Source organism: Lepisosteus oculatus, chromosome 23 (assembly GCF_040954835.1).
Source record: "Lepisosteus oculatus isolate fLepOcu1 chromosome 23, fLepOcu1.hap2, whole genome shotgun sequence".
Classification (NCBI taxonomy): Eukaryota; Metazoa; Chordata; class Actinopteri; order Semionotiformes; family Lepisosteidae; genus Lepisosteus; species Lepisosteus oculatus.
The window spans coordinates 3,318,058-3,536,640 of NC_090718.1; the positions used below are offsets into that span (position 1 = coordinate 3,318,058).

The 218,583-nt window shown below is 42.9% G+C and overlaps 17 protein-coding genes and 2 long non-coding RNA genes across 39 annotated transcripts; 16 read left to right on the plus strand and 3 right to left on the minus strand.

Annotated features, from left to right (window-relative positions):
* The first annotated feature begins 6,510 nt into the window (after positions 1-6,510).
* LOC107075723 (CD209 antigen-like protein C) lies at positions 6,511-12,190 on the plus strand. The gene is made up of 7 exons (XM_015337904.2): positions 6,511-6,644; positions 8,055-8,138; positions 8,723-8,824; positions 9,374-9,649; positions 9,973-10,130; positions 11,368-11,474; positions 11,825-12,190. The coding sequence occupies exons 1-7, from the start codon at positions 6,581-6,583 to the stop codon at positions 11,976-11,978; spliced, it is 945 nt and encodes a 314-aa protein (XP_015193390.2). The 5' UTR covers positions 6,511-6,580; the 3' UTR covers positions 11,979-12,190.
* Positions 12,191-16,244: 4,054 nt separating this feature from the next.
* Positions 16,245-23,330, plus strand: LOC102685980 (CD209 antigen-like protein B). Its single transcript, XM_015337898.2, has 7 exons — positions 16,245-16,321; positions 17,457-17,555; positions 18,262-18,363; positions 19,138-19,455; positions 21,789-21,940; positions 22,587-22,693; positions 22,914-23,330. The coding sequence occupies exons 1-7, from the start codon at positions 16,273-16,275 to the stop codon at positions 23,068-23,070; spliced, it is 984 nt and encodes a 327-aa protein (XP_015193384.2). The 5' UTR covers positions 16,245-16,272; the 3' UTR covers positions 23,071-23,330.
* Positions 23,331-27,031: 3,701 nt separating this feature from the next.
* Positions 27,032-29,326, plus strand: LOC138224723 (uncharacterized). Its single transcript, XR_011183145.1, has 5 exons — positions 27,032-27,249; positions 27,660-27,713; positions 28,179-28,243; positions 28,544-28,598; positions 29,072-29,326. It is a non-coding gene; the product is annotated as an uncharacterized lncRNA (long non-coding RNA).
* An 8,289-nt stretch (positions 29,327-37,615) lies between these two features.
* On the plus strand, positions 37,616-42,045 carry LOC102685780 (CD209 antigen-like protein B). 2 transcript variants are annotated; one of them, XM_015337855.2, is made up of 7 exons: positions 37,616-37,805; positions 39,317-39,397; positions 39,582-39,698; positions 40,357-40,689; positions 40,791-40,942; positions 41,190-41,299; positions 41,802-42,045. In XM_015337855.2, the coding sequence occupies exons 1-7, from the start codon at positions 37,742-37,744 to the stop codon at positions 41,950-41,952; spliced, it is 1,008 nt and encodes a 335-aa protein (XP_015193341.2). In that variant the 5' UTR covers positions 37,616-37,741; the 3' UTR covers positions 41,953-42,045. The 2 variants fall into 2 exon arrangements, with proteins under 2 accessions (XP_015193341.2, XP_069038822.1); XM_069182721.1 differs by lacking the exon at positions 39,317-39,397.
* Positions 42,046-47,576: 5,531 nt separating this feature from the next.
* On the plus strand, positions 47,577-54,344 carry LOC138224709 (hepatic lectin-like). Of its 2 annotated transcripts, none has more exons than XM_069182727.1 (6): positions 47,577-47,910; positions 49,719-49,832; positions 50,322-50,582; positions 50,713-50,864; positions 53,380-53,492; positions 53,686-54,344. In XM_069182727.1, exons 1-6 carry the CDS (start codon positions 47,853-47,855, stop codon positions 53,858-53,860), a joined length of 873 nt encoding a protein of 290 aa, XP_069038828.1. In that variant the 5' UTR covers positions 47,577-47,852; the 3' UTR covers positions 53,861-54,344. The 2 variants fall into 2 exon arrangements, with proteins under 2 accessions (XP_069038828.1, XP_069038829.1); XM_069182728.1 differs by having other exon boundaries at positions 47,580-47,910; positions 49,724-49,832.
* A 928-nt stretch (positions 54,345-55,272) lies between these two features.
* Positions 55,273-70,742, plus strand: LOC102685575 (CD209 antigen-like protein E). Of its 3 annotated transcripts, none has more exons than XM_015337910.2 (6): positions 55,273-55,528; positions 56,715-56,816; positions 57,681-57,956; positions 59,033-59,184; positions 59,517-59,623; positions 60,977-62,356. In XM_015337910.2, the coding sequence occupies exons 1-6, from the start codon at positions 55,393-55,395 to the stop codon at positions 61,131-61,133; spliced, it is 930 nt and encodes a 309-aa protein (XP_015193396.2). In that variant the 5' UTR covers positions 55,273-55,392; the 3' UTR covers positions 61,134-62,356. The 3 variants fall into 3 exon arrangements, with proteins under 3 accessions (XP_015193396.2, XP_069038827.1, XP_069038826.1); XM_069182726.1 differs by lacking the exons at positions 55,273-55,528; positions 56,715-56,816; positions 57,681-57,956; positions 59,033-59,184; positions 60,977-62,356 and adding exons at positions 65,752-65,889; positions 67,062-67,211; positions 67,456-67,607; positions 68,051-68,157; positions 69,215-70,742 and having other exon boundaries at positions 59,520-59,623; XM_069182725.1 differs by lacking the exons at positions 55,273-55,528; positions 56,715-56,816; positions 57,681-57,956; ... (1 more) ...; positions 59,517-59,623; positions 60,977-62,356 and adding exons at positions 63,838-64,154; positions 65,752-65,889; positions 67,062-67,211; ... (1 more) ...; positions 68,051-68,157; positions 69,215-70,742.
* A 4,798-nt stretch (positions 70,743-75,540) lies between these two features.
* LOC102685367 (uncharacterized) lies at positions 75,541-84,331 on the plus strand. Its single transcript, XM_015337854.2, has 11 exons — positions 75,541-75,633; positions 76,846-76,894; positions 77,366-77,548; positions 78,595-78,735; positions 79,022-79,255; positions 80,215-80,483; positions 80,938-81,061; positions 81,399-81,620; positions 81,974-82,110; positions 82,631-82,680; positions 83,036-84,331. Exons 2-11 carry the CDS (start codon positions 76,858-76,860, stop codon positions 83,103-83,105), a joined length of 1,467 nt encoding a protein of 488 aa, XP_015193340.2. The 5' UTR covers positions 75,541-75,633; positions 76,846-76,857; the 3' UTR covers positions 83,106-84,331.
* Positions 84,332-85,513: 1,182 nt separating this feature from the next.
* On the plus strand, positions 85,514-96,007 carry LOC107075721 (T-cell surface glycoprotein CD4-like). Of its 8 annotated transcripts, none has more exons than XR_011183141.1 (11): positions 85,515-85,999; positions 89,424-89,490; positions 89,876-90,049; positions 90,828-90,971; positions 91,154-91,381; positions 92,357-92,619; positions 93,051-93,174; positions 93,282-93,424; positions 94,694-94,761; positions 95,170-95,294; positions 95,325-96,007. XR_011183141.1 is itself a non-coding variant. In XM_069182717.1 (11 exons), exons 2-10 carry the CDS (start codon positions 89,451-89,453, stop codon positions 95,237-95,239), a joined length of 1,254 nt encoding a protein of 417 aa, XP_069038818.1. In that variant the 5' UTR covers positions 85,515-85,999; positions 89,424-89,450; the 3' UTR covers positions 95,240-95,282; positions 95,325-96,007. The 8 variants fall into 8 exon arrangements, 7 of the variants coding, with proteins under 7 accessions (XP_015193374.2, XP_069038820.1, XP_015193375.2 ...); XM_069182717.1 differs by having other exon boundaries at positions 95,170-95,282; XM_069182718.1 differs by having other exon boundaries at positions 95,170-95,276.
* Positions 96,008-99,976: 3,969 nt separating this feature from the next.
* LOC102685166 (T-cell surface glycoprotein CD4-like) lies at positions 99,977-132,052 on the plus strand. 4 transcript variants are annotated; one of them, XM_069182713.1, is made up of 11 exons: positions 99,977-100,063; positions 114,919-115,189; positions 124,064-124,142; positions 124,315-124,488; positions 124,901-125,053; positions 125,552-125,815; positions 126,956-127,330; positions 127,719-127,979; positions 128,506-128,612; positions 131,104-131,159; positions 131,561-132,052. In XM_069182713.1, exons 2-11 carry the CDS (start codon positions 115,178-115,180, stop codon positions 131,589-131,591), a joined length of 1,512 nt encoding a protein of 503 aa, XP_069038814.1. In that variant the 5' UTR covers positions 99,977-100,063; positions 114,919-115,177; the 3' UTR covers positions 131,592-132,052. The 4 variants fall into 4 exon arrangements, with proteins under 4 accessions (XP_069038814.1, XP_069038817.1, XP_069038813.1 ...); XM_069182716.1 differs by having other exon boundaries at positions 114,919-115,175; XM_069182712.1 differs by lacking the exon at positions 99,977-100,063 and adding an exon at positions 101,555-101,624.
* Positions 132,053-133,600: 1,548 nt separating this feature from the next.
* cldc1 (C-type lectin domain containing 1) lies at positions 133,601-138,334 on the plus strand. 2 transcript variants are annotated; one of them, XM_015337918.2, is made up of 7 exons: positions 133,601-133,801; positions 134,117-134,241; positions 135,749-135,859; positions 136,110-136,304; positions 137,140-137,291; positions 137,556-137,677; positions 137,765-138,334. In XM_015337918.2, the coding sequence occupies exons 2-7, from the start codon at positions 134,133-134,135 to the stop codon at positions 137,922-137,924; spliced, it is 849 nt and encodes a 282-aa protein (XP_015193404.2). In that variant the 5' UTR covers positions 133,601-133,801; positions 134,117-134,132; the 3' UTR covers positions 137,925-138,334. The 2 variants fall into 2 exon arrangements, with proteins under 2 accessions (XP_015193404.2, XP_006642436.2); XM_006642373.3 differs by having other exon boundaries at positions 134,122-134,241.
* A 4,240-nt stretch (positions 138,335-142,574) lies between these two features.
* Positions 142,575-193,764, plus strand: mrpl51 (mitochondrial ribosomal protein L51). Of its 2 annotated transcripts, XM_069182734.1 has the most exons (5): positions 142,575-142,605; positions 175,743-175,809; positions 189,724-189,812; positions 191,414-191,521; positions 193,530-193,764. In XM_069182734.1, the coding sequence occupies exons 1-5, from the start codon at positions 142,590-142,592 to the stop codon at positions 193,724-193,726; spliced, it is 477 nt and encodes a 158-aa protein (XP_069038835.1). In that variant the 5' UTR covers positions 142,575-142,589; the 3' UTR covers positions 193,727-193,764. The 2 variants fall into 2 exon arrangements, with proteins under 2 accessions (XP_069038835.1, XP_069038836.1); XM_069182735.1 differs by lacking the exons at positions 142,575-142,605; positions 175,743-175,809 and adding an exon at positions 189,005-189,254.
* Positions 144,876-155,350, minus strand: LOC102684767 (C-type lectin domain family 4 member F-like). Of its 2 annotated transcripts, XM_015337891.2 has the most exons (7): positions 155,144-155,350; positions 152,147-152,230; positions 151,691-151,807; positions 150,332-150,823; positions 148,831-148,982; positions 148,394-148,500; positions 144,876-145,419 (listed from the first exon to the last, which is right to left on the minus strand). In XM_015337891.2, exons 1-7 carry the CDS (start codon positions 155,205-155,207, stop codon positions 145,266-145,268), a joined length of 1,170 nt encoding a protein of 389 aa, XP_015193377.2. In that variant the 5' UTR covers positions 155,208-155,350; the 3' UTR covers positions 144,876-145,265. The 2 variants fall into 2 exon arrangements, with proteins under 2 accessions (XP_015193377.2, XP_006642435.3); XM_006642372.3 differs by lacking the exon at positions 151,691-151,807.
* On the minus strand, positions 158,002-166,132 carry LOC102684576 (lymphocyte activation gene 3 protein-like). Its single transcript, XM_015337878.2, has 8 exons — positions 165,857-166,132; positions 162,557-162,677; positions 162,043-162,260; positions 161,650-161,907; positions 161,157-161,453; positions 160,526-160,789; positions 159,188-159,309; positions 158,002-158,714 (listed from the first exon to the last, which is right to left on the minus strand). The coding sequence occupies exons 1-8, from the start codon at positions 165,900-165,902 to the stop codon at positions 158,601-158,603; spliced, it is 1,440 nt and encodes a 479-aa protein (XP_015193364.2). The 5' UTR covers positions 165,903-166,132; the 3' UTR covers positions 158,002-158,600.
* Positions 193,765-194,400: 636 nt separating the features above from the next.
* Positions 194,401-201,687, plus strand: LOC102684377 (vesicle-associated membrane protein 1). 3 transcript variants are annotated; one of them, XM_069182742.1, is made up of 6 exons: positions 194,401-194,838; positions 195,101-195,446; positions 197,499-197,655; positions 198,115-198,273; positions 198,551-198,602; positions 199,627-201,687. In XM_069182742.1, coding segments are annotated over exons 2-6 (387 nt in total). In that variant the 5' UTR covers positions 194,401-194,838; positions 195,101-195,444; the 3' UTR covers positions 199,644-201,687. The 3 variants fall into 3 exon arrangements, with proteins under 3 accessions (XP_069038843.1, XP_069038844.1, XP_069038845.1); XM_069182743.1 differs by having other exon boundaries at positions 194,401-194,742; XM_069182744.1 differs by having other exon boundaries at positions 194,401-194,675.
* Positions 201,688-204,103: 2,416 nt separating this feature from the next.
* On the plus strand, positions 204,104-205,217 carry LOC138224578 (histone H1-like). Its single transcript, XM_069182500.1, has one exon. The coding sequence runs from the start codon at positions 204,232-204,234 to the stop codon at positions 204,880-204,882; it is 651 nt and encodes a 216-aa protein (XP_069038601.1). The 5' UTR covers positions 204,104-204,231; the 3' UTR covers positions 204,883-205,217.
* A 755-nt stretch (positions 205,218-205,972) lies between these two features.
* On the plus strand, positions 205,973-206,634 carry LOC138224719 (histone H2A). Its single transcript, XM_069182750.1, has one exon. The coding sequence runs from the start codon at positions 205,973-205,975 to the stop codon at positions 206,357-206,359; it is 387 nt and encodes a 128-aa protein (XP_069038851.1). The 3' UTR covers positions 206,360-206,634.
* Positions 206,635-207,356: 722 nt separating this feature from the next.
* On the plus strand, positions 207,357-207,808 carry LOC138224686 (histone H3). Its single transcript, XM_069182682.1, has one exon. The coding sequence runs from the start codon at positions 207,383-207,385 to the stop codon at positions 207,791-207,793; it is 411 nt and encodes a 136-aa protein (XP_069038783.1). The 5' UTR covers positions 207,357-207,382; the 3' UTR covers positions 207,794-207,808.
* Positions 207,809-209,190: 1,382 nt separating this feature from the next.
* LOC138224832 (histone H2B 1/2) lies at positions 209,191-210,315 on the plus strand. Its single transcript, XM_069182928.1, has 2 exons — positions 209,191-209,833; positions 210,216-210,315. The coding sequence occupies exon 1, from the start codon at positions 209,218-209,220 to the stop codon at positions 209,590-209,592; it is 375 nt and encodes a 124-aa protein (XP_069039029.1). The 5' UTR covers positions 209,191-209,217; the 3' UTR covers positions 209,593-209,833; positions 210,216-210,315.
* Positions 210,316-215,072: 4,757 nt separating this feature from the next.
* LOC107075731 (uncharacterized) lies at positions 215,073-216,618 on the minus strand. Of its 2 annotated transcripts, none has more exons than XR_011183247.1 (4): positions 216,572-216,618; positions 216,276-216,480; positions 215,834-215,910; positions 215,073-215,327 (listed from the first exon to the last, which is right to left on the minus strand). It is a non-coding gene; the product is annotated as an uncharacterized lncRNA (long non-coding RNA). The 2 variants fall into 2 exon arrangements; XR_011183246.1 differs by lacking the exon at positions 215,073-215,327 and adding an exon at positions 215,562-215,724.
* Between the last annotated feature and the right edge of the window lie 1,965 nt (positions 216,619-218,583).

Below are 218,583 nucleotides of genomic sequence, written 5' to 3' on the forward strand. Positions count from 1 at the left end.
GGGTGAACTTGACTGTCGCAGGGGAAGGAGATGTTTTCTGATGTGGAGTGAGTCTGAATTCTTCAGTTAGTATGTGAATGTGATTCAGATATCAGGACTCTACAGTGACAGTGTTAAGGACAATTGTAGCTGTTACACACATGAAGAAAACTCCAGAGCCGGAATAAATGTTCTTCTCAGTGTGGAATTCTCCCCTACTTGTTCCTCTGCAGCTCCCACACTGACACTCCTCTCCACTAAGCACATTCAAACAAGCAGGTTTTTCCTACAGCTGAATGATCTCCTTTCACCAACAGCCTCAGCTGCACTCCCACCCAAAGACACTCAGATCTTTTTCATGGTCCAGTGGAAGAATTCTAACAGCCCAGAATATGAACAAAGCACCTTAATTCATGTCACTGGCCCTCTCAAGGTGTATTGATACTGTGGGACACTTGAAAATGAAGGTTTTAATTTGGAAAAATATTGTCCTCCATCAGTACTGCAATGAATCTATTTTACAGAAAATTTTAAAATTTACAGTAACTTGTAGTTGTGATCAGAACAAAAAATAATCTTGGTTTTATTCAGTGGAAATTCTGCATGTATGATCAAATGTTATAATAACATTCTTTGTGTTCATCGCTGCATTTTGAAATTACTGGGACACATTCACTTTCAGTACGTTTCAGAGTATAGAAGACTACAGTATGTGGTTGTACCCATTGAGCTCACTGCCCTCTGTAATCAGAGATGTTTTGCTGTTTGCCAATGAGTTATTTAGTCTTCAAGTGATCATACTTCAGTTTTCTTTATGATTGACAGGGTTGAAATCTAGACATTAGACCCATCAAGCTAAGTTTTGTTTTTTACAAGTATTCTCCTGATGACCTCCTTGGTGTATTATAAATTATGACTGAACAGTACACCACCTGAATATTTGATGTATCCTCTGAGCTAAGATGTAGATGACATGTATGGTCCCTTACTAACACCACCTCTAATCCTACTCCTGTACATGTGATCAGCATCTGAGCTCAGAGGGAGCGCAGAGGACATTAAGGTGTTGCTGGAGCTCTCAGCTCTGAGTCCACAGCCTTCAGGTTTGAGCTTCAGTGATCCAGTACACTAGTGCTGATGGAGACAGACAAGTGAAGGATTCTCCTCATGATCTCCCCAGGCCAGGCCATGACTCTCACATGAGCTGCTGTTCTCTGGAGCATCTGCAGATCCTTTCTTTCTCCACACTTGAACCTGTCATTTCTGTCCTCTGAGTGCATGCTGAAGCCTGGCGGAGGTAATGTCATGGCCTGGGGATGCAGGAATGTCTCAGACTGGGTCACTCATCTTCATTGAGGATGTAGCTAATGATGGCAGCAGCAGAGGGATTTCTGAAGTTTACAGAAACACGGTCTCTAATGCAGCAGAAAGTGCTTCCACACTTAATGGACAGTGCTGCACCATGCAGCCTGACAATGACCCAAAGCACCCAGTCAGTGCAACCAAAGAGCTCATCAGGAGAAAATAGAAACTGACCAAGTCTGTCAATCCCACTGACCATCATGCTGAAGAAATGACTTCAAGTAGGAGCATCTCAGGAACAGGCAATACCTCATCTTCAATAATGCCACAGAGTACAATGAGCTCATTTACCCGTTTACGCTCTGAAATAAATGTTCGAAGTGGACCATCGGACCTCATGAGGGTTAATTCACCACTATTCCTGCTCATCGTACTTGCAGAGGACTAGGATTTGTAAGATTTCCAAATTGAGGAGAATCTGACTAATTTACAAAGCAAGTTGTCCTTGATCTCCACACCCCAAGATCACACTGGTGTTCCTTCACTACAGCTGCAGCACTGAAGTTATCACCATTACTGTGGAAGTCTGACATGCTGAATTCATCAGGCATATTCTGTAATTGTCTAGAACTCCAATCTTATGCACTTCTACCCGTATCACCACTACTATTCTGGATCATTTAACAGAACAGTTGTAGCTGTTAACACCCATTCAGTGATCTAGTGCTCAGTATCCCACACTGTCCCAGGACAGATGTGATGGCAGTACTGTACAGCACACCGCGCTCTGCATGACCCCGGCTACAGGGATACAGATCCCTTATAGCACCACGTTATTTTTAAAAAGCGAACACGGACCTAGATCAAGTTAAAATTTAAAAGCAACATACTGGTATGAGTACATTTCAGGTCTCCCCTGGCTACTGTCCCTGCTGCCTGCACTGACCGGACTGCTGGGGCTGGACAGGAAATTGTCATCCTGGACACGGTTACTGGTGATGCTGCAACTCATTCTGTATTTTTTGTGACTTGTTACCAACAGTCTTTGATGTATATGCTGCAACACTAAACTAATTTTGGCTTCTGTCTTCTTTTCTTCGTAACATTATTCCTAAAACCCAAAACCAAACAAAAGGAGGGGGTGTGGGTGAAGAAGGGGCGTGTTCCATTATTCAGTAGAAGGTTGATATTATGATGTCACAGCCAATCACACTGGTTGGGTTAGTCCACCTCCAAGATTTTTACTCTGAGATTGGTCAAAATTGAAGCACCACACCCAGGTCCCACCCAGGTCCCACCCATACTTCAATCTGATGGAATAAAATCCCATTTCTCTATACTAACTGGTTGACATATCACTCAAAATAACCCCTCCAAGTATGAGGTAGGATTTAAGGGTTGTCTTTTTATGAGTGACAAGACATTTCTCCCAATCACAAAAGCACATCTGCAAGCGCTGTCCTGGGTGCGATTTGTTTAATGGAAATGAATGAAAATAGCCCTTTTACATCAACATTTTTAGTGAATTAGCATAATCTGAAGTGTTAAACTATTTATAGTTAGACTGCTACCCCTTTATTGTTTCATATTGCTAAGGCATTTAAGTTTTGAAATGTGCAAACCGTTCAAAAAAAAAAATACATTCTTCAAAAAAGACAAATAAGCCAGACGTTTAAAGAAATTTAACATTTATGTTCAGTACGAGAGTAAACACATTTTAGATAACAAAAACATTTGAGTGAAAATAATTTATTTCCAGTTCAAAACGTAAAATCAAAAATATTTACAACAAAAATTGAAAAAGTTCATTAAAATACAAGCAACTAGAGAACCAATTTGCAAATTTAAATACAGAAGGGTGTTAATATCGTAATTAACAAAACAAACAATAGAAAATACTTCTTAAAAGTTAATTTTGGCCACACAGTAAATATGATACATGTGATAAAATAATGTTTTTTAACTATAATTGTATTTTTTTTCTTCTCAGTTCACATTACAAACAGCTTATTAAAATACAAGTGACTAGTGCACCGATTATAATAAACGCAAATTAAATGCAAATGAGGGAGAAACGCTTTTTCTTAACTAGAGCAAAGAAAGCGTTTTATTTCAGTACAAACATTAAACATCGTAAAAAGAAAAAACAGAAATATATTCTACAGCAAACTATTTTTCAGATCACATTAGCAAGACAAATGCAAATCAGCTTGTTAAAATACAGCGACCAGCGTTTGAAGAAATGCAAACGAGGAGTTACTGCCGCAATCTTGCTAGTCAAACAGAAACAACACAAAATCGCTGTTTACTCACAAGCTGAAAGTCAAGAGTGTCCAGTTAGAAGTCCGCAACGATTGCTTGTCGTAACGATATCATTAAAATATAGGCTAAAAAAAGACCAAAAACTCATTAAAATCGGGAAAACACCATTCACAAACCCCACCTGTCCATTTTAGCAGAACTTCCAGTAGAAGCAGACGCCGGGGGGCGCACCTTGTTTAAATATGAGAATCTCAGCCAATCAGACTCCATAAAGTCAGTTTGGAGGAACCACGTACGAATCGATCGGTAATTTTCATTATTTTCTCTGCATCTCGTTTCTCTCCAGATCTCTCACTGGAGCTCGGAAAGGTTCCTAAGGCATTTAAGCTGAGCAGCCTCAGTGACAGTGTTTTACTGCCTGCTGCTCTGGGTGTCGACAACATGTCGGGTAATAACAGGGGAATGGTGTCAGACAGCTCGGGTCAGCTCTCTTGGGGAACTCACTGGTACCCTGCCGGCTGTAGCTGCAGTCTGCCCTCTGGTGAAACTGGTGAAAGGTGAAAATATCATTCTCACGTGGGTTTCATGTAGCCTAAGTCTGGTATATGAAGGGATTCACAGTGATAGTTGGTCTTGGGTTGTTAGGGTAGATGATTCTTTTGATTGACATGACGAGCTTAATTACAATAAAACCTAGTTATGATTTTTTCTTCCATCATGATATGGTCATCATGATCTGTTCAGGCCTCACGAGCCACCTGAGGAGAGGTAGCCAGTATACAGTATATAGGTGTTTGGGGAAAAGATACTCTGAATTGAAAGTGTACTGTATGTTTATATATTTTGCCAAGTATTTATGTTGTTTAAACCATGTTTCCTGTACATTCAATAGTGTTTCATTTCACATCACAAAATCATTTCAACCTTCCTGCATCTAGTCCACAGAAAGCAAGCTGTCCAGAATTGTTTGAGGTGTGGTTGTGTTAAAAACGAACTGGTATAGGTCTCCATGAGTATGTTCCACATTTAAAGACTAATGCCAAAATGTTATCAAGAAGTAGATTTCTGCACTTTGAAAAATATATTACAGTACATTATACATACCAGCAATTGAGTACCTATATTTTGCCAGCTATTGATATATTTCATGTGAATATGCAATGCTCTCCAAACGTTTTGGGATGGTGATGTCTAAATGTGGATTTTTGTTATGAACTTTTATGAGAACAAATAAAAAAAAACATTCCTTACTTAATCAAATCAACTCTGTCCTCTTGGGTAATTTGAACTGCTGATAGTGTTGACAGCTGTCTCCTCTTTGTTAGATGTTAGTTGTTGGGTAATTAGGCTCATAATATGGCTGAGAACAGCCTGTTTCACTCTGACCTTGGTGTTTGAAGTCTGTAGTCAAAAGTGAATATGAAAACCATAGAACTTTCTGTTAACCTAAAACTGTAGAAATACTATCAAAACCATAGCACTACACTGGACAAACAGAAATCACCAATCTGGAATGTAATGAAGAACCACAGTACTTTCCAATCAACCAAGACCAGTCAATCAACCCCCCCCCCCAAAAAAAAAAATACCTGTAATTCAAGACAGAAAAAATATCAAAGCCATCAAGGGGAAAAACTTAAACAAGTCTCTCTAGTCTCCAACAATCTCAAGTGTACAAGGATGAAGGTATCAAAATTGTTTGCAGAAGCCTATAAATACAGAATTACACAGGCTACACTGAAAGAGCAGAAGCATCAGCACCAAGAGCAGGAGAGTCAAGTTAGAATTTACTCAGAAGTGCAACATGTTTTCTAGAAAGAAGAAGCGAGATGCAACTTCTCCAGAGTGGTGGAATGGTTACAGTCTAGAGAAAGCAATGAACAGTCGATGTGATAAAGAGTCTCCAGCTCATCTGTCAGCTATAGTGGAGGTAACGTGATGGGCATGGACATCCTTCTCTGGAATAGTTTTGTCTCTTTTGACGATGTGAGTGATGATGGGAACGGCAGAAGGAATTCTGGCGTTTACAGAAATGTTTACAGAAGAGTTTCACATTGCAGCACGAACAAATATGTCTTTTTTTTATTTACAAAATGTTCATTTTATGTGAAACACAACGAGTGATGTCTGAACACCCCAAGGGGAGACAAGAAGCCTGCCGAAACTTGTAGAGACATCTCAAATGATTACAAAAGAGTATTATTCAGACTGGCTTAAATATTACACTTGGTCAAGGTATTGTGCTTTCTCAAAGTTAATGAATAATATTGGAAAAACAAACTTTTGAGATCAGCTTTATGCTTTTTGTAGAAAAGAGGCGGGATGATATGATACCAAAACGACACAGAACACTTGCCCTTCTTTAACTCCACCTCCTCTCATTGTGCATGAGAGGAAACTGGGTGGAGCTGTGCAATTAGACTGTGTTTCAGGCTCATTCTATACCGTTCACAATAGGGCCCAGATGCATCAAGATTGTTCTACTTTACTGTACTTGGGCTTCTTTTAAAATGTGATTTTTGTCCTGTTCTCTTAAGCTAGGATTTCATTAACTCTAATTCTACTTCTACTCTAATTGTAAATGTAATTTCCCCTTTTTACTGTTTACTGAGGTCATGCTATTGAGAAATCTCTTACTTACTAATTTTGTTACCTTGTGGCAATTTTCCACGGCATTATTTTCCACAGTCTCTGTATTTTGTTGTAGTGAACATAATAGAAGAGGCCTTGGCATTGCACCCTGAATTGGTACCCAGGTAACTGTACTCAGGCGCCATTATTTTTGTTTGTTGTGTTAAAAGTAACAGCTGTGGTAAAAAGGAGAAGCAGATAAGTCTCAAGTGTAGAGGGAAAAAAGGGTGTTATTATGTGTCAACCACAAACAAATTGAACACTACCACTCTTTCTCTCTTCTTGTTTCTATTTCTGTGTTAATCTCTGTCAGTCCTTTCTGATCAGTCAGGAGAGTCGCCATCTCAGGCTGGATTGCTCAGTCTGTTCTTTTCTGTTGTCAGTGTGTGCGACTGTATCAGCCTTAATGTCTGAGGACGTTTGCTATTCCACTGTGACTTTTTCCAAAAGCCCCAGTCGCGGTACACACGGTGAGTCTCGATCCATTGTCGCTGTCCTATACCTTGTTTCCAGGCAGTGCTCACCGGCCGAAGGGTTCGTATTCTTCTCTCTCTGTCCTTCATTGTCCATGCGCTGTGGGCTCTGCTCTTGTTTCTTCCTTTTACCTAGAGACATGCTGTCTAGTCTAACCAGTGACTTTAAGTTGTTCCTGTGTGTGTTCGCCCTGCTACTAACTGGCATTCTATCCTGGGTGTAATCACCCATGCTCACCCAACATTTCTGGGATAAGCTCTAGATTGCTGCAACCCTCACCAGGAATAAGATGATGGCTGAAGGGGTGGAGACCTTAACAAGCTGAAGGAGATGCTCATCCCAGGCTTGTCATATCAGTGGAGATTTGTTACTATCTGTTCCACGTTGGCAAAGACATTTTTTCATCCTAAACAAAACCAGTGCCAGATAACCATTTTGAAAACTTACTTTTTTTCTGTTGCAGTAAAAAAGAACTGGTATCAGGTGAGATTTGATACCAGAAGGTAAAAGTAAGTGAAAAGTAATAGGAAGTAAAAGTAAGAGTCCAGTACAATGTAGCATTGGCCAGCTCTATTTTAAGTGCCTCAGCAGTGCAACTCAGTAAACATCAAACTTGTCTGGTGTGTAATATTTCCAAGCATGTGATCATTGTGGAAGTTCTCAAACAGACATTTGAATGTTGTTATGGTGATGGACATCAAGGGAGAATAAGACTGAAACTGCCTGTCACTCTTTCCCTTTTGTAAAAGGAGCGTACTGTGTTAAATGCATCGCACTTCATTTCATATAAAAAAAGTAAATTTGTAAAAGGTCGTACAATGCCACCTGTGGCCCCTGTGGTTTTCACAGGAAGTGAACAATGTCACAAGTGAACTCTTAGTGATCCTCTTCTCTAAACTCTTAAATGCGTTCTCTTGTAACAAGATTGGATCTGCAACTCTACTCTTATAAATGTCAAATTCAATATCACAAGTGCAGGTGTAACAAAAATCTAATCTAGACTGGCCTTTAGATGAGTTTGAACATAATGGGAAGGGGTTGAATTTCTTGCAGTTTTTGGCAGGGTTTCTGGGAGTGCTATCAGAGAACAACTGTTCCACAGAGCCAGAAAGTCAGCTACACAGGCGTGTAAATCCAAGTACAAACTAATACGTCAATCGGGAGTGTTGAAAGGAGCCATTTAAATTAAGAATTGACTCTAAATTCAACATATAATTGGTGAAATTAGAATAATATGATCAAGACTTTATCATAACATGGGTGACTGTATTATGAACATACTGAAGGCTTTGTAAAGTGCTGTTGTGGGGGAAAAAACAGCACAGATTTGTCATATTTGATTTCATGGTGATCAAGTTTGGTACAGTATGTCTGTGTGGAGAAACCTCTGGTTCCCTCTCTGTCAGTGAAACAGGATGAGGTGACCTATGCAGAGGTGAAGACTGCAAGAGCTCCATCAGCCAAGACAGCACCTCCTCCTGGAGCACCAGGTCAGTCATAGTTTTTTTTTCTTACAATGAAATGAAATTGTTTGCTTGTCAGACTATCAGAAATTTGAGGTGGATTTAACTTCCTTTCAAGACAGTTTAATTGTAATACCTGCTCTCAGAGAAGTGCTGATTCACGTATCCGAAAAATCACAGCCAGCAGTCGGACTATCAATCAACTTACTAATTATTAACTTGTTCCCTTGACAACACGATCAGGCAGGTTATCAATTATCAATGCTACTGGCATGTAATTACATCAGCACTTACAGTACCTTGTTCCACCAGGTTATTTCAAGCAGCTTTAGCTATTGTACCTCCTTGCTTAGCACTTGATTCCTAAGCCCCTGGCTTTCTCTTGTGTATCTTGCCTTCCTGGTCAGACCCTTTCCTGACAAACAATGAATCGAACTGTGCCTTCTGGCTCTGCACACTATCTTGAGCCAGTTACGTGCACCAGTACTTTACTAGATTTTCAGTTGGTACTCTATCATTTCTATAGGGAAATCCCAATGGTTCCAGCACTGAGCCTTGTGGAACTCCACTTATGACGCAATAGTATTTCTCTTGAATTTTTTTGTCTGCAGTGAAAGCTCAGCTCAGCCCTACTCCCTACAGACTGGCTGCAGTGTGTCTGGGGCTGCTGTGTGCTGTCTTACTGATTGCCATTATAGCCCTAAGCATCTACTGTGAGTATAACAGCATGTCTTTAGCTGCAGTTTACCCGATTAAAGTTTTAATGTGTTGGGTATCGCTGTCTTGTCAAGGAAATAGACATTGAATGCATTCCTAACTTTGGAGTACACTCTGGAGTCATAGACTGGACTAATTTCTGTGTGGTGGTCTTTTTCTTCTGTAAACCTATCATCCACTGATACTAACATAGTAACATTAGCAGTTCTGGTTTACAGAACAGTAGAGAGAATGAGGTAGTCCCATAACATTTTAGTTGAAGTTTTTAAGATATTCGCTTGTGCTCATATTCAGTAATCAGTCCAAGCAGACAGACACAGATCTGATATACAAGCAGTGCTGAGAGATTATTCAACAACTGAATAATGTTATAGGCTTATAAGATTAAAAACTACTCCTGTCTCATCAATCTAGATGCTCCCAGAGGGAATTATGAGAGATGTTGAACCATACCACAACGCAGAGAGTGAAATATGACATAACAGCTCTGTGAGACAGTTCTTATGTTTATATAAAGTACAGTAAATTAATATTTCTTTCCAAAGACAATGGCAGTTCTCAGAAGTTGACAAAGGAGCTGGTTCAACTGAGAGAGAACTACAGCAACCTGACTACTGCCAAAAACAAGTTGCAGGTGGACTTCAGAAACCTGTTTACAGGCTACAGCAATCTGACGGAATCCAATGACTACCTGACTACAGTCAATCACAGGTTGCAGGTGGACATCAGGAATCTGACTACAAGCTACAGCAACCTGACTGTAATGAAGGACAATTTGCAGAAAGAAAGAGACAACCTTGAGTATATGATCATTAGGCTGAGTAAGTACTTTACTGTGGATTTTAACTGCACTAGATCAAAGCAGTCTGGTTGAGTTGTTTCATGTCTTTATATCATTCTTTAATTGTATCATTAGGATTTTGGGTGATCTGACTGTGCTTGAACTTTGAAAACCAATAGAGAAATCCATAAATAAATTCACTTTCTAAATAAATCTATCTGACCATCTTTTTCAAATTCTTCTTAAACAAAGTGGACAGCCCAATCTCAAACTCTACGGCAGTGAAGAGGTGTGATGGGTTGATGCACTGTGCTGGAGAGAGTGCTGTATTGATATGAGTTGTTGTCTGCTTTTACTATACAGATGAAGAGTGTCGATTTTGCCCTCAAGGCTGGGAGCTCTTCAACTCCAAGTGTTACTTCTTCTCTACTGATGAACTGAGTTGGACTGAGAGTCGCACTGCATGCAGGAAGCTGCATCTGGGAGCTGATCTGGTGATTATAAACAGCAGAGAGGAACAGGTAACACTAGTCTTCAGTAGTCCTATCTTAAAGTATACACAAAAAAAAACACAAAAATATTAATAGTTACAAAGAACAAACAAAGAATAGACCTAAACAGATGGTGAGCCAAAAGTTTGAAACAAATTGGAATCCAAAGACCTTATTTTTTTCTTCCCACTACGTTAACTGTATTTTCTCAATGTGAATCTAAAATCATAATGTTACAAAACCAAAGAAATATACAGAACACTTATACATCAGAAACACCAAAAAAAAAGTGATTCCATTTAACATCACAGTAATGTTGGTGCTCATGATTGAGAATATTACTACCCGGTTAAAAAATTCTGAAATGCTGAAAATTCTTGCAGTTTGACCTGTGGTTTTGCATCATACAACAGCTGGTCTTATAAGACTTTTTTGTTGAATGGAACCACACGCAGGCTTGTGGAATGAATGACCAGCATTACAGAGCAGACTACCCTGCTCCTCATCCAGGATGTCAAGTTACACCCCAAAGGAGCCCATTCAGTTATGACTGCTGCTTGAGATGTCATTATGTTGATGTTGAGAGGTGATCCCCAGAGCAGATGAGTAACCAGGCTGAGCGGTAGAGACTGAGCAAGCTGATTAAGCAGACCTTAAGTAACCTGAACCACCTGAGGCAGGCATGATTTGAGTGGCCAGCGCAGTGTGTTCAGCAAGCAAAGGGAAATGGAGAGGGAAGCACACCATCTGAGGGCAGAATCAGAGACAAAACCGAGCCCGAAACCAAGACAGAACCGAGGAAATCCAAGTCTAAGTCCAGAAACAAGCCAAATCAGTAGCCTGATGCAGTGCATTAGGAAAATAAAGAACAAAGCTAAGTCAGGAAACCAAGGGAAGTACAGGGTTGAAAACACAGGAACTAGGGAACTAAGCACTGGAGAGGCTCCAAGCAAATTCTATATCATAATCATAGCACAATCTAAGTAACCTGAACCACCTGTGGCAGGCATGTATCACCCCAGTAATACAGGAGTCTGATTATATTACCATGGTAACCAACATAGGACAGGGAGAAGAGGCGAAGCCAGCTTCAATGCCTTGCTCAATAAGGCCTCAGAGGATGTATGACAGACTTCTGTGGTGTTATTCATTTGACGACTTGTAGCTCATTGATCCAGAATTTGTTTCATTGGACTCTGAGGCTTTGTTTGAGAACGCTTGATTAACAGGAAGAGTACAGGTGTTGCATTCTGTGATTTTTGCTCAGGTGTTCATCTACAAGCACACTCAAGGACGTGAACACTGGCTGGGAATCAGTGATGCAGCTGCAGAGAGGACCTGGATCTGGGTGGACAACACTCGACTGACTGAAGGGTAAGAGCACTGGAAGGTACTGGTATTGGCCTAAGTCTTGCCAAACAAATTGGAGACACGCACAAGGCCACCAGACATGTCTGACCAGGTGACGATGCTGCTTTGAACAGCAGACATTGATTCTGACACATGTAGGACAGTGATGGCACTACCAGCATTCTCTATCATCAATTTCCCTACGGGATTAATAAAGTATTGTCTGTCTGTCTGTCTGTCTGTCTGTCTACAGTATCTATCTATCTAATCTGTTGTACTAAGTAAAAACTAGCAATTATTCCGGGAATTCTTTCCTTTAAAAAGCTGTTGGGCCATGAGAGTGTTTATGTAAAGATCAAACTGTTGTGTTTCAGGTACTGGGCAAGCAGTCAACCCGATAATTTTTTTAACGAGGACTGTGGAGCTACTAGTGCACGTAGTGGTACACTAAATAACTGGAATGACGTGAAATGTGCCAAGAAAATGCTCTGGATCTGTGAAGGCAGCTCCCTGCCCCTGTCTCCTTAGACTCTCCACTGTGTGCAGCTTCCCATGGTGACGACTACAGCTGAGTGACCTGTCTGTGTCACTGACACACCTGCCCTGACACCCACACTCCCTCATCAAGGCTAATGACACTGCTTTTGTACACATAAAGGAAACCACATTATGAATATCATCCTCATTATGAAACATTCATACTGTAATACAATGTAATACATGTAATTTGAAAAACTGAACTGTCTTTTTTCAGTGTGATTTATTATTTGTTGTCCTTTTCAAACTAATCTGTCATTGTAGTCATACCAGTAAACCAAGCAACATTAGCTGTGTGTCTCTGGAGTAATAATCTGCTACTTAAGGTGAAGCAGCAGATCTACGAGATTCTAAGTGAACCATTGTGCTGGACGAGAGACAGCTGAAACGGGGAGGGACAGCTGCACACATCGTGGTGTAGAAGCAGGCCGGTGTGATGCAGGCAACACAGTCCGGGATCATGGTCAGATGCAAATGTGGTTCAAAACCAGAGAGACAGTGAAAGCACAAAGGGAATTCCGGGATCGTAATTGAGACAAGCAGTCAAAGTTCATAACAGGGGAGATGCACAGATCCAAAGCACCAAGGGGCAAAGCAGAGAAGTGGTCATGGTAAAGGCAGGGTTGAGTATTCAGGAAGCAACGAAGAGAAACACAAAGGGACATGGGAACAGAGCTAGGGAGTCAGATCTAAACTCTGTACCAGAGCCCAAACTATTGCACGTGAAGATCTTAAGTGTTCTGCACCACCTGAGGTGGGTGTTGATTGTCCACAGGTGATAATGGTTTCCTGCCAGAACATGTTTTAGTGGCAGCCAGCATTGAATGACAGGTGATTAGAGGTTTGCCAGCTGTTATTGCAAACACTAGCTCGCTCCTCAGTATTCCAGTGAGAGAACGTTTGATATCTGCAGTTCTGATCCTCGTGTTTTATTCTATTATTTACCCTTTAGAAACAACAGGAAACTCAACTACAGCCTTAGTCCAGATATGACCAAGTATAAACCTTTGACAAAGGGCTGAGGGCTTTTTCAATCGCAGGTAATTAGACAAGGCAGAGGCTGAGATGCTGATTAAAATGTGATTTAACTCAGATATATGCCATGTTTTATATTGTGAGAGCTTTAAGGAGGAGAAAAATATTGTTCAAAATACTGGAACAATGTGCTCACACCAACTATTTTGAAAGTAAAAGTTTCTACACAGATGTGGCTTATGTTAGTTATGTAAATAACATCCCTCCATGCTTAAGGTAAAAGTACTGGAAAGGTTTGGTTATTATCTCTTTTCTCCTAGACGACCGTCCCTGAAACTTAAACCTTCAGCAAATACACTAAGTCTCACAGCATGACTGTGTTAACCAGGAGTCTGTACACGAACCCCATAAGAAGCACTACAAGTCTGTTCTAGTCGCCCCTTGAGACCCGGTTCACACAGCTGAGCTTTCGCTCATTCCTAGAACAAGCTGTCTGTTGCACTAAATCCCCCTGAGGGGCTTTCATTCTTACATAATCTCCTGCCGGAGCAGACCTTTCAGTCAGAGTCTCACCACAAGATTCAGTTTCTCACTTTCACTTCAGTCTTTGGGGACCCTGGGCCACACCATGAAAAAGGGGTCCCTCCAAAACACGATTATCAGCTCCCACCCCAAACGTCTTTTACTACTTAGAACAACGAAATATAAGAATGATCTAACTAGAAAACGTTTATTAACCAGCTTGGAAGAATTCAACTTATGAACAAGAACCCGGGTCATACAAAAGATGGCATTTTAACCTTGAAAGTAATAAAAAGGAGCTTTACTAGCAATGCATAATGATAAACAGGAGCTCTGTTACTTTCACAGCGTAGCAAATGCTACACTTACAAGTTACTGCGTTGAAACCTGTGCAGAAAGGAATTGCAGAAAGAGATATGAAATTAAGTAAGAAGAGAAAAACCAAGTGCACTCAGTAACAAGGGAGGTGAGATCAGTAAGGCTGGGCAGATGGGAAACTTTAATAAAAAAGACATTCTAAACAGGAATTAAGTACATAAGGAATTTATAAACAGTACTATTGCAAATGTGTTGTGTTGCACATTGAGGGGGGGCCCCTGGTAGCCTTGGGGCTCTAGGCAGTTGCCTAGATCACCTACGCCTAGGGCCGGTCGTACGTTGAGGGTCTAGCCGGATTTCCCATTCGGCACTGCAGGCACAGTGCCTGGGGTCTACGAAATTTTTAGGGCCTACAAAAGGGGGAAACACTAGTGACTAATGAAAAAATTAGCTGAAACAACACGCTTGCGATTGACTCTAGCTGCTCCAAATCAATAATCGTGTCAAAACATGTTATAGGTGTATATATTACTGGAACTGTCTTTTGTATATGTACTCAGGTATCGGGATTGTGCTCAGATGCCATTATCTCTTTGCTGTTTCACATCTTGCTGAAAAGGAGAAGCAGAGAGGAAAAGTAGAAAGGAAAAGGGTATTACTGTGTGTAAACCAGACAGACAGAATACTCTTTCTCTCTTCCTGTTCCTACATCTGTGTGAACCTTTCAGTCCGTCCTTTCTGACCACTGAGAAAGAGAGTTTCAGTGTGTTCGGTCCTGCTACCGGTGCTTGTGTCTCAATCAGTCTTAATGGCTGAGGAAGTTTGCTATTCTAATGTAATATTTTCTAAAAGTCGCAGTCCTGGACTATCCGGTGAGTCTCGATGCAGTGTCACACTCTTGAAGTGTCCAGTCACTGTTTGTTCATCTCTTTTCTCTGTATGGTCTATAGTGCCTTCCCTGTGTGCTTTGTTAGGGGTTTGTATTATCCTCTCTCTCGTCAGTTTTCACATGCATTAGAATCTGCATTATCCTCTTGCTGAGAAGTGTTAATATGCTGCAGGATTTGTATTATCCTTTTAAAGTCTCTGGCAGTGCTCACGTGCTGAAGTATTGTATTATCTTTTCTCTTTCCTTCAGTGTTCATGAGCTGTACAGTCTTATCTAGTTTCCTCCAATCTCCTAAAGTCAACCTGTGACTTGCTCATCCCACTTGCACCCTACATGAATGGGATAAGCTCTCGATTACTATTACTTGGCAAACTGAAGAAGTCATATCAGTCTTGCCATATCAGTGCTGGTTGCCACCATCTGTTCAGTGTTGGCAAAGACATTGTTCAGCCTGAACCAAACGATTGCCAGATTCTCATTTTTTAATCTGATCTTTCAGTTGCAGTGGAACTTTGTTACTAGATGAGTTTCCACGGTAGAGGAATGTTCGCTTGTAGTTCAGTGTAACACTGGCCAACTGTTTTAAAAGTCCAAACAATTATCTTCACAATCGAAGCTAATTCTTACAGGTGTTTGATGATGTCCAAACCAAATCCATGACAGCGCTATCAGAGCAAAGCAAAGTTTGGTCGAGCCATTAAGTCAGCCTCACAGGAGTGAAAACTGCAAGCAGAAAGCAGGAAACAAATCAGGAATGTAAAAATGAAATTTCAAATTTACAGTAAATGTGATAGATAATCAGTGACAGTAGCATAATATAAGATTGTGCCATAACATAATTGACTACATTCTTACATGGGGATCCTTCTTGATGTATTGTTGGGAGAACACCAGAAAGAAATGTTTGATTACTTTCTAGTTACTCAAACTGCAGCCATCATGTACAGTAGTCTTGAAGTGATCGTTGCAGAAACTGTCCTTTCAGCATCTGCTAAGGTCAGAAATGGTCATACCGTGCCAACGAAAAGGCCTTTGAGGGTAATTTGACGCCTGACACACGTGCCTGTGTGGACAGTTTCTGCAATAAGCATACAGTATGTTTAATCATAAAAGTAGTAAAACAAAGCCATGCGGCTCACCACATACCAATAATTCTAGGTCCAGAATGGAATTTATGAAGACTGCAGGGTTAACCCTTTGATGAAATTACTGTAGAAACATTGCTAATACAGCTCATGAAAAAGAAGGAGGCCTCTAGAATCAACTGGTTTTAGTAGGGCATCCAGTGAACTGACAGGAGCTGTTTCTGTCTTCGGCTGCTGTGGAGATCTGGACAGAAATGGCTCCGATACATTATATGTTGATGGAAAAGCACATTCGTACAATGCGATCCTGGAAAAATCGTGGCTTGATGGATCTTGGCTTGATGAAGCTATCATTATATTGCAATAAACCCAGTCTGAAGAGCTTCCTCAGTGCAGTCCTCTTGCACTCCAGAAATGATATGAATATGTGTGATAAATTACTGGAGCCCTGTCCCTGTCAGTGAAACAGGATGAGGTGACCTATGCAGAGGTGAAGATGGCAAGATCTCCAACAGCCCAGACAGCACCTCATCCTGGAGCACCAGGTCAGTCATAAGTCTTTTTCTTACAATGAAATAGAAACTGTTTCCTTGATAGACAAGCAGAGGTGGGTGTGACTCCCTTACAGTACATATCAATATTGTATTAATGCAACCCAATTTGAATTTTGCAGTTTTATTGTTAGCTTTTTTAATAATAACCTGCTAATTGCATTTTTACCCAGGTATGTTTTCAAGTTTGTTTTTTGGAGCTTTGCAACTATTGTGCTTAGTAATTTTCAAATTTGCGTAGTATACAGTATTTTGAAACACTTGTGGTCACTGTGTGGTTTCTCAAAGAAGTGTGCAGGTTACTATGGTGACTGACCACAGGGGAAACACTGCAGTGTAGTAAACATCACATTTTTCTATCTAACAACAAAGGACAATGTTGTTAAAGGTCCTACACAGATTGGTAGTGTCCATGTCTGATCAAGTTCTGATCTGATCTTTCTTGTTGCCTTCCTCATCTTCCACCCTAGTGCTCTGTCTGTGGAGAGAGTTCAGTCTTCCTCAGCAAGATAATTTTACTCTTACTGCCCAGCCAGAGAAGGAGTTTTTACAGGAAGTGAACAATGGTTTTTGCCCATGATATCAGTGTTCCTCTTATCTTGGCTCTTAAGCATTGTCTTCTGCAACAAAAGAGTCAACTTGCAGCTAATATCTATAATAAGAATCTTACATTTTCAAATTGAGGTGCAATCTAAGCTCAAGTGGGTCTATAAATGAGCTTTTGAGCTTCACTGGCGATTTGGAATTCCTTGTAGTATTTGGCAGGGAATTTGAAAATCTGGGCATGACTGTAGAAGCACCCAGACAAAGTCAAGTCAGCAAATCACCACAATAGTCATCTAATAAATCAATAATATAAGAAGGAACTGTGCCATTTAAAGCTTTGTGTGGCTCACCCAGTTTATTAAATTCAATAGTTATAGTTCCTGAAGTATTGTTTGGGAATTAGCACAAGGAAGGTTAGATTACTGTAATCTCAAGGCTGTCAATGTAAGAACTGACGTTTCAGCATCTACTGGGGTTAAAAATAGTAATGCTGTGCAAATGAAAGGCCTTTTAAGGTATTCCTATTTATGAGCCTATATTGTATTCATGTTCTTCAGAAATGATACGTGTGTTAAATCCCTAGGTCTCTCTGGGTTAGTGAAACAGGATGAAGCAACCTATGAAGAGGTGAAGATGGGAAGATCTCCCTCAGCCCAGATAGCACCTCCTCCCAGACCACCAGGTCAGTCATGGGTCTTTTTTTCTTCCAATGCATATGAAATTGTCTTGGTCAGACACAGAGCTGTGAGGTGGGTGTGGCTCCATCACAGTAGATTATTGATATTGGATTATTGCGATCTAATTTGAATTCTGCAGTACTTCATTGGTATTTTATTTTAATGTCATGCTGTAGTACAGCTCCTTCAACACTTAGAATAAACCCAAAAGGTACTTTTCCCCTGTTAAGTAATACAGTAAGTGTTATCATGCAGTAGTAATGAAGTGTGAATGAGCTGTGCTGCTATGATCTAGGCAGTGAGGGAAAGACCTACACTGTGATGGCAATACAGTAGCAAGTTGCACAATGATCCGATCAATGATCTGTCTCATTTTACTGGGTCCACATTTCATGTAGTTTTGGATACTATCAATCCCAATTTTGACATTATGCACTAGGCTTTCAGAAGAAATGACTTTTTTTAAGAGTTATCCCATGTGATCTTGATTATTTTATAGAATGTGACTTTGTAGCTGATCTAACAGAGCTGTATCCAGGTTTGGGCAGATCACCTTAGCATTGTCATGTTGCATTTCATCATGGGAAAATATATTAGATTTGATGGTGGTACTCTATCATTTCTATAAGGAAACCCTAATGTTTCCAACACTGAACCTTATGGATCTCCACTTATGACCAGATAGCATTTCTCTTGTTTTTGTGTCCACAGTGAAAGCTCCACCCATCCCTCTTCCCTATAGACTGGCTGCAGTGTGTCTGGGGTTCCTTTGTCCTGTCTTAGTGATTGTCGTCATAGCCCTGTTTTTCTCCTGTAAGTGTAACAGCATGTGTTTAGCTTGCAATATGACTAATTCTAGTTTTGATGTGTAGTGATCCTTTACAGTGGGTTCCTAAATGTGTTCCTTATATATTCTGGAGTCATAGACTGAAGTGTTGTGTGGGTTTCTCTCTGATGTCAAATTATAATGTATTGATAATGATAATCAGGGCAGAGTGGTGGCACTGTGGCTAAGGATTTGCACCTGTGGCTGGAAGGTTGCCGTTTCAAATTCCACGGCCAGCAGAGGAATCCTACTCCGTTGGGCCCCTGAGCAAGGCCCTTAACCCCAGCTGCTCCAGGGGCGCTGTATAAATGGCTGACCCTGCACTCTGACCCCTAACTTCTCTCTCCCTGTCTTGGTGTCTCATGGAGAGCAAGCAGGGGTATGCGAAAAGACAAATTTCTAATGCAAGAAATTGTATATGGCTAATAAAGTGATCTTATCTTATCTTATCTTAATATGTTAATGACATCAGCGGTTCTACAAAACAGAACAGTAGGGAGAATGAGGTAGGCCCTCAAAATTAACTTTGATTCCTTTCACTACTTTCACTGTTCACTACTATTCATATTCAGTAATTGGTCAATGAAAACAAGTACAGCTCTGATATACAAAAGCTGATGAGAAGCGATTGGGATACTGGATGATTTAGGCTTGTAATCTGACAGCTCCTGTCTCATTAATCAAGATGCTCCAAGAGGGAAGTATAGGAGATGATATTTGTGTTTTGAGACATTGCAATAACTGAATATTTATCTTTACAGATAATGGTGAGCTGAAGGGCCAGGATCAATTGAGAATGAACTACAGCAATCTGACTGCACCCAAAGACAAGTTACAGGAGGACATCAGGAACCTGACTGGAGCCAATGAAAGGTTACTAAAGGATTTCAGGAACCTGACTGCAGCCCATGACAAGCTACAGGTGGACTATAGAAACCTGTCTGCAGGCTACAGCAACCTGATTGTAGTCAAAGAGGAGCTGCAGAAAGACACAAGAAAACTCTGGTCTGTGATCACTGAGCTGAGAAGGCACTTTCCTGTGGATCAGTACTGCTCTATCACAGACCAAAAAACACTGGGTGAGCTGACACCATTAATCCCATTCCTAGTTGTCTTTTCATGGTCAGGCTGTAAAGTAACTGAGAAACAGTGTATCGGGAACACATTGCTCTTCACAACTTCTTAAATAACCCTGTTTGTGTCAAACCATCTATAGGTGTTTAAATGATTCCAAACTAGTTGACAAGGTCAAATCCTGGTTGTGCTGGAATAGTCAACGTCCTTTATTACTTTTATTAGCTTTACCTACAGACATTTGTACAAGCCTTCCAAACGAATCTTTTCAATATGGAATATTTTATTTTGTAACCGGTGGATTTGCCCTTCACTTTACCTGGCTGCCATCTCTAGCTGCTGCCTGAATCTAATCCAGCTGGAGATTCGGTTACAACCACACACGTTTCAGGTGTTCCTCGGTATACTGTAAATACTCAGGGCTCAGGGCTATGTCATGCAGTGTCCACATTAGAACATCCTCATCCCTCCTCTGTCCTACAGACCTCCATGCACTGTGCTCAACAGACCCCAAGGTGTTTGGAGGAGAAAGGAAGGCGTCTTGCAGGACAGAGGAGAGCGTTTCAGAGCAGGGAGCAGAGCATGGAGTTTTGTAGGAGGGAGTTTAGGAGGAGAGAGGAGGATGTTCTCATATGCCAGCAGCTACATCATCATGCATCTCACAGCTGGCCTCCCCACTGAAGCTCAGCAGGTGTGAGCCTGGCCAGTACATGGATGCGAGACCTCCTGGGAAAAACTAAGGTTGCTGCTGGAAGAGGTGTTAGCGGGGCCAGTAGGGAGTGGTCATCCTGAATTCTGTTGTGAGTCCTGATGTCCCTAATGATGGGAATACTATACTGGGGAGAGGCGCCAGCCTTCAGATGAGATATAAATCCAAGGGCCTGACTTTCTGTGGCCATTAAAAATCCCAGGGCGTTTCTAGAAAAGAGTAGGGGTGTTCCCCAGTGTCCTGGGGGGAAAAAAAAATCCCATCAGCCTTTACCAATCATGGCCTCCTAATAATCCCCATCTCTGAACTGGCTTCATCACTCTGTTCTCCTCCCCACTGAGAGCTGATGTGTGGTGAGTGGACTGGTGTATAATGGCTGCCGTTGCATCATCCAGGTGGGGGCAACACATTGGTACCATTATCTGTAAAGCACTTCATAATTATTATTATTATTATTATTATTATTATTATTATTATTATTATTATTATTATTGTTATTATTAATTTTATTGTTCATTTGCATTTGCATTTGGGACCTCTGTCTTGACTCCCCAGGATTATTTGCCACACTCCAGGTCCCTGGCCAGTTGCAGCCCTAAATTCTCTGTGTGTGGTACTCGGCTCACGAGCCTGCAAGCCGTCTGTTCCACAGCTGCAGCATGCGTGATCCCTGCCCCCTCCTGTCCCTGTCACACGCAGCTCTGGGCAACTCCCTGACTCAAATGGGCTCTCCACTCCTGGATCACACTTTCACATAAATCCTGCCGATTGTACTGCAGGAAAGAAAAGCTGACCATGAAGGACTTCTTAAAAATGAGATTTTTGGAAATACAATGGAAGGAAATGTGCAGTTGAATGTACTGTTACCTGAAGTTCAGCATTTTAAAAGAGGGCTTTTGGGTACAGTATTTTCCACTGTTAATAAAGTTGTTTTCTGTATTACTTACTGAATTCATGAGAATAATTTGAAGCTTTACTTGTGCATTGTTTGATTTGCACTAAGTTTGAAGTGTCCTCTGTTTCAGTGTAACGTTTTGATGTATTTGAAATGTCAGCTAGAGTCTTCATTATGAGCAGTATCTGTCAGCAGCAGCTGATTACAGTAAAATAAGCAGCATAAGGTTCTGTCCTTCCTTCTCTTACTCTGTTGTTCCATCTTTTGAAATCACAGGCGACCTCAACTAAAACCTCAGTTTCAGATATCAGATATTACAAACAGATATCAGCTGTTATTCCGCCTTGGCACAGGGGTTTGATAGTATGTGTGTCTCAGGTTATTACAGGGAGGAGACACTGTTTATAAAGAAACTGTAACATGAGGGCAGTGCTTCTTGATGAGGCCTGTTCTCACCTGAGGACTGTGTCAGTCACAGGGAAACAAGATAAGTCAGGGGCTATGCTACTAATTACAATGTGATTTAACTCAAATATGTACCATCTTGATATTGTGAATGATTTGCAAAAATTAAATACTAGAAAAAAGATGAAATATAACCATACAGTTGCATTGATTTTCTGAAGAACGCTTAATCTGTGACTCTTCTACAGTGAAGAAATGTGTTGGGCTGATGCACCGTGCTGGAGAGAGAACTGTACTGATATGAGCTGCTGTCTGTTCTTACTCTGCAGTGAAAGAGTGTAGACCTTGTCCTTGGGGCTGGGAGCTCTTCAGCCACAAGTGTTACTACTTCTCTACTGATAAACTGAACTGGAATGACAGTCGTACTGCCTGCAGGAACCAGGGAGCTGACCTGGTGGCTATAGACAGCAGAGGGGAACAGGTAGGAGGTTGTGTGTTCTTAAACTGCTACACTAACTACTCACAGGGACCAAAACAACATTTGTGGAACAAAATAAAAACAATTAAAAAAGGAATGGAAAGACAACGAGTCATCATTCTCAAACAAATTGGAGACCCTGGATCTTAATCTTGCTCTCATAAAGATTTTTGTCTGCCAGTTATTATGCTAATTATACTGCTTTCTGGATAGGGAAAACTCCACTCCTATAACATTAAAAAGTGGCACGACCCCCCTCCGTTTATGTGGTCATATCCTGAAATCTAATGTGACCCTTTACAACATGACGGTATTGTTGAAGTTCACAATGGTGAACGTCACTGACTGAGTGAAAGCCGCAAACAGTATGGCCATTTGAGCTGTAGCTCAGGACCTTTTCTTAATTTTAGTGAAGAGGCACAGAACCTGTAGGCTTGTAGAGTGAATGTTCAGCAGGAGAGAGCAGAAAAACCTGCTTCTCCTTGGATACAGCCCAAAGGAGCCCTTTCAGCTGGTTGTATTCATATGGTACACAGTAAGTAGTGTTAGAACCACCATTTGGTTGCTAGTGGCTGAATGATCCAGGATACCTCTTTGGATTCTGCCTCTTTATTTGTGGCCAAGATGTGTGATTCTGTCTTGTGCTCAGGAGTTTGTCACAAAACACATGAAAAGACGGGAATACTGGATGGGACTGAGTGATGCAGCTGGAAAGGGGACCTGGATCTGGGTGGACGGCACTCAACCCATTGAATGGTAAGAGCAGTGGAAGGTGCTGTCGTTGACTTACCCCTGTCTGAACACACCCTGATCCTGACATTTCGGACAGGTGATGGATAGCAATGGCACTAGCAGTGTCCTCTATCGGCTGGACAGAGGGAAATGTAGCACTAACAGTGTCTCAGCCTTTCCTCTGTGACGCTGATGGGCTGTGTGAGTGTTTATACGCCGTAACCGTCTTACTGCTGTGTTTCAGGTACTGGATCCAAAATCAGCCTGGTAATTTCCAAAACAATACGGCCTGTTTGGCTTCTGCTGATAAGGCAATCGGCCTGAAGAACTGGAACGATCAGGACTGTAGTAAGAAAAAGTCCAGGATCTGTGAAGGCAGCTCCCTGCCCCTGTCTCCTTAGACTCTCCGCTGTGTGCAGCCACTGCAGGATCCCATGGTGACGACTACAGCTGTGTGACCTTGATATATGATATATAAAAATTCCCTGAAAAAAGCAAAATGTGGGCTGAGCATGCGGAGAGGGGCTAATTCATGTCTTGCTTGATTGTGATAGACTGACCATCACATGTTTCTAGGCTGTGCCTTATGTACAGAGAAAGGATTATGGGGCAAGGAACATGAGGGGGCAGTTTACTGTAATATTTTATGTCTTTCATGCTAGTATATCAGAAACCTGTGTAATTTTATGCAGCCTCTTATTCTTATAAGAATGCATAAATAATATATGTATATAATATAGAATGCATAATTTCACATTTGTTGGTTTTGCCAAGACTATTAACCGATACTTGTAGGCCTATTTGGCAGAAGGGTTCTACGATGATTCTGTATACAAGTATTTTTTTTTCTGTAGTTTACCTCGATTAATCTTTTCCTTTTGTTGTATACATTCTTATCAGCCTTAATTAAGTCTTAATAAAGAAGACTTATTCTCAGTCTTTACTGTTTTAAGAAAGTATGCACTTGAAGTTGAAGTCTTCTGTATTCCAGTCTAATTTCTTCTTACTCTGTTTGGTAAGTGCCCTTCTTTTCAATGGCATCTGTGATTGTGGCCTCACCAGTTGCAACAGATCAAGAGGCACCAGTCAACCTTTTCTGGGGTTCAGCTCCTCCTGTTTTATCTATTCTGTTGCTCCCCCATTTAAAACTACAGGCACCCCAATCTACAGCCTTAGTCCGGATATCAGCAGTTACACACCTTGACAAAGGGCATGGTTGTAAGTGCAAAATAAAACTTTTTTTTTCATAGTAGCTTGTCCATAAGATGCCTGAGGAGAGCTAGGCCGGTCATACGTGTAAAAGCTCATAAAATGTTTTCGGGAAAAATACTTTGAAGTATGGGCTAATTGATTTATCTTACAAAATTTCTTTTCTTGTCTAAACCATGTTGACCTCTGTGAACTGTTTTCTTTTTCTTATGAAAAAGAAAACAAAACCCTCCTCGTTTAATCAAATCACTTCTGCCCATTGGGTCATTTAAATCAACTGATCGTGCTGAACCTCATCTTGAAGGAGCGAACGTACAGAGGGTCAGTTCAGATTCGTGAAGCATTCCATATTTTTAACCTACAGTAGTTCTTTTTTGCCTATTGTCAGGCATACTGTCTGATGTATTCTTTGCACAATCGTGTAAAGTAAATTACACTAAGCACCTTGCACTTTATGTACCCTGTACCTTGTACTTTGTCAGAAATGTCTATGTCTACATTGTCTATAGCATTGTCTTGTCAGTGCCTTGTCTGTATTCGCACCATAGACCTGGAGACCGATATCTCGCTCCTCTCTATACTTGTATATGGCTGGAGTGACACATTATAGTGACAAACCTGAACTTGAACTACAGTTGCTGCCTCACAGAACTGTGGCTCTGTGTTCAATTCCTGGGGTGCTGTCTGTGTGGGGTTTGTACGTTCTCCCCATGTTCTTGTGGCTTCCTCTGGGTGCTCTGCACTGAAATGAGTTCTTGGAACATAGATCATGTTAATTCCAAATTTTCCGTTTGTCCTGAGATCCCATTGGTGCTTAATGTGGTCCGCCTGTGTCTGCTGTCACCCTGTACCTGACGTTTCAATGTTTTCTTCTCGTTTTTTTAAAGAAATAGCATCACATCATAGCATACTATAGAAAGACAAACCTGTATTCTCGATGCACCACTCAGTACAAACTGTAGTTTATCATATCATAGGTTATGAGGACACGGTGCATCGCTGCACCAATTCTCACTATGCAATGAGAATCAATGTCCTGCCTCCGATATGAAACCGATTTACACGACACAGGAAGTACCCTGTGAATCCATGTCAGCAGAGGGCAAGAAAGTGGTGAGGGGATATGATATCAAAACTGCACAGAGCACTTGCTCTCCTTCCACCCCCCTTCCTCTCACTGTGTGCAAATTGTGTTCAACTAATGTGATCAACTAATGTGTAAACTAAACAAACGTTTGTCCGGAATTCTACTACCCAAATTAAACAAAACGTCCTTGATTTTTGTTTTGGCTTATGGCAGGTGCAAAGTCGCTATTTGAACACAAAGACGCGCTCTAGCTGCCAGAACAATTTTTAAAGGAGAGCAATTGAAAGCTGACGCGATATTAATCAAACCAGGCTTCCGGCTTTTAATTATTGAGAAATGCCTAAAACCCGGAGTGGATCCTGAGGCTGACCGCCCCCTCTTTGAAAACACAATCTTTCAGACACAAGTACAGTATGTTGGAGTTTGATTCCACTCCATACTTTTGACTGAGCCTCTAATGAAGTAACGTTATAGAGACCTTAATTGAACATTTTACGAGTTATTGTCATTTCACTTTGTTCATGCCCAGGGATTGAGATCACGAATAGTAAAAGGTTACAAACTAGCGTCAACCTTGCGCCAGTGTTTCAGCCTTCCTGTCTTTTAAGTTTGAATCAAGCAGTAGGAATCATACTGTTGGTGTCTGATACTCAATATCATCTGTAATTACTGCATATCACTAATTCACTATAGTTTCCCAACGCTTTTCACTGTGTTTACAGTGTATAACACTATGTATAATTTTAAAGGGTTTTTTAAATTGTTCAAAATTAATTTGCATCTCTTAAAACCGGCAATTATGAGTAATACAAAACTTCTAAATACCCGACCCACACTGTTTCCACTAGTTCAGAGTCAGCAGTCTGAACACTCTGCACTCGACAACAGTAACTTTCGTTTCTAATAGTATATTAAATGACAGCATCTCTAACAGTAATAATATGGAGCGATGTGATGCATCACTCACTGATGGCAAAACTATTTATTACATCTTTATCACAATTCTGTTTTCTCTGCATACCCAATTTTCATTCTATGTACATGCACTGCTTTTGAGTTTTTAATTTTTTTATCTGAAGGATTAAACTTCGGTGTGGAGCCCTTTGAAACGCCCACATATAAAAATATCGCTTTCAAATATAAAAATAGCGTGTCGTGACGATTACGGATATAAAGGATCTAAAGGGATACTCTGCCCAGACACCAGCTGGGGTAGAAAACATTAAGATGAATTTAATCCCTTACCTAGTTTTTTTAAGTTATCTTTAGAATAATTAAAGAAGTTTAATTTATTTCAATGAAAATATTAACATTTAAGCCTCCCAGACTTCACGACACATGACATACAGGCTCCTCCAAGTCTACTACAATTTTTTACACTTTATTTTCCTTGTCATTCAAAAAGATAAACAAGTCATGTCCAGTCGCAAAAAAAAAAGCTAGAAAATCGCATTACTGTATAAAGGCGTCTCAGTAGCCTTGATGGTTGAAACGGGAGCAAAGGGGGAAGTGTCTGGTCTCGGAACTGGGACTTGGCTTCAGACTGAATAAGAGAGTTATATGCCCAGTGTGCTGTATGGCCGGCCTGGTGGCTCCGCGGGCTGAACCATCGGACACTTCTAAAGTTCAGAAAGCAGAGCGACTCTCAGAGATCAGAGTGAGTTAAACATGAGCCCCGAGCCTCCCCGTCAGTGTGAGATCTTATCCCCGGGTGTAGCTCTCTCGCTGTCGGGGTGAGTTTGTGGAAGTGGCTGTTCTCTACCACGCCGGCCGTTTTGGGGGGCTCCATTTTCGGGGCCTTCCAAAACAGGGTCAATTGGGTGGTTTAGGTCCTTTAAAAATGATTAGTTGTTGACTCAATTCTAAAAAGCAGCCCCTTATACCACTGTGACACCTTCAGGACAGGTGTGGCATCAGCAGTGAAAGAGAGGTGCAGTCCTAACTAGGAGCGACAGGGGTCTCTCTCCAGCACGTTTCTCTTGATTCGGTCAACTGGCCACAAGCGAAACGTTCCCGATGAACAAACTCGGAGGTGAATGTCGCTGTACCAGTCAGTTTGCCTGAAAATCGTTAGCCGTTATATACTTTATGCATTTTTTGGTGAGTAAAAATGTCTATGTATCGTCAGTAACGTCAGTGTTGAACCCTTGTAACTGAATCCCCAGCTGTCCTTCAGGAGCCGAGCCCGCCTCCAGAGTGACCTTCCTCAGCGGACACGCCCCGTCCACCTGTTCCACAGGTGCGCCCGGCAAGATGGCGGCGGGACGAGTTTCTGCGGCGTTAGGTGCGTTTGCGTTTTATTTGTAATTTTCTTATTTTAAGTTAAAAAATGCAAATATCACGTTGAGTAAAGATAGACAAAGTTTATGCATGTTGCTACATTTTAATTGTATGTATTTCGATTTAATGTGTGTTTAAGGACGCCGAAATTAGTGTTCTCTCCGTTTGGGCGTGCTGTGGACGTTTTAAAATCTGCAATTAAGCGTTCTTATATTATCTTTCTTTGAAGTATTTTTAAATATATGGAACTTCTAGGTATGTAAGGCTGTAGTTTACCACCAAACAATGCCTTTATAAAGTAAATTGTTGTGTGATATATCTTCTTTGCGGATATGGGCTATAACCCTTTCCAATCCAAACCTCTAAAATATTAACATGAAATGTACTAATTCGTTTGTTTATTTTTTTCTCCAGGTGACAAAAGGATTTAAAGAAGGGGTCTCCGGTGATAAAAAGTGTTTTTTGAAGGTAAGTGATATTCCTACCTTTTGCCATACTATTTTTTTTTGTAACTCGATAAGACAACACGTATTGCCGGCATTTTAAAACCAGAACGAGTTTATACAAATATTCGAACTTCTTTTTAGTTTCGTTGTGTTTTTGTTGAATAGAAATAAAAACTCTAGGGCGCTGTATCTTCATCTATTGAATGCATTGAGTAAAGATGGATAACACTAACATGTTAACGATGCTTTTCAAAGCAAGGAGTTTTATCGACTATGATACCCGCGGTAAGTGGTACTTTCTCTTAAATGTATTTGAAGCATTGAATGTGGCCGAAAGTATTTTCTAAATATTGGAATAGTGGGACTGTTTTCTTAGTGAATTTGAGCGGGGTTGTATATTTCTACTTATTTAAAAAGTTAGACTTCAAGAACATCGATTCTACAAATCCGATATCTTGTTAACTTGATGTTTTTTTTTTGCCTTCAGTTCTGCGGCTCCTGGTTCTCGGCGCTCCGACGATCTCCACTCCAGCTCCGCTCCAGCAACTCCTTGTGCGTTGGCAAGTTATTCTTGACAGTGTGTGCTTTTCCTTACGTTTCATTTTGGACTCCAGTGGCTTGATCGGTAATATATCTGTATATATTAGATCTTTCATTTAATTATTTTAATTCTGTATTTTTTATTTGGTGTCTCTAATACTGTAGTAAAGCTTCAAACGTTTGCTTTATGAAGTCAGTTTCTGTTGGATCTCTTCTTTGCGGATTCGAGGCGTAATAAAGCTTTCCGCTCCGAAATGATACAGTTTTGAAAATACTGAATTGACTGATTCGTGTTTTATTTTATTTCTCCAGGTGACAAAGGATTTCAAGAACGCGCCTGCAGTTATGAAAGTTGTTTTGCCCCAGGGTAAGTAATGCTACCTTTCGCTATACCATTTATATTTGTGTAACTCCGTAAGACAACACCTGCTTCCCTGCATTTTAACACCAGAACGGGTTTATACCAAGCTTCTTTTCGTTTCGTTGTGCTTCTGTTGAATAGAGATGGGAAACTCTAAGTCGCAGATTCTTCATCTATTGAATCCATTGGGTAAAAACGGATAATACTGAAACTTTTAACGACGGTTTTCAAAGCAGGGAGTTAACACGAATATGATACACGCTGTAAATTTATAAGTAGCATTGCATTTCTGTGGCTGAACGAATTTTCAAAATATTGGAGTAGTGGGGCTGAGATGTATCTGTGATTTCTCATTTAATAAAAACATTGGTTTCTTTTTTCAGCCTATTTAAAAAGTTAATCGACTTCAGAAAGTCAAGCGAATCGATCGTGCAAATCCGATATCTTGTTAACTTGATGTTTTTTTCTTTTGCCTTAAGTAATGCGGCTCCTGCTCCTCGGCGCTCCGACGATCTCCTCTCCAGCTCCACTCCAGAAACTCCTTGTGCGTTGGCAAGTTATTCTTGACAGTGTGTGTGCTTTTCCTTACATTTCATTTTGGACACCAGTGGCTTGATCTGTAATGTACCGATTCAGTGATGTATCTTTCACTTGATGTTTTGAAGTTTTTCGTGTTTCCTGCTGACTGCTGCTACTGTTTGTGCTACGTATTCTGCAATAAAAACTGTTGATTTCATTTTCTGAATTGTCTTCTATTTTTTAAGGTGTGTTGGGAGGGTTTACTCTGGCCTGGTGTCTCACTGCTGTAAGTTTTTGGCTGCAAAATCTGGAGAGAGCACAAACAGTTTCTGAGAAACGATGCGATGGGTTGTTTTGTACTTTGCGCCACGGCCGCAAGGGGACACCCTATCGCATCGTGCCTTGGAAACTGCGGGGGCTACCCCCTTTTTAAGTCGCTCCAGATTTTCCCGCCTTTTTAGATAGTCTCTGGGGGGTTAGGGTCCCTAGCAGGGAGCCCAGGTACAGCCCCTAGGGGAGGAGAAGGGAGGATAGCTCTAGCCAAGCCCCCTCACTCCCAGCTGAGAGGAAGGCGGGCTGGAGGTGGCTTTGGCCCGAGAGAGAGGAGGCACCCAGGGCGGACTCAGCCTATCAGTCACAGCTTGTAACTGACAGACTTCTAACTAAGTCCACACCAGGAGACCTGCCTCTCTGCAGGGACCTAGGCCATCACCAACCTGCCTTCCCCTCCTGCTGGGAGTGAGTGGGCTTGGCTAGAGCTGCAGTCAATCGCCCAGCCCCTCTCTCCAAAAAGAGGAGTAGATGGGGCTCGGTTTGATTGATGGGAGGAGACCACGCCCTGAAAGAGCCCCGGTATATACTAAGTTTTTTGGCGGGAAAATCTGGACAGACTTAACAAGGGGGTAGCCTCTGCAGTTTCCAAGTCACAAAGCGATAGGGTGTCCCCTTGCGGTCAGTGACAACAAGGAAAAACAGCCCTTCGCATCGTTCCTCAGAAACTGTTAGTAAAGTCTCTCCGCCAAAAAACTCACCAACACCGGGGGTTTTCAGGACCAAGGGGATACTGAACTCTGCACGAGAACAGAAAGAACAAAACACATCAAAATCCAATAAACAATTTATTGAGCGAAAATTGCATACAAAACAAAGCATTCAAGTACCAGCGATGCACAGACTCGAAGTGAAAATGAACACATTTTAAATTACAAAGCGTCAAACAAGGCTACATTAACGCTAAAGGTTTTTACAAGTAAACAGAGTACAAAAACATTTGCATGCAAGCACATGGAAAAGCACAGAAACATACAGCACATTACTGTTTCTCCGAGGGATCTGTCGAGGCAGCGACCAGAGTGAAGACGGGAACTTCGTTGCCTTTCCTGCAAAAGAACAGAAATCAGTATTAGCTGTGCTTTCTGTTACAAACAACAACTCGAAATTCCACCAGCTAGTTAGATCAAGCTTCCGTATTTACTGACACGTTCAGAAGATGAAACAGTTTAAGAGGAATTCAAGTTGGAATTAACCCTTAGCCTCGTGTAACGAGAAATGTTCCTGTTCAACGGAATATCAAAGCACTTAGGTTTAAATTTAAAGTGTGCAAACTACCAAACGCACAACACAATCAATATAGATACATGGGTATCGATTGGATGGAAACTAACATATTCTAATGCTTTTTTGGGGGGATTTCCATTTTAAATAGCATATGTTTTCTGAAACTCAGTTAACACGTGAACACAACCGAAGTCTTTATGAACTCTGCTGTTGCGATGAAATGTGGAAACCAAAACGTTTTCAAATGAATCTGTACTGTGTGTATACAAAGCTCAAGTGGGTGCAGTTTTAGCAGAAACTGATTTCAATAAACAACAGATCTAGAATGTTCTCGAGTCAGAATTTCTACCGCGAAGAAATCCAATTTCTCCTAGTTTAAGTCTTCTTTTGATAAGAGAGCATTGCCTTTTTTAACAACAATTTTCGCGAGGTATAGTACATTCGTGTAAACGAATAAAAAGCTTTATACTTACATAGTGAAGTTATCAGCTGGGCCAAGCATGTCCTTCCGCAAGACACACAACTGGAAACACAAGAACGTGTGAAGAAATGAATACAATGTTTCTACTTTCTTTTACACTCATTATTTAGTGCGAATCATGTCGCGCCCGAAGATACTACATTGAAAACACAAACCAGCATAATTTAGAATTTAAAGACAATTGAAACTAAGAGGTATTTTAACTTCTACCACGAATATAAGAATATAATCCCCTACCATACAATAAAAAAACACCTTATAATTCAAGATAAGCTATTTTCGGTTTGGATAAATGGGCACGCTTCAGTTTGTGAGCGAATTTGTTTGAAAAGTGTTTGATAAAGTTTGAGATAACGACGTTTTCATTCTGCCAATACAGCAGTGACTTTACTGCTACAACAGAGCTCTTTTCCCCCGATATAAAAGAAAAACTCACGCTGTTTGTGTAACACAAGTGGCCCGTTAAAAAAGAGAAAAGCGTTTGAAAAGAAAAGACATATTTCTCCCCCTTTCTCCTCCAAGTTTTAGACTACATCATAATACGAATTAAAACTTATCTGCATTAAAATAAAGGAAAAATAAAAGTAGTCATGAAAAGACGCGGAGCAAACTCACTCAGCTCCCTCCTCTCTCGCAGAACCTGGCTCACAGGTGAGCGGGGCGTGGCCTGCGAGGGATGTCATTCAAGTGGGCGTGGTTACCGGTTGACGGGGCAGGTAGCTGATGTGCTTATTTAAGAAGTTACAAGAACATGCTCACCAGTGCCATTCTATCACAACCCTTTGTTTAAACATTTTTAATGCACTTTCCCATGACATCCTTTCACGTTTCCCTTTGCTCATGTCAAAGTGCCAAAAGCGTTCACACTGTATTACTGCAATCTAATGTAATGCTCTAACTGTTTAACTGCAGTAATGAGCACTACTTATTTGCATATTTTTCAACTCTAATGCAATGTACTGAAACACAAAATATATTCAAATAAAGTCAAATTTCTTAACCTCGGTGCCACCCCAACTCTCCATTTTAATCCATATCCTAAGGATTAGATATCAGGACAAAAGACCAGGAAAGCTGGATTTTCCCAAAACAGGAGGTGAAAGAAGGTTTGTAAGAACCCACAGTGACCCCAGACATGAGGAGGAGCTGGAGGCGATGGCTACACCCAAACCAGATGAACCCACCGTTCGTTTGGAACAGTCAGAACCTTCCTGGCGGGAGATGAAGAATTTCCTAAAAAGATCTAGAGCAGGATCAGCACCAGGGCCAAACGGCATCCTGTACAAGGCTCACAAGTACTGTGCACTCATTTAAATGCACAAGTACTGTGCACTCATTTAAATGCACTTTCCTCCAATTGTCAGCTGTCCATATTTTTTCTTATCCATATACAATCCAATCACAGACCCCTCTCTGGGGCAGCCAGGACATGTGGCACACATACGGCTACACCAAGATGTGTGGACCCCCAGCTTGTGGGCAGGCACAGCAACAGCCAAGGCTACTACTCTTCAAGGCCGTCCTTGCACCTCAATGAAACTCCTGGATTTCTCTAGCAGTCCACCTCCTCCTCGCCCCTCCAGGAGCCTCCTGCTCCCTTCCTGAGCTGGAGCCTCCTTCTCCTGGATGACTCATGAAGACTCTTGCTCCCTCACCGGAGCCATTGGTCCTCCCATGACCAAGTCCAGGTCTGCCTCCAGCCACTGACGTCATCTCCCATCACCGCTGGGCTGGGTCTCACGCAACTCAGAGTCGCCGGCGTCTCACTCGTACCCTCAGACTCGACTCACTCACTACACCAAGCCTCCAGCACCTCACTCCCAGGCTGAGACCTGACTCGCTCATGATCAAACCCACACAACCTCTCAGATGCCTCCCTCTCACGTTCTAGGCTGTGCACACGCAGTGCCCCTTTCCTGCGCCCGGACAGCACTGCTAACTAACTCCACCTCTCAATGGTGCTTTAACTCACTCTCACTTTCATTCCTAGCAGCCTTACTCCTCAGCCCTGTTCTCACACTCAACAGGCTGCTCTCTCTTTAAATAATCACATCTTTCTCGCACATCTTTGTCGGAGTGCCAAAAACGTTCACACTGTATTACTGCAACCTACTGTTTTTTTCTAACTGGTTAACTGCAGTAACTACTTATTTGCATAATTTTCAACTCTAATGCAACGTACTGAAATACAAAATATATTCAAATATATTCCCTCTGGAATTCCCTTTTCACTCAGATCTTTCTGGGTTTCCTTTGATGTTCTTCTCCACAGTCTGCTCCCAGGGTTTCTTTCACTGCCCCCACTAGTCTGCTCTCACATCTGGCAGGCCTGCCCTTTGCTGTTGTTATTAGACACGGCCTCAGCCTGCATGTGTTCTGAAGCCTTTTGTCAGGACCCCATCCGGAGAGGAGTGAGAAAACACGGGGAAAACGGCAAGGATAGGGGCTGGAAGAAAAACAGGGGGCGTGTCCAAGGGACGCTGGTGTTCGGGGGGGGGGTGAGTCCGAGGCAAACAAGTCCAAGGGAGTCCGTAAGAATATCCAGAGTGAAGCCAAAGTCCAGAGCCGGGTGATCCATCCTGACAAAGACAAAAAAAGAGTTAAGAGCTGGAGCAGGATCCGGCATAGGGTTGGGGGAATAAAAGGAGGAGGGGGGTAACGAGACCAGATCCTCCCAGTCCCGGACCCAGATGGTCAGGACGCCGTTGTGAAGCCTGTACCACTCCTGGACTAGGCGGGCCTCCGGGCGTCCATCTCCCAAAGCTGAGCCCAGATTGGCAGGAAGGTCTGGTTTTTATAGAGCCAGAGGCAGGTGCAGGAGATAAACACTAAACAAGGGAGGGCTGGAGCATCCTTAAGAGGAGGGGGTTTACGATCGTGACAGCATGTTAACGGCAGACCTGACATCCACTAACTCTGATCTGACTTCCTGGCCTGAACTCTCCCAGGGAAGTTTTCAGCCTGGCCTTGTAATCATACCTCCATCTGAACCTCCTTAGTTTCCAAACGCTCTTCAGCTGTGGTCGCATAGTAACACCTAGTTCTCTGTCATTCCTATGGCTCCATAGCTCCTCCTCTGTGCCAAACACACCCTGTATGACACCACAGGTGCTTCATACCAAAAGAGCAGAACTTCCAAAACATTTCATTTTCACATGTGGAAGGTAACATTTCTTTTGCAATTTTGGTAGATTGACTAGGTTCATGTGGAACAAGAATTCTATGGACACATTTGCACAGGAGGGTGGTGTTTTAGATGTGTCTGGTCGGCTGGAACAAGCTAGCATCATTTCTAAGATCACTGAAAGTGCAATTCAAAATTAAGGAGAGCTTGCAGTCCCATGGTTAGATCTTGCCAATACCTACTGTGTGGCTTGACTCTGAGTAGGCTGTGCCACATGTACTGGAAGGAATGAGCAAGGATTATGTGGTACACTTTACTGTAATATTCTTCATCTTTAATCCTAGTAATACAGCCACTTGCGTAGTTTTATGCACCCTCCTATAATTGCAAAAAAAAACGGACAGGAGTTGATGGATTTGGGGGTTCAGTTGTTCCGTTTTTATCTTAATATGTTGCCTCCCCATTAAAAACTACAGGCACCCCCAGGTACAGCCTTGGATATCAGCTATCAGCAGTTATACACCCTGACAAAGGGGGTGGTTGTACTGTATGTGTGCGAGATGGAGCATGTATCACATAGAACAGGAAGCAAATTCCTTTAATGAAAAATCTGTAAAACGAATGCAGGTTTAATTAGACTTTAGAGATGTGTCCTTTACAGAAATTTAACATTTTGCAAAATGCTAGAAATATGAAATGCATGCTCACATCATTCAATACAATTTAACATTGTGCCAGCAGTTGTGACCATATTCATTTCATCTGATTAGCCACTAGAGGGAGTGGGGCCACCATCACTTCTGGGTACAGCAGACTTACATGTAGAGAATTAGGTAACTGGCGAAGGGTGAAAGTCGCATTTTCACCCCGGTTTCTTTTAGCCTAGCCACCATGAAAGTGATTCATGGTGATGATTGGTGTTGGGTCATCAGAGGAGAGGTTTTATTTTTCTGTTAAGTCCAGAACGTTATTAAAATAGTATTTTTTACCATTGTAGTTTGTCCATATGCTTAGGCTTCATGAGCTGCCTGAGGAGAGCTAGGCCGGTCATAGGTATATAGCTCATAATATGTTTTGGGGAACAATGCTTTGAATTAAACTAGAAATATGCACATATTTGTATATTTAGCACAAGTTATTTTCTTGTCTAAACCATGCTACATTTAATATTGGTAAACTCACTTAGACCCTCCTTACTGATTTTCAACTACTTCTAGTATCCTGTTATTGACATACACAGAGTATGGTGAGTCCAGTCTCCTTTAAGACTCATTTCACATCACAAGATCATGTCAACCTTACTGCCTCTGTAGAGAACAAGAAAATTGACTGATGTGTGATTGTGTCCAAAGTGAACTTTATCACATAAACCAATACACTTGTACACAAATGTACTAGATTATACAAAACAGCTGTAGTTTTAATTTGAGAAATAATACTATATATTGCCAGATATTGAAATGTACATTGTACAATGTGCAATGCTCTCCAAATGTTTTGGGACGGTGAAGTCAAAATTGGGATTTTCAGTATGAACTCTAATCATTTCTTATGAAAAAGAAAACAAAACCGTCCTTGTTTCATCAAATCACTTCTGCCCATTGGGTCATTTAAATTAACTGATCGTGCTGAACCTCATCTTGAAGGAGCGAACGTACAGAGGGGCGTGTAACTGACTTTTCAAAGTTTTCTTATCATTTTCTTAAGAAAAAGCATCAAATCATAACATACTATAGAAAGACAAACCTGAATTCTCGATGCACCACTCAAACTGTAGTTTATCATAGGTAATGAGGACACGGTGCATCGCTGCACCAATTCTCACTATGCAGAAAATCAATTTCCTGCCTCCGATATGAAACCGATTTACATGAAACAGGAAGTATCCTGTGAATTCTGAGCGTCAGTATACAGGCTGCCTATGCCTGTAGGACAGGAAAATGAGATCATGTCAGCAGAGGGCAAGAAAGAGGTGAGAGGATATGATATCAAAACTACACAGAGCACTTGCTCTCCTTCCACCCCCCCTTCCTCCCACTGTGTGCAAATTGTGTTCAGATTCTCAGGGACAGTCCATACTTTTCACTAGAGGTCCCAGCTGCATTGTTATTACACTGTGAGCCCCTTTTTAACATGATTTTAGTCCGGTGCTTATGGTACTTAAGGTAGCATCTTGTAACGGCATATCCTATTGTCATTGTAATTGAAGTTTGTCTTAGTTTGTTGTAGTCTTAGTTTTGTAAGTGTATGATTTTACTTCTGTTACCTCTACAGAATGTCTACTGCTTTGCGTTGCATCCTGGTGAACAGACGGGATACTTGAAGATACCGTGGCATTCGTTGCACCCAAAAAACACTGATGGGTGATGAGAGTGGCGCACAAGGAGGAGGGTGATTTGGATTTTCATTCTCCTCTCCAGTTTCAGTCCGCTTGTCCTGGTTGGGGTTGAAGATATTTTTCCAGGTTTTGGCAGTTTCAGGTACCAGTACAGGGAACCACAGCTGTCCTACAGAAAAGCTGTAGCGAATCCCAGAACATCTAAGTGCAGACGGCGAGTGAAAATAGCTCGTTGTGCTTTCAGAGGCTTTGTGTCTTTCAGTCGAAGCTGCAGTAGAAGCCTGTGTTTGGTCCGAGTGACCTTTCGAGAGGCACTGCTCTTTCTTCTTCTCATCTTCACTAAGTCTTAAGTGTTCGTGGTTTCCATTGTGTTACATATCAGCGTTCTGCATCTGTGACTGAAACTGAAAGTTATTTAATCTCTGTAGCAATGGCAAAGCTCTTTTCACAAAGTGCAATGAAATGCTCTAAATAACACCTTAGGACTATACTTGACCATGGAGCAATTGGGGTGGTTTGTTGAGCTGTGCATTGATACCAGGTTTACTCAAGGTACTGTATATGATCCCATGTCTCCCAGACAATTCCTGGGAAGTGAACTCACAATAATGGTGAATTTTGTATACTGTGAAAATGGTTATGCTCCATTTTCATGAAAAGTACTACACAGGTACACCTTTCGATCAGAACGCATGTTGCTGTACATGTCTGAATACAGCACCAGTGGTCAGAATGTGCCTGAGTGTGAACAGAATGTCACTGTACAGATTGTGTCTGTGTACCAGTAGTCAAACTGTGTACAGTCTAGTGTACAGACTAGCGTTGCTACCTAGACTGTACTGGGTATTTCAGTAAATCACAGAGCTCCGAGCAACCAATGTACCAAAATATTCTTCAGAATAAAACTGCTGAAGTGAAACAGAGATGGGAGGGATAGTTTATAGAGAAGCACACAGAAATGAAGCCACTCCCCTCCTTCAACCACCCTTTTCTCCCTTCCTGTCTGTTTAGTTACTGTGGGCCAGTATGTGTATGTTAGGTATTGTCTCCATGAGCCTCAACCAGTCAGTCGGAAGGAGTTATCGCTGATTCAGCTCTTGAGTCAATCAATTAGTAACTCAGTCTCCTCGATGGCTGAAGATGTGTGTTATTCTACTGTAATTTTCTCTCATAGATCCCCTTCTGGAGCAGAAGGTGAGTATTTGCCTCTCTTGCAAATGCCGTTTGGTCAAAAAATACAAATTGGAAGAAATCATTTGAAGTATTTTTATTAAGGGTTATCACTTGTAATGCCTTCTGGAATGCTGAACAAAAAGCCCTGTTACTCTATTAACGTACAGTCCTCTAAAAAACTAGAGGGATTCCCGCTGGCTTAGATCTTCAGTGTTTCATTGATCTTGTGCAGGCAATTTCAGGGAAAAGAATCACAGATTAAGTACAGTGTTAATTGTTCAGGTGGGTAGCTGCGTCAGCATGCGTAGGCTGCAAAGGAACACGTAATAGGTTTATTCCATGCTGAAAAAAAGAAAAAAGAGAAAACAACGTTTCGGCCGTGGAGCCTTCTTCAGGTGTCAACAGTGTTAATTGTGTTTGCTCCGGTGAAACAGAACCCTGCTTTCACAAAGGATAAACTGTCTAAAAGGCTTCTTGGATTCTAAGTTGATCCAGAAATAGTGCACACCGTTTTCAGAACTGGTAGATTTGAGGAATTTGAATGGCTGAATAAAATCCATTTGGGAGATTCCCCGGTGGACAGTCAAGGAGTTAATTTCTTTATAACGTTCTACGTGCGACGTTTCTGTTGAACTTCATCCGTTCTGGTTGCCCTTTTTTGGAAGTCTTCTGTGGGCCTTTTCTGCAATGCTGTCTGCTGACATGCAGACATGGATAGATTAGAATGATTCAATTTCCCCCTGTACGGCTGAGCTTTTTAGATGATTAATTCCCACTTCGGTCTCAAAGAGACAGTCAGCATAATCATCCAATGCTTCTTCTTCAAGTTCATCCTGCAATCTCTAATTATTAATTCATGTTTCCTCCTTGTAATAAACTACAGATTGATTCACATAATGCAATGAAGAGGAATGCTCACACCTATCTCACCATCTCCATTAAACACAGCATAGACACAAGTTTTTTTTTTTTCCGCTCATATTGGGCTGTTTTCTCAGACCAGATGTAGCCGATGTTCTCTGGTTGTTAATGTTGCTGCAGTAACTGTAACCACAGATGGATGGCTGACAAATCTGGGGATTTCCAGTAAACACCCTCTTGTAGAAACAGTGCAAAACAAATAATGAACAACATATGCATGGATATATTTTTTTTAATGAAAGTTTTTCCCTTCCATCTCAATCAACCAGTCCACTAAGGATTAAGGATTGGCTACAATTGAACGTTTGATCCCAGGATCTGATCCAGTTGTTTAGAGAAAGAAAACAATATCGACTTCAACTGCATCGCTGTGTAGCTTGTTCCATAGTTTCACTACTCTTTGGCTCCTTCAGATGAAGTACTTTGATGAGACATCACTATGCTTTTCAGAGCAGTAATTTTGTATGTTTCATGATTTTTCATGATTTCATTGTGCGATAAAAGTGTAAAGCCAGCATCAGTGCCAATAACACAATAACTTACATGGAACACAAAAGTATAGTAACACAACAGAACATGGAAGTACATTAACCCCTACCTCTCTCTCTCAGTGAAACGGGACGATGTGATCTACGCAGAGGTGAACACAACAGGGACTCTCTCAACCGAGAGAGGGACCCCTACTGGCGCAGGTCAGTCCCAATCTGTGTTTTACAGTTACTGTAGTGCAATTCTATGACTGTCAAGAAGAACACCACAATATCAACACTGTTTATCAACAGCTTGTACTGTGTACAAACTGGTTCAAAGATTATTTGTATGATCAGTAGCATTGAGTGTAACAGTCCAGTGTGTTTGTTTTTCTTTTCCTACTAGTGTCCGTGTCCACACTGAGAGCTGATCCCAACACCACTCTCTACAGACTGGCCACAGTGTGCCTGGGGCTGCTGTGTGCAGTCTTACTGACCATCATCATAGCCCTGAGTGTGAACTGTGAGTAAAGCATGATGTTACAATGCACGTGTGCGGTCAGGTATACAGACTTGCAAACATACATGCTAGCCTGTCTGCTGTGATTATAAAACACTGTTAGAATCTCTTTGACTTTCAGTTTTGTGACGGATTACTGTCATAATGTTTAAATGATTATGTCATAGTTGAACAGGCTAAGATTTTAAACTCTTCCTGTTTCGATTAGTGCCATTCACAGCAAAGATACACGAGCAAAAGTCTTAAATATTTAATTATTGTTGTGCCACCCATTGCCTAAAACTACACAGCAAATGCCCCTTCCAGTATGCCCCTTGGAGGTCTAGTCTGAAAATCAATGCAATAATTCCCCAAGACTGAATTAATTGGGGCAGGGTCCTGCTGAGAATAGCACAGATGTGTAGTGACTGGACAGGTCATTCACAAGCTATGATGTTTGCGTGTTTGCTGACATATTGGATGGTGATCTTAAGCAGCTCTCTCACTTCTAGTCAGTACAACCAAGAAGGACTGCAGCCAATACTTATCATCTGTCCAAATAACACAATGCTTTCACAGACAGTGGTGCCCACCCAGGACACTAGAAAAAAGTGGAAAGGGAGGCATCAGAGCTCTGTGCTTTGGTAAACTATGTGATTTATACTGTATCTTCTCTCCACAGACACTGGTGTCACTGAAAGCCTATCTCAGGCTAACTCCAGGATGAAGAATGAGCTGGACTGGCTTAAAGAGAACTACAGCAGCCTTATAGCAGCCAGTCAGGTGTTATGGACCAACTACAGCATTCTGGCTGCAGTAAATGACAAATTACAGAATGAAAAAGCCGAGCTGCAGAGAAACACAAGTGGACTCCAGAGCATTATAGAAAGGTTTCAGATGGAAAATGACAGCCTCCAGACAAAAATTAAAATACTTAACAGGCATGTCACTGAAATCTATAAGACATTCCCCAGTCTAGAAAAATATTGCTCATTTAAAGATGTGGAGTCAGAGGGTGAGCCAATCTGCATTAAAAAAAGGTTTTGCATTTGCTGCTCAGTGGCTGGTCCATCTGTGCATTGTGATAACAGAAGTGTTTCTGTGTTTCATGTGTAGAGTGGGTCTGTAACCCATGTCCCCGGGGCTGGGTGTTCTTCAGCTGCAAGTGTTATTACTTCTCTATTGATGAAAAAAACTGGAAGGACAGTCACACTGCCTGCAAGAAACAGGGAGCTGATCTGGTTATTATAAACAACAGAGAGGAGCAGGTACAGTATGTGAAGGGTAAAATCAATCCACATTATCTCCAAGTTAAAGTATAGCCCTTCCAGTCCTCCCAAACCATGTAAAATAAGAACGTCTAGGTGAATTAACTTCTTCATACTTCAGCAAGAAACTAAGTATCCCTTTGTCTTTGTTGTATGTGTGTGATGGGTTGTCTTTGCTTTCTGTAGGGGGGCAGATTATTAACGCACACAGAAATTACAGAAATATAATTCTGTGTCTTGTGCTCAGGAATTCATCTGGAGGCAAACTAAAGGAAACAAAAATAAGTGGATTGGGCTGACTGATGCATCTATGGAAGGGATCTGGATGTGGGTAGATGGCAGTAGATTGACTACAGGGTAAGAAATATGGAACAGCCTGGTAAACTCCTAGACTCTCTCTCAGTGGACTGTATACAGTATATACACACACTGAACATGCAGTAACACAGTGAGAGTGAAATACAGTTACTGTACAAAGTGAGAGAGTAGTCCAGTACTGACCTACACCCTGACTGAACACACTGTATATACTCACACACTGCCCACACAATTACAGAGTGAGAGAGGAGTCCAGTACTGACCTACACCCTGACTGAACACACTGTATACTGTATACTCACACACTGACCACACAGTTACAGAGAGGGAGATGGAATAAGGGACAATGTACTTCAGATTGGTTAGCAAGATAATGCTAATGTTTGCTGTGATAATGTGATCTGTCACAGCAAACACTAGACACTGAGTAGGTGAGAGCACTCAGTGCTGATTCTGAAAGATGGGGGGCAGCATTGTCACAAGTTGTGACAATTAAAGGGGCTAGCGGTGTTTGTGCTGAGATGAAAATTATATTTTTTAGGTACTGGGACGATAATCAGCCCAATAATCAGAATGGAATCCAGGACTGTGTGGTGGCTGATCCAAAATCCCATTCCTTTCAAAACTGGAATGACCTGGACTGCAATTCTTCCTGGCAGAGAATCTGTGAAACACAGGCTGTGTTTAGGTAGTGCTGCTACCTGAATAATTGTACAGACATAGAATAGAAGATTCCCACTGTAACACTGCTGGTAGCTCTTTGAATAATAAAAAAGTTGTGATAATCAGTTTGCCATTTTCCTTTATTGCTTTAATTTAGATTTCACACTCCACAACAGTGAGTTAGTGTAGTGTTCAATATGGGCATTGTAACATAGTATAAGCAAACAGTAGATGAAGCAGACGTGTTTCAAGCACTAGAAGCAGTTTAAGTCAAAGTCCTGCACTGACAGGAAGGTAGGAAAACAAAGGAAGAGCCCCAAAACACCACGAAAGACCACGAAAGGAGCCGATACACATATTTAAAGAGGAAGTCATCCCAGCAGACTTCTTCAGAATGAACACAAACCAGAGGACACAAGGGAAAACTGTGTAAAAGTACATTTAGAACTGAGAAAATGAGGCACTTCTTTACACAAAGTATTGTGCGATGTGCAACAAGCTACCCACCCATATTGAAGCCACTACCTTGGTTTCAAATACCAGCTGGATGAGATTCTCAGATCAATCAGCTACTTACTGCCATACTGGCTAGATGGGTGTTATGGCGTCCTGTTTTTGTGACTCTTCTCGTGTTCTTATGCCAGTTCTGCAAACAAAACTCAAACAAAAACAATCCTTTTGTTAGATCCAGTCTAAGTGTAAGAATAACTAACTGGGGGAATAAGTGTCTTTTTCTAAACTAAAACTAAAGACAGCTAAAAGAGTATAACATAAAGCAGAAGCAGAAAGCCACAGACTACCTACATATGTCCTGTTGATTGTAAGTAAGCTATTTCAGGCATATGTTGTTTAGAACCATTTACATCCGGCTGCAAACCAGCTGTGGTAGAATGCAGGAGGCACAAAGTTTCGAAATCCTGGACACAGTACTCCCACTGAAGCTCTGGCATGTCAGTTCTACAAGCCTGACACCATCAGAACAGAATTAGGGGAGCTTGGCGCCGATGATGTTTCTAGTCTTGGACAATGGCAGAAACATAGTTCAAGTGTCCCTGCAGTACTCCCAAGGAAAAGTAAAAAAACGTTGTTTTTTTTTCCACTCTTTGAAATGGTTAAGTTCTTTGCAAATTCCATTTTGTTTCCTATTGTTTTCCTTTCCACAGCAAGCATGGGTTTCGGGGATCCCTGCTCATCCCAGAAAGCGACTGCATGGTGGAAGCAACAATGCTTGCTCGAGTGCAGGCACTTCTGACTGTTTCTCCACGTTGCTTTGTGATCTCTGGCTGTGAGCTCAAGTTTCTGCCTGTGGTTTTCACACGTCTCAGGAGGTGTTTGATCTTGTGCCTTTGATATTTGCAGAGAGACTCTTCTGAATGTTGGCTGTGGTTACTGGGAATCGAGTGGTGGTCTCTGTAGCAACGCAGAAGCTCATTGGGTATACAGTACGATATTTCCGCCAAATGCATGCAAAATTCACAGCGTGAACGTGTCGCTTTCCGACACAAAGTCATTTCCTGGCTCACCTACTGTACGCTACACGAGCTGAATCTGAATCTTTCCTTCGCAGCCCTTGCTCACTTGGTGCACTGTTCTGAGAAGTTGCAGCCAATCAGAGCTCAGAAATGCCTTTGGGGATGGGAGGGGGGTGTCACATGACTTGGTCACCGATGGAAACAAATGCACAGGCTGGCTCTCTGAGAATTAAAAACATACAAAGATTGTAGCTTGAAAGCAAGCAGGAAATATGTCTGCATCTATACAGACCCCCAGTGTGTGAGCACGTGGGCATGCTCGTTTACTCTATAACTACGCATCCTGCGCTGTTTTACAGAACAAAGGAATGGCGAGGCCTGTGGGTGTAAATGTTCCTATGATTGTTGTATGATGTCAGGAAACAGATAGAGAGTTATAGTGAAAAAGAGAGGTTTTGTGCCCTTCTCAATAATATAAACTGCAAATAGGTGTCCATCCAGCTCAGCAAGTTTGAAGAGTTAGAATGTGATTTTAGTGGCCTTTATAGGTAAATAATGTAAGTGTACATAGAAATTTATAACCATTTAACCCAGGAGCATGGACTAAGAAACAGCTGAGCCACCTGACAGGCTCAGCTGCTTCATTAAAACGTACAGCAAAAAACAACCTGATACAGAAACAAATAGACAAAGGTTGTCAATACTTTGAAAATAGAGGCCAGTGTTTCAAAATCCCGGAGTATTTCTCACTTTCTCAATGAAAAAACAAACCTTAAGCCTCCCACAGCTGACAGCTGTACATCTCTAAGTTATAGTGCTTCTTCAGAGCTGAATATAGAAACCAGGGGGAGGACCTGGTGATTATGAATAGCAGAGAGGAGCAGATAGGAGACCATGTGATTTGACACTACTGCACCTGAGGTGGTAGCAGGGAGATGTCTTCCTGTGTCAGTTTCAAACCACAACACTTCCATCTGTGCTCTGGCTCTTTTATTGTGCCATCTTAGAGCTGCCTTATTGGCTATACACCCTAGATAGACCTGATCCAAAAAAGATTTTAAGGCATTTAGACCTACCAGCAAACAGGACAGATGCCCTTCCTCTCTCTTATAACCTCTGTCATGTTCTTTGAAGGAAATAAATAAAAAAATAAGAGCATGGAATGAATTCAGATTCACGCACTTGAGACCTACCTCTTTCTGGATAACAGAAAGTAGACAGGGCTAGCCAGAAGGAGTGACTGTAAAGGAGCAGAATGTGAGGAGTGCAAGACTATGCAATGGGCTTGAGACTTGGGTGGTCAGGGGAGTGAACGGCTCTTCATCGTTCTGATCCTCAATCCTAAGGGACACAGATGGCTCCAGTGATCAGGTCACATGAGCTGTATTCCAGGAAAAAGAGTTTTCTTTGTTAAAGTAACAGGCTGAATGACTCTCTTCTGGTTGAGATCCTACTGCTGTGACTTAAGAACAGGGAAGACAACAGTTACAATCAACACTGTATCCAGGGTTTCTCAAGGCATTTCCCCGGACAACTGGAATGATTTGCTATGATACCAAACTAAGGGGCTGAGATGGCTTTACACTGTCTCTCTCTCCTTTGTCACCCTTTGTGTCCACTGCAGGTGGTTAATAGTAGATAGGCCCTGTATTAAGGTAAGGCCTTTCTGATGAAACATCATTGTGGCAGGCCAGTAGTAAAGAGAATATTAGTTTCCGTTGACCTGTCACTAGAGAGCATTAAAGCCTGTATTGATTGTAAATAGGTTCACATGCGGTGAATTAATTGAGTAATTATTTAATTGGTAAAGGATTGAGATACAAATTCTCACATGGGCTTAGGTTAGACTAGTTTGGTATATAAAGGGATTTATGGGGGTAGCTGGTGTTGGGTTTGTTTGTAATTGGTGTTTGTGGAGTGTGAGCATTGCATTTGTCTGAAAGAAATATCCTTGTGCAGTGTTTTGTGGTCCAACATGCTTGTCCAGGTACTCAGGCCTCAAAAGCTGCCTGTTGGAAGGTAGGCCTTTCATGTAAATTTTTTTCAACCTTACTGTCTAAATCTGAACTGTTGTAGTCAATGGGTCAACACCTGCTCTGTTTCAGCTGATGCTTTGGATTCTTGTAAAATCCAAAAGTACTTCACTTTCAGCTGAGAGGGGTTTGCTACTGTCTTTTCTATAAAGATGGAACACCCTTGTCCATAAACAGGCTTGATCATTTGCATGTGCACTCCTGCATCAGTAACTTTAGCCATACAATTACTTCAATCCCCCTTAACAAGAGTGAAGCCTGTTCTTTGTGTGAGCATGATTATAACCAATTAAAAGCATGCACTTGCAGAAAGGCTGATGGGCTTTAGTTTCTTAATAGTGGTGGGCCATGACTTCAGACTAGCTTCCTCAAATTAATTCTGTTATTAGCTAGAACACTAATTGCAACAGATGCAAGGAAGTCATTCTAACTTGCTTATTTAACTTATTGAGCTGTTTGCTTATTTGCTCCTTTCTGCTCCTTTGCCTTTTTAGTTTCAGGGCACCCTTGCTATAGGTGTTGCTACTAAGAAAATGAGCAGGTAGAGCTCTAAGCCTCTCCCCAATTTACATATGTGGTCTCTTGATCCCTTCTCTAAATGGCTTTTTACAGGCAATCCTTTAGTGGTGAGATGCTCCCATTATGAGTATTTGCTGTTCTGCATGGTTGGTTTTATGTATATTGATACTACCTAATGTATATCATTACTACCTGGTGGACTACCTGTACCCCCTTCAGAGGAGGGAAAGGAGATCTCCAATGATGTTGTGCTGGTGGACTAGTAGGTGTCCTTCACTCTAGTATAAGGACTGCAGAATGTCTAGATGAACTTCCTGGGCTGTACCTTCATGTCTCATTAATATGAAAATACCTAGATAAGCTAAGCATTAGATTGCTGACATGATGCCCAGTTTGCCAATACAAAAGTGTCCAGATGAGGATCTTGAAATGCAGAGTAGGGTTTTCCATATTACCATTAAACGGCTGCACTGTGGGGATGAGGCATGTTTTAGCAAAGGCAAAATACAGAGCTCTTGGCTCCAGAAGACCAAGCAAAAATCATTTGGAGAATGTGTTCCTTGTTTGCTCTCTAGGATGTGATCACAGCACGGAAGGCCTTGGAGGATTAGAAATCCTGCTCAAGTGCACTAAGTGGAAGTGAATAAGCAGAACTCTGAGCTCTAGTGGTTTCAAATGATGGAGCAGCAAAATGAGCTGCATGGTAGAAAACCTAAATGAGACCCAACAAAGAAGGCTTGTGAACATGAGAAAAATAAAACCCAGAGCATGGAGAATTGCACCCCTCCCAGGGAAATCCCAAGGTGTTGCCCAGACAATTTTATTATAGCGCTGACTGCACCTTGATCTGTGAGTGAGGAGCAGGTACTGGTGAACCAGGACTAATAGTAACAGGAGACAATGGACAGGGTTCATTTACTCTGGCAGTTTTAGAGCTCATTCTCAGAGCCTGTAGTCCTAAGCTCAGTGAGTTATGAGTTTTAACTGCTCACCTGTGATAAAAATGCACCAGCAACCTTCAGCCAATGGAAGTCATGTACTGTAGCTGCTGACTTTCTGGAAAGGGTTGTATTCAGGTAATCAAAAAAAAAACACCATTGAAGTCACACCGGAGACTCCAGTCCACTACAATTAGTGTGGGAAATGTTGTATTTAAGCAACTTACTGTATGATCTACCATTCAGAGTTGAGCAACTTAAAAACCTGTAATCTTATTCACATAAGAGGCCATCCAAAAAGACAGGGCTGCTCTCAGATCTGCCTAGAGAAGGGCAGCCTGGTATGGTCATGGGTTCAAAACAAGGTCCTGCTGTGACAGCTTAATAGCCTGGATCTTTTCAGTCTTGAACATGGAAGACTGTAAAGGAACCCGATTCAATGTTCAAAAGCCTCAAAGATCAACACAATATGGCGTGGGGGAGAATAATCACCTTACTCCCTTTGGTGTGACTTGAAATAAGGTCCAGGAAAAAAAACTATTCTTTTAAAGAAACTGGGGAAAAAACTTGATTTAAGTAGTAATGTGTGATAAATACTACCTTACTCCATCTACTAGAATGTGTTGGTTCCTACATTTTTGTGCTGGTAGCATAGTTATGTGCTGCTGTTCATCCAAATTTCTATGCAGTAAATATCCTTTGTGTTTTTTTTAAGTCTCCAAACAAAGGCAGGAATAGCTCACAGGGGAAATGATGTGAACAAATATACAGGATGTGAGCTGTTGTTCCTCATCCCTCCTTTGCATCGCTGCTCACAGTGCTGTGCAGTCAGGCAGTGTCTCAGTCGGCGGACCAGCCCCCCTAGTCAGGCGACTCGTCAGTGGGTCAGAATACTGCTGTGATAGAGCAGTGTTTCAAAAAGTGCATTATCGGTCTGGGTTCCGATCAGTCCCTGTCAACTTTCTCCATGTCTGACGAACTGCAGTGTGTTACCTTGAAGCCTTCCCTGGAATCTGGATCTGGAGGTGAGTTGCTCTCTTATGCTGAGCAGTTGGGGGTCTTTAGATTTCAAATAAAGATCTCAACCTATTGACTCAATGTAAGGTGGCTCTGAGCTGTACACTGAACATGTTGTGCTGTTTAAGCTACACAAGGTGTTCTCATTCCTTAACGTGCTAATCCCTGAGGTTGTTTCCACCAGGACATTTCAGGAATCTGAGTAATTACTTTCCGTGTCCATTTCAACTGCAGTGATCCCAATTCCTTTACACACAGCAGGGGGACTCATCTCCTCCACCTCTGATCTGCAGCCCCTGGTCGGGTGATGCCATTCTGCACACAAGTGCAAGTATGGGGTAGATCAGGAGTAGGGAAAACCTGCCCTAAATGCAGCTGGTGAAGCAAAACGTATGGAGGGTGATTGCAGACGAAAAGAGTGGGCATTTAGAGAGGACATCACAGTGAGCACTCCACCTCTTTCAAAAAAAGTGCTATTGGCTGTGTTTAATGACCAGGTAGTCAAGATCTCAAAACTTTCAATCTGAAGAAGTACTTTCTACAGCCCAGTATTACTGGTCATCCACAGTGGGGCTTTGGGTTGGAATTCTGGCCCAAACTGGTAAGTGAGCCATCTGTTGGTCCATCAAAACCTAAATGTATGGTAGAAATTGGATTACCATGCTTGAAGTGACCAGGATAAGCTTTGCTAAGCTAACATCTGGTGAAATCAGGTTGCAAGTAAAACTGCTGTCAACATACTGAGTATGCCGGAATGCCATATGTACTGTATATACACACACACCCAGTACTTAGTTGGCTTATTTAATTCCTCGTATTGTCTGGCTTTCTCAAGAAAGATGGGGAGTAGGCTTGCGGTTTAGTGTTGCAACAGTGCTTGCAAAACCTGAGTCAAAAATGGATAAACAGAAAAAGGCTCATCTGGATTTGAAATATGAGATTTGCAAGGTGAAAATATTATTGAAATAATGGCAGAGTGTAAAAGCATGGAAGATGCAATCAAAGAATTTTGAGAAGTAGTGGTGTTCCAGTAATGCATCATGAACTTGTGTGTGTGTGTGTGTGTGGTTACTGTATAGTTTTTATCCATGGTCAATAGGACGAAATTTGGGATAGGACCTGGGAGATTCTACACCCTGTGTATTCTTCTTGGTATAAACAAAATGGTGTAATGAGATGGTATCCTTATGTATAATCACAGCAGGTAAGTCAGTGTGATTCTTGCTGCAAGAACTATAGATTATGGACAGTAGATCTGGGCTGACATTCAGGGAGTATTACTAATCAAATATCTACTCCAAACAGTCTGGAACTTTGCAGCTAGACTGCTTTACAATAGCTTTCTCACACAGCTTATACTGCTTAGGAAGATTATTGCTCTTGGTTATGAGCAACCTACTGCCACCTTTTACAGGTGATGAGATCCTGGAATTATCCTGCCAGTTAAGATGTTCCTGGAATAATTTCTCAGGATAAAGCTCTTAAATGTCTCTACTTCCACTCCTTCAGACACATTGCTATATCTGGGAAGAGCTACTGTACCTCAGAGCAATCAGGGTCTGCCAGATGCTTTAAAGAAATTCCATGTAGTTCCAAGTACACTAATAGCACATCCTTAACTTTAGTGTATTACAAAACCATTAACTTGGCGACTGATGCTCTGTCTGATTTTCTTTTCTCTTTTCCAGTCTACTTCATTTGTGCTTTCCCTATTGTGGGGTGATAATGCTTGTCCTATTGTTCCAAAGTGTATGTATTCACTGAGTGCAGGATGTGGTACTGAATTTGTAACCTTTAGTTTTTTTTTTTGCACTAGTGCAGGTTCCTGCAGTGAAACCTGCATCCAGTCCTCCATACAGGTTGGCTGCAGTGTGTCTGGGATTGCTGTGTGCTGTCCTGATGATTGTCATCATAGCCCTGAGTATCTACTGTGAGTATAACACTGTCAGTCTGTGTGTGCATTTGTACACTTGTCTGAGTATATTGGTATTTTCTTTTTAATTCATTTTCACTGTTCACAAAACGTGTTTGGAACAAACCCCCAGCAGCACTGATGTCCACAATTTGTTCTTCGATCCCGTAGCTGCTGAAAGATCACAGCCCAGCCTTATCACAGGATTAAATGGAGAATCGGCTGTAGTGGGGACACCGTTGTAAGATCAGTGGAAAAGAGTCCATGTGGTCTCAGAGCAAAATTTGTCTAGGTGATGGCAAAGCTAATGTGACTTGGGTTACTGACCAATCACAGTGGTTCCTGCCCCTTACATCAATTCTCAGAGAATGGAAATCTACTGTAAGTCTTTGTTCTAGAGGTCAATTATCTAAATAGGCCAACTTTATAGAACACCATGATGCTAGAAAATAGATTGACACTTGGTGTCATCTATACCTTACAAATACAACTTCTTCCCCCCCACAGTTGGCAGTATTGCCCATAGTGCCAGTGAGGACCACAGGAGCCAGATCCAGACTAATTCCCTGTTGAAGGAGGAACTGGATCAGCTCAAAGCGGATTACAGCACATTGATTGGAGCCAGTGACGAGTTGAAGAAGGAGTACAGCAACCAGACTGCAGCCAATAGGAACTTGAGCAGAGAGAAGATGCAGCTCTTTACTCAACTCTCAAAGAAATTCCCCATTTTGGATCTTTACTGTCCCATCAAACTGTCTGCTTCTCAGGGTGAGTGAAGGGATACTGGAGTTGTGGGTGCTCCTCAGTTGGACCTGTAAAGCAAAGAGGCGTGAATTGGTAATGCACTTCTTGGTGGGGAGAGCTGTAATGATATGAGTTCTCTGTTCTTCCTGTCCAGAAAGAATCTGCAACCCCTGTCCTCAGGGCTGGAAGCGCTTCAAATCTAAGTGTTACTACTTCTCTACCGATGAAATGAGCTGGAACGAGAGTCTCTTTCAATGTCAGTCCTTAGGAGCCAACCTGGCAATTATAAAGAACAAAGAGCAGCAGGTAAGAACCTATGGTGTTGCCCTGCAGTAACATGGAGATATAGGGCTCACTATAAGGGAAGTTATCCCCTCATTATTTGAGTAATAGTCCATGTCAAAAGCATGCAGCTTCTGCTAAAGGTTTTTAAATCTTATCTCAAAACATTTTTTCATGTCCTTGAATTCTTAACCAGTTTCTTTCATTTTACTTCATGCACTTCTTGTATTTTTATTACCCAGCTTTGATTTCTATGTAGTTTATGTAAAGTGTCTTGAAAATGCTTTGCTTGTGAGGGTACTGTGAGAATAAAGATCCTTTTAGAGAAAAGGAGCATGAGGAGACTGAGCTGTGGGACTCCCTTGGTCATGTGGCTGATCTTGGCCTCGGTGTGGCAAAGGAAGCTGGTGTAGTAGGTTTATTTGTAGAGAGGTCACTGGGGGGGAATCCACTGCTTCCTTGTACTGTACAGCACAATGTAAACCAAGTAAAACATGCCTGTTTGTACAGGCAAAGTGGCAACCAAACCCTGCTTCCACAAACTCAAGTACGTGTCAATTAGCTTAATTTTACGTACTTTTCTGTAAAGTCGTTGAGATCCTATGGTGAAGTGTAACCGTCAGCTGCCAGCTTTGGGCTCTGATAGAAAACTCCATTGCCAAGGCCAGCTACTCAAGATGAAGTTACCTCAGTGACAGTGATGCCTGTGGTACTGCCATTTTTGAAGCCTTGATTTCCCAACCCCCACCCCCCTTAACCTTTATAGTACTGTATGCCACAGCTGGCAGGTGAATACCATAAGGTGAAAGACTTGCTGTGCTTAAAATGGGGGGGTGGAGAATAAAGTATTAAAAAGCCCTTTTTTTTCCTCAAAAGTGAAATACTTTGTAAAATAAGATCTCATACATGCTGCACTTTTACTTATAAACCTGTGTAAAATTCTGTAATGTTGCAAAGCCTTGCCAAAAAAGACCACCATTACTTTTTCACTATTGCCCTGTGATTCCAGAGAAATTGCAGGTAAAACCATAATTTCTGTGCACTTGCGAAAAGGGGGTAAGGATGGACTAACCTGCTGTGAATCTTGTTGCCCTGATAAGCAAAACACAGTCATTCAGTGACTTTTGACCATTTTGTGACTTAGTTGTGATTTTACACATTGCTGTGATGCAACTTAAGGCAGAACACAGACTTTAGTCTGTGTGTCAATCAAGTGAAGTTCAAGACCATATCGCATTTCCCGGTTATCTGCTTGCATCCTAGAAATGTAGTAGTTACAGCCATGTAACATGAAACCGTTCTCTGGTACCTCACTGCCTGAAGCTCAACAGTATAACTAATTGTACCTTCATTCTATTTTGAAAGAAGTCCAGATGTAAGGAATACAAAACCATTTATTTTTTCCTTTGCTCTACTAGTTTGAGTTTTATCCAAAATAGACATTGGGGAGTAAGGCCCAGTTTTTTCCCCAGTGCTTTTTGTGCTATATTTTGAAAATTTTTTAAAGTGTATCAACATAAAAGTGTAGATGGATATTCCAGAATGAAGAGAACTGCAGGTGGATGTTGTCTGGGGATGGGACCGGTTGGAGTACTAGGAATGGGATATACTGATTCACCCTTCATAATTATGGAAATTGAGGCTCAGTTCCCCTCTAAATCACAAGGTGGCTCTGGGGGACAGTCTTTGCTCTGTAGCAGTTTCTGCTTCCTTGTTACAAATTCTTTTTTTTTTCCCCTTCTAACTGACTGTTGCAACACTTGCAAGTATGTGTTCAGTAATGTGCATATACAAGATCCCTTGGCCTGTTTCAAAATGACCCCGAGAACATTTGTAGCCTGTGGTTTTCATTTACTGCATCAATTGTGGGAAATACCCTTCCATTATCAACAGTGACACAGGAAGTACATTGTGGATCAAAGAACTCTAAAATGAGATTTCCCAGTTTCACTTCTCTCCACCACTTCATTGACCCTTCTATCTGGGTCCCTTTAACGGGATATCAAAGCTCGGACTAGAAAAACACCTAAAGCCAAGGCTAGACTTAAACCTGGTTCCCACCCTGCCCCTTCTTTCAATGACCATCTAAAATATTTTTAAATCCTCTCTGGTCATTTCGGCTTTTCTTACTTCTCCCTTGACGCACTCTCTTTGGACACTTTCTCAGTTACTCTGGGACCTTTCTCATCTAGTCTATCCTTTTTTTTTTTTTCCTGTGCTTATCCCTACTTCCACACTCTCCCTCCTACCTGAAGAATTTTCAGCAGCCAAAATGGATTGGTTCCTTTGCAGCCAGTGAATGCTGATGCAGCTCCCTATTCCAATATCCTTCATTAATGCTGACTGTGCTTTGATCCGTTACAATGAAGACTCTTGATAGGCAGAGTTCTCAAGGAGTCTGGAGCAGTACCATCTGTCCAATAGGTGATTTAGCTTACTGACCAGTCACAAATTGTGTAGCTGTGGGTTGGGTGCTACTTTGTCAACAGATAATCTGAAGACATGAGGCATAAATGGTTGTTTGTTTTTTTTTGTTCAGAACTTCATTCGGAAACACACTGGTGGAAACTATTTTTGGATTGGACTGACGGATAATGCCAAAGAAGGCAACTGGCGTTGGGTGGATGGCTCTTCAGTGAGCGAAACTGAAATGTAAGACTTGTCAAGCATATTGCAGTGATGTAATTAGGGAGGTGAGAAGGCTGGGTCTTTTGGGGAAGTCTGTCGGACACAGTTCAGTCCTACTCTTCATTCAGCTTCATTTATACTCTTACTGTATGTCTCTCAGGTGCATCTCTGTCCCTCCCTCCCTGCCTTATCCATTCTCTCCCTCACTGTGTGCCAGGTTCTGGGCGACTGGAGAACCAGACAATCAGTACCAGGAAGAAGGTGAACTCTCCAGCCCTGCGGACTGTGCAGTCATTCTTCCATCTAAAAACCAGTGGGCTGACTTGTACTGCGATTTTGTTGACATCCTGAGGGTGTGCGAGACAGATGCACTGAACCTGGCCACCGTGTAGCACCCCTTACCTTAATTACAGTACAGTATGTCACATCCTGTTAATGACTGTTTGGCCTTCATATGTCAGTATATAAAACGAATAGCATTGAAGTATTTATTTCTATCTGGTAATCACTCAATTGAAATTTAATTTGAAATATAACAATATGGATATGAACTCTACTAAAACTTGAAATACAAATCAAATTGTTCTATGAGCATCTCAGATTATAAATAATAGAGTAAGGTGACTGAGGTAAACAATGTGTCCAGTAGGAAAAAAAAATCCAACTTTATCTACTGTAGGAAAGTAACTTAGGGGCTATAGATCCCAAAACAAGAAGACAAGGGGGTCCTGACTAACAGGAGTTTGAACCCTCCTCTGCCCCTGTGCAAGGAATAGTCCGTCTCTGTTATTGTGAGTAAAGCAGTAGTAACTTAGTGAGATGTGTATTGTTGACTTGAGAGTAGTGTGCTCTAATAAAGGATGAATTTGAATTTTACTCAGTGAGTTGGAGTGAAATGGTGTTGTCTGTATATTTATACACATTAATAACAAGAGGTGCTGCTCTGCCTTTTTGTTAATTTCCTTGATTTCAGAATAATTTTTACTTGTGCCACCTGCAATACCACTATTCCTAACTGAATGAGAGCAGCAATTAGAACTTGGGTGCAGGCAAGCTGGCGTGAGGACAGTCAAACGCAAGCCTGTGTCAGTCGGAAACACAAGCTATGTTTGTAGCCAGGGAGACGTGAGGATGTAGTACACGGGGAAATCCACAAGCCACAATCCACATGGTGGAGTGATCAAAGCCCTGTTCATAAGCAGGAATAAGGCACAATGGCAAAGCCAAAGCAAGCAGGGTCAAAGTCCAAGAGTAACAAAGCTAAGACACCAGGAGTGGAGGACAGAACCCTACGCCTGCATGCTGGCATGTTGTAAAATTAAACTCGGGCTATCTTGTACCACATGAGCTGGGTATGGTGGTTACCTTTGTGCAGGTGTAATAGATCTACCACATTGTGCAGTCAGAGTAACTGTCTGTTTGACAGGTCTAGGAGTAGCTCTGCTGGAGCTGTGCAAGCTCTTTCATTTCACCAGCAGAAGTAGTTTTGACACCACCTCACAATTAATCTACACCTTTGCATCTGCAGTTATGTTTTTAGGCACAGGTGCACAACTGAAGAAGACTAACTGAAGCTGAAACATTTTCTTATTCTTACTTAACCTGTTCTTGGTGTTCTTCTAAACAAATGTAGTCCTACCGAATACACACTTGTGATGGGGGAAAAACAACTTCTAGCATATTGCCTCACAGGAATTAATGACGCACAGATACACACCAAGTCCGATGGGTGTTAACACTGCTGCACATCTGCACGTGCCTGAAAGACATCCAGCTAGGTTTGCACAATTCCTAACTTCCTGCGATGCAAGATTTCTGGCTCAAAAGAATACATTTTCCTGATACTCTTTAGAAGTGAGACACCATTGCTCCAGTGAGAGCATGCCGTACAGTATATGGAGCTGGATATAGAGTTCAGGTGAAGATGGACAGGGTGCCTACAGAAAGACGACAGTCTATGGGTTCTGAAAGGATATACTCTGGACTGGTCAACCCGGATGAAGATGTGTATGGTACTCTGGACAAGACCCCTCATAACCATCCAAGTGCACCACCAACACGTAAGTACTTGATGGACAGAAACTATATATGCCTGAACAAAGACTTAAGTTAAGAAAAACTCTTGTGTTGTAGAACCATTCATAACACTGGATAAATGAGTGGGATCAGCGCTCCAGGTTGTCACTTTTAACCTTACCCACAAAGCCAATAAGGGCATTGATTGTATATAGACCAGATCCATGATTTTGGTCTGTGGAGATGCCATGTTTTAATGACACACGATCAATGGTGGGAGAGTCCTGTAAAAGGCAGGTTTTTTGAGTCAGGGGATCACAGCTCTGGAGAAGCCTGCCCAGACCTGGGAAATGAGGGGTTCTCAAGCAGATGAAGGTTGTCCTAAAAAAACCCATATAGAATGGACTGAGTGAACCTACTGATTGGGATTTTACATTCCAAAAAGAACTTACAAGGTCACCTCAAAATTTTAATCTCTGTGACATGATTCATGTGTTTTAACAAGCTAAAGGATCAGAAAGTCTCGTTTCGGGAGATCCTGGGAAGATTTTGATTTGAAACCCTCCCCAGTGTTACTAAAGTCAAAGACAAATATATTCTGAAGTGGAAAAAATATTCAAGCGTTCTATGATGACCTTTCAATCAATTAACACAAACTGCCTAAAACATGACTTAAAATCGATGCATAATGTGACGTTGTAAGAAAATCTCATTCTAAGGACTCTGAGCCATTCTGGTGCCTTCCAAGTCGAGAGCCGGTAAAGATTCTCACTCGGTCTGCAGGAATGTGGTTGTATTCAACCCTGAGGCTGATGGATGTGAGTTGGTCAATGTAATGTTATCTTGCTTGTGTGACCGTTGCGGTTCTGCGCAGGCTCGTGCCCTCCACTGCTCCACCCCGCCGGTTCGTCCCGCAACACCCGGGGCGCGGAGCTGGGTCTCGGGTGTAACGCAACAGAGAACCAGCCGAGTGAGCTGAAGGAGACCTCCTTCAGCCCTGGCAGCTGAGATCCCTGCTACGCTGTAGGGAGGGCGATGACGTCACCGTGCCCAAACTAGCTCTGCTACACTTGCGGAGAGGAGATGAACATAGAGGCACAGGATACAGACTGGAACAATATATCAAGGGAGCCATTGAAATGAGGGAGAGAGCGTGTACACTCTTCAATGATTTAGTCCTCCCAGTTTTGATTATGTTGACTGTTGTTCCACTAATGTCTCTGTCCACAGAGGAGACTAAGCCCAGCCCTCCTCCCTACAGACTGGCTACAGTGTGTCTGGGGCTTCTGTGGGCTGTCACACTGCCTGCCATCATAGCTCTGTGTGTCTACTGTGAGTATCATACTACACGCACAGTTTGTGTTGTCAAATGTGTGTGTCAGCATGTGTTTCAATGTCTTTTTACAGCATTAAGCTCCTCACGCCTTCTCCTGGAGAGCAATTTTGCAACAAGTTCCTCAGTAAATCAAGACAGCAAGGTCTGGGGAAGTGTTTTAAATTAGGGTAATTCAGGCTTAGTTTGACTGCTTTAATTTCACTGGCATTGATTATTTGACGAAACCTAAAACGGCTAGACTATTCTGTGTATATAGGATACAGTTATACTGTAAACATATAGCTTATACAGTATATAGGACACAAATCTCTGGTAGCAGGCTTAGGAGTCCCTGTTTTAGCAATAGCACTAATGGGTATGCATACAGTTGCTGACACAGCTACCTACTTGAAATACATACAGTATGTTTGATATGCATATATGAGTGTGTGAAAAAAAAAGTTAACAGGTGTTGGAGTTTGAGAGTAAATGTTTCTTTGTAGACACAGACAGAAAAGCTAAAACAGATAGATTTAAACCACTGGGATGCCACCCTTTGCCTGTTGCAATGAAGCAGTGAATTTACACCAGGTATTATAAGGGATTACAGCCTGAAGCCACAGAAAGTGGATGAGACAAGGTTTCAGGTTTACTCACTTGCTTTCTCAGGGACCTGCCCTGCTCAGTGGAGGTCTGGTCAGGTGATTGACCATGTAATGGTTAAAACTCTTTAGTATGGGGGAACAACTTATTTCACTGGTTGCTCAGGGATGGTGGTGTATGTAGAATGGTCACTTTGTCCAAAAGCTATAAAGCAACCCAGTTCTCTGCATCAGCGCCCTTGTCCACTTCACTGAAGTTCCCATGTCTTGTTCCCACAGACAGCAGAGGCTCCCAGAGTGGCAAAGAGGAACATATCATCCAGAGCGCAAACAACCCCCAGTTGATGAATGAACTACTTGAGGTCCGAGTAAACTACAGCACCCTAAGTGCTAAAAATTACAGGTTACAGAGGGACTACAGAAATCTTAAGGCTGAGAATACCATACTCCAGAAAGAGAAAAGAAGCCTACAGAATGAGAAAGATGGATATCAGAAAGAGAAAGCAGAGCTACAACGAGAGATCACTGGCCTCCAATCACAGATCACTGAAATGAGTGAGTATTTCCTGATGGATAGATATTTTGGGGGCTACAGCCCCACCGTTCATGGTGTGAGTCTTCTGAACTCCTGAGTTCTTGAGTTTGATCGTGATTTTAAGGAAACAAACCGGTCTGGGCAAGATTTGAGCTGTGCAATGGCCAGAAAGAGACCTGAAGCGATTCAGTTTCATCTACGTTATTTTGACAGGGCCTCTCCTACGTGGCTCAACCAGTAAAAGAGCTTGCCTGGGTAGTGGGTTTGAGCCTAGGTCATGGATCTAGCTGACGGATTGGGATTTCCCAAGCAATGGTAGGATGGGTTTATTGGACCGGGGCTCTCAAGAATCCAATCAAACTTTGATCTCTGTGATGAGTGAACAACCTCTCCTCCAATCAGCACTGATCCTGTGGTACCGGGCTGTAGTTGCCATCATGTGTTAAAAGACTTGAAGCTGGGTGAGCGGCAGGGTCTGCCCACACGTCCTCAATCCCCCCTGTGTCCGATCTTGCAGCTCACAGCTGTGAGATGTGAAAAGCCAAGTGAGTTTTCCAGAGTTTAACAAACATGATTGGTGAATCTAAGGTGATCTCCCTGGTTAATAGCTCAGCAGTTTTGCAACAGCCAGAGTTACAGTGTCTCCTCACTGCTTCCATCCTCTGAACATCACTTCACTCAATGCACGGTAATTTAAGTTAATTGGTTAAACAAACGCCTGGTCAGAAATCAAGACAGTTCTGCTAATGGGCTTGGATACACCACACCTTGCTTTGTTTCCTTTTTTTAGCTGAGGTTGCAACATGAAGGGCTGAGGACATTCAGGTTTTCCCCATCGTGGTTCCCTATATTACAGAATTTCTGTGGCTGTGGTATTTTCAACATAATTCTTCTCCACAGCCTGCACGAGGCTACGCACACACATCTTAGCAACACATTTACTCCCTCTCCTCAGTTAGTAGTTGTTGTTTTTTATGAGGACAGCTACAGTAATTCCAGTCCGTCGGCTGCCACACTTAACTGCGTAGATCAGGGCTGTGCAGAGAGCTGAACTGTATTGATACAAGCTACTGTTGTCCATGTTTTTATTGCACAGGGAGAATCTGTACACCTTGCCAGCAGGGCTGGGAGCTCTTCAACTTTAAGTGTTATTTATTTTCTACATACAAGTTGTCCTGGAATGAGAGTCGCAATCTCTGCAGATTAACGGAAAGTGACCTGGTGATTGTAGAGAGCAGGAAGGAACAGGTAAGAATCTGTGCCTCTTAACTGGAGAGAGAGGTAAGAGACTAAGTCAGGACATGGAGACAGGATAAGACTGAGACAAGCAAGATGGAAAGAAAGACGGAAGAGATTGTGATTGGAGCTGTAACAATATCTGCTCATCACCAAACATCAACATCGTCATTGTATGTCATAGTAACTTGTCCAAATTGTTTACTCAACATTGCTACATTACTACAACCAGTCATTGCAACAACACCAATAATTTGTCAAGCTGATATTCTTTATAGTATTTCATCATTTGAGACATTTTATGTTTATAGTCAGAAAACAGATGTGGATTGTTTTGTGTTCAGGAATTTCTAATCAGCAATCTTAAAAAAGACAATTACTGGATTGGCCTGACTGATACAGCTGAAGAGGGGACCTTCCTGTGGGTTGATGGCAGTAGAGACACTAGAGGGTAAGAGCTGTGGAAGACTACACTACTGAACTGCACCTCGGTTGATTGGGATTCATACAGTATAACACACTGACCGCACTGTAACAGAGTGAAAGAGGAGCCCAGTCATCTACCCTAGAAATGAAGAAAACCACAGATTACAGAGGGAGTGAAATACAGTTCCAGTGTGAGAGAGGAGTCCAGCACTAACCTAAACCCTCACTAAACATATTGTATATGCACCCAAGCTGACCACACAATTACAGCAAGTAAAATACAGTCAAAGAGGGAGAGAAGACTGACCTATACTCAGACTGAATGTACTGTATATACAGTACACTCACACTTACCACAATTACAGAGAGAGAATTAACAGAGTAGTAACAGAGACAGGTGGCAGACTTGTGCTCTGATTGAATGGCCTGTATACTGTACCTGCATATATTGACAGAGAAGGATTGTGAGGCAAGTGTAGCTTTCCCAAGATGTTCAGCACATAATCCCTTACCTGTTTTTAATTCATGCAAAAGAGTGACTGGACAGTACTCTTACACCTACACAGTCTAACTGCACAATTATAGAGCAGAGAAATAAATTGTTCAAGCTGTGTCCCCAGATACCAGAATTACATTGACAGATTATGAATATTGTATAAAGGACTATGGTAATAATGTGAACTATATAATTGTATTATACTTAGATCCTTAAACTAATATCGTTATTAATTTGTTGAGCACAATTATTCCTGGAAAAGGTTAAAACATTATAGCTTTTTATAAAGTATATACACTAATATAGTCAGAAGGAGCATGTCAAAACTGTTTATGAAGAAAGTGGGATACTGTTGAAACTACCACTACCAGCCATATACAGTTTGTACAATGTATTTTACAACTACATTAATATAGTTTCTGATGTTCAGAGATGTTATGTTCCGTTTATTTTTATGCTCAGCTTGCAAAATTTCCCTTTAGTTGTAAAATTCCATATTAAGCGGATTTAAACATGCACAGTACAGAGACTAAATGTAGCCATCATTTTTACTAACAACTAATGCACCACAAGTGCCACCTGTCGATCATCTTTGCCAGCGAATCACGTACTATGGCCGTCTGCACATGGAAACCGCATATTTTGAATGGCTACATCTGTACATTGCAGGAGGAGGAGCAGAAGACACATTTTTAGTAAGCAAAATGTACAAGTAAACAGGGATATCTAATAGTTAAAGACACATATTGTGCATGGCGAGTTTGTAAGGTGAGATATATCATCAGCAAGTGTCTTACAATGAATGCAATACGAAGAATTCAGTTGTGTCTCCGTAACAATTCTGTATTGTATTGATGTTGAAGCCATACTCCTCTGTTTTAGATTCTGGGACAGTGGACAGCCAAACGATCCCAATGGGAATCATGATTGTGTGGCCATCTATCCCAGATCCAGTTCTCTGAATGCCTGGAACGATATACCCTGTAGTGCATCCCGCAGTTGGATCTGTGAGGTTGATGCTGTCAGATTCACTCCTTAGACACTCCCTATCATTCTCTGCACTTACATGCTAATTCTGTGTTTGGCGTGTTTGTTTTGTTTCACTGTGATTTCATGTAATTGGATTACAAACATGTACAAGCTTTTTTTATAACAGGCTACACTTTGCAAAGAAGTTGCAGCTTCAAATAATGTGCCTTGCAAATGTATTTAACCAATTCCTTCATTTTGTGAAATTGCAAAATTATGTTGTGTACTGTATATACATTATTACACACTGATCATTTTAATCTTGAAACTCTTGAATGCTCAAACTGAAAACTTTCTGGGTGAAGTTGTTAAATGCCAGCAAAGGTATTCACCCCTTTTGCTGTGAAAAACGTCCATTAGCTTAGGTGTTCAAAATAACTGTTTAAAATGAAATAAAGAATTCAATTTAATACATTTACTGCATTCATAGTGCCAAGTCATTTAACGGTATTGAAAGAAATGTTTTCAACAATTACAAAAGTTTAACATAGAGGTCCATTCAACACATGCTAAATGTGTTCAACTTTACTTGATTATATTGTCTTACACCTAAGTTACAGCTACACATTTTTCATGGCAAAAGTATATCACAAATCATTTCTGTTTTGTATTCATAATTCTCAAGAGAAACCTATGAACCTCTCCTAGCTTGCAGTTACACATTCTACATGTATTGTTTGTCTGCATCATCTGCTAGGTGTTTGTCCAGACTACTTATTTTTGAAGTTATGTTGTTCAAGCCCATACCCTGGCTTCTTTCCAGAAAGATCGTTGGGTTATTTAGTTACTAGAGATGAAACAAATTACATGAGCTGAATGGCATGATTTTGTATTCTTCCCTTCATATGTAAAGTAGTCGGTAAAAAGTTCTATATAGTGTGGCCGAGTCTGCCATCTAGTGGGGAAGAAAGGAAACATATTCACTGGGAGTCCCTCATGGTCAAAGGTGATCGTCTTCCATGATAAGACCAATAAGTGATGAGTGCTCTCTGAATCTCTGAGGTTCGGCAGGTATTTGTCTAAGGACATAATCAGATCACATATTGCACTATCCGGTCACAGTGAGCTCTCCTCAATGTTTCATTTCCTTGAGAGCTAGATCACCCTGCAACTCTCAGCTGACAGCCTACTGGAGCTCAGCAGGTGTGAGCCTGGCCAGTACCTGGATGAGAGACCTTCTGCGAAAAAACTAAGGTGGCTGTTGGAAGAGGTGTTAGTGGGACCAGAAAAAAAGCACTCGCCCTGTGGATGGTGTGGATTTGAATGCACTATACTGTCCCTCATATGAGTCATAAAATTGAATGGTCATTAAAAATCCCAGGACGTTAATCGGAAAGAGTAAGGGTGTTAAATCCAGTGTCCTGGCCAAATTTCCCACTGGCCTTTTCCAGTCATGGTTTCCTAGTAATCCCCATCTCTGAACTGGCTTCATCACTCCGTTCTCCTCTCCACTGAGAGCTGGTGTGTGGTGTGTAGAGAGTGTACTGGCACACTTAGGCCTCTGTTGCATCATCCAGATAGGGAGTACACGTTGGTGGTGGTGGATGGGAGTCCCCATTGTCTGTTGAGTGCTTTGAGAGGTAAGTGTAAGGAATTATTAGTATTATGATTAGTATTAGTAATAATATTATTTAAAATCTGAGAACAAAGGGCTAACGTAGTGCTAAGTTCTTTCCTAATCATGCTTTGTCCATCTGGTTCAGTCAAGAGCCTTAAATCTCCCAGGTGATGATATATTTAGGGTGCTTCTCCTGGCCTCTTTCTGGGCTGATGCCTTGGCTGGCGTGGGAGAAAAGAACCTTCTAATGGGAGTTTGGAATCTGACAATTAGACCGAGCCAACAGAGCTTTATGTGAGATGTTAGAATGTTTAAGAATGCACACAATGGTGGCACTCCAGAAATGTTCTTTGGATCACTGTCGAGCTCTGGCCTTTGATATTTGCTTAGAGTCATGGAAACAATTCACAGGGCTGCCTGCAGGCTTCAAGACCAATTCGAAGAGACCACGATAGTGAAACACAGATGTCCAGGACACACAGCTATTGCATAACGAAAGTCTCAGGTCTACAGTTCCTTTCTTCAGTTCAAGGAAGGCAAAAGGTAATTAGAATAGTACTTTCAACTGACCTGCCACTAGAGGGCATGCAGACTTCTATTTCCTGCACATAGATTAAAAAATGGTGCAGTCATTAATTGGATAACTGGGGAAAGGCTGAAAGTCACATTTTCACACAGGTTTAATTTATACCAAGTTTGATGTATAAAGAGATCCACAGTGATAGTTGCTTATTGGGTTGTGTAGAGTAGGTCTGGTTTGGAGGATCTTCAAGAACTTTTTTTTTAAGTAGGTCTCCTTGCACAGTATTTCTGTTTTCCATCCGGTTTTCTGTGAACTCTGGCCTCATGAGCCACCTGCTGAGAGGCAGGCCTTACGCAGATTCATATTGGCGACAGTGAAAACCTAGATTGTCAGAGCCTGGAGGGAGGAAAGCTCAAGACCATGACACTGAAGTGTAGCTATTTGACTGCTCAAGCTAATTTCTAATAGCTGGGGTGTCAAGGATTATATGCAGGTTTTGGGTGCTTATTGGTGATCATGGGAGCTGATCTGATTTGTCAAAGGAAGGAATGGACGTTTTCCTATCATTTCCCAGTTCTGAATTTTGTGAAAGAAGACCAATATCAATGTGGTTTTTCACAGCTGTATCCTGACTTACAGACGCCACCAGAAAAACTCCATAGTAACACACACAAACCCACACAAATATACTCACACAGCTTACACATTTCCTAACTTCCTGTGGCTCAAGGACAACTTCCTCTTTAGCCATTGACTTCAGAGTCGCCATCAGTAAGAGCTCACTGCAGCAACAGACATAGTTCAGTCTCGGGAGATGGACAGGGCAACTGATGGAAGATCACAGTCAGTGGTTTCAGAGGGAATTTACACTGGACTGGTCAACCCAGACAGGGATGTGTACAGTACTCTAGACAGAACGCCACACAGGAACCCAGGAGAGCAGAACACGGGTAAATACCCAAAAAAACGTTATCCTACTGTATATGATTAGAACCATCTTAAGCTCAGGAAGGATACGCTCATGGTTATTGTCCATGTGATATTGTACTACGTAATAAGTTGTTAATCTTAATGTGTCTTTTTTGTGTACTTTGTGATGTTATATTTGCATGTGAATGTTTTCTTGTTTTTTAAGTAATACAAAATTCTTAGAAAAGAAAAAAAAAGATATTCCAGGTGTTCAGGAGACTGCAACAGCACTAGGAAACAACACTAAAACATACCACAAATGTAAACCTGTATTATTGTTTACCAGGCAACATTTTCATTGATTGCTTGATTTAAAGGCTCTTCAGATTCTGTTCAGAGCCAACCCATTCATTTGAGATATGATCCACACAAAAAAGCAAAAGGTTTGGTGAATACCCTTTTTTTCTGTGGATTTGAACACACAGTTGTGGACTTCTCCACACGGTTGAGCAGCGTGGAAAACTGTGCTGGATGTGTCAGTTCCGCGTGGCGCAATGTTGCGACAGTGCCCTGATGCCATGTGCTAAGCCGTGCGTAGACACAGGATACACTCTGGGCTGCAATCCAACGCTGTAGCAATGTGGCACTGTGCCGAATCAAAGAGGATGCGAGGTGTTTTTTGGCTTGGCTTAACTTTGAAACGCATGTAATTTCCAAAGATGTGTGCTTCAATGCGGAGAAGTCAGTTGACGGAAGCTTTTCTTCTCCTAATGCTGTATCAGCTGCACCTATTTGCCATGTATACCATCTTTCTTCCTCTACATCAGGGGTTCCCAACCTGGGCTTTAAAGCAATGTTTGTTTTTGGAAGGGAACGGTACACGATGGAACCAGCATTACAAAATGATTTAGGGAACCTATCTTTAATTAAAGATTAGGGATGTACTGCATACTTTAACACTGCATTCTCTGTATCTCATTACTTTCATTAATGGTAAGTAAGGATGAAACATTGCTTACCATCAATAATAGTTTAATGCAGCGAGCAAAACATTTCTTCACATTGCGTCACTGGAAACTAAGGTTCTTACAATCTCTGTGAGTATGAATGCATTTGATTTCTTGTTCTCCTGGTAGAGCTTATAGATCGATAGATACTTTATTGATCCCGTGAGGGAAATTGCAGTGCAACAGCAGCTTAACACAGACAACACAGCCACGGTGTAACGAATGATACAATAATAATAATAGTACAATACATACAATACAATCAGTACAGTGAGGGGTGCAGTAAAAGAGTTACTCACAGTCCGGACACACAAAGAACAAACTAGAACAGAACAGTACGCAGAAAAATCGCATCACACATATGAATATCAATATAGATGTAAATATAGATATAAATATAAATGTATTGCACGGGTCCCTGGCATATATCTTATCTTCTATATATAATTTGTTTCATATGTTAGCTAATTTTCACAGAGAGAAAAAAGAGGAAAAAAGGGAAGAGAAAGAAAGGAAAGACAATGAAAAGAGTGGGATTATGGGCAGATACCCTTGTGCAGAGTGTGTTGAAGGGCTGTAGCCCTTCTGTGTTTTCAGACATTAAAACATATGGTCTTTTTTTTCCCACTAGTGGCCATGAAAAAGATCCCGGGCCCTGTGTCCACAGTGAGAGCAGAGCCCAGCCCAGCGCCTTGCAGACCGGCCACCGTGTGCCTGGGGCTGTTATGTGCTGTCTTACTGACCATCATCATCGTCCTGTGCGTCTACTGTGAGTATAACATACCATCAGACTGTGTGTAAGTTTGTCCACCTCTCTATGTGTCAATGATATGCATGTTTCTTTGCATCGGTATACAAAAATCCTCAACTGGTTTGGTGTGTGATTGTGTACAGTGAGGTGATAAATGGGCAGGTGACCAGGTTATAAAAAACGCTGGTGTTATGCAGATGCTATGTGCAGAACTGGCAGAATAAGTCCTAATTCCTTGTATTTAGTATCCTTTGGGATGAAAAACACCAATGACAGTGCACCAAACACAGGCGAGGACCCACTTCCACCAGTTGGTTGACCCATGGCAGTCATTCTGCAACAGTGGCCCCTTAATTGAAGACAACAGAGAAACTGCATCACCAATTGAATCAAGGGAGATCTTTATGGAGTCCAGATTGTGAAAATGCAGAGTGTTGTTTAGCCAGTACACTAGACCTAACACCCCACCAAACACTGCAATAGGATCTTTATTGATGAAGTAATCAGGTGTTCAGTTTAATGTCTCAACTGATGATGATCACACATCCTAAGGTACTGGGACACTGGTCAGGTGTTGGACCATAGTATAGGTCTCGCATCGCAGTAGTGATGAGGCCCATCCTTGCTGAAAATCTGTGAGTTCAGGGTTCGAGGCTATAATTCAGCTTCCTCCCTCCGTTTTCTAAACAACTGATCTAATACAAGCTCACAGGGCAGAAGGGTCATATCCCTGCAAGCAACAGGAGCAAGGAGGGATACAACTTGAAAAGGATGCCAGTCCATCGCCGGGCAAACACAGACATGAACACACACTCGCATCCGGGTCCATTTTCCCAGAAAGCAATTAATCATGGCTTTGGATTGTGGGAGGAAACTGGAGCACCCGGAATAAATGTACACAAACTTGGGGAGAAAATACAGACTCCTCCCTGACAGCACCCCAGGAATCGGACCCCAGGCCCCAAAGTTGCATGGCAGCAATGCTAACCACTGCGCCACCATGATGCCTGCTGTTACGGCGCTGTTGAATCACGCATGGTGTTATCCTTTGCCACACATGGTAGAATTATGTGAGTTATCGGAATCGCACCCCATGCCTGGCAAAGAACATGTGATATATGACACGGCCTGGGTGTTTGTGTGTGTGCGCAAGTGTCTCTCGGTAAAGCAAAGAATCCTCCCGTCCACAGATAACACAGGCTCTCGCCGTGCCAGTGAAGCAAATCTCCGCCTGTCCCTCCTGACGGATGAACTGGATCAGCTCCAAGTGAACCACAGCACCCTGACCGCTATCTACAACAAGTTACAGAGCGAGAAAGAGGCCCTGGAATCCCAAATAAGTGAGCTGGGCAGGAAACACTTCACACTTGTAGTAGTAACAACTCTGTCGCACCACAGTGACCACTGGACGACTCTCTGTTCACTCAAAGCATTATTTTCCTTGGTTTCAGCCTCCCACGGAGAAATCACAGAGTCTGATTGTGGAAAGCTGAACTGGAGACAGCAGTACAGAGAAGAGATGATAGTTTGCTGCAGAGAGCTCTACTGATGTGGCCACTGTCCTTATCTGTGTCTCCACTGTAGAGAGAGTCTGTAAACCCTGTCAACCAGGCTGGGTGCTCTTCAACTTCAAGTGTTACTACTTCTCCAAAGCTTCACAGACCTGGGCCGACAGCCGTGCTGACTGCCAAAACCGGGGAGCAGACCTAGTGATTATAGAGAGTGCGGAGGAGCAGGTAAGGTATAACATTATTGAAGAGGAGGTGGGAGAAACTGCAGGAGAATGGGGTGAAGAAGGCTTGGAGAGTAATGAGGACGGAGAGACAGAGACATTGATCATTTTCCCCCTGTATGTACTACTGTACATCAGGGATTCCCAGTCCTGGACGTCATGGAGACCCCAACATGTTGGTTGTTCCATCTCAGCGCTCAATCAAATAACCCCATTAATCAACAAATATCCAATATGGAACATTGAATGCAGTAAACCACTACTGTCTCTAGAGGGCAGCAGTATCACACTGCACACTGATTTCAGCCACTCCTCCTTTAGCCATTCAGTACAATTGCATATGTGAAACTCTACTTCTTCTTAAACAAAAACAAGTCACCAAAGGTATACATTTATTGATCTGACACAGAGAGTCTAAAGGTGTGTAATTCTGCATCTTGTGTCCAGAACTTCACGAACGTAAAGACGATGGGCGAGATTTCCTGGATTGGCCTGACCGATACAGCAGAAAAGGGGACCTTCCTGTGGGTGGATGGCAGTAGAGAGTCTGGCGGGTAAGAGTTATTGTAATAACTGGTCCAAGCTCAATGAGCAGTAGATTAATATGCACAGGGCACACACAAGGGTCTGTCTATCATTTCCTAGTCTTTAACTATAGATGGTATTAATTAGCAGAAGCTGGGATTGTGCAGTGCATCAGTGTGTGCAGGATGTTTCCTGTGTCTTGGTGTTGTGGGGGACACTTACTGTTCTATGAGAAGGCTACGGTGCTCTGTTTTGGTAAAGGTCTGCAAAAATTGGTTTCCTTGTACCTTTACCTCCTCCAGTTTGGGAAAACAGTTCCGCTTCCTCCAGAGGCACCTTACAACTCACAACTGGCAGCCCACTGAAGCTCAGCAGGTGTGAGCCTGGCCAGTACTTGGATTGGATAGCTAACGTGGCTGCTGGAATAGGTGTTATTGGGACCAGTAGGGGGCACTCACTCTGCAGTCTGTGTGGCTCCTAACGCCCTAGTCTAGTTTTGGGGACAGTATTCTGTAAACCGGCACTGTCTTCTGGATGAGACGTGTAATCGAGGTTGTGATTTAAGTCTCGGAGCATTTCTTGGAAAGAGTAGGAGTGTTACCCCTGGCCAAATTTCCCTCTGACCTTTACCAATCATAGCCTCCTAATAATCCCCAAATTTGAACTGGCTTCATCACTGTGTTCTCCTCCCCACTGAGAGCCTGTGTATGGTGACTTCGGCTGCTGTTGCATCATCCAGCTATGGCTACACATTGGTGGTGGTGGAAAGGAGTCCTCATGACCTGTAAAGTGTTTTGAGTTGAGAATTGTAGGGTTGTATGGCTCCTGGCGTGTAGTATAAATGTTAGAGGAGTTTTTGTTTGGAGATGCTAACAGGTTCTGTGGCTCTGTGGCTTTTTTCCATTGTGAGGAGTTCAGACTAGGTCATGTACATGCTGAAGAAATTTTGTTCTGCATGCTGAACAAACAGACTGTGTGGGCTGTGTTCTCCTCTGTACATGTGGAAGAACCGAGTAAAGAATTGTTCTGCAATGCTGACAGACCATGTGGCTGTGTTTATAGTGAGGTTACATTGGTCTGTTTCAGGTACTGGAGGAATAATAAGATGGAGAAACTGAACAGAAACGGGAACTGTGTGGCTGCCTATCCAAAAACCAATTCCTTAAACAATTGGATTGATCTGGACTGCAGCAAAACCCAACGCTGGATCTGTGAAGGCAATACCCAGAAACTCTTCTTAGATATTGGACTATGCCGGAGTCGGGGATATGCGGTCGGTTAAGTCTGAATTATTTGAATAATTACACTGCTTACCTTATTCAGGCATACCTTTTCCATGACTGCATTGCATGTTTGCCATGGTAAAACAGTTATGGAGCGCTAATGGAAGCTTAGTGCACAGAAAACAAAAGCTTCAAATTTGAAATGGAAAAACCTCAGCTGCACATGTCAGAATTTGTTTTACATTTCTATTGTGCACCAGGATCCTGTTAAGTCTGTCTCACCAAAGAAGAACTCAGCTGAGGTAGATTGTATTGTTGTCCTAGTGCATGAAGGGAAAAATTAAAAATCCTCTTTAATTTCACCCAGAATTATCTTGAAACAGCACTTGTGCACTTTTGGAAAAGTTTACGTCTTCAATCTGTTCAATTCATAGATGATTACTCAGAGTTATTTTGCTTTGGGAAATTTGGTAACGTCTAGGGCAAAGATGCTGTAAAGATATTTAGGAAACTAGCTTTAAAAACAAATAGCTTTTCCTTACAGATTATAGTGGAATCACTCTTTAGGACAGTCAACATTTCAAGCAAACTGTAATAAGGTACTTGTAATCTTATGATTGTATGTGCTGATGTAAGCCGTATAAAAATATTTTTACATGTGACACTTCACTTAACCTTTCTGTGTCCAACAGAAATTAAGTTTTCAATGATTTTTTGAATGCATTGACTGCCTTGAAAATGAGTTTTGGATCCCTCTCGGATTGATTCTTGGATCCAGGATCCAGCATGTAGAATCCTAATATGGCCATGTCAGTCTCCTTAATTCCCATCCAGTTCTGGTGCTGGTATTGGCCAGGGAAGACAACGATGATTTTGCTTCCATTCTGTGGAGTGAATTCTTCAGCTTGTGGAGCCACGATCTGAATAATCCACTCCAGCTATACGGGTATTTGGAACATGCTACCCAGCCATGTTGTTGAAGCATGAAGTCCAGGTCCATTCTCAAGGACCCCAGTCATCCCAGTCACAAACTCTTTTCTCTCCTACCATTCGGTAAACAGTACCGCAGCATCTGGTCAAAGTCCAACAGATTATGTAATAGCTTCTACCTCCAGGCAATAAGACTGCTAAATAGCCAAGCTGCAGCACCTTCAGCAGATCATCCATAATGGCAACATGGACATTGTTTTCATTGTATTCGGCACACTGCAGTACTTGTGTCCAGGGTGTATGCGAGACATTATGTCCATCGCAGCTCTATTTATATTGAGTTTTGTCTGAGTTTATTTTTTTCATTTTCTATTACATTATTATCTATCATTGCCAGCAACTACTGCTGCATGCTGTATTGCTTTGCATTTGATAAATAAACTTTGATTGATTGAAGCCAATACCCTGTTTTATTCAAAGACTGGTCTGGATGAGATCTTTGGATCAATTAACTGCCAAACAAGTTGGATGGGCCATATGGTCATCTATAGTTTTGTAACCTTCCTAGTTAGCTCAGATACAAGGTTTGAAGCTGCTTAACCATTCACATCATATAAAATACACTTTTGTAAAGAGTTACTGGAGTATAGTTTAATATTTCATGGTAAAGATCAATCCACAGGCCCATTGTGTGCACTTACTTTGCTGCAATATACATGCTTGGACTTGCATAAGGGCTGCTTGACAGAACTTGAACAGTTTGTTTGGCTCATCATCTTGAAATTATGATGTTCATGACATGACATTAAACGAGTTTAACAATTGTTGCTTTTTAGTTTGAAATGTATAGACAATCACTTACTGGGGTGACAAGGAGAATATGTTAATGACTTGCTGCAAAGTGAAGCACCAGGAAACTTGTGATGAGTAAGTTTTATGTTAAGTGAACCTATTCTCAGGTCCAAGGGATTCATACAGGTTAAAATGTATAGATTATCCATCAGTGGACAGCAAGGCTGATAAAAACAGGTGGTCAGTGTTATGAGATAATGGTGAATGTATAGGGCTAAGAAGACTGTGGACAAGAAGGCTGTGGAGATTAGATGGTCAATGGAATGAAATGATCAATGTGTTTGGAAAAATTCAATTTCCTTTCCTTTTTCTAATGGAGTCATCTTTTTCAATACCCTTCGGAACAAATTAGGAGTTACGGTGAAAGGGGAGGAAAAGCGGAATTAATTTGTGAGTGCAGGAATTTTCCCTTGGGGTCGATGTTCCAAGAGATCAGGTAAGGACCCATTAATGATCTGCATTGTCATTCATGTCACTCATATTTCTACAGTATATCTATCATCCTTTCCATTACACCTTCTCTGACTACAGCTAGCTGCAAGAAAAAGAACCCTTTGGAATTACCTGGATTTCTGCATTAATTACTCATAAAAACGTGATCTGATCTTCAACTAAGTCACAATAATAGACAAACACAATCTGCTTTAACTAATGTCATGAAACAATTGTACTTCTTCTTGTCAATACTGAACACATCGTTTAAACATTCACAGCCCAGGCTGGAAAAAGTATGTGACCCCTTGTATTTAGTGACTGGTAGAACCAACTTCTATTAAGCTTCAGATGATGGACCGCTACCCTGAAATTCTCCTGTACAATTTCTTGATACAATTTTGAATTAATTGCCCCCCCCTGTGATAGCAACCTGTCCACGCCCTGAGGCAGCAAAGCAGCCCCAAACCATGACACTCCCTCCACCATGCTTCACGGTTGGGATGAGGTTTTGGTGTTGGTGTGCAGTGCTTTTGTTCCTCCAAACGTAGTGCGGATTTCTGCCAAGGAGTTCAACTTTTGTCTCATCCACAGAACATTGTCCCAGAAGCGCTGTGGAACATCCAGGTGGTCTTCTGCAAACTTGAGACATTCAGCAATGTTTTTTCTTGGAGAGCAGTGGTTTGCTCCATGGTGCCATTCCATTAACACGATTCTCGTTCAGTGTTTTTCTCATAGTGGACACATGAACAGAGACTGCAAGTTCAAGAGATTTCCGCAGGTCCTTTGCCGTTACCCTCGGGTTCTTTTTCACCTCCTTCAGCATTGCACGCTGCGCTCTTGCCATGATCTTTGCAGGACGCCCACTCCTAGGGAGAGAAGCAACAGTACTGAATTTCCTCCATTTGTAGGCAATTTGTCTTACTGTGGATTGATGAACACCCAGGCCTTTAGGAATGCTTTTGTAGCCTTTTCCAGCTTTATGCATCTCTACAATTCTTGTTCTAAGGTCTAAGACTGTGTCAGTAACCAGCCTTTGCCAGCCTTTTTAATAAGCCGGGGCTCCTCCAACCCACACCTTCAATCCTATCTTTTGGAGAAGTCATTAGCCTAGAGGTTCACATACTGTACTTCTTCCTACCTAGACTGTGAATGTTTAAACGGAATGTTCAGTACTGACAAGAAAAAATACAATTGTTTGTATGTTATTTGTTTAAGCAGATTGTGTTTGTCTATTATTGTGACTTAGTTGAAGATCAGACCACAAATTTTATGAGGGTTCACATTCCAAAGGGTTCACAAACTTTTACTTGCCCCTTATCTTCTTCACACTTTCCTGCTCTGACCTTCACATCAAACATCTCCTAGCCTGCATCTGGTTGTACATCAATGCTGGAACCCTTGCACTGCATTGCAAAACCTTTTGCACATCTGCAAAGGTGATAATGTTGCCTTACAAAGCTAACATCTGATGCTTGGAAGGGGAATACACAGTCCCAGTTGCAGGCCTGCCATTGGGGGAGGAGTATGATTAAGATCTCCAGTTTGACGCCTCTTCAGGACAGGAAACGCTGTTACATTCTTCATGTTAATAGCTGAGACGTGCGGTTCCTGCAAACGCACCACAGGCTCAGACAGAATGAACCAATGCACAGTAGAAAGGACTCATTTCCAGGCATATGTTGAAAACCACAATAAATATTTTCTCTACTTGTCACTATTGGTATATTTTACATGCAGAATATTAGAGGCATTTTACAACAAAACATTGATGAGAGCCTTGAGTCCTCAATGACCTGAAGGTCTCGAACCTACAAGATTCAAGAATCAAACTCGTTGCTCGGTCGCTTAAATTAATTTAGCTCAAGTACAGTATGTGATTAAGAAGGTGGGTTTACCAGTGAACAACACTGGAATAGATTAGAAGGTTCAATATGCAAGGGCCCCCAATGTAGACATATACTGGAGCTCAGTTGTACCTACCCCAGTTTTTGCTGGTTTGTGTTCTGCGTGATCTGTTCAACTTTCTTCGCAATTGATGGCAGTAATTGCTCCGAATGCCTGTTTGTGTAACGAACAGTTCTTTCCGGACCCTATGCGGACGACACAATCCGAAGAAGTGGGAAACACTAGGAAAAGGTCATGCAGGGATACGGGGCTGAAAACAGGGGGGCGTGTCCAAAGTGCGCTGGTGCACGGGGAAGGTGTGGCCGAGGCAAACAATCCAGAAGAAATCCATAGAGGGAATCCAAAAACACAAAAATAAATCCATAGCCAGGTGATCCATCCAAACTAGGAATTAAAACCATGAACCGGGTCGGAACTGGCGGACAGGGAACGGGAACAGAGATTAAAACCTTAACGGGACCAGGCGCTTCCAGGTCCTGGACTCGCATGGTGCGGAAACCAGATGCAGAGCCAGGATGAACGTCAGCGCCTGGCTTTTAAGGTGGGCTGGGAAAAGGGGTCAGGTGCACAGAATTAAATCTAAAGTGAAAGAGCTGGAGCACCCTTAAAGAGGGGGAACTATAATCGTGACAGTTTGAAGATCTCAATGCCCATCTCTTCGCTCAGTCTTGAGGTTTGAGAATACTCAAAGTTATGGGATGATAATAGTGTGGCTAGTTGAGCCGTGTGGCTCATGGGTCTGGAGAAGTGTTGCCCAGTTCTGGTCCTGGTGCTGGTTTTTCATTCCATCCTTCAGTAGATAATTGAAGCCATAATTGATCGAAGAAGTCAGTTTATTGGAATGTTTGCATTTTGTTTCTAGTCGCAAGTTTGCAATTTTCTTTCACTTACAAAATGTAATGGTTAAAGCTTCAACATGTTTATGAGCTGGGAAAAAAAGAACAGTTTAAATCATTCTTATTGTTACACCAATGGAGTTTCCGATTGTGTAAATGAGCGCTGGACTGGAACAAAACACAACAGGTGTGTAGGTCACTAGGATTGGGATCTACGGGTCTAGGGTTGTGATTATCACTTTGTGTGTCAGAGATGGCCTGGGTTAAAATCCCAGACAATCTTGTCCCTGTTCTTGATGCACTCCTCTCATCTGTAGCCAGCCATTCAGTTTGTTTGTTCTCATCTCGACCTGCTGAGCCTTATTTCTGACCAAACTGCAGTGGTCTTGTGATGAGCAGACAGGCGGGAATGACACTGTAATTACACTCCCGCAATGAAGATTGTGTCAGCCTGCCGAAGGCCCGGTTAGTTTCAGCCAAGAACACTGGAATTCTGAAACCCAGAGTCCCAGACTGGAAGTAAAGCCTGGGATTGAGAAGATACCTAGACTTTCCATGGCCTGGTCTGGGTGCTGATGCTACTGATCACTTTCCTGCAGTTTGCTGAAGTCCACTGTCCTTTCTGTTATGGAAAGCCATGATGCTGGTGGGTTTTCATTCTGCCTCAGCCATAATTTGACTTAACGAAGGCCAAGAGACACCCACACCTGGTCTTCAAGGACTGTTGTCCATCAGGGTTTATAGATCTCTTTACAGCTGCAGATTCTTAAGAGAAGAGAATGTCTGCAAGCTGTGCAACTAAGCAAAAGATGAGTTCTGGTTGGTCATCAAAGACTCAGGTATGAGGAAACCCTTGTGGTCTCTAGTCCTTAGGAACTGGCGCTGTACCCATGTGTCCCTAGGCATGTGGGTTTACAGACAGATCCATGTTTAATGATTTGTGCAATCATTCAGGAAACAATATTACTAGGGAACAAGCATTTTCCTGAAAACAAATAAAGCAATAAAGCCAGCTTTTTTTGCAGGGACAATCTGGTAATACCCCACACCCCAGTGTCATGGAAATGTGCCGTAGAGTCTAGCTTTCTGCTTTCTCTTGCTGTTTCTACCGTTTCTTCCTGTTGCTGTCCGCTTTCAACTGCCACCTTCCTGCGTTGCTCTGTGCGCCAACCTCCCTCCCTCTTTCTCTCTCTCACTCGCTTGTTCGCTCTCACTCCTACTTGTCCGTCTGGGGGAGGGTACAGCCCAAGTCTCAGAGAAGCGCTCCAAGCAGAGCTTGCCTGTGCCGACTGCGTCCCTGAACTGCCAGCGCGCCTCGTCTGCAGTGAGTACAAACTCCTCTCCTCTGGGCTCTCCACCGTCACGGAGTAATGTTCACGCAATGTACAATCTCACAACACCTCTAGAAACTCATTTTTGGTTCAAGTTGAATATTAAATTGCCTACTTTCTTAAGCTTTAATACTACATTTTTAAGAATTTTATTTTTGCAACTATTTTCTAAAACAACATTATCTGATAAAACAGATTGGCATTTAAATGAACATTTTTAATCATTTCATAGAATTAGTATGTGGTGATGTTATTCAAAAGATTAAAAACATTGATACAAAATTAGTATGGTTTCAAACGTTAAATTGTATTAACTTTATTGATGCATTTAAGGCTTTAAAGTTTGAAGGTTTTGGTTCAGTAAAATGTTTTTTTTTAATTACATTTTCATGAGTTTTATAATTTATGAAGACTGACGCATGTCCCTCATTGGTTAGGGTTGTGCCTGAAAAAACACAACATGATCGTTTTAAAATGTCGGCAGTTGTCGGCAATTAAATTTGTTTTGCTTTCTATAAAGATTCAGGTCCTTTTGTGCACAACCAGGAGATACTCATGTAAGCAAAAAGAGCAGAAACCTGTACTAATATATTTATATTTAATTTTCTTCTCATTTCTTTCTGGCTTGTAACAGAATTGTGTTTTCTTTCTCAATTCTACAGGATCTATGTGAAAGTATATTTCTACTAACAATGGCAATACAAAGACACATTCTCACAGTGGCCCCTACAATAAAATATTCACACAGCACAGAATAATAGCTGAGATTATCCATTAACAAAAATTAACAGCATTGACATGCAGGAGAGAGTAATTGTACTGTATGTGTGGGCTGGTGTCTGCAGGTTTTACATCAAGAATGAGATACAAAGACAGAGGAGTGAGAGACAGGAAAGAACACATTAGTTGGTTTTCTGCAGAATGAATTTCAGACAAAATCTGCCACCCTACTGTCTCATGACAAGAAAGAAAGACATGGTTAACACACTTTTTTCTGCTTATTTGCTTAGTAACAGTTAATGTGGTCTAATGACTGATATCAATTTCTTTACACAAAGGGTTCACATAGTTTAGATCAGAAAGTTCAAAAGGAAGCTCCATTGATCAAAACCAATGATCCATCAGAGGGTAAATTTGAAAGGAAACTAAACTACAGACTGAAATGTGCTTGTGTTCAGACAGATTTCTCTTTTTTTCTCTTACAGAACAGATCAGAAATGATGAGAGGAGAGATCTGCCCACTACTTTGTCTTGGTGAGTTTCAGTTTGATAGACTTTAAATGCAGTGTTAATGTGGAGTCCTTTCAGTCATCGAGCAAGTCCATGAGTATGCTTTGCTGTAATCCTCACATTGCCCTTTCATCCAATCAGAGGTCCATGATTATAGAATGCTGTAACTCCCTCATGGTCTTTTAAGCCAATCAGAGTTCCACAATTATGGAATGCTGACGTTCTCACATGGTCTTTTCAGCCAATAAGAGTTCCACAATTATGGAACACTAAAGTTCTCACATGGTCTTTTCAGCCAATCAGAGTTCCACAATTATGGAACACTAAAGTTCTCACATGGTCTTTTCAGCCAATCAGAGGTCCACAATTATAGAATGCTAAAGTTCTCACATGGTCTTTTCAGCCAATCAGAGGTCCACAATTATGGAACGCTTGTGTCCCCAAGTAATTGTTGGCGTTATTCTCGTCTCCTGACTTCTCTCTATGATTCTACAGGAGTGTTTCTACACTATGCATATGCCGATGTGTTCTATGCTGTAATAAACAGCCGCAATCTGGACCTCCCCTGTGGCGTGGACACGGACACACCTGACATCCAATGGAAATACAGAACACCAGGAAGCCAGGAATACACTCTGATACTCTCCACTAACACAAGAAGTGGTGCAACTCGCAAAGGTAGGACACTTGAAAATAGTGACCGTCTATGTCCCATCATCCCCACCACACTCTGAGTCAGGACTGGACTCCAATTTTACTGGTGGGACTGAATGCAACATGCAGTATATCTTTTAGAAGGTGGTTTTGTATAATACTGTCTCTTGGTAAAACTTTAAACACATGTCCTGTGTCTAAACTTTTATTTAAAAATGAGGGAAATCATTTTCATCACCTTTGTCAATATCGATTTCTCGTATGTATCTTCAAAACTGATGAATGTACAAAGTTCGAATACAATTCCTAACTAATTAGTATGAATGAAACTAAGATTGAGCACTCAAAGATTGTCATTATACTGTAACATCTAGCATTTCTCAGTCCGCCGAAGGGAGCACATCACCATCCTGAACTCTGTAGAGCTGAGGAGCTCTTGAAGGGGTCTGCTGAATGACGTTTGTATAGCATGGGGATCATGGTTCTCCAAATTCACAGGCATTCAGTCTGCATGCTGTAGCGTTGTGGTTATACTGAAACAATGTAGGTAAAGATAAGAAAGAAAACACTGAAGATATGATAGACAAATATTAGAATGTTAACATTAATCTATGTTAATAGAACCTCTATCACACCCCACACCCACCCCCACCACCACACTACACCCACCACGGAGCATGGAAGTGTCAGATTGAAGACAATGCCTTTGAGGCAACACTGAATATGTAAGCCTGGAGGATTCAAATGGTTGCAATATGAGCATCATATATCACTAGGAGACCAGTATTGGGAAGGAGAACAGTGGGATACCCTAACATCTATTTTAATGTTCTTTCTTATGAAACCTCTTCTCTGCTAATATTTAATGTGGAAGACTTATTCTTTAGCCTAAGTTCTTGTAGGTCTCTTCCTTACCAAACACCCAAATGAAACTCATTTTCCTTTCATTACCTACTATTCCCTTGAATTTTATTTCTGCCGCCCTCTAAGCTGATCTTGTCAACCTCTGTGTGCAATGTCGAACCCTAACGCCCCATGGGATGTTTTTCTTCTTGTGTTTTCTGCTTCAGGGCAAGGTACACATCTGCAAAGCAGAACCAGGATAAATGGCCGCGGTCTCCGGATCTCCTCGGTCCAGAAGGGAGACTCTGGGTTTTATCGGTGTGACCAGGGTGGGAGACAGACAGAGCACCAGCTCTTACTTGTAGTAGGTGAGTATCCCACCGCCAGCGTCTGAGATACACAGTGGAGTCTGCCTTTTTGTGTCAGTGTTAGTCGCTGTCTGACTCAGTCTAACAGAGAGAAGACAGCAGGACCATAACATGTTGTTATTCTTAGCTTTTTCTCTGTAACGTCGTTCTCTCACATTGTGTTGATGTACTGCAAGGTCCAGTCTGTCAGTGACTGTATTATCCCTTTCTCAAACTACAAAGTTCAATGTTAGCCTGTCATTCAGTGACTCTTCAGTGTATTGAGGCCAGCCTCTCTCTCTTTCAGTGTCCGCCGACCCCCCAAGCCCACTCCTGCAGTCTTCCAATGTGATCCTGCATTGTCAGGTTGAGGGCGGATCCTCGCCCAGACGGAAGTGGCTGTGGCCCAATGGGACAGATGCTCAGAGCTGGGGGGAGGGGGATATGGAAATGAAAGGTGTAAGCCACACCCACCACGGAGCATGGAAGTGTCAGATTGAAGACAATGCCTTTGAGGCAACACTGAATATATATGTCTTAGGTACAGTATGTGTCTTTAAGTTGTACTTCTACAAACAAAAGTTATGTGTAAATAGCAGGGGTGATTCTGCCTTGCATCTTGGGGGTGGGGGGTTATACACTCCCTGCTTAAGATAAAACCACCTCATGTTCCATCTGTATAACCTGACTTGGAAAGAGCAGCACTGACACAAGTAAACATACTTTTGGAAAATGATTAATATCTGCCACCCTCTGCCTGGAAGTGAAAGTCTGCAAGCAGGGAGTCTAAACTGTAAACGTATCTCATTACTCCCCCTCCTCCCCAACTAACAGAGGTAACCCAGTGGACCTCCTCAACGTCTACAGTGAAAGACAAGTCCTGACTGAATTCCACTCTGGGTTGTACAGTCTGGTCTCCTTATAGCTCCCCATTAATGCTACTGATGAACCAATTTCTCATTCTACCTGATCTGCTGTGTAGTGGGGCTGCTGGTGCAGAATGATGGCTACACCTCAATCCATGAGGGGTACACCTCAGTGGTACATGAAGTCGGGTCCCCTCTTATATGTAAAACGCTTTGGGGTGAAAAATACGATAAAAGTGCATTGATTAAGCGGTTATTTAAAGAATAAGATAAAAGAGGCTGTTAGATCAATTAGCAGGTAGCAATAAAACATGCTAGATGTGTCAATGTGCTCTTGTTTATAACAATTCTTGTGTTCTCATGAGCTTACACAGCTGGTGACACCAGTGGTTTAACGCACACTTATGTTAGTGACGTTAACTTTAATTATTTAACAATTCAGTCCATCCTTTATCCTTTTCATTACACTTTCCCTTTGCAATCTCTATATAACATGTTTCTTCTGGAAATCATTTGGTGCAGATACTACACTCTCTCTCCTGCTCTCTCTATGGTGTTAAATACTGTAAGTGCAGTGAATTAGCAGGTCGGCATGTCAGTCTGTGTTAAACCTTCCGTATTCTGTCTCTGTTAGGTATTAAGCCCCTGACCCAGCCAGTCCTGAGAATTAAGGAGGGAGACACTGTCGTACTGCCCTGTCAACTTTCGGCCTCTGTCTCCAACATGTTAAGTCATCTGTCCTTCATCAGAGGAGGGTGGAAGATTGAGTCCTCACAGCATCCCCTCCTGTCTCTGCGTAGTACAGGTGAAACAGGGCTGTGTTGGAATGAGACAAAGCTGAAGGGAATCCAGAACATTTCTCAGGAAAAGTTGTACACTGACCTTTCAATTTCTCTGAATGAGGTATCTATCTATCCCTGCCTTATACTAAATTTGAGTAATTTCTCTCTGCATTAGTTGTGTCTCTAGGGTCTATATTAATGTCTGTATTAATCTCTATGTGTTAGGTCTGTCTCTGGAATCTATAATAGGGTCATGTTAATCTCTACTTGTATTTGTGTGCTACAGTAGATGTGTTTCTGGGGTCTACATTAGGGTCTGTATTAATCTGTTAGGCTTGGTTCTAAGACTGTACAACCATATTTTATTTGCCCTTATAAAGTGCTTTTGAACATTTCCCAGGTATTATTAGGAATATTTTAAGTACTTTGGGGCTTCAGTGCTATTGGGTGATGTCACAAGACATCATAGTGCAGAATGGAGGTGGACACTGGCCAGAATTCACCTCCCAAAAAGCCAGATGATTCAGTCATGACGGAGGGGTTGATTGATTTATTGATTGCCTCATTGATTGCAGGTGAAACCAGAGCAGTCAGGTATTTACTGCTGTTTTCTGAGTTTCAAGGAGGGGACGATCAACTCCACTGTCACGTTGCAGGTGGAAGGAGCTCCTGGAGGCATGGAGCACAGCAGTCATTCAGGTGAGTTCAAGTACTGACGTTCAGTTGGCCTGGGTAGTAGCTGAAATTGACAGTTATGGTGTTTCATGTACATTTTCAAATCACAAATGTTCTCTACACTTTTTGCTCATCTACAGTATAGGGACAGAGAGGGCCTGCAGTTGTGCTACACTGACAGGCCTACCTGTCACAGCAATTTATCAGCTGACAAGTTAAGAGCTCCCCTGTTCTTTCTGGATGGTGTATTTCCATAACTTCTCCCGGTAGCATTTCCTGTTATTTGTCCTCTCTCTTTCACTCATTCCCTGCATGGTTATAGGTACGGGCATTGTAAGCTTCCTCTTCCTCTTTGTTTCAGCCTCCTCTCTTACCCGAAAGCCAGACATTCAATCCACAAATTTGAAGCTGCGTTGCACAATTGAAGGCGAGACCTCAGATAGGCTGACATCACTGCTGGTCAATGGGACTCAGACTCAGAGGCCACAGGAAGGGAACAGAGAGAGAAGTTCTTCATACCAAGGAAAGCTGGAATGTCCAATTGGAGATGCTGACATAGCAACTATTGATATAGTTGAGTTAGGTATGGTGTGTTTCAGTGTGAATGCATTCTGTACCTGCTGTGTAAGAGTATCTTTAGATCTCTTTACTTGTATTTGTAGTTCTATGTATCATGGCCCATGTATCTAACCATATACTGTATGCATTAATCTCTCTCGTGTGCTTTACCTGTAGCAAGGTAAATGCAGAATCAAATTAATCTGTGTCTTGCATATCCCCATCTATTGCTTTGTCTGTGCTATGCTGTGCACTGCAATGTCCAGTCATTCAATAATGCTTTCTGATGAAAACTGCTAAGTCAATTGTATTAAGTGATACAAAGTGAGGCCCAGCCCATCAAGGCATCTGATAAAACACTCGCTCTCTCTGGTTCAGTCCAGCCAAGTTCTGTCTCAATCCTCGGGATGACAATGGAGCTGTGGGTTCTAGTGGTGATCACTGTGGGGTCCATCCTCTTGATCATCCTCACCATCCTCACTGTGGCTCTGATAGTGAAGAACAGGAGGCTGCAGGTAAATGCACCAGCGTTGGTATGTGCTTCATATTTCAAAACCATTAAGTTGTCACTACGTAGTTTGTGAGAAATGGCAAGAAATGAAGGCGACACTAAGGGTTACAAAAGGATGTAGTTAAGGAAAATAAAAACATTTTAGTTCAGCAGAGCTGTGACAATTTTTGTGCAGTATTTTGCATTGGGTGAATTGAGGCTGCAGCAGTTAAGACGCCAACTTCCAACTTGGACGTGGGAAGTCAAGTCTGTCCCAAGCCATGACATAATTGACCCCATGACTGTAAGGCTCACTCCAGTCCTGACCTGTGCCTTGGTGCTGTCTAATCAATCACTGCTGCCCTCTGGTGTCGGTGCGGTTCATAGTCACATTAGCGGCACTGGAGGTGAAGGCAAAATATGTGAACAGTGTCTTCCCCGCTGCCCTTTGAAAACTGAAAGTTGTACATTTTCCTTGTAGCAGTAAAGCGAGAAAACATTGTCCGTTAACATCCACTGTTGTTTTTTTCTTCTTTTCTTCTCAGAATAAACAAGAGTCCCACAGACAGTCCACATCAGACAACGAATATATCTAGTAATACTCTTCTCGACACTACTACTGCTACTGTCTTTTGCACGTCTTCTACTTCTGTGACTGTGGTTTCAAATATTACTAATCTTACATATAAGTACATTTCTTAAATATGAGTATGTTGCAAATACTACTTTCACTGTTGCTTCTATAATTGTTAATAGATTAAATATTATAATTGAACAAGCACTTAAACTGATTTAAGATGTAGCAAAGCTAAAACCTCTACCACGAATAATAATGTTAATCATATTAATGCTGCAAGTAGATTTTTTTGTCATAGAGTAGCTGCAATTGTGTCTATTTCAATACTCATAATTAATAATCAGTACTGATAAAATTATTTTTTTTATTGCAGCAGCAACATGAACAGCACCTTTGGAAGGCGGAGAGAGAATGCCCACTCCCAGAAGCGCCCGGTTTACTGAAGAGAGGGTGTGACGGGGTGGGAACGATTGTGCGTGAGTGGAGACAGAGAGGGATGCGTGTAAGTGTGATGGTGTGTGTGTGTGCACAGAGAGAAAGGGAAATAGAGACTGTGAGATAGAGTGTAGAAGTGAAAGAGAGAGAGAGGCTGCACGAGACAGAGGGAATTTGTCACAAAAGGAGCAGTACTTTGGGGGGATACTGCAATTGTAACGGGAGCCGGTCCAGGATCCCATGAAGCATAGTTTAGGACCCTATGCAGACGGTATAATCCGGAAGTAAGTGGAGAAGGACAACAGGGAAAAGACGTAGAGGATCAGGACGGGTTGACAGACAGGGGGGTGTGACGACTGTGATCCGGTGCTCGGGGGGCATGGCGCAGGCAAACAAGTTCAAACAGTCCAAGGGTGGAAATCCCTGGCGCAGTCCAGGGTCCAGGAACCAGCAGAAACATCAGAGACAGTGGTTAAAATCCGGAACAGGATCATGGAACCAGGTAGATAAAACCAGGATAACGAGCCAGGTGCCCCGAGCCCCGGACTCAAATGGTCAGGATGCCGTGATGAAGCCTATGCCGTCGGGTCTCTCTTGGACCTGCTGGTAGGTGGGCTTCTGGGCGTCCATCTTCCAATGCTGAGCCAGGAATAGCGGGAAAGCCAGGCTTGAATAATGACAGACAAAATAGGCAGCAGGTGCACATCATGAACTAAAATACCAAAGGGTCAGAGCGCCCTTAAAAGGAGGGATGACGATCGTGATGGAAATAAATACTTCAGCTGCACGGATATCAATGTTTTGGGATGGACCCAGCCTATGAACTGTACAGTATGTCTCTGCTGTACTATGGCCGTTGCGGCTATTTCCTATACACTTTGTAGAGCTTAGTGCTTAAGTAGGATGTGGAAGTGGCCCTGAAACTCATATGGACCCTACCTGACCCTGATTAAAACCACCAGTGTAACAATGTGGGATTTTTTCTGAGGAATTGTGGAGCCTGGATCTTGAGAAGTGTCTGACTCCAGCACCAGCATTGTAAACCAGACTGAGAAACGGGACAGGGAAAGAGTGTTTCGTAAGAGTGTGCAGCATGTGAAATAGAGAGAGAGAGTGGTGTACAGTATATACATCTCAGATTTGTTTATTGTATATATTCCCTTTGTCTGAATTGTTACAATATCTTAGGGTTGAATACCTGGTGAAATTTCAATAAAGTGCTTCCTGAGCAGCATCAGTGATTCATTTCTACCTCAATATACTGTATTGTTTTAAGTTACCAATGTTAAGTTACAACAAATTGCTACTATAGTTTAAACACATTTCTTAGACCAACGAAGGAATTATTTGAGCCTGGGTGGCTTAACTTGATTATATGTTTTATTCTATCAGTTATTCCAGTTGTAGGTCCATATTATCCTTGGGATCCTGAAAGATCCTGTACAGATTTGTGCTAAATGAGTGGACTCACTTTGTCCACCACCGAGACACAGCTGCCCCCAGTGGGACATGTGGCAACAGAACGACTACATGTGGAGGGAGATTTCTCCAGTCGAAGAGAAGAAATGAAGAATAGCTGATCTGCTCTTGCTGGAGGGAAGGACAGAGGAAGAGAGCTGCTGCAGTTGCGGGGGGATGAAGAGAAGATAATCTGCTCTTGCTCAGTAGAGAAAGCAGAAGAGTAACTAGTGGTTGAAACTATTGTGGAACTGAGTTGCTCTTCCTTAAGTGGAAAGCAGAAGAGTAGCAGGGCCACTTCAGTCAATGGGGAGAGGCAAAGATTAGTCAAGATGCTCTCACTGAGTTGAAGAGTAACAATCCAGTTAAAGGGGAGATGCAGGTAAGCTAGGCCAAACTGGAAAGCACCCAGGACACCAGAGGTATTGTAATCAATTCTGCTTAAGGAAACCACAGTTTCCTGCTTCTGCCAGTAGTAATAAGAATAACACATCATAATAATTGCACAAGCACTTCCACTAATGATCATGCCATGTGAAATTATTGTAAATAAACCTAAAAAGTAACCTTGTTGGATCGCCAAAGACCACAGCTGTGGGGTCTGTAACCCAGGGACAGACATATGATTCCAGCTACTCCATTGAATATGGGATTGAAAGAGCCAAGAGTTCACCGTCACTGCTGTTTCAGGTGAGTTCATCACTTTGCGTCAGACATATAAGGTACAACGAACGACACCTTCTTCTTTTTTTTTTGAGTGTTTCTTTATTTCTAGTCATACAGAAATGATTATAAACAATACACAGCGCAAAGGAATGTGAATCACGGGGAATCAATGTAAAGCGACCATGAACATACATGTACGACAGTAACTATCCAAGTACGTGTCCTTTTTACCCGGTGTTATCGAACTCAACGACAGAGGGAGTCAAACTGCAGTTCGTGAGAATCCCTTCATAAAGTCCTCAAACCCAACCATGTTACCAGAACTAATGCTCACAATTATCTCTGGTAGTCGCTTTAGTTGGTACAAGTTACCGGACTGTGGCTGTTGTGTTTTTTGTGCGTTTTGGCCAGTATTCTAAGAAATATGTTGTTGTTTTTTTTTTGTTGGGGGTTACAAATATGAATAAGATGCTGAAGAAGCAGCGGACGACAGAATCTTGAGCATGGAATGCAAGAAAGAAATATTATTGTTGATTTAAACACAAACGAGTCGTGTTGGTAAGATCTGGAAGGCAGTTTTGTCAGTTTTCTGCAGCCCTACAAAACTGCCATTTGGAAAGCATCTGTGACTCGGTTTCTCTTTCTCTCGCGCGCCCGTGGGAGGGAGCGGTGCGTGAAATCGGCGTGTGTCACAGCCGAGTGGCAGGGAGAGAAGATTTGTGCTCTTGATCCTGCCCGCCCGGCTGCCAGCTTCGCATTCCTGGACTGTGCACGGACGGTAATTTCAATAATATTGTTACTGCCTCTTTTGTTAATACAATTAACCAGGTGTGACAGCGACTTCGAACATTATGATGTGGCTCAGCTCTTCAGCTGTGTAGCTCTGTAGTCTGCATACTGCATGTATGTTACACCTGCGTTTAACTTGACAAAGTAGGAAATGCTGAAAACGAAGACAAATCTCATTAACATTGGCTTTGTTGTTTGTTAATCAAATCAAACGTAACGACTTCTCCTTTAATCGAAACGATGTATAGGCTGAGTATTTCTGTGACCTTATCTTTAACAATTAGAAATGGTCTGTTGCAGTCAAAAGCGTACTTGCAGATATCCTGACAAAAAAAAAGATTAAAAATGCTTATTTCTGTGTATAAAGTTTACATTTCGAGCTTCATGGTAAGGCTAATGGCTCAAAGTTGAAGACACGCAGGTACGAGCTGGGAAATGCCGGCTCTATTATGGTCTAAAGAAACGTTCAAAAATTTCCCCTGCAGATTTAAGATTTATCTTAGATTAAGTATTGCATATAGAAATCTAAGATAAATCATTAATCTGCGATGATGCCTTAAATCGAAACAGCACTGCACAACAGTAGAAATAAAGAGAACAATAAATTAATCTAAAAATTCTAGAAAATAATTAAGTGAGCTACGTACTATATACAATATTTGCGCTCATGTACAGAATATGTAGAATTAGCATCTTTGTGTTAAATTTACTATTGACTAATTACCTACAGTACCTCTGATAAAGTGTACACCACAGGTTTTCCCCAACACAACTTCTACAACAAACAAGATATTTAATTAATTTACGGCGCCATCTCAGCACAGACCCAATGAAGATCGAGATACTCAATCTAAAATCTACATGTTATTAATTTACGCTTTAGCAAGTTTATAGCGACTTCAAACAGATGCTAGAAACGGCCTTACGAGTTTTGATCTCAGATTTACTTTTTAATCCACTTTTCTCTTGAATTATAGTTATTATTTTGAATACAAAGCTCGCGCTCAGCGGTTGATTTCTACACCCCGGTTCGTGATCAAGTTTCTTTGCTCTTTTCATCTCCATTTTTCCCTTTGTTCTCCGTTTTTCGTCTTTCTTCCCCATTTCTCCTTGTTTTAATTCGTCTCCCCTCTCAATGGTTTCAGTAATATACCGAGAAACTAAAAAAATGAGGCCTGTAGGACTTCAGAACAGAAACTCGACTTTATTCCTTTTATTAAAACCAGCAGAAAACAATTGACGATCACGAAATAAGAGACTTCTGCTTTAAAATCAACCAAAGCACATCGCAGCGTCACGTATCAATACAAAGAAAAATAACAAAGCGTGTTGTACCTACAATTTGTACAAAGAAGTGCAGTTTCTCTTTAAAAGTAAAACTTTTCAACCCTGTTTTTGCAGTTTAATTTTCTCTTTTTTCGCCCTGAGCTATTCACCTTCACCAGAGAAGCACAATTTTTGTATGCGACGTCATGCCCGAGAGGCGAAGGGGTATTGGCGACAGAATGTAGTTGCATCTAATTTTTAAAGAAATGATCACTGTTGTAATGGGGAACTCAAATAATAAATAATAAAACAATCATTATTTTTTTAAATTAAATCCCCGAATACCAAATGTACCAATAAAATGAAGCAGATATTTAAGAGATTATTATTATTATTATTATTATTATTATTATTATTATTATTATTGTTGTTGTTGTTGTTGTTGTTGATTTTACATGCATAATATTTTTTATCAAAGTAATGACTATGTTTCCAGTATTACATAACTAAACTATGTTCACGTGTTAAAATAAAACAAGAATACAATGGAATGTGAATACGTATTCAAAAGCAGAACTGTAATAGTGTTAAATCAAGAATATAATTAAGAATAACCATAAGAATATTAACAAGTAAAAAAAATAGTCAATTATTTTAAGTGAAAACCGTGTACACAGTAATTTTATATTTTGAGGACTGCATCACTTTTAGTTTTAAATAAACTTCAAAGGGAGTGGTATTATATTTCTGAATCTCAGAAACATTGCACACCTGTTAACAGACCACAAGAAGAAACAGTAAGATGGATTGATTTACAGATTTCAAGGTGAAAAAGTAGCATGTTGACTCCAGAAGAAAACATAGGAAGTCGTTCAGTGCTGTTTTTAAGATCAATTACTGTATGTTGTTCGAATTTCCATTTTTTATAGTGTAAAATGAATCTTTATTACAACTGTTTGACACTACTGGTTTAGCTGTTTCTGGGTTAAAGAGGAAGTCACTTTAACAAATTAACTTCAACAAACTGGGGATGGTCTGTAAGAGGAGCACAAATTTAATTCCACCCCTGTTTTTTTTTAAATTATTTTGACTAAAGAGTCAAAACGTGTATTTTCGGGTTTGAATTCAGTTCGTCGTTAAAAGAAGATAACCATATCTGAATGCACCAAAGGAAAACAAAACTGCATAAAGTCATTTTTTGCAAAGCGTGACCAAAATGTTAAAACATATAATATTATACTGGGAATCCCTCCTGATGAAATTTTTACTGAATTATTCAAATATTGTCTGGCTACTGACAGATAGATCTTACGAGGAAGAGACTTCAGAGCTATAGTTAAAAGCAAACTTTGAATTATGGGAAAGTAACTTATTACTGTATTTGCTACAGCTCTCTGGCCGGTTCACAAACAGGCTTCTAATTTGCCTAATAAGCCACCTTAAGGGATTGTGATCATGGAGGCGAAACAACTCTCCGAGGCTGGGTGATTTTAACCTTTTCATCTGCAGAAAGGACAAGAGGAAGCTTTGAGGAAGTTCATTTGAAATGTAACACCGAGACTAGGCGGCGCTTCGTTGTGAGAGTGTGAAACGAGCAGGACCCGCCATTTTGCTGCAGCCGTTCCCCTTGCTTCCTTCAAGAAATGGCTGGGCGAGCTCCTCCAATCAGGACCGGAGGCAGGGCTTTACACAAAGGGTTGTAGGAGTGTGAAACAACCAACCCAGCCACTGGGCTGAAGCAGACACCCTGGCATCTTGGGTTAATTAGTTAGATGGAGCCCAATAGCCACCTCTCATTTTGGAACCTTATTTTCTTAAACGTATTACTGACAATTCTGTTTCAATGTTCAGAAGGAGAAATTAGGGGGCTTTTTCGATGTTTCTGCTTCCCATCAATTCGAAAGGACCGAAGCTAACGAATATGCACCTTCTGATGAAAACCAAACTGGCTGGGGACTGCAGATGGAAACTCATGTTCCGCTCCCTGTGAATCAGTGCACTAATCTTGAAAGCGCTCAGACTTCAGGAAAAGCTTCAGTCTTGTTCAAGCGAGGGGAAAGATGATGCTGCTCTCTCTTCCTGCCTCACTGGTGAGCGCCCCTTCAACTGTTGAACCTCAACTTTCTTTTTTCTATTTCTTCCTACAGACCACAGTGGTGCTGAAATTTAGCAAAATGGTGAGAAGAGAGGATTGTCTTCTCCTGTTGTGGATTGGTGAGCACAATAATACTAATATCATTGCTAATAATAATACTAATTAAAATACTTATACCAATGCCACTATCAATTAATATCAATGCTAATATTAATTGAAATACTGATACTGATACCAATGCTAATAGCAATACTAGTGTTAGTGTGTAGGGATGCAAGAGTTCACATTGCTGTTCAGTGAAGGCTTGAAAAAGAGGTTTAATCTGTTATGAGAAGGGCTATTTCCAAACGAGAACACACAAAGGTGTGTTGTCCTGGTGTGCCCTGCAATCAGTCAGTCTTTAAAGGGTTTCTGTAATCTGAGTCAATATCGGTCAATGTCTTGTGTCCCAGTAAATGTTGTATCTCTCAAGTGTTGTGTGCATGTCTGTTTCACACTCTCCAGCAGCCTTTGCGCACCCTGCACAGGGTGAGGTTTTCTACGTCAGGGAGAACAGCAGGAGTCTGGATCTTCCCTGCAGCTCCTCGCCTCATAGGAGCACCAGTTGGAAATACTCTTCAAATGGGAACGATTATAGCCTGATGTTCACTATCGACAAATCCGGCAGCCACCGCAAAGGTAAAGACATTAAGATAAGAGATCGCTTTATTGGCCCTATACAATTTCTTGCATTAGGAATTCGTCTTTTTGCAGACCCCAGCTTGCTCTCCCTGAGACACACAGACAGGGAGAGAAGCTTGGGGTCAGAGCGCAGGGTCAGCCATTTATACCGCACCCCTGGAGCAGGTGGGGTTAAGGGCCTTGCTCAGGGTCTCAACAGAGTAGGATTCCTCTGCCGGCCATGGGATTTGAACCAGCAACCTTCCGGCCACAGGCGCAGATCCTTATCCACAGTGCCACTGCTCCGCCATTACGGTGGTTGATTCTGTTGGTGGGTCACTTTTAGAGCTCTCTGGCTTTGAAGAGAAATGTTGCTTTTTCTTGCAGGAAGCTATGATTTGTCAATATCACCTGCTGTCGTTGTGGGGACAGGTTGTTAATATACTTCACATGGCTCTGTACTGTTAGATAGATAGATACATTATTGATCCCCTGAGTGCAACAGCGGCTTAAGACAGTCAACACAGCACAGTGTAACGAAATGATACAATAATACAACAATACAATACAGTACATACAATACAGCCAGTGAGAAGTGCACTAAGAAGAGTTGCTCACAGTCCAGAATATACAAACAACAAACCAGAACAGTACACAAAACTGTTTTTAAAGTCATGTAATATAAGTAAATAAAATTATAAATTAGTATTAGTTATTAGTTGACAATAAAATTGTATTAGTTGAGTAGAGTAATAGCATTCATGATAAAAATCATGATCAACTTTCGTTGTCTCAGGACATCAGTTTCCTGCACAAGGCCGAGCAAAACCAGGTGGGCGTGGCCTTCAGATCAGCCCAGTCAAGAAGAACGACAGCGGGTGGTATATGTGTGAGCAGGATCAAAAGCAACTTGTAACACACCGGCTGCTCATCATAGAGGGTGAGCTTCATGCTGGGATGTCACACAGTGACACAGTGAAGTCAGTCATCTTTCACTCTCCCTCTCCTGCTTTCTTCTGGCACTCTAACAATCAGTCAGCTTGTATATTAATATTCATCTTCTCTATTACCAAACAGTGATGATTCTACAATGTATTACACACCCTTCTCACCCTGTTTTAGTCTTCACTAAACCAGAAGGTCCATTCCTACAAAACACCAATGTGACCATGCACTGCCAGGTCGGGGGCAGGACCTCGGAGAAACTGAAGTGGTTATCGCCCAATGGGGCAGAGGAAGGGGAGGGAACTGTGGAAATCAGTAAAATAAGCCCCGCCCACACTGGGAACTGGAAGTGTGAGATTACTGATGTGAAGAAATATGTGGAGACCCTCAACATAGACGTGTTAGGTATGGTGTGTGTCCGTGTACCGAGTGTGTAAATCATACAGTGTGTGTACCATTGCATTTGTGTATACTGGGTGTGTACAGTATCTGTATAAAACAGGTGTATAAAGGGCATGTATATCCTGTGTGGATTAACAATAGGTATATACTGTATAATATATTGTATATGTCATAGCTCACTAGCCTGAATATGATCCTGCCTTTAGTTTTCCATGTCTTGGTAATCCTAAGGTATTAAAATGAAGGTATTTCTTTTTTTTTTTCTAAAATCATTATTGACGATTAAATTACATAAATCCATTGATCTTTATAGCAATTTTCAGAAGCTTCAAATTTACTACAGGGCTATATTTACTTTAATACACAATATATACTTTAAATATACAGTAGTACATACACTTTATATTTCATATAGTGCTATATTTACTTTATATATCATAAACCTAGATGCTGTAACATTAATGTTCCCGTAGTGAAATCTTGGAAGTGAATTATTGCCTTTTTCATGTTATTTTTGTGGGGGAAATTCAAGATTTTGCTTCATTAGTTCTTTGTAAAGAATAATGGAGATAATGCTCAGGATAGAATCATACTATATAGTCCACAATCTAATTAGCTTGCAGTGTGCTAATACCTTATATTCATTGTATTAGATCCAATGAAAGGGTATTGGTTGTGTATATATAGCCTCTATATGTGTATTTAGTGTTCATTAATGGCCCATGTGTGTTTTCTTTGTGTATTTTGTACTTGTCTGCTGTTTGTGTAACTTTTACGATGCTTTTGTGAGTCAATGGGAAAAGCACACTTCTGTCTCAGTGGTGTGTTAATTTGTTCTCAGGTCAAGTCAGAATGTCAACAAGTGTCTGTGTGAACCACACCAGCCTCTCGTGCTCTTACTACTGTTCTAAACTACTGTTACTGTAGTTACCATGTCCACATTGTTGCTCTCCTTTCCTTTCTGTCCCTCTCTGTCAGGTATGAATCCCCAGCCCCTGTCAAAACAAACAGCAAAGCAGGGAGACAATGTTTTCCTGCCCTGTCTGCTCTCCTCCCCTTTATCCTACACGTTTCGCTCCCTGAACTTCATCAGAGGAGGGTGGATGAAAGATGATAAGCCACTGCTGGATCTGTACGTTCAGATAGGAACACACATGTCTTGGAATGCCACAATGTTCAAAGAAATTGAATACCCTAAAGTAAATGACCTGAAAACAAACCTGTCTATCTCTCTCATAAAGGTATGCTCAAGTCATTTACCAAAACTCATGTTATATGAGTATCCATGTGTTAGGGGTGTCTGTATTAAAACCTGTATTAAACTCTCTGTCTAAGGTATATTTCTAGGATCTGTGATAGGTGTGTCTCTAGGGTCTGTTTTAGGTTCTGTATTAATCTCTGTGTGTGAGGAGTGTCTCTAGGGTCTATATTAGGGTTTTTCAGATGTGTCTGTAGGGTCTATATGAAAGTCTATTAATCTTTCTATGCTTCACATGTCTACATAGTGGACATAAGAATTTGTATTAATCTTTGTCTCTAAAACTATTATAGGCTCTTTATTCTTGTATTGAATAATATGTAGCCTCCTAGTCAACCACGAGCCCTTAAAGCCCTGAAAGTGATGATCTGGGAAAAGGCACTGATGACTGATTCATTCATTCATTCATTGCAGGTGAAACCACAGCAGTCTGGAATTTACAACTGTTATTTGCGTTTCAAGGAGGGGACAATAACGTCCACTATTGTACTGAAGGTGGAAGGAGCTCCCGGAGGCACAGGAGACACTAGTCACTCAAGTAAATATAGAGGCTGGAGCCATTGTTTTTATGTTTCAACTGGTGTGAAAGAGGTGTATATTCTGTGCTTCAGACTCTCAGTGCTCCTCTTTCTCCCTCAAACTCAGATACAGGCTCAGCTGAATCTGTCTCAGTGTTTGGACTGAACATGAATCTTTGGGTTCTGGTGTCAATTGCTATTGGCTCAGTCGTCTTGATTATCCTGATCATCGTAGCCATCATCCTGTTATTGAGGAAGAAGAGACTGAAGGTAAATCGTCCTGTACTGAGTGCAGAATTTATAAACATGACTTCTAAGTTTCTTTTGCCTTACCCAGAATTGTAATAAACCGAAATGTGAAAAATGGAATGGGTGTAGGGTTCAGGAACTACAGGGCCAATATCCTGTGGGTTTTCTGGGTGTCTCTCTCTCTGAAGGCAAATTGAAGGAAAACATTTCCATCTAGTCCAATTATGATAATGATTAGGTCAATTAGGTCATTAACAGCAGAGCAGGGATGACACTGTGACACTGTGTATGCCCAAGAAGGAAATTATGCACACTGATTTCAAAGATTTGACAATGCTTTGTCACTCTTTAGATTAGGATTGCTCAGCGCTGGGCTCATCCATTCTACACCATCGCGGGGTTTTTGTTGCAACCAGCTCCTTGATTACTCGCTTGATAATCAGTAGGGTCAACATAAGAAATTGGTCGTATGTAATGTGATGGAGAAGACTGGAAGGGTAGTCCTGATTTGGAAAATTGTTGTGATGCTTCTTCCCTGCACGGATCCCCACATCCTGCTCCTGCAAGGCCAGTGTGTCTGCAGGTTTTCACTACCACTTAGCTCATTGCTGCCGTAATCGGAGCAAGTTAGCTGCTCCTCCTAGCTGTTAAGACGCTGTTGCTTTGAAGAGACCTAGAAAGCATGCAGCTACACCGGCTTGACCAGGCTTGAGCAGGCTTAAGCAGCAGTAATATTTTGCATGGTAGTGTATTACTGGAAGATAAGGTAATATTTTAATGTACAATTTAATCTCTAAATAAAAATGTACAGTGTGCAAATCAAAGCTAAAAGATTATATTTACATTCATTCATCACAAATGATAAATACAGAAAGTGGCTTGTTTTACTGACTTGTCATATCCATCATGACCAGGATTGGGGACCCCAGATTGCTCCAAGTGGTGTTTGATGATCACTCCCTGGGGTGGGGTGGGGGATTTGGATCTGCCTGGGTGTCTGTCATGTGTTTGGGCAGGAGTGATCCACAGGATCTCTTGCCTTGACATATTTTCTTACGGCGGGGGGGTCACAAAAACCCCACCCTCAGAGCCACGCTGTTAGCCCTCCCCGATTGCATGATGTCCTGACTTTGCAAAGCTCTTAAAAAAAATGTTTTATTTTTCTGGTCCGCTGTCCGTGTGACCTTAATTCAAAATGGCCGATCTCCAGGAGAAGAGAAATGTGTAAACAAAATAGTATTTTCATCCCTTTGACCCTGTATTGTGAATGTTTCTCTTTTCTCTCTCCAGAAGAGGATGAGAAAACGGAGATCGCAGAGACAGCCACTGACCGCCCGTGACTACTGCCAGTGTAACCGGTAAGAATGATAACGCATTGAGAAACAGCACCACCACACTGCTCACAAGCCCTGTGGGGAAATTGCACTTTGCAGTAGAAATACAATAATTAATACTGTAATGTCCTAAGACTGAGTATCATTTACCCTAAGTCTTAAACATATTTACTAATCAGGGCACTGCTACTTGTTAGGCACCTACAGTACTAGAGTTACAGAAGATTGTGATAATGTGGTGAAAATTCATAAACAGTGGCCTCTCTCTACATGTAGGAGCTGGGAAAACTGTGGTTCTCAGTCACAAAACATCTACCGAGCTGCTACTACTTCTATTTACACTTACTGTGTTGCTTCCACATCTTCTAGAAGTACGTTTGATGGTGATGAGGATGGTGACGATAATGCTCATGATGATTGTGTTTATTTCAGCAACAACGTGAGCCGAAACGTGGGGAGACAGCGGGAGAATGGAAACTCTCTGAAGCAACAGCTCCACTGAGCGAAGGCAGTGTGTGGTTTGTGTTTGTGTTTGTGTTTGTGTTTGTGTTTGTGTTTGTGTTTGTGTTTGTGTTTGTGTTTGTGCGTGTGCGTGTGTGCATGTGAGTGAGCGAGAGTGAGACGAACAGGAACTGAGTGTGAGAGAGGCGAGTAGAGGAGAGATGGCAGAGGGCATATGTGATCAAGTGTGAAAAGAGTGTATGAGATAAGTGATGAAGACATGTCTGTATGGAGAGCTCAGGCTGTGACTATCGGAATCCGAGCTATCAGACTCAACGTTCATACTCTCATGGAAGTTCCTTTAGTTATACTGTATATGCACAGGATTGTTCTACAGTTTGGAATTCTTGTATAACATACCCCTCTATTTTAGACCAAGATTTTACAGTGTTTGTATGCATTATTCTGCTTTTACCCTGCTGTGCTGCTGCAAATTCCTGTATGGGTGCACTTTTTCTCCTCCCCAGTACACAGCTCTGATGTCAGGCCAGTTGTGGAGAGCAGTTTGTACTGAATTCAATGAGCCGACGCCTACAGACATGGTAACACTTTTTTGGGGGGTGCTAATGGGTAAGAAAAAAAAAGGATTGTATATAGGTGCTTGTGTGAAAGTGTGTGTATGTGTGTTAAAGAGAGATTCCAGCATTGACATTTGGAATGTGCTTATATTTCATCCATATATTTCAAGTTGCTTAAATGTAGTGCATGAGGTATTTCCTTAATATTTAGCTGATTGTATCAACCTTTTAATAAAACATTTGAACAGAAACCAGACTTTGTTGTCTGTGTGACTACAATGCTTTGATAAACTTACAGTCGATTAATTCTGCTACAGCACTATAAAATACCATGGCTTAGTAAAAGTACAAAACAGTCGTCTTAAAGTACTATACAATGGTGAAAATGCAGAATAGTTATGTGACAGCACTGTATGACTGCAATATTAAATAGTATATATGTTACAGTAAGAGTGTTGCAAAATAAATGTAGAAATACAACAGTTTGAACAGAGGACTTTCTAATTATATCTTAGAAAAAGAGAAGAATTCTCAGCATTATCAGCCAAGTGCTTAGGAAAGAGAAACCTGTTCAGAACTCTTGTACCATAATTCAATGTGGTTTTGCATGAAAGCTTGCAAAGAAATTGATCAGATGCAACCACGTCTCCGGAGCTCAATAAGGACACACGGGGTTCCCAAATACACACCTGTGGCTGTTTATACACCCCTGTCTCCCCTGTGGCTAAAACACCAGAGCAGGTGTGAGAGCCCAGCAGCAATTAAAACACCAAACATGCTGAATGACAATCTGGTGCAGAGAGACACAGCTGTCACTGCACCGGCAGCCTGAGAGAGAATACACACAGCGCATAGTTACACCTTTCATGGCTTAGCAAGATCAACTCCTTGATGTTTGCATGGCTTTTGATACAATAAGCATTCAGTGTTTCTCAATTTCTTACAAACATTCTTGGTACTGCAAGCAGTGTGCTGCAGGTTTCAGTCTTAGGCCCCTTGCTTTTTGTTATTATATGCAAACATGGTCTTCATTTTTACTGCTATGCTGATGATACTTGGACTTAAATGCTCTTCCCCCTCCAGTTTCCTCCATCTCTTGGTTGCGTGACATCAAATTCTGGTTGAGATAAAATTCACTGAAGCTACTGTACATCGTGACAAAGCAGAAATCTTACTGGTGGGCAGAAAATGGCAGCTGCCAAAAGATGCAGAGCTTTGCAGTATTGATGGACGACTTCCTCCTTCATGCAACAGTTGTAGTCAGGAATATGGGAATCACACTTGATCCTCTCCTGTCTGCTGAAACCCACAAGAAAAAATTGAAAAATGTGTCTTTTTTTCACCTAAGAAATATCCATCAATCACAGTTTATTTAACAAATGCACAGCAATACAGCATGCAGCAGTAGTTGTTGGCAATGAAATGTCTGTAATGAAATGTCTTTATATTGCCAGGATTAGGCAATTTCTATTCATGCATCTATAACATCAAGACTTGATTTCTGCAACTTTTTACTCTATGGGCTTACTTACACTCTTCTCAACAAGTTTCAATACAGTATGTCCAAAACTCTATAGCTAGACGTCTAACTCACAACAGACCTTGGCAGCATTCATTTAAGTCTACATCAGTTGCCTATTAAGTCACATATTCAGTATAAGATCTTGTTAATGACTTTTAAGGCTCTGAACAATCTGGCTCCATCATACAGTACATCTCTGAGCTCCTCCATGTTTACACTCCCTCTCACAGGCTCCAGTCAGCTGAGGCTGGGTCTTTGCTCACTACACCCGGGACTAAATCATGGACTTTTGGCAGCTGTGCCTTTCCTGTCACTTCTCCATGTGGAATTATGGAGAATGTCCATCCTCAGACTCTACGTGAGAAAAATTCTCAAATACTAGATCAAAGCTCATCACTTTGCTAGGGCCTATGTTTGATTGACCTACATTCTACCTGTATGAACCTGCATGTTCTTGTTTATTTTTTTCTTTCTTTTACTTTGCATGGTACTTTGTAATTTGTCTTTTTCTTTATGTACGGTGTCCTTGGGTTTGCAAAGGCAATTTAATCAAACGTTTTGTTATTATTAGACTTGAAGCACTTGGGGATTTGAAACTCCAAAATAGTTTGGCCTGAATTATAGACGGGCACCAGTGATAGACATTGTACACAGTAACTGTAAAAAGACCTAGTTTATTACATTTAAAATGCAAACTGCAGATAGATATTGTATAGCACTTTCAGAACCTTTCATATAAGAAGCTTTTGAAATCACAAGGAATTACACATACTGTACAAGAGACAGGGTGACAGAGTAATGATACATCATGTACATAGACTATGTGTACAGATCATGTACTGTACATGGGCAATGTAGAGAGAAGCTGAGAACTAATATTATTTGTAGACAATGTTTTTAGAGCATATAGGCATACAGTTGTATCAAACCCATACATAGATGGGTAGAGACTTATATACTGTAAGTAGACAACTTTGGATACATATGTGGGTAAAACGATGTAGAGACACACTGTAGATTGTCCCTGTATGTGGAAAACACTGTAGACAGAACCTGTAGGAATACATATTGGACCAACCTTAACACTGTGGATACATTCTGTAGGAAAACACTATGAATTAATCCTGTTACTAGACATTGTGGATCAATCCTGTAGGAATATACTGTGGATCAACCCTGTAAGAAGACATTTTAGAATGATCCTGAAGGGAGACACTTTTGATAGATCTTGTAGTTAGGTACAGTTAATCTCTTCATAGGTACTGTCAAGAGTTGTCATAATTAGATTAGGTATATACTACTGATTAGCAGACTTCTGTTTTCGTGATTCATCTTCCATGAACTTGAATAAAAGGGAAGATATGAAATGAGAAGTTCTGTGAATTGAAGGAGCTTTGTGTTTAACACATCTCCACTCTCTCTTCCTCCAATCCAAGCCTTACAAGAATGAAGAATGCTGATCAAGCTATACTGTATACTGTGGGATAAAGTATGTTGTAAGTGGCACAGAATTGCACGTTTTTATTTTTATTGTGATGACTGTGTCCAGTGCAGTTATTGTATGAACTCTCTCAGTGCACTGATAAAGGACTGTCTGGTCAGTACTGTAGTGTCCACCACTGGTATAGTTTGAATCAAGTTCTCACAGTGCAGATTTAAAACTCTCTCTGTTTATCACACAGCTCAAAACCCCCAAAACCTCCATCTAGCTTCTGTTTCTCTTTTCGCTCCCCTCTTCCTGTTTCTCTCTCATTTGGGTTTTGAGTAGGGGGGCCGGATGGAGTGATTTTTTCAGAGAAATAGGGAACTAGTGGTTTGGTGTGCAGAAGGAGTGACTAGGGGGGTTAACTGGGAGAGGCAGCAGGCTGAGATTGACTGCCACACATCTAGAGAGAGGAAGACAGAGGGACAGGGCAGATATACTGACCTGTTGTCCCTAACACTACACTCCATTACCACTGATTTGAAACCTATATGTATATTCACATCTTTCCAGATGCCCTGAAACACCAGCTACTTTTTCGAGTCAAAACAGGATATTCTAGCATATGTTACTTGCTTTGTCTTAATAACAGATTACTGTTAAAACAGTGTTTTAATACCTGTAATTGCTGGGTCATTTTAATAAACTGGTTTTCAACAACTTGGTTAGATCCTAATGAAGGTGATAGAGGGATGAATGTTTGAGATGGTATTTGGCGTAATTCTCCATAGCAAGAGGAAAGGCAGATTAACTGCGAGGATGAGGCTAACTGAACCCACCACACACTTCCCTGAGGAACAAGCCGGAGAGATGCTGCAAAAATATATTTGGGGTGAAAGAGTTATGGGAAACAAAAGTTTGGTGGATGAGATATATATGTATGGAAGCAGAAGCAAACAGGATTAGGGTCTGACCTTCTTCTAAAACGTCTGGTTATAGGGCACTTGCCAATATGTCTGGTATATCATCTTTGTAATTCATAAGCGATTAGCAAATTAGTAAATTATACACAGCAATACACTGTGAGGGCACAGCCACTCCACACAAAATGGTGGCCTTTTCTGGATCACATTCCCCAGAAGCCTTCGGGAAATGAGTTGCAGCTGTCCTCAGTCACCTGACCTGTTGGGGGAAGATGATTGGTCGGGCGAGTCTTTAAAAGGCAGGAAGTCTGGGACAGTCAGCCACTGAGTGATGTTGGTGATCTGAGAACGGAAGCCAGCCTGTTGGGGCGACAGATCACCAGAAAAGCAAGGACTGACCAGGAACAGGAGAAACTGTGGAGCTGTGGACAAAGAACCCGTGAGTGTTTGCTAGTGAAGAAGTTGAAACTCTGTGAGGACAGAGAAATTCCTATGTGGAACTGAGGTCTGTCTATAATGTCTCAGGAAGAGACTTTTGTACGTGAAGGAGTCTTGAGAGAAGATAGCTGGTTCATGAAGAGTCTCTGGGAAAGGCTGAATTATTTTTTTAAGCTGGTAAGAAGCTTAGCTGTTAAATAGGGTTCGTTAGGCTCTGAAGAATTTCGTTAGCAGATGAAGATCTAGGTTGTTTGGTTTGTGGTGGCTGCTGTTTGTTTTACCACCTTAAATAAAGAGCACTGTTTTGAACCATAGAGTGTTGTTGGGGTCTGCTTACCTGGAACTGTCTGTTTTAGACAATTTTGGTTTACCACTCCCAGTGTGGCATCACATGAATGTACACTATTCCTATACATCATGGTGAGAAAACATTCACATAGAATTTAGTTTACAGGCAATGTGAGTTATGTCCACCCTTAGAGGAATGACATTGAATAGCAATATAAGAGTTTCATGTTATATTGCATTAAGCAAGTCTTTGAATTTAATTATACATTATCTACAGCATCTAATTCTGGTGGAACAGTTGGTACCCAGTGAATATTATTGACCCAAAATGACACTAACCCAGTAAAGTGATTCCAATGTTCCTGGATACTCAGAAATTCCCATGCAATTATTCATTGTTTTTCCCCAAAGATAACTGGGATCAAATACAAAAAAAATGTAAACATCAAAAGTAACAGTAACACAAATGTACACACAATCTGTCTTAACATAATTCTGACTTGACAGGACAAAATATGTTTGTAACTTAAACTTTTTCTGGAAAAATATTATAATGTATAATATATAAATTACAGCATACAGTCATCAGTGCAATCTGTCCATTAGAAAGCGCTTGGTATTATAGTACAAAACATAAAACAATCTGCATGAAATCAGGCCTTTACTACAAAAGTAATGATGATGGAACGTATTAGCATTTACCCACCTAATGCATGTTTGTCCAACTTTAAATACAATAAACTATATACTTGTATTTATTTAAATGAATTATTTCCATCCTATTCTCCAGTAATTAAAGCACTTTAAAAATACTGTAAAATGCTCCCAGTAATACTTCATTGTACTACAATAACCCAGTACAGAAAGGCTATGATACTGAGGTATCACAATGACCTCTAATGTGTGCTCATACACTACGCTGTTTCATACTGAAAATGCTGTTCTTTTGGACTGGAAAACTGAGAAGCTGATCAGCGTTGTAAACTGTTATCAAAACCCAAATAACTGGTTATGTCTGCTATACACAGACAGCAGGAACTTGGACAACCACGTTGTTTAGTTCATATTCCATTCTGGGACGCAGGTTGTAGGTTCTTGCAGTAACTGAGTACGATCAACCAATGGGAGACTGGCAAAGTTCAAAGTTAGAAAGAACTTGGCTTCCTGTTGTATGTGACATCTGTGCTCTTCAGCAGATGTGTGTGTATTACAGTAGGTGTGCGTGAATGTGTTTCAGTCTGTAAAGAGCAGCGGACACAGGAGACATCGAACTGGTAGGTACTGTTTTATCATTGACAAGACGGGGTTTGAGCATGGAGCTCCACACCAGTCCAGACTGGGCTCTTTCACAGGTCAGGAATATTGGGAATGTGCAGGGGGTGCTAAAACCACAGAAATGCTAGGAAGAAAGAGGGAGACAGAGGGGTGGAAGGAAAAAGATTTGGAAAAAATCCAGGCAGAGAGAAGGAAAGCACATACAGCCAAAAGACAAATACAAATTAAGGAAAGAGAAGAAAGGAAAAGAAACTCGATAGAGCAGACGTTTGACAGTGCGGTCGTTGTTGGGCCTGACCAGAAAATGAACTGCATATATAAAGAAAAGAAGCAGCATTTGTTGACCTAATTTTTCACTATTTTGCAGAAACGTGTCTGGTCAGTCGTTCTAAAATGAAAGATCTGATCCTAGAGTTTTAAAATTACAGAACATTTAGCAGAAAAGATTAAATGCTTTGGGCCTCATTGATTCCCGTTCAGTTCCAATAGCAACTACTGTAATTACCGTAATTAATCCATCACAAACATTATTGGAAAGCACATATACAGTATAGCTGACCTCTTTATAGCAATTTTGTGATAGAAGCCTAAGTTAAGGAAAGTGACTGTCTCTTTGCCCATTATTTCAGGCAGTGAAATGGTTAACTTTAAGTTAGATTGTCATTATACAATGTTATCACATTGAATTATGATTTAAACCAAGTAAGATTTGAGTCAGTTAACTGTAACTGTGCGTAAGGATTTCTTTGAGAGTTTGATATGTTTTAATGTTTTACATTCATGCATAACATATTTGTGTTTAACATGATTGTCCACAAGACAGGGCATAAAAAATCCAGCTCCAAGCACTTTGTGTTCGGAATGTCATGAAAAGGTGCCGTGATACTCACGGGAGTAAATTACTTATTCAGAGGGATATGTACTGCCTTCTTCTGCAAATCATCATTGTATCTGGAAATGTAACTGTGCAATCCCAGCGAGAAACAACGTAGGCAGGAAAAATGAGAAGTGAGATGAATGGTATTTTCGTGTTAATGCAGTATTGGAACATTGGTGGGGTGTTCCCTGTGAGTTACAAAACATGATGTAAATATCTGAAGGTCATCTTTCCAGTGTATAGAAAACCACAAACGCACGTTTAGAATCGGAACAGTTTTGGTCCTGCTTTTACTAAAATAGAGCCCTATGTTTTCAACACCTAAGGCCTAAATTGGCATTCTTGCAAGCAAGCTATAGCAAAAGTCTTGACTTTGTATAGTCCATGCCCTCAAAACACCAAACGGCGACCTTCTTTCAAAACGTTTTGAGCTTGTCAGTAAGAAAAAGGAAATTGGATAGCCTCCCGTTACAGCATGTCGCTCGATCATGTTATAAAGCCGATGTGTAATGTTCGTGTTGGTTGAAACATCTTTTGTGACATTTTCACAGTGCTCTTCTTTGCTGGCATCATAAAGAGACTGCATGCCATCGAGCCTAATTTAGTTGCATTTATTTCAATGTAGCGGAGGTATTCCTGGATGTGTTGTGCTGTTTGTGGACATACGGCACATGGACCTGTCCTTGTTAGGTCCTGTCTTGATCACGTTGCCATGGGGGGACTTAACATTATCGCCTTGGATTGGACAGAGTTTGGACGGCAACTTGGGGCCGACGGGCTTGTGGAAACAAATCGGTTAAAATTCAACGAGAGTTGAGGGAGCTGGATTGTGTTGAGCATTTGTGCAGAGGAACAAAACTCCCCCAAAAAAGGCAATCAGGCCACATCTGAGACTGTGCACAAATTAAACTACCATCAGCACCTGTTAGACTTACTAGAAGGGGAAATGACAGTAGAAATGGTCGCCGAATTCATCAGCAGTACGTTCAGGGTCCATTCTCTAGCTAAGAAAGGGCTGACATGTTAACTAACGTGTGCATAAATGTTCTGTAAATGCAACAATCCAGAAAATACAGCCATAGATATTCTGTAGATGCTTGGTCTGTAAAACTGTACTGATTGTTCACTGCAATAAGCTTTTTCTAACTTCAAATTCGATTTTTCAATAAGCAGAACTTCATGCAATGTTTCATCAGCATGAACCAACAGCGTGGGACTCTTCACCACCGAGTTAACATTTCAGGCCTAATTCTCCGGCTTGCCTCATGTACAGTAGAATAACTTATTTATGGGGTTGTGAAATCCACATCTTCCCAGGTAACAAAGACCAAAGTGTTTACCACAGATGTCTTAAAAAATGTTGTCAAGTGGGTTTGAAAACGCACTGAAATAGGTTCCGAATTAACTGCGTAGAAGTTAAGGGTTTTATTTTTGCCACGCAGAAAAACCTTGCTAAATGTTTGTGCACGAACCTTATAGGAAATCAACACCTTTATTTCTAAAGAAAACATTATATATGGATCATTTCTCGCAGTTTAGCTCATGTACAGTATGTACTGTATGTGCGCTTTGATTTCTGATACAATCCTTTTTTTTTTAATCTGCCAAAATCCAATTGAATTGATGAGTCAAGAATAGTGACAAATATAAAGAAGATAATGTGGTAAATTGAGACGTGTTTTTTTAAGACCACTCAGGTATATTTTGAATTAATGTGGGCCTTCCAATTTGCAATGCGCTCGACGGCACACAAACTACCCATACTCTTCATCAGTCTTCCGTTTTTAATTTATTAATGCTTCCTGACACAAACATTCCTGTGGTGTCCGTTTTCAGGGTCCTGCAGTGCAGAATTGAAGCTACGTTCCTTAAACTTCTCGATAAGTTAATGTTATTTCCTAGATCATTATTATAGTGTATTCCCATCGAACCATGGGTATTGTTACATGTATGCTATAGTCCCGAATACTGTCATTTCATTCTCATGTAATGCTACAGACATTCTTTCTTGTAACTGTGCTGTTCTAATGCAATTTTATTATTGCTCGCAACACCAACATGACTATTCGGCTTTGTTGATAGTCCCCTATTGTAAAATGACTATGATTCTACACTTTTATTACAATGATTAATGTAGCATTATTAGTCCACATTTTTACTGCCCGTATTGTAATAGGAATATAATTGTGTGGTTATATACGTTGTGCAAAGTATAAATATGCCATGCCACATTGACTCTTTTTTTTTAGTACCTTATATAGTGGCTTCTGCTGTAATGTGACAATTTTACTGTAGCCTCTTTTTGTACCATGTCTATTCTACTGTACTGACACTGTAGCCCCTCTTGTAACAGGAATGTTCTACTGAACTGCGACTCTGTCCTCCTATTGTTACATATGGCGATAGTCACAGTGCAGTAGAACAGTCTCTTCTACTATTCTGCTCCCTATTGACTCTCCGTACAACAAAAAGAGCTCCGGATTTAATTTGGATGTCACAATGTAACACATCTCGTCTGTGCGCTATCCCAACTATTGAACAGTGAAAGCAGTGGTTTTTGCACTTTCATTCTATCTGAAAATGTACCGTAGACTGTATTTGTCCAAATCCGGATGGATTATATAATTATATGTGATTACAATTGCTAAACATGACGGAAGGTCTGTGCAAGGAGAAAAGCTCCATTATTCTCATGATGATGAGCATTGTTGAAGAACGTCCTCAGTCAATTCTGGTAGCTACAGTATATGGCCTTCCTGATTGGTAAAGAATAATGAAATATGTTCATCAAAATTCTGGGAAACAAATAGCATGTGATATGAATTAATAGGAAGTAATCTGTGTTCCACAAAAAGCGGAATGTTCATATCGGCACATTTAATTGAATGCCAAAGACTGTATGTTTAAGACCTGGAAGATTGTATATAAATTACAACAGATTTTTATGTAGACCAGGGGTCAGGTTAAGAAGCAATATGCAGTTATATAGATTTTAAATGTAGTTTGATTTACATTTACATTTCTAGCCCACATACCAAAATGATTTAATGTCTGACGGGCAAAGTACATAGAAAACTGTTGTGAAGCCATACATATTTTTACATGAATGTCCTTAATATTTTAAACATTTATTATAAATTGTTTATCATCCTTCTGAATAAAAGTCAATGTATTGTGACTTTTTGTTAGGTATTTTTAATGACCAATGTCTAGTACAAATCGGTCTCTGATCACATATACATTTGTGTCAATAATTCGGGTACTGTATGTCTTTATAATAATTTGGAATATATTTAAGGATGAAAGAATATTGTCCATGGTGGTCTTTGTGCTAGAATGTTGAAAATGTGGGAAGAGTATTTTTTTGAAGAGTTGATTGTAAGGTGATACAGTAAATCTGTGTGCTGGGTAGAGTAACTCTATCAAATGTTAAAGCTCATCTTATAGTTCTTCTATAAAATACACAGTGATTTTGTGTTTAAAGGTTTATGTATGTTCATTGGACTGTTCCCAGAACCAAACAAAACATGGATCCACATACAGATTACAGGTTAAAATAAAATCTTTCAGAACTGATCTCTTCCAGTGGCAATGTATTGTGTATTAGTCGCAATAATAATTTAAATTTAATCTGTTTTCTTCACATATATAGTATCAAATCAGCCTATGACATTAGAAACAGTAGTACAATTTGTTTCGAAATGCCAATGGTCTTACTTTTTAAAACTGACATTTAAACAGGAGCATGGTCTTTTGACGTTTCCTCTAGTTGGTTATGTTTGATTCTGACACATTGTCCGTTATCTCTTTCTTGCTGTGTCTCCTGTCCTGTTACATGTGTTTATTAGGGAGGGGTTCTCTGTGATCTCCTGTGCTATTGTGTGTGTTTATTACCCAGAGATAATTTCTTCTTTCCTCGCTCTTACTGTGTCTATTGTCCTGCTGTGTGTGTTTATTCCTGTGGGATTCTCTGTTGCTTGTTTTGTTTCTGGTCAGATTGAGCACAGTGACTCACTGACCTACTCAAAGACTGTCTTAAAAAAACTAGACAAAAACACTAAACAGTTGTTCCACTTCATAATACAGTTACAGTTGACCCTGAAATGATTATATATTGTTGTACAGACTGATAGGTTCATAGACGTTGACTTTGACAGAACGCACAATGATGATACCTGAAGAAGGCTCCACAGCCGAAACGTCGTTCCTTTTCTTTTCAGCATGGAATAAACCCCTTACCTGTTCTTTTGTACAATGATAACTATTAGAATGTTTGAAATAACTATCTCGGTAAAGCTAGTACTTTTTCCAAATACCTGTCCTAGACCTACTTCTCAGTTTTCTCGTGACAAACACCATTTAAAGTCCCCAGATCACGATAGAGATCAGTGATGAATGGGGAAAAAAGACATTGCTAATCAATGTCAGCCAGACACAGAAGTAAATGACCAGACTCTCCAGCTGAGATATGGGTAGATGGCAACATCTTGACTTGGCTACGTGACAAATGCAGTCATGTTATTCACTGCAAACCTATAATCCACTCACTGCTATGTCATATAAAACTTGGCAGTAGATTTGGTTGGGAAACCTCTTTCTGGATTGTACAGTATGCAAATTTCTTCAGGCTTTCATTCCAACTGACCTACAGTGATTGTTATTGACTTAATTAAGTACATTAAACACTTGTCCTAATTATTTAACTGGCCTATAAGACCTTCTGGTTTATGACCCTTCATGACCCCTGATCTTGCTGCTGTTCTAGAGAATATATACTATTTATTAATATATAGTGTGTATAAAACGTTATTGTAATGTACAGTGACGGGGTAGCTCATCCAAAATCCATCTGTTTCCAGATCAATTCTCACATTTCGAGACATTTAGGGGTGCAACAATCAACATTTCACTCCATATTGGGGTTATAGACCGCCTTTGAAAGCCAGGAAATGTAAAACAATCGATGTTGTGATAAACAGAAACAGTGTTTGGGGAATTAGCCTTTTAAAAAAAAATGAAATTGAGCTACAGTATATTTCCGCTCTAGGATTTCCTGCGGTGGCGTATCATTTTTTGGCAGGAAAGAAAGACCAAACAAGGGTTCATATACTTGACCTTCATTGGGAACCCTAAAGGACAGTGACTCCTGCCCTCGTGCACCAACCCTGCACAACTTACCACACAAAACCTTTCTTACAAGTGGTTTTGATCCATTTCAGAAGTTCTACTCTTGTCCAGGCTCTTTGGAGTTCACTTCTCATATAAATTGTACATTTTGGTTGTTTCACTCTTAGAAACGAAGGCCACGGGTTACTGTATGCATGTTAAAGTATGAAAGATCACAATTAACTCATTGACTGGAGGTCGTGGTGATGAGTCATATTGCAAATTAACCTGGAAGATCCGGGTTTTAAAAGGGCAGGTCAGAAAGAAAAGCATAAGAAGTATTTAAAATAAAAAAAAAACTAATTAGAATTTCAGAAGTAGGGGTTTTGGCATTTATAGTCCTTATTTTATTAGCACATGAATCCGCAGTGTCCTTTTTCAAAGTTCTGTAATCATGGTACAGATAATCCAAAAATGTTAAGCAGTATAAGGAATCAACTAATCCTTTAGTAATGGAATAATAACAGTATCTTGTGCTAAAATAAAGCACATTCTAGGTTGTTTCCCAGACCAAATCACTAGAAAGCTCCCTGAATTTCATTCGTTCAAAACCTATGATGCGTTTATGAGCACAAACTTGTTATTAGTGGCTAAGATGTGTTGGCAACATCTCAAATTCAGCTCGCCGACTCAAAAGTTTTAAAGGCACCGAATCCAACATATTGTTGCTCTGAAATGGAGCACATGCGTAACTTTATGAGACAGTCTTTACACAGACTTTGGCGGACCTTAAGTCTTCAGGACTCTTCTCAAAGTCGCGTCTGTTGGGCAGGAAACCTGTTTCTCTTCACAGTTGCCGAGAGGTTCTCTCAATGCATAAACATGTTCTCCGAAACCTGCTTGCTGAGGCCACGACGCCCAGCTCTGTGCGACTGAATTGTTCTAAAAACGAAAAACAAGGATTCCCCCTATTACTTTCGGAAACATACCGAGCTCTCACTTGTTGTCTTCTGCCCCAGCTCTTTCTGCTTCTTTCTTACTGAAAGAGAAACCCAGAATAGGTCCATTTTACCTATTCCTCCCTCTGCTGTTTCCATTCTCTGCATCCTACACAGCTCGAGACAGAAAGAAAATGCCACGCTTGACACACACACCATGCTCCAGTGTATTTATAAATCAATTAGTAAAACAGGACTATATTACTCATCTAGTTCCCTATTTACCACAAATGTGCATAGGCATTGACACACACCTAAAAATCGCAAGAACGCACTGTGCGCATTTTTTGATAAAAAAAAGATGCATACGTAGTGCATAAACACAAACACAGCACACACTGTATATGTGATATAGTGCAGATGTGAGTACACAATCTTTGACACTCAACAGCCACGCACTGTTTAATTTTCTCTGAAATTCTGTCAGATTGCCCAACATTGCATCAAGTTACCATTTGATCTTGGACCATTTGATCTCGGAAGATTTGTATCTTCTGAGGCATAGCTAACCTGCCTCAGAAGATACAAATATTTACAGTGAACCAATAAGGATTGAACAGAGTCTAAACCAACATTTTGGCAGGGGTGTTAGAATCTTTACCCAAGGCTAATTTGAAGTAAGCACCCATGTTAGGAATTTCAATATCAGAAGAGGCAACATCATTTGTCTGAGAAGCGCCCCCATGATGACCAATGTCATCTTGAGTTCTCGTGAAGATGACATCCGACTGCTTTCGCTGGAAAAGAGTCAAATAGTCAACAAGCTGACGGGCCGAGGAGCCTGATGACTCGAACCAGTCACTCCCGCTGCGAGCCCAGGCTCAATCAAAACGGTGGCCCACGCGCCAATCACAAATTCCGAGTGGGGTGGTGGTGGTGGTGGTGGTTCCGGGTGCGGAAGTCGCTGAAGGAGCCTTCGTGTCTGCCTCCTCCTGCCTGCTGCTCGAGCCGACGTCTGGTGAGAGTGCAGGAAGGTCTGAGCGGATCCAGACCTACGATCGACCTCCAGAGAGGAAAACAAGACGTGGTCTCTAGTTAATGGAGTAGGAGATCCTGAGACTACGAGAAGGGCTATCGCCAGCTGAGGGGCGTTCGAGAGCTGACCCATGTGAAAGAAGATCAAGACCTGTCCCGTACGAAGGGCGATCAGGAACTAATCCCCTTAAAGACCTTGTGTGTCAGAGAGAATAGCAGCATGTAAAAAAGAGTTTTCTAAAGTAAATCTAAGAATAAGAGTTTTCTAAAAGGAATTACTTGCGAAGTTCTCTGTGTGAAACAGTTGTGAAATCGCAAGCCCTTGTGCAACACAGTTAACTGTTTGGTTTCACAATCCTGCCTGAATAGAAAATGTCAGCCGTCTTGCTTTCCCTTGACATTTAACTCTTTCTGTTTTTACCAAAATCATCATTTTCTTCAAAGAAAAAAACGACAAATATCCCCTGATTGCGTAACTAAAACATGAGAGAGTACAGGTATCTGTGCCTTGTTCTTAAGAGCTGAAAAACATCTTTGCCTGTCTCTTTACATACAGTATGCAGGATTGGATCTAAATGATCTTAATGCATTTACTGTATGAACGATTATAATACATTTTCCCTGTTCCTCTCTCTCATTTTCCATGTAGCTGTGATAACATTTACGGTAACTGCACTAGCTTAAGATCTGTGGACATTATGTTGCACATCAGTGGAAATTCTAATGTATACATTTCACAACAAAAGTACCCTATGTTATGTTTGCACAGCTGTTTTTTTTTATCGGCTTGTATCACCTGAGGCATCACAATACCATAAAACAACAAATCCAACAATGCATCTTCTGACCATTTCATCCAAGTCGGTGTTGTGGGGTAGCCAGAGACTCAGTGGGTGCATGATGAGGTATATCCTAATGCATTACAGGGGACACACAGATACAAGCACACACATGATCACACCAGAAGCCAATTAAATTACCAGCCTGTCTTTGGACTGGGGGACAAAACCGCAGCACCTGGGGGAAAATGCTAGCAATGCTAACCACTGCACCTCTATGCTGCCCATTATCTCAAAATCATTGTCGGTTAAATGACCAAAGCCCACTGAGAGCATCCATAAGGAAGAGCAGGCGAAAAGGTTGAGCAAGAAACAGAGTGGTTGGAAGAGAGACGGAAAAGACACACAGGAGAGAGACGAAACCGTGAGACTGTACTTCTTTTGACAGACTGTGTCCAGCTGGAGCACTAAAAAGACCAGATTCTCGGTTTTAAGCAAGAGTTTTATACAGTATTTGTGGAAATACTGCCTTCCTATTTGCGGTATCCACAAGGAGAAACTATATCTTTCATTTTCTTCGTGAGTCATTGTTTTAAATAGGGAAATTGGGATACCGTTTGTTGAGCATCCATGTTGGGGAGTACTCTAGATCTACACTAGCTTAAGATCACTGGACTGGACTGGAATTACTGTACTGTGTAACTGCACTGGTTAAACGATCTTGGACTTGACCAAAACTACTGTACCATGCCACTTCCTTTGTTTAAGATCACTGGGTTGGGCTAATATTGCTATGTAACTGCACTCGCTTATAGCTTCAAGCATCTAGATCCTACTAGAATCACTGTACTGTGCAGCTGCAGCAGACTCATAACAAGAGGAAGTTTCTAACGGTGTGGGTGCAGATTTTACATTATGTGGAGAAAGAGACAAGAGCCCTCTGAGGCCAATAACAAGGAGAAGGAAGAGAAAATGCAGAGAGAAAGAAAAGGGAAGAGAGAGAATGAGAAACAAGGAGAAAAAGAGCACAACAAGGGGACAACAGTGAAAGTGGAGGGATTTTCTCGAAAGTCGCCTCTTCTTTCTCTCTTTCTCTGAGAAGTGAGATTGTGTGGGGTATCTCAGCCCTCGCTTAACGCTATGACTAAGGAGGGATTCCTAGTTTGCAGGGGCTGTTCCCCAAGCTCGGGAGCAGGGGAGAGAGTGAATGACTGAGAGAAAGTAGGAGGAGAGCAACCCCAGCAGTGCCCTCTCTCACTTCCTCACAACTTTTCTCTCTCCGCTCTAATTCAACGAGCGCTATTGGCATCACAGCCGAGCTACAATGGTACCAAAGCAGTAACAAGCGGTAGAACATTTACAGACATTCACAACAATATACATACTGTATACTGTAGGAGAGGCTCAATCGCATTTCCCAAGGCTGTGACAGGAGATACCTCACTGGGCTGAAGCTGTACTGATTTCTCTCGCAGCCCACTGTCGAGGTGCTGTAGGCGTAGCGCCCATCCTTCCCAAATATACACAATGGCAACATCCAGACCGTTGTGGGGCGCGAGTAGTGTTTTTTCTCCCTTTAAAAAAAAAAAAACAGGGTTCAAAATCTATGACGAGTTTGAAAAGAAAACATAAGAAGGACATAAAACCTCAGAGCCAGAGATGTGAAGCGAGCAACAGGGCTCTGTGCCGTTCTCATGTGGTTGCTCTCTGAAAACCGCGTTCGCTCTCTCCCTCTCTGTGCGAGCGAGCGAGCAGAACGGCACGGGTCCGGGGCAGGGAGGTCGCCAGATATCGCCCTCACCTGAGAAGCCGTTTTCAGGGGAGCAAAAAAAAAACCCTGCAAAGAAAGTGGAGGGCACTCCACCATCTTAACACGTCGGAAAAAAGAAAAGAGGTTTCGTGCGTCAAGGGGGTTGAAATGATTTTAAAGAATCAATTCCTTTTTCTTTTTTTGCAGGACCAGAACCCTCGTTCTTTTGCAGCTACTGTAGATGCCAACTTAAATCATTTCTACGCAGCTAAAGAAACTGTTTAGGACAAAGCTGTTTAATACAGCTGTGTTTGGGTATGAACTAACCCAGCTCATCATTTAATCAGTTTTAAATCTATATTTAATTCCCATTGATCGCAATCTTCAAAAATCTGATCATACCCCTGCATGAACAGCCCATACGAAGTGTTGAAGGGGCTCATTGAGTTCCTCATAGTCATACTCATCTTCATCTTCCTCTCCTCATATCCAAAGACGTGAAAGGCTACGTTTTGAATTAAGGAATACAGATCTGTCAGGAGTAACTGTTGGGTTTAAGCGAAACGGCTGCAATGGTTTAGTAGAAGATTACTGTGGAAGTGTGTTTCTGCATGAACAAGGAAAAACACTGAGTGAAAAGAAAAGAACAAGGCACAATATCTAAGATGTTTGCACAGTTGTGTATAGAACAAAAAAACGTCTGTCCAAGTAAATTATAATTGATACTCTGTTATTATGATTTACTAGGTGTTAACTCCAATTTCCTTTGCTCGTGTATGAATGCACACTCACGTGCACACACATTTAAAGCATACACGGAGTGAAATGGTTTTGCGAGCTAAGGCTGAGAAGATTAATAACAAAACTTATGGAGTCTCTAGGCATAGCTCCTGGTTGTGTCTAGGTTGTGTAAGACCGTTGTTCTGCAATGTATGCCAGCTGAGAGCTAAGAAATATATTTATTTTATCTAGATCTACACCTGCTGCAGATTCTCTTTATTTACTGACGTTTTCATCTTTTTTTTTAGAAGACATTATCCCAGTGATGGAGGAACATAACTCTTCCGTCCCGTTCTTGCTATTTTGTTCTCTATTATTATCATTTTTATTATTATTAAATCATTAAGAAGTATAAAACAATAACGTGCCTTCTCTAATTTTCACCAGGATAAACGACCAAAAAATATCTTGACACAAACCCAGTTGCCAGCATTTTTGCTCAAGGCGGAAACGCACCTTACAAATGCACCGTTTCTGTTTAATTTGATTTATACGTTTTTGAAACTCTGTTTCTGCTGGACCTCCAATATTCTGGATGAGATTTTAGTAAACGGAGATTGGGTGTCCCTTCACCCAGTGTTGCTGTGGCTGGCCTCAATTAACTTGCATTTTCGTGTAATGACAGTAATTCATTTGACGTACATCTTCATTTTTAATACATTTTATGTGCTCCCCCGCCTTTCATGTATCTGTTTTTTTTCTTAATAATTGACTAATTCTACCTCATGGATCAATAACTTTTCTCATCTTTGATGCAAAACTTGTGACCAGTTAAAGATCAATTAAACGCGTGACCAGAGGGTCTAACAGTGAACTTGCGCTATGCGAAAAGTTTAATGTGATGATCTCTTCTCCATTGTTTTAATAAATTACGGTGGTCACCTTCAAAACGAAATTAATAGATTGGTGAAACGAAGCTGGTTGTCGGTTAAACAAAAAACACTTGATCGGAGATTGAAATAATAAAAAAAAATAGTCGCGGATTTCAAGTTGCAAGCCTGATCCACCAGTATTTCCGACTTGCAGAAACTGGGAAAACTCTACCAGTATCAATTATTTGCAATTGCTGACTGACCGGCTGTGGTTGAATTAATATAAAGAGCCATTAAGAAAAAAAAAACTTTTTTTTCCCAGCAGTAACTTCAGAGAACCGGTTTAAAATTAAACTGCTCTGATAACGAAAGCTACGGTTGTTCCCCCTAAATGAAAGCTGGAATCTACCGAATATACTGTAGTGTGCTGAATAACCATGTACATAAATACACTTTTTAATGATAGAGTTCTAGTGTTTTCTATGAGGTGGAGTCTGTCTAGAAGGCGTATTCGTTCCAAAATTGATTTTCGTTGGGGAAAACAAATAACTGTCGAGAAAACCTGTAGCTACCTGTCGTGCAAAACGCACGACAACTTTAAAATATATTTCAGCGTTTCAGTCCTACACTGTCGGATTTAGCCCACCTGTTCCACATACGAATTTTATTGCAGAAGGTAAAAGGTGGCTTCATCAATGAAGTCACAAGTCGGCGTTTTAAAACTACAGACTATGCGTCGCTGTCAATATTACTCGTACCTTGCTCGATTTGGTTAAATTCCGCTGATGCACGACATTTGTTGTCATTACAGTCTTTGGTTGGAGAAATTGATTTTAATTGGTTTGAGATATGCTCTCTAGCTTATTAAGCGTCTCTGGACGGGCACCTCGATTACGTTTTTATTTATTGTAATTGAATGGGGTTCTGTCTGTGACTGCGATTTATTTTTCCGTTCAAGAAAATTAAACATATTAGCAGCTATCGATAGCAATTGTTGATGTGGATTGTACTGCAACAGCAGGCCGTGCAAATATATTGATAATATTTTGTAAATAAAATGTTAAATATACAATACTGCAATTAATATATATATATATTTTGTATTAAGCTCACACAACGCAGTATTAATACTGTATGGTATAATTATCCAGAATTCTATGCCATTATTAATATTGTACGAACTCGTTTTTTTTGGCTACTTCATTTTATTTTTCAGCCAATCAAAAACCTGAGAAGCAGCCGTTGCCAGGTGCGAAAAGACCCAAATCAACCCAAGATTCGAGTCTCCCCTACCCAGCCAATCAGACAGAGGGACTCCTCTGCGCTCAGATCAATCCGAAAAGGAGGAGCATCGAGGGCTCGTTAAAAAGAAGATTTCTCTTAACAGTGGAACTTTCCATTCGAAGCTCGATTGAGTTGTTGATCGCTCCGAAGCTGTGGGTCAGCCAAATAACTTGTGACCTCCTTTCACAGGTATGTATAACAAGGTAATGACATTGCTTTTTATATATTGTTTCATTTATGACTTCAATTCTGTGTCGAAGGCTTGCAAATTACTTAATGTATCTTACCCATGACATCAAGAAACCATCATCAAAGACATCAATACTAAAGGAAGGTACTGTAGGCCCGTTACATCCCAATATCTGTGGTTATATTGACTAGCAAAGGGCCCCAACTCTGGTTTAATCTGACCTTGTCAGGTGTCTCCGTCATCAGTTGGAAGTTCCATACTCCTCATCCTGACGCCAGTAACCCCAAGTCTCCTCCTGTTAGCAGCCCGGCAATATTTTTAATTAGCCGTTACGGGAGCTAGACGGCGTTGCGTGTCTGTGGGATTTTCAATACTCGCTCTTTGTGATCAGTTATTAATGTTCTTGTACATTTCCTAAAAGAGAATTCCGACCCAGATCAGTCTATTCTATTGTGGTTGTGAGTAGTTGAGATTTCTCACTATTAATACTACTAATAGTCATCACTATTACTTTATGTTTAGATATAGCATTTGGGAAGAGGAAGGTTGATCCGGACATATTTTTGTTCATAATAATAATATATATAGTGTTTTTTTTTTTTTGCTGTGGGGTAAGTGTATGTTTTTTATAAGTAGGCCCAAATTCAAATGTAGAACATCGACGAGCCACTTACTGTCTTATCATCTAAGCACCTCTGAGCTCCGTGACCAACAATATCTTGATTGCATTCTTGATTAATAAAATTATGCCAAGCACTCTTATCTGTTCCAGTTCTTTAGCCAATCAGGTGTTTTTCCATATTAAGCAGCTTTAATCCTGAAACGCTGTCACGTTCACTCACATCGAGCTTCAGAACCTCAGATGTATGCACAGACTGCAGAATTAATTCAATTTCATTTTTGTTTGCAAGATGTGCACCGATGGGGCCTTAATCTTTGGTCTTGGACTTAAAATCCTGTGACTTTCTTAATGTCAAAAAGCGTCCTCTTGTTTCTGGGTGTGTCTGGACAGCACTGGTTGGTCAGTTGTCCAGGGGTGGTTGGACAGCTGTAGGGAACCAATAGCGGACGGATTAAAGCAGAGGGTGGACTGACTGGAAGCAACTATATTTGCAAAGATGTCTTGGAGAGCCTTGATATGATAGGAATTGCTTGCAGCATTTTTAGCCCAGGTCACACAAAGCTTTTTAGAAATTTTAGAAATGGCAAAGAGTGGAAATCATTTTAAGGTAGAACAATTGTTTCAAAAAGATTTTTTTGGAATTACAGTAGAAGAACAGCAGTCCTGCTTAGGACATCGAAGAACTTGCGCGAGAGCACCACCGGCATCATAGGGTAGACTGCCCGAAATTCCCTGGGAGGTTCATACATTGATTTCTAATGGGTGATCCTCTATACTGTAGTACACTATAGGACTAGAATACAGTAATGGATTCAGAACTTGGGCTTGTGCCCTCGCCGCTCCCACCCCAGTTTGTCCCTCACCGCATGGGCGCGAACCCAGGTCTCCAGTATTGCTTAACAGGAGTCTTGCTGGCTGAGCTAAAGAAGACCTTCTTTAGCCCGGCCGGCCAACATCCCTGTTATGCGCAGGGGCATAATCGTTACAATGCTACTGTATGAGCCAGCTCAGTTTTGAGAGTAATGTGAGATTAAGGATACTTTACTACAACTACACTATAGGACTAAACTCCTACTAATAATAATGCAAAACCGGATCTAGAGTAGCCAGTGGAGGTGGTAAAGATACTCTCTGGGCGCCTCTCGCTGGAGGTGTCCTGGGCCCGACTCAGTGGGAAGAGATCCCAGGGTATACTCTGGACATGCCGAAGGCATTATATCTCTCGGCTTGCCTAGGAACTCTTGGGAATCCCCCAGGAGGTGCTGGAGACTGTTGCTGGGGATGTCTGGTCTTGCCCTTCTCACTGTGACTCTCACAGCGCGGCAGTTTCTCAGCAGTGATACTCTATAGTACACTGTGCTATACTTGGAAGCAGCTCAATGATTTCCAATGTAAAATAGTCTATATTTCACTGTAATATACTGTAGGACTTTAACACTATCAGGCTGAGCAGTGACTTATGATGTGCGTTCAGGGCCCCGTTGTCTACAATTTGTCCAGTATAAATGGGCAGTGATAGTCTGGCTTATTCAAAATCTTTCCTGAATCTACTATAAATGTTACTATACTGTAATTAACAATTATGAGTATGTTCATGGTCTATTTCTAACATGACCCAAACATGTCCAATAGCTCAAGAACGGCAAATGCAGCGTTTGTCATGAATATAACTGTTAAAAGCGGAGTGAAATGACTAGTTCCTGCTGGATCTGGGTTCAGGATCACCCTGCTCTCAATCAGCTGTCTGGGGCGATTTGTTTTATTCCTGGTCTGGATTCCATAGCTGCCTTGTCTTGACACCAAGGGCGTGGTCCAAATGGCTGGCTTATGTAAAAGCGTGAAAAGAAGGGAACAGAAAATGCTTCTAAGTGATGCGACAGTCTGATCCAGGGATCTACGGTGTCTGACAGCTTGGGTCAGATGCAAACCAGAACACCATGCAGCTGCGGAGTTAAGCCTTACATTAAGCCTTATTAAGCTGAAACAATAGTTCCATTTTGGCTGTAACGTCTGCACGTGTTTTGACTTTTTAATATTTTTCAAAGGCTACGATTGGGTCATATATGTGCAGAGACTGTCAGATCTTTCCAGCTGAAGCCTTTGTCCTCCGTCCTGCAATGAAAGATGCTCACAATCCATCTCGGAGCCTTTGGTTTCTTCTGCACCCACCGGCGTCTGATCGAGCCCCCCCGCACGAGAACGCCAGGCCTCTCGGCGGGTCGCGTCGTGAGGCGGGAGCAGCTTACTGACCTGAGGGCGCCGTTTGTCCATTTCCCAGGGAACCCCATTCGGCAATCTCAGGGCTCTACCGCCGTCACTCGAGACGTTCGGTCAATTAAATATGACGCGGGCACCCAGGTTTTCGATTTAATCGTCGTCTCCTCCCGCGCTGTTTAGTATAGCCATAGCTGAGGTGATCGCAGTGCCACAATCTGAAACAAAGTGGGGTCGCTCCGAAACGGTGTTAAATACCTCTGACATTTTAAATGAATCGAACGTTCAGCATCTGTCCCAGCCATGCCTATTCCTGGGACAAGCCGGTTACAGTGTGTGGGGAAAACGCAGGCATGAGGAGCCATAACAGGAACTTTGAGATACAGATACAGGCGTTCCGTAAAAACAACGCTCTTTATTTGGGCAGTGCCAGGAAAAAACCAAAATGAAATCAAATCCCAGTCTGCGCTCTACTTAAACTAATTCAAGTCCTTGTCTACAAACGCTATCGGACGGCTAAGTGGCTTACTGGCTCCTAAAACGCTTCTCAAATTCAGAACAGAAATTCTGAAGTCAATGGGTGCACCCGTCAGGTGCTTGGTGGGTCCCTTCTCCATCTGATACATTACATTGTCAGAGGCTCTGCTCTCCTCCCCAGACAGCAGAGGTTTACCGCCACTGAACGCCTCTGCCATAATTTTTCTAAATGTCAGCTGATCAGTTGTCTTCATAAATAGAAATGTTTTGTTCTTCCAAAAAAAAAAGCAAAGCATGTTTTTTTTTCTTTATTTTCTCCAAATCTTCTTCTTTATTTTAGTTTTGGCTTTTTCTGTGCTGGAGCAAAAATACAATCCAAATTAAAGCGAGGGCTTTTTAGATCTAAGTAGCATTATCTATATATTTTCCAAACTATGTATCTGCAGCAGTGAAGAATAGTGGATAGAGCTCTGGATGGGAGGGACACAAGTTCAAATCCCTTCAGCAAGATGCTGCACTTCAATCTGATTGCTCCAGTACAATACCTGGTTCCAGATAGACGCTGTAAGCATGAATCTGTTCCTATTTGACTTGAATTGATTTGAAAGAACCAACAATTGCCCAAATCTATACAATGTTTTCATATAGTTAGAATTCCTTAAAGCCAATATAGAATGAAAGGTCAATCATTGCCTTGCAGATTATTCTTCTAGAAATATTTCTAGCTCAGTCTGTATTGGAGAATTGAATGGCGATTTATATCGGAGAATGATATAACACCTGTTTTAGTACAGTGCAACAATGTTAGAATTTCTCTTCACTATCAAGAAAGTCAAGTCATGCCACATACTGTATACAACCTGTGGTTTCAGATTTGTTTTGTGATTTGTTTTGTAGCTCAATACCGACTTTTGAAAAGCTATATTTTTTTTCCTGGAACACCAGAAAGACCTCTTTTCCTATAGAAAAGATCTTCCATCTTTCCCTCTTCCATCAGAACTTGGTATATTTGTTGCTGCATTTACCAGTTTGACCAGCAGCTTCCAGGGAGAAGATCTTGCAAAAGCATCCGATTACTCCTATAAATTGGTGGGGAACTCAGCTGTAAACACGGTATCAGAGGGCTATCATAATCTACCTTACTCTTATTTTCCCTTTTGGACTTGGTAATTAAAGCCCATTTAGAGTATTCATGTAATTTCTCATTGGGTTCATACAGTATGCCACTGCAATGCTGAGCATTGAGCACTGAAAAAAGTGGAGTAGTCATTATTGACCAAAGCTTGAGAATCTGATTCGGCACAGTCTCAATTTTGGATTAGTGAATTCCTTCGTAACAGTACCCGCGATTTGTACTGAAACTTCAATTTGGTAAAAATGTTAAATGATGAGTGGAGGCTTCAAGCTACAGTCTTGGCAATAATGCTGAAACCTAAGAGATCTTAAGTCCCTTTTGTCTCTCTGTGTAGCTCCCAGAGCTGTGTGGATGACCCAGTATGAAGGAACAGTGTTATAACGTATATGTAAAACAGCACAGTAAGAAGAAGTTTAGAAGGGTTTTGTTCTTAATGAGTGTTCAGTATTTGGAGGCGCGTGCTGGAATCGCACTGGTTTGGCGGGCTGTATAAGTACAGAAACCAACACTTTTAAAAAGACTGAAAAGTAGAAGTGAGATGGCTCTCTAATCCACGCATTTAAACAAACTTTGACGCCAAAAAAATAACAGCAGTACAGCACTGTGCATTCACTGGTAAGTGTGCATTCTTATATGATGTGTTTGCCTATCTTCTGTGTCTTCTCCAAACCCCAGACACCTATTGCAGCAACTGCTTTGCAGTTGCGCTGGGCTCCAGGCTGGTTCCTGGGTGTGTCCTGTTGTCCCTCTGGTCTCCGCTATGGCTTGAAATCAACAAACCCACATCGGGGTCCTATTGAGATGACAGCCCACAGCCTTGGACTGTGGCATGGGCTGGTGTCACCCTCCAAACCCAAATAACAACCCCAGGGCCTAGAGGCAAATTTCCTCCAGGCAGGAGGACCCACACTGGTCTACTTCTGGATTTAAAACATCATGGCGTAATGAAGTTCATAACCCGTCATGTCATGTCACGTTATAGCTGAGATCATAACAGGCAAAGGGACAAGTAAAGGTTTATTCCATGCTGAAAAGAGATGAAAGGAAACACAGCGTTTCTTCTCTTTTCAGCATGGAATAAACCTATTACTTGTTCCTTTGCAGCCTACGCATGCTGACGCAGCTCCCCACCTGAACTCGATCATAACATGTCCTATCCCATCCTACAGTATCATGTTCTAAAATATCCTAGCAAACATTATATTAAAGCTTGTCATATGTGTTACATAACGTGATGGAAATTATTCAACGGAAATCAAGGTACCCTGTATACTGTATACATTCAGAGACAGTCTTTCCAGTTGTAAAAGAAATATAAGCGTTTTACTTAGAAAGTGTTTGTAAAATATTTAAGGTTCCGGATGGCCTGAAGACGACAGTGTGGGTTTTTTATTCAGTTCAGAGCTTCCATTGGCCTGTTGTGTGTTGCTAAACTTCCTGATAACAGCAACACCTGCAGTGAGGTTTTGTTTTCTGAAAGCAAAGGTTGTGTGCAGTGACAAACCAAAAATGACATCCATTTATACCATGGAGATATTTTCATTTGAAGGTCCTGATGACCCAGCACATCCCCTGCTGTGTCACTTGACACTTGATCATATATATTGAAACGATATATAAGTGGATTTGAAGTGGGGCTGGGGTAAGGTAAGGTATCTTTGCCTTGGCATGCTTATTCCTGGGTCGGTATGCTGGCACTGAGACAACGGCCTGCCCTAACCCCTCACGATGATCGAGCAAAAACTACCAGCTGCTCTCTGCCAAAGCACTGCCTATTTTGGAGCAAAAAAAACAACTTAAAATCCCCAGACATCGTCCTGGGATCCCCATGTTGTTCACCAGCAGAAGGAAGGGCTTTTGTTTCAGACAGGCCTGTGTGCCGAGAGGAGGCTGGCCTGGAATCTTTGTCAGATCAAGCCCTGGCCATTTCCAAGTCGGTGCTGCCTGCGTTGTACAAATGTGCATTTCTGTCCGTGCTGAGATCCAGCCCTGGTATCCCACTTCTCACCCCCCTCCTCCTCCTCCTCCTCCCTCTACCTCCCCTTTCTCTGTTTCTCTGCCATCTCTGTAACCTCCCTTCTGACCACAGACACACTCGTCTGTTTTTCTAGGTTAGCTGCTCAGGTGGCACAATTGATCTCTCGCTGTCTTTATCTCGCTCGATCGCTGGCGCTCATCCTTCATCTGTCTCTCTTTCACTCCTCTCTTTCACTCCTCACTTTTCGGGGGGCTTACCCCCCGAAAGGGCGCGCAGAAGGGGGTCAGGGCTCGGTGACGGGAGGGAAGGACAGGGGGCAAGGGCTGAGAGAGACCAGGGACGAACGCAGAAGGGGAGAAAGCAGGAGGTTGCCTGGGGAGGTGGGGGGGCTCTGGAGCAGCAGTTTCACAGAAAGCTGTGCTGTGCAGAAGCTGTAACCACAGTGAACTTCCTGCAGAAAGAGAGAGAGAGGGAACAAGAGAGGCGGAGAGAGAAGGAAACCACATCGCAGCACGCACACACACACACACCCTGCACTCGCGTTCACACTCAAACGTGAAGCTTCACTGTACACACACACAGAGAGAGAGAGGGAGAGTGGCACTCTCTGATGGCCCACACTGCACACACAGTCCCTGCTTACACACACCCGACAGGCAGAGACACACCAAGGTGTTGCTGGTGGGCTTCCACCACAAGACGTTTGAAAGCCTCTTCAGCCTTTCATTTTTGCGACTTCACAGATCTTCCAGTTGGTTGGTGGTGGTTGCGGCACTGGGGGGAGGCATTGGCCAGTGGCTACGTTGTCTGGCACCTGCATTTGTACAATTGTTTAGTTTATTGTATATGAGAATGTACGTTTTAGCTTTGAGCCTTCCAAGATGCGAGAACAGCAGAAACATCTTGAGCTCTAATTTGACTCTGCTGCTCCCTTTGATTGCATAGGTGCAGAGGGATTAAAAATGTTTTCTTTGGGTGGTTCGGAAGTAATAAACATTCATACATCCTGTGATGCAGATTGCTTTGAAAACACTCTACGCCTGAAAGGTGTTCCTTATAAAAGCCTTAAATATACCAATGCCGATGAGCCCTAATCAGGCAGAAACAACTGGATGTGGCTGTGATCTCCAACCTTAACATACTCAAAGCAAAGTTAGAACACTGTTTAGATGAGGGCTGTTTAATTCTGGAGGGACTTGTACCATTTTTCTGCAGTTTTCCAAGACGACGGTAATCCAAACTATGCTGCAATTACAGTTAAAATGTATTTAGAGTCTTGAGTTCAAGCAGGGATGCCATAGGTTCTTAGTGGCCATGAATCCAGTTCAGTTTGGATTAAATCTATACAGATTGCAATATTATTTTTCATATTTTCAAGTGTTGTGGGTTTAATTTGTTATTATATAAGCTGCATATTTGTCAAAGATATCTGGAAATAGTGAGGGCTACATGAAAGAGACAGAATTGCACATGCTGTACTCCAGAGGACGAAAATGACCTCGAGCTGGTGGACTGGATATAGGACACAGTGACAGGGCTTCAGCTGTGCTCTGAAACACATTCAATGAAAAGGGTCTATGGTCAAGCAGGTGATATATGATCACAGAAAAAAATGCTACAGTATGTGATGTGTGTGTGTGTGTATATATATATAATGAAAGCAGCATAAACTGAACTGATCAGCAATGCACAGATACACACACACTTCTTTATAATGTACGCAGCTACTGTATATGATGCTGTGTTGTAGTGTCCTGTACAAAACTACAGCTGTATGGTGTTGTAGTGTACTGTTGTGTTGAGCACTGGAGTACTGTATGGTGCAGCATCATCATGCTGTATGATGCTTTGTTGTCTTGTGCTGCAGAATGCTACAGCTGTGTCATACTGTTGCACTGTTGTGCTGAATTGTAGTGCACTGTATACTGCAGCACTGCATTGTACGTTGTTGTATGCTTTTGTGTTTCAGGGTGACATGATTTTCAGAATCTTTTGGGTAAAGTGAAGAAAAATCCGTCTTTCGTGGAACAGAGGAAGGAGGGGCGGGAGGGGGTTGTGTGGGAGCGCATTTCGCGACGGGATAACAATCTACACCTCCTCCCCGTCTTCAAATCTGAGCCCACCACAGCCTCCTCTCGCTGCCAATCTCTCGCTATCTCCTCAAATCTGAGCCCACCACAGCCTCCTTCCTCTCCTCATCATTAAACCAGAGCTCAGCTCAACCTCTTCTCTCCCGTCCGCCTCTCTCTCTCCCTGGTGCGAACGTCTGATCCAGGGTGCCCCTAGGAAAGTTTGTGAGCGATGTTTGCAAGATGCAGACACATCCGATCCCCTTTCACAATTGGGTGGACAGTTTTTTTTTATGTTCCCAATGGGACCACACTAGATTGCCTAATAAATGCCTTCCAAAAGTGTTTGTAGCTGTCTCTTAAAAAGGATTGTTTTTGGTTTTTTTTTACAGATCCAGAGGCACACAGATGGTACAATGAACTTTTACAAGAAGCTATTTTTCTTTGTGGTCATGATGAGTTTTCAGACTGGTGAGCGACGGATTCCTTGTCATTTCTAGATAGGTACTATGGACAGATTCCAAAAAGTGTTCATTTCAGCTCTTATAACTGCATACCTTTGTGCAATAATTTTATTCTAGCATTAGAGGGCGATGACAATCTTTTGCAGCAGTCTCTGAACTTCTTTTTTTTTTTCTCCCAGCATGCGTGGGACAGGAGGAGGTGGTGGTGTATGGTGTGGCGAAGGGATCCGTCACTCTGCCTCACAACAAGTGGGGGGGTCAGCGGGTCAGCGTATTGTGGACCTTTGGGACGAGCGCATCGTCCATCGCCACTGAAGTGTACTACCAGAGCTTCAGTGGCACACCCAGAATCGGTCAGTCTGTGTGGACTTCTCTGTGCTTGTGTGCCTGTGCACACCCTCGTGATAAGCTATAGGGGTGTATCAGCCCCGACTAGCTCTGTTGGTAGAGCATGAGACTGATAATCTCAGGGTTGTGGGTTCGTGTCCCTTGGCGGGCGCAAGGTTCTTGCAACCCAGGAAGTCTCCAGTCGTGATGAATTCTTATACCCCTGGACCCAGGCTTCTGAGGTCGAGAGAGTGGGACTGCTGCAGGGCAATGGCTTTCCCACGTAAAATAAGCTCCTGCACAGGCTGTTTCTGGGAAGTCTCAGATTACTTGGCTTTATCTTTGTGTGCCCCTGCCTCTGTAGCCAATCCGTACCAGAATGTCTGTATTTTATGTTCTTGGTTTGTTCATCTTTGTCTTTCTCGGTCTGTTGCTCAGGTCCCAAGCTGGCAAAAAGACTGTCCTTGTCCCCAGGTACTCCCAGTCTCACCATCAGAGAACTGCAGGACACCGACTTTGGTTACTATAAGCTTCAGCTAACCGAATACAGCCAAAATACTCACACCATCTACAGACTCTACAAGATTGAAGGTATGGTGGAAGGGGCAGTCGCCAAGTGGGGCACAGTATCAGGGTCCAACGGAGAACCCCGAGGAGAGGAAGATGCAGTGAAGGGGTAAAGGCAGGATAGGCAAATGGGGGAGGGAGATACAGTGAAGGGGAGAGGGTGAGAGCAAGGTGAATCGCAGGGCAGAGTTGAGGAGGGAAGGAATTTGTGCAAGAAAAAAGGAGGTGATGATAGAGAAAAGACGGTCTGCCGCCACCATCTGCTCATGAGTATTAATGCACTTGGTTCACAAAATGTGAGCACCGTTTGAGCTGTTATATAGATTTCCCTTTGTTTCCTTTCTGCAGTCATTTGAAAGTTGCATAGAATTATATACCTTTTAGTATGTATTTTAAGTTTTACTGTGATGAAAGGTACTGTAGGCAGATAGGCAGCTCTTTGTAATGTTTCTCTTGCTCTTTTTGTTCCCTTCACTACCTCACTATTTGTCCTTCCTCACTCCCCTCCCTTCTCTACGTCAGTGTCATCTCCCCAGCCCTCCACTCTTCTGGCCACAGAGGACTTCTCCCTGAAATGTGTGGTGGATAGCAGTTCTGCTAGAACAGTCACCACCTGGTTCAGCCCCACAGACAAGGAGTTGACACCAGGGGGCCGGATTTCGTACTCCGAAACAGAGAGCCAGTTGACGGTTCGGAATGCGAGCCGCAGTGACACCGGCAACTGGGGATGTGTTGTCCAATACAACCAGAAAAGCACTACCGCTACCCATGGTATCACCGTTGTAGGTACTGTAACTGAGCTCTATACGTGTCTCTTCTAGCGGTACACCTCGCTGTCCCTGATACTGGACTTCCTGTGTCTCTGTCCCTCTCTCTGGCTGTATATGACTAACTGTACCCCTGTAACTGATCTTCCTGTTTCTCTGTCCCTCTCTCTGGCTCTGTATGACTAACTCTTCCCCTGTACCTGGTCTTCCTGTGTCTTTTCCCCTCTCTCTGGCTCTATATGACTAACTCTAGCCCTGTACCTGGTCTTCCTGTGTCTTTTTCCCTCTCTCTGGCTGTACACCTTGAACACTGACCTTGTACCCGGTCTTCATGTGACTGGTCTTCTCTATCCCTCTCAGTCTGGCCGTACGTACCCCGTCTTCCTCTGGCCCGATCTATGAACTATTTTCTCCCTTTTCAGTTTTTCTCTGTATATCGGCATCCCTCTCAGAACTCTGACGCTCGCTTTCTGTTGGTCTGTCTTGGATGCTTTCCATCTTATTCTCGGGACCGAAGGTGGTCCCCGAGTTCATGATCTAGTGACAGACGTCGAATAAGCGATCGTATCCTGCGTCTACATGTAGCATAAACTGTAGTGGACACAAATAGTTTGGAGTCCATATTATCAACTTGATGGATACAGATACGTTATCCTTCACTGCGATCATTTGGAATTATGCTTATTTCTGATAAGCTAAGAGTTGCAGTAACCCCATGAGCATTCTGGCTCAAAGTGGGACTACTTCCTAGCTGAGATGACAGTCCAACAAAAATCAGTATGTGGGGTGTCAGATCATGTCCCCAGGTTTCGCTACTGATGGTGGTGATGGGCTGTATGATCATTTTAGATATTTGTTACAGAACCTTCTCTCGGGAGCAGGGGATACTCTGTATTCCCCTCTGTCTAACTGTTTAACTTTCTATCTCTCTGGTTCTGTACTGGTGTGGCTGCCTGTCCATCTGCTTTTTCTCTCTGTTCCCTGATGGGACACTGCAGTACACTACCAAGGGCATATTGGGTAGGGCAGTCAATGTTATTATATTGCAGATGCCTGTCTCAGTCAGTCAGTAGACAGTAGTGTTAATGTCATAACGCTAATGTAGTCATAGCCCAAGCCCAAGTACTCTCTTTACTCCATATCCTCCATCTCTTCACAGATCTTAATGCCCACTCTCAAGTCATCTATTCCTCCAGTATCTCCAAGTCAGTCCTCCTGCCCTGCTCTCTGTCTCCTGGCCTGACCTTCAAAGATGTGAAAAATGTGGGCCTTCAAAGTGGCGAGTGGATTTTCACCCCCAAAACTGCAAAGCATCCCTTTACTCTGACCTCCCTAAATTTGCAAGAAGAAAAGCCTACCTGGAGCATCCCACAGAACCCTAAATTGAATGTCAGTGTGATCCGAGATGACAACAGGAATTTTTCCCTCATAATTAACCAGCCACCATTAGAAAACGCTGGGCTCTATAGGTGCACTTTGAAGTTTAAAAACAAGTTGGAACTCCAGAGCACAGTGGACCTACGCTTATTGAGAGGTGAGAGGTCGGGGGGGTGAGAAAGTGTAATATAAACCCCAGGGGCATACCTAGCATGGGAGAATTCATACAGATCGTAATAAAGACACTGATGAAAAATCTGCACTGGAGAGATTAATATAGACCTTAGAGACACAGCTGAGACACATGTCCATATTAGACCTTAATAAGGATCCTAGACAAACATTTAGTACAGAAGGTTTAATATAGACAATATGGAGCCTCTTAATACAGAAAGATACAGTAATTACAATTCCAAAAATTGAGCATTAAAAGAATGTTCTCTATGCTACATTTCTTTCTCTCCATGTAGCATTCATGTATTGAAGTGCCCTGTACTTCATTTAGCATATGCATTGTATTAACCACTCCACCCTTTCTCTCTCAGTTGTCAGAGACGTCAACGCGACCCTGTATGAAGGTCAGGATGTCAATCTGACCTGCACTGTCGACAGCATCTTAGACCCCAGCTTTAATGTCACATGGGCTCCTCCCCGACTGTCCAAGGCCCAGCTGCAGGAGGTCCGTCTCACTGAGGGCTCCAGGCTGACCATCAGGAGTACCAGCGAGGGGGACAGTGGGAAATGGAAGTGCAGCCTAGAGAAGGATGGAAACACTGTGATCAGTGTGGCGCTGAAGCTGAAAATAGGTGAGCAATGATGGGAGAGAACTGGGTGGAAAGAACTTGGTGTTTGTATGCATGCTGGGTAAAGTACGTGTGCTGTAAATGGTGTAATGATATGTTTCATGTCCTGAACATGTCTTGTGTGGATGTGCATCATATAGCAAGGGCATATTGAATACAATGTTCCATGTTCCAAGGGCATGATTTGTAATTGGCATGTGTGTGCATGTGCAATGTACTGGTACACTGTCCAGGCTGTACTTCTGGTATAGAGTCTGGGTGATGGATAGATGGGTTGATAGATCATGCTTGTGTGGAGGGTCATTCATGTGTATAGTAAACGCGGTGTGCATTGTGTGATGTAGTGGTGCGGTATTGTGACTGTGTTTTATATCCCGTAAGTCTGCTGTGACTGAGGTGGTGGTGTGGAGTTGCACTGCACTGCAGCAGTGATAGTATAATGTGGTATTGTGTAGTGATGGCGGTGCATGATGATCGACCAGTTCTGTGGTCTTTTGTATTGACCATGTTGTCATTGTGTGTTGTGTAGAGAAGGTTCCTGTGGATGTGTGGCTGGTGGTACTGGGCTGTGCAGCCATCTTCATCTTCACCTGTCTCATCGTCATCATTGTCCGCCTTATACGGAGATACCAGCAGGTCAGTGGAGACAGAGCACTGTGCTGTACACATGAGTGTAGTACAATACAATATAATAGGATGCACTATGTCACCTAAACAGTTCAATACCATTTTAAACAGTATGTTTAGGACGCGTGACTTTCATTTTTAATTTTACAGCCCCGTACCTTGAGCACCAATCAACAGCCTTTCCAATATATTATGTCAGAATGCAAATAAGAGAAAATGATTTATTAACGTCCTGAAACGGGAAGTGAACCCTGAGCATCTGATGACTGTGGATCTTTAGTTTAGGCTGCAAAGCATTGACAGGTACATTCCTTGCTCATGTCTTTGCCACAGTAGAAGCACACGGATGAAAAATGCCCATTAGGACAGTGATGGAAATGGAATTTGGGTGAATAGATTCGGATGTGACCAGTTTGCAGTTCAGGGGAAAGCTGACTACGTTTCGCTGACCACAGGCTCTTGGGCTATGAATTGGGAAATGTGAGTCACCTCCAAGGGAATTTAGTAGCAGTCTCATAATACTAAGAATAAGCCCTGAAAATGTCAAATCTTAAGAGTGGTCCAGACTGTGTTTACAAAACATTGGAGAACGTGACTATCATTGCCTTTATACAGACGTTTTGGGAATGTACGGAGTTGGTAAACTTATTTTCCCATGTGTCCATTGTTCTATAAAAGGACTGTTTGTATTTCATACTTTTGCTGGATGACGATCTAAATCTCTCACAGCAGTAGAAACAGATCTGACTCGATGGTTTAACTGTTTTGGCAACCTCTACACTCACTCTCCTGCTATCGCAAGCTTCGGACCTATCGTCATATTCATTTTATGGATTGGATTATAAGATCTGTGCAGTAAGAGTGAAAGTCCTGAAAGGGCAGCACAAAATTGGCAGAGAGCTATGAATCCCAGTTATATTCACAGTTGTCTAGTATGTTAGGTTAAGGATATTTCATCAGAGTTCTCTTAGAGAATTCTGTGACCTTTCAGGTACTTGCAGTGGTCTAAGTGTGGGAATGTGCCATTTCGGTCATTGGATCCACAATGTTTGATTTGACAGTGGGGTTGTACTCTGTGCAGTCAGGTCCAAATCACCAGATAGTGTTAATTTAATCCAGTGCATTGCCATACACACGTCTGCAGGAAGAACTCCATTGGACAGCAAATCCGAAAAATGGGTGAGAGAATCAAAGCTTTCCGGACACAAAGGTGTAGGTGGATGAAAAGACAATCTGATTTCCATTTCCACTCACCAATGTCTGTGTGGTGGCTTGGGGGTATCCAGTTTTGTAGCTTAACCTTAGTAGCTGGAAAAAAAAAAGAAAAGAAAGGACCTGTTCAATTTGCTAGTACCTAACTGATCTCAATCTCATCCAGCTGTGTTTTGAAGGCCAGGGCATTCACTTCAACGGTGTGGCTGAGAAGGTCTGCCCAGACCTATATCAACATTAAAGTAAAAAAAAACTCAAAACAAATCCCCTTTCTTCAGTCTTAAGTACAATACTGTCCTGAAAAAATAAAATCTGTTCTTGTTCATAACTGAATTAGTTTTTCATTATTCAGGGCCTTGTTCTTATTAAAGATGACCCCCCCCCCCAAACCTCCCACAGCTGCCTGTTACATGACCTTGCCTAAGTCTGCCTTTCTCTCTCTCTGCACAGTCAGAGCCTGGACTTCTGAAGTCAATCCTTCTGTGCAACACACACACACACACACACACACACACACACACAGCTGAGAGGCTTAATCACAGTTCCACAGGCAGCCACGTCAGTGTATGTGAAAGGTGTCCTGCCAGGCACATGGTGTTTCAGTTCTGACCCATGTCCTGGGCCTAGGCGCCTGCTCCAACTTGCACATCCCTCTCGGAGAGCAGATCCCGAGTGAGTCAGAGGGAAGAACAAGGGCTGATTCACATGTGGAGCCTGTTTCCTGCTGCCGCATTCCGGCCTCACACACCAGTTTTGAAATGCTGGCGGGAGGTCAGGAGGCCTGGCTTTTGGAATGGTTTCCTTGTCAATGTGCTCTTCTCGGGTGCCAAATTAAGTACCTCATTGCGAAACGAACCTACCAGGAAATCTAGGAACCTTTGCCCAGTAGAGGATTATGATGTTATTTTTTGTTATAAATAAATAGCAATTGTATTAAAATAAGAACAGAACGTACAGTAACTGGAGCAAATATAGTTCGTACAAGACGTAGATCAACAATAATACCCTGAACCCCCCAAAAATAATACAGACAGATAGAGCAACGGACAGATATTTAGGAAGCTAAACTAACAGGATAGAATGACGTTTTGTTTTATTCTTTGTGCATGCACTACTCTCTAGTTCAGGACTGGGATAGCCCCTCAGTTCGGCTCAGGACATTCTTGGTACTTTATGATTCTGCACTCATACTACTGCAGCCGCTGCTGCTTCTGCTGCTCGGGGGCTGTGTCAGGAAGTAAGTCTGTGCAGGTGTGTAGTGCTGTGCATTGTTGTCTTTATCCCACAGAATCGGGGCTTCAGAAGAGCCAAGAGGCGGAGAACCAGATATTGCCGCTGCGAACAGTGAGTGTGATCGTGCCCTTCTTCCACACCTGTTTCTGCCTTCCTGTCTCTCTGTTTGTGCATTTGTGCATCTGTTTCTCACCTAATTTGCCCGTTTCTGGCTCTTTACCAGTTTCTCCTCTAACTCGCCAGCCTGTAGCTCTTCACCTGTTTCTCCTCTAACTCGCCAGCCTGTAGCTCTTCACCTGTTTCTCCTCTTACTCGCCAGCCTGTAGCTCTTCACCTGTTTCTCCTCTAACTCGCCAGCCTGTAGCTCTTTACCCGTTTCTCCTCTAACTCGCCAGCCTGTAGCTCTTCACCTGTTTCTCAATCAACTCGCCAGCCTGTAGCTCTTCACCTGTTTCTCAATCAACTCGCCATCTTTCTAATGGGCACTCTGCTCTCTAATGCATATCTTTCAGCCCCAAGCCCAGAGGATTCTACCATACATGAGGGAGAAGAGCAGAAATGTAGGATTTTTCCTCTGAAGATAAAGCACTTTTATTTCCAGTCCACCCTCTTCTGTACTGTATATACATGTAAATACTTAAGTATATTTTTAAAATGCAGTCTGTTTTGGGAAAGAGAGTGGAGATAACACAGAAGCCCTCAGTGATAAACACACACAACAGAACAGGAGGCACAGTGGTAGAGGGAGGAGGTGAGAGAATCCCTCAGTAATAAAATAGAATAAAAACAGACGCTGAACTATTCTTTGTCAAAGCTTTTTGAATCTGCAGTTGGTGTGAGTCTTGTGGCTTGGATGTAAATGATTTTTGTTATTAAAGTTGATTTGTAATCAAGTTGGACATAATTGACGCATGTATAAACTTTTTGTACTGCTGTAATGTGTTGCAAATCACGTCCTGTATATTTTTGCATCTCATAAAATTAAAACAAGACTTCCTAAACCACTAAGTGTACATTGGCTGTAATTTCTGTAAATGACTGTGTGTCTGTTTAGTGTTGTCTGTGTTTATGATATTTTCTGTGTGGTACCCATCGAAAGAGCACGAGATTCGATTTTGGCTGTTTGACCCAGCTGGCCTGATTGGTAGTTATTGCTTATCTCTGATGCTCTCCCTCCCTCTGAGCGAAAAATGGATGTTTCAAAACTCCGACTTGGCACGGCCTTCGTGTTTCTGCATTGCCAAAGTACATGGTGTTTGATGGCAGTGGTACCGTGTAGATACAGTGCAATAATCAGCCTGTTCAACATTAACTACTGACTCTCACTCTCCCCCAACTTCCCAGCAAGAACAGCAGAAATGCCCCGTTCAGAAAGAATACAAACAATATTGAGATTCCCCCTCCCTCCTGTTTAATTCCATGTGGGCTCTTCTCTCTTCTCCCTGCCTGCTGCAACACTCATCTGATATGGTGCAGAGTGTGTCTCTGCTGTCTCTCTGTCTGTGGTAGGCAGATATTTGTTTAGGAGCTGTACATAACACGTTTTCAATGTGCAGCAGACAGCGGTAAATTTATTGTACACAATGATAAGCATTTATTTATGTAGCATTTATGCATGGGCTTGTTCAAAAGTCTGTTACTAAATGCAAAGTTAATAATAGCTAGATGATCTTTGATCGGGATCTTGAGGTCTGGAGTGTAAAATCTGGAATGGCAGAGATTCTTTCAATTGTCCACAGCTTAAGCCTGTCGATGCTAGATGCATTGGTCCATTCAAAATCTAATTGGATCTTATGACCTCCCAGATAAAGAGCTGTTTACAACAAAAGGCCTAGGAATTCCAGCTTCAGAAAACCAGCTGGGTTCCAGACCCTGAGGAATCTGATCTAGACCTTATCCCCCAGGCCCTTGCTGGCCTGTTGTTCCAGCTGTTTGCAATACCTCTCCTTGTAGGATCTGAGTCAGACTAATAGGAGAGGCAGGGATTTTAAAGTGGTCTAAGAGAACATTTAAGATCTGCAGTGAAACTCAAGTCCGATAAATCTTGCTGAAGGAAGGTATGAACTGGTTTTATCAGTACAATACATCAAGTTCTCAGTTTGCCTGACCGGACACTACAGTACATGATCACTGCCTGACTAGACACTGCAGTACATTAACACAGTAGTACTGTACAATAACATGGCCTGTTTGACTGGACACACAGATACAGTAGGCAGTATATGAATCCTGCCTGTCTGTGTGACTGGACATTGCCGTACTTGAATACAGCCTGTTTGACTGAACACTGCAGTCCATGCACACTGTATGACTGGACACTGCACTGCTGAACACTGCCCGTCTGACTGGACACTGTTGTATACGACCTCCGAGAGGGAAGGCGTACAAACATTTCCTCACTCTGGCCCATCCAGTCTTGCTACACAACTTTCTCTTCCAAATTGTTTGTCTTCCCCCCCCCTCGCTGCTGCTATCAGCCTGTACATTCCTGTGCCACCAGCCCCTCCCCCCTACGCCCCCACACCTCTCCCTGGAAATATAAACACTGCAGGAACAGCAGGAGCCGAGAGAGGGAGCGACCACAAGGGCAGCGGAGCACAGGAAGGAGGAGGTCCCCTTGAACTTCAGACGAAAGAGAGGAGGCGAAAAAGCAACAGGAAACAGTTTGTTTTGGAAGCTGAGGGTTAGTCAGTGTGGATTAGAGTGAGGAGCGAGCTGCATTTACACAGAGAAACAGCCACTGGACTGAGATAGTGAGTATGCTGTGTCCTCTGCTTTATTACTTCTGTTCCTAATATTTTGAGTTCTGTTGATATTACTTCTTCTAATTCCACCCCTAACAGTGCTCCTGCCAATAGAATTGTTTCTTCCCATTGCTGATAATTCTAAGTCTTCTGCTATTGTGACTACTACTGCTGCCACTACTACAGTTACTAGTTGTGCTACTACCAATAAGAATGACTATTACGTTTGTCAATGCTGATGTTTCTGGTACTAATGAAACATTCGAATGAGTACTGAAATAGTTGAGCCACTGAGCGGAACCATGTCGGGCTTGATTTTGGTAGCACAGAGAACGCCAGCATGGATGTCAGTGAACGTTACACCAGCTTGCAAGACTACACTGAGGAAATGTCCACCAAGAGCAACCGGCCCATCCTAACATCCCTGAACCCTGATGACAGCCTGCAAGGTAGGGGATCCTCTTGCTTAACTGGGCAGCTGTGGGTGATTAAGGCTAATTGGCTTGGGAACTGGACGGTGCTTCAGCAAGTCAGGAGAGCAGTGAGTCTGGCGGCCACTATGTCAGCCCAGTCAATCGGTGTATCAGTCTGTCGCTCAGTCCATCAATGAGCAAAATAAGAGGAAACAGGAGACAGGAGCAGACGGCAAGCACACCTGAAAGGGAGATTAATGAAAGGATGATCAGTAGATAGTAATCAGTACAAGTGTCAGTCCAAGAAGAAGATTGCTGAGTTGATGAATGGATTTCCAGTCCGAACAGATAGATACTGAGGAAATGATCAGAAGATTGTCAATTTACAGGTAACTGAATAGGGCATTATTGAGGAGGTAATCAGTGGATTGTGTAAAGTATAATTGTCTCTGAACATTTAAATCCTGAGGTGATGGTCACTGGAATTTGACTCTGCATGTCTCTTTTAATAGTAGTTTGCTGAGCGGGTGATCAGTAGACTATTATTCTGCAGGTGTCAGTCTAAACAGCAGATTGTTCAGGAGGTGATTAATGAACTGTGGATCTTTAGGTGCCAGTATGTGCAGGAGAATATTGATGAAAAAATCAGTAAATTGTGGATATAGGGGTGTTACTGAATAGGAGAGTTTTGAGGAAGAAAAATCTGATCTACTTAAATCTGATAATTCATCAGAGCGACTGATATAATTACCGTAACTAACTATGCATTTCCAGTATTCTGATTTTATACATTATTTACTTCACAGCAGATTTAAGATACTGCATTGTTTGTAGGTGTCCAGTTTCTCTGGTGCTCAAAGGCCATGCAATGAGAAATACAGCCTCAATGACTTAGATACACTTTTCTTAGAAATGTCATACTTTGGAAAACCAAAAAAAAACTCAAAGTACAAGACCAAAACAAACACAACCACTGCAACTCTGTGCTTTTCAACAGAGATTGGGAAATGTTCAGTGTCTGACCTGTTCAAACACTAACGTGACAGAGATACTGCATACATATATACCAAAAACAACTCTTTGAACCCACTGTACAGTATATACAATGCCCTTCCATTTTATTCATAACCACTTTGACATATGTATAATATGTATATGTATAAAAATATATAAAATCTGTCTTTAAAAAACTCTGAACATGTTATACTGTAATCATAATTGTATTGCGCGGAAACAAAGCCATGTTTGTCATGAATATTTAAGACATTCACATTCCATTGACATTCGAGCTTTACCTCGTCATTCACACATTGCACTGACACGACTCCGCCTGTAGCTGTTTGGTGCTGACGTGTGTTTGTGCCACACATGCTGCACAACATCATCATTATCCTCGTTCTTATTGATGTCGTTCTTGTTGCTGTTGTTAGTGACAGTATGATGGAGATAGTGAAATGACTTATGGTGATGATGGTTGGGATTATGGTGTTGATGATGATAGTGGTGGTTGGTGATGATGATGATGGCTGTCCTTGTGTTGCAGGCATGTCCTCCATGAAGAACAACGGCCAATGTGTGAGAAGACAGTGTGTGATTCTTCTCACCATAGCTCTTCTGCTGTCTATTGCTGCAAATATTGCCTTTGGCATTGTGTGTGAGTACTCCCTCTGTAACAATACAATATAGTGCAATCACTGCTGGGGTGCGATACAGTCACAGCTGCAGTATAGTGCAATCACTGTTGTAGTACAACACATTGCTATTACTCTATAGTGTACTCTTTCATATTATACGGTATGTTAATATATAACACTTGTACCATCACTGTACATCACTTTTTGTAATATGGACTGCTATTCTCTAGGTGTTTGCAATCATACTTCTGTCTTCTGTCCTTCTCTCAGTATCTCACCAGAAGTCCCAGCAGCCCTGTATGTCAAAGCTGAGGTCTCTGAATGGCAGCAGTGCCCCTGCGTGTGAGGAAGGGAGGACAGAGGCGGCGCTCGAGTTCCGATACAACCACCTGCAGAGCCGATACACTGCAGTGTGTCAGCAGTATAACAGCCTGGCCGAAAAGTGTCCTCAGCCGGGTACTAGAGGTGAGGATCAGCCTATCCATCCATTACTCCACATCTGCTGTAGCCAATACAGACTTCAGCCAAGCCAAAGGGTTATGGGGGATCCAGACCCTTTCCCAGCAACCAACAGAAACGAGCCAGGGTACACCCTGGACAGGACACCAGTCCATCCCAGGGCATATACAGACACAAACACACACACACACTCTCTCCAGGGCCGGTTTTCCTAGAAGCCAGTTAACCTATCAGTGTGCCTTTGGACTGAGTAAGTAGAGAGTAAATAGAGTCTTTATTATCCCCTAGGGGCAATTTGGTTTGCAGCAGTGGTCAATATAAAGAAAGAAAAAAACAGAAATAGACAATATACAATACAAATGGACATGCGGCTGAAAGTGTAAATGAAAAATGAAAATTTCTGTTCTTAGATTGGCAAATCTAAATCGGTGTTCTGAGGAGAGTAATTGGGATTCGTTGAACAAAAGAGTGTGAAGGTTCCTCGATGGAAAAAAAAACTTGCTTTACACAAGATCTTATAACCGATAGACTTCGGGCAGGGCTGAAAAAACAGCATGTACAGTATGTGTTTCTGACATAAGAAATTGAAACACTAGAAGGAAGCAACCACAGACAAAGGGGGAGAACATACAAACTTGATATGAATTGGACCTAAGGATTTGAACCCAAGGCCCCAGTATTTTTGGCTTATGAAACTCTTACTTCACATCTCCCTCAGCACAGTGCTACTCCATTAGCTGTCCTCTCGCACTCACTCTCTCTCTCTCTCTCTCTCGGGATGGTGACGATCTCCAGTCATGGGGGATATCTGTCTTAACCCCTTGCCCCTGTCTGTCTTCAGTGAAAGTGTGTCAGCCCTGCCCCGTCTCATGGCTCCTGCACGAAGACAGGTGTTACTTTTTCGGCAAAGACAAAATGCAGTGGAACGAGAGCCGTGACAGCTGTGTAGAGCTGGGAGGAAGGCTGGTCATCTTGCTGAGCCACAAACAGCATGTGAGTTTCTGACAGGGTGACTGAAATACATCATGGCTGTTACACTGTAGTAATTACAGTATAACCATATGTAGTATAGTGTGTATTAATGTATGTATTACAGTGTAACAATCTGTATTACAGTGTAATAACCTGTATCAATGTAACGATCTGTATTTCAGTATGTATTACTGTATAACAGTCTATTACAGTGTAGCAGTCAATATTACAGTGTGTGTGTTACAGTGTAACACTCTGTCTGTTCTTGTGTCATGATCTACTCAGGACTTCCTGGAGCAGGAGGCAAAGAAGCTCGGTGGGTTTGACTACCACTACTGGATCGGGCTGAACGACATTGAGAAAGAGGGGGACTGGAGATGGGTGGACAACACCCCCGTCAACATAACGTAAGTCCATGTCCGCCACAGTGCACCATTTTCTGCAGGGGGGGGGCAGTCATTCACTCAGTCGGCGTGCCCTCTTTCTCTCCACAGCTACTGGAATGCACTCGAGTCGCAGCCTGACAATCACCTGTCCGGTGGGCTTCATGGGGAGGACTGCGCAGTGCTCAACTCTCATTCGAAATCCTGGTTCGACGTCCCCTGCGACTTCCAGTATCCACGCATCTGCGAAATGAGCGCTGTGAAGATCTGACCCACTGACCCTTTGACACAGACTGACTGACCGACTGACTGTCTGACACGCTGACTGACTGGCAACCTGGGAGACTGATGAACTGCCTGACCAAGTGATTGGATAACACACTGACTCTCTCTCTCACACCCACACCCTGGCATGCAAATACACCGACTGACAGCTGCCGGCACTGATGCACTGTCACAGACACTGAAGCCTGTTTGTTCCAATCAGACATAGGTACTTGAATCTAGCCCATCAGAAACTTTTTCGGAGTGGCTAAGTTGTTAAAATGTACAGTATATATTCTAATATGTTCTGATTTCTCTAAAAGCTTCCCTTGTTTTAAGGTCCAGTTTTTGTTTGTCACCTTCCACCTTCTGTAAAAAAAAAGTGTTATGGCTGTGATTAAAAATGTTAATTCAGTTTTTTTTTTGTTATAATTGCACTGATCCGTGTCTTAGCTCAGCCCCTGTCTTTGTAAGATCTTTGTTGCCTGTATACTTACCACAAATCTTAAAAGGACACGAGCAGGACACACATTACTCAGTGATACACTGGTCAAGTAGGTCTAAAAAGTACTCCTTTTGTATTGCATCAGTGTGTTATTATTTTAGTTGTTTTTATTTTGGATGGCACAGTGGCACGATAGGGTCACACAGGGTAGGTGAGCTGGTGGCAATATAGCTGGAGTCCCTTCAGGAGTGCCATCCTGTGTTTCAAGGATTCTGGGGGGCTGTAACCCTACCTGGAACTATCATCTGTCTGATCGTGGTGAATGCAGGTAGAGGACTCCTTTATGTGAATGAACAAGACGTTTGGCTCCATCTGGTGGTGCAATCCAACAAGCTACATGTCACTTTAATCAGCACAGCATTATAACTTTCATCTTCCACCTATCCAGTACAGGGCCATGATAGCCCAGAGCCAATCACAGGAGGCACTGGGTGCAAGGAGGGATATAAACATCTGGACAGGACACCTGTCCATCACAGGGCAGACACAGACACACACTCACTCAGGCCAGGGCTAATTTCTACAGAGGCTAATTCATCTACCAGTACGTTGTTGGACTGGGAGGAAACTAGAGCAGCCTGGAAGAAACCCATTTGAACACACAACTTCCGGACAGACAGCACCCCAGGAGGTGAACCTAGTGCCCCTGTTACGGATGCAGCTGGCATCAATTAATCCTCATTATCCAATTTCTCTTCCACACCCCTTCCTTCACTATAAAACCCTCTGTTCACTTCGAGTCCTCGCTCGGTATTAGGAATCTATCCGCCTCCTGAGCTCGCATCATCCTTTACCTCTGACCACCATTACTATAAGGGGAGCCGGTCCAGGCTCCCGTGAAGCATAGCTCAGGACCCTGAGCAGATGGTATAATCCGGAACTAAGTGGAGAAGGACAACAGGGAGGAGACGACGAGAATCAGGAGGGGTGGACAGACAGGGGGGCGTGACGGCGGTGATCCGGTGCTCGGGGGGGGGGGGCGTGGCACAGGCAAACAATCCCGACAGTCCAAAGGGGGAATCCGGGGCGCAGTCCAGGGTCCAGGAACTGGGGGATCCATCCAAGACAAACAAGGTTAAAATCCGGAACCGGATCCCGAACAGGAGCAAGGAGTAAAAACCAGGGTAACGTGGCCAGGCGCTCCGAGCCCCGGACTCAGACGGTCAGGACGCCTATGCCATCGGGTCTCTCCTGGACCCACTGGTAGGCGGGCTTCCGGGTGTCTATCTCCCAATGCTGAGCCAGGAATAGAGGGAGCTCCAGGATTAAATAACGACAGACAAAACAGGGGGCAGGTGCACATCATGAACTAAAATACGAAAGGGTAGGAGCGCCCTTAAGAGGAGGGATGACGATGGGGACAGTTACGAAGACTCCTCTAGCCTTGGACCTCTCGACAACCCTTTCATCTCGCCCCTCTCGGACTCGTAGCCATTCGGACCCTCTTGGAGACCTGCACAGGGCTCGGAATAACTCGCCACAACAGCAATGCTGACCACAGCGCCACCCTTGCTTATGATTTATACTTCTCAGACTTTATTTTTGACACATGCCGTGATCCCTGTGGCCATCAGTAAAATGTAATTTTTGTTTTCAATATGACGATTTCCGTACTGAAATTGTACTAGTGCATACAGTAGGTAGCATAGTTGTGTGCTGGTTTGTCCCCCCCGGACAGGCTCTGAAGATCTCCATGGGCCTTTGGCAAACCTCAGCTCTCTCGCAGTTTCTGACCTGGTTTGTGAGTCAGCCACTGTGTCATTCGCTGTATGAGCTAGTCACCTGTAGGCATGATGTGTGAGACAGGAACAGGAAGTGTAGAGAAGGTGATCAGCAGACAGCAGATACAGGGGTGTGAGTCTGAACTGGGAATATTTGAGGAAAAGATCAGTGGACGGTTGTTGGGGAGGTGATCAGTGTGGATTGTCGTATAACAGGTGGCGAACTCAATAAGAGGTTCTTGTGGACGATCACTGTGTGGAAGTGATCAGAGGACGGTAGATCTCCAGCTATCAGCCTGAACAGGACATTGCTGAGGTGCTCATCAGTGGACTGTAGAAATACATGTGTCTTGCAGGGGAGTGATAAAAAGTTCTGGAAAACAGCAAGAGTACAAGGCATCCCATGAAAATAGAGGAGAAGACACAGGCAGAGGAAGTTGGAATGCAAGTCCTGCCTTGCAAGGTAGACTGAAGACAGTGAGGAAATTAGGAAAGAAATAGATGTGAAATGATACAGCATATACAGAATATGTCACATTTTTATATCAATGAAATAGCAATGATAAAAATGAAAATAACAGTGAGGTTTCTGGCTGGGGTCACTGCAGTCACGGCCGTCACTCAGCCAGGGCAGAGACACACTGACTCAGTGACTTAGACAGGTTATCGTCGGGTCTCTAATGGTTAAGATCCAAAAATGCAGACTCAAAGTACAAACAGCAGAACAAACAGTACATTCCAGGGAAAGAGATTGTGAAATGATTGTCCTGTCGGTGTCCGGCCTGTTCAAACAAACTAACTTGAAAAAGACCCTACATTGCGTAGTTTTAAGTAGTGAAAAGTCTTCTTCAAACCACTGCAAACATACATCTGGTATACACTCATTGAATCCACTGTGTCTACAACTAATGAATGGGTATTGGGGCTCTCTAGGACCAGAAATGGAGACCTGGATCTACAGTATTCACTCCAGGACCCCGCTTGTAGTGAGTGATTGATGGCAGCCTGGCTGTAAGGTGCTATACCGATCAATGTCCTTCTTGCAGATTCTTTCTGGTGTGACACCATTCCAGCGGGACAGCACTCATCCTGTGGATCCATCCTGACCTGACATCCTTACTCAGCTCATGTACGAGTGGCTTTCCTAAGAGCTGATCGTGTGACAGTTATGTATGTTCTTCTCGACCAATCGCGAGCACCATTGAAGATTTGTGGGATGAGCTGGGATGATGTGTGACACCTAGAGGCCAGATATTGGTGATATATATTTCTTTTAAACGAGAAACATTTCGCGTTTATACAAAATAGCATTGCGTTAAAACTATATAATTAATTCTTGCACAATATTGCTTACTGTATTAATATCTTGCAATACGCATGCAATAGTATAATCCGAGGCAAACTAGCTTTGACTTCCAGCTCAATTGAACTGAGCCTCAGAAGAATATCGTCACACTGCTGTTAATGCCAAAGGATTAGTCTACAGGAGCACGTGTACTGTCTTTTGTATACAGTACGTGAAGCAGAACACCTTTCAGCGGGCATTCCTGGATTAAATGCGTGTCGTTTTCGCGGTTTGTGCTAAAAGAAGAAATAACAGCTTTCCAAACCTAAGTTATTCTTGATGCGAGACTGCAGGAAAAAAAAATGTACCTTACATTGGTTTTAGCCTACTCTTTGAACTTTGAACGGAATACATTTATGGTGACTTAACAGTAAGACTTATACCTAGTGCTGGCTTACTGTTACTGTTATTGTTGGTAACAAACCAACAATCTACAAACTGTAGAACTGCCTATGTGCCGTCTCTTTAAGATAAGACATGATACAGACATGAACGTAAAGATCTCTTAAACGGATACAGAAATACAGAGCCTTCTTCCTTCAAATGCTACAGTAATTCTCCTGCATTTTGATGTGTAATTCCAAATTCAAATGTATTTGATGTAAGAATAGTCTATTTTTTTCAGGGCTTTATGCTCACAGATTCCAGCAATAATTGTATCATTCAATAATTGTATCATTCGAATTAATTATCGCGTATTAGCACAGTCTTATCTCGTATAAACGCAATACTATCTCGCTTACACGCAATTTGTTTTTCTCCGTGGCGCTAACAAGCTTCCATAGGTTTCATATGTAAATATAAACTTAAAGTAATAAATATAGTAATATTTTTTATAATTTTCCTTTGATTTTTTTTTTGTTTTACCGCAATGTATCCCGCATGCAGTTATACTCTCTTTAAGAGAGGTGTTGCCTTAATTAGTGAGTTACCCTGATTTGCAGCAGCGACAGATTTTACACCTGTCGCAAATCATAGGGCGTGTATAAACAGGGGGATTAGGGGGCTGAGTGTCGGTGGCGTGTTGAATGCGGGAGTGGTCAGCGGTTCTTGCAGTTTTCTTAAGCTCTCTCGTGTAGTCTGCATGTGCATGCTTAAATAATGTTCTCACTGATAGGTAAGCAGTAACTAACACATTTTTGTGGTTGAGTGAAAACGTGCACTGCATTGTGGGCTTTTATTCATCGGTTAATGTCGCTAATTTAGTTATACGCGTCGGATATCTCATTTTGGGCTGTAAACTTATGATATAATAAACAGCTCCGTGAGCCCTTTAATTTGCAGTATTGTAAAATAACTTATGCTGTTTTTTTGTTTTTTGGTAACGCACTTTGTAAGAACGCTGCAAAGCGCGCTGAATCCCGAATCGTATTGGGAGTGTATATAGATACAGTAGGGTCGCAAGCGTGCGTCTGTGGGGAATGGTCGGGGCTTGAATGTACTGTAGGGCAACCATTGGCTCTCAATTTTAAATTCTCTTGTGACCTGCCTGTGTATGCTTAAATGTTCTCCCTCAGAGGTGCCGAGTCGCGATGGAAGGATTTATTCGTGACGGCAGGCACCGATTTTCGAGGAGGTTAGAAAATAAGTGCCAGTCTGCCCGATCCTCTTCTTTCTTGAGAAGAAAGTAGCAGACTCCTGTGTGGAAAGTGAATGCCTTAGCTGTCCGCATCAGGATTTCTCAAGAAGCAAATGAACTGCTGTATGCACTGAATGGAGGAAATATCCTTTCCTAAAGGATAGGAAGCTGTAGCATGTGGTATGTACTCTATATCATTCTGTGCAGAGTAGACCTACTCCTAAAGCCTGTAGGGACTGAAATGCAGGTATTGTAGGTACACTACCTGTGCAGACTGCAAAGGAACAAGTAAAGGTTTATTCCATGCTGAAAAACACTTTTGGCTATGGAGCCTTCTTTGGGTGATGGTTTTGTAAGTTTCCTTTGGTTTTTACTGTAGAATGCAAGCTGTAAAAAAAAAAGGTGTAAACCAATTCATTGTTATACTGAAGTCTGGAGAAATTGTTGGGTTTCAAGAGTATAAATCTCTGACCCTGCAATAAAGTTCTCAGAGTTATCAGTTGTATCAAACCTGTGTTGCATCCGTGCTTTGAGAGGGGCATAAGGTTACGGAAACAATACACACAAGGATGCGTAAAAGCAGCTCGCTGCCCAATTTTTTTGGAATGTAAAAAAGCACCAAGAAAAGTCTCCAGCCCCATACAACTTAAGACTGAATTTCCCTGGCCTTCTCAATGTTTGAGCCCTGGGGTGGTGTTAAATTATAGTGATGGAAGTGGGATGATAGGTATTCTACATGGACAGCCTTCTGAAGCTTGTAAGGTGAATTGCTCAGACAGGGTGGGGCTGGTTTCAGTACTGAACCATGTTAAAAAAGGGGCTATTTTATTTCTAGAGGTGGATGTAGTAGGAATTAATTCCAGGGTGGGAAGGAGAAGGCTTCAAGGTCAGAGAGTGGGGAAAAGGAGGTGTGAAAAGCAGTAGGCTAATTGCTTGTACTCTTCTGGATACTTCACTCAAAGCACTTTACAGGGGATGGGGAATCCCCTCCACCACCACCAGTGTGCAGCCCCACCTGGATGATGTCATGGCAGCCATAGTGTGCCGGAACCCTCACCACACATCAGCTCTCAGTGGAGAGGAACAAAGTAATGAAACCGTTCATAGATGGGGGAGTATTAGGAGGCCATGATTGGTAAGGGCCAATGGGAAATGTGGCCAGGACCCCAGGTTCACACCCCCTACTCTTGTCAAGAAAAACCCTGGAGTTTTTAATCCCCACAGTCGGGACCATGGCTTTATATCCCATCAGAAGGACAGTGCCTCTTTACAGTATAGTGTTACTGTCACTATACTGGGTCATGGGGATCCACATAGACTGCAGGATGGGGCCAGTAGGGGGTACTCACTAACCACTAAAGGATGCTGCTGTAAGTTTTTCCTAGGAGCCTCTCAGCCAGGTACTGACCAGGCTCACACCTGCTTATTTCGGTGGGCTGCCTGTTGTGAGTTGCAGGTTGATTATGCCTGCTGGCCGGGGTTGTTCAGAACAATGTGAAATTCATTAAATCTTTAGCTTTTGTGTAAAACTGCCACTGGGGAACCTTTGCCCTTATTTTTTTTTGGGGGGGGGGGAAATGTGACTTATTTTGCCTTTCCTGGTGAAGGTCATTTTGTGACCTACATCTTTCCAAATGAGTTCAATAATTCTTTTAAATGCCTGGGAGTTTCAGAGTGGTCCTATGGTGTTGGTAGAAGACATTCTTAACACACTTGATCACCAACTTTCCACAAAATACAAAGGGATTGGATTTACAAAACATATCCCACCAGGCCATGTTCTTCAACATACAGGTACACCTCAGAAGTGAACACAAACAGGGACAATATTTTTTATTTTTGCTCTTGGCAATGAGACACCACATAGTCACTCTTAACATCTTTTGCCCAAAGGCATTTTCATCATTAAAATGTAAATGGCAGTGTGGGAAAATTGGCAATAGTGAAGGCTTATTCATCAGTTACATTTAGACAAGAGGCAGAGAGATTCAAAGACAGATTTGCTTTCAGGTGAGCATCAGAGATTATAGCAGCCAAAATCACCTGTGTTAAGACTGAGCACACGTAGAGAGGGTGTTAGAATGATCTTGCAGGGTTTCAGTTGTGGTTCCTGTATTGTGCGAAGGCGGGACCGAGAACTACAGCAATGAGTCAGCCGTTCAGTTTCACCCCTGCCATGTTAACACAGAGGGGAGTGTTTACATGGAAAATGACAGGGCCTTAGTTTCGCATATCCTTCGATGAGCCGATATGCAGCCTACATCAACCCAGTTATTCAGACTGTTGGCATTTATATTTATGACTGCACAGTTGTTGGCTCTGTTGCCGTCGAGCTTTGGTGAGCTCCAGTATCTGAAATAGAGGAAGAGCTGGTCATATTCTGCACAGAGTGCTGCACTTCAATAAATCTCATGCTACCACTTCCTCTATATGCTTTATTTAGTGATAGGGAAATATGTTATTTTGGGGGCTTTTGATTATGTTCCAGTTATTTGTAGCTGCAGACCACCTGCATCAAAAAAAGATAATAGCGTTATATCTCAAACATTGCAACATTGCATAGAAATACAGGCTCTGTGATAAGTGCACAAAGTAGCTACTTTATAAATTAGTAAATCAGCTTATCTTTTACACCATGCATATTCATATACTTAATGTTTGAGGAGTTACTTTAGAAAATGCAGTTACTTGTGTAAGAAATAATAATAATAATAAACTTTAATTTATATAGCGCCTTTAAAGGTGACTTGTCAAAGCGCTTTACAGGATGACTAACAATAAATAAGAAGACTACAACAATAAATAAGAAGATTTCACAAGATAGGACACAATTATAATTACAGCAATACAACAATAACAATAGAGGAGACCGTGGAAGGTGGTATTAAGAAGAGCAGAGGAGTGAAGAATGGAACCAGTTCAGTAAAGGCTTTTCTGAAGAAGACGGTTTTGAGTCTGGATTTGAAGGAGTTTAGAGAAGGTGACTCTCTGATATCCTTGGGCAGAGAGTTCCAGAGCTTGGGGGCATAACAGGAGAAGGCCCTGTCGCCCATACAATGTAGACGGTCTTGGGGGACAGTAAGGAGGGCAGAATTTGAAGAGCGGAGGTTGCGAGGTGGGGAGTAGGGCGATAAAAGTTCAGACAGGTATTGAGGTGCCAAGACCACCTGCAATTTCAGACCACCTGAAATGTCTTTCAGAATTTGGGGGAAATTGCTGTGAAAAGCTCATGTACAGTATTTTATGTTAACTATACAGGTACTGCTTATATAACTGTACTGCACAGTTAACATTATTTCATTATAACATATTACAGGTTAAGTAAATACTTTTGAACGTAAAATCCCCCATTACTGATAATTGGGCTGTTGCCGAATACATTTAAGCAAAGTTCTTAACCCTGCAACACAGCATCTTTTTTAGTGCCTTTGTTCAGTGACTGCACAAAGTAGGATCAGCAGGAATATATATATATTAGAATTTGAATATATATTAAAATTATAATTTGGGTTAAGTCACTGAGTGGATATTTGCTGGCATTTTAGTTTTACAGTGGAAATACATTTTCATGCAGAATTGATTATTAAATTATTGATTTAGCCAGCAGCCATATCACTCTGCAACTCACAACTGGCAACCCACTGAAGCTCAGCAGGTGTGAGCCTGGTCAGTACCTGGATGGGAGACTTCCTGGGAAAAACTAAGGAACCTGCTGGAAGTGGTATTAGTGGGGCCAGCAGGGGGTGCTCACCCTGCAGTCTGTGTGGGTCCTAATGCCCCAGTATAGTGACAGCAACACTATACTGTAAAAAAGGCGCTGTCCTTCAGATGGGATGTAAAACCAAGGTGGTCATGAAAAATCCCAGGGCGTTTCTCGAAAGGCGTAGGGGTGTAACCCCAGCGTCCCGGGCAAATTTCCCATTGGCCCTTACTAAACATGGCCTCCTAATAAGCCCCATCTCTGAACTGGCTTCATTACTCTGTTCTCCTCCCCACTTAGAGCTGGTGTGTGGGGAGAGGACTGGCGCACGATGGCTGCCGTTGCATCATCCAGGTGGGACTGCACACTGGTGATGGTGGAGGGGAGTTGCCATTACCTGTAAAGCGCTTTGAGCTGAGTGTCCAGAAAAAGCGCTATATAAGTGTAAGTGAGTATTATTATTATTATTATGTGCTTGGTTTCTGGAAATCAAACAGTCCTTGCAGCAAACCAAGCCTTTTCATATAGAGTTGGAGCTGATGTGGTTGCTACTCTGCTTTAGGTTTGCACCCTAGTTATTGGCTTAGCAGGGCAGGGATCCTGTCGCTGGGCTGTTAAATGTGATCTTAGCGATGATCTCTTTCCATTCATTCAGGTTGTAGTTCAGTGCCAGACTCTTTTTTTTTTCTTTCTCTGTTACTGTATCGCACTCTCTCTGTAAGTACAGTGTATGGTCAATGTGTGAGTATATACAGTGCATTGTTTCATAATGTAGGTTAGTACTGAACTCCTGTCTTACTCTGGTACTGTATTTCCTTCTCTCTGTGGTCAATATGTGTGCATTTGCAGTCCATTCAGCCACAGTGTAGATCAGTACTGGACTCTTCACTTAGTCTGTTACTGTATTTCTCTCTCTGTAACTGTGTGGTCAGTGTGTGAGTATATACAGTGTGTTCAGTCAGGGTGTAGGTCAGTACTGGACTGCTCTCTCACTCTGTAACTGTGTGGTCAGTGTGTGAGTATATACAGTGTGTTCAGTCAGGGTGTAGGTCAGTACTGGACTGCTCTCTCACTCTGTAACTGTGTGGTCAGTGTGTGAGTATATACAGTGTGTTCAGTCAGGGTGTAGGTCAGTACTGGACTCCTCTCTCACTCTGTAACTGTGTGGTCAGTGTGTGAGTATATACAGTGTGTTCAGTCAGGGTGTAGGTCAGTACTGGACTGCTCTCTCACTCTGTATCTGTGTGGTCAGTGTGTGAGTATATACAGTGTGTTCAGTCAGGGCGTGGGTCAGTACTGGACTGCTCTCTCACTCTGTAACTGTGTGGTCAGTGTGTGAGTATATACAGTGTGTTCAGTCAGGGTGTAGGTCAGTACTGGACTGCTCTCTCACTCTGTAACTGTGTGGTCAGTGTGTGAGTATTTACAGTGTGTTCAGTCAGGGTGTGGGTCAGTACTGGACTGCTCTCTCACTCTGTAACTGTGTGGGCAGTGTGTGAGTATATACAGTGTGTTCAGTCAGGGTGTAGGTCAGTACTGGACTACTCTTTCACTCTGTAACTGTGTGGTCAGTGTGTGAGTATATACAGTGTGTAGGTCAGTACTGCACTCTTTCACAGCTCTTACCCTGTAATCAATACAGTGTTGTCCACCCAGGTCCAGTAGTTCTCTTTGTCAGAATCACTCAGTCCAATCCAGTAGTAACCTTTTTTAGAGTGGTATGTGAAAAACTCCTGCACACAAGAAGCCCAGTGTTACACATCTGCAACGTTGACATTGACATATATTAAGCAGGACAGCTTCCTTTTCTGGCCTTGGCTTTCCCTTTTCTGTTTCCTTTCTGCCTCATCATTTCTGGCACCCTAGCTGATGAGTTCCAAGTGGGATGAGTCTCCTTGGCTGATTTTGCTTCAGGTCCGCCCTCTCTGGTCCTAATCTCCATCAGCTCAGGACCAGGTATAGACACCTCAGCTCTCACTCCCTCCACCCATCGTGGTGTCTTCAACTCTACTGCTCCTGTCTTCCTACATTATTTACCTCGTTCTCTACCACAACTTTCATACCTGTTCCTCTCTGCTGTCTATCATTAGCAGGTTGGCCCCCTGCGTCTTACAGCTTTTTCGACTTTCAGTCCAGCTCAGTTTATCAGTAGAGAAGTAGTAACACTTGGAGTTAAAGAGCTCCCAGCCCTGAGGACAGTATTGACAGAGTCGCTCTGTAAGATAGAAACAGACAACGGAAACAGTTCATGTCGGTGCAGCTCTCTGTTTCACACAGTGCGCCCTCCTTGCTCCGTGTCTTCACAGTGCAGCTGTCCCCAGTTAGGTTCGGGTTCCACAATAGCTCAGGATCAGAAGCAAAGGATTCAGACTTGTTTTGTTCTTTACAATCACACGTTCAGTTTAGTTCATTTTAACAGAAATCTTGAGGACACACGAGAGTCAAATTTAAATCATCTAGCTTATTTGGTTGCTAGTAGCTTAATTACTGGAGGGAATTACCCCGACATTTCTTATAGAATTTCTACAATGTGATGGCTGAGCAATTTGTTCCACCTACTGTACCTATCGCCACCTGTTTAGGGACATGCCTCCTGTTCACGGTACTAAATTTACTTTCATTTCCACTTGGGAGCATAGGAATTTTTTTCGCTGTTAAGACTGAAGTGGTGTCTTGGATTAATTTTGTCAGTTGGTTCAGACCTACATCCTCGAGGTCTTCCCTGTTTAAGATTGAAGATTGGTTTCTCAAGCTGCATGACACATGCAGAACAGATGCTTAGCTCTGAACTCTTTTTCTGCAATGACATTCCAAAATATTTTCTTTACATCGGATTAGTGGTACATGTAATCTTTGCAGAGCTTATCACAATGTCATTTCGACACTTCTAACACCTTATCCCAAAGTTTTGTTAGCCCCTTTCCCCATTTTCAGATAACTATTGGAATGCAGTTAACGTGATGAATTGTTCAATTGCATGTATGGGATGTGTATAAAGTGGCACTAATATTCTAGCTCTTTGAAAGCTTTAAACAGTAGTAGTGTAGCCCACTTGTCTGGGTCTGGACCAGAGATCTATGCAAACAGTGGGCAATATGAGTGAGACCAGTATTACAGCTGACAGACACTGTGTTACCTGCAACATTTCTGATCTTAGTCAGCTGGCTGTTAAACCACATTCCATGAAAAGTGGGTGGACTTTGTCACCCTTTTCCAGATATTGGAAGTTTTTAAATGCATACATTTTCCAGGTTATGTCAGAGCTGCAAAATGTCCTTGTCCAGCTGTCCTAGCAAAGATATTAAGAGTTACTTGAAAAGCTACATGCATCTTTGTCAACTGGCCTTGGCCTCCTTCTACTGTGGAAGAAGGATGGGTGCCATACTTTGGTCTTTCAAAAAGGGTGTTAAGAGAGTGAACTGGTTCTGTGTGAGACTGCTGACCTCCAGCTAATTTTCAGTTGCTGAACAATGGACTGTTTATCCCCTCTGTGAGCTTGTTTTATGTGGTGGGTTGGATTACAGCTTTACCATGTGAACTAAACAGAAAAATATAGACACTCACCCTGTAGAGGTTGGTTTGCAGTGGGACAGTATTGATCCACAATTTCACATTTCTTTGATAGTTCATTGAGGGCATCTGCAAACTCCCTTGCTTTTTTCTGGATCTCATCTTCTAACTTCTGCTTTTTGTGCTGCAGGTCGTCTTTTCCCAATTGGCATGTGCCCATCTCTTTCTCTAGGTCTTCTTTCTGTCTCTGAAGTACGTTTTCCTGCCTGTGAAGGTCTTGTGTCTCGCTCTCTAACATCTCTTTGTCCAAAGTCAGGGTGAAGTAGTCTGTCTGTAACTTCTTATTGGCTTCAGACAGGGTATGGTGTTCAGCCTTTAACCTCTGATTGGCCGTGGACAGGGTGCGGTAGTCTGCTTCTAATTTGTGATTGGATGCAGCCAGGGTGCTGTAGTTCACTCGGAGTTCATCCAGTTCATCCTTCTGCTTAGGAATACTCTGTGACATGCTGTTGTATTTTTCACTGATGCTCCGAATAACTCCTTCATCTGTAAGAAAATATATGTTCTACCCTCTAGGCTCTCAAAAAAAACAGTCAGACTACAGCAGGAGTCTCCTTTCTTTCCCTTATCCTGGAGAGACCCAATCCATCACGTTTCATAGGTCACCATTAAATCCCCAGATTCCAAACGGTTGGAATAATTCTATTATGATCAATACAACAGGAGATGTTTTAATTATTTATACATTTTGGGATAATTTAGAAATTCTGAGTCAACTTCAGCCTTCAAGGATTAGAGCTTACTTGCCCAATTGATCATTATTTTTTGGGTGTTTATAATAATTAGTAACAGGTAATCTTAAAGACTAACTTGGATAGGGCTGTAAATCCTTGCACTTCTGCCAAAAGTAGAGTGTTTGATTTACACTTGGTTACAAATAGGAGCTTAATCTGACTACCAAATGGTTCAACCCATAAAGGAGCCGCAGAGATCTCAGGGCTGAGCCTCATGTTGGGACATCAACAGTTCCAGCTTGTGTTAGGTCATTAACCATCCCCAAACAGAGTTCGTTCACCAGGAGTTCACAATTGGCCAAGCACTAATGGTGCAGTGTGGACTTCAGTCTTCTCAGATTGCAATAGATTACCATCCACCCTGCAGTGATGCCTGGAACTGTGATATCGCCGTGGCGGGTGACCCCTGTCCCCAACTACCAGACCTTTCAGGGGCCTCAGGCCTCAATCTATGGGTGTAACACAGCCCTGTAGTGGAACAGTTTCCCACTGGTCTCCGGTAAAAATAATATCCTCATTAGTGGTATTTTTACTGAAAAGATCCTCACATTCATGAATATCCCTCACCGCTATAATCGCAATAATCTTCAGTGAAATGCACACATTGTGTCATACTCACAGTGGACACTCAGGGCTATGATGATGGTCAGTAAGACCACGCACGACAGCCCCAGACACACTGCAATCAGTCTGCAAGGAGGATGTTTAGGCACAGCGCTCACTGTGGACACAGAAACTAGAGGACACAAACAGAGCACACGCACTGTTACACTATGACCTGCCAAAGTGAGACAAAAAGAAGCCTGATAGAACATGATGCATCACAGATTCATATGGGCGGCTCAGATAACATCCTAAGAGAATACCTCCTCTTTCTGCACAGGCTCTGAGCAGAACTGCGCGGACAGATATATGTGGAGCAGTAAGGGAGTTGTAGCTCACATTTATGACACATCATTGACACAGTATTAATGTTCAGCCATATTGTAACAGAATCACATCTCACAGTTCTGTCAGTCTGACAAAGGAGCCACTTCTAGCTCATGGTCTGATGAAAGAGAAGAGTGTGACTGACCTACTGGACCAGCAGGGGGTGCTGTCTGTGATGTTTGAGATCCTGCTCTCTTGACTTCAGCATAGACCACCTCATCCTGTCTCCCTGAAAAAAAGCATAAGAAGGTCCTTTACAGACACTGAGCACTACAGCACAATAGAAAGAGGAAGAGGCAAGCAGAAAGAGGTAGAGCCAACTTCATATTAATATCCAGGCACTGCTTATCCAGAGAAAGTGGATGGATTGGACAGTACAATACAGACAGAGGAAGAACTGACTGGACATGACAATGTGTATGTGCTGTAACCTTGTATTGTTAGATTGCTTTCTGTTTTCTGAAAGCAATTTGAAAAGGTAACAAGCAACAATATTCTGTGTAGCTGTGAGGCCAGATGTGTTCTCCTGTCTTTCTCTCTAAGTCAGCAATGCAGGGCTGCCTTAAGGAACCCCCGGGATTATTATTTACAAAAGACAGGCAGGTTTTGATCTTGGTAGGATCAATGCACTTGTCAGTACGTGCGATATCCATCAATATCTGCATATCCAATTCTGGGCCACAGTGTCCCAGAACCTCTTCTGGCAAGGAATAGGAGCAAGGCAGAAACCACCCTGGACAGTGTGTTTCAAGGCAGTCACACAGACACACACCAGGACTAGTTTTCCCAGAAGCCAGTTAACCTACCATAAAGCCTTTGTACGATGGGAGGAAACTGAAGCACCTGGAAAACCACATGAACCCAAGGAGAACATGCAAACTCAATGCAGATAGCACCTTGGAAATTGAGCCCAAGGCTCAGCACTGTAAGGCAGCAAGATTAACCACTGCTGCCTCAAAGGGAAATCTTGAAATCTTATCCAGTTTCACTTGAATCAACCCATCAGTTACAATAATTTTTGTTCCAAATTGGCTATTTCCATTGTCTTAAAATTATGGTCATCATTTGCACTGCCTAATGATTAAACAAACCATCCAATGTGCAGTTTCTATTACAGTCAATAGAAATAAGGATTACACTTTAAGTTGGACAGGTCACATTTATCAGAAATCGATAATTTGTAATGATCAAGATAACTGGAAGATGGATATTACACAAGATACCTTTTATTCTTTAACATTCATACAGAGCTATTTTATTGTCAGACGGAGTGAGATGTGAATCCAATCTCAGTTTTAAGAATCAGATGAAAATGATCCAGGCAAGAATGTAGGACCAGTTAACTTTGTCTTCAGGTCCAAATGTTTGTGATTTTCACTTCGAGAAGTATCTCCAAGTTCTTTTAAAGAGGAACTGCAACACACAACGAAAGTAAAATGCACACAGTAACTTGGAAAACCTTGAATTTACATCACAAGATAGATGAACTTTCCAGGTCTGCACAGCGCCATGTTCTGCAATTCAGAACATGGCAACAAAAAATCTGGTGAGGTGAAGCAGCTCTTTTACACTGTAAACAAGCAGGCATGTGAATTCATCACTTACAGTTCAATAGAAATATTGCTCTTGACTTTGAGAGGGTTTGCCGATAAATGGAACCCAGTAGCTCTGTTACAAGACGCTGGCGAGACCAGAGATTTGCAACATGGCGACTTACAGTCCTTCGGGTGAGACGCAAACCGAGGTCCTGACTCTCTGTGGTCATTAAAAATCCCAGGGGGCTTCTCGAAAAGAGTAGGGGTGTAACCCCAGCGTCCTGGGCAAATTTCCCATTGGCCCTTACCAATCATGGCCTCCTAATAATCCCCATCTATGAACTGGCTTCATTATTCTGTTCTCCTCCCCACTGAGAGCTGGTGTGTGGGGAGCGTTCTGGAGCACTATAGCTGCCGTCGCATCATCCAGGTGGGGCTGCACATTGGTGGTGACAGTGGGATTCCCCATTACCTGTAAAGCGCTTTGAGTGGAGTGTGCAGAAAAGCACTATATAAGTGTAAGCAATTATTATTATTATTATTGTTATTATTACAGTACTTTTACAAACTTCATGATTTTGTGCTTAATTCAGTTTTTTTTCTATATCATCAGTGAATTTGTTATATAGATTTGCTAGCCAGTCTGAGAAATTGGGACTGCAGTTTCCCTTTGAAAGTAATGTCAAGAGGATGAAGAATGCTTTATAAAAGCAGGAAGACTTTATCCTGAATAAAAATCATGCAGTTCTCGGGTTTCAGCCCTAGAGGGCAGCAAGAAGTGCACACAGCTGCAAAAACGCCCCATTCCTAAGGTATAACAGATTTTCAACTTCTCTTTTTTTTGTGACACACCTCTGTCGGCAACCTCCTTTACAAAACAATTTTCTCCTTCTTCTTGCTTTTTTTTCCCCCATAGTGATCTCTTTATTCTGGGTTTTCTGAGGTTCAGATATGTGGCTCTGGCGTGCATGGCCTGTTCCTACCAGCCATTTCAGAAACGCACCTGTGCTGTTGTTTGCCACTCTTTCAACAGGTTGCCGGCCAGAATTGGAACTTTAAAGTGGAAAATTAATCTTGCATGAACAGAAAACAACGCCTCTTGCACAGTGGTTTTATTTTTCCATTGATATATGGTTTTCTAAAGGTATACTCTTGAGATGAAATTGGAATTATGACCTTAAAGTTCCAAGCCATATTGGAATTATGTAAACTTAACATCTATAAATAATAAAGCACCATGCTGCTACATACTGTATATATTTTAAACTACCTATACAGTACAGCACATCAGCATTAACTCACTGGACAGTGCAGTGCAGAAACTGACTGGAGACTACAGCACAGTGACACTGACTGACTGAACACTAGAGGACAGTGACAGTGACACCGACTGACCGGACACTAGAGCACAGTGACAGTGATTGACTGGACGCTACAGGACAGTGACAGTGACTGACTGACGGGACGCTACAGCACAGTGACAGTGACACCGACTGACTGGACACTAGAGCACAGTGACACCGACTGACTGGACACTAGAGCACAGTGACACCGACTGACTGGACACTACAGAGTGACTGGATATGACAGCACATTGAGTAACTCACCAGTTATTTTAGGAGCGTAGTTTCTATAGAACTTCACAGTGGAATAGCAGACTTCTTCAGACATTGATGTGGAAAGCTGGCTGACTAAATGCTCTAACTGATTGAGAAGCTGATGAAAACAAGTGGTTTGTTGACTGATGCTTTGGCTGACTCAGTCTATCGGTTTAACACGCACTGACACTGCCTCCCCAGAGTTAAGCAGAAAGGCAGCAAGTGCGAGAGTATTAAGGAAGCACAGTGGTGTCCTGTGTATATTTCTGTTTTTTTCCACTTCTCTTTTTTTGGCCCTGTGAGCAATCTTGTGTAACGGACCCAAATAACTCAATCGACTTATACTCATCTCAGTCCGCAGCTTAAGTGCTAAAGGTTTTTGTGTTTATAGCTCTGCCAAAACTGGGTTCTTAATAATAATAATAAACTTTTTTATAAAGCACCTTTAAAGGTGGCTTCTCAAAGTGCTTTACAGAATGACAACAATAAATAAAAAGAATACACAAGATAAGACACAATTACAATACACAGAGGAGACCGTGGATGGTGGTACTAAGTACAGTAGGAGCAGAGGGGTGAAGAATGGAACCAGTTCAGTAAAGGCTCTTCTGAAGAAGAAGGTTTTGAGTCTGGATTTGAAGGAGTTTAGAGAAGATGACTCTCTGATATCCTTGGGCAGAGAGTTCCAGAGCTTGGGGGCATAACAGGAGAAGGCCCTGTCACCCGTACAATGTAGATGGGCTTGGGGGACAGTAAGGAGAGCAGAATTAGAAGAGCAAAGGTTGCGAGGTGGGGAGTAGGGCAATAATAGATCAGACAGGTACTGAGGTGCCAAGCCATGCAGAGCCATATAGGTGAGCATGAGGATTTTAAAGTCCACACGGAATTTGACCGGAAGCCAGTGCAAGGACTCCAGGACAGGAGTAATGTGATTCTGAGTGCTGAATTTTGGACATACTGCAATTTGCTCATAGTAGATTTAGATACCCCAGCGAGTAGAGCATTACAGTAGTCAATTCGAGAGAACACAAATGTGTTGATCAGCTTTTCAGCCAAAGTTGCCCTTTGCCCTTTTAATGCCCTTTGCCATAATGCCCTTTTAACCTGATAAACCAATTTAAAAACAAATTCTCATTGACAAGGGCTACCTGGAGAGAACCAAAGGCAATTAGTGAAGTAGTACAAAGTGAAGATACCATCTTCGTCAGTAAAGGTGAACTGAAAATGGGGAGGTAAAGTACTGAGTACAGGTGGAGTATTGAGTAAGGTACTGAGTACAGGTGGAGTATTGAGTAAGGTACTGAGTAGAGGTGGAGTATTGAGTGAGGTACTGAGTACATGTGGAGTATTGAGTAAGGTAGTGAGTACAGAAGAAGTATTGAGTGACATAGTGAGTACTGGTGGAGTATTTAGTGAAGTACTGAGTACAGGTGGAGTATTGAGTGAGGAATCGAGTACAGGTGGAGTATCGAGTGAGGAATCGAGTACAGGTGGAGTATCGAGTTAAGTACTGAGTACAGGTGGAGTATTGAGTGACAGTGAGTACTGGTGGAGTCCTGAGTGACCCATACAAGGCCCTGTCACCCATACAATGTAGACGGGCTTGGGGGGACAGTAAGGAGACCAGAGTTAGAAGAGCGAAGGTTGCGAGGTAGGGAGTAGGGCGATAATAGATCAGACAGGTACTGTGGTGCCAAGCCATGCAGAGCCTAATAGGTGAGCATGAGGATTTTAAAGTCCACATGGAATTTGACAGAAAGCCAGTGCATAATAATGAGCAGTTCCTTCAAGGAATCCAAAGCTCTTTTACTGTTGGAGGGGAACCACTTCATTCACCTTTAAAGGGTGAAACATGGCAGTCATTTTGCATCAATGCCAATGTGTTTAGGGGAATGCTTCTTAGTACATGCAGCAATGAGTCAAGATGCAGAAACATACTGTACATAAGACCGCCTTACAAAAAAAGCCCATCACGTTCACGTCTTGTGTAGAGAGGCAATGATGGATGTGAATAATTAGGATGAAGAAGTCCATGTTAGCAGCTGTGGATAGCTGTTTTCCCTCTTTTTGGAACTCATCAGCTGGGTCCATTGCTGTGTTTTTAAGATCAACCACAGCGGCTGAGTGTATCTTCACAGCAGAATTTGAGGCCCAATCAGGTTCTGCTTCTCCGTGTGAAACCGTCAGGGCTCAATGAGGGCAAACACATTGCGAGTGCTCACTCTTAAAAGATTTCCTGAACCCCCGAGGCGTGCTTTGTAAGACATATCTGTCTTCTACCGTCTTTCCCTGGTCAAGTTGGAGCTGTGCCGTTCTGATGAGGGGTGAGGGAGAAACGGCTATCTGTGGCTGCTAACTTTGGCTTAGTGCATGTTGGTGAAATTAGAAAACCATTTACAGTTGGGGTCTCGAGCTCTGGTCCTGGAGAAACTCAAGTTCCAAAATTAACAAAACACCTGCTAAATTTGCTAATAATAGCACATACAGCTTTTGAAGATGGATTTTGTGAGGTATTTCTAGGAAGTTTTTTCTGTTCACAATACTACGATTTTGGGGTAGGCGGATGTTTTGTAATGATATAGAAATTAAATTATTCACATTTTGGCCACCCAGGTTCTTCCTTGTTTTCCTAACGCTTGAAAATACACAAGTTACAGGGAAAACAGGGGAGTAATTCTTAAAAACTGAAAAAGAACCGACAATGATCTCAATGAAATTGTTCCAGGCCTTTGTAAACTGGAAATGTAATGGTGACCCTATTGAACCATCTGCACTGGAGCTCTGTTCTGCTTTTCGGTGTTGTGAACCAGAGCTGATTGAAAATCGTTGCAGAGAAAAGATGCAAAGGTGGATGATTTTTTTTTCTGACTTATTTTAATTAAAAGGAATGTGGTAACGCCTCACTCATACGTTTATGTACAAAGAAAACTGAGACGAGAATCTATACATTTCAAACCTTCAGAACCATGCAACTTCAGTTACACAGGGATGCTACTGCATGACGTGACCTAGGATAGGAAAATTAACTCGCTCAAACCGACGTCCGCGCACACGCCCTGACAAACACACACCTGATGTACAGGCTGACACTCGGAACGCAGTCATATCCTGACACACACCCACACACACTCACAGACTCTCTCAGAGAGACACATTGAGGCACCCTTACTGAAACACAGACTTAATAATACTTCTGAAATAGCTGATAGATTAATACATTAACATTTATGTACAGTTTTTTTTTTTTGGTTTTCAAACCCAAAACAATTATTTAGAGTTAAAAAAAACCTGTGTTTATATATTTGGAATTCTATATAAAGTCACGTAAAAAAAAAATATATATATCTATCAAAGTTTTCAGCTTCATTGCCACTAAAGACCCTGGACCAGAGATCAGCCAACTGAAATGCCAAGCAGTCTTGCTCTAGGCTTTGTCTGAACATTGGTATGGGGTTCTGCAGATGCACTAGTTAGTCGTTGGTTCTGGATCAGTTGTTTTCTTCCTCTCTGTCCTCTCTTGGGCGCGAGAGGAGGAGTGAATAACTGTCTCTAGGGCTGGGTATGGTAATATCATCTTCCGCTGCAGAGAGAGAGAGACGGTTTAGTACAGAGTTACCGGATGATAGTGTACTGACAGAGATGCACATAAGGGTTAATTCTGATATACTGTCTTACTGAAGACTGCTGTACATTTAAACAGAGGTTAAGAAATAAGTATTAACTGGACACTACTGTACATTAGCATTGCTTACATTAGTTCCACTATTAGTGGCATTGCTGTACAAAAAACTGCTTTGAGAGAGACAGGACAGGAAATTGAGGGCTGAGATTTGAGAGGACCGACATTCTAACTGGATACCAAAGTACATTCAAGCCGCAGTGCATTAGACGTATGCAGAAAGGGGCTGATAAATAAAGAGCCAACAGAAAAAAAAACAAGCTAATAGATTCAAAGAAAATCGAATGGCAATAGTCACAGAGATGCACTCCGGCGTGCAAAGAGACACAGTTTGAACCAAGCTGACAGGGAGCCAGTAACAACGTGGAACTCACTCTCCGGTGGTTTTTGTACATCTGGAGCAGAATTAAGATTAGCACCAGGACCAGGAAACTGAAGGTGGTTATTATGGCAACTTGACTCGAAGACCCACCTTTCGTGGTGGCCTCCAGGCGACCTGTGCAGAGATGACAAAGGTGAAAACTCCTACTGAGTTTTATGGCACAAAACTGTAGGTCTCGGGCATCAGTTGCTTCAGTGCATCAGTGTAGAATTGCAAGTTTGCTTTCCGTTTCTCTAAAACCTTAATTTAAGCGGGGGGGCACCTCTGCTTAAGAAATCCACCCTTCTAGTGACTAAAATTGAAATAGAAACATTTAACAAGAAAAAGGAACTTATTTATTTTGACTGTGCTGATATTCTGTCGATGGTGTCTAGTCCCATTCTGAGACCCGTGATTCTGGGATAAGCTCTGGGTTTTCTATGACTCGGAACAAATGACTTTCTGGTAACGGCAGATTGTATTAGAACTTCAAACTGCAGTTCCTAGCACAGAAAGATGGGGCGCTGTTTAATCACTCTGATATTGGTTCACTGTGATAAGAGGATTGCTCTTAATGTGAAATAAGTAGGCAATGGTTCTGGATCTGGTGAATTGAAATGGTAGACATGGCTTCCTGTCTGGGACTTCCTCCAGTGGCTGTGACCAGCATCTGGACAAAAATCCCAGCATGCTTTAGAGCACTACGAGGGGGGGAAATGACATGTCAGGGCAGCTCAGCAAACATGTTCTCAAAACGTTGCAGACAGTGCCGGATTTCCCATGAGGCACTGCAGGCACATGGCCGAGGGCCTACGACATTTTTAGGGCCGACGAAGGAGGGAAACACTAGTGACTAACGACAAAACGAGCCGAACCAACACGCATGCGATCGACTCTAGGTGCTCCAAATCAATAATCGGACGCTGTCTGGCAGCTGTTCTACAAACTAGAAGTATTGAAGTGATGGTCGCTCGGCTCGCTCCATCAGTCACGTGGTTGAGCACTTCAATAGTTTAAAGTGTATCATGTCAATCGACGTCCTAGATAGTGGCATTTCTAGGGAAGAGTTTTTTTTTTTGCTTTTTGGCTACTGGAGCAGTTGGAAAGTTAATTTTATTTTAGGGCAATCTTTGTCAATATTGTAGAGAAGTGGAAATATTTTCAAAGATGACTGTGCCTCTCTTTTTTTTCCCCTTCTGTTAATAAAGAGAACCCCTAGTTCCCGCCGAATTTACACACTGCTCCTAATTATGACTATAAAACCACATGCTCAACAAAGTTTCATTACATAATGGCGTAATTCCTAATGGGGGCTTAATGCTATTAAAAGCAGCAAGAAATTCCAACGTACCCAAAGTGTGGAAGTGGTAGCTAACGTTTCCCAGCGCTCCTTCTTTCCCGTGGAACTGACAGACAAGCTCGCCGGAGAGCTCCCCGCTCCCTCCCGCGAGCCGGAAGCTCTTCTCCGAACTCGTGCCCAGAGGGGTCGTGACCTCTGTGCCATTGGCGTCAGAGGTCACCCTGAACCACTCGTACCGGTCCACTCCCGTTGCGTCGCTGAGGTCGCAGGTCAGGGTCAAGGGCTGTCCAGCTTTGGGTGGGGCTGTTACTCCAACTGAGGGGGGAGGGGAGAGGCTGTTAAATTGATACCGACTGGTGTTTGTAGTCACCCTGTCTTTTCTATCCAGTCTTGTCTCTTTCTCTCTCTGCGTCTACCTTCTTCTCTCTGTGTCGCGGTCCAGGTCGTAACTCTTGTTTTCTTTCCCCTTTTCTTTCTCTTTCCATCAGTACTGTGCGGATGTGGTCTAACGTCATGGTGGACAATCAGGTGGACACACCGTCACCCCTCCTCCTCCTCAGTCTCTCCCCTGCTCCTATCCCCTCACTGTGTCTTCCTCTCGCGCCCTGCTCCCTTATCCTCCCTCCCCTCTCTGTCTCCAGTCCTTCCTCAACCCCGGTCTCCTCCTCTCCCTCCCCCTTACCTTTTGCCGTGACCAGTCTCAGCCTCCTCTCGATCCTCCTGTCCTCCACTAGGCCGAAGCAGGTGTACACCCCCCCGTCCCTCTCCTCCACGGCGGACAGGCGCAGCGACGCGTCCAGGGAGGGCGAGGAGGAGGGGGAAGGGGGGGAGGGGGTGATGGATTGAGGCACAGCGCCCCTGGTCTCCCTCTCCCAGCCCTTCTGCTGTGGGATGAGGCCTTCACTGAACAGGCAGGGCAGAGTCAGGCTGGAGCCCACCGCCCCGTACATGGTACCGTCACTGGCTGGAGAAGCGATTCCTGCAAGAGGGGATAATCCTGTTCATCCCCCGAGAATGGCGCAAGGCTAGCTGGGGGACTATGTAATATCGATGGCCTGCGCGACTTGAATTCTCACAAAATTAAGATCTCTCCACCAGAGGGCAGTGTAACACTTTAATTACCAAACATTGTGGAGTATTGTATCAAATGCATAACATCAGTAATAATCACGTACCTCGTACTGTCAGTCTCTGTGTGCCTCTTCCTGTCTGTCTCGCGGTATGGACGACACATGACCAATCAGTTGCGTCTGCCAGGGTCAAGCGCTTCACCGTTAATGTCCACCCTTTCTTTGTGACTTCTGTCTTTGGGGAGTTCCCCACGACTGTACCGTTGTTGAGCCAGCTCACTGTTGCCTTCTGTGGCTGGGGCTGAATGCTGCAGTTCAGAGACACTGTAGATCCCTCAAGTGGGAGAGACTGAGAGACCAAGACTGAGAGAGACAGTGGGCAGGGAGCAGAGGAGAAGAATAGTTAATGCACATTGACACTGACTGGACATACAGCACATTGACACTGACTGACTGGACACTACAGTACAGTAGCTCTTAGGAGTGCTGTGCCAGTACCTGTGATGATTCTCAAAATTACGGTCTTCTGCACGATCCCTCTGCTTCCTCTCGCTGTGCACTTGTACTCTCCTGCATCCGACTCTCTCACTTCCTGTATTATCAGCCTGAAATCTCCATCCTGGAACCCAGAGTGTGGGCACTGAGACCTCTGTGGCCCAGGGGAACCCCAAAACTCCATCCCACTACGTTCCATTCTCCAGACAGTGCTCTCCATCCTGACAAGAGATGAGGTCAGTCATGTTAAAAGAGAAAATATATACTTATAGACATAGTGTAGTAACACTGACTGACTGGGCACTACAGCACAGTGACACTGACTGACTGACTGGACACTACAGCACAGAGACCCTGACTGACTGACTGGACACTACAGCACAGTAATTAGATCCTACAGGACATCAAGTGTACATTAACTGAGTGAGAAAGACAGTCGCATGTCCCTGCGTAAACACAGATGAATACTGATTGTGATTTATTTCAAAGAGAGGGAGAGATACTGTCACACACTTACATGTTATTGCGTTTAGTCCATTGGACAGTGAGGGGATTCTTTAGAGGAGCATGAGACAGACAGGGCAGGACTGCTGTTGATCCGCGTTCAGCAAACACTTCGATCATCTCACCCTGGGTCACTGTTCATAGACAGAAATATGATTAATAGAAAGCATTATCTTAAGTTATAGCATGTGAAAATTCACTTTCAATATGCAAGTAGCCCATTTTGTGAAAATACTGAAGAGCTGCACACAGCACCATACATATAGTGTTGCTAAACACTGACTCAGTGCAAAACACTAAGATCCCTTAAACAATCCCTTATACTATGATCCCTTAAACCTTATATGCTGCTACTATACAGCAGTGCGGTGTATTATAATTAAGCACAGAGCACACCAACTCATTGTTAGTCTTGATTAATACAGTATATCCTGGGATGAAAGTAACTTATTTCATACTGATACTGTATTATTAGGAGGCAGTGTAGCATGGTGGGGAAGTCTCTGGACTCCTGAGTGTTGGGTTTGTATCTGTGCTGCAGACACTGCTCTTGCAACTGGAGTGAGGTACATAGCCCCCAGTTGCTCCAGTCCACTCGACTATATAGAGTAAATGGGGACCAGCTTTGCAGTGGTGGGCTGCCATCTCCTCTGGGGAGGTGGGTCATGTGCACTCTATGCGCTTGTACTAGTGGAAAGCTCTGTCCTGATGGGATGTTGCATTTAAATATGGAAATTACTTGCAGACAGTTTTATTATCTGTGTTAGTTCTGTATTACCTACTTACAGTATTATCACATGTATGTTACTACTATATTACCTGCTAACAGTATTATTATATGTACTACCTGCTTACAATATTATTACGTGTGCTACCTCCTTACAGTATTATTACATGTGTTCTATTACTCTATTATCTACTTATATAGTATTATTACACATATCATATCACTATATTACCTACTTACAGTGTTACTGTATTACATTACTATATTAACTTCTAACTGTATTATTACTGTATTACCTTGGGGACTGTCAGTGTTCCCCCACCCCCCCCATAAGATAACCATAAAGTTAATTTTAAATGAAGACATTGGCATGTTCTCTTTAAACAGCCTGTTTAACAACAACAGAACAATGCCCGTGTGACAGTGAACTTATCTAATCTTTTCTCTGTGGTTTGAACAAACTGGTAACACGTCTGCTGTGTGACACCTGCACTGCGCTGTCTTCTCCCTGCCCAAGACTGCACCAAAGAGTCCCCCTAACCTGCTGACACCTACTGATCTACCCTGTCTGCCCTGAAGCTGTTGTGATGAAGGAAGCTTTGCTTACACTTATAAAGAATCTGAGGGTTTAATACCTTGAAACTGTTATGGAATCCAAGCACTTATTATCCACTTTTCATTTTTTTTACTGCTTTATTCAATTCAGGGTCCCCTGGGGAGCCAGAGCCTATCCTGGCCAGCAATGGGAGCCAAGGCAGGGTACACCGTCAATGGGGTGCCAGTCCGTCTCAGGCACACACACACACACTCGCGCCAGGGCCAGTTTTTGCAGACGCCAAATTAACCTGCCAGTCTTTGGACTGTGGGAGGAAAGCGGAGAACCCAGAGAAAACCCACACGAACCTGGGGAGAACATGCAAACTCCACACAGACAGCACCCCAGGAATTGAAGCCCGAGCCTCCACACTGTAAGACAGTAGGGCTAACCACCATGCCACCCCAAAAGTATGGTGATGCATTGAAATCCAACATGACCTTCACACAATGTTTCGCTGCTACTGTGTAGGGGTATCATTTCTCTTAGTACAGTACAGTAAGGGCTGGCTTTTCACCTCTGGCTGAGCCTGGCCAGGAAACCTTTGGGAGAATGTGCAAACTCCAAACAGACTGGGCCAGACTTGGACCCAGGATCCAAGCGCTGTAAACTGACATGACCTACTCTACTCTTACAGTATAGTCTGAGCATTGTCACTGGTGATGCAGACCCAGTCCGATCCAATACGTTCCAGTCCGCTACCTTGTCACTACGGATTGGCCCACGGTCTTTGGCAGTTAGGCTGTGCTCTCCAGAGAGGAGAAACTGGCCCTGCTTCTCCGCACACAGAACAGGACCTCTGGGGATTCTCGCCCATTCCCTTTTGACATAATGGGAGGACAAAATCTCGGAATCCGCTTTCTGAGGATGGGGAAACACTTGAATTTCACTTCCAGCCTGCACATGCGGCTCGGTTTGCGTCAATTACAGCTTTCCACGCGCTGGCAATGGGCATTCAGAGATTTTTTCCACACCTCCTGTACTCCATCTACTATCTCCTCTCAGTGTGTATTCTCATCGTGCATATCTCGTGTATTTGATTTGAGTGTGGTAGTTGTCATTCTGTAAAGCGCTTTGAGAAGCCACCGTTAAATGCGCTATATAAAATAGTTTATTATTATTTGCACTAGCCATAACATCACTTCCTAATCGCCACAACTGCTCCCCAACTTGTTTGAAAATCTATACACAGCGATGTCTGGCCATAGGCTTTAATAGAGATGATTAGGATACATTACTGCAGTAGAGTAATTATAAAGCCATGCAAATCTAAACCTGTGCAATGTATTTTACAGTTTCTCATTACTACAGTGTCCAGCCGACAAGTTATTTTCTGTCACTCCTCTGTCTTTGTTCCTCAATGCAGAACTTCGTATGCAGTAATTTCAATTGTAATACTAACAGTGTAGTACAGTAGACTGGGCCACAGTACAATCACCGCAGTCGAACCTGGAGTAGCTCCTGTTGTTAGCATTAGTGTTGGTGGGGTCTGGATTATAATCTCAGTTAAAACGAATACAATTAAACTCTTCGTAAAGTCCGTCGTCTTTCCTGACTGGATCGCCGCTTTTCGTGAAATACATGTCAATGAGGACCCGCAGTTTAAAAATTCAAATCGGACTGAAGTTTCTCATCATCATACCAGATCCTCAATAAACGCCGTCAGTACAGACGCTCTGGGAGAAGGTGATGCTAGTGACTACAGTGAAGTTTCAGAGCTCTGGGCAGAATTTGAGAGAAACAAAATAGCCTGGGTGTCGGGGACGATAAGACACCAGACCCTGCAGAAAAAGGTTTCGTTAGGCTATTAAAACACAAAATCGCGTTATAACTCACTTATTGACTAAACAATTCTACATAATGATAATTAGATTCCTGTCAATGGTATCCCGAACTGATAACGTCCCGTCTTGTTTTCAATACATTTTTTTATTGCAAAAAATAGCTATTACTGCTACAATAGCTAGAACCATAAATTAAATATTTCTCACCAGAAGCCCACAGGATTGTCCACACAACCAATGCAATCAGTCGCATCTTGTCCTCCGTTTGACCTCCAAAGCAACAGTTGTAGTATTTAACGTGATTTTAAAACAAATGCGATTTAATCCACCTGCTCAATTGAATTTAACGGATTGAATTCTTGTTGAACTAATATCACGGGTGGAGACTGGACTCCTATCTTTTCTTGCCAGTTTAATCTCGGTCCCAAGGCGCCACTCGCGAAGGAGGTACGAGGTCTGATCTCAAGAGGATTGAGGAGTTTCTCTTTTGAACTGAGGCGCGTTAAGGAACGGGAGTCCCTGGCAGGTGGGCGTCTCTTTCTGTGTCCAAATGCGTCACATGTGAACCGAGAACTTCTGAGGCTGCTTTGATGTCGCTCAGACTGGGCGTGTGACGCGAGTCGGAAACAAGGGGTTTATCAGAAGTCTCGAGGATCACAACAGAAAATCTGCATCAGCTGATTGACAGTTAGCGTCTGCGTGTGTGCCACCAGGTGCATTGCTGGGTCTAAAGGAATATCTCTCACCACTGTCTTATTGCACCGCACAGAAATACCCTGTTGGGCATGGACCACCGTGTGCGTTAAACACAATTTTGCTTTTTTTCGAAGCAATGCTTACGCAGGCCTCGCGTGTACAAGAGGACACATACATGCTTTTGAAAATTTGAATTTGTAAATGTAGCATTCGTATTTATTGTCGTCTTATTTTAGTTTTAACGTTGATACGCACGGTGCATTTGGAAAGGGAGACCCGCACAGGCGGGCGACCACGGCATTAAAACAACAAGCAGCTCTTGAAGTTCAAGCTTCCTGGGTGAATTAGAATATATATATATTCTTTAAAGTTAGTCGCCTGTCAGCTAAAAGAGCCCGCAGTTCTTCCAGTAATGAGGTGAACAGAATGTGGCCGGGCAATCTTGAGGCGATACTTTTACACAATGAGAGGAGTATTGACTCACAGTCTCACAGTCACTCATGTAACCCTTTGAAGTCAAATTCACTTGGGCCGCCGGCTGTTGTGACTGTTCCGCTCGTCTTTAAACGAGTGCCTAATATTTGGGTGCGTTTCGATTTTCTTCCTCTCCGTGGCCCGTGGAAAACGCTCACTCCCGTCCTGCCGTTGGGGTTTTATCTGAGCCCGGCACTGCTTGTTGCGATAGGTTCTCTTCTGCTGCTATGCTAAGAGCGCTTTCATTGATAGCGGTTTCAATGTCAGCGGAGATGGGGTGGGAGTCCGGTATGATGGATGCATAAACCATCTGAATGGAACCCCTTTGGAAATTCTAGAAGATTCCCAAAGCGTTTTCCGGAAGCATTTTTTGGGGGGGAGGTCAATGTTCTCATGGAGTGTAAAATGAAGGAGGCCTGGCTTACTCATACAGAGCACTCATTAACTGAAGCCTGGACATACTGCATTCTAGCACCTCACAGTATCTTCCTCCTCTTTACACAAGAGTCTCTACCCAGGCCTGCATGGGTTCTGCAGAGACATCAGGATCCAGGCGACTGCCTTGCCCTAGTTAAGCACGAAGCCTAGCTGTTAGTTTATGGGGGAAAGGTTGCAGCAATATTTGCATATTGTAGGCACTGAAAACTGCTTATGAGGTAAATGAAATACAGGCTCGCTTAAACAAAGGAAAGACGTGCTCGTGAGTCATATCGGTCGGCATGCACACAAACACTGACTGTGCAATAAAAAATGAAAATCTTGCTTGTTGAAAGCAGTGCCCGGCAGCCGATCCAGAACTCGTCAATGAGGATATGTAGCTGCGAGCATTCACAGTGTAGGCATTCGGCATGCGTGTGGTGTTTTATATACTGTACTTTGTTGTGTATCTCAAGCCTCATTCAGGCAAAGACTAGTTTAACTTGAATGACCTGTAAATTCTAGGGATGTCAGAGATACCTCTGTCCAGCGTGACATCATGTGACTTGCAAGGGATCATGGGAGTGTGGAGCCGGAATTCTCTAGTGACTAGAGTCTAGTCTGCTACTGGACACTCTGAATAGGAGGATACATGCTGTTCCTGCTTTAGACTGTGAGCGTTGGGGTTGCGTTGGTGTGTCAGGTAGTGCTCCTGTATCCAGGTGTTTCACACTTGAAGGACATAGTTCGCTCAGGACTCCACCAGTACTCACTGTCACTCAATACTTCACCTGTACTCACTACTTTACTCAATACTCCACCTGTACTCAGTACTTAACTCGATACTCCACCTGTACTCGATTCCTCACTCGATACTCCACCTGTACTCGATTCCTCACTCGATACTCCACCTGTACTCGATTCCTCACTCGATACTCCACCTGTACTCAGTACTTCACTCGATACTCCACCAGTACTCACTATGTCACTCAATACTTCACCTGTACTCACTACCTTACTCAATACTCCACATGTACTCAATACCTTACTCAATACTCCACCTGTACTCGGTACCTTACTCAATACTCCACCTGTACTCGGTACCTTACTCAATACTCCACCTGTACTCAGTACCTCACTCAATACTCCACCTGTACTCAGTACCTCACTCAATACTCCACCTGTACTCAGTACCTCACTCAATACTCCACCTGTACTCAGTACTTTACCTCCCCATTTTCAGTTCACCTTTACCGATGAAGATGGTATCTTCACTTTGTACTACTTCACTAATTGCCTTTGGTTCTCTCCAGGTAGCCCTTGTCAATGAGAATTTGTTTTTACATTGGTTTATCAGGTTAAAAGGGCATTATGGCAAAGGGCATTAAAAGGGCAAAGGGCAACTTTGGCTGAAAAGCTGATCAACACATTTGTGTTCTCTCGAATTGACTACTGTAATGCTCTACTCGCTGGGGTATCTAAATCTACTATGAACAAATTGCAGTATGTCCAAAATTCAGCACAGAATCACATTACTCCTGTCCTGGAGTCCTTGCACTGGCTTCCTGTCAAATTCTGTGTGGACTTTAAAATCCTCATGCTCACCTATAAGGCTTTACATGGCTTGGCACCTCAGTACCTGTCTGAACTATTATCGCCCTACTCCCCACCTCGCAACCTTTGCTCTTCTAATTCTGCTCTCCTTACTGTCCCCCAAGCCCATCTACATTGTACGGGTGACAGGGCCTTCTCCTGTTATGCCCCCAAGCTCTGGAACTCTCTGCCCAAGGATATCAGAGAGTCATCTTCTCTAAACTCCTTCAAATCCAGACTCAAAACCTTCTTCTTCAGAAGAGCCTTTACTGAACTGGTTCCATTCTTCACCCCTCTGCTCCTACTGTACTTAGTACCATCATCCACGGTCTCCTCTGTGTATTGTAATTGTGTCTTATCTTGTGTATTCTTTTTATTGTTGTTGTCATTCTGTAAAGCGCTTTCAGAAGCCAACATAAAGGTGCTATATCGAATAAAGTTTTTTTTATTATTATTATAGTTTTTTTTAAGAGTGTTACATTAGTGGGCTGTTCAGACCCCCTCAGCATCACGAAACGATTTTTCTCCATGAGTCACTCATCCCCAGTGAGGGGGGAGTCCTTAAAGTGATAGCAAGGGGTGGTCTTTGCACAAGCACATGCAAATAGCGCGATAGCAATAAAGCTTCAAAACAGACTGGTGTCTTGACTGCTTAGATTTAGTGATGATAAGCAGTCTGAATGGAACTTAAGGTGGTTTCATGACGTGAGCGCATTTATCATCATTCCTCTTGGCTGAAATCAAAACAGCATTACTGGAAAACAGCTAAGCCCTTGTATTCAATTAGCAGTTTCCTTTCTGCAAGAAGCTCGGCCTGATTGTTCTATTTCTGTATTCGATAGCTAGCATGGCCCGAAACCCCTGTGGTTAGAAGTTCTCGGCTTACCCCTTTTCGCCCTTTTATATTTTAAATATTGAGGTAAAGTGGTAAGGTATTATTGGCTTGACACGGAAGAGCTGCGGGTTCAAATCTCGGCTGTACACCCCTGAGGAAGCTGCCTTACTCGGAACGCGCCTGCAAAATGCTCAGTTACTGTATATATATTTATGGCTGCAAATATGTCTGGACAATAGCATTACAAAACAACAGACACTCTATTAAATGTTCCGGCTGAGTTCTCAGAAACGCATCTCAGCAGCTATGTGTTACTCAGACAGAAACGCACAAAAACACTCAAATGGCGCATGTCAGTGTTGCGTTAAAAATAAATGTTACATGACGGACATCAACTCATACATTCACACCACTCCTACGTGAATCCTCCCAGCTTATCGGAACCCGTTAGTCAAATGAATAAAGGAATAATAGTAACGTTAGCAACAATAATTATAATTGGAGGGCACGGTGGCACAGTGGCTGGCATTGCTGCTTTGTAGTGCTGGGGCCCTGGTACCATTCCTTGGGTGCTGCCTGTGTGGAGTTTGTGTCTTCTTGGGTTTCTCTCTGGTTCTCCAGTTTCCTCCCACAGTCTGGAGACTTAGCAGTAGCTTCTGGAGGGAAGGGACCCAGGCGTGATTATGTGTCTGTGTCCATCTGCCCTGTAAGGTGCCTGCCTTTGCTCCCGTTGCTTGCTGGGATAGGCTCTCGCTGCCCTCTGACTCTGGAGGAAGTCGAATGAAACTGTCAGGAAACAGCCGAAGAACAATAACCCTGGTCCTGATCATGGTTTCGAAGCCGATATCCTGACGTCCTTCAGGGAGCAGCTAGATGAGTTCCTCAGGCCAGCTAGATGCTAACTGCCAAACAGGCCGGATGTGTGTAATTTTCCACATTAAAAGCGTTAGAAAAGAACCCGTGCAAAGCAATTGGTGTGGTAGAGGAGGGGGCTCTACATGGTGAAAACAGGAGTTCCACAGCACGGCTGGGTGGCTCGTTCCATACTCCCACAACCCTTTGTGTAAACAAGTGCCTCCCGCTCTTGTTTTTAAACGCGCTTCCCAGTAGTTTCCACTCATGTTCTGTGGCTCATGTTTCACTGTTGATTCTGATGAAATCCATTGGGCTGACTTACAGTAGATAACTTAATGCATTTCATCTGTTGTGGTGTATGTGAGGATTGGGGTGTTTCCTGTTTAAAACTAAACAAGGTGAAATTCTTTCATCATACCAGTCCACGTCACTTCTTCAAACAGAAGAACGCATTTGGTTGGATCTTCTCTAGACTGATTCAAGAACAATAATGTGATGTGGTGCCCAACAGGTGCATCAGATTCTCAGTGAGGTCTTAAAATTGTAAGATAATGTTGCTCGATTGAAATTCTCCGCTTGTATTTACTAAGATTTTGCTCTATTGCTTCCTCACAGTATGACTTTACATACATTTAGGATATGTTCATTTACAGACGTCCAGTAACTGTTAAATGAGACAGATCTGGTTTTATTTTGTCATCTGTCTCTGAGGTATGTGAGTTGTCACAGTTTTTTAATGCTCGTGCTGGTTGTCTGTTTGCTTCGTTTCTTATTCGAGTTATATACAGTATGCCAAGAATGCGTGAACTACGTGTTTTGCAAATATATTGCACATATAATCGAAATTAAACTTGGAGTGTGGAGTAGCGACGTTAGAAGTGCATTTAAGGTAAAGGTTTGGATCAGGAATCGGTTTTGATCAGGTGACACTGAAAAGAGCTGGCAGTAATCGAATTGCTCGATCCACATCGTCTCACAAAATCGAATAAACGTAGCCTTTCTAAGCACTCATCTGACGTCAGCGCACAAAGAGATTGCGTTTTTGTAATTCAGATTAAGTTTAAGGAAACGTTTTTGATATCATTGATCAGCCAATTATTTTACCGTACTGAAATCCACGCACGCGTTAAAATGAATGGGGCTGCGATTCAATCTATTTCGCAATGAAAGTGTTAATGTAAAATCGTAAGCTTTTTTTGTCAGTTACCTGATAAAACTCGAGCTCAAGGGTTCAAAGGAATGTAAATTTTACATTCTTATAATCTTTCTCACCTCCTCCATTTATCTGCATCGCTCGTTATGTCTCCTAGGTGTTTTTTTAATTAATTTTAGCGGCAGCGGTGCTGTACGATAACTCATTTTCGTAGTATTTTCGATTCCAAGGTAATGACAGCACACATTGCAATTGTAACCACCTATTTGGACGTGTTTATTTTAAACAAAATCTAGTAGTAATTTAGTATAGCTTAAGCCCTCTACCACTACGTTGGCAGCTCCGAATTAGTAAAAAGACTAAAAATACAACATTCCTAATCCTGCAGCTTTTGCAGGTACGGTAGTAGCCAAATGTAACTTTGTCGGGAAGCACAAACGCATCTTAATTTACACACTGGTTTAGTTCCCAGCCGAGCTCCTCAGTGCTAACAAACAGCAGTGAAGAGTCCGCTGAGAAGAAACACTGAACTTTAAAGGTCAAGCCTTAGTTGCAGTATGGTCTTCGTTTCTAAAAGTAGTCAGGCTAGTTATGACTATTCTATCTATTCTATCGACTTGAATGGCCTGTTCTCCTTTGCTCGGTTACTGGCTTTGAATGTGTTTAGCAGCTTTGTGCATTACACTTAAATTTGAGCAATACGTAAGACTCCCCCCCATCTCTAGATATTGAATATAACAGTATCTCCACAAGACAACTTTAAGAAAGGCACGGGCAAGTTAGAGCTTTTTGTTAATTTTTTGGCAGTTGTGTATTAAGTATTTTGTGTTATGTGTGTTTCTCAGTTTCTGTCTTGTGAAAAGATTTGGCATTTCTTAAGTAAAATACTTAAAGTCAATGAAGAATTTTGTGGTTGTCCAACTTCAGAACCTGGATATTCAGGAAAGTGTATTAAAATCAGTTGACAATGAGATGGTTCGATGGTATACTACCTTCATCGCCTTGCAACTCACCACTGGCAACCCCACTGAAGCTCAGCAGGTGTGAGTCTGGTCAGTACCTGGATGGGAGACCTCCTGGGAAAAATGAAGGTTGCTGCTGGAAGAGGTGTTAGTGGGGCCAGCAGGGGGCGCTCACCCTGCGGTCCATGTGGGTCCTAATGCCCCAGTATACTGAAGGGGACACTATACTGTACTGTAAAAAGGCGCCATCCTTTGGATGAGACGTAAAACCGAGGTTCTGACTCTCTGTGATCATTAAGAATCCCAAGGTGTTTCTCGAAAAGAGTAGGGGTGTAACCGCGGTGCCCTGGACAAATTTCCCCCTGGCCTTTACCAATCATGGCCTCCTAATACTCACCATTTATGAACTGGTTTCATTACTCTGTTTTCCTTCCCACTAATAGCGGATGTGTGGTGGCGTTCTGGCGCACTATGGCTGCTGTTACTGTACATCATCCAGGTGTGGCTGCACATTGGTGGTGGTAGAGGGAATTCCCATTACCTGTAAACAATTTGAGTTGAGTGTCCAGAAAAGTGTAAGCAATTATTATTAATTATTGTCATTATTAATCCCTCTGCGTATCTTTTGCAAGTGAAATAATGCTGAGCAGGATAGTGACGTTTATCAGAAACCACTTTGTTAAAAAGTTCTGTTTCAGAATCGGACTTGTTTTCCCCTGACACATGAACATGAACAACCTTTGTCCTCTATTTACATCCATCCAACTCATTATTTAAACAAAAAAAAACGTATTCTGTTCTGAGTGAACATTGTGATACAGTATGTGTTTTCTGTTTAGTGCCTGCCTTATTTTTCGGTTTCACTGCATCCTGACTCTAGCTTGGGCTACAGTCTCATCTGTACTTTTGAAAATAGTAATTAAGGAAATTATCAGGTCAGACAAGCAAGGTAGGAGCTTAAAAGATTATTTGGAAGGAATTTAGAGTAAGAATTTTCTGCAGTATTTTAGCACTTCAAAGATATTCTGTCTGAGAAGGGAGCTGAAATTGCTAAGTTTTCTAGGAGCAAGATGTGTCCTTGTGAGGTAATGTGCCCAATAAACAGTATTACACGTTAGAGTGCAATACTAACTTGTTCACAATATTTGTTTTAAAAGGTGTTTTAGATTTTTAACTGTTTTATTTTTGTTAATTGGTTCTATCTTTATAAAGAATAATAATATTTTTGAAGATGTTTGTGGGAAACGATGCCAGTGTTACACGTTTCAAGATGGTTAAGTGCTTTTTCTCCACATTGTTTGTTTACTTCCGTGCGATGCTCCTCTTGTGCTCCACGGTGATTGGCTGCCCAAAACGACCTCGCGGGACTTTCGCGGCGCAATACGAGATTTGGAACCGTGATGAAAAGTCGTGAGGGAATTGTGTCATTAGTTACTCCCCCTGCGGTTATTAGTCGTATAATTTGACAACCTCTAAGACAGAAAAGGCAGCAAGATTCAGCAACTGCAGTTGTTAAATTCGACACGCTCTCCGACTAGAAGTCCTGTCGGGTCCTGTAGTGTGACGCCGGCTTCAGAGGGCTTTTTCACTGAGCCCCGTATCTGTGCTGGTTCTTGATCCAAGTGAATTGGTCTTAACGATCCTGACTTTTGAAGAATTTGAATATTGAGGTGTTTTTAATGGGTTTCCATTGATAACATTGCCTGTTTTTCAAACCAACTGATGCATGAGGTGCAATGCAACCTCTGCCATTTCCTGACAAGGTTTCAGAAAGTTTGAATTCGGAAATTCAAACTTCCTAATTGGGGTGGGGAGATGCACCAGCAACTGACACGCTGGAAGAACACGTTCAATATGTCCAAATAAACCACTAACAAACTGATTTAGGTCATTAAGATCTAAGCTGTAATGAAATCCTGCAGACACCCCAGGATTAAACAGACCTGCGTTGCTATTTATATGAGTTTTGTGGAAGACGACTTGCAAAAATGAGTCTAAACTAATTAAAACACTAATTTCTTAAGTGTTCCAAAGAATTTGCACTGAAGACAGAGTCTTCAGAGCTGCAGAAAAGTCTGGGTAATTTTAGATCCTAGGAAATAGAATTTACTCAAGACCTGCAATCTGGAATGCCCCAGTAGAGTTTAAAACTGTATAATTTAGATAACAGGGTGGAAACCCTGCATTTTCGATCGCTGCAGAGCCCTGCTGGAAATTCAATGATATCCGACAAAGTCCAAGTGCCCCGTTTCCATTTTTTCTTTCTTTTATAAATTCCTGTCCTTCTACTCTTTTATCTCTCTTAACAAGCTCGCGGACAAAGCCTTTCAATGCCGACAACACCTCTGTGTGCTGTGCTGTCCGGATGTTGAAAAATAAATAAACCTTGATTAACCTTCTGTGATCACACAACGCTGGACAGAAACATTCAGAATCTGGAGTAGCGGAGCGTGTTCCCAAGAGATCCGACATGCGATTTGTGCAGCACTGCTCCAGTTGGAAATAAAACTAAACACGTAGAGGCCAGAAAAATGAAAAAACAAACCTGGAAATGACAAATGACACTATTTCATAATACATTTGCCCAGTTAAAGCTTGCTACACATTGTACAATAAGAAAGCAATGCTATGAAGCATTATTTCTTAAAAAATATTAAGTACAAGATGAGTTTAATAATTCATTTAATAACCTACATTCTTGTACAGTGCTGTATATGTCAATATGAATTTCTATAATTTAAGATGCTTTTAAAGTAGCACAGCTGTTATGGATTCCAGTACAAGATGAGTTCCTTGTAATGTAAGCTATTTAGCAGGCTATATTTTTAACTTGATTGCATTTTAAAATATGTCCTTATAAGGCTGGTACAGTTACAGGCTCAGATTTCTCAGAATCAGAACCCTAAACCTAGAGAATTAGCCTGCAAGACTGTGGTTTCGGGAGCGCACAGGTCACATGCTGTCTGTGGTTTCTTATCAAGAGAGGCACAGTATGTGTGCCAGGGAGGTAACAAAGGGTGTTCTGGTTGGAACAATTCAGCTGGTGACTCATTATTTGTGTCTAAATTACCACATTTTCCTCTAATTCAAATCGTTGTTTTTCTGCAGCTCTGAAACCCACACTCTTGTCTTTCCACATGACCCCTGACGTGCAGAGATGCAGGCTTCGAATAAGGCAAGGCGGCTCACTCGAACATCTGTGGGAGGACGGACGGAGGTGCTGGGACACTTGTATGGTGAATTAATGAAATGAGAGTTAGCGCCACCTCATGGGCATTTGCTGAAGACCGGACCTATAAGGTCAATGTGTCGCCCATTTGTGTCCGTGATCACCTGAAGGTACCCTCTGGTGTTAATGAGTAATGAGGATTGCTGACAATGGTAGCTCTCCTTTGACTGTGTGTCATGAGTGTGCAGTATATACAGTGTGTCCAATAAGAGTCTGGACTCCAGGTGTGTGTGTGTATACAGTGTGTCCAGTAAGAGTCTGGACTCCAGGTGTGTGTGTGTATACAGTGTGTCCAATAAGAGTCTGGACTCCAGGTGTGTGTGTGTATATACAGTGTGTCCAATAAGAGTCTGGACTCCAGGTGTGTGTGGATATACAGTGTGTCCAATAAGAGTCTGGACTCCAGGTGTGTGTGGATATACAGTGTGTCCAATAAGAGTCTGGACTCCAGGTGTGTGTGTGTATACAGTGTGTCCAATAAGAGTCTGGACTCCAGGTGTGTGTGGATATACAGTGTGTCCAATAAGAGTCTGGACTCCAGGTGTGTGTGTGTATACAGTGTGTCCAATAAGAGTCTGGACTCCAGGTGTGTGTGTGTATACAGTGTGTCCAATAAGAGTCTGGACTCCAGGTGTGTGTGTGTATACAGTGTGTCCAATAAGAGTCTGGACTCCAGGTGTGTGTGTGTATACAGTGTGTCCAATAAGAGTCTGGACTCCAGGTGTGTGTGTGTATATACAGTGTGTCCAATAAGAGTCTGGACTCCAGGTGTGTGTGTGTATACAGTGTGTCCAATAAGAGTCTGGACTCCAGGTGTGTGTGTGTATACAGTGTGTCCAATAAGAGTCTGGACTCCAGGTGTGTGTGTATATACAGTGTGTCCAATAAGAGTCTGGACTCCAGGTGTGTGTGTGTATACAGTGTGTCCAATAAGAGTCTGGACTCCAGGTGTGTGTGTGTATACAGTGTGTCCAATAAGAGTCTGGACTCCAGGTGTGTGTGTGTATACAGTGTGTCCAATAAGAGTCTGGACTCCAGGTGTGTGTGTGTATATACAGTGTGTCCAATAAGAGTCTGGACTCCAGGTGTGTGTGTGTATACAGTGTGTCCAATAAGAGTCTGGACTCCAGGTGTGTGTGTGTATACAGTGTGTCCAATAAGAGTCTGGACTCCAGGTGTGTGTGTGTATATACAGTGTGTCCAATAAGAGTCTGGACTCCAGGTGTGTGTGTGTATATACAGTGTGTCCAATAAGAGTCTGGACTCCAGGTGTGTGTGTGTATATACAGTGTGTCCAATAAGAGTCTGGTCTCCAGGTGTGTGTGTATATACAGTGTGTCCAATAAGAGTCTGGACTCCAGGTGTGTGTGTGTATACAGTGTGTCCAATAAGAGTCTGGACTCCAGGTGTGTGTGGGTATACAGTGTGTCCAATAAGAGTCTGGACTCCAGGTGTGTGTGTGTATACAGTGTGTCCAATAAGAGTCTGGACTCCAGGTGTGTGTGTGTATACAGTGTGTCCAATAAGAGTCTGGACTCCAGGTGTGTGTGTGTATATACAGTGTGTCCAATAAGAGTCTGGACTCCAGGTGTGTGTGTGGATATACAGTGTGTCCAATAAGAGTCTGGACTCCAGGTGTGTGTGTGTATATACAGTGTGTCCAGTAAGAGTCTTGACTCCAGGTGTGTGTGTGTATATACAGTGTGTCCAATAAGAGTCTGGACTCCAGGTGTGTGTGGATATACAGTGTGTCCAATAAGAGTCTGGACTCCAGGTGTGTGTGTGTATATACAGTGTGTCCAATAAGAGTCTGGACTCCAGGTGTGTGTGTATATACAGTGTGTCCAATAAGAGTCTGGACTCCAGGTGTGTGTGTGTATACAGTGTGTCCAATAAGAGTCTGGACTCCAGGTGTGTGTGTGTATACAGTGTGTCCAATAAGAGTCTGGACTCCAGGTGTGTGTGTGTATATACAGTGTGTCCAATAAGAGTCTGGACTCCAGGTGTGTGTGTGGATATACAGTGTGTCCAATAAGAGTCTGGACTCCAGGTGTGTGTGTGTATATACAGTGTGTCCAGTAAGAGTCTGGACTCCAGGTGTGTGTGTGTATATACAGTGTGTCCAATAAGAGTCTGGACTCCAGGTGTGTGTGGATATACAGTGTGTCCAATAAGAGTCTGGACTCCAGGTGTGTGTGTGTATATACAGTGTGTCCAATAAGAGTCTGGACTCCAGGTGTGTGTGTATATACAGTGTGTCCAATAAGAGTCTGGACTCCAGGTGTGTGTGTGTATATACAGTGTGTCCAATAAGAGTCTGGACTCCAGGTGTGTGTGTGTAGACAGTGTGTCCAATAAGAGTCTGGACTCCAGGTGTGTGTGGATATACAGTGTGTCCAATAAGAGTCTGGACTCCAGGTGTGTGTGTGTATACAGTGTGTCCAATAAGAGTCTGGACTCCAGGTGTGTGTGTGTATACAGTGTGTCCAATAAGAGTCTGGACTCCAGGTGTGTGTGGATATACAGTGTGTCCAATAAGAGTCTGGACTCCAGGTGTGTGTGTGTATACAGTGTGTCCAATAAGAGTCTGGACTCCAGGTGTGTGTGGATATACAGTGTGTCCAATAAGAGTCTGGTCTCCAGGTGTGTGTGGATATACAGTGTGTCCAATAAGAGTCTGGACTCCAGGTGTGTGTGGATATACAGTGTGTCCAATAAGAGTCTGGACTCCAGGTGTGTGTGTGTATACAGTGTGTCCAATAAGAGTCTGGACTCCAGGTGTGTGTGTGTATACAGTGTGTCCAATAAGAGTCTGGACTCCAGGTGTGTGTGTGTATATACAGTGTGTCCAATAAGAGTCTGGACTCCAGGTGTGTGTGTGTAGACAGTGTGTCCAATAAGAGTCTGGACTCCAGGTGTGTGTGGATATACAGTGTGTCCAATAAGAGTCTGGACTCCAGGTGTGTGTGTGTATACAGTGTGTCCAATAAGAGTCTGGACTCCAGGTGTGTGTGTGTATACAGTGTGTCCAATAAGAGTCTGGACTCCAGGTGTGTGTGGATATACAGTGTGTCCAATAAGAGTCTGGACTCCAGGTGTGTGTGTGTGTATACAGTGTGTCCAGTGAGAGTCTTGACTCCAGGTGTGTGTGTGTGGATATACAGTGTGTCCAATAAGAGTCTGGACTCCAGGTGTGTGTGTGTAGACAGTGCGTCCAGTAAGAGTCTTGACTCCAGGTGTGTGTGTGTATATACAGTGTGTCCAATAAGAGTCTGGACTCCAGGTGTGTGTGTGTATACAGTGTGTCCAATAAGAGTCTGGACTCCAGGTGTGTGTGTGTATACAGTGTGTCCAATAAGAGTCTGGACTCCAGGTGTGTGTGTGTATATACAGTGTGTCCAATAAGAGTCTGGACTCCAGGTGTGTGTGTGTATACAGTGTGTCCAATAAGAGTCTGGACTCCAGGTGTGTGTGTGTATACAGTGTGTCCAATAAGAGTCTGGACTCCAGGTGTGTGTGTGTATATACAGTGTGTCCAGTGAGAGTCTTGACTCCAGGTGTGTGTGTGTGTATACAGTGTGTCCAATAAGAGTCTGGACTCCAGGTGTGTGTGTGTATACAGTGTGTCCAATAAGAGTCTGGACTCCAGGTGTGTGTGTGTATATACAGTGTGTCCAATAAGAGTCTGGACTCCAGGTGTGTGTGTGTATACAGTGTGTCCAATAAGAGTCTGGACTCCAGGTGTGTGTGTGTATACAGTGTGTCCAATAAGAGTCTGGACTCCAGGTGTGTGTGTGTATATACAGTGTGTCCAATAAGAGTCTGGACTCCAGGTGTGTGTGTATATACAGTGTGTCCAATAAGAGTCTGGACTCCAGGTGTGTGTGTGTGTATACAGTGTGTCCAATAAGAGTCTGGACTCCAGGTGTGTGTGTGTATACAGTGTGTCCAATAAGAGTCTGGTCTCCAGGTGTGTGTGTGTATACAGTGTGTCCAGTAAGACTCTGGTCTTTGGTGTGTGTGTGTATACAGTGTGTCCAGTTAAAGTCTGGTCTCTAGGTGTGTGTGTGTATACAGTGTGTCCAATAAGAGTCTGGACTCCAGGTGTGTGTGTGTATACAGTGTGTCCAATAAGAGTCTGGTCTCCAGGTGTGTGTGTGTGTATACAGTGTGTAGAATAAGATTCTGGAATCCAGGTGTGTGTGTGTATACAGTGTGTCCAGTGAGAGTCTTGACTCCAGGTGTGTGTGTGTATACAGTGTGTCCAGTGAGAGTCTTGACTCCAGGTGTGTGTGTGTATACAGTGTGTCCAGTAAGAGTCTGGACTCCAGGTGTGTGTGTGTGTGTATACAGTGTGTCCAGTAAGAGTCTGGACTCCAGGTGTGTGTGTGTGTATACAGTGTGTCCAGTAAGAGTCTGGACTCCAGGTGTGTGTGTGTGTATACAGTGTGTCCAGTAAGAGTCTGGACTCCAGGTGTGTGTGTGTGTATACAGTGTGTCCAGTAAGAGTCTTGACTCCAGGTGTGTGTGTGTATATACAGTGTGTCCAGTGAGAGTCTTGACTCCAGGTGTGTGTGTGTATACAGTGTGTCCAGTAAGAGTCTTGACTCCAGGTGTGTGTGTGTATATACAGTGTGTCCAGTGAGAGTCTTGACTCCAGGTGTGTGTGTGTATATACAGTGTGTCCAGTGAGAGTCTTGACTCCAGGTGTGTGTGTGTATATACAGTGTGTCCAGTGAGAGTCTTGACTCCAGGTGTGTGTGTGTATACAGTGTGTCCAGTAAGAGTCTGGACTCCAGGTGTGTGTGTGTGTATACAGTGTGTCCAGTGAGAGTCGACTCCAGGTGTGTGTGTGTATATACAGTGTGTCCAGTGAGAGTCTTGACTCCAGGTGTGTGTGTGTATACAGTGTGTCCAGTGAGAGTCTTGACTCCAGGTGTGTGTGTATACAGTATAGTTTCAAGTTAGAATTTGTACAGGTCTGTCTGTGATTGTCTGCAACAACCAGCCACAATCCTCATCATTGCTCTTTTTCTGTTCTTGCCTCCCACCTGGTTCCCCTTGACTTCCCCCCACTCTTCCTCTTCCTCTTTCTCCCCCTTTGAGGTTTTTCACGTGAAGCTGGTTCGGTGTCACATTCAGAGATTCCACCTCTCTGCCCAACATCTAGTTTCCTACAACGAGGGGGGGGGGGGCTGAATTTGAATATTTGTTAAAAAAATGATATACAGGGGAGTCCTGTTGTCAAGAATTCCCCTTCTGTTCCCACAAAACCAAAAGTGAGAGATAGACAGATGAAGAGAGAAGAAAAAGTGAATAACTGGTCATGTAAATCAGAGAACTGGCACTCTGATAGGGCTCATAGGAAAATCTGTGCCTCTTTCAGTTGTCTTTGTGCAGTGGAAAAGGGGAATCAAGATTTATTTTCTAGTAGCTTCATGTACCTCAGTTCTGTCCATTGATCTGAAACTCCAGGAATGCTTATCTGAGTACAGTTGTACAGCAATTCTAGGCTGCTGTCCTGACACTGGAGCGGCAATGCAAGTCTGATCTGGTCTTTGAAAATTGGTATATTTCACTTCAGTACTGTGATTTTAGTCCAGTGATGTTAACTACTACAGTTACACAGTCCAGTGATTCCAGTCCAGTGATGTCAAACCAATGAAGTTAAACAATTCAGTAGTTCCAGTCCAGTTATATTATTCTAGTGCAGTTAGACAGTGCAGTAATTCTAGTCCAGTGATGTTAAACCAATGCAGTTAAACAGTGCAGTAATTCCAGTCCAGTGATGTTAAACCAGTGCAGTTACACAGTTCAGTAACTCTAGTCCAGTGATGTTCAACCAGTCCAACTACTCAATGCAGCAATTTCAGTCCAGTGGCAATGGACTGGAACAATGCCTTAATGCACTAACTGTAGTGTAGCCCACTTTTGTTTTGTTATGTTGTATAATGTGTGAGTTGCTCACAGTTTGAGAGACCAGAGGAAACTCAAAGCAATACATTGTTTCCTCCCCCAGTTGTTGCTGTGGTTTTGTGGTCTCTGTGTTTGCGCAACAAGAACGCTGACACTGTATACAGGGAGTGAAGTGAGAGAGGGAGATGAGGAGGCAGAGAGAGAAAGAGATATGGGTGGAGATACTGAGAGCGATGAGAAAGAGGAGAGGGACACAGAGGCTGACAGGGGTCAGACGGTTTCTGTATGCATGAAAAGTCAGTCTTTTTTCCTGCTCTGATCCTACCAAGCTGGTAGGATCAGCCACCTCCCATCTAAGGGATCTTGAGGTTATTTAGTCCTTTAAGCCATCATCACTTTAAGACCTAGAGTCAAGGAAGAGATCAGCCTGTTCACTTGAAAGAGGTAGAAAATCTGCACAACTCACTGCCTTAAAGGATCAGGATTCAGGACATGGAGTCGTTAATCAAACCCTGACGTTAAGCAAAAATGCATGAGAGACTAATACGCACACTAGCTGACTTACTGGACATTACAACACTCCGATGCATCAAGAGAAAGGTGTGGGGGTTAAAAATGACAAATGCAGTGGACATTGAAGAAAATCACCAGGGAGCTGAAAGGGCTGCTGTTTAATCATTTCTGACATTGATCCCCCAACTTGGCCAGATCTGGCCTATTTTATTTTATTTCCCCTGTGCTCAGCGAGTCCCCATTTCTCGGAAGGTCACCCTGTTTCTTCTAGCTCTCCAGTGGAAACATTGACAATGTCCTCAAATAACACTGTTGCTCGTTATGTTAAGAATAACACTCGCGCTGCTGTTTTGAATACCGAAACTGGAAAATATGAACAGAGGACAAAGGAAAAAACACACAGAAAATAGACAAGCTAAATGGTGAAGTCGTTTGTCGCAGACAATAGGACTGTTGCATAATGCCCGGCATAAAAGGGAGCTGAAGCAAGGATGACAGAATTGTTCCGAACATAAATTGGTGTACGGGGATGCAGGGCCTGATGCAGATGCTTCTTTTCACTTGAGGCATTTCTGTTTTGAAATGTAGCTCGTTTGCTTTGCTACATAAACCGCTTACAGCTTGCTTAGCTGACTTAAAGGTTAGCAGCAGGGACAAGCATGGAACATGAACACTCATACTGGACATGCAAGTAGAAAAGGTGTGTAAAACCCTGTGAGAATAATAAAAAATATTTCTTCACTATTTTACAGTAATGTGGATGTCAAATATATTAGAAGGCGTGTGCAAAAGATAGAAAACAAATTGGTAAGCATATTTGTGGAATTAACTCATGACATTCTAGTCACAGGGGTCTAGACTCTTCTAGTCCATATGAACACTGACACAGCCCAGTCAAGGAGCTCTAGACTCTTCTAGTCCCTGTGGACACAGTGACACAGCCCAGTCACAGGGCTCTAGACTCTTCTAGTCCCTGTGGACACACTGACACAGCCCAGTCACAGGGCTCTAGACTTTTCTAGTCCCTGTGGACACACTGATGCAGCCCAGTCACAGGGCTCTAGACTCTTCTAGTCCCTGTGGACACAGTGACAGAGCCCAGTCACTGTCACGCCCTCTGCAGCCAGAGGGTGCTCCTTCTCTGTCCTGTCTCTCATTTCTGGTTTTCTGCTGTCCTTCCGGTGTTTCTCTCTCTCTCTGGGACTATATATTTCCGGGTCTTTCAGTCTGCCTTCGCTCAGCATTGACGTTCGGATGTCCTGAGACCCGCCTAGCACCAGGTCGCCCCACGTCTGCTACCTGAGGGCATACTGTAGGTTTCTATACAGCATTCCCTGAACAGCTGAGCCCGGGCTAACCCCCGTCTCGCCGCTACGCATAGGGTCTTTTTGCTCTCCTGTCATTCCACGGTTCGTCCCTTCTGATATCCGTGACAGTCACAGGGCTCTAGACTCTTCTAGTCCCTGTGGACACACTGACACAGCCCAGTCACAGGGCTCTAGACTCTTCTAGTCCCTGTGGACACACTGACACAGCCCAGTCACAGGGCTATAGACTCTTCTAGTCCCTGTGGACACACTGACACAGCCCAGTCACAGGGCTCTAGACTCTTCTAGTCCCTGTGGACACACTGGCACAACCTAGTGGCAGGGGATCTAGATTTTTTTTTCTCCTTTAAATCGCTTGAATCTTTTGTACCTTTTTCTTTAGGACAATGCTGTGAATACACAAATGCAGGCATATTTTGTATTTATCATGCTTTCTTCTTTACAAAGAGGAAACGGCAAAATCGACTCCCTTTCTGCTTTGAGTCTATCAATTTGAATCTGTCCGCCCTTAATCATCTAAGCACACAGCAGGGCTGAAAGATGCTCAGTTTAACCTGACAGCTCTGTGCAGTTGTTTGTCACATATTTTCTGTTCATATTTTCCAGCCCCAATAGTCAAATCAGGAGCAGTACTGTTATTACCACTGTTACGAGCTGCAGTTTTGTTTGAAGTCTTTGTGTCGAATCTCAATTTTCCAACATATATTTACACACGTACGCACTCATATTCTGGCAAACATACTCTTGCAAATATTTTTCTACTTTTTAAAGAACGACCGTGTTTATCACAGTAATACGGATAACAAATTTGAGGGAGGCTATTTTAGAACTCTAGTACGACCCATCCGAAGAAGGCTCCACAGCCCAAACATCGTGTCTCCTTTCTTTTAATTTCAGCATGAAATAAACCTTACCTGTTCCTCTATTTTAAAGCTTTCTTTTAGAGCTTGTCCACGGCATTAATAACTGCGCAGAAAAATACAGAAGCTATATAATACATAAATACCTAGTATACCAACGCAATAAAGAAACAGTGCATAAACATATGAAAGATAAATGATTTGTCTGTTTGGAGTTTTAATACTTAAGCAATCCTAACATTTTCATCCAGGCACTTTCTGAATCTAGAGTTCGGCCTTTAACAACTTGTAATGGCTACATGGACACAGTTTTCACTGTATTCAGCATAACCACACTACTTGTATATATTGCACACACCATGGACACACAACAGCTCTGCTCACATTGAGTTTTATTCCATTTCTATTACATCTAATATCATTTAACCTATTTTCATAACCTCAAAATTGTGATTTTTGTGTTTTTGTGATTTCTATGATTTTTGTGAGCTCGCAGAAAAGACATTTCATTGCCAGCAACCACTGCTGCACGCCGTACTGTTGTGCATTTGAGAAATAGACTTTGATTTGATTTTGAACCTAGGTAGGAAATCTGTACCAGGCAACCTCAAATCTTTGTGTAAAGACACTTTTATTTCTATATCTAATGAATGAATGCCCTTTTTATTTTCCAGTTGTGGCCGCATGCCATTACTAAACAGTCCTTAAGGTTGGTCCTATCTGGACCCCTCACTATTTTATACTTGGAGGAAGTCTTCTCTCATTGTCCTATGTTCAGGAGTAAAGAGATTTAAGTCCCTTGATAGCATCATTCCTGCTGCTCTTTTTTAAATTATATTAAGGCTGTAATATAAAGGATTATTTCTCAAAGGTTGAGCAGATTGTTCTCATATTTTGTATTCCTCCCCACACACCTAACTACTAGATTTTCTGAAGCCTTATGTTATAGTGTCTCCTAAAATATAAATTCTGAAATTGCAGTAGGTATGCATTAGTAGGCACGCTGTAGGTTTGCATTACCATTTAAGTAGGTGTCATAACGGGAACTGGTCAATTAATAAAAGACAGAGGGTACAGATTAGGATCGAAAGCTATAACCAGGGTGATGTAATTAATGGAGTATTACAGGGATCTGTACTGGGGCCACTCCTCTCCCTAATTTATACAAATGAAATATAATTGATCTCATTCTGAATTGTAGATCAGAGGTCTTAAACCCTGTATCTGGGTCATTCCCATTTTTAACTGTTTATTATTAATTGTTTGACTAGTAAGACCTGTTTAATCAGAAATAACCATCTGAAGAGAGACTGTGTGAAGTTCTGTGTGTTTAAACTGATGAAACAGTACCCCTGAAGTTGGGTATTTTCAACACTCAGGATAGAATGAAGTAATAGTTAAGATTCTAAACAAGTAAGTAGATCAATGGAGTCATCAATTAGCAATCAATTAGACTTAGAGCTCAGCTGGAGTGAAAACCAGGGCTGAGAACCATCAATGTACCCTGAACTGCCACATAAAAGAGTAACAGTGATGCTTTGGTGCAATATTTCATAGATAAATTCTTTATATTCATTCATTACATTAGATAATAGGGCTCATGTACATTGCTTAATCCTTAGATGAAGTAAGAACTTTATAATCACACCAGTGTTTTCCATTCCCTTTAACTCTTTTAAAGAAAAAAAACCCTTTTAAGGTCTCGAAAAATGTTCAGATTTCAAAATCCCCTTGAATTGCTACAGCTGGTCTGAAACCTCCTACGGCTTTTCTCATCATGCAAAACCAGCCTTCTAGATCTAATTGATATTAGGCAACAGCTCGTCCAGCGCGTTGTCGGCGCAGAGACCGCGATCGAGGCAGTTGGGCCTGACGTCATCGTTCTCAACGGCCGATGTGGTCGTGACTGAGCTGAGCGGAAAACGCAGCACCAGCACTTTATCTCTGCCATCCCCGATAATATCAATTTATCTAACTCTCTTCTAGGTCATGTATCTTCTGAGACCAGGCTGTGTTTGGTGACAGCTCGGTTTTCCATTTGGCAGAAGTCGTACCTAAAACACCGAAGACCCTAAGAAAGGTCACGCAAGAGAAGAGGTTATTGGGTAGTTAGAAGATAACAGATCTAGGGATCTCATTGAGCCAAGGTATCAGATTCAACAACACGGCAGGCTAGCTTGTTCCACACTCCTCTAAGTTTTTGTGTAAAGGCCTCCCTTTTGTCTTTAGTAATTAGTGGACTTCCAAACAGTTTCCACTTGTGTCCTTGTGTGTTAGGTTTTGTGTTTCACTGTTTGTTCTGAAGATGTCTGCTGGGTTAACTTTGGCAGGGCCCTGAAGGGATTTGAATACTCACATCTCCTCAAACATTCCTCTATTCAAGACTATTCTTTTGACTTCAGCACCGGAGTTCTGCCCCCCTGCATCAACGATTTAGACTGACGTCGGCTGAGATCATCCCCTTTGTTCCTAACTGTTTTATTCAATTCAGGGTCAGTTCACACCCATACCAGGGGTTTTCAGAGAAGAATTTAGAGATCATTCAAAACAAAAATCAGAATACTCGTCAGCACTCAGGAAGCAAAGTTCGTATCATTGAAATACTATTTGCTTAATTGATCAATAACTTCATTGTTCTTCCATCTTCAAATAACAAGTGATCAAGAGTGACCTATAAGACTAACTGGATTGGGAGTCTTCAGGATCAGGCTTGGAGATTCTGCTCTCCTGCTAATTCAATGCAATCTGGACTTGGTCTGTTCCAGTTTCCATCTGGACCTCCGATGGTTGGTCTTTGAAGCCAGATACCTACCGGGTGGTGTATATATCAGCTAAAGAAGCCATGTGATTGGACAGTAACACAGAGAGTCCCCGAAAGCCACATACTGTATATAGAGAAGTGATGCGTGGTCATTTGCTTTTTAATTGTATCCGTGTGCAGTAGGGGGAGACCAGGTCACCTGTGGGGGTGATTGGTATGTCCCAGATTTATCGGCCTCATGAGGACAGTTGATTGAATATTTATTTACCAACGGACATCACTAGGAGTCCAGCAGAAGCTCCACTGCAGACTGGAGAAAGGGAAGGGCTGGCTTGTATGTTATACGCCTGAAAGAAAAGGTCTTTGCAAACTGCAAACAAGAACCTGCAGGGGGGAAAAAAAAACTTAGGCTAAAAAACATGACAAAATAAATGCAAAATAGGCAAAGCAAAGCTTATTTTTGCTTTTATTGCACAAGAAAGGTTGTTTTTTTCAATCGGCCTCCTGGAAATTTTAGAGATGAGGCTGATTTGGCAAAATCCTCATATTATTATGTTTCATAAAATCTTATTTTTTTCCGCAAAGCAATAGGAGGTCATATGGTATCATATCGTATGTACATTTCAGTGGAAATAAAGAGAGGCTGTAAGAGCAAGTGAATATAAATAGAAGAGCTGATGTTTCTTTTTTCCACTGAACTCAAAAGACTGCTTATAAAATTTTACTTGACGTCAAGCGCAAACTATATATCTTTATCCATCTCTTCTGCCAGGGCACTGGACTGACAGCGTGATGCAATCACTTCTGCTAAAGACGCCTGCTTCTCTGAACACACCGAAAAAAAAAATCCAGATTCCACTGAGCCAGGCTGCTAATGTTATTGTTGTCGCTGAAACTGAAACTGACATCTCTAAATTTAACGACGTGGGGAAAAAAACCAACAACCTGAAATACAGTATTCATTACTGTAACCTGTCACACTTTATAAAAGATCATAATTCTAATCCAGTCCAGCGATGTTAAACCAGTGCAGCTACACAGTACAGTAATTCCAGTGCAGTGATGTTAAACCAGTGCAGTTACACAGTGCAGTAATTCCAGTCCAGTGATGTTAAACCAGTGCAGTTACACAGTACAGTAATTCCAGTGTAGTGATGTTAAACCAGTCCAGCTACACAGTACAGTAATTCCAGTGTAGTGATGTTAAACCAGTGCAGTGATGTTAAACCAGTGCAGTTACACAGTGCAGTAATTCCAGTCCAGTGATGTTAAACCAGTGCAGCTACACAGTACAGTAATTCCAGTGTAGTGATGTTAAACCAGTGCAGTTACACGGTACAGTAATTCCAGTCCAGTGATGTTAAACCAGTGCAGTTACACAGTACAGTAATTCCGGTTAAATTATTCGAAATTGGTGCAGTTACACACATTACATTAGTTCTAATGCAGCCTAGCACAGTGACTCTCAGTTTAATGTACTAATCATTTATTGTAGTCGGTTTCTTCCAAAACTTTGAAGTGCATCGACTGCCTGGCCATAGAAGCAATAAAGACGTTTAGCGTCAGTTTGTCTATCAGTACTCATGTTGGAGTTTTTAAGAATAATACATTCACATATCTGGACCGCTAAACGGGACAAAACATACTGCAAATGTAGCCATTTCAAGTCCTTTTCTGCCACCTAATGGCGGCGCCAGCTTTCAGATATGATTTGCGCTTTTTCTCTGCGATTTACGGTAGTGCGGTTTGTAGCTGAAGAGCGTTGGAAGTTGGGATTGGAGACAAAATGGCGGCGCCCATATGAGTGGTGCTATTGACTTTCCTTTAGATTTTGAATGTTTTTTTCCTCCGATAGCATTTTCAGATCGGTTTCTTTGAAGTGGTAAACAGAAACTGAAGCTATCATTGCTTTTCTTGGAGTAATAATATAAATAATCGTAGTTTCAGTTTTGTTACTATTGTGCTGTGTAACCTAAGGGGGATTTAAGCTTTTTGAACGTGCTAAACTGTCAGGTACGTATTGGCTAGGGTGTAGTGCTTTTATTCTGCTGTTTTACAGATACAGGGAGATGTTGTTTTGCAGTACTGTGTTTGTCTCTGTTTTTTTATTTATGGTATCGAAGTTGCGATATGATGGTTAGTGCTTTGAAACTGAAACTTATTAATTGGGTGATATTAATGTGCTTCATATAGGTTTAATAAATACCAAGCAATGCCAGCGACTGCAAAGGTAAATTGCATTCGCATAAAAGCACCAGCCTAATACACTTCAAATGTATTCCTATTTTAAAGTGTAGCGATTAAAAATCCACTCAAGTCAGTATTACTGCGCTTTAGTGTTTAGTCGGTGTCTGTACCGTGTCCTCTTCCTCACTCTTTAACATTAATGAATTACTGTGGTGCTCTGTAGAGAGCCTGTCAGCACCAGACCCCACTTCTACTGCTTTCCGTTTTATTAAAGCTGCTGTATTTCTGTCTTCAGGCGTCCGATGGCTTTTCTGGGGAATCTGTTGAGGACGAGTCTGTTGATCTTCAAGTCGACAACACAGTCAGTGAGAGACTTCCACACAGGTATTACTTTCTCTTGTTATCTAACGTTTCATCTTATGTGTTTACCTGGAACCCTGAACTCTGATAATTTGGATTCATAATCATAATCTGTAAAAAAAAAATAGCGCAACAATGACATGCAGAGATGAGTTTAAAGATCAGTTAATACATTGTCAGCATTGCACACTTACAGTAATGTAGAAATTATCCATTACCTGCAATCACAAGCTGAAGAACTGGGTTTTACACCCCTATTTCCAGAGAGGCCCTAGTCCATCCAATTTTATGTGTCATCTGGTCCTGAAGAAACAAAATTTACTCAAGTAATGGATCACTAAAACAGGCTGTTTTCCAAATGCTGGAGCTTCTGACCCTTCAGAGCTAGTATGTCTCCAGGAATGTGTTCCAGATCTGTAAATGACTTAATTGAGCGAAGCACTCACTTCTGCATCTGAGATGTTTTGCAGTTTGAGGGTTGGATGGAGGGTAGGCTAATGAGAAATGGTGCCATTGCCTTGTTCCTTTGGAAATGGGTGACTGGGCATAGCCAGTCAAGCACCCAGCATGCATTTTGGAGGCTGTGGGAAACTGCGGTACCTGGAGGAAGCCCATGCACTGAGAGAACTTGCAAACTTGGCACGTGTTGGAATCCAGCAGGAGACAACCCAGGAGAGGATGCAAACTCCACACAGACTGATGCACAGGACCCCAGAGGCGTGGGGCGGCAGCGGTGCTAACTGACAAGACCAATGGCCTCCACTCAGAAAAGAACTGCAGAACTTACTCTGCAGCATTTTACAGGTGCACTTTCAGAGTCCATCAGAGGGCTGGATCTCACCACAATCAGTGAGAGTTTTCCTGATGGTGTAACAATCTTCTGCAGACATATTATTATCCTAAATACACTTCATCTCTTTTTTATAAATATTATAGGCACAACTGCAGGCCAGCATATGTCTTTGTGTCTGTAATGAGGATGTTAAACCAGTGCAGTTACACAGTACAGTAGTTCCAGTCCAGTGATGTTAAACCAGTGCAGTTACACTGTACAGTAGTTCCAGTCCAGTGATGTTAAACCAGTGCAGTTACACAGTACAGTAGTTCCAGTCCAGTGATGTTAAACCAGTGCAGTTACACAGTACAGTAGTTCCAGTCCAGTGATGTTAAACTAGTGTGGTTACACAGTGCATTCAAATTGTTTTGATCTAAATTGTTTTAGATCTTCCAGGGCATTTTTGTGATGAGGACTGAATGAGGCCTCCAGAAAGGATAGTCCTTCGGCATTGCCCGGAGTTTAGGAAGAGCGTCGTAGTTTATTTTTTCTGCAGTGGAGTAAGCACCTCAGGTCACCTTGTGCCCCTAGACCCTGGTGCGCCTCATCGGGCTGTTGTGTTGGTGCTGAGGAAAAGGTGGACCTGTGCGTGACGGGGCAGCGGCGCCACGTTTTCAGCCGCGAGATCGAAGCCGTGGCTGAATTTGGGGTGGGAGAGAGAGAGGGGGGGGTCTGCTGCTGGTGGGATTATTGCTCACGCTGTGGTGCCCAGTATTGGTAGGATGGGGGAGCAGTCCTCTATTTCAGCGTCCCTGCTTCATGGCTTTTCTGTATTATCGCTCTTCCTCAGGGGGCTGCAGACTGATCCGGATGCACGCCATCCCCGCTCCAAAGCAGACGGACAGATGGACAGAGAAACGGAGCATGTTCGGTGTCTATGACAACATCGGGATCCTTGGTAAGTGAGGATGGGAGGGAATACTGTCCCTCTTTCTGAGCAGACTGCGTTTTCACAGACAGTCTGCATTATCTGTCTGTAATGTGCATGTGCCATTCCTTCTGGATTTCAGTTTGCAACAGATTCTCCTAAATCAGTAGTTCCTAACCCCAGTCTTGGACGGACACTGTGTCTTTCCTTCCAGAGGAGTTCTAGATCCGCAGTGCTAATTGAAGACTTCATTGATTTGCTTGCTTGTTGAGTCTTTCATTAATGGTGGCAGTTCTGAAATTGAAAAATCAGTACAGGGTTGATACGAAGTGAAAATGTCATCCTTTGCTGTAAGAGCTGCAAGCAAATTTATAGATATGCCTCAGAAAGAAAGCTGAAGTCAGCTTGTGATGAAGACTTTAGCTGAAGAGCAAAAAGGGAAGACAAGCACACAGTGTTTCTCCAAGACTGTGGTTAGTCAAGTTGACTTGAAGATCAACAGACGCACTACCTTAAAACATCTTATTTCTCTCCTGATAGAATTTAAAAAAAAAGGTTTCACTGGTGGGTATAATTTATTAGTTGTTATCGTGCGTACAGAGAAAAACAGAGTAATCTTCTTTGAAACACACACAAAACTCTTTTAGACTGTGTCAGACTCTGTAGGGTGCTCATGAGATCCTGTCCCGCAGTGTTTTTGCCTGCTCTGCTTTGTGCTTGGTGTTCTGCTGCAGCTTTACCATCTGTAGTTAAGGCTGTATTAATGGGCTGATGAGAACTGCATTATAATATAAATGAAATATACGTACATATTGTTCCGGTTTCCTTGTTAGTTGGGTGAGTTTTTTATTCTGTCTTCCTGGATTTTGCAGGAGCATTAGGTATATTTCCCCTAAATTATGTAATTCCTGAAATTTCTTTATACTCTCCAGTTCCATTTTTCCACATCCTGCTGTGTCTGTGACTTTCTCTTTCTTCCTCCCTCATCTAGCTAATGAAACTGGCAGTTTAGGAACATAAGAAAGGTTGCAAATGAAAATAGGCCCATTGGGTCATCTGGCCTGTTTGATCGTTAATAGCTCATCCATCTGAGAATCTCTTCCAGGCAAGGCCTCAACTTCAACCACATGGCTCTGCAGCTTGTTCCACACTTCCACTACCCTTTGTGTAAAAAAAAAATGCTTCTTGTTTTCACTTTCAAAAGCATTTCTGCTTAGTTTGCCCTTGTGGTCTGGATAATTAGCGTATTATATGTTTAATTCAATCATGTTGAACAGATCCTTCGAGCTCTTCAGGTGCTGGTGTGTTAAAAAAAACCTGCAGACAGGTCTCTCCAGGACCAGAATAGTGGACCGGTGCTTTAAACGATGCTCTGGATTACAGGTACAACTTGCTGCTGGAGCCTAGAGAAAAGTGCAGGCATTAAATCCATTCAGCTAATCATGTAATGGGACTAATTAATGTGCTGTGTATTTGGATGGCTTAAACGCCAAGCTCTGCAGGAATCAGGGCTGGGAAAAAATGCTACCAGAGCAGTTCAGTCCTGGTCCCAGTGAGGTTTTCTCTAGTTTTTAGAGTCTTGGGAGGCACTTGGAGAGCTGGGAGAAGCTGTTAAATTGCTCCGATGAGGCCCATAAAAAGCTGGTTTGGGCCTTTATGGCTCTGTAGCTCAGGATCTGCGCCTGTGGCTGGAAGGTTGCTGGTTCAAATCCCACGGCCGGCAGAGGAATCCTATTCCGTTGGGCCCCTGAGCGAGGCCCTTAACCCGAGCTGCTCCAGGGGCATATATATAAATATATATATATAAATGGCTGACCCTGCTCTCTGACCCCCAGCTTCTCTCTTCCTGTCTGTGTGTCTCATGGAGAGCAAGCTGGGGTATGAGAAAAGACTAATTCCTAATGCAAGAAATCGTATGTGGCCAATAAAGTGATCTGATCTTATGAGCTGGAGGAGAGACATGTGGCATTAGTCTCAAGGCAAGGTGTCAAGGCATGTTTCTCATGAGTGCGGTCGTTTGGTCGATCTTGTTGCCTAGGCGACTTCAAGGCCCACCCCAAGGACCTGATTGTGGCTCCCCGTTGGCTGAAGGGTTTCCGCGGCAACGAGCTGCAGCGCTGCCTGCGGAAGAGGAAGATGGTGGGCGAACGGATGTTCGCGGACGACCGCCACAGCCTGGACAAGCGGATCAAGTTCCTGTACCGCAGATTCAATCGCTACGGCAAACATCGATAGCCCGCCGGCAATCAATAAACGTCCTGTTCTGTGTTCCACTTCTGTCCTGTCTTTTTCTCGGAATGCGGTGGCGTCGTGGTGTGACAGCGCTCGCCGCTCATGGGTGGAGTCCTGGCTGGGCTGGGGGTGGGGGGAGTTTGTATGTTATCCGTGTCAGAGTGGGTTTCCTCTGGGTATTGTGCTTTCCTCCCACCTTTGGATGCCATATGGTTTAGGTTACCAGTTGTCCCCGAGTTGTGCCTGTGCATAGGTGTGCCCTGCGATGAACACAGTCAGATGATGGCACATAGCATTGATCCTACACTGACTGGCACACAGGATTACTACTGACCAGCACACAGTAATGATGGGGCACTAAGTGGCACACTGTCCAGCATGCAGTGGTAATGGCACACTGACCAATATGCAGTAATGACAGGACACTGATTCACACAGTAATGATGAGATGCTGACTGGCCCAGTGTTATTGTCCTAATAGTACCTGACCCCCCCCCGCCAGCTCTGCCCCTGACTGACAGACTCTGTCGCCATTGGCTGCCAGCTGGTGGGAGTGGGAGACTGCTAGATGGATGGACAGGGGCAGTACAGAGGGACTGGAAGTGAAGGGTGAGTCAGAGGGGTTTGGGTGGAGGCAGAGGGGGGTCAGAGAGGACACGGGGGTGGAGGGCAGTTATCTGGAGTACGGTCAGGCGAGGTGGGCGGGTGAGGGGGTCGTGTGTTGTAATGACAGTGAAATAGACGGGGGCGCAGACAGACGAGGGGAGCAGCACATTTGATGTCTGCCTGAGAAAACCCGTCGAAGAGGGGCGGGAAAAAAAAAGAGCGGAGTCGACAATCTTGGAGCCGGCTTGCACACTGCAGTGCCTCTCCTGCGTCCTCCTGTTGGAGAGAGAGAGAGAGAGCGCTGCAGTACTGCGAAAAACGGAGAGAGGGAGGGGAGGGGAGATAGGTACCGCACCGTCGCCTTTCCATGCGGTCCGAGAATACAGAGAGGGAGAGACTGGCGCAAGACTGCGGTACAGTTCCAGCAGAGAGAGAGACACTGACTTCGAGAGGCGCTGCATCAACCCCCAGAGACGGTAGACAGGACAGAGGAGAAAAGGGTGGCTGGGGTGCTGCTTTTTTTTTATAACCTTTTGTTGATTTGCATGGGAAAACGCCAAAAAAAAGGCGATTTCAAACGGTTCAGCGGCTGAAAACTACTGGATTTTTAAAGCACTGCCAATTCTAGCATTTGAATTGGCAGGAGAGAAAGGGATCTATACCATTTTTCAGCTGACTTCGACTTGACTTTCCCGTTGTTGTTTTTTTTTTTTTGCTGCACATCAGTCAGGCATCCGCTTTAACGGGGAGGCTGTCTGTCTTTCCGAACAGGTGACAGCTGGAGGCGCCTGCGCGTGTCGCGTCAGAAGGAGAGGAGACGCTGAAGTCCAGCCGGCGGCTCCACTGCGGCTCCGTGGCCGACGCGACTCCCATCGCTCATTTCGAAAGCTGCAGTCACAGCAGATTCCGCGCCCCCCAATCCCTCTCCCTCGCCAAGCATTCAATCCCCCCTATCCCCCCGCCCCCCCAAACCACCAACACCCCCTCCTCATCATCACCACCACCACCACTTCATCCCCTCCAGAATCTGGACGTTTTCTTTCTCCCACTCTGCCTCTTAAACTTCGTGTCTTCGAGCTTGCACTGAGCCATCCGACAGACGGATCTCAAACGCGATGTAAGTACACTGCTGTCTTGCTTATTTAAAAAAAAAACATAAAACGTTTTAATTAGAATATTTCCCTTTTCCAAACTCCGAGAGGTGAACGGATCGATTAATGGAAATCAGTTAATGATAATACACACTGTATACTTGCAGTGAACTGTCTATGTCCAGCATGTATATGTTACTGAGTCTGTCATCGGCCATCAGTACACATCAATAGGTGTATGTACAACGCTCCTGTGTACTGAAATGATTAGGTCTGTAACAGTATGTGGCAAACAGATGATAGGGATTTGGGGAGATTCCCGCGGGGCTGGAGTAGTGTAGGGGTGGCCCATGTGACCCAGGCTCTCTGGACCAGACTGTTTCAGGACAGCAATTGAGAGGTCACCTTTCGGTTAAGAAATCCGTGTCACGAAAGCCCACATGTTCTGAAGGAATAGCTTGAGAAATGTCAGCTGGGGGGGGGCGGGCTGTGTGAGTCCTGTCAGCACGCACTGGACAGATTGGCAACTCCACGGTCCGATTTCTCCCCCGAGAACCTTGTGTTTTGTGTTTGTGTGTGGAAGAGCAGAAAGTCTAACCCCCTTCCTCAAAAAAAAATTAAAGTCAGCCATTTTGGTGCAAAAGTTGAGTTGAGACGGACTCAGGGCTGTCGCTGCTTTCAAAGGGGGGTGGGGGTGGGAGCCCTGCGGTCGATTTAAAGGAAACCAGGACCTTCAGGTCTTACACACCCACCATTAAAGGAGCAGCAGCTCATATTGTTGACCGTGCTACTTTGTGACACCTAGATACAGCTTTAGAGTTTACAAAAACAGAGAGATTTAGAGGAACTGGACTCATCCTCTGCAGAAGTACTGTAACTGTGGAAAGGCCTTACTGGAAGATGTGGGAGAATTGCCACTTGTGAACTGGTTACTCCTCAAGGACAGGTGGGACAGAGCAGGGAACGCTGCACTCTCTTGTGTGGAAGCACACAGATTTGAGATTTGCCCTACAAGTGACTACAGTGCTCACTGTTAGCAGTTTTCCTATAGATGTTGTTAATAATCCCAGTATGAGGGATAGCAGTGACAGCAGAGGATATAGCAGAAGAAGCAGCAGCAGTGCTTTCAATGGTCTGATTGGAAAGGATGCATGAAATCACTGTGCTGCTGAGTGAAGTTTTGAAATGAGATTAATCATACAGAAGGCCTCTCCTGAGAGTAACAGAAAATAACAGGGAGAAAATTGTGACCTTCTCCTGCTCTGGTTTAAGTGCAGCTGTTTTCAAGGTGTGGTTCTGCAGACGTCAGGGCTAAAACAGAACATATTCAACAGCCAAATGTAACAGGTCAAGCATGGTATAGAATATTTTAGGCTCCAGTCACAGAATGCATATGCTAATGTCAAGCTCTCTGAGAAACCCCAAAATTCAGCTATAATCTGATTGCTGCTGAAAGTGATGGTTGACCAATAGGTGGCTCTATATCAGTGGACTCAGACTTTCTAATCCGATGCTCCTGTATGGTGACAGGGGGCACTATTGAAGAAGACGCTGTCCTTCAGATGAGATGTAAAACTGAGGTTCTGACTCATCAAAGATGAGTCATTCAGGATCTCATGGCAGAGGCTGTAAGTGTAGGAACAAAAGCCCAGTGTCCTGGCTAAATTCCAGCTGATATTTTCCAGTTGGCGCTTGTAGAATCTGGCCTGCTGTAAGGTTTCTCTTAATTCGACTTTTAAAGCAGTTTCTCCACTCCTTGACCTGATCTGCTGTGTAGTGGGGCATCTGATGCACCACAAAACATATGGGGTTCCTTTCTGTAGCACGGGACAGTATAACAGTACAATATACACTGTAGTACAGTCAATTTATATTATATTTGTTATAATATAAATAATGACAGTGTAATACTGTCCAAAACAAGAACTTAGAAACAGCATATAGCTAATACTGTAAATATTTTAGCGATTATTTACTTTTTGTTGTCTTTCTTAGTGCAGTGGCAATATACCTGATATGTTTACATAAGGGATATGTTTACTCCTCCTATCACTCTGTCTCTCCTTTCTCTGACTCAGGTCAGCCCCAGCTGCAGCCCCTGATGCTGCCCCCCCTGCCGGGCCACCAGGAGCCCCAGGAGGAGAAGGAGGGGCCCCTGGGTCTGGCCCTCCCCCTGCCCCTCCCAACCTCTCTAGCAATCGCAGACTGCAGCAGACACAAGCGCAAGTAGAAGAGGTCAGAGAAATCCTAATATAGACCCTAGAGACACTCCTCACACAGAGAGATTAATACAGACCCTAATATAGACCCTAGAGACACACCTCACACAGAGATTAATACAGACCCTAATATAGACCCTAGAGACACACCTCACACACAGCGATTAATACAGATATTAGTGTAGCATTTTGAAGATTCAGGATGAATTGTACCCATTTAAACAATAGCAATCTGATTAAGGCCTTTAAAAGAGCTGAGGGGGTGGGAAAAAAAAACTCTGCAGACACACCAGCCCCAGGGTGCAACTGTCAAGTTCTTGGATTGGACAGCCTGGCTCTAGTGTCTCTCCTAACAGAGGAATTACCTGGGTGTGTATGCAGACAGACGACACCGATGGTGGTACATGTAATCTTAGGACACAGGTGGGCTGTTAATGCATCAGCAGGGTGACTTCTCTCTATGCCTCTTTCTCAGGTTGTCGACATCATGCGAGTCAATGTGGACAAGGTCCTGGAGCGTGACCAGAAGCTCTCGGAGCTGGATGACCGGGCCGATGCACTGCAGGCCGGTGCTTCGCAGTTTGAGAGCAGCGCCGCCAAACTGAAGAGGAAGTACTGGTGGAAAAACTGCAAGGTGGGCCATGAGCAGGGGTCTGTGAGCTTCGCTAGTTAATGTGCTTCTTGTGTCAGCAGCAGGAGCAGCAGAGTTACAGGGTCTTTGTGCGTTAACACAAAGGGCAGCATGACAAATGCAATATCCCCAGTTCTCCTTATTCACAGGGGACATGTTCTTGAATATCTGTAGATAGCAAACACAGGGAAAAGATGGAAAGCATCATCTAAATCCGTAGGATTATTAGCGGATGTGACGTCCACTCACTCTTAACCCTCTAATTCTCTCTCTGTCCTAGATGATGATTATGATGGGAGTGATATGTGCCATTGTGGTGGGCATCATTTTTCGTAAGTATAATCTACTGCAGCAAGTCAGCATTACAGTTGGTCTGTGTTCCCCTTAAGCCACAAGAGGGCGCCAGCACGCTTCAAAGAGATGGGCCTCTTGTCCCATTTAATATGGATTTCCCTCTGGGGTATTTCCCCTTTGCAGTCTCTTGCAGAAATCCCCCAGGCACCCAGCTGTCCTCATTACAGCAGGAGTAATTGAGAAGATTCTCTTCCTCCCCTAAGGAGAGTAGGGAGCACCCCAGCCAGTACCTTTGCTCAGAAGAAGAAAGCTGCTATCGACCACCCTTGTATTAGGAAGATAGAGACACTGGGACCACAAGATCAAAGTCGGGACAACAATCCCTGGTCAGACGTGATCCAGTGGGTCAGGAGAGGACTGCTGGATGGAATTTTGCTGTGTGACAGGAAAGGAAATGGGAGACTCTGAAGGCTAAAATCTGTCTCTGCCCTCCTCCCCCGTGTGAGAGTACTGTATTCGTTCCTTTCCTGTTTGATCTCAGGAATATCCTATCCTGATAGTCCCAAACCAGCCCATACAATCCCATTTGGCAAAGATTCTTAGCCATAAAGAAGAACAGCCTTCCGCTCATGTCCCTGGTGCAGGTGAGTCAGTAGCAGCTTTCATCTTCTCCTGAGATTAGGTGCAGACTGGGGCTCAGTTCTCTGGGAGCCTTATAAATGACCATTATCTTCAAGGCAGATAGCAATTATTTCAGTGAGAGATCACTGTGGAGTTGTTTCCAGATAAAGAGGGAAACCTGAGTGAAAATACTAGAACAGTGCAGAATGTCTAAGTCTTCTGCAGAGCAATGTATCTATTTAATTCATGTCAGTGTCTAGATTAACTCCATTCCACTACCTCAGTTTTGAATCTGTAGCGTTCTCTCAGGCTTTCCTCTCTCTGAATGTAGTTGGACTGGACTGTAGAGTCACACAGGCATCCTGGCTGTATGAACCAGTTATTCTCCTGTGCAGCTTGTCTTTCTCATGACCTCTATCTCCACCTCCTTCTCTTCCCAAGTGTACTTCTTCACCTGAGCTGGACTCCAGAAGCCTGGACAGCAAAGAGTGGGAAGAAAGGAAGGAAATAAGGAGAGAAGGAAAAGCACTGAAGGCAAATCAGCCCCATATCCTTCTGATTTCAAACACTAATGTCTTCCATACATTTGTCATCTGCTCAGAAAAACAGATGCTAGTTTACACACATTAATGCCATCTGCTTGGTTTCCTCCAGTTCTCTCATCTCACTGTGTCTCCTGTCCTCATGTGTGCTTATTACTGAGGGATTCTCTGTGATCTCGTCTCACTGTGCCTCCTGTCCAGTTGTGTGTGTTTATTACTGAGGAATCCCCTGTGATCTATTCTCACTGTGTCTCCTGTCCTCATGTGCTTATTACTGAGGGATTCTCTGTGATCTCCTCTCACCGTACCTCCTGTCCAGTTGTGTGTGTTTATTACTGAAGGATTCTCTGTCATCTCCTCTTATTGTCTCTCCTGTCCTCTTGTGTGTGTTTATTACTGAGGCATTCTCTGTGATCTCCTCTCTCTTACTGTGTCTCCTGTCCTGCTGTGTGTTTATTACTGAGAGATCCTCTGTTCTGTCTTCTCATACCTTCTAGTGTAATGCCATATAGTAATTATACCCAATACTAAGAAATTACACCCCTACCATAAACATGCAACAGAGGATACTATATACTGTACGTACAGAGAGAGAGGACATGAGAAGGAATCTCTAAAATGCATATGACAGGATAGGAGTGACAGTGAGAGAGAAAGGAGATAATATAGAACCCATCGGTAATAAGCACACTAACATGACTGATACAGATAGTGAGAAAGTAACTGGAAAAACCGAGCAGATCATTCATAAATGTCAGAATTTCATTAGATCAGTGCTTTTGCACTAACTTTTCAAAGCTTGCTAACTTTGTAAATGATGGGCAAAATAGCTCCAAAATACTTCTGAAACTGTACTCCTTTATGCAAAAAAAAGAATACTTAAAACACTTTTATGAATGTGTACCTGGAAATTGTAATTGTGCTTATTTTTTAAATGTTTGTTTTTGTACTAATGTACTCATTGTTTGTTTATTCATTTATACATTGTCTGAGAGACTGCTTGGATATTGTTCTTTAATTTCTTTATTGCCCAATATATATATGGTGATTCCCAGTGACAGAACTTCATTTTCACCTGATGTGCACACATACTGTACTGGAAGCAAACACAGACATACAGGCACTTGCTGGTGAGACCATGTATCTCCAAACACTCATTGTGGATATCATTGTTGGACACACTGTATACACACACACACCTGGAGTCCAGACTCTTATTGAACACACTGTATATACACACACCTGGAGTCCAGACTTTTATTGGAGACACTGTATATCGAACACACACCTGGAGTCCAGACTCTTACTGGAGACACTGTATACACACACCTGGAGTCCAGACTCTTGTTGGAGACACTGTACACACACACACACCTGCAGTCCAGCCGCTTATTGAACACACTGTATACACACACACACCTGGAGTCCAGACTTTTATTGGAGACACTGTATATACACACACACACACACACCTGGAGTCAAGACTCTTACTGGACATCCTGAATATATACACGCCTGGCTTACAGACTTATGTTAAAGACAGTGTGTATACACATCTGGTGTATAGAAATTTCAGAGAAAAAAACGATCCACTGTATAAGCTGGGCATAGTGCTTTAGCGTTGTTTAATTTCTGAGCTGTGATTTTGTGGATGTTTGTGCTATTGAGTGGGCCATCAGTCTGTGTTGAGTTCATGCTCTCCCACAAAACCCCTCTTTCATATCTTCTCTCCCTTCTGTTTCTCTGAAAGATGTGTGAAATGCTAAAATATTTTAAAACAACAAAAAAAAAGAATCTATATTTAAATTACAAAAAAGTCAATATTATTGCATTGAAAAAAATAGGAACTCCAAAGCAATTAAAATAAACTAACAAGGATAATATGATCATTATCGATTCAAGCATGTATATTTGTTCTGTACGCTGCGCTTGTACTAATTAAAATCAATATTGCGAATTATACTGTTTGTTTTGATTTACTATAAGCCTCAGAAACTCAACTCATCCTTTTCCATTCAATCTTGACCTAATTCCCGATTCTACTGCCTGTTCTCTCATTCACAGATATAATGGACTGTAGTCTCCAGTCAGTCAGTGTCTCTGTGCTGTAGTGTCCAGTCAGTCAGGGTCACTGTGCTGTAGTGTCCAGTCAGTCAGTCAGTCAGTGTCCCTGTGCTGTAGTGTCCAGTCATTCAGTCAGTCAGTCAGTCAGTCAGTCAGTGTTAATGTTACAGCTCATGCCCACTACCACATGGAGCATTTTAAATAGCAAAGTAAGTATAGGCTATAGGCACCTAAAGTTTATTTTCTTTGACAAAGACATGTGTCCTTCATTTAAAGATACTTAGAATTGTGATTAAGGTACAAATAAATAACCTTCTAGATGGGATTATTCAAGAGGGATTCTGGAGCTGCCTCTCACAAGACACTTTAGATTTTAAAGATCTGGACACAATTCTCCGTTTATAATTCACAAGAAATGTTACAAACTTCATGAGCCTGGTCAGTAGTCCTTCCATTGGGGTTCACCGTAATTACAGATCTGAGAAAATGTTTCTTCAGCTTTGCAGGAGTTTCAAGCTTCCTCATCTATAGAATTCCAACTTCCCTTCCAAAACATGCAGACGGGTGTGTTGTGTCACACATATAGGAGCTGTTTCACCTCAACCTTTCACTGCCACTGTCCCAGAGCAGGCAGTTTTACAAGCAAATGTGTCACTGAGTTCCGCTCCAGGCATAATCATTGACACACAATCCAAACCTCTACCCTGGTACAGTACATCTATCTGTCTTCTCACGGCTTTATCCAGTACAGGGTCGCAGGGGGAGCTGGACCCGATTCCAGCCAGCAACACTCGCACGGCAGGATACACCCTGGGTGGGACACCAGTTCATCACAGGGCAGAAACTCACAACAGGGCCAATGTTCTCAGAAGACAGTTAACCTACAGTACAAACGTGCCTTTGGACTGTAGAAGGAAACAAAAGCACCAGGAGGAAACCCACATAAACATGGGGACAACATACAAACTCCATTTAGACAACTTTTGTGTAAGATGGCGGATGTTTTGATGTCACAGAACATGCCAGTGTGGTTTCTGAAAAATGTGGCGGTCTTCATTTTTTGTAGTCACTTTCCCGATTTCCGCCAGCGTCCTTTGCTGAGACAGGTTACGTGTAAAAATCGATAAGTTATGTGAATTGACGTTATTTAACAGGACAGTCACTCGGTTCTGTATTGTGATCGATCCCTAGCACTGCGACAGAACGAGAGTTTATTTCCACTGTCGTGAGAATCTGCTGCTTTTGTCGTCAGTCTCTCAGCGTGTGTTTTTAAATGGGTAAGGCGATTTGATAACTGATCCGATATCTCGGTATAAAGGAATGTAATAGTAATTCCCTTCAAAACGGTGAGGTGTGTTAATGACTCTGAACAAAGAGCAAAATAAATAATCGGTTTTAAACTTTTCGAACTCACTGCGATACGTTGCTGCCTGTCATTCTGTATTTCTTACACCTGCTTCTCATTTATTATGCGGTTTAAGTACATTTATTGTAGAAAGAGACCACAAATTGCCTGGCGAGCACTGACTGTTGTGTGCTTTGTTGTGTCCGAGTTTGAGCACCTCTGCCAAAACAACCGTACAGATTATGTTAAAGCGCGTTTGAAAGAAGAGAGGGTTTGCTCTGTATTCCGGGTCTTTTGATGGGGTTTCTGTGTATCTGTGAGGATTATGAGGTAGTAGATCAAAGAGATCGTCGGGGTGTGTGTATTTGACGGTGAAAAGGCACTTTCAAGGATGACGTAGAAAATTCCACATTGAAACAGCGGAATCTGAAAAAAGAAAACAATTCTCCAGAATAACCTTTTTGAACATGAATTAAATGCGTGGGTTGTAATAATACTCACTTTTAATATGTGTGCTCAGACTTTCGCAGGGATACAACTGCCTAGTTTAACGAAACTGACGAAACTGGTCTGTTCTCTGTGAGAAGCAGACGGTCCAGGAGTGTGTTAATGACACTGAACAAAGAGCCACATAAATCACCCGTTTTTAATAATTCAGAATTCATTCCTATTGTGGTACATGACCGGCGGCCTCGGCTGTATTATTAACACATTGTTTTGATCTTTACTGAGGGTTTAAGTACATTTATTCTAGAAATAGACGACAAAGTGCCGGGTGAGCACCGCCTTTCGTGAGCTCTGTTGTTAGAGTTTGGGCAATTCTGTCAGAATTATTGTACAGAAAAAGCTATTACTCGACTGCATATTAAAGACCAGGGAGTTTCCTCTGCATTTTGCATCTTTTGTACTCCTTTCTGTGTATTTGTGAGGATTACGGGGCAGTTTTGTGCGGGGAGAAAACACAAGTGCGAGCGGGCTGTGCGGAGCGGAGCTGCAGCAGCAGCAGCGGTTGAGTCTCCACGGTTCTCATGCGGCCTTGAAGTTCCGCCTGCGCGCGGAGCCGCAGACAGTCCGACAGCAGACAGAGACGCAGCGATGGCAGAAGAAGTCGCTCCGGCCCCCGCCGCCGCGCCGGCCAAGGCGCCCAAGAAGAAGAGCGCCGCCAAGCCCAAGAAAGCGGGCCCCAGCGTGGGAGAGCTCATCCTGCAGGCCGTGTCCGCCTCCAAGGAGCGGAGCGGCGTGTCCCTGGCCGCCCTGAAGAAGTCCCTGGCGGCCGGCGGCTACGACGTGGAGAAGAACAACTCCCGCGTCAAGCTGGCCATCAAGAGCCTGGTGACCAAGGGCACCCTGGTGCAGACCAAGGGCACCGGCGCCTCGGGCTCCTTCAAGCTCAACAAGAAGCAGGCGGAGACCAAGACCAAGCCCGTGAAGAAAGCCGCCGCCGCCGCTAAAGCCAAGAAGCCGGCGGCCAAGAAACCCGCAGCGGCTAAAAAGCCCAAGAAGGCGGCGCCCAAGAAGCCGGCGGCCGCCAAGAAGTCTCCCAAGAAGCCAGCGGCCGCCAAGAAGTCGCCCAAGAAAGCCGCGAAGCCCGCAGCGGCCAAGAAGGCGACCAAGAGCCCCAAGAAGGCCAAGAAGCCAGCGGCGCCTAAGAAGGCGAAGAGCCCGAAGAAAGCCAAGGCAGCGAAGCCCAAGGTGGCCAAACCCAAGACGGCCAAAGCTAAGAAAGCGGCTCCCAAGAAGAAGTGAGCGATCGACCCTCGAGTAAATTTCCTACAAACCCAAAGGCTCTTCTAAGAGCCACCAGCCCTTCCGAGAGAGAGCGCAGACTTTCCCTTTTCACCGCTTGAAAGCGCCGGTTCGCTCGATAGGGGGGGAATAGTTATTTTACACAATGGGGGGTATTGAGTTTTAGCGGTTAAAGTATCTTTTTTCTTGAAATTGAAACTGAAATGGGTCGAACTGGGTAAAGTGTACAGATGTAAATATTGTAAATTATATTGTAGATATTGGGTGCATAAAGGTGTTGCAGATTTATAAGGATTCCTTTCCGTTAAGAAATAAACTTTCTAACCTTCAACGAACAGCGTTGTGACTCCTTGCATCTCTATATTAATAATTGCTTACACTTATATAGCGCTTTTCTGGACACTCCACTCAAAGCGCTTTACAGGTAATGGGGACTCCCCTCCTCCACCACCAATGTGCAGCCCCACCAGCCATAGTGCGCTGTGGGGAGGAGAGCAGAGTAATGTAGCCAATTCATCTCTACACTAACAATGATTGTAAGTTGAGGCTACAATCAAATGTTGTACATTTTAACATTGCACGTAGGTTTACATTGCAATTCGTGACTTCTAGTCTCACAGCTAAAGCGGACATTTGATAAGGCGTAACGTGACAGATTTATCAATTTAACAGCAACACCAATGAACTTTTCATTTTGAGCCCTCGCAGGCGGGTGATCCAGATTTTAATAGGGAATTTAGCTTAATTCTATTTAAGGTATTGTGTTAAGACATGGTTACTGAGAGTCAGACGGTGGTGAAATTCACTAAAATATACATTTTTAATGAATGAAATTGACCGATTAAGCAAAGACGAGCTTTTGTCCTCACTCGGCAGCAGAGCCGCGCTCTGTGTTCAGAGTCCGAATTTCCCTCCTGCCTGTTGATTGGTGGAGACCGAGAGCGCTGCTTGGCAGCACTGATCTCTGATTGGGTGGAGAGCTTGTTCCGGTCCATCCAATCAAATTGAGCCGCGACTATTCAAAAGCGGGGCGGCAGACAGCTTGTATTCATTATTCACAGATTTTTTCGGACGAGTTTGATATTACGAGATGAGCGGCAGAGGAAAGACCGGCGGTAAGGCCAGAGCCAAGGCCAAGACTCGCTCTTCCAGGGCCGGACTGCAGTTCCCTGTGGGCCGTGTCCACCGGCTGCTGCGCAAGGGAAACTATGCCGAGCGGGTCGGCGCCGGAGCCCCGGTGTATCTGGCCGCGGTGCTGGAGTACCTGACCGCCGAGATCCTGGAGCTGGCTGGCAACGCCGCCCGGGACAACAAGAAGACCCGCATCATCCCCCGGCACCTGCAGCTGGCCGTCCGCAACGACGAGGAGCTGAACAAGCTGCTGGGCGGCGTGACCATCGCGCAGGGCGGCGTGCTGCCCAACATCCAGGCGGTGCTGCTGCCCAAGAAGACCGAGAAGCCGGTCAAGAGCAAGTAAACAGCCCGGCAGAGACCTCCGACTGACCCCGAACCCAAAGGCTCTTTTAAGAGCCACCCACAGCCTCTTGAAAAGAGCGAGATTATTTCTTTTATTTATATAATTTCAGCATACGCAAGTTTTTTTTTCCACTAAGATTTTAGTAGTGATGAAGTAGATTTTCACATTTAAATTATGAACCAAACAGCGATCTGTGTTTCCTTATTGTAGCTGAAGGGTTTATACGATTTTTCTGTTCATTCATACTAGCTGGGGTCTGCCAAAAGACAAATTCCTAATGCAAGGATAAAAGGCTTAATAAAGGCTGTAAAATTTGGGTCGTTAGCACAAAATTCACGTCCCGGTTCCCGGTTCAACTTCCCCTTGAGACACTAAATTATATTACTTTCCTTGATTATAGTAGTATTATGCTATTTAATCATTTTATGTAATTATATTCTTGTCCTACATTATTACAGCTAAAACACTAGTCAAACTCATTGCCGCGTTATTGACATCTTGGTATAAAAACGCCTGAACTCTTTTACTTTATTAAACCGAGAGAACTGGAGACGTGAAACCCACGAGGAGTGTAAGAGCTGCGCGAGATCCGTTTTTCACTTGTATAATTGCAACATTTACAAGGTTTCTTGAACAAGAGCGAGATCTGTTTTTCTTAACGAAGTAATCGCGATTGGAATACGAAGAGAAAGAATCGCACACAACAAGACAAGTTATGAGAATCATTTGGCCTCGTTCACATACAAATACGTTTCCGCTTAGCTAAGGCGTATTACGAGAAGGGAGACTGGGGTGTCGGGTTAACTGGTTTGGTGGAAACGTGTGTAAAATGTGGGGACGCTCAGAGGAAGAGCGAGGAGTGTCTGAGCTGCGCGCTCGTTTTCAAACTGTCCAATCAGTGAATTACAGCCCCCCTCCTCCTTCACCCCCCTGTGCCTTTCAGCCAATGCTGCCTGCGCATATAAACCCGAGTGCGGGCTGCTGCTCTCAGTACAGTGCTGATTGTGAAGAGCAGCGAGGAAGATGGCGAGAACCAAGCAGACCGCTCGCAAGTCCACCGGCGGCAAGGCGCCCAGGAAGCAGCTGGCCACCAAGGCTGCCCGCAAGAGCGCCCCCGCCACCGGCGGCGTGAAGAAGCCCCACCGCTACAGGCCCGGCACCGTGGCTCTGCGGGAGATCCGCCGCTACCAGAAGTCCACCGAGCTGCTGATCCGCAAGCTGCCCTTCCAGCGCCTGGTGAGAGAGATCGCCCAGGACTTCAAGACCGACCTGCGCTTCCAGAGCTCCGCCGTCATGGCTCTGCAGGAGGCCAGCGAGGCTTACCTGGTGGGGCTCTTCGAGGACACCAACCTGTGCGCCATCCACGCCAAGAGGGTGACCATCATGCCCAAAGACATCCAGCTGGCCCGCCGCATCCGCGGGGAGCGGGCTTAGACACGGACCGCCTGCTGCAGCATCTTTTCCCTTGAACACAAAGGCTCTTTTAAGAGCCACCACAACACTCGAGAGGGTCACATTATTCCATTATAGTCTGTACGAGGCACAACTCTCGTTTGGTTAGCTGATAAGTGAAAGCCCTACCGAGAAGCGGTTTTCTACCAACTCGTCTAAAAGCCCCTCTGCACGACTGCACTGCTGCAGTACACCAGCGACACACGTCTCCCCTTTTGCTCTAAATTCGTTTTTCAGCATTCATATCCACATTTGAAAGTGTTCAAATGCATGAGACTATTTTAATGACACAAGAGCGATTGGCATTAAAAGCCCTTCCGCTACTCTTAATTTTCTTTTCCGGTGTTTGGCGGGGAGCGCGCTTAGACACGGACCGCCTGCTGCAGGATCTTTCCCCTTGAACACAAAGGCTCTTTTAAGAACCACCACAAAAATATAAAAAAGATCGAATATTTCACTGCTGATGTCCTGTACAATGTGTTAAAGTTGAACACGTATAAAATTGACCCCCCTCATTTCTTAGATTCTTCGGTTTCCGGCATTCAGGCACCTCGGTTTAGTAGGTGATTAAACATGAATGACGGATTTATTCCTACAGTGATTAAAGTCTGAGTACAGTTCATAATCCATACACCGTAGTATGTTGTATTTTCTGTTCCGTATGGGGCGTTTTGGTTCAGAAAAGAGCACCTCACATGTGCAATGGATTCTGAATTTGATATCGTTCTTCCTAGATACGTGGGTTCGGTATTGACATTTCTTAATGCTGTCGGTGTGGTATGGGTTTAGGTTTCCTTTGCTCTACAGTTTTATCCTGTAAGAAAAACTTTATGGGTTTAAAGAAAGGAAGCGGTGCTGCTCAGCTCTGTGCGGGAGGAATTCCACTAAATTCGCCAAGAGCCCTTCTCATTACATTCATTCTGTAGAAGGGCTCGTGTGAAGGTTTCGTGAGCTCAGACTAATTTGAAAGCGGTGCCAAAGCTCAAAAGTGTTGCTATACAAAGCTGTTGGTTGTTCATGAGTGATTTTAAGGTTGCCTAGAATATCACCAAGAGTCCTTTTGACTCCAATTTTGCATAAATCACACATTTTACGTCCAGCACATTGTTTAGTAGAGTAGGTTTATAAGCGTATTGAGTGTCGGGCTTCAATAAAACGGCCCTTTGTTCCCGAGTGCTCGGGCGGAGGGGAGAGAGAGGCGCCTGGAGTCAGGGCGAGCGGCTCAGGCGCTCAGTCGTTTGAATTTCATTGGCGCAGAGCGCAGCCAATAGGAGAGCAGCTCTTTTTCCGTGACCAATGAACTGCCTTCTGAGCTGAGCGAGGTGATTTGCATACAGCTGGTATAAATAGAGGGCTGCAGAGGCCTTAAGACATTCATTGTTGTATGCAGTGAGTAGTGAGAGAAGATGCCTGAACCAGCGAAATCCGCTCCCAAGAAGGGCTCCAAGAAAGCCGTGACCAAGACGGCCGGGAAGGGCGGCAAGAAGCGCAGAAAGACCAGGAAGGAGAGCTACGCCATCTACGTGTACAAGGTGCTGAAGCAGGTGCACCCGGACACCGGCATCTCGTCGAAGGCCATGGGCATCATGAACTCGTTCGTCAGCGACATTTTCGAGCGCATCGCCGGCGAGGCCTCCCGCCTGGCGCACTACAACAAGCGCTCCACCATCACCTCCCGGGAGATCCAGACCGCCGTGCGCCTGCTGCTGCCCGGAGAGCTGGCCAAGCACGCCGTGTCCGAGGGCACCAAGGCCGTCACCAAGTACACCAGCTCCAAGTAAACCCGGCCCGCCCGTCCCCGATCAGCGAACCCAAAGGCTCTTTTAAGAGCCACCCACAGAGTCCGTAAAAGAGCAATCATGATTCGTCCCTTATGGTTGATCTGTTTCTCGGTTTCTTGGGCAACATAGACTGCTGAAGCTGAAGCGCGTTTTGTTCATGCCTCTCGGCTCACCGGCAGGGAAGAGGTTAATGTTTCTGCTGCTGCACGAGTCGGAGAAGGAGGGATCGTGTCTCAACCAGGTCCGCTTGCATGTTTTCTCCTTTTTATTTTTAGTTTGTGTTTTAACGATTAGAAATTATAAGGAATAACATACAGTAAAAATATCAAACTGACCCTATGCTGTGAAGGCTCTGCAAAACATTTAAATATTATTTCGAAAGATAGATACTTTATTGATCCCTGAGTTACTCACAGTCTAGAACACACAAAGACCAGAACAGTACACAGAAAAGTTGTATTGCAGAAGTCCCTGGCATATATTGCACAAAAACGGTTGTAAACGGTAAAAATAATTTTTTAAAGAAATAATTAAATATTCCAATTCTTTTGGGGAGAAAGAGCAGTCGCTTTGACTAAGAAACCGTTACAGGACCGGTAGAAAAGTATCTCCCCGTTTGTAAGGTTACAGCTGAACCAGGGCAGAGCTCCTGGGTGCAGAGACCACGACTGTCCAGCAGAGGGAGGAGGAGAGAGTGGATCGGGACACGCTAAGGGGAGAAAAACAGGACACGCTTGTCTGGAAAACAAGGCAAATATCTTTTAAATAATTACCTGTCAGAACTGTACAAACTTTCTGAAAAGAACAGATTTAATAATATCCAAACCATCAAAAAATAACTGTCCTGCAGCACAGTTCCAGGGTATTACAGTGAGAACAGTGATTATCCTGGGTTTTCCAGCTCACTGTTCCTTGTGGGTATTAGAGGTCAGGGGGCTCTACCCCAGCTCTTTAGTCACTGCATCAAACCCGTTCATCTGAACTCTTCTCTGTTAGAGTTCTGAGGGCTTTGCCCCAGCGCAGTGTTGAAGATCCCTGTCTGGGGTGCTGTGTCCTGTGGACTTTGCACACGAGAGATATTACTATTTTTTGTTTTAATGTATTTTCCATGTGTTTCTTCTCATTTTTTCTCTTTTCAACACCCTCATACGCAAATCTACCTGTGAGAATGTGCAGTTCTTGTGCTCGGGTTCAACTATTTACAAGTATTATCATTCTTTGAGTTCTTTAGGTGGGCGTAAATATTTCATTGCTTTGATTTCAGCTTTCCTGGAATTACAACCTTGCATTGAAAATGCCCAAAAATCATTTGTCAGTCATTGCTAAGCTCCCAAGAACAAAACAAAAACATGTTAGTTGCTGGTGAGGGTTTGGAGCACTTCCCACCCCTGTAATACAGAGCCCAGCTGCCCACAGATATCCCCAGCCCTCTCTGGTGTCTGATTTCAACTTTGTAAAGCCAGTGCTGTAACCCTGTCTGTAGATGGTACTGTACTTGACCTTCAGTCTATATTGAAAAACTTGGCGGTGATACTTGCTTCAGGCTTGACATTTGACCCACAGGTACACCATATTGTCAAAACCTCTTTCTTTCACCTCAGAAATAGTCCGGGTGGGGTGAAAAGAAAGAGAGTCCAGCTCTCAGAAGAGTTTGGGCAGGAGGAGAGGGCAGTGTGAGTACAGCTGTGCTGTAGTTTTTCTCAGGCGAGTTTGGGAAGGTTGAGAGAAGTGGAAGAGCACTTGTGATTTCTGTGCTGTAGTTGGTCTCAGATGAGTTTAGGGAGGTGTGAGAGGGTTACAAGTTCTGCTGTGGTTTCTGTGCAGTAGTTTGTCTCAGAAGAGATTGGTGAGGGTGAGAGGGTTTGAGAGTTCAGCTGTGATATCTGTGCTATAGTTTTTAGAGTATGGCGAGGTTGAGGGAGGTGAGGGTCCAGCTGTGATTTCTGAGCTTGATTTGAGGTACCAGCACAATGTGTCCCTACTGCTGTCCCCCCTGGGTCTACATTACTGCACAGAGCCAACAGGTCCCAGTCCGCTGGGGTCTACATTACTGCACAGAGCCAACAGGTACCAGTCTGCTGGGGTATACATCACTGCACAGAGCCAACAGGTACCAGTCTGCTGGGGTATACATCACTGCACAGAGCCAACAGGTACCAGTCTGCTGGGGTATACAGTACATTACTGCACAGAGCTGCAGCACTGCCAGGTGGGCTAATTGAACCCAGAGTCCCAGTGCTGTGAGGATGCAATGCTAGCCACTCTACCAACATGCTGTCCTCACTATCAGCTCATAATCCTTTCTTTTCCTTCACCCTGACTTCTGAAGTCCCAGCTCTGATTGCCTTCGGTAAGACTTCACGTTCCTCCCGGGTGAAGCCGTGTCTCCAGCTCTGTGCAGCGTCATGACCCAGCGCTGTGTGACAGGTGTGCTGGCAGAGAGCAGAGACCCCTCTCATCTGAAGATCTCACGAAGCAGCCACTTACAGGCCCAGGTAAGACACTGCTTGACAGCTTTATAGCTGCTCATCAAGTAACTTAATATCAACACTGGAGCATAATGTTGATTGTGTGATGAGAAGATTCAGCAGAATATATTTAAAGAAAATGGTCAAACCTGTAGATAAGTGGATGAACAGATACAGAGTTCAACAAGTTCACAAATTTGGGGAAACTTCTGTTGGAAAAACCTGACATTTATTTATGCATCCTAAAATTCAAACGCAACAAAAAGGAAGCGGTTCACAGTGTTGGAGGTTGTGTGGAGAGCAAGTAGAGACTCATTTACACATAATCCTATGTTGCCTGGAAATTCAACAATACAGGAAACCTCTACATGAACCCTTAATAATATAGTGAACTTAAACATGCGATTCCCCGTCTCCCTGGTGTGTTTGGGTAGTTTTACTTTTGATTACTTGTAAGTAAGGGGTAGATTTATACTAGGTAATCCTTTAGCTGCCAGTAAGACAACAATCAGAAGAAACTGGGTTTACTGGAAAGCCCCCAACATGTGAACAGTGGATCAGTGCTGTGAGGGAGATTTTCTGTCAAGAAAAAGAACAGCTTTCTCTCAGGTTACAGGCAGAGAGGTTTAGCAGATACTGGTGAGCCTGGATTGGATTTACAGCCTCACTCAAACCTGATTTCATTTGGTGAAAGAAGATGAACCAGTCTTACGGTGTGGATTACGAGCTGTCTGTTGTGTTTTTACTGACTACTTAGATTTCCTCCATCTATATTGACACAGTGTAGAGAGTTAACCACGTGGAAACCTCATGTCACTGTCAGATGGAGGAGGACAATTACTGGGTCGTGTTTAGGCTTTATGTGTGTATCCTCTTGTTGGTGAATAAAAAGCCTGTGAGAATAACCGTTGGAAGTTCTCCGCTGTAATTCCAGGTGTTGTGGGAATTCTGCAGTTCTGTTCTGTTGGAGGCAACAATACTGATAGGACTACTATACCTTCAGCACTTTACTCAAAGGATTAAAACGTTTGCCTCAAAGACTCAGCACGTAACCTAGGCGTCATATTAAAGGCTCTTGTTTAATTCTCATGTTAAAACAGTATTGAAAACATGCTTCCTACAGTTAAGAAATATTGCGAAACAAAGGTATTTTCTCTCCACTCAAGACACAGAGAAATTAATACATGCTCTTGTATACAGCAGGTTAGACTACTGCGATGCCCTGCTATTAGGGAGCACCCACCACTCTTTCAACACCTTACAGAGAATTCAGAACACAGCAGCTAGAATTGTTACTAGGAGCAGAAAGTACGACTATATAACCCACATACTTAGCTCTCTTCATTGGCTTCCTGTCAGGTACAGGGCCGACTTCAAAATTCTTCTACTTACTTACAGGGCTCTCCGAGGTCAGGCACCTGTCTATCTAATGGAACTTGTTAATGTATACCATCCAAGTCAGCCGTTTAGATCACAGAATGCAGGTCTTCTTCGTATTCCACGCATTAATTAAAATACAGTTGGAGGTACAGTAAAGCCTTCAGTTACAGGGCCCCTAGCTTATGGAACAGTCTCCAACCCCATGTTCGGGATGCTGAGTCAATCTCAGTATTCAAATCCAGACTGAAGGCCTATTACTGCAGCCTAGTCTACTCACCCCTTACATTATAGCCTGCTGCAGCCATGGCTCCTGGTGCTGCTGTACATGCCATTGTGTGTCTCTGTGTTGGCCCACCAGGTAGATACATCTGTTCTGACCAGACTATCCTATTCTCCTCCCCACATGTCCGGAAGGCGCCCGGGCTGGGTACCATCTGAGTTGGATGCTGCATCACTGCCTTGGATCCAAGAGGGACATCGTGGATACAGCTATCGCTTCGGAGGATTTTGCAACCATCTGAGTTGGATGCTGCATCACTGCCGTGGATCCAAGAGGGACATCATGGATACAGCTATCGCTTAGGAGGATTTTGCTGGTCTACAGAGATCTGCATGGAGTACTGACATACGAAGACGTGATGGATGGATTAATACCTTCATTCATTTCTCCCCTTTTTAATTGTATAATGTTAGCATGCCCAAAGGAGTTGGGCAGACAGTTGACCTTGGACCCCTAGAGGTTTCTTTTCTCCTTACTGAGGAGTTTGTGGTTCCTCTCCTCCGTTGTCTTCCAGTCTTTTCCGTTCTGTATTCACAACATGTACGGTCACTTGTTTTGTTTAGTGGCTTGGGGCAACCTTGTTGTGAAAGGCGCTATGTAAAAATAAATTGCATTGAATTGAATTCTGCGAGCCGCCCGTGACTCCGCCGGTGTCAGAGCACAGAGGCTGTCCAGGGGCACAGCTGGGACCCCAAGTCCACACACGGGCCGTGTTCTGCTGCAGTGAGACCTGAGTCTGCTAGGGATCAGAGGTCAAGAGCACCGGGGGCTCTCTGGCCGGGACTCTCCAGCTCCCTGTGCCCCTGAGGGCGGAGGCTCAGAGCTGGGAGACAGTGGGGTCCTACTCTGGGCTCTGTGGGGCTGGGGGGAGCGGTCAGCTGTCACCCCTCCTCTAGGTGAGAGAGGCTGTTGCCTCAATAGTTCATTCTGGCTTCACTTGCAAGGTGCATGACCCTCTTCTCCCTGACCCAACGCCCCCCTGGGAGGAGGCGTGTTGCTGTGCTGACTGCTGTTTGAGGATCAGAGGACCACCTGTCCTCCCAACCCCAATAGCTGCAGCCCCTCCTGTGGAGAAGGTCTTGAGGAAGCCCTTCCCTCCTCTCAGACCCCCAGCTCCTCTCTCTCTGTGGTCTGACCTCCCTGATTGATGCCCTCTCATCCCACAGGGGCTGATGACTCCATGTACGTGATTAACTGCTGCCCTATTCCTGTGAGCTGTGGTGGCAGGTTTATTGGGTTACCTGGGTGAAGGAAGAGGCACAGTGCCAACAGAGCACCAGCTGAAGTCACACATGAGCCCAGAAGTGTGAGAATAAGAGAACTGGGGTTTCATTTTTTAGCTCTTTATTAACTGAACACTGGTTTTCTATTTTCAAGTTCCAAGAAGGAGAAGAGACTCAGTTCTCCTGTGTATCACAGCTCTGCAGGAAGTGGAGAAGAGCCTGGTTGGGGTACAGGGGTGATTGCTCTGCTGGGGTGTTTCCTGCAGGCAGCGACAGCAGACGCAGCTCCAGTACTCCAGCTCCTGCGTCTGGGACCCCAGCCTCCAACCAGGAAGCTAGAGGAGAGTCTCTCCCCAGGGGAGACCTGGTCGCAGACATCAGGCCCTGCAGAGAAAAGCAGCAGCCTGCTCAGTTAGTATCAATCTCAGCCTCCACTGGCTGCGGTGTAGGGCTGCAGTCCTGCTAAGCTATTGGAGTGACACTAAACTGTTCCCATTTCTAAAGAAAAAAAAAAGATATATTGTAATTAAAATTAAACCAAATTCCCTTTGAGAGAAACCACAGTTCTTGTGTTTCTGGACCTGCTTTTTTGCTCCTCTCCCAGGGGCTCAGGGAGCTGCTCCTATCGTCAAGGAGGTTCAGCTCACTGGGAGATTAAGGTTTGGAGGGAAGGGAAGACTGGCTCCTCTCCCCACTGGCAGAGGGATGGAGGCCACAGCTCTCTCAGATCTGCTCTCCTTCTGATCCAGAGCTCAGACACTCCTACTGGCAGACCTGAGGGCTTTAAGAAAAGGGATCTGAGGGCTGTAGGCAGCCGCTGTCATACAGTGCTGAACTACATTCATCATATTGAATAACAGTACATTCCAATTATTGATTCTGTACTTAACCTGCCAACTGTAGGAGTTCGGTCTGCACTGAAGTAGCAGGTGTCGGTCATGAAACAGCTCCAGCCAGGACAGCTGCCCTGGGGATGAGTGGAGAAGCAGCAGGAAGGTCAACAGTTCCTCCCCCAGCTAGAGACCCTGGCAGCAACTGGGGCATTGTTGTTTACCCTCCTCTCTAGGATACAGAGACACTCCCACACTGCTTCTAGACACTGGGCTCTGAGCTCACCACCGCACTGGAGACCCTGGGCTCACAGCAGACTCCTTCCTCTCCCCCTGCTGATCCTGACCTGGGACAGTCCGGCTGAAGATGATGAGCTCAGGGTCCTGCAGGCTGGAGCCAGTCCTGTCCAGAGCACCAGCAGCTGCCACACCAGCTGGGCTCCTGGTTTAGAAAGACCCCCACACCAGCAGAAGGGTGACTAGGCTATAGCCCCACACTCACCTGCAGGGCTCCTGTCTCCTCCCTCTCAGACAGGTTGAGCTCCAGCACACTGCTGGCTCTCTGCTTCTGGCCTGACTCCCTCTCCTGCTTAGTTAGTATCAGTTGACCTGTGGGTTAACTGTCCAGCCACAGGGCTCTAGGCTGCAGTACTTCACATGACCACTAAAGGTACTGTCACAAAGGGAAGATCATGGCTCCAGAAAACCTGTGAAACCAAAAGGACAATAAAAGACACATTTACAAGCTTAAACAAGACAAACACAAATAACACCAAAGGGCTTTCACTAAAAACCCACAATTGCTTTTTCTAACCATGACCTATCTATCCAAATCTCACTGCTATTCATTCCTGTGCCTCTGACACAGCTTTTATACAGCTCAATCCCATGTGAAAATCCTCCCAGTCCAATCAGCCCTTCAGACAATCAGTGTCCACAGGTGCAGCTCTTGACACTGGAGAGTCTGAGTCCTGTTCTGCAAGCCTGCAGTGGCGCCACACTGTGGTCAGTCCTGTCTCAGGGCAGCCTGACAGAGAGGAACTGCGGGAGGAATATTGTCACCTTCTCACAGAGGGAGATCTGCAGGGACTCAAGGAGGGCTTCGTTACCCAATGATCTTACTGAGTATTTTCAGACAGGAGCTGTATCCTGTTACAGCTGAAATGAGACATAGGGTTTTTGACAGATGTACAGAGGGGTTTAGACACAATAATCAATACAGGATCAATTACAAAGGGATCAATACAGCCTTCAGCAAAATGTAGAATGAGAGTGAATGTAAGAGAGGCCACAGACCTCCAGCTTTTACCCCTGATCTGTAAAATATCAGGGATTTAAAATCATAGCTGGAAAGAGACAGATCTCTGATCCAGACAGATCAATAGACACACGTGTGACAGGCAGGGATAGATTTCTCCAGGACTGTGTGAAATAAGTCAGACAAACTGTTCTGAACTGTGGCAGAGAAGCACAGTAAACAGAATAGTGGCTGAAAGGTCTGCAGGTAAACTGCTGTGGAAAACAAGTTCATTTCCAGCCACAGAGTCAGTGTGTCAGAACCAGCAGGTGATGAAGGAAGAAATAAAACTGATCTGAAGACAAAGAGAAGAACACAGAAACTGACAAACTGACACTAGAGTAAAACATTTGTGATGAGAACATGATTTCAGTCAGCACACTGCACTGAACCTGTCAGCTTGATGAAAAGACATGTTCAGGAAGACCAGAGAGAGTGAAACAAGTGTTCAGACACCTTCAGCACAACATCCCACTGAGGCTCATTCAGAGCTGGTGAGAGTGTCAGTCTGAGACTCTTGGCCTGGAGCTGGTGTCTGTTGTGTCACTGAGGCTCAGGGCCAGGAGCTGGACTGGATACAGATGACATCACGGTCAGTGGAGCACAGCTGGAAACTGAAAAGGGCTTCATTATAAACAGCCTCCATAGACACTTTTAGCAAGGTCTCCGCCTGGCGGCCACACTGTGAAATGTCACCTTCTGACATCTCTTTTCACAGTGTTACTGCATCTTTAAATGTCGACATTTAAACTGATTGGAGTAGTTCAGGTGGGTAGCCGTGTCAGCATGCGTGAACTGCAAAGGAACAAGTAATAGGTTTATTCCCTGCTGAAAAGAGAAGAAAGAAAACAACGTTTCGGCCGTGGAGTGTTCTTCAGGTGTGAGCTGAACATTGGGTTTTCCTGCTTCTGTATTGAACTGATTGTTCGCATAATCCTCTAACATTTGTATTCTAGATTATTTTTCAGGCTTATCTTTTGGAGTCTTTTGAAAAAAAAAATTAGAACTTTTGATGAGTATAATTGTAATGATCATGATCGTTTTAACATGGGATATTTCGATATATATTCGTTACTCTGGATACTAAATTAACTACATTTACTACATCTTTAAATAATTTCAACTGTAACAAGATTCTGAAATTAAGCCTATTGATCGGGCTAAGGCAGGGGGTGCCGATTCCGATAACAGTCCGCCAGGCGGCGGTGGTGATACACGAGTCTATGGAGGCCTGGTTTACAGTGCAGTAGTGAGTGTCTGGTGTGTATTAAACACCCGGGTCATGTGACTGGGGTCTGTACTCGCTTGTTTATGAATGAGAAGATCCACAGCCAGTCAGATCCCTGGATTGACCCCAGCGATGTCGCGATTGGGAGTGACAGTAAATTTTCCCAATTATGCACGAGACTCGGTTCAGTTGCCCAATAAACACCGAGATTCAGGAGAGGGGCGGGAATTTTAAATGTGTTGTTGGTCCTCTGGTCTAAGAAACAGGAAGGAGTTATTATTTAGC

Coding starts and splice junctions, on each gene's coding strand:
- LOC107075723 (XM_015337904.2), top strand. CDS start 6,581: ATGTCTGAGGACGTTTGCTATTCCACTGTGACTTTTTCCAAAAGCCCC. Junction 6,645..8,054: donor CCCCAGTCGCGGTACACACG/GTGAGTCTCGAT, acceptor CCTCTCTGTCAG/TGAAACAGGATGAGGTGACC. Junction 11,475..11,824: donor AACACTCGACTGACTGAAGG/GTAAGAGCACTG, acceptor GTTGTGTTTCAG/GTACTGGGCAAGCAGTCAAC.
- LOC102685980 (XM_015337898.2), top strand. CDS start 16,273: ATGGCAAGATCTCCAACAGCCCAGACAGCACCTCATCCTGGAGCACCA. Junction 18,364..19,137: donor CATAGCCCTGTTTTTCTCCT/GTAAGTGTAACA, acceptor TTATCTTTACAG/ATAATGGTGAGCTGAAGGGC. Junction 21,941..22,586: donor TAGACAGCAGAGGGGAACAG/GTAGGAGGTTGT, acceptor TCTTGTGCTCAG/GAGTTTGTCACAAAACACAT.
- LOC102685780 (XM_015337855.2), top strand. CDS start 37,742: ATGGCTGAAGATGTGTGTTATTCTACTGTAATTTTCTCTCATAGATCC. Junction 37,806..39,316: donor ATCCCCTTCTGGAGCAGAAG/GTGAGTATTTGC, acceptor TCTCTCTCTCAG/TGAAACGGGACGATGTGATC. Junction 39,398..39,581: donor AGGGACCCCTACTGGCGCAG/GTCAGTCCCAAT, acceptor TTTTCCTACTAG/TGTCCGTGTCCACACTGAGA.
- LOC138224709 (XM_069182727.1), top strand. CDS start 47,853: ATGTCTGACGAACTGCAGTGTGTTACCTTGAAGCCTTCCCTGGAATCT. Junction 50,583..50,712: donor CAAACTGTCTGCTTCTCAGG/GTGAGTGAAGGG, acceptor CTTCCTGTCCAG/AAAGAATCTGCAACCCCTGT. Junction 53,493..53,685: donor TCAGTGAGCGAAACTGAAAT/GTAAGACTTGTC, acceptor ACTGTGTGCCAG/GTTCTGGGCGACTGGAGAAC.
- LOC102685575 (XM_015337910.2), top strand. CDS start 55,393: ATGGACAGGGTGCCTACAGAAAGACGACAGTCTATGGGTTCTGAAAGG. Junction 55,529..56,714: donor TCCAAGTGCACCACCAACAC/GTAAGTACTTGA, acceptor CTCTGTCCACAG/AGGAGACTAAGCCCAGCCCT. Junction 59,185..59,516: donor TAGAGAGCAGGAAGGAACAG/GTAAGAATCTGT, acceptor TTTTGTGTTCAG/GAATTTCTAATCAGCAATCT.
- LOC102685367 (XM_015337854.2), top strand. CDS start 76,858: ATGATGAGAGGAGAGATCTGCCCACTACTTTGTCTTG. Junction 78,736..79,021: donor CCAGCTCTTACTTGTAGTAG/GTGAGTATCCCA, acceptor TCTCTCTTTCAG/TGTCCGCCGACCCCCCAAGC. Junction 81,621..81,973: donor TATTGATATAGTTGAGTTAG/GTATGGTGTGTT, acceptor TCTCTGGTTCAG/TCCAGCCAAGTTCTGTCTCA.
- LOC107075721 (XM_015337885.2), top strand. CDS start 89,451: ATGGTGAGAAGAGAGGATTGTCTTCTCCTGTTGTGGATTG. Junction 90,050..90,827: donor ATCCGGCAGCCACCGCAAAG/GTAAAGACATTA, acceptor TCGTTGTCTCAG/GACATCAGTTTCCTGCACAA. Junction 90,972..91,153: donor CCGGCTGCTCATCATAGAGG/GTGAGCTTCATG, acceptor ACCCTGTTTTAG/TCTTCACTAAACCAGAAGGT.
- LOC102685166 (XM_069182713.1), top strand. Junction 127,331..127,718: donor GGACCTACGCTTATTGAGAG/GTGAGAGGTCGG, acceptor TTTCTCTCTCAG/TTGTCAGAGACGTCAACGCG. Junction 131,160..131,560: donor AGATATTGCCGCTGCGAACA/GTGAGTGTGATC, acceptor CATATCTTTCAG/CCCCAAGCCCAGAGGATTCT.
- cldc1 (XM_015337918.2), top strand. CDS start 134,133: ATGGATGTCAGTGAACGTTACACCAGCTTGCAAGACTACACTGAGGAA. Junction 134,242..135,748: donor CCCTGATGACAGCCTGCAAG/GTAGGGGATCCT, acceptor CTTGTGTTGCAG/GCATGTCCTCCATGAAGAAC. Junction 136,305..137,139: donor TCCTCAGCCGGGTACTAGAG/GTGAGGATCAGC, acceptor GTCTGTCTTCAG/TGAAAGTGTGTCAGCCCTGC.
- mrpl51 (XM_069182734.1), top strand. Junction 175,810..189,723: donor AGATGCAGGCTTCGAATAAG/GCAAGGCGGCTC, acceptor TTCTGTCTTCAG/GCGTCCGATGGCTTTTCTGG. Junction 189,813..191,413: donor AGTGAGAGACTTCCACACAG/GTATTACTTTCT, acceptor GCTCTTCCTCAG/GGGGCTGCAGACTGATCCGG.
- LOC102684767 (XM_015337891.2), bottom strand. CDS start 155,207: ATGTCTGAAGAAGTCTGCTATTCCACTGTGAAGTTCTATAGAAACTAC. Junction 151,808..152,146: donor ACCCCCTGCTGGTCCAGTAG/GTCAGTCACACT, acceptor TGTGTCCTCTAG/TTTCTGTGTCCACAGTGAGC. Junction 150,824..151,690: donor CATAGCCCTGAGTGTCCACT/GTGAGTATGACA, acceptor ATTTTCTTACAG/ATGAAGGAGTTATTCGGAGC.
- LOC102684576 (XM_015337878.2), bottom strand. CDS start 165,902: ATGCGACTGATTGCATTGGTTGTGTGGACAATCCTGTGGGCTTCTG. Junction 159,310..160,525: donor CTACCACTTCCACACTTTGG/GTACGTTGGAAT, acceptor ATCTCTGCACAG/GTCGCCTGGAGGCCACCACG. Junction 158,715..159,187: donor TGTACAAAAACCACCGGAGA/GTGAGTTCCACG, acceptor CTCTCTCTGCAG/CGGAAGATGATATTACCATA.
- LOC102684377 (XM_069182742.1), top strand. Junction 197,656..198,114: donor CACAAGCGCAAGTAGAAGAG/GTCAGAGAAATC, acceptor CCTCTTTCTCAG/GTTGTCGACATCATGCGAGT. Junction 198,274..198,550: donor ACTGGTGGAAAAACTGCAAG/GTGGGCCATGAG, acceptor TCTCTGTCCTAG/ATGATGATTATGATGGGAGT.
- LOC138224578 (XM_069182500.1), top strand. CDS start 204,232: ATGGCAGAAGAAGTCGCTCCGGCCCCCGCCGCCGCGCCGGCCAAGGCG.
- LOC138224719 (XM_069182750.1), top strand. CDS start 205,973: ATGAGCGGCAGAGGAAAGACCGGCGGTAAGGCCAGAGCCAAGGCCAAG.
- LOC138224686 (XM_069182682.1), top strand. CDS start 207,383: ATGGCGAGAACCAAGCAGACCGCTCGCAAGTCCACCGGCGGCAAGGCG.
- LOC138224832 (XM_069182928.1), top strand. CDS start 209,218: ATGCCTGAACCAGCGAAATCCGCTCCCAAGAAGGGCTCCAAGAAAGCC.